The 288,358-nt window shown below is 37.0% G+C and overlaps 3 protein-coding genes and 1 pseudogene across 4 annotated transcripts; 1 reads left to right on the top strand and 3 right to left on the bottom strand.

The window, feature by feature from the left end:
• Positions 1-64,370: 64,370 nt before the first annotated feature.
• On the bottom strand, positions 64,371-67,036 carry LOC115512997 (annotated as a pseudogene).
• A 27,974-nt stretch (positions 67,037-95,010) lies between these two features.
• Positions 95,011-205,117, bottom strand: ANAPC10 (anaphase promoting complex subunit 10). 2 transcript variants are annotated; one of them, XM_030312995.2, is made up of 6 exons: positions 205,017-205,092; positions 201,763-201,889; positions 179,145-179,235; positions 153,450-153,570; positions 102,862-102,930; positions 96,375-96,795 (listed from the first exon to the last, which is right to left on the bottom strand). In XM_030312995.2, exons 2-6 carry the CDS (start codon positions 201,875-201,877, stop codon positions 96,565-96,567), a joined length of 627 nt encoding a protein of 208 aa, XP_030168855.1. In that variant the 5' UTR covers positions 201,878-201,889; positions 205,017-205,092; the 3' UTR covers positions 96,375-96,564. The 2 variants fall into 2 exon arrangements, with proteins under 2 accessions (XP_030168856.1, XP_030168855.1); XM_030312996.2 differs by lacking the exon at positions 102,862-102,930 and having other exon boundaries at positions 95,011-96,795; positions 205,017-205,117.
• A 65-nt stretch (positions 205,118-205,182) lies between these two features.
• On the top strand, positions 205,183-236,393 carry ABCE1 (ATP binding cassette subfamily E member 1). Its single transcript, XM_030312994.1, has 18 exons — positions 205,183-205,302; positions 211,652-211,781; positions 212,877-212,962; positions 215,855-215,952; positions 216,947-217,064; positions 217,672-217,809; positions 217,952-218,021; positions 218,271-218,367; positions 219,265-219,354; positions 224,760-224,881; positions 227,567-227,788; positions 228,776-228,835; positions 228,933-228,991; positions 231,350-231,460; positions 231,545-231,687; positions 231,812-231,934; positions 233,332-233,443; positions 234,753-236,393. Exons 2-18 carry the CDS (start codon positions 211,679-211,681, stop codon positions 234,798-234,800), a joined length of 1,800 nt encoding a protein of 599 aa, XP_030168854.1. The 5' UTR covers positions 205,183-205,302; positions 211,652-211,678; the 3' UTR covers positions 234,801-236,393.
• A 4,219-nt stretch (positions 236,394-240,612) lies between these two features.
• Positions 240,613-286,836, bottom strand: OTUD4 (OTU deubiquitinase 4). Its single transcript, XM_030312993.1, has 21 exons — positions 286,625-286,836; positions 280,501-280,584; positions 277,939-277,989; positions 271,449-271,495; positions 270,671-270,743; positions 269,284-269,365; positions 267,562-267,694; positions 263,793-263,850; positions 263,127-263,244; positions 262,974-263,038; positions 260,220-260,314; positions 258,860-258,960; positions 258,561-258,747; positions 254,097-254,259; positions 252,090-252,213; positions 251,736-251,791; positions 251,141-251,218; positions 249,027-249,165; positions 247,988-248,248; positions 246,994-247,034; positions 240,613-245,583 (listed from the first exon to the last, which is right to left on the bottom strand). The coding sequence occupies exons 1-21, from the start codon at positions 286,781-286,783 to the stop codon at positions 244,375-244,377; spliced, it is 3,324 nt and encodes a 1,107-aa protein (XP_030168853.1). The 5' UTR covers positions 286,784-286,836; the 3' UTR covers positions 240,613-244,374.
• Positions 286,837-288,358: the final 1,522 nt, after the last annotated feature.

Below are 288,358 nucleotides of genomic sequence, written 5' to 3'. Positions count from 1 at the left end.
GGGCTAGAACTCACCAACCGCAAGATTATGACCTGAGCCGAAGTCGGTCGCCCAACTGACTGAACAACCCACGAACCCGTATCCATTCTCCTTTCGACAAACAGAGTTGTTTGGTTTTTTTTCCTCCACCTTTTTTTTTTTTTTGGATGAGAACATTGTAAGTATTCAATAAATGTTAGCTATTATTACATGTCTTGTTTTTCATTCAGTACACCAGTGAGCAGTATCTACCCAATGTTCCTTTTTGTGTCTCCTTCTGTAAATCAGTATCTAAATAGATAGAAGCTACATTTATCAGCCTTCCTTATAGCAAGAGATCCACATATGATTTAGGTTTGGCTAGTCAAAGGCAGTCATGAATGGTTTCCAGCATGGAAGTGAGATAGACACTAAATGCCTGTCATTTATGCTGCTGCTGTTCACTCGCATGGTCATAGAGGTATTGGATTTTTATAGACAGAGATGGCAGGGGTCCTAGTGTATAGTCGTTTTGTGAGGTTTCAGAGACAGGGCACAGTGCATCCATTCTGTCAGTGTGAATCATTACAGACCTGCTGTGGGTCTGGAACTGGCAGCAAGGAATTCCTGATGACACGATAGTTTCCTGTTTGTGGCAGTTTCCTGCTCAAGGTAGTGGGTGGTTTGGTTCTATGGCTGGCAGCTTCCTGATCATAAAAGAGCTGGCCTCAGTAATCTGTTCTGTAGTGAGACTTTGGACGTCATACCCGAAAGCTCAACCAAGAGTCTGTTCATCTTACTAATAATGTCATTCATTACCCTATCATTAGAGATGGATTTACCGTGAAGCTTAAGCTTCAGAGATCCTCACTGCACAGGGGCCCTTGGCTGGTAGGTGTTTTTATAAAAATTGCAAAAGTAAGATACTTTAACTACTCTAAATTAAGGCTATTATCTCTTCCCTCTCAAACTTCCCCTCAGTTACATTTGTTTCTAGAGCTGATGGAATGGCCTTAGGCATTTTTGAGATCCAATTAAGAAGAAATTGAGGTGGGCATATATTTAGATTGGGTTAAAAGACATACCTTTGTAACAGGAGGGGACAGATCCGGAGATCATACTGAGGTCTGGAAGTGTCCTACTGATCTTATTATCACCATAATAAGAGTGAGTAGCAAAGGAGTAAGTTTAAAACCGACAGAGCCAGAAGCTAATTTGTAGCAGACTTCCAAATACTATAGTTTATACAGGAAAGAGATTTGACAGTGGTTTTCCCAGTTGTGACAATAATTCTAAAAACATATGGAATTATCAATAATAAGTTGTAAGGATGAAAGAAATTTTCTTTTTTAAAAAAATTTTAATGTTTGTTTATTTTTGAGAGAAAGAGTCAGAGTGTGAGTGGGGGAGGGGCAGAGAGAGAGGGTGACACAGAATCTGAAACAGGCTCTAGGCTTTAAGCTGTCAGCACAGAGCCCAACACAGGGCTCAAACCCACGAACCGTGAGATCATGACCTGAGCTGAAGTCGGACACTTAACTGACTGAGCCACCCAGGCACCCCAATGAAAGAAATTTTCTAAACTATCGATAATAAAACAAAATTACAGTTACAACAAAGGAAGGACTAAGTTATCTTCTTATTCTCTATATAAAAGTGACACTACAAAATTATTATTAAATAAAGAGGCAATCAAAGCATGTGTAAGGCATGAATTTTGAATTTCATACCAAATCTTGTATTTGTGATGCTGTATTTTTTTTTTCCTAAAAAAGCTGCCAAGTTTTGTATGAAACTCATGTCCCACAAACAACTAGATTCTTCTCTGTCAGTAATAAATCAGTTGCTTAAATTAGTTACAGTGGATTCTGTCCTCTGCAATAGAATTCTGAAAGATTAGGTAATTAGTATCAGGTATGGCAGCACGCAACAGAATTTCTAAGAAATGGACTGCTGGAGTTGGTTATCTCACCTGCATGGCTTTGAAAGCTATGATAATCCCCTTGGCAATAGATGATAAATTAGGCTTGCCAAGAATGAAATACCTATTAAAGGGAAGGCTTGGCAGGACAGGTGGCTGCTGCACAGCCCCTTAGGTGAGAATGAGGAATAAACAAAATGTGGGGTGGGTTGACTAATTCTAACTGCATTCAAGAGTTAAGGAGGAAGCGGAGGAGGAGAAGGACAAGCTCCATATTTTAAATTCTTAACTCAGTGCACCAAGGATCAGAGAACTCTTACAAGGGCCCTAAAAAAATGGTTCTCCAACTGCGACATGGATAAGCATCACTGAAAGGCTTGTTGAAGTACAGACTGCTGGATCCCAAACCCTTAGAGTTTCTGATTCAGTTGATTTAAGGCAGAGCCCGAGGATGCCCGTTTTTGACAAGTTTTAAAGTGATGATAATACTTTTGGTCCAGGAACCAGTTTGAGAACAACTGCCTTAAATGAATGCCTTACCTCTTGTACCTGCAGGACAGATGTAACTAAAAATCAGATGAGACGGGTTGCTAAAATACAACTTAGGTTAAATTCAGCCTCATTTGGCCTCTTATATAAAAACACATTAATTAGTAAACAGTGGTACACGGTGAATTGGAATGGAACATTTGAATGGATTTAGATGTCTGAGTATCTGAACATACAAGCCCCACTGAACTTTCCAGTCTAGCAAGTTACCCCCCCACCTCTGTCAGATAAATCTGCCATGCTTAAAGACCAAATGTGACTGCATCTACCATAATTACCTTGCAAGAAATGCTAATTCTTCTTATGGTCCACCCTTCTAGTCCTTATTCACTCCAGTCATAGAGTCACATCCTATGTATGTACAAAGTATGACTAAGGAAGAGAAACCTTAGATAACAAAATAGTGTCGAGATTTTGTTAAATTGTATTAATAAAAGTCTAGAAAATTTTGTTAAATTGTATTAATAAAAGTCTAGAAAATTGTGGGAATGAATTCTGAGAATGATCATTCAAGCTAAATTTATCAACAGGGATGTATTTACTAGAGAATCTGGATTCAGTATTCCAGTTCACAGTTGGGAGTAACCTAAAGTGTTTGCTCAATTATTTAACTGAACCTGAACTCAATGGTAGCCTTAACTAAAGTATTGGTAGCCTAAATAAAGTTAGGCACTAAGAATTCCTTGATACAAGGCAGAGACTTTGGAGAAAGGAAAGTTGGGGAAAATTTAACATGCATGACTAACTTACCCATACATTAGCTGTGAGCCTTGAAAGGATTCAGAGGACCCTCTCTTTACCAAAACATTGAAGATCACTGTAGTGTCATTCTTTTGCAGACGAGAGATCAAGGTAGTAGATGTTTCCCTAGAAATAGAATCGTGAGTTAAATAAGGATAAGGCCATCTCAGAGTAGCAGAAACCATGTGGCAGTAAGTAATGATCTGAGATTAAAGAATAGATCTGTTCAATAGAAAGCAGGGCTCCAGTGACAGTCAGAATGGTTTTATCTATTCTATGTATCTCCCACGAAAACAAAAACCAAAACAAAAAAACTTTTTTGGCTGATAAATGGAGGCTTCACCTAAGTGAAAATTATAGAAAATCAATGTTTCTAACCCAGTTCCCAGATCTAAGCACAAGAACCCCATGACTGAAGAAACCAGGAATACCTAAGGAAGAAATCCAAGACGGTGCCCCAAGTCCATCCTATAAATATTGAACCTAGCCTTTCTGTTGACATTTACTGGTATAATTGTACCCTGGAAAAAAGGGAACTACTCATATCTTAAGGAATTATTACATGCTGGCTCTGCATAAATGCTATTTTCTGGGGCCCTATACTGCCACTGTGGTCAACTATTAAGAAGGGGACTTATTAGCGTCAAGTGATAAATGGAATTTTGATTCAAGTCCATCTCACAATGGACCCAGCATGTTCTTGAAGACATCCTGTAGTTATTTTCCTATTCCTATAGGCAGACTTAAAAAAAAATGACAATACTGGGTGCCTGGCTGGCTCGGTCAGAAGAGCATATGACTCTTGATCTTAGAGTTGTGAGTTCAAGCCCCACTTTGGGTGTAGAGATTACTTAAATAAATAAAACTTAAAAAGAAAAAGAAAAAGAAAAATAATAAAATGACAACTAGAAGAACTCTCACAATAGCTTCCTGACCTGTGTGATGTATTATATATGTAGGAAAGTCAAGCGAAGCTTCTGGAATTACTGCTCCTTTCCACAATAGGAAACAAAAGGTAATACCAAATCTCTAGGAGGAATCACAGAAATTAATGCTACCATCAAAGATTTGAAAGATATAAGAATGGTGATTCTTATCACATCCCCCTTTAACTCTCTTATTTAGGTTGTGCAAAAGACATTCTTAAAAAAATAATAGTGGATTATCCAAAACTGGCTTAGTCTGCTTGAGCTGCTATATCAAAATACTATAGACTGGATGGCTTAACAATAGACATTTATTTCTCACAGTTCTGGAGGTTGGGAATTCCAAGATCAAGGTGACCATGGATTCAGGGTCTGGTGAGAGCCCTCTTCCTGGTTTATCGAGGGCTGCCTTGTTGCTGGATCCTCACATTAGGGGAGAGACCTCTAGTCTCCTCCTCTTCTTACAAGGGCACTGATCCCATTATGGGGCTCTACCTTCATGACCTCATCTAAACCTAATTAACTCCCCAAAGACCCACTTCTTAATACCATCACATCGGGGGTTAGTGTTTCAACATATAAATATTGGGGGGTTACATTCAGTTCATAAGGCAAGCTTAATTTAGAAATGACTCTGATAAACACCTGATTAGCAGCTATAGATCTAGCAACTCTTTATCCCTATCCCAGTAAACAGAAAACAACAGAAGCCCTTCAATTGCACATGGCAGGGATAGGCATGTACCATTACCATCTTGCCTCAAGGCTAATTAACTCTCCAGGTCTAGTCACAGAATCCTTTATCATCTTACTTTCCCCAGGAGGTCATGCTGGTGATTACATGGATGACATCAGACTGATAAGACCTGATGAACAAGGGATGACAGTTACCCTGAATATCTTCGTAAGACAGATGTATGCTAGAAGATAAGATGTACATAGAAGATAAACCTCATAAAAATTCAAAGTTCTGACAACTTAGTTCATATGTCACTGGATGTCAAGATAGAATTGTAACTGAAATAAAGAAGGAATGAATAATTCCCAGAATTACATGCAAAGATTGATGGGACTTTAGTTTTCCCCCATTAGGGGAAGATGAGTGAGTTTTATTTGTATGAGTGATAGAAAAAATGAGTTAAGCTTTTGTTTTCTGTTATTTGGAAATCTAAGTCAAGGAAGAAGGGCATTTTTGTGTGTTGAATAACCACAGAGGTGCAATGTAGGATATTGCAGATTGAGATTCACACATGCAGACACTAGACAGATAAAAACAATTCCCCTTCTCCTCTACAACTAGGTTCGGGAAGTGATTTCTATTCTGCCAATCAGATGAACTCTAGATTTGGGAGAGAGAAGTGAGGCACAGCCCGCATTTCTGCTGTGTCTGTCCTCTCTACTGGCAAGCGTGATCACGGACTATGTGTTGGCCGAGTCCCAGTGGCTAGTCATGAGCTTTGTAGGTGTCAAGAGCCAGAGCAAGTTATCTGTTTTGGTGATGTGGATCATCACAGGCATGGCATTGATCTGAACCCAGTAGTAACAGCAGCAGCTTTCTGATTATGACAGTTACCTCCTGTGACAACTTACTGACCCTGATAGCAGCAATCTGGTTTTGGAACCAGCAGCTTCCTGATCACAGAGGAGCAGCAGCTCCTTTGTTGACCAGGTTGTGATCTTGGGGAGTCATTCCTGAAACCACAACCTAGAGTTTTCAGCCATTTCAATAATTATAAAGCCATTAATCTACTTCTAATAAATGCCATCTTACTTAATTAGCTAGAACAGACTCTGTACCTCGAAGATAAACGCAGACTGATACAGAGCATATATGTGAAAGTTACCCAGGAGTGTAATTGTTGGGTCATGATATACATACATTTTTAGATTTACTAAATATTGCCTAAATAGTCTACAAATTTCTGTGCCAATTTACATTCCCATAAAAAATTCCACCAAAATTTGGGATTGTGACATTTTTAATTTTTGCTATATGGATGGGTACAAAAAAGGGATCTTAGTTCAATTTGCAATTCCCCAATTAAAAATTTTTCATACATTGATTGGTAATTCAGTTTTCTCTTTTAATGAATTGTCTGGTAGGTAATATGGTTTGTTCAATTTTCTGTTAACTTGCTTATCTGTATTGATTTATGAATTCTTCATATATGACGTGCACTGTATCATTGCAATTGCAACTATCTTCTAGCTAGTGGCATGTCTTTTCATTTTACTAATGTTATTTTTGCCATACAAAAAATTTTCACATTAATGTATTAAATACATCGAGTTTTCCTTTCATTGTCCATGCTTTCTCTGCCTTATATGACATAAAGATATTTTCTTATGTCTTCTTTTAGGTTTTGAATTTTTTCATTTTTACGTCTGTAATAAAACTGGAATTTATCTTTTTAGCTATGAGACAGAAGTCTGATTTTATGTTTTACATATGGGTAACCAATTATTTCAGAACTGTTAAGTGGTTCATCCTTACCCCACTAATTGTAATGCTACCTCTGTCCTATCCCAAGGTTCTACATATGCGCATGTCTTTTTCTGGGTCCTTTAGTTAGTTTCATTGCTTATTTTTCTAAACTTGCAGCAGTACCACATTGACTTAATTTTTATAAGCCTTGACATCTGGTAGGGTAAGTCTCACAGCATTGTTAAAAATTGTTTTAGCTATTCTGGGAAGGCAAGAAGCTATAGTATAGTTATGGACTACAAGAAATGAAGTCAGCCAATACAGAAAGATTAGGGTATATCATGTGGCTCACATTTTTAAACAGATAAAATACTGCATTCTGGACTCTATTAACATGTTTTTCCTGAACTGAATTTATTATTTTAAGTTTTTGACCTTCAACTGCAATAATCTTCTGTTCACACTGGTTAACAAAGCAATAATTACACATAATTCATCAAGTAGATCAGTGGATCCTAGAACCCATTTTTTAAACTTGTGTTTTAATGACCATAATATTCAGCCACAGATAAGAAACTGTATTACAAAATGATACTTTCAATCTGTTTATCTCTGGGTCTACTAATTTCCTTCAGTACTGAAAAGAAGTGTACATGTATGTATTTGTGTATATCCAGTTCATCTTTCAATTTGCCTTTCCCCCAAGTAACCTATTTTGAGAGTGTTTTTCACATAAGTTTAAGAGTGATCCCCCTTTATACAAAGCACCATAAAACTGACTCATTTATTTCTCACAACATGCATATGAAGCAGTGTATAATAAGAAATATATTCTAGGGAAGGAAAATGGTGGTGGAGTAGAAGGACCCTAGGCTTGCCTCGTCCCATGAACACAACTAGATAATTATCAAATCATCCTAAATACCCCAGAAATCAGTCTGAAGACTGGCAGAACAAACCCCCCAACTAAAAGTAGAGAAGAAGCCATATCGAAGAAAGCAGGAAGTGTGGAGATGAGGCTTGGGAGATAAATGGATCATAGCCACTGCAGTGGGGAAGGAGCCATGGTCACAGCCAAGGATGAGAGACAGACTGACATACAGGGTAGTGCACAAGTGAAATGAATCCCCACAGCAATTGTCCTGGAAAGCAAAAAGGCCTGAATTTCTTGAGTTCTTGCAAGCAGCAGGTCTTAAAGCCTGGAGTTTTGAGGGTCAGCATGCTTGGCTCTGGGAGGTCTCAGAGAGCACTGTGGTTACTCTTGGAGAAAATGCAGGGCAAACACCCAGCAGACATACAGCATGGAAACAGCGATCTGAGGAGTGCTGGGGCACACAGTGGGGAGGCTTTTTGCTTTTCTTGGAGTGTGTCCCAGAGAGACAATGTTCACAGAGAGACTCTTATAGGAACAAAGGAACTGGCCAGTGCCATTTCCATCCCCTACCCATCAGCATAAACACAGAGCCACCTACATAAATAAGCACAGCATCAACACTTGTTACCTAACTTGGTTACACTGAGTGCCACCCCCAGCCTCTCCTGTACTCTGGTAGAACTGCTGTTCCCAGTCATGCTTGCTTAGGTCTCAGCATGACAAGTCCCCTCTTTTAGAATACTGGCCCAAACTCCTGCTAACACCATGTCTCCCAACCAAGGGGTTTTGCAAGGCCTCAGTTCTGGTGGAAGTGGCAATGGGTCTCATTTCATGGGCAGAACAGAGCACACATAGTTAAAATGAGCCATATTCAGTATAGAGACCAAACACTGCTCACAACAGTCAAAGAGAGCTTCTGCAGACTACTGGCCCGAAGGATAAAGTGGTCAGGATGCAACAGCAGAGTGCACGTGGCACACATTGAAAACATTCCCAGAAGCACAAGACCCTGAGGAACAGGGAACACTACACTTCAGGGCACTACAGAATCTCTCCTTCATAAAGTCATTACCCTCCAGAACAGGAGATGTAGCTGACTTTCCTAACACAGAGAAAAAGGACAGAGACTTAAACAAAATGAGAAGACAGAAAAATTTGTCCCAAATGAAAGAATAGGACAAGGCCATGGCCAGAGATCTAAGTCAAGCAGATAAAAGTAAAATGCCTGATGGAGAATTTAAAGCAATGATCATAAGGATACTCACTGGATTTGAAAAAAGAGTGGAGGACATCAGTGAGACCATTAACACAGGAACAAGAAATAATATAGCAGAGATAAAGGGCTTAATAAATGAAATGAGAAACATGCTTGATGGAATGAACAGCAGGATGGAAGAAGCAGAGGAACAAATCAATGAGATAGAAGACAGAGTAATGGAAAGTAATCAAGCTGAACAAAAGAGAGAAAAAAGAATTATTCAAAATAAGACTAGACTTAGGGAACTCAGTGATTCCACCAAACGTAACAACATTCATATTATAGGAGTCCCAGAAGAAGAAGAGAGAAAAAAGGGGGCGGAGAATTTACTTGAGGAAATATACCTGAAAACTTCCTTAATCTGGTGAAGGAAACAGATATCCAAATCCAGAAGGCACAGAGAATCCCTAAGAAAACCAACAAAAGCAGATCCACACCAAGACATATTGTACATATGTCATTAAAATGGCAAAATATAGTGATAAAAAATATTAAAAGCAGCAAGACAAAAGAGGAAATATACAAAGGAAACCCCATAAGGCTATCAGCAGATTTTTCAGTGGAAACTTTCCGAGACAGAGTGAGTGGCAGGATTTACTCAAAATGCTGAATGGGAAAAAACTGCAGCCAAGAATATTCTATCCAGCAAGGCTATTATTCATAATAGGAGAGATAAGAAGATTGCCAGACAAACAAAAACTAAAGGAGCTCATGACCACTGAATCAGCCCTGCAAGAAATATTAAGAGGGACTCTTTGAGTGGAAAGGAAAGGCCAAAAACAACAGTATGAAGGTAGGAAACACAAAAGCAGTAAAAATTAATATTTCTGTAAAAAAATCAGTCAAGGATTTCATAAGATAAAAATATGTAAAATATGATACCATATACCTAAAATGTGGAGGAAGAGAGGAGTAAAGAATGGGTTCAAACTTAAACAACTATCAACTTAATGTAGATTGCTATATGCAGAAATGTTATATACTACTGTAATGGTAACAACAAAACAAAAACCACTAAAAAATATGCAAAGAATAAAAAGAAAGAAGTTGGGGCACCTGGGTGGCTTAATTGGTTCAGTGTCTGAATGTTGATTTCAGCTCAAGTCATGATCTCATGGTCATGGGATCGAGCCCTATATCAGGCTCTGTGCTGAATGTGGAGCCTGCTTGGGATTCTCTCTCTCCCTCTTCCTTTTCCCTGCCCCTGCTCACCACTTTCTCTCTCAAATAAATAAATAAATTTTTAAAAATTAAAAGAAGTCAAAATATATCACTAAAGAAAACCAGCAAAACATGAAAGAAAGACAAGAAATGATTAGAGAAAATCTTCAGAAACATCCACAAAACAAGTACTAACATGGTAATAAATACATATCTATTAATAATTACTTTGAAAGTAAATGGACTACACACTCCGATCAAAAGACACAAGGTGACAGAATGGATGAAAAATAAGACCCATCTATATACTGCCTACAAGAAGACCCATTAAAACATTTTTTTAACGTTTATTTATTTTTGAAAGAGAGAGAGAGCAGGAGGAGGGGCAGAGAGAGAGGGAGACACAGAATCCAAAGCAGGCTCCAGGCTCTGAGCTGTCAGCACAGAGCCTAATGCAGGACTTGAACTCACAAAGCGCAAGATCATGACCTGAGCTGAAGTAAGATTCTTAACTGACTGAGCCACCCAGACACCCCAGAGACCCATTTTAGACCTAAAGACACCTGCAGATGGAAAGTAAGAGGATGGAGAAACATTTATTATGCAAATGGATGTCAAAAGAAAGCTAGAGTGGCAATACCTACATTGGACAAAATATACTTTAAATGTAAAATGTAACAAGATACAAAGAAGGACACAATATAATAATAGAGGTGACAATCCAACAAGAAGATATAGTTGTAAACATTAATGCATCCAACATGAAGGCACTCAAATACATAAAACAGTTCATAATAAACATAAAGGAACTAATTAATAATAATACAATGATAGTAGGAGACTATAATGCCTCACTTACACCAATGGACAAATCATCTAAACAGAAAATCAAGAAGGAAACAATGGCGTTGAATGACACTCTGGACTAGATGGATTTAACAGATATAGTCAGAACATTCCACCCTAAAACAGCAGAATACACATTCTTTTCAAGTGTATTGGCACATATGGAACATTCTCCAGAATAGATCACATATTAGGCCACAAAATAAGCCTTGACGAATTCAAAAAGATCGAAGTCATTCCATGCATCTTTTTTGACCACAGTGCTATATGAAACTAGAAGTCAACCACAAGAAAAAATCTAGAAGGACCACAAATACATGGAAGTTAAATAACATTCTACTAAACAATGAATGTGTCAACCAGGAAATAAAAGAGGACATTAAAAAGTACATAGAAACAAATGAAAATGAAAATACAATGATTCAAAACCTTTGGGATGCAGCAAAAGCAGTTCTATGAGGTAAGTCTGTAGCAATACAGGCTTACCTCATGAAGCAAGAAAAATCTCATATAAACAACCTAAGCTTACACTTAAAGGAGCTACAAAAAGAACAACAACAACAACAATAACAAAAACCCTAAAACCAGCAGAAAGAAGGAAATAATAAAGATTCGAGCAGAAATAAATGATATAGAAACTAAAAAAATAAATAGAACAGATCAATGAAACCAGGGGCTGGTTCTTTGAAAAAAAAAATCCATAAAATTGATAAACCTCTAGCCAGATTTAACAAGAAAAAAAATAGAAAGGACCCAAATAACCCAAATCAACAAAGAGGAGAAATAACAACCAACACCACAGAAATACAAACAATTATAAAAGAATATTATGAGGGGTGCCTGGGTGGCTCAGTTGGTTAAGTGTCTGACTTTGGCTCAGGTCATGACCTCACGGTTCAAGGCTTTGAGCCCTACAACAGGCTTTGTGCTGACAGCTCTGATCCTGGAGCCTGTTTTAGATTCTGTGTCTCCCCCTCCCCCCACACTACCCCTCCCTACTCGCACTCTGTCTCAATCTGTCTCTCAAAAATAAGTAAACATTAAAAGATATAAAGAAAAAATAATATTATGAAAAACCATATGCCAACAAATTGGATAACCTAGAAGAAATGGATTAATTCCTAGAAACATACAAACATTCAAAACTGAAACAGAAAGAAACAGAAAATTTGAGCAGACTGATAACCAGCAAATAAATTGAATTGGTAATCAAAAAACTCCTAACAAAAAAATTCCAGGACCAGATGGTTTCACAGGCAAATTGTACCAAACATTTAAGAAGAGTTAATACCTATTCTTCTTAAACTATTCCAGAAAATATAAAAACAAGGAAAACTTCCAAATTTATTCCATGAGGTCAGCATTATCCTGATACAAAATCAGATAAAGACACAATAAAAAAAAGAGAACTACAGGCCAATATTTCTGATGAACATAGATGCAAAAATATTCAACAAAATACTAGCAAACTGAATCCAACAATACATTTTAAAAAATCAATCACCACAATCAAGTGGGATCTATTCCTGAGTTGCAAGGAATAAATGGTCCAATAGTTACAAATCAATCAACATGATACATCATATCAGTAAGAGAAAGGATAAGAATCATATGATCATTTCAATAGACAAAGAAAAAGTATTTGACAAAGTACAATATTCATTCATGATAAAAACCTTCAACAAGGTAGATTTAGAGGGAACATACCTCAGCATAATAACAGTCATATATGAAAAACCTGTAGCTAACATCATTCTTAATGGGGAAAAATTGAGAGCCATTCTCCTGAGGTCAGGAATAAGACACAGGTGTCCACTCTCACCACTTATTCAACATACTACTGGAAATCCTAGCCACAGTAAACAGACAACAAAAAGAAATAAAAGGCATCCAAACTGGCAAGGAAGAAAGCAAACTTTCAGTATTTGCAGATAACATGATACTCTATATAGAAAGACTCTAACAAAACAACAACAACAACAACAACAACAACAAAAAGCCTACTAGCACTGTTCAACAAATTTAGTAAAGTCACAGGATACAAAATCAATATACAGAAATCTGTTGCATTTCTATACACCAGTAATGAAGCATCAGAAAGAGAAATTAAGAAAACCATCCCATTTACAATTGTACCAAAAATAATAAGATACCTGGAATAAACCTAACCAAAGAGGTAAAAAATCTATACTCTGAAAACTATAAAACACTGATGAAAGAAATTGAAGATGACACAAAGAAATGGAAAGATATTCCATGCTCACAGACTGGAAGAAAAAATATTGTGGGGCACCTGGGTGGCTGAGTCAGTTAAGCAAGCATCCGACTTCAGCTCAGGTCATGATCTTGCAGTCTGTGAGTTCGAGCCCCACCTCGGGCTCTGTGCTGACAGCTCAGAGCCTGGAACCTGCTTCAGATTCTGTGTCTCCCTCTCTCTCTACCCCTCCCCTGCTCATGCCTCTGTCTCTCTCTCTCTTTCTCTCAAAAGTAAATAAACATTAAAAACAATTTCTTAAAGAAAAAAATATTGTTATAATGTCTATACCACCCAAAGCAACCTACACATTTAATGTAATCCCTTTCAAAATACCAACAGCATTTTTCACAGAACTAGAACAAAGAATCCTAAAAACTGTGTGGAACCACAAAAGATCCTGAATAGCCAAGGTGAACTTGAAAAAGAGAAACAAAACTGGAGGCATTATAATTTTGTACTTCAAGTTACATTATAAAGCTGTAGTAATCAAAATAGTATGGTCCTGGCACAAAAATAGACACATAGGTCAATAGAACAGAATAGACAATCCAGACACAAACCCAAAATTATATATGGTCAATTGACAAGGCAGGAAAGAATATCCAAATGAAAAGACAGTCTCTTCAACAAATGGTGCTGGGAAAACTGGACAGCAACATACTGCACCACTTTCTTACACCATACACAAAAATAAATTCAAAATAGATTAAAGACCTAAATGTAAAACCAGAAACCATAAAATTGTAAAAGAGAGCACAGACAGTGATTTCTCTGACATGGACCATAGCGACTTTTTTCTATATAGGTCCCCTGAGTAAAAGGAAATAAAAGCAAGAATAAACTATTGGGACTACATCAAAACAAAAGTTTTGCACAGTGAAGGAAACAATCAACAAAACTAAAAGGAAACCCTTACTGAATGGAAGAGGATATTGGCAAATGACATATCTGATAAAGGGTTAGTATACAAAATACATAAAGAACTGATACAACTCAGCACCCCCCCCCAAAAAAAAAACAATTAAAAATGGATCAAAGACATGAACAGACATTCTCCAAATACATACATATGGCCAATAGACATATGAGAAGTTGCTTATCATCATTTATCATCAGGGGTATGAAAATCAAAACTACAATAAGGGGCACCTGGGTGGCTCAGTCTGTTAAGTGCCCGACTTCAGCTCAGGTCATGATCTTGTGGTTCATGAGTTTGAGCCCCACATCAGGCTCTCTGCTGTCAGAACAGAGCCCACTTCTGATCCAGGGTCTCCCTCTCTCTGACCTGTCCCCACGATCTCTCTCTCTCTCTCAAAAATAAATAAACACTAAAAAAAAAAAAACAAAAAACAAAAACTACAATGAGATATCATCTCACATTGGTTAGAATGCCTAAAACCAAACCACAATAAACAACAGGTATTGGTGATGATGTGGAGAAAAAGGAGCCCTCTTGCACTGTTGGTGGGATGCAAACTGGTACAGCCACTCTGGAAATGGTATAGAGATTCCTCAAAAGTTAAAAATTGGGAGCACCGGGGCGCCTGGGTGGCACAGTCGGTTAAGCGTCCGACTTCAGCCAGGTCACGATCTCACGGTCCGGGAGTTCGAGCCCCGCGTCAGGCTCTGGGCTGACGGCTCAGAGCCTGGAGCCTGTTTCCGATTCTGTGTCTCCCTCTCTCTCTGCCCCTCCCCCGTTCATGCTCTGTCTCTCTCTGTCCCAAAAATAAATAAACGTTGAAAAAAAAAATTTTAAAAATTGGGAGCACCTAGGTGGTTCAGTTGGTTGAGCATCCAACTTCAGCTCAGGTCATGATCTCACAGTTTGTGAGTCTGAGCCCCACGTCAGGTTCTCTGTGGTCAGCACAGAGCTCACTTCAGATTCTCTGTCTCCTCTGTCCCTCTCTCTCTCTGCCTCTCTCCTGCTTTCTCTCCCACTCTCTCTCTCTCTCTCTCAAAAATAAATTAAAAAAAAAACTTTAAAAAAAAAAGTTAAAAATTGAACCACCCTATATAATCCAGCAATTGCACTGCTAGGTATTTACCCAAAGAATACAAAAATACTAATTCAAAGGGATACATGCCCCCAACACTATTATTTACAATAGCCAAGATATGGAAGCAGCCAAATTATCCATTAACTAATGAATGCATAAAGAAGATATGATATATATAAGATTGAAGATATGAAGATAACACACACACACACACATACACACACACACACACACACAAACACACACACACTGGAATATTATTCAGCCATTAAAAAAGAATGAAATCTTGCCATTTGCAATGACATGAATAGAGGTAGAGAGTATAATGCTACATGAAATAAGTCAGATAAAGGCAAATACCATATGATTTCACTCCCGTGTGGAATTTAATAAACAACAACAACAACAACAAAAAATAAGCAAAGGGGAAAGAGAGAGAAAAACCAAGAAATAGGCTCTTAACAATAGAGAACAAACTGATGATGGTTACCAGAGGGGAGGTGAGTGGGGGGATGGGTGAAATAGGTGAGAGGGATTAAGGACTACATTTGTGATAAGCATGGAGAGGTTAAAATAAAAACTTGGGGTGCCTGGCTGGCTGGCTCAGTCAGAAGAGCATGCAACTCTTGATCTCAGGGTCATGAGTTCAAGCCCCACATTGGGTGTAGAGATTACTTAAATAAATAATAAAAAAACCCGTTTAAAATTAAAACTTAAAAAAAAAAAAGAAATATAGATACAGTCTTCTTCTCCAGTTCCTGTTACAGAACTGCTAAAATTTTTGTAATTTCCTGAGTACTACAGGTAATAAGAGCATCCTTTGTTATATTTGTTTTTTGTATATGATTCGTTAAAACCCTTGCAATTTCCTAAGAGATTGAAGTGTTTTTTGTTATCCATAAGTAATTTTAATCACATTTGACTTATACTAATGAGTTAGGGTGGAGTCCCAAATAGCCTCATGATAGGGCTGGTCACCAGAAAGACCAAGTGCTTAGAGGGTTGGAAATTTCAGCTCCAGCCACTGACCTTTAGAAAGAGGGTTAGGCTAGGGACTTGAATAATAAAGCTTTATAAAAACTTTTGAAAGATGAGATTTGATGAGCTTCCAGGTTGGTGAATGCCTCCATGTGCTGGGAGAATAACACACCCAAGTCCAGAAGGACAGAAGTTCCTATGTTTCCTAGGGTTTTGTATGTCATCCTAGTAAAATATCAAACCTGAGGAGGGTGTTTTGGGAACCTCTGTTTGTAGCCAAATCTGACAGAAATTGTGGGTAACCTGGGGACTCATCATGTTTTATTGGTATCTGAAGTGGGGCAGTCTTGTGGGACTGAGCCCTCAATGTGTGACATTTGGTCTAACTCCAAGCAGTTAGTGTCATAATCGAGTTAAATTGTAGGATAACCAGTTCATGTCTAACAGAGAAGTGAATTGTACCATTGTGGGGAAAAAAATATTCACACATCTGGTATCAGAAGTGTTCTGCGTGAGACTGTAGAGAAACCATTTTTTCCCAGAAGTAAATCCTATCGTACCATGCCCATTACACAGAACAGGAAAACAAGACACAGAGCAATTAAGTAAAAGTAAACAGGCCAGGCCCTCCCAATTAATAAATATTAGAACTGAGGCTTGAACCTAGGCTTCATCACTCTCCCTTGTAACCTCTACAACTCCATTCCTTCTCATTAAACCAGTAAGAAATTATATTAACACAGCTTTATAGCTACAACCAAAGACCAGTACTTCCAAAGGAGAAGGACAAGGGGCTCTGAGAATAGGTAACAAGAGAACACAACCTAATCTGGAGGGAGTGGGCAGGTAGTTAGGAAAGGTTGCAATGAAGAAGAAATATGTAAAATGAAATCTGAGATAGGCAGGATTTAGTCTTGTGAAAGGTGTTTTTCCTTTTCTGACAAGGGGATGGGGGAGAATGCAATAGTACAGGGGTGCCTTTGAAGAAGCCAGTGCAGCTGGAATTCAGACAGAGGCAGAGTGTGGTGTGACCTCAAACTGGAGCCATGGCCTGGTGGCCCAGGTCAGATAAGTGCCTCGGCAAGAAGTGTGGACTTGATCCTTCACCTCCAAAGGATTTCGAGCCAGAAGTAGCATGAACAATTTATGGTTTTAAAAACAATGTGTTGAATACATTAAAGAAGGCACAATGCTAGAATTTCATTAATAAAAGGAAAAATTTATGGAAATATTTCCACAAATAATTACCTTTATTACAATTTTTCTGAAATGCTATAAATTCATCATCAAAACTTAAATTTAGCATGGAACCAAAATAACAGACACCAAAGAGCACAGACTTTGGAGAATTCATATCATACTTACATTGCAACTGTTCGAACTACTCACTGCGTGATTCAAAGCAAGTTATGTCATTGTTATGTGTCTCAACTTCCTCATCAGTGAAATGGGAATTAGATTTACTTATGGACTTTTATTACCACTGATGGGGTTTTGTAGTGATGGGCATCCAGAGCCGATGGCCAAGAAAGAATTCTTGAGACGTCTTTGGTGCAAAAGGGTGATTTTTATTAAAACAAGGGGACAGGACTCATGGGCAGGAAGAGCTGCCCTGGGGTTGTAAAGAGTGATTGGTTATATACTGTGGAGCTGGGGGAGATAAAGTCAAGAGGAGTTTCTTAAAGGGATTTGCATATGCCAAAGAAAACTCACAGAATACTGGAGGCCTAACTATTGTCAAACTAAGGTTGTTTTTCCCTCTAGCAAAGCATTATCATTAAGATAGTAGGGAGTTCCTAGAGATTAGGCTGTTGATAAGATTGCCTTTTTCTTGTAATTTTACTAAGATATTTGCAAACTGATGGAGACTCTATCAGTTAACCATTTATTTTCTTTCCTTTCCTTTGTTCTTGGGTAGCCAGGAGTACCTGAGGAATGTCACACATATTCCACCTGGGGGGTGGCAGTTGTGCCAGCTTGTGCTTGGCCCTCAGCTTGCCTTATACTTTCTCATCACCACCACTTATCTATCAGCAGGAGCCCTCTAAAACTTAGAAATCTGGTTGAATTCAGCCCAACTCTCCAGCCCATGATGATTAAAAGCCCTTTCTACAACTTCCTGTAACTTCCACTGGCTCAGTGCATTAATCATCTCCATTTCTATACATCTGCACCCACCAGTTTACCTCAGCATATCAATCTGAAGGGAAGGCTGGCACCTTCAAGATCTCACCAAGTTTCTGGACCCAGATATTGCATAAATTGCACAAATGCACTTGGGATGCAGAGGGAAGGGCTCACAGGGAGGACAACTCAGGGTGCTGCAGTCTCCCATCACCTCACTCATTCCTTCTCCTGTCTCCCTAGCTTCCTAGTTCCCTTTCTTTCTGGTTCAACAACAACCCACACATTCCTTCTCTCACTAAAAGTGACTCTGCCCGTGCCTACATCCTCACTGTCTCACCTTATGAGTCACCACAGTATTTTTCTAGCAAAGATAGCCCTCCTTTTTTTTTTAAAGAGGAATTCTGATGAATAACATTGTCTTCAGATCATCACATGCAGATTTCAGAATTATTAACTATATATGGTAATCGTGAGACAGGGAAGCTGAAGGACACCATGAAGGAATGTTTTTCTGCTCCTTTTTCTGCTTCTCTTCTTGCTAGGACCTGCACCTCTACCCTATGCATGGCTTATGGAACAGATAATGTATGTCCTCCTTATAAAGGTCAAGGAGTTAGTGATTTCTTTGGAGTCTTTCAGCACAACAGATAACACCTGAGGAGTGACCAAGCAGGGTCGTCGTGAATGTTCTCCAAGTCCACTGACTCACCAAGACCCCTGGCTCCAGGGCATAAGTGACTTATGGATGATACTGAAACACTCATCTTTGTTCCTGGATGCCTGAGAAGACATGTGTACCAGACCACAATCTTCAATAAAAACCCCAGGCCCCAAGTAAAGACAAGACTCATCCTTCTTTCCTTTCTGAGTCTCTCAGATGCTTTGTCTGTATCTGTACTCTTTCTATGTCTTCGATAAACCCTGTTCTCACTTCCTCTTGGATTGCATTTGATTGCTGCCCTACAAAAAGCCAACAGCCCCATTGGCTGGTCCTGTGGGACCCCCTTCTGAGTCCTCAAACCCAGCCAGCCTACATTAGCCACTATTATCCGTGTTATTATTATTTGTTGGTGCACACATACTGTTTCTTAGTATGTAGAAAAAACATGCCTTTAACCTTTAATTTAGGTATTCCTTAAAGCAGAACCATCCCCCTATCAGAGTCTCTCTGATCCAAACCCGAAGGTGACAGTATTAATTAGCTTTGTTCCCTAAAAAATGAATCTCAATTGATAATAGCTTAGAAAACAAAGCTTTATCTTTTCACCAGCATTTCATGTGGACTTCAGGTCCACTACGATAGGCAGTGCAGGCTGTGGCTCTGCTCCATGAGTCTAGGGCAGAGTCAAACATTCAATGACTCTCAACCTTTCTGCTCAAACATGACATATATGATGCCCACTCACCTCTTATTAGCCAAAGAAGTCCCACTGCTAAGTTCAATGTCAGTGAGACAAAGTAGAGAGACTGAATATACAAGTGAATGACAAGCAGACCTATGCAATAAGACTTTGACCCATAACCTGGGCAGCAAACAGTCCAGGAAGCCAAACCACAACATCTGTAGTAATTGGTCCACATGGTCAGGACTTAGTCAATGACTATCAGAAATTTTTGCCCCTGCTTCCAACTCAGGATCAACCAAAGAAAGTCAAATATGCTCCCAAACCAATCACATAATATTCCCCACTTCCAGTTCAATCTGTCTCCAGCTTCCCCATGCCAACAACATCCGATCAGCATACCTGAAGCCTTCCCCTTCTTTCACTATAAAATCCTTCTCCTACTCCCCTGCCTGCCTTTGAATCTCTGCCAAATGCTAGTGATGGAGGCTGACTGCCTTGCTATACAGCAAAATCTGAATAAATAGCCTCTGTTTATTCTCAATTGGGTGGTCTTTGCTTGTTTCCACAAAATATATCCCTCCCATGGTGCGAGGGTCAGGTGGGGAGGGTTACCACAAATCACATGGCAATACGTGAGTATGAATAATCCTCTTTGAGGGAAGGGGAGAAAAAATAGATGGGGAACAATATGTAATCTGCCAGAGTTTACCCTCTGGATCACGAAGAGTTGCTTTTGTCCTCTCCACGTGCAAAATCCCACATAATTATGAAAGCACATCTGAAGTCCAGGATCTCCTGATTGTCTCTACTTCACATCGGGGCATATCTACTGTTTCTTCAGAGATATATGGACTAAAACACAAGTTATATGTGTAAGATATAATAGTAGCTGAGGAATAAGATAATAGTAACAAATACTCTTCAGAAAGGGAAAGAATGAGAGCTACGTAGCAGTAACTTACCAATAGCAATTCTAAAATTCTTTGGGCAAACGTTGCAAAGGCTTCCTCTGTGGAGAGGAAATGCTCCTAGATTTGGCTCTACTTTTAGTTCCTGAAAGTAATTCTTCAGTCCATTTTTCTCCATGGCTCTTGATTCTACCTTCTAAGAGACCCTACTCTTTCATTATCCTCCTTGACCACATCTTAAGAGGTCACTGAAAATATGTCTTCCTTCATGGTGGAGCCTTGTTAAAGAAAAAATTATTCTGACACTTGTTAAGACCATAAGGAAGACTTCAGGACTATTGTAATAGGTGCCAAGACTATCACAATAGGGAAAGAAATTGGGATTAATTCCAAATACAACCAACACAAGTGGGGATTTACAGTCAGTGAGAAGAATGAAGGGGTGGATGGAAAATTACTAAGAGGAGGGTGTGAAGGGTAGTTGTTGAACAAACATAACAGGATTCTTGCTGAAGGCAAGCCAGGGTGATCAGATGTCAAGGGCAAGAGATGAAGAATTATTTAATCAGATACTGAGGGTAAGCAGATATCAAGAATAGAAGGAATTCTTGAATGGGAGTGGGAGGGGAGAACTAGTCAGAAAGAAGGCTCTTAAGGGCCAGCATCTTTCTCAGCCTGCTTTCTACCTATAGACATTCAGGGACCCAAAAGTTTGCTTTTGCATCTTGCAGTCAAGTTCTTTTCAAATTCAGGCCAGTGGTAGCTTTTTTGACAATCTCAATCTCTCTCTCTCTCTCTCTCTCTCTCTCTCTCTCTCACACACACACACACACACACACACACACACACACACACACAGCTGTTGGCTTCGTACCTATTGGATTTCAGTTAGATCCAAGTGACAATAGCTACTATAATTTTTTAAGAGCCTCTCCCCATAAGAGGTTTGAGCATATTGATCTTTTGTTGCATAGACATGCCCTTACCTCTTTTCTCTGAGCCATCTCTTTTCTCCTGTCCAGCTAAAAGGATTTATTTCAAGGAGAGGGAGGCACCTTAAAATATTTACAGATTTTAACAAGGGGAGTGGTAGCCATGCCTCTTGATTTATTCTTCTGCCCAAGATTGAATTTTAATTGGCCTCTGTTGCTCAAAGTATTTCTAAATTCTTTTATTGGTAGATAAGAAACACAGTAACATATTTCAATCCTGCAACTTCAACACTTCTAACACTTCTAACACTTCTAATTCTCTCCTTCCTCTTATCCCTGAGTCCTCTCATCCTCTCATTGCTTACTTAGTTCATCTCTTCATTTCTTCTTTATAGTTGTCAAATGCACCTAATAACAGCCACAGCACATTAGTGACATTCAATTTCACCACACCTTAACCTAAAGTCACAAGTATATTAAGTGTTTTATCTACCTTCAAATCATTATGGATAGCCATTATACCAAACATTCACCACTCCATGTCAAGATTGCCATTTTCCCCCCATCTTTAAAGTTTCCTTGTCACACACTCACCAGAAATCAATGTCATATCTTTTAGGATTTTGGTTATGCAGCATTTCACTCCTGGCTACCCAGTCAGCTTTGCTGTAATAATGAATGATCCCCCAAATCTCTGTGGCTTATAAAATAAAGGTTTATTTAGTACTTGTGTTACATGTAGGCTGAAGGTGGGTTGTGACTCTACTCCACGTGGCTTCTCATCCTCAGACCCAGGCTAGAGAAGCAGCCCCTATTTACAGCATGCTGCCCTCATGGCATACAAAAGACAATGTTATAGCTGACCACTTAATAGCGTTTATCATATACACTCAAATATGACTGGCCAAAGGAAGTCACATGGTGAAACCCACTATCAATGGGTGGGACAAGGAAGAATACTCTTCAATGGATGAGAACTGCAGGGTAAAAATGTACAATCTTCTTACAAGGAAAGGGAAGCAAACAATTAAAGAAAACATTGAATTGACCATGTTGGTAAAGAATAGAATTATTGGAGGAATATATTTTTCTCTCTTGATCTTGACAAGCAAGAGAATTAATAAATGAGTCAAAAATCCCCACTAAAACTTTGATAAGAAGAAAAAGAAAAAACAGACTGTGCATGTGATTTCCTTTTGCTCTTGACTGATTTGTTTTTGCTCCCTCTCTAGTCACACATAAAGTGTAATATGTCATATGGAATAAAAGAAAAAACAGTCTCCATTAATTTTGCTCATTTTCCATTCCTAAGACTGCTGAGACTAGGGACACTGGGTGGCAGTGGAAGGGTAGGATTATAGATTCCACCTCTTAGGGACATAAGTCTATTCCTCTCTCCTATAGCTTATTAACTTTCACGAGCAGAGTAGGCCAATTCTTGGAATAGCACATAGATCATAACACCACATCTACCCTTTACTAATAAAAGTTCTCAAAGTATTAGAGTAATCTATAACAGAACAGTAGCTAAATGCCCAACTACACTCTATTCTTTTTGTATGGTCCAGTTTTGGGAGCAGAGACTCAATCTTCTTGAACAGGGCAGCTGCTAACTTATATGTGCTTTTGTGCCAAAGACGAAAAAGGTGTCTCCCCTTGGTGGACAAATTAGGAAAACTCCATTAAAAAAATTTCCCTCCCTCCCATGTGGTGAATTCGTAAAAGATGCCCCCTGAAGGAGACCACATGGCTTAACTAAAGAAAGTAGCTTTGTGTAATGAAAAAAAAAATGCAATTTTCTCCCAGCAAATGTAGTCATTAGCCAGGGTTTCAACTTGGCAAGTGCAATGTGGCTTTGACTGAAGCCCCCACTCACCTCTTGGACCAGGTGCCTTTGTTCAGCGCACAAAAACACAATTATGAGTGACAGCCTTGCACCTGACATTAAGCATGGGATGCAAAAATCTCATGTAAAACTTGTCCAAATGAATATTTTCCCTCAATAAATTTCATTCTCAGCTTCTGCAGACTAGCGTTGAGTGGTTTAATTAAACTCCACACTGACGTGAGCCAGTCACTAACATCCATTCTCTATTGAGAAAGGAGCCTTAGCTAACTTAGTGGTTTGAGTACAATAAGACCTTTCTCTTCTCTGTAGGTAATATGTCATGTTTAGTGCCCTCTAATGGAGTTATTTATACACTTCCTTAATGCAGAAACAAGCTGGTGAGGTGGGGTTTTTAGGTTTTCTTTTTTCTCTCTCTTTCATTATCGTTTTGCATTTTATTCTCCTTTTTGGTTTAGTCTTCCACATTCAGATCTTTATCTTTTCTTGCCAATCACCAGTAACAGTATACTTGAAAATGTTCACAGGATTTTCTCCAGACACCTGCTGTCAAGTAGCACATGTAGGAGACTTGTCCAGTAAATGGCCTCTCATTAGAGAGATTTGCCATATGCTATTATAAAGAAGTCATTCTTCAACCCCTTTGCTTCACACAGCATCATACTCAGCGGTGCAAATGTACGGGTTATTTAATGTTTCACAACACTCACAAATGGAGTTTTAACAAAAAATGATCAACAGACTAAGACTATTTACTTTAGGGAGAAGCCAGTGTCAAAGCATTGCAGCAGCCTGAACTGTAATGTGAGTTCTAATTTTTCACATTGGTACAGTATCCACTCTGGCAATGTGTGTGTTCAAAGTGCAGAAAGAGTGGCTGGTGACTTGTTTTTCTTAAAATATATCTACCCACAGTAGAAGCAGTCATGAATAATCTAGGACCACTCATCAGAAGCCACACAAAGTACATAAAATAGAAAATAAAAATAAATAAATCAGTGTTTTAAAAACCTGCTCAGTTCTCATTTGCTCAGTGTCATTTGAAAGTTGACTTTTTAAATAACACCTCTTTTGAAAAACTTTGTTCAAATTAAAGAAATTCATCTATTCACCTAGTTGAGGGAAATCAATGTGGTTGATTATTTCAACATAACAGAAATGAGTTTATATGGTTTGAATAAGGTAGTTATAAAGTTTCATTGCATTGTGCTCCTCTTGGGGATTCCAGAAGCAATGATTCAGAGATGACTGTTCTCCAGTTGTCATCTTTCTCAACTTTATTTAGTGTGAAGAGAAAAAGAAGGATGTTTCCAGTTACAAGTAATAGAGATCTCAAATCAAACTAGCCAGAATACTGACAAACAAATTATTTTATGTAATAAAAGGTCCAGAAGTAGAGAGGGCTATAGGCTGGCTAAGTAAGTGGCTAACAATGTTATCAGTTCTATCCTTCTCTCCACTGTGGTTGGCTTTATTCTCAGGCTTATTACAAGATGACTTTAGTAGTTCCAGGGCTCATATCCTGATAAAATACAAATGACAGATTTTTTCTTTCTATGGATCTCTCTTAGGAGCAAGAAAATGTATCCTAGAGGCTCTCTTTGAAGCTTTCACATCTCATTTCTAAACCACCACTGGCAAAAGGAATGAGATTACCCTTAAAAAAAACCCAGCCCTACTGTCAGAGCTGGGGAGGCATCAGTCAAGCCTTAGGTTCATGGCTCCATGGTGTTGGGGGACTTGGGGGGCAATACTTTCACAAAAGCAGGTTTCTAGTAGAAAAGAAGAAAAGAGAAAATGGATGCTAAATGAGGAACTGATACAATTCTCTCTGGATAGCTAAATCTGCAAGTGCACCTGACCCTTGAACAGCAAAGGTTTGCATTGCTCAGGTCCAATTATATGTGGATTTTTTTCGATAAATACAATATAGTACTTGGAAAGTATTTTCTCTTCCATATGATTTTCTTACAAACATTTTCTTTATTCCAGTCTTATTGTAAGAACACAGCATATATAATACATATAACATGCAACATATGCATTAATCTACTGTTTATATTATTAATTAGACTTCCAGTCAACAGTAGGGTATTAGTAGTTTAATTCTGGGGAGAGTCAAAAGTTATACAGGGGTTTTCAACTGTACAGGTAGCCAGGGCCCCTAAACCCAACATTGTTCAAGGGTTGACTATAGTTTAATAAATTGTAGTGTCTCCAAACTACTACTGAAATCCTGACTTTAGAAAGCTCTTCCTTCTCAAAAGACTGTCCAGTTTCATCATGAGGTTTACTATTAAAAGGGAAAAGAAAGGAAAAAGAAAAGAAAAACCCTATACATTCCTAGAGATGTATTTACTGAGCCCTTTCAACCTCAAAACTAAGAAATTTCACACAATCTTTAGAGTAGATATTTTGGCTCCTTTTAATTGCTGGATATTCACCACAGAGAAAGCTGAATGGATTTATGGCCAATATGAAGACTTGCTGAGAAGCTAAAAAAATTATGGATCTTCTCAAAAGATATGGGAAACATTGCAAGTTTATTGTATTCTATATTTTTTTCTGATGTTACAGCTACCAATCCACATACTTTTGGGATCCCATGTAAGTATTCCACAAGTTTTTTAAATAGTCTTAACCTCTTGCTACTCAAAATATATTCCTTGGACCAGTAGCATCAGAGTCATGTGAGAGCTTGTTTGAAATGCAAAATCTCAGGCCCACCTCAAACCTACAGAATCTGCATTTTAACAAGATTTGCAAGAGATGAATATGTACATTAAAGTTTGAGAAGCACTACCACAAGGTATATGTAGTTACTCCTTTGGCTCCCGGTGCCTGGGGGATCCTATACAAAATAGAAATCCAGCAACTACAGTGTAGTATAACCTACATCATTTTAGCTTGCAACTTGAGGAACCAAGAAATTAATATCATGGGCTCTGAAAATGAAATTCTTCTCTCTCTTAAAATAAATAATAAACATGTTAAAAAATTTTTTTAATGTTTATTTATTTTTGAGAGAGAGGAGAGCATGAGCAGGGAGGGGCAGACAGAGAGGGAGACAGAGGATCTGAAGCAGGCTCTGTGCTGATAGCAAAGAGTCTGATGTGGAACTCAAACTCATAAACTGTGAGATCATGACCTGAGCCAAAGTCAGACACTTAACTGACTGAGTCACCCCAGGACCTTTCTCTCTCTCTCTCTCTCTCTCTCTCTCTCTCTCTCTCTCTCTCTATATATATATATATATATATATATATATATATATATATATATATATTTAAAGTGGGGGGAAGCACCTGATGGCTCAGTTAGTGAAGCATCCAATTCGTGATTTTCGCTCAGGTTATGATCTCAGGGTTTATGGGATCAAGCCCCCACATCAGGCTCTGCCCTGACAGCATGGAGCCTGCTTGCATTCTCTCTTTCTCTCTCTCTCTGCCCCTCCCCTGCTTGTGTGCTCTTTCTTTCTCTTTCTTTCTCTCAAAATAAATAAACATTTTTTAAAAAGAAAATTCTTGCTCATCCCTTATCTCTGTTCCATTAATCCAAATATCAAGATTTCATTTAAACTCACTGATCTACCTATATCTGAAAGATGGCTGAAAAATGTCTAATCCCCTCTTCCGGTCACATTAACATAGTCTGGATATTTAGACATGGGTTTGATGGTACACAGTGGAAAGATGAAAGATCAGAACTTCTTGAAGTCATTTAGATAAATGCAGGCACTATTTCCACCAAATATGGATTCAGGGCAATATGGAGGCCAACACATGGCAGGTGTTAATTTTTTTTAAGTGATAATAAGGCTAAAGTTACAAACTGAAGTTTGTTCCTATGGTTTGATCATTTAGAGAAGTACAGTATGTTCAGAGGCTTATCTACCCCACATTTAGCACACTCCCCTTCTTGGCATTTCTCTCATTTCCTCGAAAAGCCTTTTCTGGAGAAACTTCAGATCAGAAGCCAAAGAAAATCCAGCTCAATTTGCCCTGCTCCCCATAGACCTCCCAATGACTGAAGGCTTTCATTCCCTTCTCTCCCACATTAATTCTGGCTGTGAGTTAGTCACCATCAGTGTTTCCCTAGGTTTCATGATGAGAAAGCAGTGAATTTGCTGGGCTAGTCTAGACTGAGTTAGCAGGCTGCTGCTTTATTTTCATGTGCATTTGTTTTACTTTACTGTTTTTGCTGTTGTAGTTGCTTTTGCATGATATTGATGAAAAATATAACCAAAGATGTGTAAATGTATGGTCAAATCTACAAATGTAAGATCTATAAATATATGGTCCCCAATGCCTTTGCTCCCCCTTCTTTGACTTTTACCTGTTCTTTGTCAACTTATCCTCCCACACTTTTATAATATTTCACTTTTCTCCTACACTGAGTCTTATCCCCACTGCCTTTTCTCCAAACAGATGACCTTGCCTCCTGCTTCACAGAAAAATTTGAGGCTTTCCAGTCTGAACTTTCCTGTCTTCTGATCCACCAACTCCAATTTCTATACACTTATCTTAACTCCCTTTTCCAGTCTCTTCATATGCCATTTCCAGTTCCAGACTCACCCTTTACCTTTACTCTTGATCCCTTCTGTAGTGGCTTGAATGGCAGTCCCTAAAAAGATATGTCCAGAGCTTAATCCCTGGAAATGTAAACGTTTCCTTATTTGGAAAAAAGAGTTTTTGAAGATGTGATTAAGGATCTTAAGATGAGGAGATCATCCTGGATTACCCAGGTGGGTCCTAAACTCAATTAACAAGTGTCCTTGTCAAAGACTGGCAAAGAGAGATTTGAAACAGAAGAGGAGAAGACAAAAACACACAGGGGAGAAGCTGAGGTGAAGATGATGGCAAAGACTATGGTGATGCGGTCAGAAGTCAAGGAATGCCAAGGACAGCCAGCAGCCATCAGAAGCTAGAAAAGCCATGGTAGGGTCTCCCCAATCCCCTAGGCTCCAGAGAGAGGTGGCCCTGCCAAGACTTTGACTTTAGACTTCAGGCTTCCAGAACTGTGAAAAAATAAATTTGTGATTGTTTAAGCTACCAAGTTTTTGGTACTTTGTTACGGCAACCATAGGACACTAACATACTGTCCCTGCCAGGGATAGATCTTGCTGTATCAATTAGCTCTTCTTTCTCCTACAGTTCATTTCTTCTACTGCCTCTTTTCCCTTAGCCGTACATCCTTGCAATGTTCTCCCATCTTAAAAATGTTTAATTAATTAATTAATTAATTAATTATGTTTACTCTGTACCCCTTTCTGTTTCCTTTTCAGATAAACACTTCAAAAATAGGCATTATTCCCTCTTGTTCGTTCCCTCTCATATTTCATACTGCTGCAGTCAAACTGCTCTACCTACCACTCCAATGAAAATGCTCTTGGAAAGGTCACCTGTGTTCTCAAAATTGCTAAAGCCAGTGAACTCTTGTCAACTTTCATCTTATTTGACCTCACTGTTGTATTTGATTCTACTGCCTCCTCTCTTCTTGGAATATATTATCCTTCTCTTGAATTCTAAGGTGTAACTCTCCTAATTCTCTTTCTCCCCTGCCCAATATCTTCATAAACTCCTCTGTTGTTTCTGTTTTCCTGGTCACATAAACATTACTAATACCCAAGGTTCTTTCTACTCCTGGCCTTCATCTCATTTACCTGCTCTCTGGAGACACTCATCTTCTTCTATGGCTTTAACTACCACACATATGGATGAAAAAGCTAATCAATTTCTTGACACAACCCCCTCCCTGAAGCTCTAAGTACATATAGCCAACTGCTTATTGGCTATATGTTAAGGAATATCCACCTTAACACCCCACGAACACATCAAATTTAATATTCCCCAAATTAAACTCTTTGAATCCACCATCAGAAACTGGTGAAAATGGGAGTCATTCTTGGAAGGCAATTCTCTATGGCACTTTCAGCCATGCATCTCAGACCATCTTCTCAAGGTGTTGGTATAGCAAACAACCTTGGAAGATAAAGATAAAGTGATGGGGCACCTGGGTGGCTCAGTCAGTCAAGCGTCTGACTTCAGCTGAGGTCATGATCTCACAGTTCGTGGATTTGAGCCCTGTGTCAGGCTCTGTGTTGACAGCTCAGAGCCTGGAGCCTGCTTCAGATTCAGTGTCTCCATGTCTCTCTGCCCCTCCCCCACTTGCACTCTGTCTCTCTCTCAAAAATAAATAAACATTAAAAAAAAAAAAAAGATAAAGTGTTATGCTCTGGGTCAGGAAAATAAAGACACTTTTCCTGACGAGGAAAATGAAGATAATTTTTCCCTTGTGGGCAAAGATTGGGGAGCTTTGCTAGCAGCCCCTCTAAAAGATCGGGAGGTTCCTTTGCATAGAGAATTCCTCAGCTTGGACAGATGATGGTATGCTTAGGATTCACTGAGTCTGCTCTACATTGTCCACACAATTTGGGGAATAAGAAGAGCTGATGCCGTGCCATGAGTGAGCAACTGTCTAAGTCTGTTTGGCTCATTATTTCCTCATCGACTGCATTTACAGAAGCGTGGCCAGCAAGTGTAGAGGTACCAGTAGTCACCGTCACTTAGAGGTTGCTTGGCCATATGACAGCTACATGCTGAGACAGGGAGGGAGAGAGGAAATGCCCAAAATGTTGCATAAAACGTTTGGCACTGGGTTAGTAAAGGCTGGAGCTGGAGACACTTGGGCAACATAAAAGAAGAAGGACCTCAACAGAAGGCTGGCAAAGAGCAGAGGTAGCAGACCCTAGAGATCTTTGGGCACTTCAATTGCTGAGGAAGTCATCATCTCTCTGTCAAAGGCACAGCAGAAATCTGTCTGCAATATGTGAACCACAGAGACCTGACTCATATGCGTCACATGTGCTTCCTGCCGCCACAACGCAGGCTGTCATTGGTAAGCGAATGTGCCACTTCTGTTGGGCATAAGGAAACATCCAGGATCAATCAACAAATAAAAAATGATCTTCCTCGTGTATTAAGTTAAGGCACTACTTGCCATCCTCCAAGTCAAAAATCCAGAATCCATTTTAAACTCTTCTCTTCCTTTTGTCTTCTCTCCTACCCTTCAATATCAAATTGATGATCTAGTTCTGTCAATTACATCTCTGTAACATCTCTTATTCATGTCCCTTCGACTTCATCCCACTTTTAGGGCTTTCATTCAAGTTCTCATTACTTTACACCTGGACTCTTGTTACAGTCACCTACCCGTCTCTTTCCCTCAAATCTTGCTTTCTTCAATTCATTATCCATTGTGCTGCTAAAACTCTTTAGGGATTCCTGACTCTCTATTAAGATAAACTCCATGCTGAATTGTGACATATAAAGCCCAACATAATCTGGCTTCTACTTCTGTCTCTAACCTTCTCTCTCTCCCCTCATACTGCATGCCCAAGTACCAGTCCTGTTGAAACACCTCCAAAAACTCAAGCCCTTTCACACCTCCATGCCTTTTCTCATGCTGCTTCCTCTGTCTAAAATGCCCTTTTGGGGCACCTGGGTGGCTCAGTCATTTGAGTGTCCGACTTTGGCTCAGGTTATGATCTCATGGTCTGTGAATTTGAGCCCCATGTCAGGCTCTGTGCTGATAGCTCAGAGCCTAGAGTCTGCTTCAGATTCTGTGTCTCCCTCTCTCTCTACCCCTCCTCTGCTCGCACTCTGTATCTCTCTCTCTCTCAAAAATAAATAAACATTAAAAACATTTTTTTAATAAATAAAATGCCCTTTGTTTTTCTCCTGCTGAACATTTTACTCACCTTCAGGATATTCTTCAAATGTGACCTCCTCTATGAAGTTTTCTTTTTTTTTTTTTTATCTTTCAAATTTGTATTTAAATTCTAGTTAGTTAACATATAGTGTAATATTGGTTTCAGGAGTCAAAGTTAGTGATTCATCACTTATATACAACATCCAGTGCTCACCACAAGTGCCTTCTTTAGTACCCATCACCCTTTTATCCCATTCCCTACCCACCTCCCTCCATCAACCCTCAATTTGTTCTTTATTGTTAGAGAGTCTCAGGGTTTGCTTCCCTCTCTCTCTTTTTTCCCCTCATATGTTCATCTGTTTTGTTTCTTAAACTCCACATATAAATGAAATCTTATGGTATTTGTCTTTCTCTGACTGACTTATGTTGCTAAGCATCATACACTCTAATTCCATCCACATCACTGTAAATAGCAACATGCCATCCCTTTTTATGGCTGAGTAATATTCCAGTGTGTGTGTGTGTGTGTGTGTGTGTGTGTGTATAAAACCATAGATAGATATATAGATGTAGATATAGATATAGATATAGATATAGATATAGATATAGATATAGACAGATATACCACATCTTCTTTATCCATTCATTAGTCAATGGACATTTGTGCTCTTTCCACAGTTCGACTATTGTTAATAATGCTTCTATAAACATCAGGGTGCATTTACCCCTTCAAACCTGTATTTTTGTATCTTTTGGGTAAATATCTAACAGTGCAATTGCTGGGTCATAGGGTAGTTGTATTTTTAACTGTTTGAGGAACTTCCATAGTGGTTTCTAGAGTAGTTGCCCCAGTTTGCATTCCTACCAACAATACAAGAGGGTTCCCCTCTCTCCGCATCCTTGCTAACATCTGATTAGACATGTCTCCAGAGAGAAGGGAAACAAAGGCAAACTACTGGGATTTTGTCAAGATCAAAGCTTCTTCACAGTGAGGGAAACAATCAATGAAACTAAAAGGCAGTCTATGGAATGAGAGGAGATATTTGCAAAGGAAATATCTGATAAAGGGTTAGTATCCAAAACCTATAAAGAACTTATCAAACTCAACACCCCAAAAACAAACAACCCAGTGAAGAAATGGGCAGAACACATGAATAAAAATTCTCTAAAGAAGATATCGGAATGGCTAACCAACACATGAAAAAATGTTCAACATCACTCATCATCAGGGAAATACAAATCAAAACCACGATGAGATACCACCTCACACCTGTCAGAATGAAGTTTCCTTGATACTCTTTCTCTTGTGCAGTGGAGCCCTGTGTTCTGTACACAGTTCAATCACAGCATTGACAGACTTTATTATACTTACAAGCCTCCATGTTTATTCTTCCGACTAAACTATTAGATAATTGAAGAAAGAATCTGCCTTCTTTATCCCTAACACTTTGCACACTGCTGAACACAGAGTAAACACTCAAAAAAAAAATCTTGCTAAATATATTAATGAATGAGAGGATGAAGAATGTGAATCCAGTCTCCTGCCCTCAAGCCATGCTGCGTGTGCTGGAGTGGAACAGAATGAACATGACACCTCTTCCTATTGTTCCAATTTTACACAATGGCAAGTAATTAAAATATTTTTAATTAAAATAAGCAAGGACTTATTATGAATCATAGCATGAATACAGAATTAATACTGAAGGTAAACTGTTCAAAGAAAGTTCAAACATGCCAAGGCCTAGACTTCCCCAGGGCAGACAAAGTTAGTGCTCATGTTCTCTACCACTAGGGTAATTTAATGGAAAAGTTTCAGAAGTCATGTTAGAGTACAGTATTTTTTGTAAGTAATAAAATGGAACTCTCAATACAGACATTACTAGCTAGGATGCAGGGAGTCTTGATAAAAGGTGTGTATCACCTAAGCCAAAAATACAGGATGGTCTGCATCTATACCAAAAGAGATTCCTAGATAATTCTTCCCCCCACCAAAAACCCAAAAAACAAAAAGACAAGATTCACAATGGAATTCTTTTCAATATCAAATTCAATGACATTTAAAAGACAGCTCAAGTTATAAACATATGATCCCGCCAGCTTTTCATAAATATGAACATTTTTATATCCCAGGATTGCAATCCAGTTTACAGTCAGTGGTGACAATTCAGAGACCTAAATTTGTTCTAGAGACTCAAGCCTTGCCTTCACTCTTGCTTCTAAGTTGTACGCAGTTGTCAAAAACAAAATTAGAGAAAAAAGTTGAGCCCACAGTTTCTGTAACTCCTGAGTTGAGATGAAGATAAGGTAAACTTTAAAAATAGTTGACTATAGGGTGCCTGGCTGGTTCAATTGGTCAGGTGTATGACTCTTGACCTTGGGGTCATGAGTTCAAGCCCCACATTTGTCATGAAGCCTACTTTAGAAAAAGAAAATAATTGACTATATTCGTACAGCACAAAAGAAAAAGAAAAAATTATCAAGGGATTACATCAAAATAAAAGGCTTTTGCACAGTAAAAGAAACCATTAACAAAACGAAAAGGCAACCAACTGAATGGGAGAGGATATTTGCAAGTGATGTATGCAACAAGGGGTTAATATCCAAAATATATAAGTAAGTTAAATAACTCAACACCAAAAAAAAAAAAAATCAATTAATCAATGGGCAAAAGACCTGAATAGACATTTTTCCAAAGAAGACATACAGAGGACCAACATGTTCAATGTCACCCAATATCAAGGAAATGCAAATAAAAACCACAATGAGATATCACCTTATACCTGTTAGAATGACTAAAATAAAAAAGACAAAAAATAACAAGTTTTGGTGAGGATATGTAGAAAAAGGAACTTTCATGTACTGCTGGTGGAAATGTAAATTGGTGCAGCCACTGTGGAAAACAGAACGGAAGCTCCTCAAAAGTTTAAAATAGAAACACCATATGATCCAGCAATTCTATTACTGGATATTTTCCCAAAGAAATCAAAACCACTAATTTAAAAAGATATATGTGCCCCTATATTTATTGCAGCATTATTTATAATAGCCAAGATACGGAGGCAACTTAAGTGTCCATCAATCACAAATGGATAAGGAAGATATGGTGTACACACACACACACACACACACACACACACACACACACAGAGGAATATTTTACATTAAAAAAAATGAGATTGTGCCATTTGAGACTACATGGATGGACCCATAGGGTATTACACTAAGTGAAATAAGTCATACTGAGAAAGAGAACACCAGGACCTGATTAGGTCATGGTTTCACTCATTAGTCAAAACAAAACAAAGCAGAATCAGATCTAGAAATACAGAGAACAAACTAATGATTGACAGAGGGGAGGGGATGGGGGTGGGCAAAGTGGGTGAAGGGCAGTGGGATACACAGGCTTCCAGTTATGGAATGAATAAGTCAGGGGAATAAAAGGCACTGCATAAGGAATATAGTCAATGATGCTGTAATAGCAATGTAACAGTATAGACAGTAGCTATATTTGTAGTGAACACAGCATAATGTATAAACATGTTGATTCACTATGTTGTACACCCGAAAATAAGGTAACATTGTGTGTCAACTATACTCAAATAAGATGAAAGAAAGAAAGAAAGAAAGAGGGGGGGAGGGAGGAAGGAAGGAAGGAAGGAAGGAAGGAAGGAAGGAAGGAAGGAAGGAAAGAAAGGAAAAAGAAAAAGTCAGAAAAACTTATCAAAGTTCATCTGCTACAGAAACTTCTTAAAAGTTCTTACTGAAAAGAAAAATAGTTAAAACAAGTTTCTCTATATTATACCAACTGTAGATTATCTTCCTGTAACCTTAGAATCGATTTAGAGATAAATTTATGTAGTGCACATCTGTGTGTCACTATTCATGCATGACTACAAAATAAGTTTGCTGCTTTATGACACTTCTTGAACCACTAGTAAATAATTAGGTGGCCACAAGAGTTAGAAAACAAAAGCAATCCAAAAATAGAGGGTGGAGGCAGCTGAAATTTTATAAGTTGCTCAAAAGACTATCTTGGGTTGATGCAAGAGGAAAATCTGAGATCATTTTCTTAAAAAATAATAATAAAAGGAAACAGAGCATGCAACTTCAGAGCTCAACTTGTGCCTAATCTCTTTGTGTGGGATTTTTTCATTCCAACATGTACCTCCCAGGATAAGCACGGCAGCAATCCCTAAATCATGGCCATCTTCTGAGGATAACATCTAATAAACATAGCCTTTCTTAACATGTGGGTCAGGGCAAAACACAGTGCGTATCTCCCATCCTGCAAATCCAAAATGTTTATGCAGATAATATCTAGTGAAAATGAACACTAATGACTACTTTGCTGGGGAGGGGGTGGGAAGGATGTAGATGTAACAAAAGAACATGTGACTTAGGGAATATGGAAGCAGTAAAGAGACTCTCATAACTGCTTATGAATTGTATGGACATTATGTGTGGTTTTTTTCATTTTTTACTGGGTGGTAGGCACCACCTCCTTTGCTCACTATCATTACCTCCCTGAGGAAGTTCGGACACCTGGTTCTCACAGCATCAGCATTTGAGCCCACCACATTGACAAGTTCCTGTTATAGCAACATCAGAAATTATCTTTGTGGCAAATATGGCATGTGAAGGCCACCTCAGATTTCTCTTCCTATTCCATTCTACGTTCTTTGGGTGACAAAACCTCCTATAAGCTGACAGTTGCATGCACAGTAGACAATGTTGTCTTTGAAAAAGAGTATTTAAATATCTAAGACATCAATCTTTTGTAGGCTCCCTTACCTTTTTATCTTTTTATATACATTTCAAAGCAATTTCACAGCCATAAAGACGGCAGACATTATTACTATTATGTTCTACCTTGGAGAAAAGACAAAGATCTGATAGAAACCTCCATTCCCAGCAACTAGGTGTTTATAGCAGCCATTCTGTATTCTTCTGGAAATCCTCTCCATGTGGTATGTATTTGAAGCTGTAAGGTGCAAGCGCTGGAGAAAACCCAGGTCTTTTCTCAGTGAAATGACCTGTTATTCTGTCAAAAGAAAGGAGGTGTTTCTCTGAGACCACCATTACACCTGCTATGCTTTACTGAAATTCAAACCTCCCACATCCCCAGACCCCCACCTCTCAACTACTCACATCTGGGAGCTGGCTAGCAAAACCACAGTTGGGTAGGGTATGGGGGGAAGGGTTAAAATATGGTTCCTGGATAAGTAACTCTTGCAAATGTCTATGGTATTATGTATACAACTAAATTTGGGTCTAACTATATGGTGAAAGTATCCAAACATTTATGTTTTAATTGACACATGCCAAAAAAAAAAATTAAAAAAGATATTTGGCAAGGAATTTTGTTTTTGACATTAGTGAAATGCAGCCTAACAGTGTTCTTACTGTAGTCCTGCCCGAAAGTGATCACTTTTCTGTACTTTTCCTATGACAAATTTATTTTCCCTATATGCTTTTGTTGGCTAGCACCTCTGGCATGACTTGACTGACAATGAGCCAGAAGATCTGAGTTTGGGGAAAATGCACAGCTCTCAAGCCTTGGCACACGGTAGATAAGTGCAGAGCAAACACTACACATTCAAGCAAAGCCCTGTGTGTTGGCCTCATCAGCTCACCAAAGGACACCACAGACATCAGACAAAAATGACATAGCCTACAAACCTGGGGACAAAAATCCAGTAAAAAAAAAAAAGCTTTTCAATGCTAAAACAATTAAACAATTGCTAAAGCTTCCATTAGCCACATTAGCTAAGCAATTATTCATATGTTATATAGGTTTTATTTAGTTCATATAATCGTTGTCCTAAACAAGAGTTGAGAAGGTCCCCCTCTGATGATTTATCTTTCCTCTATAAAGTAAAAGGGGAGTCTATTAGCTCAGAGTGAGGATGGAAGTGGCAAGTGTTGAAAGAAATTATCCTAAGCCATGGATTATGAAAGTATCTTAACATCAAATTCTTCAAAGAAGAACATATTTGTAATCTGCAGTAGCAATCTGATTGGGGTTATTAGCATTTGAAATTGATCTTTTAATCTAATACTCTAGCATTTAATCACAGTGCACAAAAGATTCAGGTGATACCAAGGTACGCTAGCATATACCTTGAAAAGAGACCCAAAGATTTCTAGCTCAATTGACAAAAGTGTGGAAGGGCGTGCGCGCACACACACACACACACACACACACACACACACAATGACTGTTTGGTTTTTCATTCTTAATCTAACAACAGGCTGTCTTCATCAGAATATGAGCAGTTTTATTCAATAGGTGAATGGGTCTGATATCCAGCATGTGATTAACCCTATCACTAAACCAGTAAGGCAACAATTTGCAAATATTTTCTGGGCCACAGTTGTCTGAGAATTGCTAAACACTAAAAGGTTTTCCCAGAAAAACATACATACACACCAAATTATACACAAAATTTCAGAGGGTTCACAGACCACTGTAAAACCTATTGCATCAATTAGCTTTTAATGACTGCATTAACAAACCAACCCAAATGTAGTAGTGTTAAACAACAATTATTTACCTGAAAATTCCTTGAGTCAACAGTTTGGGCTGGATTCAGCTGAGCATTTCTGTCTTGTCTGGGTGCCCCCCCTACCTCATTAGTGAACCATAGGTCAATTATGGGTGTTGTTCATGCTTCTGGGTGCTGGCTCCTAGAGGCTGGGGCACTTTGGCTCAGTTCCATGTGGTCTATCTCCTTAAGCAACTTGCCTAGACTTATCCTCATTGTGGAGACAGGTGTCTGAGAGATACAGCTGAAATGCTTATTTGGCTTAAGGCCAAATCTCATAACGGGTGCTATACCTCATTCTTTGGACTACAGCAAATCACAAGGCCAGCCCAGATTCAGCGGGAAATAGACTATATTGCAAAGGGTATTATTATAGGGAGGGATGGAGAATTGGGGCCATTTTTTCCATCAATTTACCATACCTGTCATGACCCTAGGTTAATAGTTTTATGCAATGAAATGAAATAATAGGGGTTAAAAGAAAAACCAGGAGCTATCTTTTACCATGGCATATAATTGCAGAAATCAATAACTGCTTGACATTCCAGAAAGAGTCCTCATGTCAAGTCCAGAGCCAAAAGAATATCTTTTTCCTAGTGGCAAACAAGAAATCTCCAATGCTTTTCTTTTCTGAAAAATAATATGTTAGGAAATAAATTTGCTCCACATAGCTTAAAGTTCTCACTTTGCTATTGGAACAGGACATCATGAATTGCACATATATTTAGTGGGGTGAATGTCAGCAATACTGATGGACCAGCTGAGGAAAATGACACTGAATATTCTAAATGTCTGTGTCAGTGTTCATGTCCAATTCTATTAACTAGCAGGGGGCTCCAAGTCTTAGCTTGGGGAACTTTATAGTAAATAGTACTAACATTACCCACTAAACCAGAATCCTAGAAAACACTATTTCCATAAAGCACTGAAAACTTCAAGATGACAAAAATTCCAAACAGGAAATAATGAACTCATAATGTGTGTGTGGTTATGGATCCAGTAGTTTCTGTGACATCATCAAAAATCAGCTATCAAGGAGCACCTGAGTTGCTTAGTCGGTTAAGTGTCCATCTCTTGATTTCAGTTCAGGTCTTGATTTTGTGGTTCGAGAGTTCAAGCCCTGCATCATGTTTCATGTTAACAGTGCAGATCCTGCTTGGGATTCTCTCCCTCTCTACCTCTCTCTGCCTCTCCCCCACTCATGCTTTCTCTCTCTCTCTCTTTCTCTCAAAACAAATAAACTTAAAAAAATCAGCTATCAATAGGTTTGAGTATGGTTATATTTTTCTTCCCCCTAGAAAGAGAAGTAATAATAATAATAATTGGCTGTAAGAAATTCAGCAAATACTTGACAATAGTTGACTGAATTTAGCAAAATATAAGTCCTTTACTCAGGTGCATTTGGTTTAAATCAAGTCTGATTTTGCCATTACCAAAGGGTATATATGTCTAGGTAGAAGAGGTCTTCTTTGATACATTAATGCTTTAATTATTCTTACATTTTTCCCCTTAAATTACAAAAGAATAGGTGAAATGATTGAATCCACTGGGATGAATCTTCCATCTCATCCCAATTCCTCTCTATAATTCTGTATTGGTTTCCTGTTGCCATGATAACAAATTACTGCAAATGTGGTAGCTTAAAATGATATAGATTCATTATCTTACAGTTCTGGAGGTCAAATGCCTCATATAGGTCTCACTGGGTTAAAATCAAGGTGCCAATAGGTTGCATTCCTTTCTGAAGGCTCTAAGTGAGACTCCATGTTTTGCCTTTTTGAGCTTCTACAGGCTGCCTGCATTCCTTGGCTCGTGACCTCTTTCCATCTTCAAAGCCAGCAGTGGCTGGTGGGGTCCTCTTTTTATCACAATACTTTGACACTGATTCTTCCTCTACCTCCCACTTTCACTTTTAAGGACCCCTGTGATTATATCAGACTCTCCCAAATCCAGGATAATCTCCCTATTTTAAGGTCACCTGACTAAGAACCTTAAATCTGTCTTCTATCTTAATTCCTCTTTGTCATGTAACATCACATATTCACAGGTTCTCAAAATTAGGACATGTACATCTTTGGGGGCCCATAACTCTGCCTATCACAAAATCTAGGCCATCCCACTTCTTTTCTCAGGCTACCCTCGATACTGATGCCTAATGATATGAACTAATTCTTCCCAAGAAAGACTTTGCAGCACAAACTTATGATAACAGAGAATTTCTTTACTTTCTTAAAATTTATTTTGTAATGTTCATTTATTTTTTACAGTGAGAGACAGAGCACAAGCGGGGCGGGGGTTGGGGGGCAGATAGAGAGAGGAGACACAGAATCTGAGGCAGGCTCCAGGCTTTGAGCTGCCAGCACAGAGCCTGACATGGGGCTCGAACCCACGAACTGTGAGATTATGACCTGAGCCAAAGTCAGATGCTCAACTGACTGAGCCACCCAGGCACCCCAACGGGAATTTCTTTAGATGGCAAACTATGTCTTCCCAGTGCAAATTCTAGAAATATCTACCATGTCATCATTGAAATGGAAAAGAATACATCACAGTTTTTCAACTATAAGAAGGATCATTTGAAAGAATATTTTATATATTATTGATAAACAACACTCAGAGTCAATTCAATGCACCAAGTTTGCTTATTGATAGGTCCCTTGATTTACTACAAATCTACTCTTTGTTTTTACCCCCTTTTTTTATCTGCAAAGTGTATGATAGTAATTGCTTCTTATTTTGAGGTAGTGATCAATGTCTTGGCTTAATTTTTTCAAATTACTAAATAAAGATGAACAAGAATTAGTCTTTGCTTTTGACTTTTAAAAATGGACACAAAAATGATCTATCCCTCTGGAAGCAGACATGAGAATTGTTTGTCTTGTGTAATTCTTCATCCTCTTTAGAGCACAGTGGATATGGTCTAGTCCAGTATATAACTATATATAAGATAGAGTAAGATGAAGACAGGAGTTCTAAAGTAACAAAAAAAAAAAAAAAAAGGAAGAATAAATTAGAAAAGAAAAAAGACCTAGGAAGAAAGGAGACTGGAGCTATTACAAATAAATGAGAGGGAGCACTAATTTCCTTGGAATTTAAACAGTGGTTACATAGTGGCTGCCTTCTTTTTTCACTAGGTATGACTTAATTTGAAATATTGGTATAAAATAGCATAATGTGGTATTGAAAGCATAAGGAAATATGAGAATAAATTAATGCCAACTTGACAGTAAGGTCATTATGTGAGGCAACAGCTTTTTTTTTTTTTTTTTTTTTCTAATATTCCATTAGAAAAACTACGTATGTCTCCATTAAGAAATGTTCACTCAAAAAATGATGTGGCAATTTTTAGATATTCCCATTACCAGTATAAATCTGGAAGGAATAAACAGTCATGAGCTGTGGACACATGTATTTATATAAATCATGGGTGGTCTTCTAGTATATTCAATGTCTCCTACTTGATTTTGTCCTGATCACAGAGGAGAACTTTCCATCTAGACTGAACCATTTGAGTTTTCCCACTCATTCTTCTTTCATTCCACTCCTTTCACCTAAAACATCCTTCCCATTTTTCCCCAGAATAATTCCTACTCCACCTTTAATCCTGACTTTAGACATCACTTTGAGAAGCACTCTCTGGCATCACCTTTCCTAGACGTTCCTAGGAATATGGTGTGCTCTTTTTATCACTACATTTGGCACATTCTAGTATAAAATACGTGTTCATTTATCTTCCTTTACTCCCCAAATCAGTCTTCCTGCTACTGCAGGCAATGTCCCTATTGTTTCCATCATTGTACTCTCAATGCCTGACACATAATGAATGAAAAGAAAGAAAGGAAGAAAGGAAGAAAGGAATGAAGAAAGAAAGAAAGAAAGAAAGAAAGAAAGAAAGAAAGAAAGAAAGAAAGAAAGAAAGATATGGAAGGAATATGGGAGGAAAGATGCGTAATAATGCTTATTCACAGCCCAACCATAAAGGTTTTCTACACCTGTTAAGAGAAGTGCCACTTCCCACCATCCATGATTTATAAAAAGGGCATTTATTGACAGACCTGGCCATTCTCAGCATACTCCATTTTCACAGAACAGCATAGACTATACAGTGCTCTGCTGTATATATTCAAGCATGATTCCACTCAATCACTACAAGCCACCAATGTGACTGTGTGAAAAAGAAACTTTGAGAGACTTAATATGCTTCTACCAAAGAGAGGTGTAACCTCTCCTGATTTTGTTAAGGCATTTTGATTGTTTACAAAACAAAGACATTTAGAAAAATAGGTTTTGAGTCATGTGTATATTAAACAAGTGAGTGATCCACATGGGAGTTACGTTCAGAAGGCAACCACCAGTGATATATTATCAATTTGGAGAAATCTTCCAAGCTGTGTTTTATAGGTTTAAGCCCTACATTTCTTATCATTACTAATATTCAGAATAAAGGAATTAAAAATATGTAGTGGTTTGTGCTCTGTTAAAAATTAATTTAAATGACTCTGATGAAATGGGTGAATTTCCTACAACATGAGATTAAAAATGAAGACACAAAAATGTGTATATTTTAACACCAGAATAAAGTACATTTGACAGGTGAACCTTAAGTAGAAAAGAAGATAAGGTTGGAAGATAAGGGGCTAGATTTAACCATGAGTAGAATGGGTAACCTAATGTCCTAAGTCAGTCATTCTCAACCAGGGATGATTTTGCCCCACTGGACACATTTGGCAACAGCTGGAGACATATTTCACCATCACAATGAAGGGTGCTACTAGCTCCTAGTGGATGGAAGCCAGGGATATAGTACACATCCTGTACACAACAAAAGTTCACCACAACCAAAAATTATCTGGCCCAATTTTCAATCCTGTTGAAGTTGAAAAACTAATAAATTTTAAAAATTATGTGATACAGGAAGGTATTAAAATAAATGATAATAGGCATTTAAAGTTTCCCCTCAACAATATTCTGTACCAAAACCTTATTAGAATATTGTATCCTATTTAGGGTATTACCCTTTAGAAAATCTAGGTTGTGAATGATTAAAAATAGACTCTGCTAAAATTGTTCTGCTTATGTAAGGAACATTATGTTATTACTCTGTCTCCCACCTATTTAGAAGATGCGGAAATAATGCATGCCTGTTTGGAAGCTGACTTCTGTGTCTTAGGTTAGCATCAAGAACAGCTAAGACTCCTGGATAGAAAATATGCTGACAAATGTACTGTCTGATAAACAGGATAAAAAAGAAATGTGAATAAAATTTAAGCTGAATGTTTTGGAGAATTCGGTCAGTTCTCAATTGTGTGCTAAAAGAAAATATCTAAGAGTTAAAACACATAGAAAAAATATAAAATACACCAAAAATATAAATACCACAGAACTCTAAATGAATGAGCCAAAAATCTTACATTACCAACATCAAACTATCCCAAAGGCTCAACATGTTTTAATAATATGCATTTTATAGCTAGAAATGTGGTAAAAAAAAAATGAAGAATGAGGGATTCCAAATCAAAATAAACAAATCTTCAAGTCACTTTGGAGTAGACAATGGTTAGAAAAGGGATAAGGTGCTGGAAATGAAGTTAGAAGAGATCATTTTAAAAAGTGGGAAATGACAAGCAAGTTTTTGTGGTAAGAAGAGTTTATTTTCGTGAAGCCACACTGAACAAAATGACACAGTGGAACCATTTTGTGTGGTCCTGTTCATATTTCCATTGGATGGGCACTGTGCTGATTCTACCATATGCTTTGCAGCCAAATATGACAAAATGTGACTTTTAAGCAAAAATATGTATAAAATATTGTTTATTATTTAAATTTCAAAACAAGTATTACATTCAGAATAAGAACCACCTACTAGTTAAGCATTATAAAACACACCCTACATATGTATGGCCATAGCTTTAGTCTAAACATTTTCTAAATGTTCTTTGATGAGTAGTTGAATTTATAATACTACTTAATTCATTAAACTGCTCAGTATGACAAATACACTAAATTTTACTTGGATAATATATCATCCAACAACTAAAAGGACATAGTTTGTATTATTGTAACATAATGTGATTTGGAAGTGGAGAAAAATGTGAGAAGTCTTCAGACAAGTCTTTTTACCTCCTAGCCAGTAGTTTCAACCTCTTGGCCAGCAACTCTTTTTCCCAGAAATACCAACACACAATTAAGGATCTATCTTAGAGTTTCCCTCCCAGACAGTAGGAAGAAGCAAGACTCTTTTGTGTTAACTCCTGAAGAATTAGGAATTAACCACACTGAGCATCTTTTTTTAAATCAATGCCTTTCTCACTTCTGAAAATTTCTCTCCCATTTTCCCTTCATTTACAGGAATCACCAGTTCTTTCTGTCCCTCCCATCTCCTCTTCTGCAACTTCTCAGAAAGCAAATAGTACATCTCCTCATTTTAAGTTTCAAATTAAAATCAGATTAATTTTGGGGTGCTTGGGTGGCTTAGATGGGTAAGTATCTGTCTCTTGATTTCAGCTCAGGTCATAATCTCATAGTTCGTGAGTTCAAGCCCTGCATTCGGCTCTGCACGGATAGTGCAGAGCCTGCTTGGGACTCTCTCTCTCTTTCTCTGCCCCCTCCCTCACTTGCACTCTCTCTCTCCTTCAAAAATAAATAAATAAACTTTTAAAAAATCAGATTAATTTTAAATTAAAATCTGTGTTTTTAAACCACCTTTTTTCTCATCTTTTTTTTTCATTTTTTAATTTTTTTTTGCATTCTTGTTATGTTCTCAGCTTTCTTTCAGTTTACTACTCTTTCTTCAATTGTGCCTAACAACTGTTATGCCAGCATGACTATACTTTTCATTTCTAAAAGTTCTTTTCAGTTATTTTTAAAATTTACCTTTTCTTTATTACTAGGCACAACTGAAAGAGAGCTAAGAACATAACAAGAATGCAGAAAATAAAAATTTATATATTGGAGTCTTAACCCCCAGGACCCCAGAATACAGTCTCATTTGGAAACAGGTTCATTGCAGATGTAATTAGTTAAGTTAGGATTAAAGTCAGCTGGAGGAGGATGGGCCCCTAATCCAACATGACTGGGATCTTTATCAGAAGGGGAAGTTTGGACACAGACACGCACATGCAGGAGAACACCATGTGAAAATGAAGGCAGAGATTGGGGGGATATCCCATGCAGCAAGGAACACCAAAGGTTGTCAGCAAAACACCAAAAACTAGGTGAGAGGCATGAAACAGATTCTTCCTCACAGGCCTCGGAAGGAATCAACCCCGCTGACACCTTGATCTCACATTTCTAATCTCCAAAACAGTGAGATAATAAATTTTTGTGGTTTAAGCCACTCAGTCTGTTGTGCTTTGCTACAGGAGCCCCAGAAAACTAACACCAGGGGTCAGCTGACACCGGAGATACGGGGCTCCTTGGGGGAATCAGAGGGCCAGTGAGGAGCCTTACCAGCTAGGAGATAGAGTCTTAAGCCTGGGAAATGATGGAAACTCACGGATAAACCTTGTGCCACAGGAAGGTAAAACTGAGCTACCTGAGTAAGGCCAAGAATCTAGGAGCGCTTCTTTGTAAATAAAAAGAGACTAGAGAAATTCTACTTACTGAGCTAGAGAAATAAAAGTGTATCCCCCTAGAGCCTTGGGCAGAAAAAGAGTCTACATATAAGATCTTACCATCTATGAACAGAGGTCATTTTACTTCTTCCTTTCAAATTTGGATGGCTTTCATTTCTTTTTCTTGCTTAGTTGCTCTGCCTGGGACTTCTATTACTATGTTGAATAGCAGTGGTAAAAGCAGGCATGCTGGCTTTGTTCCTGATCTTAGAAGAAAAATGGCTCAGCCTTTCACTACTGAGAATAATGTTCTCTGTGTGTTTTCATATATTGTTTTTATTACATTGAGGTAGTTTCCTTCTGCTTCTAGTTTGCTGAGAGTTTTTATCATGAAACGTTATTGAATTTTGTCAAATGTTTCTTCTGCCTCAATTGAGATGTTCATACATTTTTCTCCCTTCATTCTGTCAATGTGGTATGTTACATTGGCTGATTTTCATGTTAAATCATCCTTAGATCATTGATGATTCATTCCAGGAATAAATCCCACTTGGTCATGATGTATAATCCTTCTAATACACTGTTTGAATTCAGTTTTCTAGTATTTTGCTGACAATTTTTGCATCAGTGTTCATTAGAGACATTTTTTTCATGTTGTGTTGTGTGTGTGTGTGTGTGTGTGTTTCCTGTAGTTTCTTTATTTGGCTTTTGTTTCTTTTATTTTACCTTTATCAGGGTAAAGTTGACCTTACAGAATGAGTTAGGAAATATTTCTTCCTCTTTAATATTTGGAAAAAGTTTGAGAAGACCTCGTGTTGATTTTTCTTTAAATATTTGGTAGAATTCACCAGAGAAACCACCAGGTCCATAGCTTTTCTTAGGAGATCTTTGATTACTGATTCAATTTCATTACTAGTTGCAGATTTATTCAGATTTTTCTAATTCTTCACTATTCAGTCTTGATAGTTTTGTGTTTCTAAGAATTTGTTCATTCCATCTAAATTATCCAGTTTGTTGGCATACATTCATAGTACACTCATATCCTTTTAATTCTATAAAATCAGCAGTAATGTCCCTACTTTCATTTTTGATTTTAGTAATTTGAGTCTTCCTATTCTTATTTTCTTAGTCTTTTTAGCTAAAAATTTATCCATTTTGTTGATCATTTTGAGGAACAATTTTTGGTTTCATTGATTTTTCTCTATTGCTTTTCTATTCTCTATTTCACTTATCTCTGCTCTAATTTTTGTTATGTCCTTTCTTCTACTAACTTTCAGTTTAGTCTGCTCTTTTTTCTAGTAAAGGTTGTTGGTTTGAAATCTTCTTTGTTTTTTAGTGTAAGTATTTACAACCATAAATTCTCCCTTAGCACTGCTTTCACTGCATCACGTAAGTTTAGGCATATTGTCATTTTCATTTGTCTCTGTCTTGGTCTGCTTGGGATGCCATAACAAAATATCATAGATTGGGTGGCTTAAAAAACAGCAATTTATTTTGGTCACAGTTCTGGAGACTGGGAGTCAAAGATCAAAGTACCAGAAGAGTTGGTGTCTGGTAAGAACTCTTCCCTTGAGTTGTAGACTGCCACTGTCTCACTGTGTGCTTATGTAAACTCTTCTTGTGCGTGTGGGGGAGGGGATGGTGGTGGCAGACAGAGCTCTCTGATGTATCTTCTAACAAAGACACTAATCGTATTGGATCAGGGTCCCACCCTTATTACCTCATTTAACCTTAATTGCTTCCTTAAAGGTCCCATCGCCAAATGCGGCCACACTGGGGGTTAGGGCTTCAACATATGAATTTTGGGGAGACACAAACATTCAGTCCATAACATTCACCTCCTGGCCCAGTTTATGCCTTCAACATTTTGCTTAGAAATCTCTTTAGCTAAATATCCAATTTCATTGTTTACAAGTTCTATCTTCCACAAAATACTAGAACACAATTCAGCCAACTTCTTTGCCAGTTTGTAACAAGGATCACCTTTCTTCTAGTTTCCAATAACCTATTCTTCACTTCCATCTGAGACTTCCATCTGAGAGTGATCTTTAAAATCCATATTTCTACCAATATTCTATTCATGATTATTTAAGAAAATGGAGGTTTTCTCTCCAGCTCTCCTCTTTTCCTTAAGAGATCCCACTAGAATCATCATTGACATCCATTTTTCTACCAACAGCATCTTCATGGAAATCTAGGCTTTTTAAAGCACATGTCTCTGGGGCACCTGGGTAGTTCAGTTGGTTAAGTGTCCAACTTCGGCTCAGGTCATGATCTCACAGTTCACCAGTTCAAGCCCCATGACAGGCTCTATGCCAACAGCTCAGAGCCTGGAGCCTGCTTCAGATTCTGCGCCTCCCTCTCTCTCTGCCCCCTCCTGCTTGTGATCTCTCTCTCTCTCTCTCTCAAAAACAAAACAAAATAATACAAAAGGCACATATCTCCAAAATCCTCCAGCCTTCACCCATTACCCATTTCCAAATCTACTTCCACAACTTTAGGTATTTGTTACAATCAGCATGCCTACTTCATGGCACCAAATATATCTGCTCAGGCCATTATGACAAAATACCATACCGTGTGGCTCAAACAACAGAAATTTATTTTCTCAGTTTTGGAGGCTAGAAAGATCAACGTCCAGCAGGGTTCAGTTTCCTACTTTCAGTTCTCTTCTTGGCTTACAGATGGCTACCTTCTCAGTGTGTCTTCACATGATCATTCCTTGGTGAATGTGGGAAGAGAGAGAGACAGGGGGCAGGGGGAGGCAGCACCTCTCTGTTGTTTTTTCTTATAAGGAGACTAATCCTGGTGGATTAGGGCCACACACTTTTTACCCCATTTAACCTTAATTACTTCCTTAGGGCTCCTCTATCTCCAAATAAACCCATACTGGGGGATAGGTTTTCAACCTGAATTTTAGGAGGACACAAACATTCAGTCTCTAACAGTCTCTAACTATTTTCCAACTCCCTTGTAATTTCTGCTGGACTCACTGGCTGTTTAATTTTCACAAATGTGGAATTTTCCACTTTCCCTTCTGTTATTGATTTCTAACATCATCGTGTTGTGGTCAAAGAAGATACTTTGTGTGATACCTATATTTTAAAATCTGTTTTAAATTTAAAATTCGTTACCTAACATATGTCTATCCCAGAGACCTTTCCATGTTCACTTGAGAAGAATGTGTATTATGTTGTTATTGAGTATTATATATATATATATACACATATATATACATATATTAGATCTAATTGATTCATTATGTTGTTCAAGTCCTCTATTTCTTTATTTATCTTCTGTGTAGTTGTTCCATCCATTATTGAGAGTTGAGTATTGAAGTCTCCAACTGTTACTGTTGAAATGTCTCTCTCTCCCTTGAATTTTGTCAATTTTTGCTTTATATATTTTGATAGTCTGTTATTGAATGCATAAATATTTACAATGGTTTTATCTTTATCGTATAAAATGTTTTATTAAGATATAATGTCTCCCTTTGTCTCTTGTGACCTTTTTAAATTTAAAGTCTATTTTGCCTGATAATAATATAGCTAGCTACCTCTGCTCTCTTTTGGTTACATTTGCACAGAATAACTTTTTCTACCTTTTCACTTTCAACCAATTTGAGTATCTGGATCTAAAGTTAGTCTCTTATAGACAGCATATAGTTGGATCTGGTGTTTTTTTTTAAAGTTTATGTATTTATTTTGAGAGAGAGAGAGAGAGAGAGAGAGAATCCTAAGCAGAGAATCCAATGCTCAGCGGGCTCATGGGATGAGGGCTCGATCCCATGACTGTGAGATCATGACCTGAGTTGAAATCAAGAGTCAGATGCATAACTGACTGAGCTACTCAGGTGCCCCTGGATCTGTGTTTTAATCCAGTCTGCCAATATCTGTCTTTTGACTAGAAAGTCTAATAAGTAATTGTTGATAACTAGGTATTTACTTCTGTCACTTAGCTATTTATTTTCTATATGCTTTATAACTTTCTTATCCTTCATTTCCTGCATTTGATCTTTTTTGTATTTAGTTGATTTGGGGGGAGTGAAATGTTTTAAGTATCTTCTAATTTTCTTTTATGTATATCCTATAACAATTTTCCTTGTGGTTACCACGGAGATTACATTTAACATCATAAAGTTATAACACTGTAATTTGAATTTATATCAGATTAATTCCAAAAAGATACAAAAGTTCTGCTTTTTATAGTTCTATCCTCACCCCTTCGGTAAATGTCGCAAAATTATGTCTTTGTACATTATGTGTCCAAGAACTTAAATCAATAATTATTTTTAAAAATGCACTAGTCTCTTAAAATTATGTAGGAAACAAAATGTGTGGTTACAAGTAAAATTCTCAATAACACTAGCTTTTAGACCAATAAATTTTAAAAATGTATTAGTCTTTTAAGTCATGTGGAAAATAAAAAGTGGAGTTATACACTGTTGAAATCTTTATTTCTTCATACAGCTTCAAGTTATTATCTAACATCCTTTTATTTCAATCTTCAGGACTCCCTTTAATATTTCTTGCAGGGCAGACCTAGTGATAAAGAACTCCCTCAGATTTTGTTTATTTAGGAATGTATTAATTTCTCCCTCACTTCTGAGAAAAGTTTTGCTGGATATAAGATTGTTGGTTGACAGATTCTTTCTTTTAATACTTTGAATATATCAGCCCACTGCCTTCTGACTTCCAATGTTCCTGATGATAAATCTGCAAAAAATCTTAATGAGGATCTGTTGTGTGTAACCATTTGTTTTCCTCTTGCTGCATTCAATATTCTGTTTTACTTTTTGACAGTTTGATTATAACGTGTCTTGGTGTGTATCTCTTTGATCACCCTACTTGGAATTCATTGAGCTTCTTGGATGTTTGTCTTCATGTCTCCATCAAATTTTTTGACGTTTTCAGCCATTATTTCTTCAAATGATCTCTCCTTCCCTTCCTTTCTCTCTTTTCTTTCTAGGATTCCCACAATGTGTAAGTTGGTCCACTAGATGGTGTCACACAGGTTCCTTAGGCTCTCTTATTTTTTTTTTTCTGTTCTTCACACTCGATAATTTCAATTGTCCTATCTTCAAATTTGCTGAATCTCTCTCCTATGATTCAAATCTGCCTTTGAATGCCTCTAGTGAAATTTCTACTTCACTTATTATACTTTGCAACTACAGAATTTCTTTTTGGCTTCTTTTTAAATTTTCTGTCTTTGGTAATATTCCATTTTGAACATACATTTTTTTTCTGGACTTTTCCCACATCTTCCTTTAATTCTTTGAGCATCATTATGATAGTTATTTTGTCCAGTAGATCTGCCTTTTGGTCTTCCTCAAGAATAGCTTCTGTTTGTATATTTCTTTTCTTTTCTTTTCTTTTCTTCTTCTTCTTCTTCTTCTTCTTCTTCTTCTTCTTTTTTTGAAGTGCATAAAAGTCTTTCTTTCCTTTGAATGGGCAACACTGCTTAGTTTCTTGGGTAAAGGTTTTTTTTTCTGCTTAGTTTCTTTATATGCTTTGAGATATTTTTGTTGAAAATGGACATTTGAATCTAATAATGTGGTATCTCTCAAAATCAAATTCTTCTCCTTCAAAGGTTTGCTATTTTTTATTTTTGTTTTGATCCTTGTAGGCTATCTCCTTGCTGAGGATCAGCCTGAAATATAAACAAGGTCTTTGTAGGCCTTTTCTGAGCCTGTACCTTTCCCTTGGCATGTGAAATGACTTTCTAATTTCCTTTTATTATGCAGCTGCTTTTGAATGTCCTAGTCTTTAATGTGTGGCTCTCATAAGGGCAGAAAGATAAAAATTATGGGTAATAAATGAAACAAAGTGCCAGCTCATCAAATCCTCTGGCATTCATTTGTGCCAGAGAGGGAAAGGCTTACAGCAATGGAGTGGGGGGTGGGGTGCAACCATGGGTGGCCACTTCTGTGTCTGCACTTACATGACTAGAAGCAGCAATCAGAACTCAATATCAGATATTCAATATTTAAAGGACAGGGTCCTGGTGTGCCTGGGTGGTTCAATTAGTTGAGTGGCCGACTTCAGCTCAGGTCATGATCTAAAGTGGGTTCGAGCCCCACATCAGGCTTTCCACTGACAGCATGGAGCCTACTTCAGATTCTCTGTCTCCTTCTCTCTCTGCCCCTCCTCCGCTTGCACACACACACATACACACACACACACGTACACACACGTACACACATACGTACACACACACACACACACACACACACGCATGCACACATTCTCTCTCTCTCTCTCAATAATACACATTAAAAATAAATAAACAAATGACAGGGTCTTTAATGTTCACCCTGGCTCCTGCAAGTTGCATGTAAGCTGCTCAAAGATTATCTGCATAGCTGCCTGCCTTGACCTGGGAGTGGAAGATAGGGGGGCTACTACTGTGCTAAGAGTTGAAATTGATTGAAATTAACTTCCAAGCCTTCCTTTAGAATCTGCAAGCCTTCAATAGACTCCAGGGTTCCAAAATAGTTACAGAAGAGATTCTGCAGTGTGATTATTGTCTAGGTGAGAAGAAAGATTTCTGATGCTTCCTACTCCATCTACCCAGAATCCTCCTCCCCAGCTAAATATTTTCAATAAATACAGAGTCTGCAAATATCAACACTGCTATGAATTGAAGTGTTTTCCTTCTTTTAAAGTAAAAAAAGAAAGAAAGAAAAAAAAAGAAAGTTAACATAACCACCTGTTTCTACTTGGAAGAAATTCTAGAGTGCAAATGCATTTATAGAGAATACTGCCTCATGACATCATAAAAAAACCATGGTCTGACATCACATGATTCCTATAACATACAAATATTATTCTTTTTTTTAAATATTATTCTTAATGATGCCAAGATTTTGTGACTCAAGATGTGGAGTTAAAGGAAAGAGAAATGAGATCCTTAAGTAAAAGAAACTTACATGCATGTGAAATCTGGACTCAGAGAGCTGAATTCATGCTGTATCCTGGAACACAAATGAAATGTAATATATTCATTCACTCCTTCCTTCCTTTCTTCATTCCTCTCTTTCTTCCTTCCTTTCTCCCTCCCTCCCTTTCTTCCTTCTCTTTCTTCTCTCTCTCTCCTTTTCTCCCTCCTTTCCTCCCTCCTTCCCTCTCTCCCTCTCTTCCTTCCTTCTTCCTTCCTTCCTTCCTTCCTTCCTTCCTTCCTTCCTTCCTTCCTTCCCTCCCTCCCTCCCTCCCTCCCTCCCTCCATCATTAAACAAAATTATTGTATACCATCATATCATAAGCACTGTCTTAGACACTGGATATAAAACAGTGAACAAAAAGACAAAGTCTCTTTCTCATGGAGTTTACATTCAGACAGACTAAAAATAGTAGATACAACAAATAAATTATGCATTATGTTCAAAGGTAGTAAATGCTATGGAGAAAATATAAAGTGGGAAAAGGGAATGAGGAGTGTCAGGGTAGGTAAAAGTGCTGCTATTTCTTCTGTAGTGTTTAGTGTTAGGGAAGCCCTCATTGTAGTAAATAATTTACAATATTTGAATCATAGTCAATTTAGTCAGTAGTTAAACCTTCCTTTAAATCAGTTAATATACAATACCCAAATTAGCCTAACTTTCTCCACCTGGAGAATCTTTTGATCTTTTTCCTTATTAAACTAAAATGTACCAAAATGCTGTGCTCGTTGCTTAGTGTGTCAGGCAGTTTGACATAAAAAAAAAAAAAAAAAAAAAAAACCCTGAATAAATACCCCTCCACCCCTATCCCAGAGGTGTATGCAATTATTAGAGTGATTCTTTAAAGGACTTGTTAAAATGCCAAAATAGTGCCACAGAAAACATGTGAAATAAAGATTTAAGTTTTCTTTATGAAAAAAAAAGTGTTTAACAAGGGTTTATGGGGTTTTATAAAAACACCTTAACACCTTACAGACCTAAGGGGGAAAAAGCTCTATTTAAGTATCATGCACCAATAGCAGACCACCCAATGCTGATGACTAGAAGCCTCAAACAGACCCATCCTTGGGAGCCTATGTGGAGACCCTAATTTTATGGTCATTTTAATTGTATTTGGGTTATTACCTCATGCCCCAGCAAACACCTACAGTATTTAATAAAAATGAGCACAGAACACTGTTCTAGTTAAAGTATGTACCCAAATCATAAACTAAGTATGCTTCACCATAAATTAACTGGGTGTTTAGTGTTTCTTCACCTTTAAGTTATATTTATTTTTCTTATAACATGGTATGCTTCACTATATACCAAATCAACGTTAATTGACTTAGCATTTAGATGCACTCTTCTATCTCTGGCTCATAGATCCACAAACACACCTGCCCTACATATTATAAAGTGATAAGTACAGTTAATCAACCCTCCAGATATTCAAGAGAATAACTATATTAGATCACTGGAACTGAAAAGCAAATAAATCTTGAAAAGAAAGGAAAAAGAAAACTCATTTTGTGTTTGTCTGGATTCTAGCTATAGTGCTACTAGTTATATCATAGTTGAGTCAGATATAAGGAGTTGTGGTCTTCCTCTGCAAAACAAAAGGAAATATCTTGAAAATCCACACTCCTTCATTTTGTATTTTTCTATGGTCTTAAAGATGGATTCTTAATTTTTTTGCTTCAGTGCTCTTCAGAAAAAAATTAACAGATGAGGACAACATATAGCATTTAGAATTGATGTTCTTTACTGCCATGACTGACTAGCTATTCTAGCACCATTCCCTTAATTACCAAATGTGTAGTTCCTTCTATTTCCTTACCTAGTCATTCCATAACCCATGAAATTTAGATCTGCACAACCCTCCCGCTAAAACATCACACTAAAAGAGTTCTTGTTTTGTTTTTTAATTTTTTAAAATGTTTTTTTTTTTACTTATTTATTTTTGAAAGAGAGACAGAGTGCTAGCTGGAGAGGGGTAGAGAGAGTGGGAGACACAGAATTGGAAGCAGGCTCTAGGCTCTGAGCCATCAGCACAGAGCCTAACATGGGGCTCAAACTTGTGAGCCATGAGATCATGACCTGGGCCAAAGGTGGAAGCTCAACTTACTGAGCCACCCAGGTGCACCAAAGGAATTCTTGTTTCAGTCTCCCCAAATCTCCTAACTGCCAACATTGCTGGTCTTTTTTTAGTCTTCATTTGATTTGACTTCTCTGTAACTTCTACCTTATAGAGTACTTCCTCCATAAAACTCTCTCTGACTTGGGCTTCCACACCACCACCATCATGGTTTCCATCCTCCAGTCTTAGAAAACCTTCTCAGTCTCCTACACTGGCTTCTTTTTCTCTGAACATCTTTTAATTATAGATAATCCTATATCCTCCTGTACATTCTTCTCTTTGCACTCTGCAAACATTCCTTGAGTGCTTCTATCAATCTATATGGTTACAATACAAATTGAATGTGTGACGTGCCGTCCTCCAAGAAAAACAGATTCCTTCCCCCATGTTCCCAATTCTGAAAAGAGAGATATCACCTGCCAGATGCTGGTGCCAGAAACCTAGATGTCCTTCACCTTTCATGTAGGGTTACCAGATTTAGAAATTAAAAATACAGGGCCTTCAATTGAATCTTAATTTCAAGTAAACAATGAATAATTTTTCAGTGTTAATATTTCCCAAATACTGAAATTTAACTGAGCACGTTATATTTTATGTGGCAATCCTACCTCTACATCTAATCAAACATCAAGCTCTTAATCTCTTCAAGTCCTTTTATTTCCCATTGCCTCCCTCCTAGACCTAACCACCATTGTCTATTGCTTAGATCTCTAAAATAGCCTTCCAATCAGACTCCTTGAATGCTCCACGACCCCCTAAAATCCATTTCCTACACAGCAAACAGAGTGATCTCTTTTTTAAAGTTTATTTATTGTGAGAGAGAGAGAGAGAGAGAGAGAGTAGGGAGTAGGGGACAGAGGGAGGGAGAGGGAGAGGGAGAGGGAGAGGGAGAGGGAGACAGAGAGGGAGAGGGAGAGGGAGAGGGAGAGGGATAGGGAGAGGGAGAGGGAGAGGGAGAGGGAGAGAGAGAGAATCCCAAGTAGGCTCCAAGCTCAGTGCAGAGCCTGACATGGTGCTCAATTTCATGAACTGTGAGATCATGACCTGAACTGAAATCAAGAGTCAGACGCTTAACTGACTGAGCCATCCAGGCACCCCCAGAGTGATTTTTAAAAGCAAACAAACATGAATTACATTATGACATTCATCCTCTTACTTCCCATCAACACATCTCTTACTATTATCACCTTAATGCCGGCTTCTGCCTACTTCTCCATCCTATATTTTCGTGATTCAATTTAGTTTACTATGTTTGACTACAACTATCTTATTTCAATTCTTCAAATTCCTTTTGGGCCTTTCTGCCTTCCCACATACTGTTTCCATTTCCCTGGACTTTATAGACCACTGATAACAGAATTTGTACTTTATTGAAGTGAAATTCACATAAAAGAAATTTAATCATTTTAAAGCAAACAATTCAGTGGAATTTAGTAAATTCACAATATTGTTCAACCTCCACTTCTATATTGTTGCAGAACATTTCCATCACTACAGAGTAAAACCTTTTAGTCGTTAAGCAGTTTCTCCCCATTCCCACCTCTCCTTATCTTCTGGCACCCATAAACTGCTTTTCGTCCCCATGGACTTGCATATTCTAGATACTTCATATAAATGCAAGCATATAATATGTAGTTCTTTATGTCTGGCTTCTCTCACTTTAGCATAACATTTGGGGGATTTATTCATGTTGTGGAATGTATCCGTTCCTCATCACTTTTTATGGCTGGATAATATTCCATTGTGCATATACACCACTGTTTGTTTACCCTTTCATCTGCTGATGGACCTTTCGGCTGTCTCCATCTTTTGGTTATTGTGAACAGTGCTGTTAAAAACATGCTGGTACATGTATTTCTTTGAATACCTGTTTTCAGTTCTTTTGGAGTAAATATCTAAGCATGAAATTGTGAGTCATATGGTAACTCTGTAGCTTAACTAAACTTTTTGAAGAACCACTAAACTGTTTTCCATAGCAGCTGAACCATTTTACATTCCATCAGCAAAGTATGAGGGTTCAAATTTCTCCACATCCTCACCACTTGTTATTATCTGATATTTAGATATAACCATCCTAGTAGGTATGAGATGTATCTCATGTGGTTTTGATTTACATTTTTCAATGACTAATGGTTTTGAGTATAATACATATACACGGAGAGAGAGAGAACATATAAAGCTTATTGCCTGTTTGTATATCTGCTTTGGAGAAATGTGTGTTCAAGTCGTTTGCCCATATTTTAACTGGGGTGTTTGTCTTATTAATTTGTAAGAGTAGGTTATATACTGGATGCTAAACCCTTGTCAGATACATGTTTGCAAGTATTTTCTCCCATTGCGTAGCTCTCTTTTCACTTTCTTGATATTGTGCTTTGATGCACAAAAGCTTTTGAATTTAATGAAATCTAATTTATTTTTTCTTTTATTGTTTATGTTTTTGGTGTCATATCTAAGAATTAATTGCCAAATTCATGGCCATGAATATTTGCTCCTACATTTATTTCTAAGAGTTTTATGGTTTTAGCTCCTATATTCATATGGGCATTGATCCATTTGGGGTTAGTTTTTAATATATGATGTGAGATAAAGGTCTAACTTGATTCTTTTCCATGTGGATATCCAGATGTCCAGCACTATAACAGAATTTTCTCCTAGCCTCTTCCCCATCTCTTCCCACCTCCTCTTTCCAGTCCCTATATATCTTTCAGGGCTCAGCTTAAATGTTCCTACCATCCTTGCATACCTGCTCCCTCCCTCTCAGAGTAGATGTCATTCTATTATTTAGATATTGAATAGATATTATTCTATTATCCCTACTATATGCCCACATTTCACCATGTGCTCAATTTCTGTCCTCCCTGCTACATTATGAACTCCAGAAGGTAACAACTATGTCTGTCTGATTCACCACTGTATCCCCATTGCCCAGTACAGTGTCTGCCATATATATTTGTTGAATTAATAAATATTTGTTGCATCACCTATTCTCCACAATTTATCTCCAATCCAGGCCTCTTCTCAATCACACTTAAAGACCCTGTATTTAATGAATATAAAATCTTTCTCTTGTTTCCACATCTGTCTAAAATGACCTATGTTCATTCTTTGCCCTTTCCTTTGAAACATGCTCAAATGTCACTCCTGTAAAGACTTACCAGACTTCTATAGCTACTTATTCATTCCTTCATAGCATCTTGTACTTATTTCTATAATAGCATTTAATATATCATATTACAGTCAATTGCTATAGTCTAGTCCCACACAAGGCCATTAAGTCTTCAATGGGAAGAATGGGATGGAAACAACCATTGAAACAATGGAAACCATGGAAACAATTGGTGACTAATTTCTACTCTATGGGAAAGTTACATTATATCCAGAGAAGGCCACTTCAGCTGACAGGGGCCACCTCAAATGTGGGCCCAGCAATGCATGATCATGAAACTTTTCATTCTAGCCACAATGTCCCAATTAAAAGTTATCACTTCTTGGCCTTATATGTTGATGGGGTAGCCAGTGAAATGTCTGCAGAGTTGTCAGGTGACTTCTAGAAAGGACTGAGTCACTTGGGACAGTTTTCCAGCCTGAAATGTGGACGTGATGGCTGGAACTCTAACAGACATATTGGACCATTATCTGAAGTTGTGACATGACTTTGAAAACAGAAGCTACACGTTAGGATTGGTAGAACACAAACATGGATGGTGTCTAGGTCCTTAATGACTGTGACACTGCCATTCCACCCTGTCTACTTCCAAACTTCTTTTACAAAATAGAAAAATGGAAAAATCGACCTTTATCTTGTTTCAAATACTGTTTGGAAATATTTCAAACATTGTTTATTTTATGCAGCTAAACCAGTTCTAACTATTATTTCATATCTTCTTTTTAAATACAAAGTGAACCAGTAAAAGATATCCACAAAGATAGCTACAAGTCAGGCGCCTGGGTGGATCAGTTGGTTGAGCATCCGACTTCGGCTTGGGTCATGAACTCACGGCTCCTCATTGAGCCCCACCTCGGGCTCTGTGCTGACAGCTCAGAGTCTGGAGTGTGCTTCAGATTCTGTGTCCCTCTCTCACTCTGTGCCTCCCTCGCTCATGCTCTCCCTCTCTCTCTCTCTCTCTCAAGAATAAATAAAACATCTCTCTCAAGAATAAATAAAACATTGAAAAAAAATTTTAAAAGATAGCTACAAGTCACCTATCTATGACCCCACAGAAAGCACATTAAAAGTTAATGTTATAGAAGTAGACATATATGCATATGTATATGCATACATAAATATGTACATATATATATATGCATACACTTCCCAGCTCTGTCCACTGAGAGGCCTAGAAGCAATGACACTACAGTAGGAATGAACACACCAGGAACCCAGATCTTGGTTTCCAAATGTCATTCTCCTCATGGCAATAGAAATAACCAGGGATGTGGAGAGAAATGGCTGATTCCAGGACTAGGGCAGGAGAAATACAAGATGGGCTGGAACTTTCTGGCCGAAAAGTAAGCAACAACAACAACAACAACAACAAAATGATGTAGCAATGTTGAAAGGTCACAGGAGCCAACTTCTGAACGGAATCTAATAGCTAAATATGGACAATTTGAACAAGAAAATAAGTAGTAATATAATAGATTATAACTCATAGAATAAACATTCACAAGTCCATACTGACTTGTGAATTGAATAAATATTTGAATAAATTCAAAAATAATTGAATAAATAAGTACATGTGGAAAAAGAGACAGCTTTTATTACAGCAGAATTCCAACTAATAAATGTAGACTGAATGATGAAAATAAGAAAATTACCATTTGGCAATACCTGACTTAGTAATTATTGTAGGCTAGGATAATTGATGAATTAAAAAATTAGTAAGCAAAAGGATGGTAAAAAACAGGATATTACATGGTCTCAACATATCTTCCCACAAAATACTTATTAATCATCAAGGCGAAATAGTAATTGTATATGCAGAAATCTTGCAGACACCTTCTTAACCAAGTGATCAAAATTATCACCTACAGTGAGACAAACCAATGTCATGTATCTCCTGATAGGCCTGAAAAGGATATTACATCACTTTGGTGGTATTCTTGCACAGAGGCATAATTCAACATGCATGTTTCAACATGAGGAAGTATCAGACAAATCTAAATCAAAAGACATTCCACAAAAATAACTGGCCAGAACTTTTCAAAAGTGTCAAAGTCACGAGCAACAAATGAAACCTGCAGAACTGTCCTAGATTAGAGGAAACTAAAGTGACATGCCAATTAAATGCAGTGCAGAATCTTGGATTGGATCCTGGGCCATAAAAAGAACTTTAGTGGGATAAATGGCAAAATGTGAATGAAGTCTGTACATTAGTTAATATTGTTTCAATGTTAACTTGCTGGTTTTGATTATTATACCATGGTTAGAACATATTAATATTTGGGGAACCTGAATAAAGAGCATATGGAAACTCTCTATTTTTGTAACTTTTTTTGAAACTCTGAAAGTATTTCAAAATAAAAAGTTAAAAAAAACAAATAGGTGTGACACCGAGATATTAAAAGAAATATATATTTTGGTCTTTGTCCCTGTTTTCTGGTTTACAGCTCCTAAATCCCTTGGAATCTCTAAAATGATGTGTCTTTTCGTATGCTAACAAAATAACTGGTGGCTGGGGCTCTAGAATAGCTTAGGTTGGGGGCTGGTTGCCAGGGAAACCAACCAGGTGATTAGAGGGTTGGAACTTTCAGCCAGATCTCTGGGGAGGGGAGAAGGAGGAGCTGGAGTTAAGCACTAATGGCTAATGATTTAATCAATGGTGCCTACTTAATAAAACCTACACTAAAAACCCTAACTATAGGGTTTCAAGAGCTTCCAGGTTCCTGAACATGTCTATATCTAGGTGGGCTGGGAGGGTGGCCTGCCCAGAGGACATGGAGGCACTGCACGCCTTGTCTTATGCATCTTTTCCAACTGGCTGCTCTTGAGTTGTATCCTTTTATAATAAATCAGTAATCTAATAAATTAAGCACTTTTCCTGAGTTCTATTGAGCCATTCTGGTAAATTATCAAACCTGAGGAAGGGATCATGGAAACCTCTGATGCATAGCCATTCAGTCAGAAGCACAGGTGACAGCCTAGAGGTGCAATTGGCATCCCAAGTGGGGTGCAGTCTTATGGGCCAGCGCCCTTAACGTGTGGAGTTTACACTAGCTCCAGGTAGTTAATGTCCTAACTGAATTATAGGACATCCAGTTGGTGTCCAGAGAGTTGGAGAATTTCTTGGTGTACAAAACCCACAGGCTGGGTGTCAGAAATGCTGGTGTGAGTAGAAGAAATAGTTTTTCCTCTAACAGGTCGATGGTTATGCTAACGCATTATTCTTTATGTCAACATAAAGAATGTCTAATGCTATTCATGTCTAATAGAGTTGGCTATCTATCTCATAGAATATTTCTAGAAAAATTTCTTTTCAAATAATTTTTAAGTAGATCATTAACAGTGGGGATCTCCGAGTTACCAATGTTATGGTGACAACCACAAGATATATATATTTTTTATATCTATATATAAAATCTATTTTATATTTTATATCTATATATTTATATTTTATATTTTATATATCTATTTTATATTTTTGGATTGGATCCTGAACGGTTAGACCAAATTAGATCTTTTATATCTATATATTTATATTTTATATCTATATATTTTTATTTTATGTCTATATATAAAATATACTGAAAAATAAAATAAAATACCCTGAATTAGGATTCAGTATTTTTTGAGGTGGGCAGTAGTATGATGCAAGTGGAATCTAAGAAAATTCTACATGGCAATGGTAAGAAAGAAAGATTTGAAAGAAGGAGGGGCATGGCCAGGTAACAGACTATGATCTAAATCAGAGTGGATGAAGATTTGAACTCTGGTTAGCAGTCAGGATAGAAGGAAGATATTAAAGAAATCTACATTTTAAAGTTCAGGATTTGAAATCTGAAAAACAAGGAAGGAGCCACAGATGCTAGTTATCATGGAAAACAGTAGCATCTTGATAGAAATAAAGAGATTGGGAGGGACATATGATGAACCCAATTTTGGCCATGTTGAACTTTAAGTAGTGACAGAACATTTGGAGATATGAGGCTGGAACTCAGAAAAGAGATTCAAGCTGGAAGTACATTTGGGTGTCACTAGCAAAATGTTAATTGCTGAAATCATTAGAATGTATGATCTCTTTGATGGAAAAACAGCAACAAAGAAAATCAGAGAAACAGGGGCTGCAGAAGGGAAAAGACTAAAAATAGTTCTTCTCATACTTCTATGCTCAATTATTAGCAGAAAACGTGACCACTTTAGTTTTAAAATTACAGCCAGCAACTTTTATAATGGTGCCTATCTTGCAACGACCCTCCGTCTCCAGGAATGGCTTATGGCTGCAGGGGTGGGGTCCAATGGCCATGCTGCTTCATGACCTTGCATCTTGGGCACCGATGAAGAGAATATAAACCTGGTTCAAGGGAAGGTATTCTCTTTCTCTCTCTCTCTCTCTGTCTCTCTCTGTCTCTCTGGCATTTACAACTCGGAATGGAAAGACTTTGCTACCAGGAGTCACATTTATGCTAAGGCCCCGTAGAAAAAGTCAACCAAATCCTATCTCTAAGGTCTCCGAAGCTTAATCCCCAAGGTCTGTTTTTCAATTCTCCATAACACATCAGTCTCTTCCAACAAATGCCATCCCTCTCCTTTTTGCTTTCAAGCACTTGAAATCAGTTTCCATTGCTATGAGCAAAACAATTAATACCACTGTCTTAGTCCATTCAGGCTGCTATAACAAAATACCAGAGACTGGGTAGCTTATAAACAACAGCAATTTATTTCTCTCACATCTGGAGGCTGGGAAGTCTAGGATAGAGGCCCTGGCAGATTTGGTGTCTGGTGAGAACCCACTTCCTGGTTCACGGACAAAGGGTTCAGCCCTCATGACCTAATAACCTCTCAAAGACCCTCCTCTGAACATCATCACAGTGAAAATTAGGTTTCAACACATGAATTTGCCCCATGGGAGGTGAAGATGGGGACCAAACACCATAACAACGACAAATATTTAATGACCATTCCTTCAGCGCTACTCCAACTTTAGTGTGGATATGAATCACCTAGGCATCTTGTTAAATGTAGATTCTGATTTATTGGGCCTGGGGTGGAGTCTGGGATTCTGTATTTCTAACCAGCTTCCAGATGATACCATTACTGCTGATCTGAAGACACACTTGAAGTAGCAAGGCACCACATAACACTAGCTCTTTCCTCAAGGAACTCATAGTCTGGCAATGCAGACAAGCCACATGCCTGTGAAATAAATAAATAATTCAAGGTATCACAGAAAGTACACTGGAGTGATTTTAGCCTTGGCTCTGTTTAATCCTACAGTGTTCAGAAGCACCTGGAAGGCTCAGTTGGTTAAGCGTTCAACTTTGGCTCAGGTCATGATCTCACGATTCGTGAATTTGAGCCCTGCATTGGGTTCTCTGCTGTAAGCACAGAGCCCACTTCCAATCCTGTTTCCCTCTCTGCCCCTACCCCACACTCTCTCTCAAAAATTAACATTAAAAAAAACCTACAATGTTCAAACTTGCAAATCACTGAATCAAACTGGACCTCAGTTTCTGTATCTGTAAAGGGAGAGTGACAAGATGACTATCACATCCTTCTCAACTGTTAAATTCAATCTGTGATTAGAATTAAGATTAATTACACAAACAGGGGTAATTAATGCCAGCTTAGACAATTATCCATTATATGTGTATAGTAAGAAAAGCTATTTCTTTTTTTTAATGTTTATTTCTGAGAGAGAAAGAGAGAGACAGAGAGCAAGTGGGGGAGGGGCAGAGAGAGAGGGACATACAGAATCTGAAGCAGGCTCCAAGCTGTCAGCACAGAGCCTGACATGGGGCTCGACCCCACAAACTGCAAGATCATAACCTGAGCCAAAGTCAGGTGCCCCAACTGAACCCCCCAGGTGCCCCAAGATAAGTTATTTCTAATAAAAATATACACTTAATGATCTCAAAAATGTGCACAATATATTGAGTGGAAAATCAGTTTAACAATATCTATAATATTGTCTTATGAATTCATGGTTAATTCTAACTTTTCCTCTTTATCTTTTTCTGGATTTCCTACTATTATAGGTAATATTTTTATAAGAAACCCCAAATCTATAATTTTTTTTAATGTTTATTTATTTTGAGGGAGAGAGAGACAGAGTGCAAGTAGGGGAGGGACAGAGAGAGAGGGAGACGCAGAATCCAAAGCCAGCTCCAGGCTCTGAGCTGTCAACACAGAGCCCGATGCAGGGCTCTAACTCATGAACTGTGAGATCATGACCTGAGCTGAAGTCAGATGCTTTACTGACTGAGCCACCCAGGTGGCCCTAGAAACCCCAAATCTATAAAAGATAGTGCCCACCCTTGTCAATCCCTGACTGTCCCAACCCTACCCAACTGCTCTCCACCTGAGCTCTGAGTTGGGGATGGCTCAGTCTATCAATACATTTGAAGCTTCCTTCCCATGAGTGAACAGAATCCGGAATTCGTTTGTCCAGTGTTCCTGGAGGGAAATGGAGACCCCCAGGAATTCAGTTACCATTTCATCTGACTGGCCTCCTGCCCAGCTTCTGGTTTTCACCCTAGCTCCCTGTTGGGATAGGAGCCCAGCCCTGAACCCTGGCCAAAAAAGCTGTAGCTCTTGCTCCACTTAATTCTGGCCAATCCAGGAGATAAATCCTGCTAGCGGTACCACAACCACTACCCATCTCAACTTCCCCAGTTACTAGATTGTCTGCTTTAGCCCAGGAGACCTCCCAGAACTGAAGCTTAGATAACAGCTCAGATAATGGGATATCCAGCAAAACCTGAGAAACTCTCCCCCAGGCCTAACACATTAGCCTGCCAAAAGCCTTTACAAATGACTTCTTTACATTCACAAGTAGACTGACTAGAGATACAGCAACACGTTTTGCAGGCTAATTCACTGTATTGACCAAAAAAAGCCGCTGTAGCTTCAGAGGTAAAATGTATGTGCTATTAAATCATGGTGTGAGCACACACTTTTATGTCTCTACCCTTACATCATTGGAAAAATTGTGATCATATAACATCTTTGGGACTTGGTTTCCTCATCTGTAAACTGACTGGACAACTCTCAAGTCTGTTCAATTAAAATTCTAGATAAATTTCTTTACCAAGCAATTATATTCACTTTTTGGCCCCATCCTGTTTCTCCCATTGCATTCATACTGCTAAGTATAGCCCTGATCTCACGTTATTATTATTTTTTTAATAGGATAGAACAATCTTACTCTTCACAAAAAAGTTTTCAGTAAATGAGCTTTTCAGTGGAGAAGAGATAACATGAAAATGAGCCTGGAGCCACCAGGAGCAGTAGCTCAGCTCAGGGCCTAAGGTCCTCCTTGCCCAGGTGGTGAGGCAAGGGTGTATACTCCCCTTCCTTTATTAGCTTATCCTGCTGTGTCCTGATGCCACTCAGATGTTTCATCGTTTTCTGCTGAAGCAGACCTTCTACAAAATCATCAGATTCTATCTTGCACTCTCTCTTTGCATGGATACCACTGATTCCATGTATACATTCTATCTACTCTTTTCCAAAAGCATGACATTGACCTGGAATCTTGTGAGGCTGCTCAACACTTCGGATTGACATCCAATGATCTAAGTTAAGACCCAGCTTTTCTGCACGTCAAAGAAGGGCACGGTGTCCCTCTGTCGTGCCCTTGTCTCCTTGCTGGCCACTGCTACTGGATGATCTCTCCCACTATTTTATAGTTAGTTGTATGTGTGAGTTGTTTGTTTGTTGTTGTTGCTTTTTTTCCCCCTATGACTTCCTTGAAGACAGAGGTTTTGTCTTGCTTGGTCCTTGCAGCTGAGTGCAAACCAACACAAAATACTCCACTCCACACTTGAACAAAATTTGTGAAATAAGTTTTCTTTATAGTTCTTAACAGTTCCTTGTATCCTGAAAACATCATTTTCAGATAAAATTTGTCATTTTGAACATCAGAGCAACCTTAAGAATTTTGGCTATTTGATAGCAGGAAAAGGGAGGGGCATGGCAATTATTTTATGAATTAATAGAGTCTACCTTCCTCAAAAACAATTTAGGGCAGGTCACAGTGCCCCAGAATAAGCAAAAAGAGGGGGCAACTGGCAAACTTCACCTTACTGGTGCTCAGAAGCCCTGAAGCTATCTCCCCAGAGAGCAGGGCGAAATCAGCTCACAAGAATTCGTATGATAAGAACAGAGGCACCTGAAAAAGCACCAGAACATCAAGGCTTACAATAAAAGTGTCAGCCTCCTGGTGGAGCTTGAGCTGGGCTGCAATAATTTTCTCCCTGATGAACTGACTTCAAAGATTCCTTGGGTCACTTGAAGAACATTTGGTAAAATATGTAAATATTAGTTTCTCTTCTTACCTCTAGTAGAGAAAAAGTGCTTTGAGAGCCTAGCAGAGAAGAGAGCTGTTAAAAAATAATTTTCAGAAAATGGTAAAATCATGGCTCCCATACAGCCATTAAAATGAACATGGGTTATAGAGGTTTTTTTTTTTTTAATCATATGACATGAGGGAACCAGAGAGATGTTATAAACCAGTTCAAAGGAAAAGTCAAAGCAGCACAAATTCACAAGGATTAAAGGAACGTTGTAAATAGGGCCAAACTACTTTTTTCATGTGGCGGAGGAAGTAAATTAAAATCACTGCTGGATCAGACATAATATACGTATCTATCAGTTGCCTACCACTGTGGCAGAATAGCTCAAAGACATTGCACTGGGCTAGAATCTATCTTATCATCTGGAAGGGATTGCTATGCACAAGGCCGGCTTTCCATTGAAACGAAATGTTTTCTACAGAATTTACTTGACCCAGCTGCCCTAACAGCTTTCTTTAACATAACAGATGTTGCGGCCACGCTTTGGCAAGCAAATGACTGTCATGTCATAATTGAATCCTCTACCGGGATCTGAGATGCCAATATTTCATACTGCCTTTTAAAATGCCACACATGGCAGAAAAAAAAAAAAAAAAAACTTATTTTTTAAAGTTCCTTAGCAGCCTGACATTCTCTAGTAGATATTCTCTACCGCTGTGAAGAATCAGGACACAGGGTTTTCCTAATAAACAAGGTCAAATTATTTTCTCAAAAAGTAATACTGACTCTGCTCAAATCCTCAGATGAGTATTCATTTGAGACCCTAGGGTCTTGTGCCATAAATGGTGGAAGACAATTTGGGCCTGAGAAGGTTTGAAGGCTGGTGTTAACTATCACCAGGCTTTGTTCACACTTCCAATAACTGCTTCAGGAACAGCATCTCCCTGATTGGCCCACAGTATTTCTGTTGCTTTAGAACTGCTCCTGGGGTGCCTGGGTGGCTCAGTAGGTTAAGCATCCAACTTTGGCTCAGGTCATGATCTCATGGTCGTGAGTTTGAGCCCTGTGTCAGGCTTTGTGCTGACGGCTCGGAGCCTGGAGTCTGCTTCAGATTCTGTGTCTCCCTCTCTCTCTGCCCCTCCCCCACTCATATTCTCCCTCTCCCTCTCTTTCTCACTCTCTCTCTCTCTCTCTCTCAGAAATAAATAAACATTAAAAATTTTTTTAAAAAGGGGCGCCTGGGTGGTTCAGTCAGTTAAGCATCCGACTTTGGCTCAGGTCACGATCTCACGGTTTGTGAGTTTGAGCCCTGCGTCGGGCTCTGTGCTGACAGCTCGGAGCCTGGAGTCTGCTTCAGATTCTGTGTCTCCCTCTCTGACCCTCCCCCGTTCATACTCTGTCTCTCTGTGTCTCAAAAGTAAATAAACATTGAAAAAAAATTTTTTTTAATTGTTTTTAAAAATACAAAAAGAACTGCTCTCAGTGGTGTCTGTGCTTTCTCTTTTATGTCAGTTGCCCAACTGGTAGAAACAAAGGTACAGCCCTGCAAGGTAGACCTTAGATGCAAAGGGAGGAACAGATGAGGAAGCTGAGCTCTTCTTCCCTTTGTCCCCTTCCCCTAGCAATCAGTAACCTCACCCCTTCGCCATCTTCCTCCTGCACCACCATGGGGTTCTCCCCTTGTTATTCTACCTCAGCCCAGGCACTGAAGAGCCTTTGTTCACTATTCCAACTTGTTTTGCGGGCATATCTCTTCTTTGGGTTTCATCCCCTCAGCTCCCTCCAGGAGCTCCACTCTACTCCCTCCTAGTCTTGGCCCCTCCCTCTCCTCAGCAAGGTTTCTCTTATCTTTTTTTCCAGTCAAGGCAGCTGGCAGCTTTCCTCAGAATCTAAAGACTCATGTAATCTTGAGCGAGGCAAAGGCGGCTGGCAGGAGGGATTAGGATCCCCTTCTCTAAGCAGGGAGGAGGGTGGTTCCTAGAGAGCCAGGCACTCTGTAAACTACCAACGGGCTGCTTTGACCATAAAAGCAGTTCAGCCTGGCCTTTGGTGAATGTCTATTTTTTTTTTCAGTAGAATTGTATCCTCATGGACCCACCAGCGTAAGTTAACAGCAAAATATACATTCCAATAGCTGAATGAGTTGACCTGTTGTATGGGGTTACTTAGTATTGTTCATTTAAATACTGGAGAATGTCTGTCAAATACAATGGTTTTCGCTGTAGCACAGTTGATGTTAAACTATTCTGACAGTAAGTAGGCAATAGGTTCAGCAGCTCTAAAGGAAAATCGTGGTCTGTATTAATAAAACCATGTCATCAGCATTGAGAAGGGTGCATTCTCTACTATTTACTATGCCTTGCAGCCTCCTCTCTTTTAACAGCTGTATCAAGTTATATATGATGGATCTATAATGCCAAATTAGGACACTACTCTGTTTTATATACATTTAGAACTGGAATTTTGCCCTACCCATAGGCACTCAGAATGTACACCAGGATTATAGAATTTGATAGATAAACAGATTCATTCAAAAGATACTCACTGAGTGCATTATTGTTCTATGAACCGGAGATACAAAATAAATAAGACATGGTCTCTGTGGAGAAGACAGTGCAAATGAGTATTACCGCATTTTCACAAGGTTAGGATATGACTGTCAGTCATTGTATTCTGGTGTCAAGGATTCCTGAAACTTTATTAATTTAAATAGAAATGAAATTCAGTGGTGCTGTTATGTATGACACATGGTCTTATGGGAGCACTAATAAGTGATCTGATCAGAAAATAAAATCACCATAAACCCACATTATTTTAATTCTGATATATTTTTTAATAAAACAATAAAAGTAACACATGCTTATTGTAAAAAGTCCTACACAATCCCATCACTTCATTATTCTTAACTATGTTTTTATTGGAATAAAGGGAATAATACTGGTCAGTAGTAAATTACTTTTAAAACTTGTTCATTCTTCATGTAAGATAATGAGCTAATTCAGAAAAAAAGGGTTTGCTTAAGTTGGTTGCATCAATCCAACTTGAAGTCTTCCACTGAAATCAATCATAACCACCCCTTTCCCCCAAAAGACAAACAAGTTAAAAAATTATCTGAACTTAATAAGTCAACATGTCATTCCAGGTAAGCCATTTGAAAAGTTGTTTTACAAAATTTGCAGGATATATTTAACTTTTCAGAGTCTTTCTTGGACCAGATGAAATATTAAAGATCAATATGAAATCTGAACAAATTACCAGCAACAAAATTGAATTGGTAATTAATAATTACCGAACAACAAAGTCCAAAACTGATGGCTTACACAAGTGAATTCTATCAAACATTTAAAGGAGAATTAATATCTATTCTGCTCAAACTATTCAAAAAAATAGAAGAGGAAGGAGAGCTTCCAAAAACATTTTACAACCCCAGCATTACCCTGATACCAAAGCCAGATAAGGAAACCACAAAAAAAGAAAAGTACTGCCCAATATACCTGATGAACACAGATGCAAAAATCCTCAGCAAAATATGAGTAAACTACATTCAAAAATATATTAAAATGATGATTCACCATGATCAAGTGGGATTTATTCTGTGGATGCAAGGGCAGTTCAGTATTTGTAAATCAATCAACATGATATACCACATCAACAAAATTAAGGATAAAAAAATCATATGATTATCTCAAGAGACGAAGAAAAAGCATTTGAAAAAATTCAACATGCATTGATGATAAAAACTCTCAACTCACCCATTCATGATAAAAAGTAGGTTTAGAGGGAACATACTTCAACATAATAAAAGCCACATATGAGAAACCCACAGCTAACACTCAATGAAGAGAAATTGAGAGCTTTTCCTCTAAAATCAGGAAAAAGACAAGGATGTGCACTCTCACCACTGTTATTCAACATAATACTGGAAATCAGAGCCAGAAATCTGATAGCCACAGCAATCAGAGAAGAAAAATAAATTAGAGGCATCCATATTGGTGAAGAAAAAGTTAAACTATCACTATTTGCAGAAGACATGATCTCTACATAGAAAACCCTAAAGATTCTACCAAAAAACTACAAGAATAAGTAAATTCAGTAAAGTTTTAGGACACAAAATCAATACCCAGAAATCAGTAGTGTTTCTATACACTAATAATGAAGTAGCTGAAAGAGAAATTAAGAAAACAATCTCATTTACAATTGCACCAAAAAGAATAAAATACTTAGGAATAAACCTAACTGAAGAGGTGAAAGACCTGTACACTGAAAACTATAAAACACTGATGAAAGAAACTGAAGACGATACAAACAAATGTAAAGTTATTCCATGCTGGAATTGGATTGGAAGAATTAATATTGTTAAAATGTCCATATTACCCAAAGCAATCTACAGATACAATGCAATCCCTATAAAAATACCAGCAATATTTTTTACAAAACTAGAACAAATAATACTAAAGTTTGTGTGAAACCACAAAAGACCTGAAATAGCCAGAGCAACCTTGAGAAAAAAACAAAGCTGGAGGTATCACAATTCCCAATCTCAAGATATACCACAAAGCTGTAGTAATTAAAATAGTATGGCATTAGCACAAAAACAGACACATAGATCAACAGAACAGAACAGAGAGCCCATAGATAAACCCATGATTATATGGTCAATTAATCTATGACAAAGGATGATGAATATATGGGGAAAAGACAGTCTCTTCAATAAATGGTGCTAGGAGCAAGGCAGCTATGTGTAAAAGAGTGAAACCGGTCCACTTTCTTATACCACACACAAAAAATAAACTCAAATGGATTAAATACTGAAGTGTATGACCTGAAACCATAAAAAAATACTTAGAAGAGAACATAGGCTGTAATTTCTCTGACAATGGCTGTAGTAACATTTTTCTAGGTACGTCTCCTGAGACAAGAGAAATAAAAGCAAAAATAAACTATTGGGACTATATCAAAGCCAAAAGCTTTTGCACAACCATGAATAAAACAAAAAAGGCAGTCTACTGAAGATATTTGCAAATGATATACCTGATAAGGAGCTAATATCTAAGAATATATAAAGAACTTATACAACGCACCACCAGAAAAACAGCCAACCTGATTAAAAAATGGGCAGAGGACGTGAATAGACATTTTTCCAAAGGAAACATCCAGATGGCCAACAGACACATAAAAAGATGCTCAACATCACTCATCATCAGGGAAATGCAAATAAAAACCACAAGGAGATATCACCTTATACCTGTCAGAATGGCTAAAATCAAAAAGACAAGAAATAACAAGTGTTGATGAAGGTGTGAAGAAAAGGAATCTGCCCACGGGAATCCCTGTTGGTGGGAATGTAAACTGGTGTAGCTACTGTGGAGAATACTATGGAGGTTCCTCAAAAAAATTAAAAATAGAAATATGATATCATCCAATAATTTTACTATTAGGTATTTACCCAAATAAAAATGAAAACCCTAATTTGAAAGGATATATGTATCCCTATGTTTATTGCAGCATTATTTACAATAGCCAAGATATGGAAGCAATCTAAGAGTCCATCAATAGATGAATGGATAAGGGAGGTGCTGCGTAAAATACTATGCAGCCATAAAAAAGGATGAGATCTTGCCATTTGCAACAACACAAATAGACCTAGAGGGTACTAGCTAAGTGAAATAAGTCAGACAAAGAAAGACAAATACAATATGATTTCACTCATAAGTGGAATTTTTAAAAAATGAATAAACAAAAAGCCAAATCAGACCTATAAACACAGAGAACAAACTGATGTTTGCTAGAGGGGAGGAAGGTGGAAGGATGGGCAAAATGGGTGAAGGGACGTGGGAAATACAGGCTTGCAGTTATGAAATGAATAAATCACAGGAATAAAAAGCACAGTATAAGGAATATAGTCAGTGATATTAGAACAGCCTTGAATGGTGACAGAGGGTAACTACACTTGTGGTGAGCATAGTATAATATATAAGCTTGTTGAATCACTATGTTGTACACCTGGAACTAGTGTAATATAATGTGTCAACTAAAGCAAAAAAAATTAAGATAAAAAAAGTTTTTAATCTATGCAAAAAACATGTGAAAAATGAAGATTCTTATTATCTTTTTTTCCAATATTAAAAGAAGTGAGTGCAGATTTTTTTTAAAGGGATTTTTTTCCGTGGATTAGCACCCTAAAATTCAACACCAGGTTTTTCTCTAGTTTACCTCAATCTCTGACTTTGGTCAAGTCGTCTCTCTGCACCTAAGTTTTCTCACCCAAATCACGCTAACCACTAGAAAGTGATGAAAGCCAAATCACAAGTAAGGATTTAAGAGGATAATTAAGTTTAAATTTTAGGAAAAAAATAAGCTACAGATACTGAATCCCTTTAAGACAGCAAAGGCATCACAAATAACTGTTTCTTCACATCTCTGATCTATAATTTATTCACCCCTAAAATGAAGGGTTTAGTTAAATGATCTCCTGGGTTTCATGTGGTGGTAAAATTCTATTACCATATTGTTTCTATTATCATGAATATTATGTCCAGAAAGGTAAGAAAGAAAATAGCAGACAAGCAACATAAATGGTATATCCATGGTAAACATATCTAAAACTTTTCCAATTTAGCTTCTCCAATAAGAAAGTGAAATCCCAAAGAGGTTTAGCTGGTGGTAAAAGGGTACTCTGAAACCTATACTCTGACTCAGGCACAAAGTCAAGGAATTAATGTAGACAGAACCACAACCAAGTAGACATGGTGGAAGAGGGACTCGTTTAGAGTAGACTGGAAAGGAATTTGCTATTTTCTTCACTCTAGTTTTATTGAAACCAATAGGAAAATTGTATTTAATAATGCAATATCAAAGCAAACACAGCATTAGGCATTTCTCTAGGCCATTCATAATCTTCTTGGGTGGCTGACAGCACTCTGCTTCCAGTGTATTTTAGGTGTGTACTAATGGCTTAGTACAATGAAGTATCTTAATGGCATATTTATTGAAGCACTTAATCTACTCTTGGGGGGTGAAGAGATCAAGTGCATCTCTGTTGAAGCACAGAAGCTTGTTAGAGACTGTATAATGACTATTACAGGCTAGAGTCCACAGACTCACCCTGTGGTTTTGTTGATAACCTCGACTTGTCAAAGTTCTAATTTGTCACCAGGCATTTTGAATGAGAACCTAAGACATTTCATCAATACCTGTCAATCCACACCCAGCAAAGAAAGCGATACAGTGTCAAGCAAAGGATTTCACTTAATGAGCTGGCCGTAAACCTGTCATGGGTTGTTTTTACCTAGCTTCTGTTCTTTCACTGCTTCCCAAGCCAGATCCCACCCAATGCTCAGGGTTAAACAGAATCACTCAGAGTTGAGAGAAATCCCCATAGACTTCCCCACCACCCAACTGTGTAACCTACCAGAGAATTGGCTGGCCCATAGGGCTTTGGTTCATTTGTCTGTTAAATAAAGAGATGAAACTAAGTGGTTTTGAGAGCTAACATTCCATAATTCTATCTCACTTTTTCTTTCAGTAACTATAGTTTGAAGAACCCTGAGTAAAGTCAAATTTCCAATTTTTGCCTCAAGGAAATTTGATTTTTTTTCTTTTTTTTAATAAAATAAAATCTCTATGGTTCAAGAAAAGCTGAAGGCACCTATTTTAGCTTTACTCGTTTAGGGAAGTATTTAAAGAATGAAACCAGGAATGGCTGCTATTTAAAGAAGCAGTCACAAAAAAAAAAAAAAAAAAGAAGATAAAACTTATGATTATAATAAAATTGCCTTCAATGAAAAAACTTCCCATTTGACTGTATCTTCTTTTTTTTTTAATTTTTTTTTCAATGTTTATTTATTTTTGAGACAGAGAGAGATAGAGCATGAAGGGGGGAGGGTCAGAGAGAGAGGGAGACGCAGAATCTGAAGCAAGCTCCAGGCTCTGGGCTGTCAGCACAGAGCCCAACGCGGGGATAAAACTCACGGACCGTGAGATCATGACCTGAGCCGAAGTCGGGCACTTAACCGACTGAGCCACCCAGGCGCCCCTGACTGTATCTTCTTTTTAAACCTATCTATGTAGGTATAAATACTATGCCAGCATCTCTGTGTTATAAACCAGCTCACAAAAGGGACCCTGTAAATTATTTTTATTGTAATTAAGGGGTCTAAAAAAAAAAAAAGGCTAGTTGTGAAAAGGACCTTGGAATTGAAAATCATGCCTATATACTACCTAAGGAAAAATATATATGAGTAAAACTATACTCAGCTTCACTGTTGGACACATAATTGCTAATCATATAATTACTAACTGTAATTCCCAGCATTTCCAGTCCAAGCAAAAGAAAGAAGATTAAAGTGTTTTTTGGGTTTTTTTTTTTTTTTTTAACATTTATTTATTATTGAGAGAGCATGAGCATGGGAGGGGCAGAGAGAGGAGGAGACACAGAATCAGAAGCAGGCTCCAGGCTCTGAGCTATTAGTACACAGCCCGACGCAGGGCTGAAACTCACAAACTATGAGATCATGACCTGAGCCGAAGTCGGACACTTAACCAACTGAGCCACCCAGGCGCCCCAAAGATTAAAGTGTTTTTAACGAAAAACAACACATGTAATCAATAATGTATACGTCAGGGAAAGGAGAGGTACTATGCAAGAAATGGGTTTTACAACAAGGGTCCAATAGGGAGACGGAGTGGGGTTGAAAGAACAGATTCTTGAATTGAGCTGAGTGACTCACCTCTTGGTCTGAACCGCATGGAACAGTTTAGCTAAGTCCTACAGAAGGAATTGAATTCCTTCTCCAGGAAGTGGCCTGCTCTTAGGCTATAGTGGGATTAGACCAGTTATTTCTAAGTTTCTTCAAGTCCCTTTTTTCACTGATTCCTGGAAATTTCATACTTTTTTTAAATGCTTATTTATTTTGAGAGAGAGAGAGAGAGAGAGAGAGAGAGAGAGAGAGAGAGCAGGGGAGGGGCAGAAGAGAGGAAGAGAAAGAGTCCTAAATTGGCTCCATGCTGTCAGCACAAAGCCCAACGTGGGGCTTGAACCTCGAACCGTGAGATCATGACCTGAGCTGAAGTCCAACACTCAACCGACTGAGCCACCCAAGTGCCCCTAATTCTTGGAACTTTCAAAGACTCATCCAAATGAAACCCATGCCTGGTCTGAGGCACACCTGCCCCAGAGAAAGCCTTCTGTCACATGCAGTTCCATCTCGCCTCAAGCAGTTTATTCAAGATTCTGGCCTTTCAGGTTTCTGAGCTCAGATTTTCATCTCAACTACTCCACCTCCTAGAAATACCTAATGGACTATTAAAGAATTGGCAAAGAGTAAAAGAAATATGTCATAGCTGGTATTTTTATTTTGGTTAGAAAAATTCACAGGTTATTTTAATTCACTGCTATAGTTCTCAGCCCATTTTAGAGGAGCAGTTGGGGTCTGGAAATTTTTTAGTTAGCTTTTCTCTAGACTACCTGAAAATCATTAAAAATGTATCCCCAATTGGTCCCACAGTTAATTAACTGTTCTTTGCAAAATCTTTCTGTAAAGATTCAGTGTAAAACGCATTTTATTTCCCATTTTGCTTGTGATCCTAAGTTATTTAGTGGCTCCGCTTAGGCTAATCTTGACCTAATTCTCATAAAAATAAACACCATGATGTTAGAGTTCACAACCTTTGGGCATCACAGCTGCACTCTTGGGGCTAACACTGCTCTTGTGGGAATGACACAAGAAATACAGAGCACCCAAGTTCTAGGAAGAACTTGACTTATGTGCAGCCCCACATAATTCCCACCAGATGAGGAAGGTGTTTAAATTTTATAATCCTGTTTTAGGAATCTCCTACTGTATCATGTTGAAATGTTCTTTGAAGCTGGCATTTATTACACGGTTACCATCCAGCGGCAATAAGTTAAATGTTTGTTTAGTGATAAGGCCTCCACCTACTCCATTCACCCTTGATCCTGCACTTCTGAGACCCAGAACATACACAGGAAGAGAAAGCAAAGTTAGTTAACAGAAGTAGACTGAGAATTGATTAACTATTAGTTGTCCCTCTGATTAACAGTGATAGTCCTAATGATTCCATGAAGTTTCAAAAAGTTTCAAAAAATTTAATATTAATAATATGAAAACCCAAGAACCCACATTAAAATAGAATGCTTTCATTGGCATTTGGTTACGAATGAGTTGAAATAAGGAAAAAAACACTAGATCAGGAGTCAGAAGACCTGCTTCTGGTTGCTTATGGTTTCCTGTTTCATCTGTTTTACGGGGCGACACCTGCCTTACCTGCCTGACAAGGTTGCTTTAAGTATCTAAAGCAGTGGGCATGAATGTTCCTTGTAAACAAGAATGTGCTTTACAAAATATTTTAATAATTCACTTTCCTCTTATGTGTACAGAAAATGAAATACATTTTTAAAAGAACTTTTTATGGGATGCCTGTATAGTTCAGTCGGTTAAGTTTCCGACTTTGGCACAGGTCATGATTTCGAGGTTTGTGAGCTTGAGCCCCAAGTCGGGCTCTGCGCTGACAGCTCAGAGTCTGGAGGCTGCTTCAGATTCTGTGTCTCCCTCTCTCTCTCTGCCCCTCCTGCTCCCCCATCTTTCTCTCAAAAATAAATAAACATGAAAAAATAATTTTTTAATATATAAAAGAACATTTTATTACAAAGTTTCAAAAGGACTGCAAAAGATTCCCAATCAACTTTTCTACTGGATAGCAAGGTAGCAGCTGCCCAAGGAACCAGAGAGCAGAGAGCTCAAAATCCAGCATCAGGGAGAACACTGAAAATACTTGAACATTTCTAAGAAAGTTTGAAGAAAAAGAGATTCAATGTTTTCCACAAGACCTAATTTCAATTTAATTACTGATTTTTAACTACAAAGCAGCAAAATATTCACGCAAGCAGAGCTATTTATTGGCCACCCCAGGGCACTTGTCCTTAGATTGGCCCCTTCTCACATCTTTACAATGTTTTTGGACACCTGTGAAATTCTGAAGGTAAAAGAAAATGTCTGCTCACACCCTTACTCATGCCTGTAGGTTCTCTAACCCAACATTATTATTAATTTGTTAGTAGCTATTAATTTATTAATAATAATGTTACCTTCATAGCAGGATTTAGATTAGACATTTAGATGACAATGGTAAACTGGATAGATGAAGTATTATTTTAATTGAGATTATACTAATACATTTATGATTTATTGTGAATCCAATGGAGGGCCCTAAAGGTCTAAATGCCTCAGGTCCAGAATTACTTAAACAAGGCCAAAATAATTAAACTCAAGCCTCAGTATGAAGTAGAAACAATAGTTCAAGACGAAGTTTGGAGATACGTGAGTTTCTCTAAGAAAGAGTAGGGGAAAGAAATTCCTTGTTCTTTATAAGGCTCTGTTTAAAGTAAATCACATTGATTTATTTTCAAACAAAGTTGTCAAGTCACGAAATAGTCATGCAAGCCCCTTATTCTCTAAGAAGTTACAGAGAGAAATAAATATAAGTGAATACTTTTGTCTGTATTCAATTAATTGTTCCTGCTTTCTATCACTCTGTCTCTCCATCCCTCCCTTCCATTCTTCCTTCTTTTTCTTTTTTTAAAAAAGCAACAGGCTTAGTCTATAAAAAAGTAGGAAGGAATATAGCCTGGTCACCTTTCCATATTTCTTTATCCTTGTGTCCCCATCCTGTAACACGCCCTCTCCTAACAGTAGTGATGTGTGAGGGAAGGTTTTATTTGATAAGGTCAAAGGTGAGAATCCCAGGCAACATTGTCTTTTTAATAGTCTTTGGTATGACAGAAAACATAAAACCAGAGGCCACATACCTATCTTATCCACACATACCATCAACATCAATAGGTACCTCACTACAACCTCAGGCAGTTTATTCTAACAAGCATTCTGCCCTCCAACCACCCCTGTATCCTGGTGACCCAGCTTGCTTTTGACTGCTCACCCATTCCTTGTATTTTCCTCTTGTCTATGGTTTGTAAACAGAAATCAGCTAAATCTTACATTTCATAACAGCTACATGAATATTTCTGATGCTTAAAGTAATATTAAATGATTATTGCAACGCAGTATCAATACAAGATGGCATTAATTTTTTTTTAATGTTTATTCATTTTTGGAAAGAAAGAACATTAACAGGGGAGGGGCAAAGAGAGAGGGAGACACAGAATCTGAAGCAGGCTCTAGGCTCTGAGCTATCAGCACAAAGCCTGACGTGCGGCTTGAACTCACGAACCATGAGATCATGACCTGAGCTGAAGTTGGACGCTTAACCAATTGAGCCACCCAGGCAGCCCAATACACGATGGCATTTTGTAGACAGAGACAGAGAGAGGAAAATTACTTCAGAGTTACTTAACAGTAAATATTCAATTTAGTCATTTAGTAGCTGTGTAATTTTGTCAAATTAATGTTTGTTTCCTTCATTCTACAAAGAGCATATAATAATTATAAGATTATTATAGGGATTAACTATGATAATACATAAAGAATGCTTCATAATGACTAGCACAAAGAAAGCACTCAGTCAATGTTAACTATTTTTAATGTCGTTATGAGGACAAGAGGCAGTCTATGCAGGGACTAGAACACCAGGCCTAGGTACACACCTGTAAGAACCTGGGTGCCTCCACATCCCAGCCCTGCTTACCTTTCATATTTCAGTGTTAAAAGGTGTGAGTGAACAAGAGTACTGAACAGCAACACTTGCAATGAGCAAAAACACTTTTAAAAGGGACTTTTTTAGCCAAGATGATTCGGATTTAACCTGTTGCTATTCTGAATAATGCTAGAATTACTCCCCAAGTTGTAAATAGCATGATCACTGGATAGGCCGGAGTTTGTGGTCAGTCATATAATATTTTTAACAGGCATGGGGAAATAAAATCTAATAAGGAAATAACTAAATGTTAGTGTAGTTGAAGTAGAGTTACTTTACTTCTTTAAGGTGGAAAATTATCTTTTCACTTGACAAATGCACAGGACAGTGGCCAATGCCCTGTGTATCTTCTGTTACATGAAATTAAAGCTATGGCATAATTTCATTATGGTGATAATTCCCTTTACAGTCATTTTTACTATGAAACATTTCATATATTTGTAAAATGTAGAGAAGATAGCCCTTGCGTATACACTACTCAGCTTAAGAAATAAAATCTTACAAATGTATTTGAAGCCTCCCCTAATGATCTCATTTCTAATTCCTCTTTCCCCTGGGCCCCAAGGTAGCCCACTGAATTTGGTGTTATTTACTCACATGGGATACATTTTCAAGATTATTTTCTCAGACTAATATAAAAGGGCTAGTCTTCTATCAATATTTAGAGTTAATTACTCTCTTTGTGCCTCTGAGTAGAATTTACAATGTGGCAAGGTCTAGTAACATCAGAATTATTTTTTAAATTAAATCAAAAGAGGGAAAATATCCCATTGTCAGCCCCATCCAACTGTGAAATGCAATGCCCTTAAAAAAAAAAAAATAAGGTCAAGCATATTTGGAGATGAAAGGGCGGGCCTAAGCCGGCAGACTCCATCTTGTTCTGTGTCCTTCACCTAGACCACAAGTAACCTCTCGCTCACCCGTTCAAACTTCCTGATCAAAACACGCCCAGTGACTTGTGTAACAGGACTCTGACCCTTCCCCAGCCAATCGGCGGAGGCCACAGCCATTACCTCACCAACTGCCCCTAGACCCCAATAAAACCTTTGTGCTTTTGAAACTCGCTCTCTCTCCCTGGTATCTCACCGCTGTGTCGGTGCAGGTAGGGGATTGAGCTCGAGCTAGCTCGAATAAAGGCTCTTTTGCTTTTGCATCGGACTCGGCTCCCTAGTGGTCTTTGGGGATCACGAATTCTGGGCATAACAGAGATATGTGGAGAAAAAACTCTACAGATGTGGAAAGAATTCAAGAATTGAGTTTCAGAAATATGGCAGATTATACATTAAAAATTCCTCCTGCTAGATTAGTTAGGGATGCTGAGAAGAATTACACCAGCTTTAAAAAAATGCACAGCTAAACCGATATAAAAGACAAATATCCAGGTGTCAGGAATAATGAAGCAACTGAAACCGGGACTGGAAAATGAGTAGGCTACCTTGCCTTTGCCTTGATGATGGGTGGTGAGTAACAGTCACAAGCTAGGAATTTGGCTTTTAAGGGAATGCAAAGGACAGGAGATGGGAACTTGGCTATTGTAAGGAGGAGAATTGAAGTTAAAATCCCTGCATAAAACTAGAAGGGCTTAAAGTCTCAGAGGAAAAAAAAAAAAAAAAAATCTCCCAACCAGTAAAAGAACACCATAGACAATAGGGAAACTGGTTTATCTGTGCTTGGGCTCTAAGTGAGTTATTTTATATAAATCCCTTGAGAATGTATAAAATCTGGGCCTGCCCAACACAGAGAACCGAATTTATATCACATGTGGTCTAGAAAGCCACAAGTCAAAAAATTACAAAGAACTAAGTCCTAAGCCAGAGATCTCCAATGAGTATACACAGAAGTAAACCCAAAACTATGCTGGAAGAACACTCTACCTTAAGCTGAACAAGAATTTTATAGATAAATTCATAATCCAAGATTTAAGACAAAAAAGAAAACAAAAAACAGTGGATTAAAACACCCAAGAAATGAACACAATAGAAATGTCTGATAGAGGGGCACCTGGGTGGCTCTGTCAGGTGTCGAACTCTTGGTTTTGGCTCAGATCATGATCTCACAGTTCATGAGTTCGAGCCCCACATTGGAATCTGTGCTGACAGTGTGGAGCCTGCTTGGGATTCTCTCTCTCTCTCTCTCTCTCTCTCTCTCTCTCTCTCTCTCTCTCTCTTTCTCTCTCTCTCTGCCCCTCCCCCACTCATGCTCTCTTTCTCTCAAAATAAATTAAAAAAAAATCTGATTGAGACTACTAAATAATCATGACTAAAAGAATTATCATATATTTTAACTAATTAGTCTAAAACTCCCTAAAATTCTAATTACTAATACAAAGCTGCATTTCTTAACATACACAAATGAAAAATGGATGAGTAGTCACTCAAGGAAAGATTAATAATTGTATTGGGGGGAAGATCAGGGCAAAACAAGAAATAGGAAATATTGAATTATTTGCCACTGAATTACTTTGGCACCATGTAAGAATATAAAATTGTAAATGCACTTAATAGGTAGTTACTGTAAGGTAATATGGCTTCCCCTTGGAAATGTGTAAATTGAGGCTTTTTCATCAAAAGTACCTGCAAAAGCATCGACATGAAGCAAACACCTACCTATATAGGATCTAGAGGATCTTCGTCTATACATCAAAGCAAACACAGTAGTTTGAAAGTTGGAAGAGGTAGTGGTGAAGAAAAATGTTGTACTCATCTTTAAATTTTCTCTTTGGGGCACCTGGGTGGCTCAGTCAGTTAAGCATCCAACTTTGGCTCAGGTCATGATCTCACAGTTCGTGAGTTCAAGCCCTGCATCGGGCTGTGTGCTGACAGCTTGGGGCCTGGAGTCTGTTTTGGATTCTGTGTCTCTCCCTGTCTCTCTCTGCCCCTCCCTGGCTCTCACAGTCTCTCTCTCAAAAATAAATAAACATTAAAAAAATTTAAATTTTCTCCTATATTTAACTACTTGTAATGCTTTATAAATTAATAATCAACATATTCATCATTGTCTCCTTATCTGATTTATTATTGAGGCCCCATCTAATAGACACCTATATAAACATCCTAGAATGTTATCTGTATCTGTTTGTTGATTCCCTTTTACCTAAACCTCCTCCCAGACACATGAATTCATAGACAATGAATTTTGTCTATTTTATATTTCTAGTGATTTCCACTGCCATATTCCTATCTGGCCCCTCATCACATCTTACCTGGGTTTTTCATTTAGTCATCAAATATTTCATTGCAAGCTTACTATGTATCAGGTACTGTTGTTCCAGATGTTGTTCCTGTTGTTTCAGGTAATGTTGTAGTAAAACTAAGATGTAGAAAACTAAGACGTTTTCAGAACCTACCTTCATTGCCTCCAGTGCTTCCTACTCCAGTTGAATCTTAATGATTTAACCTTCTTAAAACACATATCACTCACCTACCTGCTCAAAACCTTCAAGGGTTTCCTGAAAGAAGATACAGGCCAAATGTTTTACTTTGACATTAAAAGGCCTCCAAAATCTGGCCCCAAACCACCTTTACTTAAAGTTTTCTCTCACTGCTCCCCTAGACATTTACTTGCATTGGTTTGAGAAGCAATATCTTGTTATTGTTTTTTAAGTTATAATTATTTAAGTAATCTCTACACCCAACATAGGGCTCAAACTCAGAACCCTGAGATCAGGAGTCACATGCTTTTCCAACTGAACCAGCCAGGATCCCCAAGAAGCAGTATCTTTCAAATAAGCCATATAGATTTCTTCCTCCCAGAAATCCGAACTGAGTAAAAAACAAAACCCATTTTTATTCTATTTACAAAAAACAGATAAGGGATATAAATATATGAAATGTTGAAAGTAAAAGAAGGGAAAAAGATATAACATTCAACACTAATCAAAGGAAAACTGGTATAGCTTTATTAAATCAGAAGAGTAGATTCTATGGCAAAAAATATTGCTAGAGACAAGTACACTTCATCATAAATGATTTGATTCATCAGAAAGATATAACAATTCTAAATGTGTATGTACTTAATAACATAGTTTCAATATATATAAAGAGAAAAATTACAGAATTATAATGAAAAGTAGATACCCACAATCATGTGGAAGATTTTCATAAATCTTTCTTTTTATTATTATTGTTATTATTTTAAATGTTTTATTTATTTTTGAGAGAGAGAGACAGAGAGACAGAGCGTGAGTGGGGGAAGAGCACTCGAGAGAGAGGTAGACACAGAATCCAAGGCAGGCTCCAGGCTCTGAGCTATTAGCACTGAGCCTGACACAGGGCTTGAACCCACAAACTGTGAGATCATGACCTGAGCTGAAGTAGGACGTTTAACTGACTGAGCCACCCAGGCACCCCCAATACAACTTTCTTATTAACTGATAGAATGAACAGACAAAAAAATTCAGTTGAATATAAAATATTATATAATTATATAAAATAATTAATAAACCTGATCTAATTAACATATATGGAGCACTGCAACCAAAAACTATAGAACACATACAATTTTTTTTATGAAACACTAATAAAAATTACACATATGCTGGGCTATTAAAGCAAGTTGCAACAAATTTCAAAATATGTTCTTTGACCAAAGAGCAATTATGCTAGAAATTAGTGATAAAAGATACACTGAAAATTCCCATTTATCTGGAAAGAAAATTATGAAATGTACTTCTAAATAACCCATGGCTCAAAGAGAAACTTTCTAATAGATATTAGAACATATTCTAACTGAATGACAGTAGATAATTATATATTAAAACATGTAAGATCAACCAGAGCTGTACTTGGAGAGTAATTCACAGCTTGAAGTACATATTTTAGACAAGAAGAATGCTGAAAATCATTAATCTAAGTATTCATCTCAAAAACTTAGAAAAATAAGGGAAATTAAGCCAAAGAAAACAGAAGAAAATAATAAAGAACAGAAAGTAATGAGATAGAATATGTGCATTAGAAAGGATAAATAAAGCCAAAAGTTGTTCATAGAAAATACTAACAGAATTGATAAATTTTTGCTGAGACTAATGATAAAGAAAAAACATATCACAAATAACCAATATCAGGAATGATGAGGGACCTAACAATACAAATCCTAGACATTATAAAGATAACCAAATGATATGAATAACTTCATGCCAATAAGTTTGAAAATGTAGATAAAATGGATAAACTCCCAGAAGAATATAAATTACGAAAACTTACACGAGAGGAAGTACAAAGATCTGAATAGTTTTCCATCTATTTAGAATTAGAAGCCAAACCATAATTATGTCTTCACAATGAATGTTATAATTCATTTAAGGAATTATTCTAAGCTCACACAAACTCTTTCAGAAAACAAACAAACAAACAAAAACTTTCTCATTTATTTTATGAAGCCATAACATGACAAGGACAGCACAAAAAGGAATATTACAGGCTAATCTCACTTATGATGCAAAATCCCCTGATGCACATGAATGAAAAATTTCTAAACTAATTTTTACCAAATCAAGTTCAGTGATTCATAACAAAAGATAATGCCTATAGCCAAGTTGAATTTATTCCAGAAAGCAGGTTATTCAACATGTAAAATTCAACCAGTGTAACTCAACATAATAATAAAAAAGAATAAAATCATAGGGTTATTTCAATAGATACAAGAAAAGCATTTTATACACTCAGTATTCATTCATAATTTTAAAACAAACAAAAGATTTTGGTAAACTAGAAATAGAAGGGACTAGCATTAATTTTGTTAAGGGTTTCTTGAAAAAACCTAAGCATTCTCAAAAAAAAAAAATCCAAGAAAACATCATACAAAGTGATGAAATCTTAAAGCTTTCCCACTGGGATCAGAAACAAGGTAAGAGTGACTGCTGTCAATGTTCAATTTAATATCTCAGACTTCTATTTAATACATTACTGGAGGACATAACTAGTTTAATAAGGAAGAAAAATAAATAAAAAATATAAGGAAAGGAAAAAATAGGCATGACTTAAAGATGTAAAAAAATTAAAAGAATCTACAGAAAAGTTATTTTAATTAAGAGAGAAGTTAGGTGTGCCTGGGTGGCTCAGTCAGTTAAGCATCCGACTCTTGATATCTGCTCAGGTCATGATCTGGCAGTTGTGGGCTTGAGCCCAGCATAGGGTTCCATGCTGACAGAGAGGAACCTGCTTGGGATTCTTTCTCTCCCTCTCTCTTTGCCCCTCCCCCCCACCCCTGCTCATGCTCTCTCTCTCTCTCTCTGTGTGTCTCCCAAAATAAAATAAACATTAAAAAAAGTGAAGTTAGAAAGTTGCTAGTTATAAAGTAAATTTACAAAAATCAATCTTATTTCAATTTACCAAAACAAACTTCTTTTTAAGTATCATTTATAATGGCCTCAAAAATATCAAATTCCTAGGAATAAATCTATAAAAAAATATGTCTCTCAAGAAAACTATAAAACACTTTTGTAAGACATTAAACATACAGAATCTCATAAAGTCTCAAACATACAGAATCTTCTATAAATTAGAAGACTCAATATTATAAAAATGTTCTCAAATTGATCTATAGATTCAAAGCAATCCCAATAAAAATTCTATACAGATTGTGTGTGTGTGTAACCTGATAAGGTGAATATAAAATTAATATAGTAATGACAAAGGCCAAGAATAGTTGAAACAGTTAAAAAAGGACAAGCTGGAAGAACTTGATCTATTTGATGTCAAACGTATTACAAATCAGCAGTAATAAAGACTGTGTTGTCTTGATATAAGAATAGACAAATTGAATAGAAGAGGCAGCTCAAAAACACACCACACACATATGGATACTCAGTTTAACAAAAAGGTGCCACTGCAGAACGATGGGAAAAGATAGTCTTCAACAAAAAATTCCCTATCTATGTAGGGAAAGAAAAAATTTAATTCCTATCATATGAGGTGGATTACAGATCTAAATCTGCACAACAAAGCAACTAAAGCTTTTAGAAGATAATATAAGATTATGAATCTTCATGATGTTCAAATCAGAAAACATTTCTTAGCACAAAAAACCAGTAAACATCATGGAAAAGATAATAAATTGGTTTACATTCAAAATAACAGCAATTTCTATACCCTGCTATTGAAATGTGAATGGAAACATCTACTTTGGAAATGGATTTGGAATTATCTACAAAAAGTGAGCATATATATTCCCTTTGAGCCAGCTATGTGACTCCTACATACATATCTAAAAACAAAAAATGCACATGCAAAAGGAGTCAAAAGACAAGCACCAGAATTTCATACCAGGATTACTGTAATAGCCTGAAACTGAAAACTTCAATACCCAACAGTAGAATGGATAAATAAAGGCATATTTCTACAATAAAATACTACACATATAGCAACAAAAATGAACAAACAATACCTACAAGCAGTAACATGGATATGTATTACAAATATCATGCTGAGTAAAAGAACACCAACACAAAAGACAATATATTTTACCTTTGTATATACATATGTACATAATGTACATTACATTAAACATAGGTGAAACTCAGCTGCACCATTTAACTCAGGGTAGAGGCTAATCTTGGAGAGGAGGAGAAAAAAGTGGTTGAGAGCAAACACAAAGAGAACTTTCAGGGTACAAAGGTGTCCTAATGTTTGGCATGTACATGGGTGTCCACTTTAACCTAATTCATTGAGCTGGTGTTTGGTGCACCTCACTATATGTACATTATGCTTCACACACACACACACACACACACACACACACACAGGAAAAAAACTAAAAAAAAAAAAAAAAAAAAAAAAACAAGAAAAAAGGCTGACACAATATGCCAAAGATTATTGTAGATATGATGATCCTGGTGCTCATCTAATTCCTATAAAACCAAGTTGCTTTCTTCTAGCACACAAATAATAAAAATTTTCACATACAGAACATTTCCATTAAAATAGTATTTCCTGTTATTGTATTCAATAGCTACAGAGTATATGCAAAATGGTTACTATTATTGAAAACGAGAAACAGCTTACACCATATTGTTTCTTCATATCACTGGTGTAACTCATGCTTCATTTGACATATCTTTAAAAAGAATCATAGTATGAATAATACTGTTCCAAAGACTTGTTTGGTTTTAAAACAAGGCTTTCTTATTTTGAATCCAAAAGTAATTAGACATAAGACAAGCACAAATTGGACCCGAAGGAATCAAGTTGTGTTCCTACTAATGATGATTGTCTTTAAACACACAACATGCCACAGTCCAAGAACTCAAATATTTTTGTAATAGCCGCTTGAGAGCCTTATTTGGAGCTGTGTATGATTTCTGATGGTCTTGCTTACAAGTGTATTTTTCTAAGAATTCCATTTATCTAAATCTCTGGAATGGAAGGAGGGAGGCTGGAACAATGGATCCAAATTGGGCAGACATTTCTAGGATTCCACAGGCATCTAAGGAACATCCTTTGGAAAAATGCAGATTTTCACCCAACTTTTTACCCCAGGCAAACTTCTGATAACCTCCTCCATGGTCCAATGATTATAATTTGATAATTATATATGAAAAATATTAAATATTTTAATTTACATGAAATTGTTTCAAAAAGTAGAGTGTCTATTCCACAGTCTCTTTTACAATGTAAAATGGTAGTAGGTGTTAGGCTACCTATAATGCCTCTATTTTCCTCCAAAGTTTTAATAGAGCATTAAATATAAGAATTAGGTAAGGGTATGGATATAAAACTATAGTTATAACAGGGTAAGATTAAACTTTTACTGCACCCTATCCTATCTATTTTCCATCCGATAGCTTAAAGATGTTACAGATTACTCAGGTTAGCACCCCACGGTACCACATGTAAATATAACCTCCTCACTCCACAAATGTGTAGTTTTCCATGCCTAAAGTGCCCTCCCATTTCACCTCTACTTAAATTTGCATATTGCTTTAGAACTAGCATGTAAATTTAGGAACACTTCTTTCTACCCCCAATGATTCCTGACTGGAAGGAAGCTCAATGTCTTTACTCTGAGCCTCTCTCCACCCTGTCACACCATCCCTGAGGAGGTAAACATCTGATTTGTAAATATATATTGAGAATACATGGCTCTGTTCCATCCTCTGTCTTCGAGGGAGCTTCCTGCCCCTTCAATGTGCAACCAGCAATGACATGAATCTTAGGGATTCATTATTAGAAATCCAAATTAGCTACAACTTGAAAATATATCCATCTGCCTTTCAGGAAAAAAGGTAATTATTTTGGCTTTCATCTTCACTAATGTGTTTCTCTACTTGTACAGAACCTAGGAAGGGGGCCTCTTCAGATAACCCTGCATGCACGAGTATCTATGTCTTCCATAAGACCCCTTACTAACTACACTAGGCATTGGTGATATTTGCCCTTGTTAAAATAACATTTATTATGTTTCACTCAATACTACTTTACACTGAGTAGGTATGAATGTCTCTGTGTGTCCCCAGTCATCGTCAGCTAGACTGTAAATTCTTTCTGAATAAGCACCATGTTTTCTTATTTGTATTCTACACTGTATTCAATAGTACATCTTGATTGCTTGAAAAAAGATGTAATATTTTTCTCCTGGTAACTATAACTAATACAACTGATCACAGCATTGTAAGTATCTTTTGTTTTTATTTGATAGGAATGAGCAATCAAGTATCCGTAATAATTAAAAAATGACACTGTGGATTATTCCGGTCTAAGTAAATCTTTATGAAATGCATGCTTTCTAGCCTTAGTATACATCATAAGCCAAACTACTCACCTTTCTTCATTGGCACCATGTTACTAACTTGACCAATTAGGTTATTAGAGATAGTCTAGAACAGGAACTTCTATTCAGTTGATCAAAATAGAGAAAGCTTACCCAAAGTGGCCTGAGAGAACAACACTGAAAAGAGACAAGTTTGGAGCTAGCAAAATAGTGCTTATCATAATATTCTAAACAGGCAAGCCAGGACAGCAACAAGAATTAGCTATGGGCAACTAAGGGATTCAGACCTAGATCAGGAGTAACAATGGGTCTAGAAGACGGGCTTAGAACTAGTCACACATGGTAAGCATGCTGGGACTTCTCTTCTAGCATGATACTCATTTCCTGCTTCTGGGAATGAATGTGTGTCTTAAAGAACTTACAGCATTGTTCATCTATCCCAGCTTGCAACATTGGAAGGTTTTTTCAAGTATCTTTTCTTTTTTGGTAAGGCTGAAAAATGCGAGAAATAAGAGTTTTGATATCTTGCATGGGCTCAAAAGGACAATGTAGTTGATATAACTAGAAGGGTTGTCTTAGCCTCCACTTGTAACAGAATTTAGAAGGTCCCACTGATATGTGTGGGAAAATTCTATATAATTGCTGTCATAGCAAGGTGTTAGTATATGGTAAATGATAAAATGCGGATGCTAAAAAGGGGTTTTAGGGTTACCACACAGGTAGTGTTGCAGAACCAGTAGGTGTCTTCCCAAGTCCAGCAGAACTTAGGAGGGAAGAGGGAAAAACAGCCATTTCTTCCCCATAGGTTTCTCAGATCAAACCATATGAACTGAAGACAAATAATAATCAAACCAACCACTTTTTGTTGAATACTGCTATTTGCCACACATTGTGCTAAGTGCTTACATTTATTATCTCTTAATCCTCTGATGCGTACTGCTATTATTTACAGTTTGCCGATGAGGGTGTTGAGGCTTCGAAAGATTATGTGTGACAGGTATCATTTACTGTCTACCTCATATCTATTCTCCGTTCTTCCTTGTGTAGAGAATGCTATTTGTATTTTTGTGTTTTTCAGGGAGATGATGTGTTTTGCCCCAGAAATAGTAGTTTGCCTAAGGCAACAATGACAATCCCACTCCCTGCCTTCTCAGACAAGCTTGCTTCTCTTTCAGGTAGAGACAGCCATGTGACCCAGTTCTGGCCAACAAAACATAGGAAGCCCACTGGAGATTTCTGGGGATAAAGGAGGACTGATACAGCCAGTGCTACTCTTCTCCCTCCTCTCTCAAGTGCCAGTGTGATAGCGAGAACTATAGCAACTATCTTTTGGCCATGAGGATGACCTAAAACTTCTCAGAAAGCTGCTGTTATTAAGCTGCTGGACCAGTAAAGCAAACATAGATCTCCAGACTTTTTAATATACAAGAAATACAAAAACTTATTTAAGTCACTGTGGCAGGGATTTCTGTTATTCAATGTAATCCTGACACAGTGATTTTGTGAAAAGGATTTATAAGAGGTAAAAATATGTTGATGCAAGATCTTACGAAAACAATGTATATTTATAACTTCATGCCTACTATATGTTGACAACTGTAATAATGCAAATCACTGCATTCCTTGCCTGATTCTTTGAGAGTTAGCCATATACACAACATAACATTCATATGTTAATATAGTACTGGCAGAATACATAAATGGTAAGAGGATTTAGAATAAAAGAATGATCAAAATACACAGAATTAAAATCAGATTAAGTAAAGGCATTCAAGGGAGTGATTTTTGAGCCAGTTTGCTTAGGAAAGTGGTATCAATTGGAAGAGCAGTGACAGCATTCAAGGCCATTAGATGTGACATATAAAATAGTAAAAATGAGAATAAGGGAGTTGTATGCATAAAACAGATAAGCATATTTGCTGGGCTAGAGCAAAAAGTCTAAGAATAATGAAAAGAAGGTTATAAAAGAGGCAGGGAAGATGTATGACCTTGAAGGGATGCCAGAGGACTTTGGGTTTATTTATATAGGTAAATGTATATAGGTAATGTGGAATTAGTATAGATTTTACAGAAAGCCATATGATGGAAAATTGTTTGGATAATTTTATCTTAGCATAAACTAAAGACCAATGGCCCAGCTGGGAGCTTCCTGCAATTGGCCTAGAATGATGTAAATGGAGTGAAACTAAAAAGTGATAATGTGGAGAAAGAATCTGCAGGACTTGGCGTTACTGAGTATGGGAAGATGAAGGAGAGGAATTAAAATTACACCCGAATGGCAGTTTAACATTGAAAATTTGAAGAAAAAAATGATGAATTTTATTCTAAACAGCCCTAGTGACTTAGAAAAAAATAAAATTTCTGAAGACCAGGTTACTTGCATCTCCTAATAATTACTGAATGCTACCCAAAAAAATAAGCACTGTTTTAAAATAGTGAAATTCCTTCTTTGTCTTCAGTAAACACCCGAGTGTGTTATAACTTAAGAGCTAGATAGGTAGCTTGTTACCATTCTTTTACCGAGGCTACCCTGTTTCATTTTGTTGCCATATCCATTTAACATGTGATTCTTACAAATTTTAACAGTTGAAAAACAAACAGCTGGCTGAACTCTCTGCTTCAGTGTTTTGGATACTTTGCTTCTTGGTAAGTGATCAGTATTTTGATACTGCTGTAGTAATAACAGGAAATGATCTGTTAAAATCTGGATCTCCAGCTATAGATGAATGCCAGGGTAAAGAGGAGAAGTAGTCTGAGAATAAAGTCTATAAAAACAGTTTGGGAAATTATTTCTAGGACCACAGGGAGAGAATCATAATTTACTCTTAACTTCGGAAAAGCAAATGCAAAGTAGAAGAATATCTTATGATGATCACTGAACTGCATCAGTGGAAAGCTTATAGCCACAAACACAGTAATTAAAACAATTGAGATGGTAAATGCTAGAGCTTCAACAATACACAAGGTGAAAAACCACTCCCTGATAAATTCACACAGAAAAACGTTTTGTAAGTAAAACACTTCTAAATTGGTCTAATTATAATCTTGTCTACGTGCACAAAGTGGTAAACTGGTTCTATTCACCAGAAAGGACAAGAGAAGACGAGCAGTGGGAACGGAATTAGCCACAGAATAAAGAGACGGTATTTTCACCTAAGGAGTCACAGAAGTGAGGAAAACACAACAATGTGGGCAAAAGAAGATAATCTTGGTTTAAAAGATGCACAACTGGGGTGACTCAGTTGGTTAAGCATCCGACTTCGGCTCAGGTCATGATCTCACGGTTTGTGGGTTCAAGCCCCACATTGGGCTCTGTGCTGACAGCCCAGACCCTGGAGCCTGCTTTGGATTCTGTGTCTTCCTCTCTACGCCTCCCCTGCTCAGGCGCTGAATCTCTCTCTCAAAAAAATAAACATTAAAAAAATTTTTAAAAGATGCACAACATAAGTGTGTCCACATATAATTACAACTAAAGTATTTTCTCTAATGCTTTAATGTAACATATTTTATAAGTTTTATCAGTTTTAAAAGGTAATTGATGAAACAAACCAGTAACCAACAATTTAATTAAAAATACGATAAGCCAACATTTTATGGAGAATTTTAGAGCAGTAACAATTTTCTAAAACACTAGAAATTTTATATTCATAAAAATTTATACTGTGCTGTTTAATCTAGTGTATTAAGTAATGTACTAAATTAGTAGTCATAATGGCTAAAAGAACAGAAGGCATGGTAACTAAAATTACTTTCCAAGATTGTCAGTATTTTAATTGCTGGAAACTTTCAAACAAGAGGAAATGTACAAAACATCACTTGATTCTGAATACACAAATCATCTGTTTCAAATTAATCATTACTCATAAAAACAATGACAGTCTGGATACAAGAACAGACTTGAGAAGTAAATAACTAGATGATATTACAGTCTTTCTTTTAAAATCCCACTTCTCTAACAAATGTCTTCTTTCCTTCACCTCTTTCTGAATGGAAAGTCAACTTTCCTCTCCTTTACACTACTCTCCACCAATTAGAGATCTTATCACTTTAATTTCTGATTTTGCTAATTAGAGGCCTATTATTTCCCCCCTAATAGACTATAAGCAACTGGAAAGCAAGGTCTGTATCAGATTTATCTTGGTTTCCTTATCACATCTAAGTCAACAACCAATATCTATTAGTCTTTTTTGAGTTGTATATTTATTAGTGTTCAATGAACTGCTGTATTTTAAAATTCCATAGTTTGATACAGAGAAAAGTTTCTTATGACAGTATTTCCCCAGTTAATAAACTGATTTTGAAGTTACATTACATTTGGATTACATGTGAATTCTTTAAGATGTTTGTTTGTTTGTTTGTTTATTTTAGAGAGAAAGAGAGAGAGAGAAACAGAGGGAGGAGGAAACAGAGAATCCCAAGCAGGCTCCACACTATCAGTGCACAGCCCAGTGCAGGGCTTGAACTCACAAACCATTGACATCATGATCTGAGCTGAGGTCAACAGTCAAATGCTTAACCGACTGAGCCACCCAGGCATGACCACAGATCACATGTGAAATTTAAAAATTTAAATCTTAGGGGCACCTGGCTGGTTCAGTCAACAGAGCATGCATTTCTGATCTCAGGGTCATTGAGTTCAAGCCCCATGTTGGGGGTAGAGTGTGTTTATTAAAAATTTAAATCTTATTAACTGCACAGTTTGTCCAACACTCAAAAACATACACTGATTATGAATGCATCAGTGAATTCATTTGCTGTCACTGTTTTATTAACTGTTAAAATGGTTCTTCAATTTTAGTTTTTTATTCTCAAATCCTATACAGTAAGACGCAGAACTACTTCAAACCTAGCATCTTTGAATGATTACTATGTGAAACAGGTAGAGTAAGCTATTTTAAAATCAGCTTTATTGAGGTATAATTGACATGCAATAAACTGCACATATTTGAAGTATATAATTTGATAAATATTGGTATATGTATATACCTGTGAAATCAGTCACAGACTAATGAACATCTGTATCATTTCCCCCAAACAGTTCATCCCTCCTTACTTCTCCCCTCTCCCCATCCCACACAACCAGGGATCTGTTTTCTATTGATTTGTTTGTTATTTTCTAGAATTAAAAAAAAAAAAAAAGGCATCAAACAGTATGTACTCTCTTTTGTATGGCTTCTTTCTCTTTGCATAATTATGACCAAAATTTATCCATGTTGTTGCATGTATTGTTCATTTGTATTACTGAGCAGTGTTCTATTATATGGATATACCACTATTTGTTCATATATTCTGCTACTGACCAACATTTGGGTTGTTTCCAGTTTTCAGGTATGAAAATTAAGCTATGAATATTCCTTGTATAGATATATGCTTTCTTTTCTGTTGGGTAAATATCAGGGAAGAAATAACTGGGTCACACAATAGGTGTATGTTTAACTTGTTAAAAAAATCACTACACTGTTTTCCAAAGTGGTTATACATCAGTTTCATCTTCACCATCAGTGTGAGGTTTGGTTCCTCCACATCTTTGTCAACCCTTGCAATCATCTTTTTAATTGTAGCCATTCTAGCAGCTGTGAAATGATATCTCATCGTGCCTTTACTTTGCATTTCACTGATGTTGAGTGAAGCTGAGCATCTTTTCACATGCTCATTGGCCAATCCTATGTCCTCTTTGGTAAAGTGACTATTCAAATTTTTTGCTTACTTTATTGGATTGTTTGTGTTCTTACTGTTGAGTTGTAAAAATTCTTTATATATTCTAAATACAAATCCTTTGTCAAGTATATAATATGCATTTTTAAAAAAGAAATGCAACTACTTTAGATAATTATGCTTTGTCAATACAATACATGGTCTGTCTGTATTTTAAATAACCCATATAAAAAGGGAAGTATTATTTCCATTATCCTCAGCTACCAAGTTTCCCCATGCCTAAGAAAGGTGGTCACCCAGCTGGCATATAAAAAAGAGAATAAAAGTAGAAATAGAAAACATACGGATTTTCTCAACATTCTTCTTAATCCCTCCTGATTTTAGGAGCCTTATAGCAAACTATTAGTAGTAAGAGATAACAGAGGGGATCATGTAAATGATAATTAGTCTTCTTCCTTTTTCTTTTAAGCAAAATTTTAATAAGCATTTAGCAAGTAATAACATTATTATTAATAAGCCCGCCTGTATTTTTTATTAAATGTCTCTATCTCTTATACTAAGACCCTGTTGTTTACATGAATGTTTTCCTTATCAGACTAAAGCACAAGATTCAATACAGTACCTAGTAAATATTGTTATTATTTCTTTGATTCCCTCCTTTTCTTTTAATTCCTATCCATGTGTTTTCCTCTCTTCTTCCATTTCCAGCATCCCCCAACTATATTCAGATTAATTTGCTGATCCCAAATGAGTCGTGATTATAGATTTTTTGGTGACCTTATAGATCACCTACCATGCTTCTTACTTCAAAGAAACAAAATGAAAATGACAATAAAACTCTTTGTGGAACTCACTGAAAGAACATCAGATATTCTCCCGAGTGAAAAAGTGACACCTTTTTTTTTTATAGTAGCCATGCAAATTAGTACTCCTTGCCAGAATAAAGCATACATATAATTATTTTTTAAACTTTACTATTTAATGGATTAAAGACCTAAACATGAGACCTGAAACCATAAAACTCTTAAAAGAAAACACAGGCAGTAATCTGTGGGACATAGGCCTTAGCAACATATTTATGGATTTGTTTCCTCAGGCAAGGGAAACAAAAGCAAAAATAAAATATTGGGAGTACAACAAAATAAAAAGCTTTTGCATAGAGAAAGAAACCATCAATAAAACAAAAAGGTAATCTACTGAATAGAAGGTATTTGCAAATGATACATCCAATAAGGGGTTAATATCCAAACTATATAAAGAACTTCCACAATTCAACAGAAAAAAAAATCTGATTAAAAAATAGGCAAAAGAGATACATGAAAAGATGGTCACTAATCATCTGGGAAATGTTAGTCAAAATCACAATGACTTATCACTTCACACTATTATCAGAATGGCTATTATCAAAAAGACAAGAAATAACAAGTGTTGGTGAGGATGTGGACAAAAGAGAACCTTATAGATTGTTGGTGGGAATGTAAATTGATGCAACCACTGTAGAAAACAATATAGAGGATCCTCAAAAAATTCAAAATAAAAATATCATATGATTCAGCAACTCCACTGTTGGGTATTTACCCAAAGAAAACAAAAACACTAAATCAGAAAGATATATGCACCTCTATGTTTATTGCTGCATTATTTACAATAGCCAAGATATGGGAGCAACCCAAGTGTCCATCAGTAGATGAAAAGGTAAAGAACATGTACTATATAAATACATACACAATGGAATATTACTCAGCCACAAAAAAGAATGAGATCTTGCCATTTACAACATGGAGGGACTTAGAGGCTATAATGCTAAGTGAAGGAAGTCAAATAGAGAAAGGCAAATACCATCTGATTTCACTTATATGCATAGTCTAAAAAATAAAACAAACTCTTAGATATAGAGAATTGGTGGTTGCTATGGGGGAGGGGATAAGGAGGATGGGTAAAATAGGTGAAGGGGATTAAGAGGCACAGACTTTCAGTTCTAAAATAAATAAGTCATGGAGATGAAAGGTACAGCATAGAAAATATAATCAATAATACTGCAACAACTCTGTATAGTGACAGATGGTAACTATACTTATTGTGGTGAGCATTGCATAACGTATAGAATTGTCAAATCACTGTTATACACCCTGAAACAAATAGAACACTATATGTTAAGTATACTTCAAGTAAAAAAAAAAAAATATCTAAAACTTTACTATTCAAGACTTCAGTCTACCAAGCAATGCAAGAACCACCCAGGAACCTTTCCTAAACATAAGAGCCAATCTGGGTAAGTTCTGTGGCTAAATAACCATCCTCCTAAAAAGTAGTAGATATGGGGGAAAAAAAGAAAAACCATACAGAATCAAATCTATTCATTTTAAACCATGGAAAGAAAACATATTTAAGCTCCTTTAAAATATTTTCATATACAAAGAACAATTTTATACATTTTAAAAATTTTTATGAGACATATTATCATCCCTCAGAGAATGCTTCTGTGTCAGACACAAATTAAAAAAAAAAAATCTACTATAAGGAGCACTAGCATTAGAATAAATAGCAGATGATACTGGCAATCTCTGACACAATATCGGGATACAGAGAACCCTGGGATTAAAAGTATTTCATGGAAGTAATTATGATACAATTAACTATATTCCCCAAATCAGAATGGTTCTCATCAGATATCTAATGCTAAGCCTATTTTGACACTATTTTTTAAAAGGCCCAGTATTAAAAGAATAAGCTTCCTCTAGAGAGAGGGGGAAAAAAAGAATAATTTTGGCCTATTAATTGATAGAACATAGTACTGTTCCCAAACATGCAATAAATCATTACTTTAACACATGACCACTATATGAAATAATAACTTGGTTATTAAAAATGGCGTATCTCTTAAAATACTCACTTCAATTGTTTTTCTTTTGATATAATGAAAAATTTAATGAGGGGCTTCAAATACTTTTTTAATAATGTAAAATATGTGAGCTTTATTATATGTTAAAGAAAATAAAAATAGTATGACCCAAAATTTATTTGTTAAAGTTACAATAAAATACTCTTCAATGCATACAAAATTGCAAAATAACTGATGTTTTTTTCAATAAAGATTCCAGATATAATATTTACTGACAAGATAAAACAAAGGTACGTATAATGACTTTTGTTCTGTGTTAAGGTCACCTTATTGAACGATACATCATGAAATCAATAGTTGTACATCTAGGAAATTTGCCAATGGAGCTCTCTTCCACTGGTGTGTATATTTTAATTTGTCTCATGTGGGTGTCTCTTCCATTTTGGTGATTGGCTAGAACAGCAATCTGTATCATGAATGTGCGAGTGGGCTTCTTATGATTATCAGTTAAGGGAACATGAATCCAGCCACTTGGTTCCACCAATTCAAGTTGCTGCCAAGAAAACAAAAGTGGGATTATGTTTTCACCCGATGAACATAATTTATTACAATGAACACATTCTAAAGTTGACTTATAATTAACATTTTGCTCACTGAGAGAATGACAGTATGATAACAACCATTACTAGTTATTTGGCACTTTTACACCATGGTCCATTTTTACACTTGCTAATAAGCACTCTACATGTACCATCTTAGTAGACAAAATAAAAACAGACATATGCAGTCTTAGGGTTTATAGAAATCTGTATAACATACAAGTTTAGAATTAGACATGTACAAACGTATACAGCCAATGGAAGACCATGTTGATATAAGTAGGAAAAGAATCTAACATTATGCTTCAAGTATATTTTATTTCAAGGACCATACCTAATATACACAAACACATTCAGATTCTACATAAATTACAAGAATAACAAAAGAAAATCAATCCTTAAAAAGCCACCAGACAAAGCTTTTTTTCCTTGAAAAATAGTAAGTGATTTATGTAGCCTGGATGATATTCTAAACCTAAAATCTAGATTTTTAATATAAAATGCTAGATAAAAATTTTTAATTCTTAATAAGAAATGCCAGGCAAGTTTGTTTTTAATTCTAAATTTTATTTTAATCAAGAGTCCAAGCTATCCTTCCTTAACAAGGGAAAGAAAATCCTAAGTCAAAAGATAAACCTAAATTTCTAAAATTTTTGCTAAAGTTATGAAATAGTTTTTAAAACATAAATACTGATTTCTAAATTATCTTAATTATTGAACACATATAAACTATATATATCACAGAGAATACAGGCTTATCTTATCAACGCAGCCAAATAGAGGTGTCAGAGAATCTAAATGTGGATTCCATGAGTGACTCTAGCAAAACAATTAAGTGAACACACCACTGTATCTTCTTTCCTTCCCTTTTTCCCTTCTTCCCTTTCTTTCATTCATTCTCATTTTTCTCTTCTTCCTCTCCCTTCCTCCCTCCAGCCCTTTCCTTCCTTCCCTCTTTCCCTCCTTCCTTCTTTCATTCATTTTTTTTTATGGAGGAGAAGGGTGGGTAGAAAAAAGTAAAGATGGGACAAGAGAAAGAGAACAGGAATCTTTAAAAAGTCGCTATTTTTAAGACTGAATAATTTCCTCTTTTTAACCATAGAACATAAGAATGAATAAATCTCTACTCCTTGTGGTATTTTCAGTGTTTTGTTTTGTTTTTTATAAACTTCCATTAGCACTAACTTAAAATGAAAGAATCAGAGACCAGATAGATCTGGTTTCCATCACTAACCTTTTATTCATTCAGGTAACAAAATAGTTACTGAGTAGTTAAAATGTTCAAGGTATTTTTCTAAGTAAAGTTAAGTATAACATGAATAAGGCCTTGTTCCTAACCTTAAAAAAAGCTCAGAGCCAGAGGCGCCTGGGTGGCTAAGTTGGCTGAATGTCCAATTCTTGAGTTCAGCTCAGATAATGATCTCAAGGTCATAGGACTGAGCTCCATGTCGGGCTCCCTGCTCAGTGTGGAGCCTGCTTGGGATTCTCTTTCTCTCTTTCTCTCTCTCTCTCTCTCTCTCTCTCCCTGCCCTTCTCCCCTGCTTGTGCTCTGTCTCTCCCTCTCTCAAAAAAATAAATTAAAAAAAAAAAGCTCTGAGGCAGACAAACAACCTCTCTGACTTCAATCAGTTTCTTCAAGTATATATATTTTTAATGTTTATTTTTGAAGCAGGCTCCAGGCTCCACGCTGTTAGCACAGAGCCTGACACAGGGCTCAAACCCACAAATGCGAGATTATGACCTGAGCCAAAGCTAGACACTCAACTGACTGAGTCACCCAGGCGCCCCAGTTTCTTCAAGTATAAAATAAAAGGATTGGACAAGTTATCATCTCCAGTGTCCCTTCCAGGTCTGACATTTAATAATTCTAAATAAAAGAAGAAAGATATGGAGGCAGAACAATGGGCTCCCAAAGATATCCATGTCCTTCTTCAAAACCTGGGGTTATTTTAACTTACATGGAAAACAGGGCTTTGTAGATGTGATTAAGTTAAAGATTCTGAGATGACAAAATTATCCTGGATTTCCTGGGTGGGCCTAATGTAATCACAAGATTCCTTGTAAGAGGAAGACAGTACAGCCAGAGAAGGAGATGTGATGGTAGAAGCAAAGGTTAGAGTGATGGGACCATAAGCCAAGAAAAGTAGGTAGCCTCTAGAAGCTGGAAAAGGCAAGGAATGGTTCTCCCTAGAAATCCCTAGGAAAGTAGGCCTCTTGCTGACACCCTGATTTTAATCTGTAAGACCCATTTTGGACTTATGTCCTCTAGAACTGTAAAATAACTAATTTGTGTTGCTTTAAACTACTACATGTGTGATGATTTGTTATAGTAGGTAAAGGAAACTATTATAACAGATATTTGTGGGAGTACAGAGAAGGGAGAAAGCATATCTGGTAGGAAGAATCCATTCTCAAGGTAAATGTACTATAATGAACCTCAACAATGAACAAAATGTAAAACTAAGATTCTAAATTCAACTCCTTACTAGTAGAATGTTTTTGACAAATTTAACCATTATTTCTGATAGACTCAATGTTATTTTGTTAGCATATCTTAAATGCTTCGGTGTGCTGAAAGTTATATTAAGATTTTATAGCATAAATGCTTTTTGGCATGATATGCACAGCATTATAAATGTAATAAATTATTCAATAAATACTATTAACATTGCTTTAGAACATATCATAAGGCTTACTGATCTCTATTACTAAAACTACATTACAAAGTACATACAGATGTTAACATCTTTCAAATGGTTTCATAATCAACTATATTGCCCAGAAGTCATAAATTTCAACTCATGTGTCTACTGCAGTTCTACTGTGGGCAGTTTAGAATTCTCACAGTCATCTCTAGAAAGTTCTTATTCTGATATTGTCATACCTTAGATTACTTCATAGATGCAAAAAACTCAAGTACATTAACTAATTGGCATTTAAATAAAAACTTTTTAAAAACCCGTAACAATATACAGTATATATAATTCTTATGTTTTTATAAATGTTTGGTTAACAGATGAATATACCTTAAGCAAAAATTATAATATTTTTATATTTTAATCAGAAAATCAATGAAAGGTAAAAATTTGCCAATTTAGCTTTCTTTTTTCTCCATTTCTGGTTTACCTCAATAAATGAAAATTTCATCACCATTACTATACAAATTTTTCTATATTTCTCCTTGTTCTTTCTTCCTACCATCTCCCTTTTTGGCTCTTTTCTCTATATATTCACTCACTTAACATTTTTTTATTGGCCTATTATACACCAAAAATACCATTATTAGCTGTACATGTAGGGTAGGGGCTGGCAAATTTTTGCTGTAAAGGACCCAAAAGTAAATATTTTAAGTGTGGCCATATCATGACTGGTCAGTCTATCTTTGCAGAGTGAAAACAGTTACAGGTATTATGAAAGTGAATGAGTGTGCCTATGTTCCAACAGAACTTTATTTACAAAAACAAGCCACTGGCCAGAGTTGGCCCTGGATTACAGTTTGCTGACCCCTGACATAGGGAGTAGTTACTGATGGAATTTACCCTCAGAAAGGTAATATAACTTCATAAAATAGAAAATAACTTGTATGCCCCCTGACTCAGCCTGGAGTCAGGGGGCATACAAGTTATTTTAAGAGAGAATTCACTAAGTAGGAATCAAGTTGTTAACTAGAGAAGTGAAGAGGCCAAGAGAACTAAGGTAACATGGAGGGAACAAGTACAAGAAGTGAAATTCTAAGGTTGGGGGAAGAAAAGAAAAGAGACTGAGATTATCAAAACGGGGAAGTTCAGAAAAGGAGTCCTGTGGATTTGAAACTCCAATCCCTGAGGAGGGAGCTGTTTGGCTGGTGTTTGTGCCCCTGGAGGAAGAGCCCTATGGGGCTGGCGTAGGGAACTCTTGAGGAGTGGGAGCAGACCGCCTTGTGGTGCTGACATTTCTGACATGGGGTTCATTGGGCTGGTGCTGTGAGTGTCAGAAAAACTGCAAACTGGAATCAGGTATAGCTATGGGGAGGAAATGCTGCTGTGAAGAAACACTACTAGGATGATGGAAAACAAACAGGACACAAAAGGGAGCAAGTCTCTTTTTCCTCTTCCTGCCATGTAGTCTCCCTCTAGTGCACCCTCTCACCAGAGCTTAACAGATATGCCAGGGCTCCATGCTCATCGAATGTTACTGAGTAAATATTACATGGCAAGCAATGTTCTAGGGACTGAAAAAACAAAACAAAACAGTGGCAAATAAGACAGATCACACCTGAAAAAAAACTACTCAGAGAAATACAAAGAGATAGGATTTAAACATAAGACTTCAAGAAGTCATAATAAAAATGCTAGCTAGTAGTGAGGAAGAAACAGACAAAAAAGTCAAAAAGAATAAATCAAATGCTCATAAAATAAAATGTAAATGTCAATAATAATTCCTCAAAAAGAATGCTCATGATAATAACAGCAGCAACTTCTTACCTAGCACATATTATGTGCCAGGTAATACCCTAAGTACATTAAGTATATTAATTTATTTAATGCTAGCAATGTGGCAGATATTATTATTCTGATTTCACAAATAAAACAACTGAGTCACAGAAAAGTGTTAACTAGTTTTGATGAGGTCACATAGCTGGTAAGTGGCAAAGCAGTGAATGAAATAGGCAGTGTGATTCCAAAAATTGTGCTTTTAAATACATAATGTGTTTTACATGATGTAAAGATAATAATCTGGTAGTAATTTTTTTATCTGAAATCCTATATTATGTAAATAAAACATGAATTAAATGAAATGAAATATGGCAGGAGAAAATTCGCCACTAATCTCCTTATCATAATACAATTTCCTTTACATCCTACACATAAACATATACATATATGACCTAAAGGGAATTATAAAAGGTAACAATAATAGAATTAAAAATCGAATTTCTGGGGTGCCTGGGTGGCTCAGTCAGTTAAGCGTCTGACTCTTGATTTCAGCTCAGGCCATGGTCTCACAGTTTGTGGGATCGAGCCCCATGTTGGGCTCTGTGCTGACAGAGCAGTGCCTGCTTGGAATTCTGTCTCCCTCTCCATTCCCCTCCCCTGCTCGCAATCTCTCTCTCTTGCTCAAAAATAAATAAACATTTTTTAAAAAAGTAATCTTAAGGAAAAAAATCAACACAAATTTAAAAAATGGACATACACCTGTACAGACTAAACACACACACACACACACACACACACACACAACACACACACACACAAATGCAACGGGCCAACAAACACAGGAAATTGTTCAATCTCACTAATAAATATATACATATATGTATATATACATATAAATACATATATGTGCATATATACATATAAAACATATATGTATATACATATAAATACACATATATGTATATGCATATATATATAAAGCATCTATCACATTGGCAGAGATTCAAATAATTAAGAACACGAATTATTGATGAGAATAAGGGAAGTGTATTCTCATGGACTGATATGGAAATTATATAGGTATAACCTTTCTGAAGAGTAATGTGGCAATACCTATCAAAATTTTAAATGTAACTATTCTTTAACAGAATAACTTCACTTCTGAACTATAGAGAAATACTAAAGAAAAGGGCACAAGGATTATACATATATATAGTAATATTCATAACTGAAAATAAGTTAAATGACTACCAATAGAAGAGTGGCGGTGGTATCCAGCCCCCAAGAAGACTCTGGTGAGTCACACTCTTAAATAACCTCCTCCTACAATGGCTTAGGGTTGGTTTTGTGTAACCAACAGAGTATGTTACAAGTGACAATGTGTGACTTTGCAGATAAATCATAAAAGGCATTGTAGCTTCTTCCTGGATCTTTTGTATCACTCCTTCTGGGAGAAATCAGCTACCATGACACGACGACACTCAAGAACCCCACGAAGAGGTCCATGTGGAGAGAAACCTAGGCCCCCAGCCACCAATTAGCACCACCCTGCTAGCCATGAGTGAAACACCTTAGAAGTGGATTCTCCAGTCTCAGTCAGCCTACCTGACATAGGACTGTAACTGCATGAGAGACTCCAAGACAGAAATGGCCAACCAAGCTTTTTCCAAACTCCTGAACAGAAATCATGAGAGATAATAAATGATTACTCTTGTTTTGGGTAATTTGTTACTCAGCAATAGGAAAGCACAGAGTGGTTAAATAAATAATGGTCCATCCATATCCTGGAATATCCTATAGCAAGTAAAAATGATGTATCTCTTTACATATTCGCAGTAATTTGAAGCCATCTCTGGTTAATTTTAAAAAGCAAAATACTAAACAATGGATTATATGATTATATATACACATATATATACATACATATATACATATTTATTTTATTTTATTTTTTTAATTTACATCCAAATTAGCATATAGTGCAACAATAATTTCAGGAGTAGATTCCCTAATGCCCCCTACCCACTTACCCAATCCCCCATCCCACAACCCCTCCAGCAACCCTCAGTTTGTTCTCCAGATTTAAGAGTCTCTTATGTTTTGTCCCCCTCCCTGTTTTTATATTATTTTTGCTTCCTTCCCTTATGTTCATCTGTTCTGTGTCTTCAAGTCCTCATGAGTGAAGTCATATTTCCCTGATAATGAGTGATGTTGAGCATTTTTTCATGTGTCAGTTGGCCATCTGGATGTCTTCTTTGGAGAAGTGTCTATTCATGTCTTTTGCCCATTTCTTCACTGGATTATTTGTTTTTTGGGTGTTGAGTTTGATAAGTTCTTTATAGATTTTGGATACTAACCCTTTATCTGATAATGTCATTTGCAAATATTCTCCCATTCTGTTGGTTTGCCTTTTAGTTTTGCTGATGGTTTCCTTCGTTGTGCAGAAGCTTTTTATTTTGATGAGGTCCCAGTAGTTCATTTTTGCTTTTGTTTCACTTGCCTCCGGAGACGTGTTGAGTAAGAAGTTGCTGCAGCCAAGATCAAAGAGGTTTTTGCCTGCTTTCTCCTCAAGGATTTTGACGGCTTCCTGTCTTACATGGAGGTCTTTCATCCATTTTGAGTTTATTTTTGTGTATGGTGTAAGAAAGTGGTCCAGGTTCATTCTTCTGCATGTTGCTGTCCAATTTTCCCAGCACCACTTGCTGAAGAGACTGTCTTTATTCCATTGGATATTCTTTCCTGCTTTGTCAAAGATTAGTTGGCCATACGTTTGTGGGTCCATTTTTGGGTTCTCTATTCTATTCCATTGATCTGAGTGTCTGTTCTTGTGCCAGTACCATACTGTCTTGATGATTACAGCTTTGTAGTATAGCTTGAAGTCTGGGATTGTGATGCCTCCTGCTTTGGTTTTCTTTTTCAAGATTGCTTTGGCTATTCGGGGTCTTTTCTGGTTCCATATGAATTTTAGGATAGTTTGTTCTAGCTCCGTGGAGAATGCTGGTGTTACCTTGATATGGATTGTGTTGAATATGTAGATTGCTTTGGGTAGTATCGACATGTTCACAATATTTGTTCTTCCTATCCAGGAACATGGAATCTTTTTCCATTTTTTTGGTGTCTTCTTCAATTTCTTTCATAAGCTTCCTATAGTTTTCAGTGTATAGATTTTCCACCTCTTTGGTTAGATCTATTCCTAGGTATTTTATGGTTAAAATACCTTTTGAAATAGTCATGTGTCCTCTCTCGGTTCCACGTTTTTCTTGAAGACATCCCTCCTGGATCTCCAGCTCAGCCAGTGTGTCAGTGTAAATTCAGTCAGAGAAGCAGAGCACTAGAGTGTGTGTATGTGTGTGTGTACATGTGCATGCAGCATATATATATACATATATGTGTATATATATATATATGTATACACACACACACACACATATATGTATGTGTATACGTGTGTGGAGAGGGTGGGTGGAGGTATGTAATAGGGTGTTTATACAGGGAGTTTACCTTACACAGTGGAAGATGGGTAAATTCTAAGGCTGTTGCTTTCATGTCTGATGCTGGAGCTTGAAATTCATAGCATAGGAAATCAAAAGTGAACATGAATGTAGAGTGGTGGAGAGCAAAGAGAAGCTGGAACCCATCAGCACAAACTAGATGAATTAGAATTAGATTAGTTGGCTATATGTTTGTGGTCCATTTCAGGTTCTCTATTCTATTCTATCAATCTGAGTGTCTGTTCTTGTGCCAGTACCATACTGTCTTGATGATTACAGCTTTGTAATAAAGTTGAAGTCTGGGATTGTGATGCCTCCTGCTTTGGTTTTCTTTTTTAAGATTGCTTTGGCTATTCAGGGTCTTTTCTGGTTCCATACAAATTTTAGGATTATTTGTTCTAGCTCTGTGAAGAATGCTGGTGTTATTTTGATAGGGGTTGCATCGAATATGTAGATTGCTTTGAGTAGTATCGACATTTTAACAGTATTTGTTCTTCCTAACCAGGAGCATGGAATCTTTTTCCATTTTTTGGTGTCTTCTTCAATTTCTTTCATAAACTTTCTATAGTTCTCAGTGTATAGATTTTTCACCTCTTTGGTTAGATTTATTCCTAGGTATTTTATGGGTTTTGGTGCAATTGTAAATGGGATAAATTCCTTGATTTTTCTTTCTGTTGCTTCATTGGTGTATGAAATCAAGAATGAAAGAGGAGAGATCACAACCAACACAACAGAAATAAAAACAATAATAGGAGAATATTATAAACAATTATATGCCAATAAAATGGGCAATCTGGAAGAAATGGACAAATTCCTAGAAACATATACACTACCAAAACTGAAACAGGAATAGAAAATTTGAACAGACCAATAACCAGTAAGGAAATCGAATTAGTAATCAAAAATCTCCCACAAAAACAAGAGTCCGGGGCCAGATGGCTTTCCAGGGGAATTCTACCAAACATTTAAGGAAGAGTTAACACCTATCCTCTTAAAAGCAGTTCCAAAAAATATAAACGTAAGGAAAACTTCCAAACTGTTTCTATGAAGCCAGCATTACCGTGATTCCAAAACCACACAGAGACCCCACTAAAAAGGAGAACTATAGACCAATTTCCCTGATGAACATGGATGCAAAAATCCTCAACAAGATATTAGCCAACCAGATCCAACAATATATTAAAAAAATTATTCACCACGACCAAGTAGGATTTATACCTGGGATGCAGGGCTGGTTCAATATCTGCAAAACAATCAATGTGTTTCATCACATCAATAAAAGAAAGGACAAGGGAGGAGCCAAGATGGCGGAACAGCATGGAAGCTTTTTGTGTGTCCTGCGTCCATGAAATACAGCCAGACCAACCATCCTACACACCTAGAAAACTGATTGGAAGATTAACACAACAATCTGCACAACCTGAACCACAGAATTCAGCAGGTACACGACACGAAGAGCTGAACTTGGGGAGCAAGAAGCCGTGAAAGGTAAGGAACCCCTTTTGCAGGCGGAGAGAGGATGGAGACTGGGGAGGGAGGAGCATATGGGAAAAGCACCCCTCCCCAAAAGTAGCTGGAGAGAAAGTGGAAAATTGGAAACAGCCGCAGGGACTAAACTAAAAAGGGTGAAAGGAGAAAGGAGAGGGTTTAAATTCCATTGAGACTGTAAACAAGGGGAGCGCAAAGTCTGCAACTACGCAGCTCGATACCTGGCGATGCTCTGGTGGGAAGGGCAAATCCCCAGGAGCAGAGTGGGGTTCAGGAGGTTCTCGGGCCACACAGGGAAAAAGCGGTTCCACTGTTGGAAGGACATTTGGTAGAGACTGTTAAAGCCACCTGGTCCTAGCAGACACCTGATGGCAGCCACATTTGGTGGTGCTGGGGCAAGGTCGTTGAGGGTGAAGCCTGTTGCCAGATGTGTGTTGAGATTTTCCATAATCCCTGAAATGCTGATGCTACACTGTCTCGCAACCTTTTTTTGGGGGCGGGCTGGCACCTGGCTGCAGTCTCAGGGCACCAGCAACAGCAGGGTCCAGTGGACTTTCCAGGGTGCTGCTGACATTAGGCCATTGCTCATTCAGCCATTGCTCAGTAAGACCCTCCCACAGAGGGGCGGAACGGATCAAAGCCACAGTCTTTTGGAGTAAGGGTCCAGGGAAACAGCCGCATCTGAGACAAAACTTGGGAGAGAGGTACTGCCTGGGGCCTGGTCACTGAGAGTGGAAAAGTAGGGAGTGGATGAGAGCTGAAGACAGAGGACTTGTGCGCAACTGCTGATCTGGGAGAACAGACTGGGTAGCTGGGTAGTGACATTTTCACCGCTCCCGCGCATGTGCACACGCACCTACAAGCACTGCAACAATCTACCCCAGTAAGCTAGCAGCGCCATCTAGTGGAGAGTGGAGCTATTACACTGAGCCCCGCCCAACTGGGCCAACTTCTCTTTTTAAGGACACAAACCTCACCACTGGCTTAATTTATGGACTATAAAGAGGTACATGGACTGACCTCTAGGGGAAAACGAAGCAATTTCAGTCCTACTTCAATCTGTTAGCAGGTTCGTGTATTCTTTTTTTTTTTTTCTCTTTTTCCTTTTTCTGTTTTACAATTCTTTTTCTTCAATACAGAAAGAGAAAAAACTCATTTTATTTTCAATTTTTATTAAAAATGTCTTTAATTTTTATTTTATATTTTTTACTTTTGTGTAAATTTTTTCAAATTCTACTTTACTTCCATCATTTTATTTTAGTCTACTTCAGTGTACTCACCTTTTCAAATTTTCAATTTCCTTTTTTTCTTTCTTTTTCTTTTTTCTCTTTTTCTTGAATGTAGAAAGAGAAAAACTTCATTTTTACTTTCAATTTCTCTTAAAAATCTTTTTATTTAAGGGGCGCCTGGGTGGCGCAGTCGGTTAAGTGTCCGACTTCAGCCAGGTCACGATCTTGCGGTCTGCGAGTTCGAGCCCCGCGTCGGGCTCTGGGCTGATGGCTCAGAGCCTGGAGCCTGTTTCCGATTCTGTGTCTCCCTCTCTCTCTGCCCCTCCCCCGTTCATGCTCTGTCTCTCTCTGTCCCAAAAATAAATAAACGTTGAAAAAAAAAATCTTTTTATTTAATTTTTATTACTATATTTTTCCTTTCATGTAAATTTTTTCAAATTCTATCTTACTCCCATCATTTTATTTCAGTCTACTACAGTGTATTCATTTTTTCGAATTTTCAAATGATTTTTTTTCTTTTTTTATCTGTTTTCTCTTTTTCATTTCTTTACTTTTTTCTTAAATACAGAAAATGAAAAAATTCATATTTCTTTTTAATTTTTTAAAAAATATTTTTCTTTAATTTTTTTCTACTATATTCTCTACTTTTGTGTATATTTTATCCAATTCTATTTTACCCACATCATCTCATTTTAGTCTACTTTAGTGTATTCATTTTTTGAAATTCTCAAACGATTTCCTCTTTTTTTTTTTTCATTTCTCTAATCTGTCAAACCACTTTCAACACCCAACCAAAACACACCTAGGATCTAGCATCATCTATTCAATTTGTTTGTGTGTGTAAGTTTTAATCTTAATATTTTTTTAATTTTAATTTTTTTAATTTCAATTTTTCTACCTCATTAATTCATTTTCTCCCTTCAAAATGACAAAACGAAGGAATTCACCTCAAAAGAGACAGGAGGAACAAACAACAGTCAGGGACGTAATCAACACAGATACAAGCAAGATGTCTGAACAAGAATTTAGAATCATGATAATAAGAATACTAGCTGGAGTCGAAAATAGATTAGAATCCCTTTCTGCAGAGATAAAAGAAGTAAAAAATAGCCAGAATGAAATTAAAAATGCTGTAACTGAGCTGCAATCACGGATGGATGCAGTGGCGGCAAGGATGGATGAGGCAGAACAGAGAATCAGCGATATAGAGGACTAACTTATAGAGAATAATGAAGCAGAAAAAAAGAGGGAGATTAAGGCAAAAGAGCACAATTTAAGAATTAGAGAAATCAGTGACTCATTAAAAAGGAACAACTTCAGAATCATAGGGGGTCCCAGAGGAGGAAAAGAGAGAAATAGGGGTAGAAGGGTTATGTGAGCAAATCAGAGCAGAAAAGGTTCCTAACCTGGGGAAAGACACAGACATCAAAATCCAGGAAGCACAGAGGACTCCCATTAGATTCAACAAAAACCAACCATAAACAAGGCATATCATAGTCCAATTCACAAAATACTCAGGGAAGAAAACAATCATGAAAGCAGCAAGGGAAAAAAAAAGTCCCTAACCTACAAGGGAAGACAGATCAGGTTTGCAGCAGACCTATCCACAGAAACTTGGCAGGCCAGAAAGGAGTGGCAGGATATATTCAATGTGCTGAATCAGAAAAATATGCAGCTAAGAATTCTTTATCCAGCAAGACTGTAATTCAAAATAGAAGGAGAGATAAAAAGTTTCCCAGACAAACAAAAATTAAAGGAGTTTGTGACCACTAAACCAGCCCCGCAAGAAATTTTAAGGGAGACTCTTTGAGGGAAGAAAAGATGGAAAAAACAATTATATATATACACACACACACCAAAAGCAACAAAAGATTAGAAAGGACCAGGGAACACCACCAGAAACTCCAACTCTACAAGCATCATAATGGCAATAAATTCATATCTTTCAGTACTCACACTAAATGTCAATGGACTCAATGCTCCAATCAAAAGACATAGGGTAACAGAATGGATAAGAAAACAAGATCCATCTATAGGTTGTTTACAAGAGACCCATTTTAGACCTAAAGACACCTACAGATTGAAAATAAGGGGATGGAGAACCATCTATCATGCTAATGGTCAACAAAAGAAAGCTGGAGTAGCCATACTTACATCAGACAATCTAGACTTTAAAATAAAGACTGTATTAAGAGATGCAGAAGGACATTATATCATAATCATGGGGTCTATAGACCAAGAAGACTAACAATTGTAAACATTTATGCGTCAAATGTGAGAGCACCCAAATATATAAATCAATTAATCACAAACATAAAGAAACTCATCGACAGTAATACCATAATAGTAGGAGACTTCAACACCCCACTCACAGCAATGGACAGATCATCTAATCAAAAACTCAACAAGGAAACAATGGCTTTGAATGACACATTGGACCAGATGGACTTAACAGATCTATTCAGAACATTTCATCCTAAAGCAGCAGAATATACATTCTTCTCCAGTGCACATGGAACGTTCTCCAGAATAGACCATATACTGGGACACAAATCAACCCTAAGTAAGTACAAAAAGATTGAGATCATACCGTGCATATTTTCAGACCACAATGCTATGAAACTCGAAATCAACCACAAGAAAAAATTTGGAAAGGTAACAAATACTTGCAGACTGACGAACATCCTACTAAGGAATGAATGCGCTAACCAAGCAGTTAAAGAGGAAATTCAAAAGTATATGGAAGTCAATGAAAATGATAGCACCACAACCCAAAACCTCTGGGACGCAGCAAAGGTGGTCATAAGAGTATATATATACATAAGAGTATATAGCAATCCAGGCCTTCCTAAAGAAGGAAGAAAGACCTCAGATATAAAACCTAACCTTACGCCTTAAGGAGCTGGAAAAAGAACAGCAAACAAAACCCAAAACCAGCAGAAGACAGGAAATAATAAAGATTAGAGCAGAAACTAATGCTATCGAAACCAAAAAAAACAGTAGAACAGATCAATGAAACCAGAAGGTGGTTCTTTGGAAGAATTAACCAAAATTGATAAACCACTAGCCAGTTTGATCAAGAAGAAAAAGGAGAGGACCCAAATAAGTAAAATCAAGAATGAAAGAGGACAGATCACAACCAACACAACAGAAATAAAAACAATAATAGGAGAATATTATGAGCAATTATATGCCAATAAAATGGGCAATCTGGAAGAAATGGACAAATTCCTAGAAACATATACATTACCAAAACTGAAACAGGAAGAAATAGAAAATTTGAACAGATCAATAACCAGTAAGGAAATCAAATTAGTAATCAAAAATCTCCCACAAAAACAAGAGTCCGGGGCCAGATGGCTTTCCAGGGGAATTCTACCAAACATTTAAGGAAGAGTTAACACCTATTCTCTTAAAAGCAGTTCCAAAAAATAGAAATGGAAGGAAAACTTCCAAACTGTTTCTATGAAGCCAGCATTACCGTGATTCCAAAACCAGAGACCCCACTAAAAAGGAGAACTATAGACCAATTTCCCTGATGAACATGGATGCAAAAATCCTGAACAAGATATTAGCCAACCGGATCCAACTATACATTAAAAAAATTATTCACCATGACCAAGTGGGATTTATACCTGGGTGCAGGGCTGGTTCAATATCCACAAAACAATTAACGTGATTCATCACATCAATAAAAGAAAGGACAAGAACCATATGATCCTCTCAATAGATGCAGAGAAAGTATTTGACAAAATACAGCAACGCTTCTTGATAAAAACCCTCAAGAAAGTAGGGATAGAAGGATTATACCTTGAGATCATAAAAGCCATAGATGAACGACCCAACGCTAATATTATCCTTAATGGGGAAAAACTGAGAGCTTTCCCCCTAAGGACAGGAACAAGACAGGGATGTCCACTCTCGCCACTGTTATTCAACATAGTATTGGAAGTCTTAGCCTCTGCAACCAGACAACACAAAGAAATAAAAGGCCAGGAGGAGGTCAAACTTCCACTCTTTTCAGATGACATGATACTGTATATGGAAACCCCAAAAGATTCCACCAAAAAACTGCTAGAACTGATTCATGAGTTCAGCAAAGTTGCAGGATATAAAATCAATGCATAGAAATCGGCTGCATTCCTATACACCAACAATGAAGCAACAGAAAGAGAAATCAAGGCTAAAATAGCCAAAGCATGGAAAGAGCCCAAATGTCCATCAATGGATGAATGGATAAAGAAGGTGTGTGTGTGTGTGTGTGTGTGTGTGTGTGTGTGTATATATATATATATATATATATATATATATATACATATATATATATATGATGGAGTATTACTCAGCAATAAAAAAGAATGAAATCTTGCCATTTGCACCTAGTGGATGGAACTGGAGGGTATTATGCTAAGTGAAATTAGTCAGTCAGAGAAGACAAATATCATATGACTTCACTCATATGAGGACTTTAAGAGACAAAACAGATGAACATAAGGGAAGGGAAACAAAAAGAATATAAAAACAGGGAGGGGGACAAAACAGAAGAGCCTCATAAATATGGAGAACAAACTGAGGGTTGCTGGAGGGGTTGTGGGAGGGGGAATGGGCTAAATGGGTAAGGGGCATTAAGGAATCTACTCCTGAAATCATTGCTTCACTACATGCTAATTTGGATGTAAATTTTAAAAAATAAAAAATAAAGTTAAAAAAAGGAAAAAAAAAAAAGGACAAGAACCATATGATCCACTCAACAGATGCAGAGAAAGCATTTGAAAAAAATATAGCAACCTTTCTTGATAAAAACCCTCAAGTAGGGATAGAAGGACCATACCTCGAGATCATAAAAGCCATATATGAACACCCCAACACTAATATCATCCTCACTGGGGAAAAAATGAGAGCTTTCCCCCTAAGGTCAGGAACAAAACAGGGATGTCCACTCTCGCCACTGTTATTCAACATAGTATTGGAAGTCTTAGCCTCTGCAACCAGACAACACAAAGAAATAAAAGGCATCCAAATTGGCCAGGAGGTCAAACTTCTACTCTTCACAGATGACATGACAATCTATGTGGAAATCCCAAAAGATTCCACTGGAAAACTGCTAAAACTGATTCATGAGTTCAGCAAAGTTGCAGGATATAAAATCAATGCACAGAAATCGGTTGCATTCTTATATATATATTTTTTTAAAGATTATTTTTGTATGGATAGAGAAAAGTCTAAGGATATTCACCAAAATATAGACAATATCTGTAATGGTGAGAATATGGATCATTTTCATTTTATTCTAACTTTATGTATTATGCATGTTTTTCTCAATAAACATGTGTTTATCTTATTTAAAAAGCTATTTTTCATTTGATAGTAAGAGGAAAAATTTCTGAAAGTTTCAATACCTGATCTTAATATCTCATTGACAGTACTCTTTTCCTCCACTAATAGACTCATCCTTCTTGCTGATTTCAACATCCATAGAGACAATCCATTTAACAATTTGGATTCTTCTTTCCTGAATTTGTTCACTTGCAATAATTTTGATATCTACCTTAGTTGTGCCTCCCACAGTCATATTCTGTACTTGATCATGAGTAGTAGCTGCAATATAGCTGAATGTTGACTTAAAATATCCCCATCTCTACAGGCTCCTAAGACACTGGCTTTCTCTAATGACCCCATGGCAATAGTATTAACCCTAGTGAAAGAGCTAGACTATTGATGCTATCTGTTTTTTTACTATTCATTAATCATTCAATCTTAGTTCCTACTTTATCTCAATGACATCCCATAGTTCATTATGATAATCTCTTTACACACTTAAGATTCAATGCCCCTCTCTCATTGTTTTTTTTTTTTTTAAGGAAAATAACAATAATCCTGGTTAAACCCAACTCTCTCTCAATTTGAAGAAACTCTCAATTTGAAGAAAAACAAACAAACCATGCTAACTGGTTCTCACTTTATTTTTAATTTATTAATATTTGTTTATTTTTGAGAGAGACAGAGGGCGAGTGAGGGAGCACAGAATCTGAAGCAGGCTCCAGGCTCTGAGCTGTCAGCACAGTTCCCACTGTGGGGCTTGAGCCACCCAGGTGCCCCAGTTCTCACTTTAAATTCAAGATGACAAGTATATATTCAAGTGTATATTTAGCACCATGCATAATTCCTACTATACCCCTTTAGAAAATTTGCTTTCACTGTCTCTGGGATAGCTGTTTCTAGGCTTCTCCTCAAATCCTAACACCTACTCTAATCTTCTCTCTCTGAGCTAGTATCTTATTTCACTAAGAAGACAGAGGCAATCAGAAAAGAAAACAAAAACCTTTCTTCCCATCAGCTGTTATACGGTAAAAAAAACTGCTCCTGCACTTTTCTGGGGCTAGTTCTTCTATCTGTCAACAGATCCCATTTCTTCTTTCCCAACCAAAGACTCTGCTCCCATCATAAACATTGTCTTTCCAAATCATTTTCTCTTCTCCACTGGATCACTGTCACCAGCATTCGAACATGCCACAGTATTTGTCATTTTAAAAATTAAAAATAAAACAGACCTTTCTTAATCCTATCTTCCTCCACTTGCTGCCCTAATTCCCTTTTACTGCAAAATCCCTTTAAAGTTCTGTTTTTGTTTTTGTTTTATCTGCTAGTTATCTTTATCGCATTCCAATCTGAATGACTGGAATCACTGGAATCATTTCAGTGGTTTCAGTGAAACCAATCTTTGACCAATCTGGTCAAAGTCGCCAGGGACCCTCTCAGAAGAGTTCTTTGATACAGTTTATTACTGTATTTTGGATTTTATCTAATGACTTTACTTAATGATTCCAACCACAAGATCTATTTGTACTTAAAGTTTTAAGGTTAATTTTAAAGCTTTATAATAGTATTGTAGTTTAAAAATAGTTTTGTGCACAAAATATGGAACATGGTTTATAAAGATACTAAGAGAATGTTAATATATTACAGAGAAAATAAGTGGTAACTTGGTAAAGATACATGAATTTAAAGATGAATAAAGTCAAGATTTATTAATGTTAAGCTAAATAAAAGACTTGAAATTATGTGCTTAAAAACACATCTACCTGAGTGAACTTGTACTTAGATCCTTTCCAAGACAAGCCCGTTATGAGACCACATCTGGAACATCTTGACTGCAGCCTTCTAAGATCCTGGGTGGAGGATGCAGCTAAGACTCTTGACTCACAGAAACTGTGAGATAATAAACATGTGTTGTTTTAAACCACTACATTTGTGGTAATATGTTACACAGAAGTAGAAAAGTAATACATAAGGACATCAGATGAATAATGAATACTGAAAAGTGTATATGAGACTAGTGAAAATTCCATGTTTAAGAAGGTCGAGGGTTTTACAAATATTTGTAACTAACCCAAAAAGATATAACAAAATGAGACAATTCCCAGTGTTAATTTGGAATAAACATTTCTTCAATATTTCATTATTTGACCATAATCTTGTTTGGCCAATTTAATCAGCTTCTTATAAAATATGTGTTTTAGAGGCAACCTACATAGTAGCTATTCCACCTAGTGGCAGGAGAAGCAATGTAATGGACCACAACATCAGCACCACTGCCAGACCAAAGCCTATTAAGTCACTTCTGAATAGGAGCTACCACATTTCCTTAATATTCCTTCTTTAATATCAGCTGCTGTGCTGCAAAGACTACAATGGTAAAAACTACAGGTAAATAGAATCCATTAGAGTTTCTCTATGAAATTATCTTTCAGCTTGGCTCTGGGATTCTGCTTCCTACACCAGCCTCTTAGTCATTACCTCTACTCTGGCTATGATTTAAGAGCAGGTGTACCCCTCCAAGGATACACTGATTAACTCCACCATAAACAAAACTCGCATAAAAAAAAAAAACAAACAGAAGTGATTCATCAATAAAAACCATGTAAAATATTAAGTACAAAGTTGCTTATATGTCTTTTGCTGTTGCTAATCACATATCCCTGGAAAAATTAATGAATAAGGAATAACTACTTAATAGTTGTTTTAATAAAATTGTCCTCTACTCTCCACTCTATCTTTTCCTCCTTCATTAACCATAGCTGTGACTTGATAAAATTCTATAGAACTCAATGAGAACTGTCAACACAAAGCAACAGATTCTGGAATTTTAACTATCCTTTCACTTAAGAAGGAATAGAACCAGTTTACAGCAATGATGACCTACTTGTAGAGAAAAAAAAAGTCTAATATGATCCAAAAGAAACTTCAGAAGTTCCAAATGTGCTAAAAGTTAAGAATACCACAAAAGCAGCTTAACAAGTTAGAGGGAATCCGACTCAAATAGCTCAGTATGGAAAGCAAGCTCTTTTGCCCTAGTGAGGAAGGCAACTACGTAAGAAGGTGACTTTGAGGTCAAAACCAGTCAACTTGCCGCAGATGGTCAAGACATTCATTTTGGATAGTAAGTCAGAAAAAGTTTCTATACAGAAAAATTTATTCCAAAAATTGTTCCTAGAAAGTTACGATTACATAGCTTAAATGGTCTTAAAGTGTCCTAGTTTTTTTTTTTTTTTAAAAGAGGTCTAACAAAAACAAAAGAACTAGTAGAGTGTCCTACTAATCTACACAAACAATTTTGAATAAATTTGAAATTAATGTCAATTAAAAACAATAATTTCATCAAAAACCTAAAGTGGGAAAGAAATGTTAAGAAGAAACTGCGGAAAAACTTTTGACAACAACAAAACTTGGAAAGCCAAGTTAACCAGACTTAACTATCATTTAAAAAGAAATCTCGTAAATATAAATACATGCACATACACGAAAATCATGCTTTAGTTTTACTTTATGTTTTAGTTGTAAACGAAGGCTAAAAGTCTTAGCTAATGAATAATCAGGAAATGATAGGAATAGATAAACATATGTAGTATAGTGGAAACAACATCAGATCAGATGTCAAAATAAGACAAAGATCTGAATTTCACTTCTAATCTTGAGTTTAAGCAAATTACTTATCTGTGCTAAATGTTTACTTCCCCAAGTGTTGAATCATGTGAAATTGTCATTTTAAAAAATGTTTATTTTTGAGAGAGAGAGAGAGAGAGAGAGAGAGAGAGAGGAGGGGCAGAGAAAGAGGGGGAGAGAGAGAATGCCAAGCAGGCACTGTGCTGCTCAATCTCATGAATCGTGAGATCACGACCTGAGCCAAAATCAAGAGTCGGATGCTTAACCAACTGAGCCACCCAGGCACCCCGGAATTGTTATTTTTGTTGATCAAAATTAAAGGAGGATTGGGGCGCCTGGGTAGCGCAGTCGGTTAAGCGTCCGACTTCAGCCAGGTCACGATCTCGCGGTCCGTGAGTTCGAGCCCCGCGTCAGGCTCTGGGCTGATGGCTCGGAGCCTGGAGCCTGTTTGCGATTCTGTGTCTCCCTCTCTCTCTGCCCCTCCCCCGTTCATGCTCTGTCTCTCTCTGTCCCAAAAATAAATAAAAAACATTAAAAAAAAATTTTTTTTTTAAAAATAAAGGAGGATAATTTTACTTCTGTATACTTTTTAAGCTTTCCTCATAGGAATGTTGTAATATAACAATAGAAGTGTCATTATTGCTCAATACATGGGACACTTTAGTTTGAAACTTCTTATCCTTTCTACGTAACCAGAGGCAAAATCTTAATTGAAATGTTCTCATGGCCTCTGTGATTTCACCTTCTTCAGATATTCTTCCTACCTTTCTCTTCTTTTCTTTGTCTTTCTGGAAACTCCTTGGCTGTTCCTTAAGTGTTGTATTCCTCAGAGTGCTGTCCTAAAACTAGTCTCACAACACAGAGTTTAATTTACACAATTGTCTTACATAATCTTGTCCAGACCCATGACTTCAGATACCTCAAGTGGCCGTATGCTAATGACTTAACATTTTTTATCTCCTTTGTAAGAGACAACTTCTGAAGGGACGGGCAAGGGACCTAGGAAGGCAAGGCAAGATAGAAAGATTCCACCACAAAAGCCACATAAGAAAGGTCTAGACTTTAAACGTGTCTCCTTTAAACAGAAGAGAATGGAGTAGTTTGTGGCTGACCAATGTTCCTGCTGAAAATAACTGCAGGTAAAATACAACCATCATTATCAGATGGTCAGTTATCAGAGAGCTGCTAAGCAAGAAGAACTAGAGGGGGCCAGGATGTTGGGGAAGAGAGAATCTCAGAGAGGTTACTGGTCTTCACCTACTTCAATCATGGGCAGGGGGTGGGGCATTTACTGATTCTGGGATGAGACAAGATGCTGAGAATTGTGGTCTTGCCCAGGCAGAGAGTTGCTTCTTGAAGCCAGAGAAACATGCGGGGTTATTACTAGAAGTGTTTCAGAAAAGACAAAATTAGAGACTTTAAGAGCTTCAAGCACACATCTTTCCCCTCAAAATATTTGCCACACTGTGAAACTGCCTGAAATGGGAGGCTGAAGGGATAAGCAAGTGGTCTCTGAGAGCAGAACTGAGTTTCTGGTAATCTCTCAGGGCCAAGGAAACAAGTACTAGAGTCTAGAACATGCCAAGGGGAAGGAACCCAGTGAATACATCAGGCCCCTCAAAGAAAGCCCTGAACAGCTGTGATGGAGGAATATTAAAGAATAGAGGTAGACAGAACATTACCAAAACAACACAGCCCCAACTCAACTTGGAGACTGACAGGAGTGAAGCTACCCAGTCTACTGCTCTAGCCCAGGAAAAGCGAACTCTCCCTGAAGAGAGAAAATAGAGAGCAGCACTGTCCAGCAGAAAAATAGTGCAGCCACAAATGTGACCCATGTACACAATTTAAAATTTCCTAATAATTACATTTTCAAAAGTCAAAAGAAACAGGTCAAATTAATTTTATATTTAGTATATACAAAATAACACTTCACCATGTGATCAATATAAAAAGTAGTTAATGGAATACTTTACATTATTTTTTGTTGTACCAAAAAATTCAGCATTTTACAATTACGGCATACCTCAATTAGGATTAGTCACATTTCAAATGCTTAAAATTAAAAGTCACATGCAGCTAGTGGGACTGTATGAATAGCATAAATCTAGACCTGCAAAAACATTTTCTCCCAATGTCCAGCAATCAATGAAAAATTATTAATATGCCTAAGAAATTAAGAGGCCAACATGAAGAAAAAAGACAGAAAATAGAAAATGAAAAGATAAATAATTTCATGTGAGTATTGGAATATATTTTTAAATGTAAATTATAGAGCTGAAAATAAAATATTTGCAATCAAGAATTCATCAGACTGATTAGTAAGTTATCTATAGGAAAAGATAAAATGGACATATTCTTCAAAAAAATTATCAAAGCTAAAAAAGAAGAAATAGAAAATATGATTAGAACTGTGCCTGTTAAGGAAACTGCCTCATAATTTAAAATCTATCACAACACTCCAGTTCCAGATGATTTTGCCAGTCAATTCTTCCAAAAATTCAAAGAGAAAAGTGTATCAATTTTGCACAAAGCCTTAGAGAATAAAAAGAGGAAGAACACTTTTAACTGTTTCTATGAAGGCACCACAAGATTAGTTCCAAAACTTGGTAAGGACATTAAGAAAGAAAATTACAGACTAATCTTTCTCATGACAACAAATAAAAAATTTTAGAACAAAATATTAGTAAATCAAATCAAACAATAAAGATAAAGGATAATATATCACAGGCAAATGGGGTTTATTCCAGGTATACGAGGTTAGAATATCATTTGAAAATTAATGTAATTGACTTCACCAATAGAAGAAGGGAGAAAAATAATACAATCATCTTGGTGATGCAAAAACAGCATTTCAAAAATTCAATACCCATTTATAATTTAAAAACCCTTAGCAAATAGGAACAGAATGCAATTTCCTTAATATGAAAAACAGCATCTTTCAAACAAATAACCTACAGCATTCATATACAATGGTGAAATCTTGAAAACTTTCTCAGTGAGATTATAAACAAAACCAGATTACCACCACTTCTATTTAACATTGTACTGAAGGTTTTAAGCAGTGAAATATTGCAAGGAAAATGGAAAGAAATGGAGGAGAGAGAAGTAGAAGGAAGGAGACAGGATAAAAAGGATGCCAAACGAAGAAAAAAATAACATTATTTGTAAATTATATGACTGCAGATCTAGAAGATACAAAAGAATCTATTAACTATTAGAATTAATAAGAAAATTTAACAAGGTCACTGGATACAAGGTCAACATAAAGGTATAACTAAAAGAGCAGGTAATTAGTGGAAAGATATAGTAGACTAATGGAACAGCTAAGAGACTTCAGAAGCAGACCCACACATTTACAGCCATTTGATTAATGTCAGAGATGACACTCTGGTGCAGTAGAGGAAAGATGGTCTCTTCAAATAATGATGCTGGATATTCTGGTCTTCCATTTGGGAGAAAAAACATAATTTTGACTCCCACAATTCCCATCATAAACAAAAATGAGCTCCAGTTGGATTTAGATCTAAATGTCAAAGGTAAAATGTCAGAAGCTTTTTTTAGAAGAAAATAAAATGTGTTTGTAACCTTGCAGTAGATAAAATTTTTAGGAAACAAAAAGTACTCATCAATAAATATTGATCAGCTATCTTAAAACTAAGAACTTCTGTTCATTAAAAGACACAATTAAGAAAGTGGAAAAAACAAGCCACAGACTGGAAAATATGCCTATCTCTAGCAAAGGACACCTATCTTGAGAATACAATATACACATATATAATACAGATATAGATATAGATATATAGAGATAGAGATATACACACAATATACAAAGAGTATATATCCAACACATGTTCAACAGTGTATACTCAAATGTTCACAAGAGTATTAGTTATAATAGCCAGAGTATCCAAATACATATTGACAGATTAAAAAATTGGAATAAATCACAAAATGGAATATTCTACAGTCAACGAGAATGAACAATCTACAACTACCCAATTACATAGATAACTCTCACAAACATGTTGAGTAAAAGGAGCCAGATGCAAAAAAGTACAGGCACAGGGCACCTGGCTGGCTCAGTCTGAAGAGCAGGCCACTCTTGATCTCAGGGTTGTGGGTTCAAGCCCCATGTTGGGAGTAGAGCTTACTTCAAAAAAAAAAAAAAGTATAGGCACAATATGATTCCATCTTTATAAAGTAAAACATCATAAAATAAAAACAAAAAGATTTTAAAAATGCAGGTGAGAGTAATCCATATTGTTACAAGTCAGAATAATGATTAGCTTTGAGGAAGCATAAGGAAACATAAAGGGGGTTTCTGGATTTTTATTTGGTTGCTGGTTATATAGGTCTGTTTAGTTTGGGAAAATTCAGTGAGCTTTTCACTTATGATATATGGACTTTATTGTTTCAATATAAAAATTTTAAATTAAAAAAAAAAAGACCCAGACCTTTCTGCTCTGTCATGCTGTGTGTCTATGTTGTCTGCAGCAGCTGCAAGCATCACGCTCTCACACAACAATATCCAAAAAGGATTTCTCCTCTGTTAATTATGAAGAAAAATATTTTCCAGAAGCTATCAGATTTCCCATTGGCCAGGTCTGCGTCACATGTCTATGCATTAACTGAAAGGGAAGTTGGAAATGGAGACTCGGGCATTTTCTATTTTTATTGTGGAAAGTGGTCTCTGTTGGCAGGGAAGAAAGATGGAGGAAGAATGCTACATAAGGTAATCAACACTATCTGCTACCCAGGATTATTATTAGTGGCCTCTTAACTAATCTTGCCATAGCTACTTGTCTTCTTCCAATCTAAGCTTGGATTAGCAGCAGAGTCACTAGATAAAAATGTAAAGTTGAAAAACCTTTCATTAGCTTCTCATTTTAATAGGAATAAATCCACAATCCTGCATGGTCTGGTCTCTGCTTACCTCTTCAGCCTTATCCTGCATGGTCTCTCACCTATATTTTAGTCATATAACCTGCAATAATGCAAAAACAAATTTACATTGTACAGGAAACTGGTTCTGAGCATACTCCAAAGATCAAGAGATGACAGAAGTATTAATTGTATGTCACTGAAAATGGGTCAACTCTCATGGATATATATGGTCATGAATATCTTAGGGTTATATATGGGAGCAAAGATTTTTTAAAATTTTAATGATTTGCTTGGAAAACGAGAAAACAAAAGAGATAGAAAATCAGTGGCTCAATGCAGGAGGTATAAGAGCTAACAAGTGTGAATTCAGAAAGAACAGAGCAAACAGAGAGCAAAAATATGAAAGAATATAAGAGCACCTCCCAGAACTAAAGGACAGGTGCCTCCTTACTGATGGAATCCACTGAACCCCCAGCACAATAAAGAAAACACACACACACCAAACACACACACACACACACACACACACACACACACACACACAATCATGGCATAGCAGCATGAAATTTCTGAACATGAAGGGTAAGGAGATTATAAAAGCTTCTATAGAGAAGAACCGATCACATGCAAAGCATCAGGAATCAAAAGTGGTGTTGTATTTCTCAACCTTTACACTGAAAACTATGAGGCAATGGAGAATGTGCTTAAAATTCTGATGAAAAATTATTTCCAAACTAGAATTCCATACCCAGCCAAATCATCCCTCAAGGGTGAGATTAAAATAAACTTTTCAGTCATGCAAGGTTTCAACAATTTTACCTCCTATGTGGAGGATGCATTCCACCGAAAAAAGAAGTAAATCAAAAAGATGAAGACCTGGGATGCAGGAAACAAGGGATCTACCAAAAGAGAAGATGAAGGAAATTCCCAGGATGATGTTGAAGGGATGTCTTAAGCAGATAGCTGTCAGACCGGGTCGTCTGAGAAACAGATACCAAGACATGCATAGAACTTAGAAATTAGAAATGCCAGAAATTTATTAGGGGAAACATCTGTGAGAGAACATGGGGAGGGAGCCGGGGAGGCTGGAAGAACTGTCAGATAGTGATGCAGGTCTGACCCCAGGGGAAGGAGACAGGGAGGGAAGGTTGGAAAGTTGGGTGGACATGTGTTAGACTGCAGTGCAGTTCTAGGGAACGTTCAGCAAGGCCATCAGGGTTCAGCCAAGGTTGCCTGTCAGAGGACTCTAGAGTCCCCAGGAATGAGCTGCTTTCGTACCCCTGCTGTTTCGGTCACTGGCTGGGGGCAGACTGCAGGAGCACATGGGCTCTGCGCAAACGTGGAGATGGATTTCAGAGAGCAGCAGCTGGGGCCATCAATCAGTTACTCCCCACAGTCAGAGATCTGAGAAGAATATTCTCATGGCCACCTGTGATGACTCTACAATGTGCCACGGTGGCTAGCCTAAACTACATTTCCCAGGATTCCCTTCCTCACATGTTTCTGGTTATGTGAGACACAAGGAATATTTTCATGCACAAGATTTGGAGGGCAGAAGTGAAGCAGCAGCCATTTGTTTTTTTACAAAAACTCGAGTTGAGGTAGGTGCTCTTGTAGATCATACGTGCTGTCACTATCTGCTAGTCCCCCTTACTGTCATCGGCATGCAGCCAGGCATGTAACTGCTCCACCTTCCTCCTGCAGTTCTCAGACTCCTGGGACAGGTGTGTTTACTCCATAATGAAGGGCATCCACTTCTTCTGCAGGACACTCACATCACAAGGTTGGAGGCAGTGAGAACTGAGGTGGATTCTAATTCATCTAGTTTGTGCTGATGGGTTCCAGCTTCTCTTTGCTCTCCACCACTCTACATTCATGTTCACTTTTGATTTCCTATGCTATGAATTTCAAGCTCCAGCATCAGACATGAAAGCAACAGCCTTAGAATTTACCCATCTTCCACTGTGTAAGGTAAACTCCCTGTATAAACACCCTATTACATACCTCCACCCACCCTCTCCACACACGTATACACATACGTATATGTGTGTGTGTGTGTGTGTGTGTGTATATGCTGCATGCACACGTACACACACACATACACACACTCTAGTGCTCTGCTTCTCTGACTGAATTTACACTGACACACTGGCTGAGCTGGAGATCCAGGAGGGATGTCTTCAAGAAAAACGTGGAACCGAGAGAGGACACATGACTATTTCAAAAGGTATTTTAACCATAAAATACCTAGGAATAGATCTAACCAAAGAGGTGGAAAATCTATACACTGAAAACTATAGGAAGCTTATGAAAGAAATTGAAGAAGACATCAAAAAATGGAAAAAGATTCCATGTTCCTGGATAGGAAGAACAAATATTGTGAACATGTCGATACTACCCAAAGCAATCTACATATTCAACGCAATCCATATCAAGGTAACACCAGCATTCTCCACGGAGCTAGAACAAACTATCCTAAAATTCATATGGAACCAGAAAAGACCCCGAATAGCCAAAGCAATCTTGAAAAAGAAAACCAAAGCAGGAGGCATCACAATCCCAGACTTCAAGCTATACTACAAAGCTGTAATCATCAAGACAGTATGGTACTGGCACAAGAACAGACACTCAGATCAATGGAATAGAATAGAGAACCCAAAAATGGACCCACAAACGTATGGCCAACTAATCTTTGACAAAGCAGGAAAGAATATCCAATGGAATAAAGACAGTCTCTTCAGCAAGTGGTGCTGGGAAAATTGGACAGCAACATGCAGAAGAATGAACCTGGACCACTTTCTTACACTATACACAAAAATAAACTCAAAATGGATGAAAGACCTCCATGTAAGACAGGAAGCCGTCAAAATCCTTGAGGAGAAAGCAGGCAAAAACCTCTTTGATCTTGGCTGCAGCAACTTCTTACTCAACACGTCTCCGGAGGCAAGTGAAACAAAAGCAAAAATGAACTACTGGGACCTCATCAAAATAAAAAGCTTCTGCACAACGAAGGAAACCATCAGCAAAACTAAAAGGCAAATCAACAGAATGGGAGAATATTTGCAAATGACATTATCAGATAAAGGGTTAGTATCCAAAATCTATAAAGAACTTATCAAACTCAACACCCAAAAAACAAATAATCCAGTGAAGAAATGGGCAAAAGACATGAAGAGACACTTCTCCAAAGAAGACATCCAGATGGCCAACTGACCCATGAAAAAATGCTCCACATCACTCATCATGAGGGAAATGCAAATCAAAACCACAATGAGATACCACCTTACACCTGTCAGAATGGCTAACATTAACAACTCAGGCAACAACAGATGTTGGCGAGGATGTAGAGAAAGAGATCTCTTTTGCATTGCTGGTGGGAATGCAAGCTGGTGCAGCCACTCTGGAAAACAGTATGGAGGTTCCTCACAAAACTAAAAATAGAACTACCCTACGACCCAGCAATTGCACTACTAGGCATTTATCCACGGAATACAAGTGTGCTGTTTCGAAGGGACACATGCACCCCCATGTTTGTAGCAGCACTATCAACAATAGCCAAAGTATTAAAGAGCCCAAATGTCCATCAATGGATGAATGGGTAAAGAAGATGTGGTATATATATACAATGGAGTATTACTCGGCAATCCAAAAGAATGAAATCTTGCCATTTGCAACTATGTGGATGGAACTGGAGGGTATTATGGTAAGTGAAATTAGTCAGTCAGAGAAAGACAAATATCTATGACTTCACTCATATGAGGAGTTTAAGAGACAAAACAGATGAACATAAGGGAAGGGAAACAAAAAGAATATAAAAACAGGGAGGGGGACAAAGCATAAGAGACTCATAAATATGGAGAACAGAGGGTTACTGGAGGGAGTGTGGGAGAGGGGATGGGCTAAATGGGTAAGGGGCCCTAAGGAATCTACTCCTGAAATGATTGTTGCACTACATGCTAACTAATTTGGATGTAAATTTTAAAAAATAAAAAATAAAAAATAAAATAAAATAAAAAAAGGTATTTTATAGGTTGGCAAGAAAACTCAGGGATATACTGATACTGATAACATTTTAAACATTAAGAAAAAAAGGAGGCAACTATTAATTCCAGAAAAATGAAATTATACATATAAAGGAAATTTAAGCATAGGACATGACATGAATCGGGTATGAACAATACTTATGTGGTCATAATAATGAAAATGTGCATAATCAGCAAATACCATGAAAAGTCACACCAGGAAGATGAGGAGAAGGGAAGTCTATGAGAGAAGAAATGGGATTATAGGGCTAAATCCAATATTTCATAGTTAAGACACCATTAGATCATGTCTTTAAATACAGATAGGTACCCATACATTCAGAGTTGTATGTATGTAGTATAGAGATCTATGTACACATATTATTTAAAAATATGAAAGCAAATACATGAAAAAAGGCTAAAATAACTAAGAGGATTGCTCCTAAGGAGTGGGATAGGAGTGTGGGATAGGGAGATAGGTGCTACTACTATAAATGCTGTCACAATCCTTTCAGACTTTTAACCTATGTACATGTTTCACTATAGTAAAAATACATTTAAACTTCAAAATTAAGCTCAAAAAGGGAAGCGTAAAAAATTCAATGTTAAGGTAACTGAAAATTAAAGACTAAGACTCATAAAGCTGGCAAAAACAAAAAAAAATAGAGGCAAAATTTGACAATATCAAGTCTAACCCACTTAGAGTTCCAAATCATGCACTAACCGGGGCGACTGGGAGGCTCAGTAGGTTAAGCACCCGACTTCAGCTCAGATCATGATCTTGTGGTTTGTGGATTTGAGTCCTGAGTCAGGTTCTCTGCTGTCAGCACAGAGTCGGCTTCACATGCTTGGTCTCCCTCTCTCTCTGCCCCTTCCCACCCCTCTCTCTAAAATAAATAAACATTAAAAAAACAAACAAAAAAACCCACGAAAAACAAAAACAGGGGTGCCTGGGTGGCTGCGTTGGTTTAGCATCAACTTCAGCTCAGGTCATGATCTCAGGGCTCATGAGTTAAAGTCCCACATCGGGCTCTGTGCTGACAGAGCCTCAAGCCTGCTTTGGATTCTATGACTCCCTCTCTCTCTGTCCCTCCCCTGCTCATGCTCTGTCTCTTTCTCTTCCTCTCTCAAAAATAAACAAACAAAAAAACCCATGCAGCACTAACCTACTACTAAGGATGCATATAGGTGGTAAAACTATAAAGAAAGCTAAGAAATTACTATAAAAAAGTTAGCAATACTGGTTACCTCTAAAGAGCAGAGATAGGATTGTGATAGTGAAGGAAAGAGGTATACTCCCAACTTCTGGGATGCTCATAAGGTTCTATTTCTTACACTAGATAGGTTATATACACATATAAACTGTATGAGTGTTTTGTAAACTTTGGGGAGGAGGGAGCATTAAGCACACGAATGAAACTCCAGCACACAGTTGTAGAACTTCTCATACTACATAGAAAGGTTAGCTTTTTCCTAGTCCTTGTTATTCCAAATGAATTATAATATGCTGTTAAATGAGCTCTAAAATAAATGAATGTTTATTGCATTTACAAGGTAAATTTATCTACAAGGATAACATTGATCTTTTATCTCAGAACAAAAATGAAGTAATTTGTATGTACAGCAGATCTGAGAAAACGTTATGCAAATATATACAATTTTGGACTTTTCAAATACATGAGTAATTTTTAAGTAAATTAAAAAGTACATTAATTCTATCCCCTAAATCTTACAACAAGGAAAGGCTAGAGATAGCTTTAAGCACACGTCAGTAATGCATCTAAGCAAACAGGCTGTTTAATGGCCTACCATTTTATTGTAAAGCATTGAAAAACAATGGGAAAAACAGGAATTTAAGATCTGAAAAAATCACTATAAAATGCTTTTTTTAAAATTTTTTTTTTCAACCTTTATTTATTTTTGGGACAGAGAGAGACAGAGCATGAACGGGGGAGGGGCAGAGAGAGAGGCAGACACAGAATCGGAAACAGGCTCCAGGCTCTGAGCCATCAGCCCAGAGCCTGATGCGGGGCTCGAACTCACGGACCGCGAGATCGTGACCTGGCTGAAGTCGGACGCTTAACCGACTGCGCCACCCAGGCGCCCCTAAAATGCTTTTTATAATAATCATTTAACCGCCAAGTAAAAAAGTTGCTTGTTTAAAAAAATTCCAGTTGAAGAAGGATACATGGAGACCCAATTATTTTTTAAAAAGAACTTTCAGGGGCATCTGGGTGGCTCAGTCAGTTGAGTGTCCGACTCCTGATTTCGGCTTAGGTCATGATCCCAGAGCAGCAATATCAAGCCCTTCATCAGGCTCTGTGCTGCCACTCTCCCCCACTCTTGCTTGCTCACTCTTTCTCTCTCTCAAAATAAAAAAAATTTAATTCTAAACAATTTTTTTTAATTAAAAAAACATTCAATTTGGTAATAAATCTTTAAAAAGTCTTTTCACAATCAAGCTGCCTTCAAAAGGACTATTAAAAAGCTAACTAGGGCAAGGCCTATAAGAAGCAGGTGACAAACTCAAGTTACATTTAATTAAGAGACATCTAAAATTTTCACTGTAAGGGCATCACAATTATATGATAGCAATGAATAAAAAACAGAATTCTAACTTCTATATAATCATAAATATACTTTCAGGAGATGTGGGGCTCTGAAGCAACTAGAAAGGTAACAGGAAGTATTTAGAAGTGGATGAAAGAGACATTCATTAATTAGGGCTGATTCCAAGTTTTCTGGCCTTATGACTTTTCTTTTTCCATGAGATAATAATAGTTCATAACAACTAACATGTTTGGAACACTTACTCTTTGCCAGGCATTGTTTTAGGAGTTTTACACGTACTGATTTATTCTAGTAATACATGCAACAGTCCTAAGACGTACACTATTTTCATCTTCATTTTATACACAAGAAATCTGAGGCACAGAGAAGGCAAACTTCCCAAGGTTCATAGTGAAGTGTCAGTGCAGGAACTCAAACCCCAGCAGATGACTCCAAAGCCCATTGCTCTTGGATCTTTATCAATCCAAAGACATAAATGTATAGCCAATAGTTATGTGTAGTTAAACCCAATTTCAAAAGATTATATGGAAAAGTATAGTGGTGGATGCTTTTACAGCCTATAAAAACATTACCAGTTTTCAAGGCTTTGCTCCTTTCAACTACCATTTTTTGAGCTGCTACCATGTGCCAGGCACTTAACATACATTTATTTTAATCCTTCCGACACCACATCCCTAATTTACAGCTGAGGGACCTAGAGTTCACAGACAGGTTATATAGTTTGCTGAGGGTCACCTCACTGGTGAAGGAGGAAGCCAGGATTTGAAAGCAATTTCCCTGCCAAAACTGTGAACATCAAAGTAATAAAATAGTCTTAAAATATGTCTGTCTGGAATAAAAATAAAACAAGAATATATTCTGAGATGAGTACAAGTGAATAAATATTGGCAATTCAGAAAGCTACAATACTGTATATTCTTTAAAGAGATGTGGAACTATACTGGGGAGAAAATAGGAAAATACCTCAACTGTGTGAAAAGTCCCACAATATTCACTGTTTTCTATTAGTGATAGTACCTAGAAGTAAAGCACGACAATGGGAATAAATGAAATTCTGGTTACAGGTCTAGGCAAAGGTCAAAACCCATGATACATCCCCGGTTACATTAAAAATTAAAATGTAAACATCTCTAGTATTCTCAATAACAGGTTTCAAAACAGCTGAAGTAGCTCACCCACACATATAAATTTTGTCTGCCAGGTCTGCAATTTCCATTGATTCCATAATTCGCATATATAATAGATTTTGTTTACGGAAGTATTTTAAAAACTCAAAAACTCACCTTATAATTTATTTTCAGAAGTGTTTATCCAAATCTGGAATATCTGTCTAGAATAGTTCAGGTGGAGTTATACAAAATGAATATTTTGGAGCAAGAAGTAATGAATTTTATTTTATATAGATTTTAAAAGCTCTGAAGTAACTATATAACTTATTGCTTAAATACTATGAAATTTGACTTCATCTTGATGTGAATTACTACAATTTTAAGAAAAATGTTAACTTATTTCCTAAAACTGCAATCAGTGACAACTGAGTAGAAAAAGCAAAGCCATTTTTGTTCTATTCACATGCACCAACAAACAGCCCAGTGGGGAAATGGCAGTGTGCCAGGTTGCCTTGTGAGCAATTAGGCTTCGTGGCAATCAGGAGACTCAGGAGTCTTAGGCCCTTAGAAAACTAGTATGTTAAGGACGTGGTGCTTTCATTTCGCTTTCCGAGAAACGTATGCGAGATATATCTTGTGTAGAGGACAATTTCTTCCATCTTCAGGACTGAAAGGTTAAGACAACTAATAAGAAGCAAATTGAGGAAAACATTTAAGAGATTAGTCAGAATCATTGCCTACTGGACCTTATGACTAAATGTAATAACTCGTCCCAGGTAGACAGTAAATTCATCCTAATAATCAGAAGTAATGATAACTAAAAGATTCTTGGGATTGTTATGAGATGCAGTTATAAGTGCATTTTAATTGGTCAAGAAATTCAGAATGGAATTCACAGGCAAACAAACTGAAATTATCTATGAAAAAGAGTTGAAATGGGTAAAAACCCAATATCAGCAGAGATGTGTGTATTTACTCTTATTAACCTGTACATGGAAAGTTTCAAAGAAAAAAAAAAAACGAACGATTCAGATATACCTTACAGGAGATTGTGGGCATCAACTTCCATTTAATGAAACTTAAAAAAAAATTTTTTTTAAGGTTTATTTATTTTTGAGGGAGAGAGAGACAGAGAGCAAGTGGGGGAAGGGCAAAGAGAGAGAGGGAGACACAGAATCTGAAACAGGCTCCAGACTCTGAGACGTCAGCACAGAGCCCAATGTAGGGCTCAAACCCACGAACCGTGAGATCATGACCTGAGCCGAAGTTGGAACTTAACCGACTGAGCCACCCAGGTGCCCCACCATCTAACTAAATCAAAGCCAAAGTTCCCCATTATCTGGTAAATGCTTTTTCTTTTTGATGTTTTATGAGTCTGAATGAAAGGCAGAGACTGCGAATACACTGGACCCCATTTTGTAAGTTTGCGGTCTGTGCCTAATATGACACCCAGAAGCATAATAAGAACAAAAATGAATGAAGTGAATGCGATTAGAAATGAAAACAATCCATGTAAGGATCCATAAGTATACTTTCTAATATATTTCTTGGTTACAATAATTATGTAGGGTCATTTGAAAACTTTTACTAATATTGTCAAAAAGCCACCATATTTGAGTATCTGAATTTCAAGTAGGATACAGGACAAATTTACGATACTTTTACAGTCATCAAGCCAAGACACACTTCACTTTATAAATAAAATAGATTTTAAAGGGCAAAAGTCAACATTCAAATTAATCCTTCTTTATATCAAAGGCTCATTATTCCTCACCTTTAATATTTTATAATTTCATTTAAAGTTTTTCATTATTTTGTAGTACATAAACATACAAGGCTTTTCTCTACTTCTTGATGTGCCTGTGACGATCATGTAATACACATCTATAACAACTTATTCTATAAACAGAAATCCTTACAAATTTAAAATGTAAAGACCAACTAATGTTTCACTACACTCAGAAAACACAGAGTCTTTATTCCAAGAGGAACTTTTACTAAAAAAATGATGTGTGAACAGCAGACACTGATGTTCACACAAGCATACTACAGACAACCCAGCAGGCGGTTTTCTGTTTTTTTTGGATTATGCTCTGGAGGTGCTGGCACAATGGAATTTCAATACCATAATTGCTTATTTCTCTGTGTATCTTTAAAATAACAGGTAAAGAAAAAAAATCAACTACAAAAATAACAAAACAAAAAATGTTTTTAATTCTTCTTTTCAAAGGATGTAATTTATAACCATTACACAAATAGAGAAGAAGCACAAAAGGGGGGAAAAAAGAAATAAAGTAATGTTCCAAAGGTTCAGTTTACAAGGACCTCACACTAAGTTTTTTTTTTTCTCTTCTCTGCAACTCTTACTAGAAACAGTATTATTTGCTAAAAATGCACTAGCTGCCAAGAGCCATGGTCCATCTAAAGCAAAATGCTTAAGATGGAAACAGAGTGTTAATACAGAAAAAAGAGCAAGATTCAGTATACAAATTTCTGTAAAACCTATTTAAAAAAAGAATAAGATGAAGTTTTGATTTTGGTATCTTTTTGACTAAAAAATAACTGTGGTCATAGATAAAATACTAAAACATATAGTACTTTATTACAACAAAAAATGTAATCAAATTTCAAACTTTCTAATTAAACCTTTTTTCTGTAAGTTATTGGGAATTCAACACTAGTCTTGGTTCACATGATAGAACAATGGGAAAATTTTCCGAATGGTTGAACACTAACCCTGACAAGTGTGGAGAGCCAACTACAATACATTATATGGTAGCATAACCTGCCACCCACGTTGCTGAGAGAACAGCTTTCAAACACATGCACTGAGCTGTAAAACCACAAAATCCCTTATTACACATTGTTTCATACTCTAGGTGAAATATACCATCAATTCTTTCCATTATAAATCTTTTTTTATTACTATTTTTTGAAGCCCATTTAACAATCTGACTGTCTTTTTCTTACGATGTAAAAGATGCCTTTGTAAAAAGTAAAATGCAACAGGAATGTCATCACCCTACTACAATATTTCAATGAAGGCTGATATCTGCTGCTCAATTTCTCATAGCTTATTCTGGGGATCCATTTACCTAAAATGCATTTTAAGCTAATGTTCTTTTTGTATTTCCTTTAAAGACCAAGCCTATTGATACTGGTTCACTAAGTTTCTTAGAGCATTTGAAAATATTTACTTTAAGGAAAACTGATCTATTGCTTTGGGGGTTCTTTAATAAAATACATGATTTTTGTCATTACTAAAAAAGAGAGGGAGAGAGAGAATTAAAAACAAATAGTCAAAATTTGTCATGGAGTGAATGTTTTCTCTCTCTGTCTCTTCCCAACATTCCTCCTTCCCCCACCCTGGCGCAAATCCAAACCTATATCAAAAAACAAACAAACAAACAAATCCATTTTAGAGTCAAAGATATAATGGTGCCCTGACAATATGTGTCTTACATTGGTATAACATGTAAATGAAGCAAGACTGCAGGATGACAAACATGTTTCATCCTCATTACAGCACTGCTTTGTCAAAGATGTGTTCTTACCTTCCAGAAAAGAGCTCACTGCAATAATGGCTATCAAATCTGTACAAAAGGGCTTGATTTACAGACTGGGAAGGGTGAAAAACAAAACAAAACTTAGACGCTACTTTTACAGAGATTCAAAGACACTACTACTTTGTAGAGATTCAAGATAGCTAAATCGTTTCTAAAACTATGTGTGTCTAACAACTGGCCTGTTTAATTTCTTTCCAAAATTCTCCCTCCTATCCTTTACATTTCATTCCCCGAAATTCCTGCCCACCATGACCCACCTCCAGCCACAGTCTGCTAACTGAATCACAGCATTCCAGGACAGGACATAACAGTTTCTTCTGGGGTTTTCATTTGCAATGTTGTTGGCAAAGAGAACCCTATTTGTAAGTGTTCTATTATACTAGCAAGGTCAATTAGTCCTGTGAACTCCTGGTCTTTCTGTCTGATAGCTTGGTGGATTATTCAAGTGGGACTGTTCATAACCCATAACTGAATGCAGCCAATTAACCTCAGAAACATAACAATACTAGTATCTAATGGGATTTTAAGCTTATCTTAACAACATACCACAGTAACATCATTTTTCCCACATTGGTGGAATATTATTTGATGGAAACTCTACATTCTCCCCAAATTGAATTAATTTGTAAGTTACAATATACAAATTATATAGAGTAATTAAAAAAAGTTTAAACAGCTTTATTGCTATATAATTCACATACCATACAATTCACCCATTTAAGTTTATTTATTTATTTTGAGAGAGAGACAGATAGGCAGCGCACACCCATGAGCTAGGGAGGGGCAGAGAGGATGCAGAGAGAGAATCCCAAGCAGGCCCCATGCTGTCAGCATGGAGCCCAACAGGGAGCTCGAACCGATGAACTACGAGATCATGACCTGAGCCAAAATCAAGAGGTGGACTCATGCTCAACCAACTGAGCCACCCAGGCATCCCACAATTCACCCATTTAAAGTGTACAATCCAATGTGCATCTATCACCACAATTCTTTTGTTTGTTTGTTTCAAGTTTTCATTTAAATTCTAGTTAGTTTACATATAGTATAATATTGGTTTCAGGAGTAGAATTCAGTGATTCATCACTTACATGCAACACCCAATACTCATCTTAACAAGTGCCCTCCTTAATACCCACCACCCATCTAGCCCATCCCCCACCCATTTCCCTCCACCAACCCTCAGTTTGTTCTCTATAGTTAACAGTCTCTTATGGTTTGGGGCGCCTGGGTGGCTCTGTCGGCTGAGGGTTCAGCTTTGGCTCGGGTCATGATCTCACGAACCATGAGCTCGAGCTCCACGTCAGGCTCTGTGCTGACAGCTCAGAGTCTGGAGCCTGTTTCAGATTCTGTGTCTCCCTCTCTCTATGCCCCTCCCCTGCTCGTGCTTTGTTTCTCTCTCTCAAAAATAAATAATATTAAAAAGAATTTTTAAAAAAATGAGTCTCTTGTGGTTTGCCAAATTACATAATTTCTGTTACAAGAAAGTTCACCATAAAGATGTTGAAGCTTTTAAAAAATAATCAAAATAATAAATAATAATCCTCCATTATGCCTATATTTGCTTATATGGTTCATACAACTAAATTTATATAACTAAATAAAGAATAGGAGAATCCTTTATTTTTCTAAATGTTTATTTATTTTGAGAGGGAAAGAGAGAGGATGAGCAGGGGAGGGGAAGAGAAGGGGGAGAGAGAATACCACTTCACACTTAGATCTGCTGACAGCACAGAGCCTACTGAAGGCCTCAAACACACCAGCTATGAGATCATGACCTGAACCAAAATCAAGAATCGTTCACTTAACTGACTGAGCCACCCAGGCACCCCAAGAATCTTTTATTGTGCAATATCCACTGCTCCTATCAAGATTTCTCCCAAGATGCAAAAAACACTACTACTCTCTCAGAAGCTATGTGGAAATTAATTTGCATTATACTTCAAATATTCAAAAAGTCTTTAGTTGTCAAATATTATTTAATTTTTAAAACAACAAAAGAGGGGCGCCTGGGTGGCGCAGTCGGTTAAGCATCCGACTTCAGCCAGGTCACGATCTCGCGGTCCGTGAGTTCGAGCCCCGCGTCAGGCTCTGGGCTGATGGCTCAGAGCCTGGAGCCTGTTTCCGATTCTGTGTCTCCCTCTCTCTCTGCCCCTCCCCCGTTCATGCTCTGTCTCTCTCTGTCCCAAAAATAAATAAACGTTGAAAAAAAAATTAAAAACAAACAAACAAACAAACAACAAAAGAGAGTTTACATTATTTGAGTGCTTACTATGTGGCATGAAATATGAATCCATACTTTGCAAACTATCTTAATCATCTCAGGAATCCAATGAAAAAGGCATTTCCCTCCCTATTCTATGTATGAGGAACCTGAGGCTTCAGAGGTGCTAAATATGTTCCCAAGTTTCACACAGCTAATAAGTTGCAAAAATAAGAGATGTAAAACCAGATCAGTCTAGTTTGCCAAATTGTAGTCTTTCAACATCACTTGGCCTAAAAATTATGAGATAACACTGAGTCATCTCCCAGGATCACCTGTATTGCCGATCTTCAAAACCACCATATAAAAGAATGGTATCTAATTATAACTGAGTAACAACCAGAAAGAAATGAATGAATGAATGAATGAATGGATGGATGGATGAATGAATGAATGAATGAATGAATGAATAAGGGTGTTTTGGTATCCATATAATCATATCAACACTAAAGTTTTACTAAAGGCAAGACAGTATTTTTTTTCATATCACTTCCAATCCAAATGCACTCTCACATATATGAATGGACATGTGATCTTCCACACACAGACCAGTATAACTACCTGCCCACACACATGCAACACACAAAGTCATCCAAACTGTCACACCTAATACTCCGATTTCTAAGCCAAAAGTATTTTCTGTTATGCCAGGTCACAACGAAGTGAAAAGCTGCCTTAATACTGCAGGTATCAAGATATCAGATTTCTTTTCAAAGAAGGATTTTTAAAATAAGCTGAATAACTTTTTCATACAGTAATGTTTTTTAGAACTATTTGGTCTAGTAAGGCTACTTAACATATATTCTAGCAAAAATCGTACTGTGATTACCTCTGTTTTTGGTTTACCAATTTCAAACAGAAATAACTTATTCAATCATTAGGCCAAACTGTCCTAAAAGCAAATGCCTATTAACAGGAGCACAGCCTGTGTGCATTCCCAAAACTCAATCACTATTCCCAACTTCCCTGCTATGGGAGCTTTCAGATTGGCCAGAGTTGACTCTCAGGGCTTCACTCACTGCTTAGTGGAAATATTTGTAAAAATATTTGTGCAATTAGGATAAACAGAGCTTTTATGAAAATACTGGCTTAGCTAAAAGTAATGACAGTTAAGATGTGCATAAATGGCATTTTTAAATGTCCATTTATTCCCCCCTACTCTATAAGTTTATTATGATAAATGTTGCATCAGTTTGAAAGAATATATTCTGCAAAGAAAGTAGAAGGGCTGAGAAGTAGAATTCAGAGTCCTCGATATTAAGTCAGCTTTGCTTACTTTTTAAATAAATCAAACAAAAATAAATTGTGTTCTATAAACACAAAAAAATTTCAATAACAGAGTGCAAAATCAAAGGATGTATCCAAGTTAGTAAACTATTGCCTTAATTAGTAAAGAAAGATCTAATATATTGACACAGTGGATCAACATGTGATCCAACAGATCTTATACTATTAACTAGATCATATCAGGAAAATTAAAATTGCTAAACCATTTATTCCCTTTTAAAAGGCACATAATACCAATGCCACTGATGCTATAGTTTCAAAGAACTGAATCTGTAATGGAAATCTCATTAAAATAAAAAACAAAAACTAGAAAACCTGCATGGGACATATGCTCTATCCAATTCTGGACAACTGATTTTGAAATGCAAAATATCAACCTTAATTAAAAAAAAAAAAAAAAAACAGCTCACACAGTAAAGAACTGAATCCAAGACGACTTACCTACTCTCTGTTATTAGAGCATGCCTTAAAAAAGAGAAGACATTTATCTAGCATTTTCCAACCTTGTGCAATCATGTATGAGTAAGGATAAAGCGGCCATTATAAAACTGAAGTGAAAAAGATATATGGAGGGGCCCCTGGGTAGCTCCGTCGGTTAAGTGTCCGACTCTTGATTTTGGCTCAGGTCATAATCTCTCGGTTTTTGAGTTTGAGCACCACATTGGGCTCTGTGCTGACAGGGTGGAGACTGCTTGGGATTCTCTCTCTCCCTGTCTCTCCACCCCTCCCCCACTCATATTTCCTCTCTCTCTCTCTCTCTCTCTCTCTCTCTTTCTCTCTCAAAATAAATAAACTGAAAAAAAGATATATAGAAGGATATAAATTTACACTGACTGAAAAAACAATGTATTTGGTATGTTGCAGATGTTTTTACACCGCTTAATCTCATTTAATCTTAACAACCACCCAAATAAAATAGGTATTGTGATTCTTATTTTTTAAAGTAAACAGAGAAAGAACAGAGAAAGTGCCCTATATCACAAAATAGAGAAGTAATAGTACCAAGATTGCAACTCTGATCTGACTACAAAACCTATGATTAAAGCAGCATGTGGCAAAGACAATCTAGAAACATATTCCTTCCTCTGGCGTAGGCCTCATCTTTCTGTCCCATTTTGAGTACAATATTTAAAACCCAGATTGCAGATTATGAAACAGCCTGGGTTTTTGCACCCCCCCCCCCAAAGCCAAGGTTAGAGAACTCTGCGTTCAATGGCGAGTACAATATGACTCTGGGGGAATAGCAGCAAGTTTCAAATAACTACAAATTCAGGTTAAATGGAGTTCAGTGAGTCATGATAATTCCATGCCACTGATAATCCTGATCTTAGTCAAGGGAATTTTCAAATTTGAATTCCATACTTGCCTTAGACAATTCTCTTTCAACACAAGGCAACTCTTCATACAAGGTAAGTATTTTAAAGTAGGGAACACCTCTCAGTGCCTTTCACTAATTTTCTACAGAGAAATAGTAAAATTTTTAAATAGATAAAGCTAACACTCAACAACCAAATTTTACAAACTAGCTGAGAATAATTTTGAGGTTTTTTTTTTAATCCTTTTATTATCTTAAATGTGAAGCAGCTACCTAAAATGCTAAGGTAGATGAGTGAAGACAGATTTCTTTTCATTCCTCAGTTTGGTCTCATTCCTTGAAGTACCTTCCTTATCATACTTAACTTGAGCTTATCACCTTTGGGCCATGATAAGAGGTAAGTTATGAGTCTCCTGGATTCTCCCTAGTAAATTACATTTCCTTTTTTCATGATCTCTAAGAGCACATGCTTATACCAGAAAATGGGGCTGCTAGGGTAGAATCAGTTTAAAAACTAATCTGCCTTGGACCCTTTCCTTCAGGAAAGCTAAAACAAATCCCCCCCCCCCCCACACACACACATACTATCTTTAAAGTAAATAAAAGGGCCACTGCATAAACAACAACAAATTGCACAAATGTTAACTAAACACCTATGTGCCAAGTACTTAGGCTTGAGGGGGTATCAAGACAGATACTATCCTTGTGCTAGTGGAAGCTATCAAAGATTTATGGCAGCTCATAAGAAATATGCCATACTAAAATCAACAACACAAGAAACAACAGGTGTTGGCAAGGATGTGGAGAAAGAGGAGCCCTCTTGCACTGTTGGTGGGAAAGCAAACTGATGCAGCCACTCCGCAAAAGAGTATGGAGTTTTCCTCAATAAAAAGTTAAAAATATGTGATGAGCACCAGATGTTGTATGGAAGTGTTGAATCACTGAATTGTACACCTGAAACTAATATCTGTATGTTAACTAACTGGAATTTAAATTAACACTTTAAAAAAATTGGGGCGCCTGGGTTGCTCAGTCAGTTGAGCGTCCGACTTCGGCTCAAGGCATGATGTCATGCTCTGCGAGTTTGAGCCCCGCGTCAGGCTCTGTGCTGACAGCTCAGAGCCTGGAGCCTGCTTCGGATTCTGTGTCTGCCCCTCCCCTGCTCATGCTCTGTCTCTCTCTGTCTCAAAAAAAAAATTTTTTTTTTTTTAAATTGAAAGAAGATGTTACTTGTCAGAAGGAAAAAAAGTTAAAAATAGAACTACCTTACAATCCAGCTATACTATTAGTATCCAAGAAATACTATTAGGTAATTCCCCAAAGAATATAAAAATACTAATCAAAGGGATATATACACTCTGATATTTACAGCAGCATTATCTATAGCCAAATTATGGAAATAGCCCAAATGTCCACTGACTGATGAATGGATAAAGAAGATATGGTGTGTGTGTGTGTGTGCATATACATTATATGTATATGTATGTGTACACACACACACACACACAGGAATGTTACTCAGCCATAAAAAAGAATGAAATCTTGCCATCTGTAACTACCATGGATGGACGTAGAGGGTATTATGCTAAGTGAAATAAAGGCAGGCAGAGAAAGACAAACACAGTATGATTTTACTCGTATGTGGAACTTAACAAAACAAATGAGCAAGGGGGGGGGGGAGAGACAGAGAGAGAGAGAGAGAGAGAGAGAGAGGCAAAGAAACAGACTCTTAACTATACTCTTAACTACAGAGAACAAACTGATGGTTACCAGAGGGAGGTGAGTGAGGGATGGGTTAAATAGGTGATAAGGAACAAGGAGTGCACTCGTTGTGATGAGCACCAGGTGATGTATGGAAGTGTTGAATCACTTCACTGTACAGCTTAAACATTACACTGTATGTTAACTGGAATTTAAATAAAAACTAAAAAAAATATATTCCATAAAATCACTAAATAAATGGCAGAAGGGTAAGTTTAGTGCATAAAAATATATATACAATTATTTTTTTTTTTTTAATTTTTTTTTCAACGTTTATTTATTTTTCGGACAGAGAGAGACAGAGCATGAACGGGGGAGGGGCAGAGAGAGAGGGAGACACAGAATCGGAAACAGGCTCCAGGCTCCGAGCCGTCAGCCCAGAGCCTGACGCGGGGCTCGAACTCCCGGACCGCGAGATCGTGACCTGGCTGAAGTCGGACGCTTAACCGACTGCGCCACCCAGGCGCCCCTATATATACAATTATTAAGTAGGTTACAAATTTGGCTCCATGGTTCCTGGCAGCCAAAGCAAAGTGGGTATCATTACTGGTTGTGACATGGTATAGAGGCTCTTCTACTTATAAACAGATCAGTTTCCAAAGAGCTATCATAAGTCCATTTAATGACATATGCAAATTTTTAACTACAAAAGCAACTGCTAATATCATCTACTGGTGACTAACAGAGTTGCCATACTTTGTCCCCCAATCACTGCTCCCTCACAACTGGTAGGTTTTTCATATCTACCAAAGTCCCTATGCTGAAGGGTCTGGAGCAGAAGAACCTGTGTGTATGTGTATAGTAACAACCCAAAGCCTTCCTGAATTCAGACCTGAAGGAAATTTTTACTCTGGATCTGTATTAAAAGGCCACTTTGAGATATAGTGGACTACATCCTTGACAATGTTCCTAACAGAATTACAATAATAACTTTTCTTATTTCCTAGATGTCTCAATGTAGGCCTATGGATTACCACTAAAGAGAACTTCTATAAAAGCAATTTTATAAAATAATGTAGCCAAAATATAATATTTATAATAGCTAAAGAAATGCATGTCTTTCAAGCGGCTCCTAATTAGAAAGAAAGAAAGAAAGAAAGAAAGAAAGAAAGAAAGAAAGAAAGAAAGAAGAAAGAGAAAAGGAAAGAAAAGAGGAAATTCAACTCTTGCAGGAACAGTCTAAAGATCTAAGAATGAGCTTTTAAGACCACTGGCATCACACTCATTGCTTACACAAGTTTTGTGTGTAACACCACTTTACTGTAATTCATAAAATAGGGAAATAAAGCTTTCAGATTAAGTTTTGAGGTTTTAGTAATTATATCTAAAATAAGTATAGTAGTTAGTGGACAATGAAAACAGATACAATTCTTTTGAAAGGGGCTATTTATTTTTCTCATGAATCTCAAAGAAACTGCAATTAGAGGAGTAAGTCAAAGGCCACAGTTATTATTGTATAGGGCATGTGTAAAAAGAGACACACTATGTAAACAACATATATTGATTGGCTAGATTCACTACAATTAAGTGAGATGAGAGAAAAAGCAAAAATAGGACCTTGAAGGATAATATACTCTGCCTGAAAAACTTGATTTACTCTAAACACACTACTACTAAATAATCAGAGTACCTTTTCCTCAACTTCAGAGGAGTTTACTGAATCTAAATACTTAGGTTACCTCATACAAAACTGAAATTCAGTTAAGTTAAAGAATATAAGATTATTTTAACAGGGATTCTTTTTTTTTTAATTAGAGTAAAATAATACTTTTTAGTCTAAACATTTTACAGGATTAGAATCTGTATTTTCAAAGTTGCTTTCTAAATACAGATAAAATGGATACATAAGATACGAAAATTGTTATCGGTTAGAAGCTTCTGTTATAATTATTTTATTGATTTCTGTTATAAAATTGGAAATGTATTCCTACGTAAAAAAATATTAAGGTACTCATTATTATGAAATCTCATTTGTTTTGCAGCAAGTACGCAGTCTTAGAGAAGCAGGGGAAACAAAAGTTGCCAGCATTTTATAATTGTCTCATATGAGCTCAACATGCCAGTCAAATCCTATGAAAATTTGTTACCCTGAGTGGTGGGGAAAAAGATAGATAGTATATTATATATTTTCTTTTTTAGAACGAGACAACTTTTAGTGCAGTTTTGATTCACAGCAAAACCGAGAGGAATGTACGAGATTTCTCATACATCTCCTGCCCCTACCACCACATGCAGAGCCTCCCTCATTACCAACATTAGGGTTCACTCTTGGTGTTGTACATTCTACGGGTTTGGACAAATGTGTAATGAAATGTATCCATCATTATAGTATCTTACAGAGTATTTTCACTGTCCTAAAAATCCTCTGTGCTCTGCCTATCCATCTCTCCCACCACTCCCAACTCCTAGCAACTTCTAAGCCTCTCACTATCTCCATAGTTTTGCCTTTTTGAGAATGTCACAGTTGAAATTGTACAAATAATTCCACATTGTTGGAATTTTACAAATAGCCTTTTCAGATTGGCTTCTTTCAGTTAGTAATATGCACGTCAGGCTCCTCCACGTCTTTTCACGGCTTGATGGATCATTTCTTTTTAGCACTGAGTAACATTCTGGATGTGCCACAGTTTATTAATCTATTCACCTAGTGAAGGATGCCCTGGTTGCCTCCAAGTTTTCACAATAATTAATAAAGCTCCATAAACATCCATGTGCAGAATTCTATATGGATATAAGTTTTCAGCTCCTTTAAGTAAATACCAAGGAGCACTACTACCTAGTCATATGGTTGGTTGAGAGTATGTTTACTTACATAAGAAACCACCGAACTGTCTTCCAAAGTGACTGTGCCATTTTGTATCTTCACCAGCAATGAATGAGAACCCATGTTGCTCCATATCCTTGCCAGCACTGGACACTGTAAGTGTTCCAGATTTTGGCTATTCTAATAGGTGTGTAGTGGTATGTTGTTTTACTTAATTTGCATTTTCCTGAAGACATGATGGGAAGCATATTTTCATATGCGAAAATATGCTTATTTGCCATCTGCACATCTTCTTTGGTGAGGTGTCTGTTAAAGTCTTTGGCCTACAGTTTGCTTTCTTATTGTTGAGTTTTAAAAGTATCTTGTATATTTTGGATAACAGTCCTTTATCAGATGTCTTTTGCAAATATTTTCTCCCAGCCTGTAGCTTGTCTTTTCATTTTGCTGATACCAGGTATTTTCAACCCGAAAATATCTGTTGCCATGTGAAATTTTTTTGGTGGCAAAGAATGGGAATCTATGGAATATATAAGACCCAGAGTAAGAACTTTTATTCTTCATTATCAAATAAAAGTAACAGAAAATTTACACAGCTACTTAGTAAAAACATATTAACTTGGAATGAGATAAAAGACCTCAGGCTCAGGGCATCTGGGTGGCTCAGTTGGTAGTGTCTGATTTCGGCCCAGGTCACAATCCCATGCTTTGTGGGTTCGAGCCCCACATCGGGCTCTGTGCTGACAGCTCAGAGTCTGGAGCCTGTTTTGGATTCTGTGTCTCCCTCTCTCTCTCTGCCCCTCCCCGGCTTGTACTCTGTCTCTCTGTCTCCCAAAAATAAATGAACATTAAAAAAAAAGACCTGAGGCTCAATAAAAATTGAGCTTACGTATTATCTGGACAATTTCCCTACTACTGCCTCAAAGTTATGGTACCACTTAGTCTGACTCTAGATCTTGTTCTCATCAGAGTTCCTGGAGGGTCTCCTCTGCCTAGTGCCTCTGTCCTACTTAGTCAAGCACCAAAGATCAAGGCTAGCTGTGGACTATTCAATTAGAAAATTATCCTTCTAAGCTAATTTACAAACGAGACAATTTGTTCTGAAAATGGTGCTGAGATTACTGAACCACTGTTTCTGTTTTCTACCACCAAAAATTGCAAACACAGGAGGGAAGACTATCCACCCCACCCTTCAAGCCTACAGACCCTTGAATGATGATTTTTCTTAACTGCCTTATGAAGATAAAATGGCCAGAGAAGAAAGAATCAATTGGCTTATATTCCAATAGTTTCCACTCCAATATTCTCTCTCACTCTTTTATTCAGAGGCTTGGAGATGTTTTTTTTTTTTTTTTTTTTCCTTAGAAATCTTATCCTCCAAATTACACTGTTTAAAGCTTTTTATAAAATCATTAAGCAAAAGCAACCAGCAAAAAGAAAAGCAAGTATTTGTAACTGCTTATGCCAAAAGCATTAGCATTACAGAATCAACCAATTTTCAATAGAATATATCAAGAAAGTAAACACATTTCAAAATTCTATAGTCAATCTATCCCGTCACTCATTTCCTTGGCTCCACACTTCAATTTTTCTGAAAAAAATTTAAAGAAATATTTTGGTAACTTACAATCTAATGTGATGTTAAGCAAAAGATGGAAGGAATATGTATTGCATGTTGATTCCCAGCTATACCACTGCCTTGCCGTGTAACATCAGGCAGTTCACTCTGCATCTCGTTTGCAAAACAGTGGGATTGCACTTTATTAGAAGTTGTTAACTCGTGGTCCTTTCACCACATCCAGACTGTGGACATACCTTGTTTGCCCAGCATATTTTAAAAATTGGGAAATTTCCACATTTTAAAAGTTGGGAAATTTGACATTCATATCCAGGTTTCTCTTAAAAATTTTTAGGACTGACAACACCAGGCCTACACTCCCACGGGGCAATAAAGGCTGACACTGAATAGAAACTGCCCCCCTGGCATAAAGGCATGGAACCTTGCTGTTACATTACCTGCCTGACTGTGTAGCATCTAAGCTTTTGATGAAATACACTACCTCTGAAGTTTCTTTCAGCTCTAACATGTAGAATGAGCCACATAGCAAAAGGTCCTTTTAACCTAAGTCTCAACTTTACTTGAATATAGGGATAATAACATCTGATCACCACTTTGGTGACAAAATGAAACAGTGAGTAGTGACTGCTTAGCCCAGTGACATAAATGTTGAGAGTCCTTTCATAAATAGTAGAGGTTACAAACCCAAGTAACAGTGAACGAGAGGACTCGAAAACAGTACTATGATGGTCAATTCAATCTACATCAAAACTGACATGCTGATTCTTCTCTTCCTAACACAACACTGATCCCATTAAAAATCTGCTACTTGCCTCTAATTTTTAGAGATTAAGTCTTCATTCACTATGTATAAAATAAGAGGCTGAGAAAAAAAATGAAGGTCCTGAATGGGCTGACCTCAAGATATACTTTAAAGTTATGATAAAACTCTTCAGCATGCAGTTTTCAGCAAAATCTGCTGTAGATCTTTCTGTTCTAATCACGACCATTCTTAGTTGCCAAGAATAAAGAAAGATGCATTCAAAAGTTTCTACAGGGAAAGGGGGCTTACTAAAAAGTTAGCCCAGGAATCCAGGAAAAAGTAAACAACTAGGGACCAGAGAGGTCAGTAAATGAAGAACACTGGGAGCACCAGCCATTCATTCAGCTCTATTTTTCTCTTCCCTGGTCAGTCTGATTCTGTGCCTGCATCCACTCTATTTGTTCTACACCATCCCACCTCCTCCCATTATCTTAGAGTCTATAGCCTTCTAACTTTGAAACTTGAAACGCACATGGCCCTTCACCTTACCACCCTCTCCATATCGCTATCTCACTGTATCAAGTCTGGCTAACTTGCCTGTTTCTTGTGAGTCATATTTCTGAGAAAGGCAAAAAAATAAAAATAAAAATAAAACTACCAGGGGTGCCTGGGTGGCTCAGTGGGTTAAGCGTCTGACTTCAGCTCAGGTCACCATCTCGTGGTCCGTGTGTTTGAGCCCCAGGTCGGGCTCTGTGCTGACAGCTTGGAGCCTGGAGCCTGTTTTGGATTCTAGGTCTCCCTCTCTCTCTCAAAAATAAATAAACATTTAAAACTAACTTTTTTAAATAAAAAATAAATAAAACTACCATACAATCCTACAATCCCACTTCTGGGTATACACCCAAAAGAACTGAAAGCAGGGTCTCAAAGAGATATTTATGTTTGCACATTCATATTCATAACAGCATTATTCACACCTCTTGTGGAAGGTCCATCAACAGATGAATCGATAAACATAATGTGGAATGTTATTTAGCCTTAAAAAGGGAAGATATCCAGTCACATGCTACAACACAGATGAACCTTGAGGACACTGTGCTCAGTGAAACAAGGCAGTCACAAAAGGATAAATACTATGAGCCCACTTATATGAGGTATTAAAAGAGTAACCAAATTCATCGGAAAAGAAAGTAGAATGGTGGTTATCAGGGGTTGAGGTGAGGGAAAATGAGGAGGAGTTGTTTCATGGATATAGATTTTCAGTGTTGCAAGATGAAGTGATTCCGAATATGTGTTGTGCAACAATGTGAATCTACTTAACACTATTGAACTGTACACTTAAAAGGGTTAAGATGGTAAATTTTAAGTTACATGTTTTTTATCACAATTATAAAAAATATTTTTTTGAATTTTTGAGAGAAAGAATCAGATCTGCCCAGATAATCTTCTTTTAAGAAAACTACACAAGCAGGGATCAGTGGCAAGCCTAGGGACTGACTGCTGGTATACTCATTTGACAACTTTTTATTAAACGCCTACTGTTTCCGACACTGTGCTAAGTTCTCAGCCAGGTGCCTACCCCTTCCCTGTTCAGCTGGCCGTACTCAGTAGGCTTTCCTTATTTAAATAAAAAGGGTTGATAATCGGGATCTCTAAAACCATGGGCATTTTCACTTTTGTAAGTAAAGTGCATATTTTTATTGCATTGTACCCTGCTATATAGTTAAATAAAGGGTTTTTAATTTTGTTTTTTGTTTTTTTTGTCCCTGGCTGTTCCTACTGTCACTCTGCCTAAAAGAAACAGTGCAGTTCTTCCGTAAGTGCTGCAAAAGAGCACTTGAAAAAGGCGACTCTAGGGCACAATGCTCTTAAAAGAAACCTCATCAACTTCAAAGTTAAGTACTCATCAGCACTACAAAACCTTCCAATTCAAAGCATTACGAAACAAAACAAGAATCCCCTTCAGAATCTTCTTACTTGGTCCAAATATGAGAGTAGGAAAAGTTGGAATTCCTGGTATTAAATAATTTCATTGGTCTCAAATCTATAAATGTAGAAACTATTACTCCAAAGAGTGATTAAACTAAACTACTTGCAGAAGCTGCTTACTACAGAATTGCATTAAATAAATTGCCTATGAAAACATGCAACACAGGCTTAGGCAGGAAGGGTTTCATTCCCTATCTAAGTGGGTACTCCTGCCCATTCTCAGCTTCTGTGACATTGTCTCTCAATTTTCTTCTCATCACTGGCAGTTCCTTTCAGCTTTTTCTCACTGAATAATCTTTTTTCTCCCCAGTCCTTGAGTGTTGGCATTTCCACAGTTCCAGCCCTTGCACTCTTCTTTTCCACTGCATACACTCCCTGAATGAATCGGAACTCGCACCGAAGCTTCTTACTTGCATGTTGGTAATTTTCAAGTCTACACCTGTAACCTAGACTTCTTTCTTCAGGTTTGGATCCATGTATCTGGCTACCCCTTGAAAAGCCCTCTGTCAGAAAAAATACCAGAAGTCAGTGACAAAAACTAATCTCATTAGCTTAACCTTTCTCACCATCCTCGATGTTCCTTAACTCTGCATTCCATTGCTGATTAATAATAAAAATCCACCAGTTGCCAAACATGAGAAGAATTCTAGTTGCCCTCTTCTACCTATTTGAAGCCCCTACCCATACATACTCCCTGTACACCCTAGGTAACAATCAGTCACAAGCCTTTTTGAATCTACTTCAAATGCACCCCTTTCTTTTGAACCCAATTGTCATGGCCTTGGTTAAATCCTCCTAATTTTCAACTGGATACCACCTAGCCGGTCTTCACGTTGCTCCAGCCCCAGCCATCCCACGATTAAACTTTATCAGTATCTCCTCATTTAAAGTCCAAACTCCCTAGAAGTCTATGAAAGTAAGCATAACCTGATTTTTGCCTACGTATTCTCACTGTAACAACTACACATCACTCCCCGCATGAACATTCACTCCTTATGTGCAGAGGCCATATTACCATTACCATCACAATAAATGGTTGAATGACAAGTACTTCTCCAGTCTTCCTTGCCATTGCTTCATACCTACCTAGCTTCCAGAAGTACTAAATTACTTGCAGTTCTGCCATTATGCCATGCCTTCCTGCTTCTGTACTTTTAGGTACACTGTACCCCTTTCAAAATGCCTCACTTTATTCTCACCTGAGTGGGCTTTATGTTGATCCTTAAGATTCAGTTGAACTATCACCACTTTTAGAAAAACTTTTTTCTTAACTTTTTAAAGTTTATTTATTCTGAGAGAGAGAGAGAGAGAGAGAGGGTGAAAGGGAGAGAGAAAGAGAGCGCACGAACAGAGGAGGGACAGAGAGAGGAGAAAGAGAAGCCCAAGCAGGCTCTGCACTGATGAGGGGCTCAATCTCATGAACCTGTGAGATCATGACCAGAACTGAGATCCAGAGCCGGGATGCCTGACTGACAGAGCCACACAGGCACCCTAGAAAAATTTTTTAAACGGTTGCTCCTAATATTCCATTGTGTTTCCACAGCACCATATGTCTTTACTAGACTATATTGTAATTGTAGATTTACTTGCCTGTCTTTTCCACCAAACTATGAGGTGCATACGGACAGAAACAGTGACTATCTTTACTGTATTCCCAGTACCTAATACAGTTCCTGGCACTTAGCAGGCCCTAAATAAATATCTAATAAATACAGTATGAATTTGTCTTGTAATAGGAATCCCAGATTACATCTCTACATTGACACAGTCTAGGTTTGTGATCAAACAAAAAACAAGAGATACAAGAATATTTCTCTCTTAAAATATATATATATAATATTCCACTATGTAACATTTTAGATTCAAAAGGAAATACATACCAAATGCATAGTCATCTCAACTCCATTTTGGAAATAAGTAATGTATATAATCCTGAATAACTCTCTTTAAATTGTGTGTTACTTTTAGAGAGGGAAAAAAAAGGATAACATTTCTGGCCTAAAAATTATGTGTATCACAACAAAATATTCCATACTCATTTCAAAGATGTCCCAGTGTCAGTTATAAAAACTAATTTTTAAAAATATTTTCTTTTAAATTAGCTAAATTTCAGTAAAAATATTTTTCCAAAGGCTCAATAAATTAAACACTGTCCTATCAAACAAATTTATGTTTATAAGTACTGCCTAAATCATTCCATTTTATATCAAGTTGTTTAAAACAGGCCCCTCATCAGAAAGTAAATATAAGTAGATTTTAAGATCGATGGATAGAGCCAGAGACTCTGTCTGCATCTTATTACTCCACCACACACATTAACAAAACTCAAATTATAATCATAAATGTTATGTTAACAGAAGAGTTGACTTTTTAACCACTTTTGTCAAAGTACCAAATATGGACTCCCATAGCCATGCTACTGATTCAAGACCCAAGGAAGAGAGCCAAAAGGCTCATCCACAAGGAAGAAAAGAAAAATATCATTACAGCTCTCTTAACATCGAAGACTTGTTTCAAGCTTCTTCTTTAAAAAAAAAAAAAATCATTTGGTAACAGCTTTATTATCTGAAGACAAAAACAGGGCTTAAAATTCACTTAAGTGCTCAATCTTGTACTCCATTAATATTCTATCCTTTTGCGGTCACAAATTTTAGAAGCAAAACGCTAACAATGAATCAAAGGACAACTTTCACATATGCTGAAAATATCTGCTTCAGTTAACAAGTTGTTTTTTTACAAAACTGTATAGAAATAATTTTGAAAACAGTTTCAAACAGAGAGGAGGCAAACCACAAGAGACTCTTAAATACAGAGAGCAAACTGAGGGTCAGTGGGGGGCCGGAGAGGAGGGGAAAATGGGTGATGGGCATTGAGGAGGGCACTTGTTGGGATGAGCACTGGGTGTTGTATGTAACTGATGAGTCATACTACTCCCGAATCTACTCCCGAAACCAAGAGCACACTGTATATACTGTATGTTAGCTAACTTGATAATAAATTACATTTAAATAAATACCACAGAGTAACTCATTTAAAAAAATAAATAATTTTGAAAGCTGTCATTCTATGTCTAATAAATCAGTTTAGTATCATATTTAAGTACACAAATTTTTTTTTAATTTTTTTAATGTTTATTTATTTTTGACAGAGAGAGAGAGACAGAGCCCAAGCAAGGGAGGAGCAGAGAGAGAGGGAGACACAGAATCAGAAGCAGGCTCCAGGCTCTGAGCTGTCAGCATGGAGCCCGACACAGGGCTCAAACTCATGAACCGTGAGATCATGACATGAGCCAAAGTCAGATGCTTAACCGACTGAGCCACCCAAGTGCCCCTAAGAAAAAAATTTCCATAATAGTTTTTAGAAGGAGAAATAACTCGTTAGCAAATTGAAAAAGACTTTAATTTTTCTTGAATTTTAGCTGGAGATGCTTTCTACAAAGTTAAAATGGTCACATGTAAGACATAGTGCTCTTTGGTTTCTCGCTCTAAATGACAAAAAATTTCCAGCTATTTATTTTTCCTTCTGAGAGCAAAGGAAAAAAAACAGCATTAAACCAAAACATAATGCTAAAATGCAAATGATTTAAAAATTTTAAAAGCAACTGTATCTTTATTTGAAAACTTCTCTTGAATAACTTCCTTAATAACAGGATGAACATGACTTCCTATATAGAAGTTAACACAACTAAGATGAAGTGTTTTGAGAAGATAATGCCATAAAGACTCTGAAATGCTAAGTCCTCACTCCTTTACAGAAGTAGTCTTGTGTGGAAGCAATAAATCACAAACATCTCATAAATGTTCTTATGTCTTTGGTTCCCAATTTCTGAAGGATGGACAATTTTAAAAACACAATAGTAGAATAAGCAGCACAAATGAATTCAACTTTGGCGTCAAAAATGTTCTATTTGGCCAAACTTAGTTTTAGTATCTTGTAACCATTAAGCAGAAAGTTTAAACCTTATTTCCATTTTAAGTCCCTCCTCAGGTATAGAGATTGAAATATGCATTCAAGATTAGTAAAGGAAAGGCCTGATCTCTTTGTAGAGGTTTCTCAACAGAGGTTACAAAGATCAGGATAGAACAGCATGCTTTGTAACTAAAATGAAGGAAAACATATGATAGCAAAAGAATAATTTTTTGATAAATAGAGTAGCCATTAGCTTTTCTTACCCTGAACTACATTTTTGTAAAAGTTACTACTTCAAATCAATAATAAAATGACAGAAAATAGGTTTTTAGAGTGTTTCAAGTAAACAAATCCATAATTTCTAGTAAAAAAGGAAAACCTATTAAACACTCCAATACACACTACACCCTCCCATGGGCAAGCCTCCATGGAAAAATATAAAAAGATTTAGTTGGGTTTTCCACTCAGTTAAATCAGTCCTATAACTAATGAAACGATGGCTCTAAAAACCTCATAAAAGTTAACACTATTTTAATCACTTGTCTTAGCATCTGAGTTAGAAGAAAGAATTTTTTAGAAATAACAATTTAGATCCTATAGAGTAGGAAATAAAATCATAATCTGCTTATCTTCCCTTAAAAAACAAAGTGATAACAGATTATTTCTTTAACTTAGAAAAACAGGTAAATAAAGTAAATCACATGTAAAGATATATAATTAAAAGATAAAGTATACTTTATATCATGAGCTGCAAAGGCGGTACTAATATTTTAAAGCAAAATACAAAAATTATGGTTCCTTAGTGAGAACTGTGGCAGAAAAGCAGTATGTTCATTAAGTTTTTCAGGAAAACAACTTACATTATCACCTGGTAATATTTAGTATTACTGGCCTCATGAGGCTGTGTGGTCACTACACAGAAATATAAACACACTTGGAATAAAATTAAGAGACTACCTAAAAGAGCCCTTATTCTATATGGCTAATGTTTCAGTACTTAAGTGATAGAATAGAAGCAAAACTAGATTAAAAGTATCTGCAATGGTCCAAATATCATTTCAAGTTTCTCTAATTTACAACAGAATACAATATATATATTTAATACATAAAGCTAGAAATCATGTATGAGGATGTACATTTCCCAAAATGCATGAAAGAATTTTTGAATAAATATACTCAAAGAAAAATAAGTTACAACTAAGACTACTTAAGGGCTTAACAACTAGACAGAAACCATCAATTAAAGGACAACAGTGACATCTAGTGGACATTTCAAATATAGGCCACACACATTTTGGATCAAAACATTTTGTGTGTCACATATTTCAACCTGCCTGAGGACTTACGGGACAAATCTTTAATTTTAAAACAAAACAAGCCAGCTATGATACAAAAAGGCTTATAAATATGAGTGACCCAATCATGTGATAAATACAAAATGTTTAAGTATAAGAAGTACATATCTCGCATCTTTAAAGTACTTTAAACACTGATTAAACATATCATATATGACTAAAAGAAGGGCTGGCAAAAGGTCCAATGTAATTACGATAATAAAAAGAATTTAAAATATTCTGAAGGAAAAAGCACTGGGGTGAATGAAGAAACTAACAAAGTTTATACTTTGTTTATACTGGTTTATACTTTTGGTTTAGGGGCTTTTGGGTGGCTCAGTTGGTTAAGTGTCTAACTTCGGCTCAGGTCATGATCTCACAGTTTATGAGATTGAGCCCCGTGTCAGGCTCTGTGTTGACAGCTTGGAGTCTGGATGGAGCCTGCTTTGGGTTCTGTGTCTCCCTCTCTCTCTGCCCCTCCCCTGCTTGCATTCTGTCTCTTTCTCTCTCAAAAATAAATAAAAACATTAAAAAAAAAAAAAAGTAAATGAACATTAATAAGACCAGGTGGTCATCTCAAAAAGCAACAAACTTAACTCAAAGAAGGATGAAAAAACAAAACAAAACAAAAAACCAAAATACCTGTGGATGAAAATGTTCTTACTTATTCTTATTTGTCAATACATAAACAAATTTCACAGGAGAACAACACCACATTCATTGAGTAAATAATGAAAATATATGTGATTTTTATTAAGTATTTTATTACTAATTCAGGGAAGAAATATAAATGTAGAGGCAGATCTTATAAACACTAAGTCAAATAAGAGTCCAGGCCACAAATTAGCCAGAAGTCTTTCAAACATCACAGGTGCTTCCAGATCTCTCAGAACTACCTAATTTAAAAGATTTTAATGATTATTTGAGCTCAAAGATTTCCTGACAAGGAAAAAATGCAAAGGGCCAGAACTTTATAAATACAAAGTTCAAACTCATTCAAAGTATATGAAATGTAAACGTGTTGGGACTAGTAACATTCAAATCACAAAAGCATTATCTTAATAGCTTCAAAAAGTTATATAGTACATAAATAAATTGGGATATATTCAAACAATGGACTATAACTCCAGAATATAAAAGAATGAAGTACTGATACATGCAAACACAAGGATGAAATGTCAAAAAATTAGGCTGAATGAAAGAAGCCTTACAAAAAGTTACACCTTTTGTGATTTCATTTATATGACATGCTATATAACAGGCAAAACTGATCTATAAAATGAATGAATGAACGAATGAAATTAGAGCAACACTTACCTCTGAGAGTAGGATAGAGATGGAGATTGACTGGGAAGGAATATGAGGGAATTTTATGGGGTAAAGAAAATATTCTATATCTTAATAGAAGTTGGGGTTATACGTATGTTTGCATTTGTCAAAACTCACCAAATAATACATAATTAAGATTGTGCAAAACATATATACATTGTACCTTAAAATAAGAACCTGAAGCAAATATTCATAACTCTAGTTATCATATATCATGCTGAAGTATTTGGGGTGATATGTCCAAATATCTGCAACTTATTTTGAATTGCATATAAAAATTAGATGAATTGATGGACAGATTATAATAATGCAAATACAGCAGAACATTAACAATTATAGATAGAATTTAAGAGATGAGTATACTGGGATTCACTATATAATTCTTTAAATTTTCCTGTATGTCTAAAAATTTCCATAATAAAATACTGGGAAAAAATTAAAATGACAATCAGAATTTTAAAAAAAATTAAATATAAAAAATTTAAAATGTTTTCTTATATATTAATAATTTTCCATTTATATATTAACATCTTAATCTGTCTAATCTAAAGTCAAATGTAACCATTCTCTAAAGAGCAAGAGTTACAGGAAAACATATTTTTAAAAATGTGAAAGACATACCCGAATTTCTTGAAGATTGTGAAAATTATTTCCTACTCTGACCGAGATCTTGCTTGGAGTATAGCTTTCATCAGATTTGTAGTCTGCATAAATACATAATGTCTTCACTGTTGTTTTTCTTCTAAAAGCAATAAAATAAAAACATGTTCTTTATCACGTGGGAAGATTATATCCAAAACATCTTCTGATCGCAGTTCACTCAAATGAGTACTTCAATCAACAATTTCCATTTCATTTCAACAATGATGAAAATGAAGAACAAGTAAAAAATACAGACACACATTCATACAGGCATCTCTTATCTAGAACATGGTCAAGAACCAGATGTGAGTAAATTAAGAACAGTTGAGCTAAAATAGGTACCTTAACATGCAAACAGCATTAAGAATTTCAGTCCTCTTCATTTATGTTTTACACAAAAAAGTTACTCTAAAAAACTTGGTTTTTTTTTTTACTAGTTAATTACTTAATTTCCTATATCAATATTTGAAAATAACTAGCTAAGTAAGAAATTAAGTCCAACAAAACCAAAATCATTTATAATTTTATAATATATAAACATATATTACAGCACATATTGTACAATAATAGTGTAGTTTTAAAGGAAAATATATTATGTAATGCAAGAAATAAAATTGTTTTTGGGGCGCCTGGGTGGCGCAGTCGGTTAAGCGTCCGACTTCAGCCAGGTCACGATCTCGCGGTCCTCCGGGAGTTCGAGCCCCGCGTCAGGCTCTGGGTTGATGGCTCAGAGCCTGGAGCCTGTTTCCGATTCTGTGTCTCCCTCTCTCTCTGCCCCTCCCCCGTTCATGCTCTGTCTCTCTCTGTCCCAAAAATAAATAAACGTTGAAAAAAAAAAATTTAAAAAAAAAAAAAAAAATAAAAAAAAAAAAAAAAAAAATTGTTTTTAAAATATATATATATCTTAGGAAGAGAAGCAAAGACTATATAACACAAAATTAATCTCAGAAAAAAAAGCAAGTAGCCAAAAAACATGAAAATGTTTTAATCTCTAATAATCAAAGAAATATAAATTAAAATACATAGACATTAGTTTTCTTATCATATTAAAAAATATTAAAATGACTGATAATATCCAAATTTGATTAGAAAAAGTTACTGTCATAATGAGCTGGTAAGGCACACAGCCTTTGACCCATGAATTCAACTTCTGAGAATACATTAAAAAACAAAAATAACACAAATACTTAAAAATGGATGCAGAAAAAATGTTTACCATCCTGGGGTTAAATTACTAAAAAATTATAAACTCAAAAATCCACCTCAATAGGTAATTAGTTATATCTATTCAATGAAATCCTATATAACTATTTCAAATAATCACACACATATACAGGTTAGGTAAAAAGGCAGATTACAAAACAGTATATACAGAAGGATTGCATTTTGGGGAAAACAAAAAAAATTTTAAAGGCATATACACCTACATATATGTATAGGTATACATTACATGTATATATATAAAAAGATGTAGATAGAATCATACAAAAACACTAAAAGGGACTATTTTGGTGGAACAGATCTATGAGAGAGCTTTATTTTTTTTTATGATTTATATATTTTTGGAATAATTTTTTTTTACATTAAGCATGTGCTATTTGGGTCATTAGGGGAAAAAAAAAACATAAGACAATTTTAAACATCAACCAAAAAAACCCATTAAGAAGTCTATTTAAACATGCTTTAAAAGTTAAGTTCTGGTATAAACTGGCACTAACTTATTAACAATGAGCTCCTTGAACAGAAGTAGTCTGTGTCAAAAGTCAACCAATAAAAACAGCAGGGGATCTGTAGCTCTTAGTGTGGGGACCAAACTTCTATAGCCCAAGCTATTCATCAAAAACAAATGGGGAAAGTTAAGGACTTTTCTTCAAATAATAAAGACAGATCAAGATGTAAAACACTAAGTACCCAGGAATCGCTGACAGGATAAACACCATTACCAGGTTTTCAGAAGAGGCCAGAGGTATCAAACTGACATCTTTCTCTTTCTGTTGGGCCAGGAAGGAGACATGAGAGGAAGCAAGGGAAGAGGGGAAAATTTGAAGGGCATACAAAAGATCTTTTCCTGATGAGCCAGAAGCAGGCAGTAAAAGGTCTTTCTTATTATGGAGAGATCAAAGATCATGAAGATTACTCTTGAAGACTTTTGCTTTTCTTTTTTAACAAAAGCAGATCCAAAGAGCCAAGCTTTCCGCTGTTCAGAATAATTTTATCTCCAAGTTATGAAATTTAAGATAACTTAGTCACTGGCACATAAAAGATAATCAGGATGAGGTTAGAAAAGCAAAGAATAACAACAACACAAATGATTATAAAGACAACAGCAACAAGTACAAAATGGCAAATGAACTTTGGCCCAGAAGCAAAGCTTTTTATGTATTATTTAATTCAGTTCTCAACCTTGGATACAGAAGCCATTACCACCTTCATTTTACTGATTTAAAAAAAAAGCAACCAGTAACAGGTTAATATTAACTGACTGAAGGTAAAAAAGCTAGTATGCAGGCAGGCACAGTTGAAGTTGAAAGATGTGTCTATCTGCTTCACATGACCTTAACACATATCACCTTGCTGTTAATTAATTATACTTAACTTACTCAACAATCATTGGTACCAATTTGCAGGAATATGTACGTGTCTGTAGTTCTTTAAATTTTATCTGCCGTAAGTTGGGATCCATGTATTCCCAGAAATCATATTTAATATGATAATCTGATTACATAATTATATAATTTCATTACATTTGCAAAAGAAACTGTGACCTCACGAAAAGTTTAAAAACTATTACTCTAAAATGTACCCATAAAGCCTTTTAAAATTATTTATCAATTTTATCTCGTGGTGAATGTAAAAACTAACACTGCACAGAAAACCATGCTATGTGTCAAATAGCAATGCATGTGGGAAGATTAAGTGCGTAGATTATGAGACATCATGGCAGCTACTTAAATTGCTCAAATCATCATTATAATAATAATCACCATACTCTGTAAGCCAAGCATTGTGCTAAACATTTAGGGTAAAGTACTATAGGAAGGAAAGGGGGAGGGGGTAACATGTCCCCATTTCTGATGACATAAGTAACATTCCCAGCCTCTCTATTCCTCATCCATGACTCCCTTTCTGCTGAGAAAGAGCTGCTGGCAGGAGGTACACATTGACTTTGTTCCTTCATGCCACAAATTTAATAGAGGCAGGCTCTACCTGGTCTAGCACCTTCATAACTGGATGGGCAAGTCTGTTTAATTCTAGGGTTCAATATTAGCAAATACACTTAACTGTAGATGTAAGCCCCTTTCTCAAACATCAGCGTTGTCAGTTTTACAAGGGTGATACTTTGGTCTCCACCTGCTGACTCCTGAATAATTTTTCAATTCATTGGGAACCCATGAAATTGCAAGAGAAGACATTAGAGACAGACACTCCAGGTTGACAACCTAACAGCCCCTGTTCCCTTCTTTCTTTATGGCATTCTACTAAAAGACTATATTCCCTAGCTTCCCTTAAAGCTAGATATGACGACATGACTAAGTTATGGCCAATTAGATTTACACCAAATGACTGTATTTTATAAAGAAAGGTTTTTTTAAATTTTTAAAAAATTTCTTAATGTTTATTTTTTGAGCATGAGAAGGGGAGGGGAAAGGAGAGAGGAAGACACAGAATCCGAAGCAGGCTCCAGGCTCTGAGCTGTCAGCACAGAACCCAATGCAAGGCTTGAACCCATGAACTGTGAGATTATGACCTAAGTTGAAGTTGGACACTTAACCAACTGAGTCACCCAGGTGCCCCTATAAATCAAGTTTTTAATGTTTATTTTTTTTATTTGCAAGAGAGAGAGAGAGGGCAGAGAGAGAGGGAGACACAGAAACCGAAGCAGGCTCCAGGCTCCAAGCTGTCAGCACAGAGTCCAACACAGGGCTCAAACCCACGAGCCATGAGATCATGACCTGAGCTGAAGTCGGACACTTAACCGACTGAGCCACCCAGATGCCCCAAGAAAGGTTTTTTTAAAGGAAGACATCCCCCTTTACCTTCTCCACCTACTCCTTCCTGCTACCTGGGATATGGACATAATGGGTAGAATTCCAATAGGCATCTTGAATCATGAGGTAACCTTGAGGACAGAACTCATGAACTAAGAATGGAAAGAGAAGGAATCTGGGTCTACAAAACACTGTAGGGCTACCATACCATTCCTGAATTGCCACGCTCCACTTATATGAAGAGGGAGAGAAAATAAATTCTCACCTTGTTCATTTATTTATTGGGGGTGAGGGGCACAATCTCACAATTAGTGAGATCATGACCTGACCAACGCTCAACCAACTGAGCCACCCAGATGCCGCTCCACTCTGTTTAAAGCACTGTTATTAGAAGCTCTGTTACCAGTTCTCATGCCTATTTAATACATTATCACGTCCACACTACAGACGAGGAAACTGAGCTCAGATTCGGGTTAAGCAAACAGTCTCAGTCACACATCTAGCTATGCAGAGCCAGAATCTGAATCCAGTTCATGCCTGGTGGACTTAGCGATATGCTCCAGTGGGGAAGGAGGGCAGAGACCCAGGAGCCAGCAGATTGATCTGAGGATCCTCTGGGTTGCAAGGGGCAAAACAATTCCCCTGCTTGCAGTGCACTTGGGAGAGGTGGCCCAGCCTCTCTGGGGGCAGAAGACATGGCAGCGCCATTGAACTGCCCTGTTCACTAACATAGGAATGGGGACACTAGCTAAGGGCAGCAAACTTTGGCACCGGCCTTGTGCTGCACTTTCCCAAAAATTCCTAACCACTGTGAGGTCACGTGACTATTTTCTGGGACAAACCAGCCCTGGGCTACAGTGCAGTGAGATCCTCCCCCCACCCCAGGGGGTCAGTGAGTCTGTGCCTTGCAGATGTCTAAAAGATGAAATAGCCACATGGACAGCTCAGAGGTAGGCAGGGTAAAGGTGGAGATATGGCAGAAGCTGGGGACAGAGGAGGAATGATTGTTTGCTCTTCTGTGAGTGCTTCCTGAAGAGTGAAAGGCGCAAACTCCCCCATCCGGGATGAAATAGGGGGAGATTGCCATTTTCACCCCACTCATCAGCTCAGTGAGCTAAACAGTGCCACCAAGTGGAGGCTGGAGCCACATACACCAAGCCCTGACTGCCCTGCAGGTACATCTCTACTAGGGCAAGTACACCTGAGAATCAGCTCAACAGGCCACACCCCCAGAAGACCAGCATAAACCCCTTGCACACACCAAGTCTACTGATCACAGAGTGCTGCAAAGCTTCAACTCTAAGGGAAACAGGATTTAACTTCCTTTCGGGGTTTTGGTTTTGTTTTTTTTTTGTTTTTTTTTTTTTTTGATACAGAAACAGCAATTTTTTAAATTTTACTATTACTATAATTGTTATTGTTATTATTATTATTTTGAATCAAGCTTCACTTAACAAGCAGACAAAAACACGCCCAGGATCTAGCTCCCCCTTTTTTTTTTCCTTTCATCTCCAAAATGACAAGACAGAGGAATTCACCTCAAAGGAAAGAACAGAAAGAAGTGATGACCAGGGATTTAATAAAAACAGAGAAGATGTCTAAACTAGAGTTTAAAACAACAACTGTAAGAATACTAGCTGGGCTTGAAAAAAGCAGGGAAGACACCAGAGAATCCCTTACTGCAGAAGTAAAGGAACTAAAATCTAGTCAGACCTAAGTTAAAAATACTATAACTTAGATGCAAGCCTGAATGGATGCCATAACAAAGATGGATGGATAAAGTAGAGAAACAAATCAGTGATACAGAAGATAAAATTATGGAAAATAATGAAGCTGAAAAGAAGAGGGAAAGAAAAGTTTCAATCACAAAGGTAGACTTAGGGAACTCAGAGACTTCTTAAGACATAGTAACATTTACATCACACGAGTCCCAGAAGATGAAGAGAGACAAAAAAGGGGCAAAGGTTTGAGAAAATTATAGCTGAAAATGTCCCTAATCTGAGTAAAGACACAGACATCGAAATCCAAGAAGCATAGAGAACTCCCATTAAATTCAACCAAAACTGGGTGATGACCTAGACATATCATAGTCAAATTCACAAAATACACAGACAAAGAAAGAATCCTGAAAGCAGCAAAGGAAAAAAAGTCCTTAACCTACAAGGGAAAACAGATCAGATTCACAGCAGATATGTTCACAGAAACTTGGTAATTGAGAGGGAATGGCAGGATACATTCAACATGCTGAATGGGAAAAATATGCACCCAAGAATACTTTATCCAGCAGGGCTGTCATTCAGAATAGAAGGAGAGATAAAGAGTTTCCCAGACAAACAAAAACTAAAGAAGTTCATGACCACTAAACCAGCCCAGCAGGATGTATTAAAGGGGACTCTCTGAGTGGGGAACAAAAGACCAAAGAAACAAAGATTAGAAAGGAACAGAGAACATCACCAGAAACACCAACTTTATAGGTAACATAATGGCAATAAATTCCTATCTTTCAAAAATCATTGAATGTAAATGCACTAAATACTCTAATCAAAAGATACTGTGTATCAAAATGGATTAAAAAAAAAACAAAAAACAAGACCCATCTACATGCTGCCTACAAGAGACTCAATTTAAACCTAAAGACACCTCTAGATTGAAAGTGAAGGGATGGAGAACCATCTATCATGTTCATGGACATCAAGAGAAAGCTGGAGTAGCCATATTTATATCAGACAAACTAGATTTTAAACCAAAGACCGTAACAAGGGATGAAGAAGAGCATTATATCATAATTAAGGGGTCTATATATTTAAAAGATCTAAAAATTATAAATATTGATGCCCCCAACTTGAGAGCACCCAAATATACAAGTCAATTAATAACAAACATGAAGAAACTCATTGGTAATAATACAATAATAGTAGGGGACTTTAACACCCTATTTACAACAATGGACAGATTATCCAGAAGAAAATCAACAAGGAAACTATGGCTTTGAATGACACACTGGACGAATGGACTTAACAGATATATTTGGAACAGTTTATCCTAAAACAAGAGAATACACATTCTTTTGAAGTGCACATGGGACACTCTCTAGAAGAGATCACATACTGAGTCAAAGATCAGCCCTCAACAAATACAAAAAGACTGAGATTATACCATGCATATTTTCAGGCCACAACGCTATGAAACTTGCAGTCAACCACAAGAAAAAATTTGGAAAGATCACAAATACATGGAGGCTAAATAATATTCTACTAAATAATGAATGGGCTAACCAGGAAATTGGAGAAGAAATAAAAAACAGATGGAAGCAAATGAAAACACGACAGTCCAAACCCTTTGGGATGCAGCAAAGGCAGTCCTAAGAGAAAAGTATATTGCAATACAGGTCTACGTCAAGAAGCAAGAAAAGTCTCAAATATACAACCTAACCTTAAACCTAAAAGACCTGGAAAAGGAACAGCAAATAAAGCCTAAAGCCAGTAGGAGAAGGGAAATAATAAAGATTAGAGCAGAAAAAACAATATAGAAGCAAACAAAAAAACAGATCAACAAAATTAACAGCTGGCTCTTAGAAAGAATTAATAAAATTAATAAACCCCTAGCCAGACTTCTCAAAAGTAAGAGAAAGGACCCAAATAAATAAAATCACAAATGAAATAGAGATAACAACCAATATCACAGAAATACAATTATAAGAGAATATTATAAAAAATTATATGCCAACGAACTGGGCAATCTGGAAGAAATGGAAATAGAATATCAGAATAGAATGATTACAAGTAATGAAATTGAATTGGTAATCAAAAAACTACCAAAAAATAAAGTCTAGGACCAGATGGATTTACAAGTGAATTCTACCTGGTATTTATAGAAGAGTTAATACCAATTCTTCTTAAAGTGTTCCAAAAAAGAGACATGGAAGGAAAACTTCCAAACTCATTCCACGACGCCAGCATTACCTTGATACCAGACAAGACAAAGACACCACTAAAAGGGAGAATTACAGGCCAATATCCCTGATGAACCTGGATACAAAAATTCTCAACAAGACACTAGCAAGTCAAATTCAACAGTACATTAAAAGAATTATTCACCACGATCATGTGGGATTTGTAGGACAGTAGAAAGAAATTCCACTTGATCATGGTTCACTATCAGCTCAATGTTTGCACATCAATCAACATGATACACCACATTAATACAAGAAAGGGTAAGAACCATATACTCCTCTCAGGAGATGCAGAAAACCCATTTGAAAAACTAGCATCCATTCTTGATAAAAACCCTCAACAAAGTAGGGATAGATGGAACATACCTCAACATCACAAAAGCCGTATATGAAAGACCCACAGCTAATACCATCCTCAATGGGGAAAAACTTGAGAGCTTTTCCTATATAGTCAGGAACAAAACAAGGATGTCCACTCTCACCATTACTATTTAACATAGTGCTGGAAGTCTTAGCCTCAGCAATCAGACAACAAAATGAAATAAAACGCATCTAAATTGGTAAGGAAGAAGTCACACTTACACTGTTTGCAGATAACATGATATTCTCTGCAGAAAACCTGAAAGACCCCACCAAAAAATTGCTAGAACTAATATATGTATTCAGCAAAGCCACAGGTTATAAAATCAACATACAGAAATCCACTGCATTTGTATACACCAATAACGAAGCAGCAGAAAAAGAAATCAAGGAATCAATCCCATTTATAATTGCACCAAAAACCGTAAGATACCTAGGAATAAACCTAACCAAAGAGTTAGAGATCTGTATTCTGAAAACTATAGAATGCTTACGAAAGAAATTAAGGAGGATGCAAAGAAATGGAAAAACATTCCATGCACATGGATTACAAGAACAAACATTGTTGGGGCGCCTGGGTGGCGCAGTCGGTTAAGCGTCCGACTTCAGCCAGGTCACGATCTCGCGGTCCGTGAGTTCGAGCCCCGCGTCAGGCTCTGGGCGATGGCTCAGAGCCTGGAGCCTGTTTCCGATTCTGTGTCTCCCTCTCTCTCTGCCCCTCCCCCGTTCATACTCTGTCTCTCTCTGTCCCAAAAATAAATAAACGTTGAAAAAAAAAAATTAAAAAAAAAAAAAGAACAAACATTGTTAAAATGTCTATATTACCCAAAGCAACTTACACATTCAATGCAATCCCTATAAAAATACCACCAGCATTCTTCACAGAGCTAGAACAAACAATTCTAAAATCTGTATGGAACCAGGAAAGACCCCATATAGTCCTGAAAGACCCCAAAGCAATCCTGAAAAAGAAAACCAAAGCTGGAAGCATCATGATTCCTAACTTCAAGCTGTATTACAAATCTGTAGTCATTAAGGCAGTATTGTACTGGCACAAAAACAGACACATAGATCAATGGAACAGAATAGAAAACCCAGAAATGGACCCACAACCATAAGGTCAACTAATCTTCAACAGAGCAGGAAAGAATATACAATGGAAAAAAGATGGTGTCTTCAACAAATGGTGCTGGGAAAACTCAACATCAACATGCGTAAGAATGAAACTGGACCACTTTCTTACACCATACACAAAAATAAATTCAAAATGGATGAAAGACCTAAATGTGATGCGGGAATCCATCAAAATTCTAGAGGACAACACAAGCAGCAGTCTTTCCGACCTCAGCTGGAGCAATTTTTTACGGACACATTGCCAGAGGCAACAGAGACAAAAGCAAACATGAACTATTCTCGGACTTCAAGATAAAAAAACTTCCGCATAGCAAAGGAAACAATCAACAAAACTAAAAGGTAACCTACAGAATGGGAAAAGATATTTGCAAATGACCTGTCTGACAAAGGGTTAGTATCTAAAATCTATAAAGAACTTATCAAAGATAATCCAGTTAAGAAATGGATAGAAGACATGAATAGACACTTTCCAAAGAAGACATCCAGATAACTAACAGACACATGAAAAGATGCTCAACATCACTCATCATCAGGGAAATACAAATCAAAACCACACTGAGATATACTTCACACCAGTCAGAGTATCTAAAACTAACAACTCAGGAAACAACAGATGTTGGCAAGGATGTGGAAAATGGGACCCCTCTTGCACTATTGGTAGGAATGCAAACTGGGGCAGCCACTCTGGAAAACTATATGAAGGTTTCTCAAAAAGTAAAAAATAGAACCATCCTATGATACAGTAATTGAACTACTAGGTATTTACTCAAAGGAAACAAAAATACAGATTGAAACAGGTACATACACCTCAATGTATATAGCAGCATTATCAACAATAGCTAAACTATAGAAAGAGCTCAAATGTCCATCAACTGATGAATGGGTAAGGAAGATGTGCTACATATAGACATTGGAATATTACTCAGCCAGCAAAAAGAATGAAATCTTTACATTTGCAATGGCGTGGATAGAGCATGATACATGCTAGGTGAAATAAGTCAGTCAGGGAAAGGCAAATACCATATGATTTCACTCACTGTGGAATTCAAAAAAGCAAAACAGATGAACATAAAGTGGGGGGGAAACAAGGAGAGAGAGAGGGAAAGTCACCATAAGGGACTCTTAATGATAGAGAACAAACTGAGGGTTGATGGAGAGAGATGGGCGGGGTGTGGGCTAGATGGGTGATGGGTAATAAGGAGGACAGTTGTTAAGATGAGCACTGGGAGTGGGACATAAGTGATGAATCATCGAATTCTATTCCTGAAACCAATATTGTACTGTATGTTAACTAACTATAATTTAAGTAAAAATTTAAAAAATAATCAGCTAACATAACAGAAGATTTGAGAGGGCCCCGAGCCCTCCATAGGGATGATCACCAGATGTCCATGGACAGCTCAGAAAGAAAACCCACATGAACAGGTATGTATTAATTTTCATGGAAGATGCTTTTTAGCTTCCATCATATTCTCAAAGGAGTCAGAACTTCCCCCCAGTTATACACCACTGTTCTGAAGAAGTGTCCTGAGATGATAGAATTAAAAGAGAAAATATAAATACCTACATGTATATAGCAAACCATTCAAAACTTTGTGGCTTAGGGGCACCTGAGTGGCTCTGTCAGTTAAGCATCGGACTTCGGTTTAGGTTATGACCTCTCAGCTCGTGGGTTCAAGACCTGTGTCAGGCTCTATGCTGACAGCTCAGAGCCTGGAGCCTGCTTTGGATTCTGTGTTTCTGTCGCTCTCTGCCCCTCCCCCACTCATGCTCTGTCTCTGTCTCTGTCTTTCAAAAATAAATAAACATTAAAAAAAACTTTCTGGCTTAAAAAATAATCATTATTTTATGAATCTGGAATTTGGGCAAGGCTCAGAAGGGAAGTTCTACACAGCATCAGGTGTGACAACTTGACTTGAGATCTAAAGGATCTGCTTCCAAGATGATTCACTAATATGTAAAGAAAGCTGGTACTGGTTGTTAGATGAGAGCTTAGCTAAGGCTTTGACCTTTGATTCATTTTTTCATGGGCTTCTCCACTTGATGTGGGTTTTCTCACAGCAAGGCAAATGGTTATCACATAAAAGAGAGAAAACAAGGCAGAAGTTATACACGTTTTATGACTTAGCATTAGAAATGACAGTGTCATAATATCTTTACCATCAAGCAAGAGATCCACAAGGGCCTGACCCATTTCAATTGAGGAGACACAGATGCCATGTCTTGATTAGGCAGCAGCAAAGTTGTAGAAGAGCATGTGTATTAGAAAGTAATATTGTGAGCATACTGGAAAATATAGCCTGCCTTAAAGATGTTCAAAGAATTAAAAGAAAACATGAGCATAATGTGGAAAGATGAAAAATACTTTTTTAAATGGAATTTGTGGACATGGAAAACAATCTGACACAAGAAATTCACTGGATGGGATTAACAGCATTTTAAACACTGCAGAAGATCATGAACATAATGATATAACTCTAGAAACTCTCCAAAATAAACCACAGAAAACAAAGAGCTCTCATCCCTCATTAAAATAAAGAGAATAATAGAGGCGCCTGGGGCGCCTGGGTGGCGCAGTCGGTTAAGCGTCCGACTTCAGCCAGGTCACGATCTCGCGGTCCGTGAGTTCGAGCCCCGCGTCAGGCTCTGGGCTGATGGCTCAGAGCCTGGAGCCTGTTTCCGATTCTGTGTCTCCCTCTCTCTCTGCCCCTCGCCCGTTCATGCTCTGTCTCTCTTTGTCCCAGAAATAAATAAACGTTGAAAAAAAAAAAAATAATAGAGGCGCCTGGGTGGCTTAGTCTGTTGAGCAACTGATTTCGGCTCAGGTCATGATCTCGTGGTTCATGCGTTCGTGACCCACATCAGGTTCTATGCTGACAGCTCAGACCTCTTTCTCTGACCCTCCCCCACTTGCACTCTGTCGCCCTCTTTCTCAAAAATAAATAAACATTACAAAGGAAATAAATAAAATAAATAAATAGAATAATAGTATAAAGCAGACTAACATGTATGAGTCCCAGGGGGAAAAAATGGGGTAAATAGAAAGCATTTGAAAAAATTATAGCCAAAATTTTTCCAAATTTGATAAAAACTACCCACAGATTCAAGAAGGTCAATGAACTATAAAAGGATAAACATAAAGAAATCCATATAATGATAAGTCATAATCACACTGCTTAAAAAAAATAGTGATAAAAAAAATCTTAAAAGCTGTGGTGGGGACATGGGGAGACACATTAAATACAGAAAAACAAAGATAAGACAACAAACTTCATATCAGAAATAATGATGAACAGCATCTTTAAAGTGTTAAAGGAAAGAAACAACCTAGAATTCAATACCCAGTGAAAGATTATTTTTTAAATGAAGACAAAACATTTTCAAACAAAAGCTGTGAGAATTGATCACCAATAAATTTGCATTATGAGTAATGTTAAAGAAAGTTCTTTAGAAGGAAAGAAAATACCAGACAGAAATGTGAATCTATGAAAAAGAATAAAGAGCACTGTAAATGATAAATATGTGAGCAAACACAAAACATTTTTCACATTTAAAAAGTTTTCTAAAGATACTTTAAAGCAATATGTTTTGGGCTTTGTAACAAATGTAGAAATAAAGTAAATGACAATAGCAGCATAAAGGAAAATGTGAAAATAGGAGTAAAGAGTAGTAAGATTCTTGTATTTTATGTGAAATGTTATATTATTTGAAGGTAGACTGTGATAAGTTGAAGATGCGTATTGTAAATCTCAGAACTACTACTAACATTCTAAAACTTAACATTAGATAAAGAAAGACATACACTTCATAAGCTAATAGTAAAGATCAATAAAATTGATAAATCTCTAGCTAGTCTGACCAGGGAAACCAAAAAGAGAAATGATAAAAAATATCAACACCAGGTATAAAAGAAAAGATAGGGGCACGTGGGTGGCTCAGTTGGTTAAGCTTCTTCCAATTCTTGATTTCGACTCAGGTCATGATCTTGAAGTTGTGAGTTTGAGCCCTGCATCAGGCTCTGTGCTGACAGCATGGAAGTCTGCTTGGGGTTCTCTCTCTCCCTCTTTCTCTGCCTCTCCTGCACTCTATCTCTACCTTAAAATAAACTTTTTTAAAAAAAGAGAGAAAGGAAGGAAGAAAAGAAATAAGGAAGGAAATAAGTGTTGGCATGGATTTAGAGAAACTGGATGGCTTGTATAGTGCTGGTGCTGTGAGGCAGGTGGGTTGTAAAATGGTGCAGCTGCTGTGGAAATCAGTATGGCGGTACCCAAAAAACCAAACACAGAATTACCACTGATCAGGCAATTCCACTTCTGAGTATACACACAAAAATAACTTGTACATTCATGTTCACAGCAGCATTATTAACAATAGCCATAGGGTGAAAATAATCCAAATGTCCATCGGTAAATGAAGGGATTAACAAAATGTGGTATATTCATACAAGAGAATATTATTCAGACTTAAAAGGGAATGAAATTCTGACACATGCTACATGGATGGACCTTGAACACATATGCTAAGTTAAGCTAGATACCAAAGGACAAATATTATATGATTGCATTTACATGAGATGCCTAAAACAGTTAAATACATAGATCAAATACAGATTAATACAGAAAAAGAAAAACAGTTAAATACAGAGAAAGATAAGTAAAACAGTGTTGATCATGAACTGGGGAAAGGAGGGGGTGGAGAGTTACTGTTCAATGAGTGCAGAATTTGGGTTTGGGATGATAAAAAGTTCTAGAGATGGATAGTGGTGACAGTACCACAATGTGAATGCAATTTATGCCACTAAACGATACACTTAAAAATGGTATATCTTATGTATATTTTATAATTTAAAAATCAATGAAATCACCATCTCAACAAACTAAAGAAGAAAAACCATATGATCACATAAATAGATGCAGAAATGGCATTTGAGAAATTCCAACACCTATTCACTAAAAAAAGCCTCAGCATACTAGAAACTTCATCAGCCTGAATAGAACTTCATCAACCTGATAACCTGGCAGGTTATATTAGTTTCTGTCTAGTAAGAAAGAACAGTCTCTGCAGGAAGCTAGAGGTATCACCAGAGGCCTAGGATTTGAGGAAGGAGTAAATGATAAATGCACCTTCATCAAAAGAATTGCAGGTGAATTATCCATAGCATTAAGTGATTGTGGAACTAGATTCAACCCACAAAAGCATCCATAAGATAGAGTTAGCTTTAAAACATACAGTCAAGTAAGGAGAGCACCAACGCTAGATCATCAAGATAGAACTGGCAATTGTAAGTTTCCCTCCTCCACTCCCATACTAGCAGGCTTGGGGAGTTCAGAAATTAATTAAGAATTCAGAAGAAGACAAATAAAAGCTAGGTAGGGAAAGAAAAGCAAACCACACCTTCTTCCAATTACAACAGATTGAAGCTTAAGGAGAGGAAGAAACCTTAAAAGAAACTTTAAAGCAACTTTAAAGTCTGAGGCTTTCACTATTAGTCAGGATAGCTAGCTTATCACTATAGCTAGGATGAAATGTTTTAATTTCTAAATTTTGCTATTTGAAGACATTTTTAATTTCTCTGTTTTTCTATTTGAAATGAAGAAAGAAATGTTTATACTACCCCAAAATATCATACTAACAGCCAGGAGAATTCTCATCCAGGGCAAGGAAAGAATGTGCCCCTAATTTAAAAGGACAATGAAGTATAAAAGTAAATGCTTCCTTGTGATTATGCACTTCAAGTCCATCTTGACACATCAATAATACATACCAATTATTACTAAAATCTACATGCTCAACTAGCCAAGGGACTGCTACAAGAATTAAAAGTTGTTTATTTTCTGTGAAGGAAAGAATATCTAAGGAGTCAAAAATTCTGTTTCAACTTAACAGAATACAGTTGACCCTTGAAGAACATGAGTTTGAACTGCATGGTCCACTCATACTCAGATTTTTTTCAACAAACACAGTATAGGACTGCAAATGTATTTTCCTTATGATTTTCTTAATAACATTTTTTCTAGCTTTACTGTAAGGATATAGTGTATAATACACATAACATACATGATATGTGTTAATCAACTATGTTATTGATAAGGATTCCAGTCAACAATAAGCTATTACTAGTTAAGTTTTTGGGGATTCAAAAGTTACACGCAAATTTTCAACTGTGCAGGAGAGTCCCTAACCCCTGTGCTGTTCAAGGGTCAACTGTATAAATTCCCAATTGAACCTCTTTCAAGCTTATTTGTAATTTAATTTTTTCAACACAGGAAGTGTTGAATTAGTGCATAATATACTCACAAACACAATATGAAAATCAAATGGAAGAAAGTTGAGCATGGGACTTACATAATGGAGGTATGAAAGTTGGCTCCTAAGAACAAAAAAAAGTTACCCCATCCTAAATTATATCACGTTTTAGTCATAATCCTTGACAGTAAATTTCTAACATTTCCTTTAATTTTTTTTCATTCATAACTCAAAGTGTAGTTGACTGGTAAAGTCCAATAAATATCCAGTTGAGGTTGACAATTTCTAATGTAGTTGCAATTGTCTTTAGCTTAGTACCTATTTTTTAAAATTAATTTATTTATTTTGAGAGAGATAGAGCACAAGTGGGGAGAGGCAGGCAGAGAATCCCAAACATGCTCCTTGCTGTCAGTGCAGAGCCCAATGCGGAGCTCAATCTCATAAACCATGAGATCGTGACCTGAGCTGAAACCAAGAGTCAGACACCTAACTAACTAAGCCATCCAGGCACCCCCTACTACCTATTATTTTTTTAATGGCATCAGCACTTTGATTTTTCCATTTGCTCTGCTTTTTGAAAATAAGGGAGAGGGACACTGGGCTCACCGCGTCCTGTGGATCACTTAGATTCCACCCACACCTGCCTAAATAATGCAGAAAATCGCCAGAAGACTAGCAGAATGGATTCTCTGGAGGCAAGCATAGACGAGAGGCCCACGGAAGAGGGTATGAAGGGTGGAGAGGCCATGTGCGCTCCACGGACTGGCGGGAGGGAGCCGGGCGGAAGGGCAGCCCGCCGGCCAAGCAGAGGCCCCGAGTCTGGCTGGCAAAAGCAGAGGGGCCGGACGGAGTGTGTTCTGACAGCAAGCGGGACTTAACATCTGGAAGGTTATAAGTTAACAGCTCTGCTCGGAGAACAGGAGGGCTGGAGGACAACGGGAGTGAGAGTTGTTGAGCCCCGGACAACACAGCACAGCGTGGCGGGGAACAAAGGCGCTCGCCAGCACCATCTCCCTCGCCCATCCCCCAGCCAAAATCCCAAAGGGAACCAGTTCCTGCCAGGGAACTTGCCTGCACCGCGCAAACACCCAAGGCTGTGCTTCTGTGGATCCATCCCTCCAGCGGCATGTCTGACTCCCTCCCGGTGCCGCAGGGCCCCTCCCGAAGCGGATCTCTGAAGGAAAAGGGAGCTGAGCCTGCCCCTCCAGCCCCTGTGCACCCTGCCGATCCACCCCAGCTAATACACCAGATCCCCAGCACCACAAGCCTGGCAGTGTGCAAGTAGCCCAGATGGGCCATGCCACCCCACAGTGAATCCTGCCCCTAAGAGAGGGGAAGAGAAAATACACACCAGTCTGACTGTGGCTCCAGCGGTGGGCTGGGGGCAGACATCAGGTCTGACTGCGGCCCCACCCACCAACACAAGTTATTCAAGACAGCACAGGGGAAGTGCCCTGCAGTTCCTCACCACTCCAGAGACTATCCAAAATGACGAAACGGAAGAATTCCCCTCAAAAGAATCTCCAGGAAATAACGACAGCTAACTAACTGATCAAAAACGATTTAAACAATATAACAGAAAGTGAATTTACAATAATAGTCATAAAATTAATCGCTGGGCTTGAAACAGTATAAAGGACAGCAGAGAATCTATTGCTACAGAGATCAAGGGACTAAGGAACAGCCAGGAGGAGCTAAAAAATGCTATTAATGTGCTGCAAAATAAAATGGAGACGACCACAGCTCGGACTGAAGAGGCACAGGAGAGAATAGGTGTACTAGAAGATAAAATTATGGAAAAAGAGGAAGCTGAGAAAAAGAGAGATAAAAAAATCCAGGGGTATGAGGGGAAAATTAGAGAACTAAGTGATGCACTAAAGAGAAATAATCTACGCATAATTGGTATTCCAGAGGAGGAAGAGAGAGGGAAAGGTGCTGAAGGTGTACTTGAAGAAATAATAGCTGAGAACTTCCCTGATCTGGGGAAGGAAAAAGGCATTGAAATCCAAGAGGCACAGAGAACTCCCTTCAGACGTAACTTGAATCGATCTTCTGCACGACATATCATAGTGAAACTGGCAAAATACAAGGATAAAGAGAAAATACTGAAAGCAGCGAGGGATAAACGTGCCCTAACATATAAAGGGAGACCTATAAGACTCGTGACCAATCTCTCTACTGAAACTTGGCAGGCCAGAAAGGAATGGCAGGAGATCTTCAATGTGATGAACAGAAAAAAATATGCAGCCGAGAATCCTTTATCCAGCAAGTCTGTCATTTAGAATAGAAGGAGAGATAAAGGTCTTCCCAAACAAACAAAAACTGAAGGAATTCGTCACCACTAAACCAGCCCTACAAGAGATCCTGAGGGGGATCCTGTGAGACAAAGTGCCAGAGACATTGCTACAAGCATGAAACCTACGGACATCACAGTGACTCTAAACCCATATCTTTCTATAATAACACTGAATGTAAATGGACTAAATGCGCCAACCAAAAGACATAGGGTATCAGAATGGATAAAAAAACAAGACCCATACATTTGCTGTCTACAAGAGACTCATTTTAGACCTGAGGACACTTTCAGATTGAAAGTGAGGGGATGGAGAACTATTTATCATGCTACTGGAAGTCAAAAGAAAGCTGGAGTAGCCATACTTCTATCAGACAAACCAGACTTTAAATTAAAGGGTGTAACAAGAGACGAAGAAAGGGATTATATAATAATTACAGGGTCTATCCATCAAGAAGACCTAACAATTATAAATGTCTATGCACCGAATACGGGAGCCCCCAAATATGTAAAACAATTACTCATAAACATAAGCAACCTTATTGATAAGAATGTGGTAATTGCAGGGGACTTTAACACTCCACTTACAGAAATGGATAGATCATCTAGACACACGGTCAATAAAGAAACAAGGGCCCTGAATGATACATTAGATCAGATAGACTTGACAGATATATTTAGAACTCTGCATCCCAAAGCAACAGAATATACTTTCTTCTCGAGTACACATGGAACATTCTCCAAGATAGATCACATACTGGGTCACAAAACAGCCCTTCATAAGTATACAAGAATTGAGATCATACCATGCATACTTTCGGACCACAATGCTATGAAGCTTGAAATCAACCACAGGAAAAAGTCTGGAAAACCTCCAAAAGCATGGAGGTTAAAGAACACCCTACTAAAGAATGAGTGGGTCAACCAGGCAATTAGAGAAGAAATTAAAAAATATATGGAAACAAACGAAAATGAAAATACAACAATCCAAACGCTTTGGGATGCAGCGAAGGCAGTCCTGAAAGGAAAATACATTGCAATCCAGGCCTATCTCAAGAAACAAGAAAAATCCCAAATACAAAATCTAACAGCACACCTAAAGGAAATAGAAGCAGAGCAGCAAAGACACCCCAAACCCAGCAGAAGAAGAGAAATAATAAAGATCAGAGCAGAAATAAACAATATAGAATCTAAAACAACTGTAGAGCAGATCAATGAAACCAAGAGTTGGTTTTTTGAAAAAATAAACAAAATTGATAAACCTCTAGCCAGGCTTCTCAAAAAGAAAAGGGAGATGACCCAAATAGATAAAATCATGAATGAAAATGGAATTATTACAACCAATCCCTCAGAAATACAAGCAATTGTCAGGGAATACTATGAAAAATTATATGCCAACAAACTGGAAAACCTGGAAGAAATGGACAAATTCCTAAACACCCACACACTTCCAAAACTCAAACAGGAGGAAACAGAAAGCTTGAACAGGCCCATAACCAGCAAAGAAATTGAATCGGTTATCAAAAATCTCCCAACAAATAAGAGTCCAGGACCAGATGGCTTCCCTGGGGAATTCTACCAGACATTTAAAGCAGAGATAATACCTATCCTTCTAAAGCTATTCCAAAAAATAGAAAGGGAAGGAAAACTTCCAGACTCAATCTATGAAGCCAGTATTACTTTGATTCCTAAACCAGACAGAGACCCAGTAAAAAAAGAGAACTACAGGCCAATATCCCTGATGAATATGGATGCAAAAATTCTCAATAAGATACTAGCAAATCGAATTCAACAGCTTATAAAAAGAATTATTCACCATGATCAAGTGGGATTCATTCCTGGGATGCAGGGCTGGTTCAACATTCGCAAATCAATCAATATGATACATCACATTAATAAAAAGAAAAGAACCATGTGATCCTGTCAATTGATGCAGAAAAAGCATTTGACAAAATTCAGCATCCTTTCTTTTTTAAATTTTTTTTTTCAACGTTTATTTATTTTTGGGACAGAGAGAGACAGAGCATGAACAGGGGAGGGGCAGAGAGAGAGGGAGACACAGAATCGGAAACAGGCTCCAGGCTCCGAGCCATCAGCCCAGAGCCCGACGCGGGGCTCGAACTCACGGACCGCGAGATCGTGACCTGGCTGAAGTCGGACGCTTAACCGACTGCGCCACCCAGGCGCCCCTCAGCATCCTTTCTTAATAAAAACCCTTCAGAAAGTCAGGATAGAAGGAACATACTTAAACATCATAAAAGCCATTTATGAAAAGCCCACAGCTAATATCATCCTCAATGGGGAAAAACTGAGAGCTTTCCCCCTGAGATCAGGAACACGACAGGGATGTCCACTCTCACTGCTGTTGTTTAACATAGTGTTGGAAGTTGTAGCATCAGCAATCAGACAACAAAAGGAAATCAAAGGCATCAAAATTGGCAAAGATGAAGTCAAGCTTTCACTTTTTGCAGATGACATGATATTATACATGGAAAATCCGATAGACTCCACTAAAAGTCTGCTAGAACTGATACATGAATTCAGCAACGTTGCAGGATACAAAATCAATGTACAGAAATCAGTTGCATTCTTATATACTGATAATGAAGCAACAGTAAGACAAATAAAGAAACTGATCCCATTCACAATTGCACCAAGAAGCACAAAATACCTAGGAATAAATCTAACCAAAGATGTAAAAGATCTGTATGCTGAAAACTACAGAAAGCTTATGAAGGAAATTGAAGAAGATATAAAGAAATGGAAAAACATTCCGTGCTCATGGATTGGAAGAGTAAATATTGTTAAAATGTCAATACTACCCAAAGCTATCTACACATTCAGTGCAATCCCAATCAAAATTGCACCAGCATTCTTCTCGAAGCTAGAACAAGCAATCCTAAAATTCATATGGAACCACAAAAGGCCCGAAATAGCCAAAGTAATTTTGAAGAAGAAGACCAAAGCAGGAGGCATCACAATCCCAGACTTTAGCCTCTACTACAAAGCTGTAATCATCAAGACAGCATGGTATTGGCACAAAAACAGACACATAGACCAATGGAATAGAATAGAAACCCCAGAACTAGACCCATAAACGTATGGCCAACTCATCTTTGACAAAGCAGGAAAGAACATCCAATGGAAAAAAGACAGTCTCTTTAACAAATGGTGCTGGGAGAACTGGACAGCAACATGCAGAATGAAACTAGACCACTTTCTTACACCATTCACAAAAATAAACTCAAAATGGATAAAGGACCTGAATGTGAGACAGGAAACCATCAAAACCCTAGAGGAGAAAGCAGGAAAGGACCTCTCTGACCTCAGCCGCAGCAATTTCTTACTTGACACATCCCCAAAGGCAAGGGAATTAAACGCAAAAATGAACTACTGGGACCTTATGAAGATAAAAAGCTTCTGCACAGCAAAGGAAACAATCAACAAAACTAAAAGGCAACCAACGGAATGGGAAAAGATATTTGCAAATGACATATCGGACAAAGGGCTAGTATCCAAAATCTATAAAGAGCTCACCAAACTCCACACCCAAAAAACAAATAATCCAGTGAAGAAATGGGCAGAAAACATGAATAGACACTTCTCTAAAGAAGACATCCGGATGGCCAACAGGCACATGAAAAGATGCTCAACATCGCTCCTCATCAGGGAAATACAAATCAAAACCACACTCAGATATCACCTCACGCCAGTCAGAGTGGCCAAAATGAACAAATCAGGAGACTATAGATGCTGGAGAGGATGTGGAGAAACGGAACCCTTTTGCACTGTTGGTGGCAATGCAAACTGGTGCAGCCACTCGGGAAAACAGTGTGGAGGTTCCTCAAAAAATTAAAAATAGACCTACCCTATGACCCAGCAGTAGCACTGTTAGGAATTTATCCAAAGGATACAGGAGTGCTGACTCATAGAGGCACTGTACCCCAATGTTTATAGCAGCACTCTCAACAATAGCCAAATTGTGGAAAGAGTCTAAATGTCCATCAACTGACGAATGAATAAAGAAATTGTGGTTTATATACACAATGGAGTACTACGTGGCAATGAGAAAGAATGAAATATGGCTCTTTGTAGCAAAGTGGATGGAACTGGAGAGTGTTATGCTAAGTGAAATAAGCCATACAGAGAAAGACAGATACCACATGTTTTCACTCTTATGTGGATCCTGACAAACTTACCAAAATTTCTCATGGGGGAGGGGAAGGGGAAAAAAAAGGAAAAAAAAAAAAAAAAAGAGAGAGGGAGGGAGCCAAAACATAAGAGACTCTTAAAAACTGAAAAAAACTGAGGGTTCATGGGGGGTGGGAGGGAGGGGAGGGGGATGATGGGCATTGAGGAGGGCATCTTTTGGGATGAGCACTGGGTGTTGTATGGAAACCAATTTGACAATAAATTTCATATATTAAAAAAAAAGAAAATAAGGGAGAAATGCAATAAACTATTCACTAATTGCACAACTGCCTTTTTACAAAGATGTCTGAGTGCTGAAACCACAGTGCTGCCACAAGATAGGTCCTAGTGTTCATCTGTTAACTAGTACTTTTTAAAAACCTAAAACTAATCAACAGAGATGACTGAGCAGAAAGTATAGACATTATAAAACGCAAATTGAGGGACATTCGTTAACATAACTGGTCTAGGGGCACCTGTGTGGCTCAGTCAGTTAAGCCTCCAACTTCCACCCAGGTCACGATCTCATAGTTCATGAGTTTGAGTCCTGGATCAGTCTCTGCAGTAAGGAGCTTGCCTGGAATTCTCTCTTTCCCTGTCTCTCTGCCTCTCCCCCACATTCTGTCTCTCAAAATAAATAAATAAACTTTTTAAGAAATGTATTAAAAATAAATAAAACTAAATAACTGGCCTATTATCTTTAAAAGTGCCAAGATCATGAAAGTTAAGAGTGAAGAAATGTTCCAGATTAAAAGAGACTAAAGAGACGTGACATCCAAATTGAACCGGTGATTCAACTCTACTGGCACAATTGGTAGAACAGGAATGGGGCTGTAGAATTAAATGTATCAATGTTAATTTCCTAAGGATGTATTATGGTTATGTAGGAGAATGCCTTTGTTTATAGGAATGACATACAAAAACATTCTGAAGAGCTGAAATTATATTGGTAACTTACTCTGAAATAATTTAGAGGAAAAAAACTTGTACTATACTTGCAACTTTTCTCTAAGTAGGAGATTGTTTCAAAATTCTTAATCAACTTCCCTTTTTGTAAAACACTTGTTTAAAAATGTGTTCCTCGAGGCACTTGGGTTGCTCAGTCGGTTAAGCGTCCAATTCTTAATTTTAGCTCAGGTCATGACCTCACAGTTCATGACTTCAAGTCCGGCATCAGGCACCACACTGGCAGTGCAGAGCCTGCTTGGGATTCTCTCTCTCCCTCTCTCTCTGCCCTTCCCTTGCTTGCATTTTCTCTCTCTCTCTCTCAAAATAAAAAATAATAGATAAAAAAATAATTTTAAAAATTTTTAATAAAATAAAAAAAGAAGAAGAAAAAGTGTTCCTCAAAACCTTGGGTTTCCCTAGTGACATCAAGGGCTGAGTTAAGCAGGGAGGGCCTTAAGTTTCTGAGTGTTTTAATAAGCTTGAGAAACAGCTGAATACTAATTACAAAATGTTTTTTAAGTCTAGACTGCTAGATCACATCCACCCTCTGTAACTGCATAGGGTGTGGCCTGAACAAATTACTTAATTTTTCTAAGTTTTAGTTTCTTCATCTGTAAAATAAGAAAAATGATAGTGCCTACAGCTTACAAAGATATTTGGAGGACCACTTAAAAATGATATATATCAACAACTATTTAACGCCTGATAAATTTCACAGATTTTTTAAAATTATTTGTTCAATATGCTAGCCTTCCATATAAAATTGTATTTGTAAAAAAAAAAAAAAAGCCTGCTATTCTAATATAATACAATTAAATTAGGACACTCATTATATCAGTTTTAAGTGATAAACTTTGTTGTCATGGAAAAAATTTGCTCTAGGCTATACAGTATAATGGTTAAAAGCACAAGTTCTCAGGTCAGAAGAGCACTTGCCTTCAGTTGCAATTCTGCCACTCATTTGCTGTGTGATCTTGGCAAGTTAATTTATCTAAGGATAAAAATAGCTGTAGAGCAATAACACTACTAAGAATTTATCCAAAGGATCCAGGAGTGCTGATTCATAGGGTCACATGCACCCCAATGTTTATAGCAGCGCTATCAACAATAGCCAAATTATGGAAAGAGCCCAAATATCCATTAACTGATGAAGGGATAAAGAAGATGTGGTACATATATATAATAGAATACTACTTGGCAATGAAAATGCATGAAATCTTGCCATTTGCAACAATATGGATGGAACTGAAGAGTATCATGCTAAGTGAAATAAGTCAGAGAAAAACAGATATCACATGTTTTCACTCATATGTGTAATTTGAGAAACTTAACAGAAGACCAGGGGGGAAGGGAAGGGAAAAAAAAAAAATAGTTACAAACAAAGAGGGAGGCAAACCATAAGAGACTCTTAAATACAGAGAACAAATTGAGGGTTGATGGCGGGGGGAGGGGTAATGGGTGATGGGCATTAAGGAGGGCACTTGTTAGGATGAGCACTGGGTGTTGTATGTAAGTGATGAATCATGGGAACCTACTCCTGAAGCCAAGAGCACACTGTATACAGTGCATGTTAGCTAACTTGACAATAAATTATATTTAAAAAAAGAAAAAAATTGCTGTAGAGGTTAAATGAAATGAATGCATAAGGCTTTTTAGCAAAGTATCTGATATTTTTAGTCTTTAAAAAAATATTAGGTGCTGTTTTTATTTCTGGCATGTACATATTTAATACACAAGGGCAATAGTTGGCATACTACACCCCAGTGGGTGAACTCTGCCCGCCTCCTACTTTTGTTAAGATCAAGTTTATTAGAAAAGCTAAACTCAGCCAGTATGTATTGCCTGTGGCTGTTTTCATGCTATAATGGCCTGAGTAGTTGCAACACAGACCTGATAGCCCACAAGGCCTAAAATACTTATTATCTAGATTTTTCATAAGAAATTTGCTGATCTATACCCTCGGTGAGAAAAACACACTAAAAATACAATACCATAAAATGTTAAAACAGATGATATAAGTGGAGAAAGATAACCAAGGTACTGGTTTCCATGTGCCTCAGTAAATTCAAAGCAACTGAAAAACATATGGTTATTTTCCTTTCCCCAAAAGTAAGCATTTCAAAACTGAAAATGTCCCTCGAGGTTCTAAATTAAAACATTTTTTTTTTCCAAATGGAAATACAAATCTGAGAATTAAATGAATAGTCTATACCTAAACAACTTACTATTATCACTCCAGGTGTATTCACTGTGATGCATTAAGGCATTGCATTAGGTCATAGGCAAAGCATATTTTTCCGAAATAAATCACACATGAAAAGTATATTTACGAAATCTCCATGTAAAAGGACCTGTGTAAAGTACCATAAAGAATTCACAAAAGACAAGACAGGGTAACTTAAAACACAATCTAAATAAGCAGAAAAATAATCTCAAGGCGTATAAAAACCAGTTAAGTGCATTTCACCATAATTTCTATATTTCTTTAAATTTTTTGTAAATAAAATAGATTACTTTGTCCACTTAACCTACACAAATAGAAAAATCCAAAAATGTATTACCTGAATTGGATGTTTACTAAATGAGGCTGGGAGCCATCTGATTGCCAGTAAGTTTCAAGATTGTCATCTCGTAACTGATCCACTCCAAATCCTAAAACACAAGTGACAGTAAGTTCTCACGAAAAAGAAAGAGCTATATATTCGAAATATAAAATTACCATACACATTTGTCCAGAAAGTTTGATAAAGAGGATGGTCAATACTCTAAACTTTAAATTAGAATTCTTCCATCTTCTTAAGAAGATCTCAACTCTTAGAATATCATTTGCACACACAAAATGTTACATTAGGGCCAACTGTTCTTGGTTGTTGGCTTTAATTTTTAAAGAATATCTCCTAAATAAACTCTAAACACAGCATGTCTTCAAATCCAGCTTATACTTTCTACAAGGTGGTAATAAGACTGATCCTCATGTCCTACAAAATCAGGTTTTATCAAGTTCAAGATGCCATACATCTTTCTTGTGACAAGAAAAAGGACACCTTAGAAATATTTTCAAAAATCACATACATTTTGAAGCCAAGTGTTTCTGATCAACATTCTGATTAGTCAAAAATTAAATTTGCCCAGAATTGCATATCTAGCTATTCTAGATAACTGAAGTAAAAATAACCTGTATTGCTTTTTTATTAAAATCATAATAATGCATACTAATTGTAGAAATAATTTAATGGTAAGGTGTGGATGTTTCAAAAATATTTAAGAAAATTGATCTAATTTACATTTTAATTTTTTGAGTAGTATATTCATTATAGATCAAATTCAAAAGGTACAAAAAAGAACATGGTGGAAAGTCTCTATCTCCCCCACCCCCACCATCCAGTTTCCCTCCTCAAATATAATCAATGTTATCAATTTTTTATATACTCTTTCACACATACTATACACATATATAAGCAAATGCATAATTCTTTTTTCCCCTCTACACAAATAATGGCATATGATAAATAGCTCTACACTTTGCTTTTCTTTTTCACTTAAATTATCTGAAAGATTCTTCCATATCAATAATAATAATTAATAATAATAACAGCAGCAGCAAATACCGATATCACATTCACTATGTGCCAGGTACATTCTAAGCATTTTATATGATTTTATCATGTAATGTTTATTTAACTCATATAGTAACTCAGTTAACCTAAGCAGCTCCCACATTTTTTAAAGGTTATACAATATCTCACTGTCTGGAAATGTAATAATTATTTAACCAAACCTCTATAGGATACTTAGACTGTTTCCAATGTTTTCCTATTACAAATAACACTGCAGTAAACATCTACCTATCTAAAATCTTCAAATGCATATCAGTATTTCTGGAGGATAGACTTCTAGGAATAGAATCCTGGGTCATTTGAATTTTTAATTTGATAAATATTGCCAATTTCTCCTCCAAAATGCACCCTCACCAATAATGTACGAGAACATATATTCCTTTATGTAACCAGTAAAACTTGTGATATTCTGAAATCTTTATACTAGATTTTGAAGACTTAGTATAAAAACATTAAATATCTCTATTTAATAATTTATTATATATTGATTATATATTAAAATAATTTTGGATATATGGAGATGAAATAAATTATGAAAATTGTATCTTTTTAAATTTTAATAGGGGTACTGGATAGTTTTAAATTACATACGGGGTTTGCTAGATTTCTCTTGGATAGCACTTCTCTGTACTCATGCTAAAATGAAATCATTCTTTTAAGTATTTGCTAACCTGATAGGTAAAAACTTATTATTTCAAACCTTCATTGATCATTTATATTTCTTCTTATAGAAAACACCTATTCATAACCTCCTATATTTTCATTGCACTTTGGTCCCTTTATTGATTTATAACTCTTTTACTATTATGGATATTAACCCTATGTCTGTTCCATGTGATTCAAATATGCTCTCCGCAGTCTGAGATTTATATCTTAAATCTTCATATGCTGCATTTACAGTATACACTATTGAATAAGAAAGGTTCTTCCAGGGGCGCCTGGGTGGCTTGGTCGGTTAAGCGTCCGACTTCGGCTCAGGTCATGATCTCACGGTCCGTGAGTTCGAGCCCCGCGTCAGGCTCTGTGTTGATAGCTCAGAGCCTGGAGCCTGTTTCCGATTCTGTGTCTCCCTCTCTCTCTGCCCCTCCCCTGTTCATGCTCTGTCTCTCTCTGTCTCAAAAATAAATAAACGTTAAAAAAAATTTTTTTTAAGTCAAAAAAGAAAGGTTCTTCCAGAGAAAATAATTTTTGCATTAAATTCTGAAGTACTAGTAAGAGTTAACTAGGTAAACAGGTAGAAGGGCAAGGTTAAAAACCATTCAATAAAGAGAAAAACACATAATGGCACAGAAAAGGAAAAGTGGAATCTACAGGAAACAAAGGTAGCTTTTGGTAGCTAAGGCTACACATTGGGTTGCATCAGGAAATGAACCAAAGACATATGAAAGGAGTCAGATCATACAGACTCTTATGTACTAAGATATGAAGTATAAATTATCTTGAAAAATATGCCAACCTACACAAGAATTTTTAATAGGTAAGTTATATGATCAGGAAATAATCAGATCAGAATCTTCAGATAGATTCTTCATTGCCAGGGAGGGAGAAACCCATCCTAAGTAATCAAAACTCCAAGTGATGATGGTCTGAATTCAGACAGTGACCAAGATAAATGTTAAAAAATAGCTTCCTATTGCACCAAAGAAAATCTTAAAATATAAAAACTGGGTTCTCCATTACTCACTCTGTAACTCTTAGATCTGTGCTGTGCAATATGGTGGCGACTAGCTGCATGAAACTATTGAAGAAATATGGCTAGTTCAACTTGAGATTTGCTATAAGTGCAAAATATATATTGGTTGAAGACTAGTATGAAATGCAAACCATCTCACTAATAATAAGTCTAGTTATCTTGAACTAAAAACATATTATTACATTGGGGTGCCTGGGTGGCTCAGTCAGTTAAGCATCCAACTTCGGCTCAGGTCACAATCTTGCAGTTTGTGGGTTCAAGCCCTGCACGGGACTCTGTGCTGATGGCTCGAAGCCTGCAGCCTGCTTCAGGTTCTGTATCTCCCTCTCTCTCTGCCCCTCCCCAACTCGTGCTCTGTCTCTCTCTCTCTCAAAAATGAATAAACATTAAAAATTAAAAAAAAAAAAAACAAAAACCATATTATTACAATTAGTTGCACCCATTTCTTTACCCTTTTTAATGTAGGTACTAGAAAATTTAAGTTACACATGCAACTTGCATTATATGTCTTTTGGACCATACTGCCTTAGACCATGCTTCTTTCTTTACATGTTATTTCTAAGCCTAATTCAGAATATTCAGTTCTGCAAATTATAAGATAAGAAGTTGTTTTGGTACTAACATAAAGAGTTCTTAAGTTCTAAATCCCTTTTTCTTCTTGTCAGTTTATGAGTTCCCTAAAAGAGGATAACTCAATTACAGGACTCTTCCTTAAGAGCTCCACCGTTAAATGTTCTATTGATTAAAAGACCTTTTGTCACATATTTTATTTTAGCTATTTGGATAGTTTTCTTTCTCTTTCATTTCACAATTTTACAAGTGTGTGCTCAAAGAATTTCACAAAATGGTGTTTTTTCTTAACAAGTAAAATAAACATTAAACAAAAAACCTGAATAACTTATCCAGAATAAGAGGATGTCCTGTAACTCAAAACTAGTCATTTTAAGTGTCTTTCTAATTGATATTGCTTATGAAACTCTAACAGTATAACTAAGTAGGTACACTCTCATCAAGAATTAATCAGTCTAAGTCTTTACCTCTGGAATACTAAGTATGATTATCAGCTTCTAGTTCTTCAAAATATGTCTCACAAACAGAACCTCTTACAAGCATCTGTTTATGTGCCAGTGCCATAGCTCATAGAGTAAGCTTCTTTTCCAAAGCTTCCCATTCAGCGTTGTATCTGGATTCTTTTTAGTCCAAACAAAAGAACCAAAAGACAGACCTGTGATAACTGCTTTGATAGGTATCATGATAATGCACTCAAACAATATTATCCAGAAAAAAACTTTCATATGATGTAGTGATTCATAAGTCGGTGGTTCACAGTATGGTCCCTGGACCAGCAGCATCACTGCTATCTGGGAACTTATTAGGAAATCTAAACCTACTGCATCAGAAACTTTCAGCATTAACCTGTTTAAGAGTCGGTATTTTAATAAATCCTGTAAGTGATTACTAGGCATGCTAAAATTTTAGAACTTTTATGGCAAGTCTACTCAACTTGGGCACTACAGATAGTGTGCACTGGATAATTCTTTCAGGAGCAGGGGCTATCCTGTGCATTATAAAATATTTAGCAGCATCTCTGGCCTCTACTATTTGTCAGTCACAATCTTCCCCCCAAACCAGCAGTTGTATCAATCAAAAACATCTGCAGATATTACCAAATGTATCCCTAGGGGGTAAAATCATCCCCAGGTGAGAACCACTGCTCTAAGGAAAAGAAAACTAGCATTCACCTGTGGTTACTGTTATTGTTTAGTAAATATCTACTCTTCTCTACCCATCCTCCAGGAGAACAAAATGATTCTGCACTCCAGTCATAGTGGAGCTTAATCATGACTTGTTTTGGTCAACACAATGTAAATGAATGTGACACAAGCAGAGGTTTTAAATGTGCTGGCAAGGTCTAACTTGGCACCCTTCTAAATGTTGGCACCCCACTAAGACATTGTGCCTGAACACATGGAGCAGGCCTAGACCCAAGTCACAGCCTAGAGCCAAGCCATAGCCAAGCAAAAAATAAATTTTGTTATAATATGCCACTGAGAGATTAGGCTTGTTTGTCACAGACCATTAGTGCAGCAAGAGCTGACTAACACAACATCAATAGATGAGATACATTTGAGTAGCCCAGTTTAGATTGCCTCTAGGAGTAAAACAGCCATTTTCACCTCAAGCATATCTTTTAACACAAATCCTTCCACGTTTGCCAGGGTGCTATTATAACTGGGGCATATGTGTTGACTCTGAAGACACAAAGATAGAAACACGTGGTCTCTGCGGAATTCATTTATCTAATGCACTATCTATGCTGTGACTATTTACATCTATATCTTTTAACACAAATCCTTCCACGTTTGCCAGGGTGCTATTATAACTGGGGCATATGTGTTGACTCTGAAGACACAAAGATAGAAACACGTGGTCTCTGCGGAATTCATTTATCTAATGCACTATCTATGCTGTGACTATTTACATCTATATCTTTTAACACAAATCCTTCCACGTTTGCCAGGGTGCTATTATAACTGGGGCATATGTGTTGACTCTGAAGACACAAAGATAGATAACACGTGGTCTCTGTGGAATTCATTTATCTAATGCACTATCTATGCTGTGACTATTTACATCTAAACTAATTAAAAATAAATAAAATTTAAAATGATTTTTCAATAACACTAGTCTCATTTAAAGTATTCAACAGAGAGGTGCCTCAGTGGCTCAGTCAGTTGAGTGTCTGACTCTTGATGTGGCTTAGGCCGTGATCCCAAGGTTGTGGGATCGAGCCCCACATCAGTCTCCTTGTTGAGCATGGAGCCTGCATGAGATAACTATCCCCCTCTCTCTCTCTCTCTCTCTCTCTCTCTTTTTCTCTCTCTGCCCCTCCCCCCTGCTCATGCTCCCACTCACTCTCTCCCTCTCTCTCAAATAGAATAATAAATAAAAAATAAAGTACTCGATAGCTACACATAACTAGCAGCTACCTCCCTGTACAGTCCAATATGTTCCACTGGCCAGCACTGAGGAACTGAAGCAGATAAATTACAATATAAAGAGTTAAGTGCTATAATAAAGAGATGAAGAAAAAAAAACACAAAAAGCGGTGGCTAAACAACATGCTACTAAACCACCAATAGGTCAACAAAGAAATCAAAGAGGAAATTTAAAAATACCAGGAGACAAAGGAAAATGGAAATGCAACAGTTCAAATATTTGGGACGCAGCAAAACCAATTCTAAAAGGGAAGTTTACAGAGATAAAGGCCTGCCTCCAGAAACAAGAAAAGTCTCAAATAAACAATCTAACCTTACACTTAAAGGAGCTAAAAAAGAACAACAAATAAAGCCCAAAGTTAGTAGAAGGAGAGAAATAATAAAAAGCAGAACAGAAATAAATGAAATAGACTAAAAACACAATAGAAAAGATCAATAAAACCAAGAGCTAGTTCTCTAAAAAGATAAGCAAAATTGACAACCCTTCAGACTCATCAAAAAGGAAAAAGAGAGAAAGAGAGGGAAAGGGCTCAAATAAATAAAACCAGAAATGAAAGATGTAACAATGGACATCACAGAAATATAAAGGATTGTAAGAAACTACTATGAAAAATTATATGCCAACAAATTGGACAACCTAGAAGAAATGGATAAAATTTCTAAAAACATATTCTCTAAGACTAAATCAGGAAGAAATAGAAAATCTGAACAGACTAGTTACTCGTAATGAAATTCAAATGGTAATCAAAAAACTCCCAACAAATGAAAGTCCAGGACCAGATGGCTTCACAGACAAGTACCACCTTTTAAAGAAGAGTTAATACCTATTCTTCTCAAACTATTCCAAAATATAGAAAAGGAAAGAAAACTTCCAAATCCATTCTACAAAGCCAGCATTACCCCAAAATCAGACAAAGATGCTGCCAAAAAAGAAAAAAAAATTATAGGCCAATATCCCTGATGAATATAGATGCAAAAATTCTCAACAAAATACTAGCAAATGAAATTCAACAATATATTAAAAGAATCATTGACTACAATCAACTGAGATTTATTCTAGGGATGCAAGGATTATTTAATATCCACAAATCAATCAACATGATATACCACATTTTAAAAATGAAGGAATAGGGGATCCTCAGTGGCTTAGTCAGTTGAGTGTCTGACTTCAGTTCAGGTCATGAGTTCCTAGTCCGTGAGTTTGAGCCCTGTGTCAGGCTCTGTGCTGCCAGCTCGGAGCCTGGAGTCTGCTTTGGATTCTGTGAGTCCCTCTCTCTGCCCCTCTCCTTCACTCATATTCGGTCTCTGTCTCTCAAAAATAAATAAATGTTAAAAAAACTAAAAAAAAAAAAAAAAGGATAAAAAAACATATGATCATCTCAATAGATGCATAAAAAGCATTTAACAAAGTACAACATCCATTCATGATAAAAACTCCCAACAGAGTGGGTTTAAAGGGAACACACTTCAACACAATAAAAGCTATATATGAAAAATCCATGGCTTACATCATACTCAATGGTGAAAAACAACTTTTCCTCTAAGATCAGGAACAAGACAAAGATATCCACACTCACTTTTATTCAACAAAATACTGGAAGTCCTAGCCACAGCAACCAAATAAGAAAAAAGAAATAAAAGGCACCCAAATTGGTGAGGAAGAAGTAAAACTGCCACTATTTGTAAATGACAAGATGCTGTATATAGAACACCTTAAAGACGGCCAAAAACTATTAGAACTAATAATGGAGTCAATAAAGTTGCAATACACAAAATTAGTAAACAGAAATTTGTTGCATTAATGTACACTAATCAAAAAGTAGCAGAAAGAGAAATTAAGAAAACCATCTAATTTACAATTACATCAAAAAGAATAAAATATCTAGAAGTAAATTTAACCAAAGAGGGAAAGACCTGTACTCTGAAAACTATAAGACATTGATGAAAGAAACTGAAAACGATACAAATGGAAAGATATACCATGTTCACAGACAGAAAAAAATTGATATTGTTAAAATAGCCATACCTCCCAAAGCAGTCTACACATTCAGTGCAATTCCTATCAAAATACTAATAGTATTTTTCATTGAACTAGAACAAATAATCCTAAAATTTGTATAAAATCACAAAAAGGCCCTGAATAGCCAAAGCAATCTTGAGAAAAAACAAAGTTGGATGTATCTCAATCCCAGATTTCAAGCTATACTACAAAGCTATAATAATCAAAACAGTATGGTACTGGCACAGAAATAGACACATAGATCAATGGAACAGGACACAGAGCCTAGAAATAAACCCACACTCATATGGTCAACTAAACTATGACAAAGGAGGCAAGAATATACAGCGGGGAAAAGACAATCTCTTCAATACAGGGTATTCGGAAAACTGGACAGCTACATGAATAAGAATAAATCTGGACCACTTTCTTACACCATACTCAAAAATAAACTCAAAATGGATTAAAGACTTAAATATAAGACCTAGAACCATGAATCTCCTGAAAGAAAACATAGGCAGTGATCTCTCAGACATCAAGCCTCAGCAACACTTTTCTAGATATACCTGTTCAGGCAAGGGAAATAAAACAAAAAATAAAATATTAGGACTACATCAAAATAAAAAGCTTTTTGCACAGCAAAGGAAACCATCAACAAAACAAAAAGGCAATCTACTGAATGGGAGAAATTATTTGTAAATGATATAGCCAATAAGAAGTTAATATCCAAAATATATAGAGAACTCACACAACTCAACACCCCCCAAAACAATCTGACTAAAAAGTGGGCAGAGGGCCTAAATAGACATTTTTCCAAAGAACATTACAAAAGTTCCTCAATAAATTAAAAATAGAAATACCATATGATCCAGCTATTCCACTACTGGGTATTTACCCAAAGAAAATTAAAACACTAATTTGAAATGATGTATGTACCCCTGTGTTTACTGCACCATTACTTACAACAAAATATGGAAAGAACCTAAGTGTCCATCAATAGATGAATGAACAAGTTGTGCTATATAAGTACAATGAGTTACTTAGCCATAAAAAAAAGAATTAGATTTTGCCATTCACGACCACACAGATAGACCTGGAGGGTATTATGCTAAGTGAAATGAGACAGAGAAAGACAAATACCATATGACTTCACCTATGAATCTAAAAACAAAATAAGTGAACAAACAAACAAACAAACAGAAACAGACTCATAAAAACAGAACAAACTGGTGGTTGCCAGAAGGAGGGAAGGGGCTGCTGAGGGGTGGGCAAAATAGGTGAAGGGGATTAAGATATACAAATATCTAGTCATAAAATAAACCATGGGGATTAAAGTAAAGCATAGGGAATATAGTCAATAATATTGTAATAATGTTGCATGGTGACAGATGGTAACTACACTTATTGTGGCGAGCATCGTGTAATGTACAGAACTATCTAATCACTATGGTGTATACCTGAAATTGATATAACATTGTGTGTCAACTATACTTCGATTTAAGAAAAAAAAAAAAGATGAATTAACTAATTTCTTTATATACTGTCTTCTCTTGGCTTCTATCCATTATCTCCTACTCTCCTAGTTTTCCAACTAGTTCAGCGACCACTTCTCCTTTATTGCCCTTTGCACATTCTTATTCCTGCTATTCTGCCAGGCCTCAACATCTTGAAGAGCCCTGAGGCTTTACTCTTTTATTCAAAATACAATCTGTCCTTAGGTGAGTCAATCCAGTCCATAGGCTTAGAATATCATCAGTATATTGATAACCCTCAAAATTTGTATCTCCAATCTAAACCTTTCCCCAAGAGCCCCAAGCTTCTGTAGTCAATTGCCTAATAAACACCTCACTAGAATGCTGATCTAAAAACTAATGTATTTGACTCATAACTTTGTTTTGACCAAAAAAAAAAGTATTTATTTCCCCACACACACTATCAACTTAGGAAATACTGAATTATTCTGCCAGACACTTAAGAGTCACTCTTGAATCTTTCCTTTCCCTTAGTAAGTCATAATTTTTCCCACCTCTAAAAATACATCCCAAGCCATCATTTCTCTCCATTTTCAACCATCAGCCTAGGCAAAAACATCATCATCTGACATAAATTACTATACTAGCCTTTCTTTCCCTGGTCTTCACCATTACTCTACCACCAACCATTATTCTCAGTGGCCATGGTGATTTTATTTTTTTAAACTCTGTATCGGATCATCTCACTTTCCTGCTTTACATCTCCAGTGGTATCTCTTTGTATTTCAAATCTAAATTGTACTTCAAATCCAAATTCTACCAGAAATTCATAATCTGACCATGTCTAATTATGTCTCCAACCTCATGTCCTCCTTACCCACTATCCACTAGTCACACTAGACTTCTTTCTGAACCTCAAACATGCCAAACCATTTAGCTTAGAGCCTCTGAATTACCTGTTTCCTGTGTCAGAGAGATTCTTGTCTGAAATCTTTGCACAATGGATTCTTCCTAACATTTATATCTCAGCACAAATTTCATTTTCCACGAAAGGCCTTTCTTGATCTATTTCTTATCCTGCTGTTTTATTCTCACCAATGCACATAATGCTATTCAATGAGAAATTCACTCAATGATCACAATTGTCAGTTATAGCGTGAACTTAAAAAGATTTAAATTTAGTAACTTTTTTAAAGAAAAACAGAACTTACACCATTGAATTATGCCTCTAAAATTAATTAATAAAAGCAATGCCTTGGTAAAAGATATAAATCAAGTGGAAAATATATCCTGGAAGATGTTCACAAAATACAGCCTCACTAAATCCTTGTTTTTGTTGGCTTGTAAAGTATCAAATATAGAGTCAAACATAGAGGATGTACCTATTTTTCCCCTTAATTTTGTTTCCCAACCTGGTATGAATTTAGTGCTTACAGAATTAAATGATTAAGTTACTCTAATAAGACTCTCTTATAATGCTAGCAGCCACACAAATCTGACCTTTAGTTTTTCCAGTCTCTTGGGCAGAGACTGACAATTGTGCTGAATTGTGGAATTGTTTTGTGATGTGTCTTCAATTAAGCTGAATCTACTAAATACATTCCAATTTTAATCTGAGTGAAATATTGAACCAGTATTTCCAGAGACAGAAAAATAACTTTTCAAAGCTCTATACTACTACCACACTATAGCAGGCAAGTAAATTTGTACCTCCAACAAACTGTTATTAACATTTTGAAAGTTTATTAAAATTCTTCCATATGTCACCTCTCACCTGAATTCTTACACGTCTTTTAAACGACTTCTTCGCCGCTAACCTTGCTTCACTTCAATACATCCTCTACACTTCTCAAATATGAACAAATACTGGTTTACTCTGCTACTTAAAGTTTTTCAATGGCTGTATACAGTAAAGTGTCAACTGTTTAACAATGATCAGGCCTCTACCTAACTAGCTTTGCCTAGGCCACTTCCCTCTGTTCTAGTTTTACCTGAAATTTTTGAATGAGCTATGTTTTGTCTCAGCTGTACACCTTTGTGCATACTGTTTCTCTTGCCTTTATGTCCTTATTCGGTGAAACCCTATTCTTGCTCCATCATGTAAGATAAGCATCTCCATGAAGCCTTCCCTGATCTGTTAGGCAGAATCAATCACTTCCCTTCTCAGCCACTACTACACTGAGCCCATGCTTAGTAGAAAGCAATACGATACCACAGAACCTGACTGCCTTGAATCGCAGGATTCCCACTAATCACATGATCACTATCAAATTACTTAATCTTTCTGTACTATCATTTCCTCATTTGGAAAATGATAAAAATAACAGCAGATACTGCATATACACATAAAGTACTTAAAACATTTAGTAAATGCTAAATAAAAGTTATAAATTATTATACTGTAAAATAATGCCTAGTTTAAAGCTATAATTCCTCCATTAGATTGTAAACTCCTTGATAGCCAGGGTTCTATGCTTTTTATCTTTTACTCTCTAACAGTGTTATAGATTTCAGCAATTGTCTGCTGCCTAAAAATGAAAAATACCTGACCATAGCATAGCAAAAGCTAAACAATTAACCTTCTCATTAATTGCTATCTCATTAATAAAGAGTAGTCATTCTTTTTTTTTTTAATGTTTATTTATTTTAGAGACAGACAGAGCACAAGTGGGGGAGGGGCAGAGAGAGTCAGAGACAGAATCTGAAGCTGGCTGCAGGCTCTGAGCTGTCAGCACAGAGCTTGACGCGAGGTGTGAACCCACGAACCATGAGATCATGACCTGAGCTGAAGTCAGACACTCAACCGACTGAGCCACCCAGGCACCCCAGTCAGTCATTCTTTATGTATAATCATACAATGGTATTTCACTGATGGGCCCAAAGGTGATGGAAGTAAAATGTATGACACAAAACTGATGAACTGCATCACTTTTGTACCTAACACATTTTGTAGCAATCCCACCACTCTCCTGGCAGTGTTAGCTATTGTTCTCTTCTGTACCTCCAAGATGTCAGAGCAGTGGGGCATCTTCAGGGAGCCAGGTATGTGTTGCCCTCCGCAAAATTCATAGCATAAAAGGATGTGAATGGACATTGATTTATACCCCATTATTGACACAGTAAGCCACCAGTTTGAATTATGCTACTAGGTCAAGCAATGGGAAGTGTTCGATTTGAGCAAATTCACAGAACTATTTGATACTATGAAGAATATTAGAAACTTCTGAAGCAGTCCAGGATGTAGGAAGCTGGAAAAAGGCATCACTCCCATTCAAACAAGAAGAAGCTAGATAAATTACAAACTCATAATTTTCCTCAAAAACATGAGAGCTTGAAACAACACAGCAACCCAAAAGCCTAAAACCCAAGAAGGGGCAACTCTCAGCCTCAGGAGAGAAAGGATATATAGCTTTTCCCAACTGTGGTAGAGCATGGGAGGAAGGAACAATGACCAAACACATGAGACATAAGGCAGAACTTTAACAAATTGCTAAAGGCCAAGTGTGGGCTAGCATAAAAGTACAGCAATCTTGGTAGTCCCAAATATAAAGTGAACTCACACTGACCCTCAGACTCTTTTTCCAAGGACCTTCACCACATATATAAGAGAGCAGGAGACTAGAAAGGCTACTTCAATGGTTGCCTGAAGAAGGGAAGTGACCACCACTGCAGGAAAAGCAAAAAGCCCCACCCTCCCTGCCAAACCCTTCTCTCCAACAGAACAGAGGACTTAAGCTGCTAAGGAATGAGCATCAAACCTACTGACTCCAGGACAGATAAGACCCATCCTTGCAGGGAGAAGATTAAAAGAAAAAATCCTCCATGCCTGGGGTAGAGGCAAGAAACAGTCCTTCCGCTGGGGGTAGGGCAGAAAACTCTCCCACAAAAGACTAGCCACAGATACAAGGCAGAGTTTGGCTATCACACGTAGGAAGGACCGAAATGCTGAGAAAGCCCTACCTTGGAGGCCAGGCACACAAGAGATGTCTAAGATTGAAGCTGGACCAGGAAACCAGAGAAGCCCTACCTCTAATTCCCTACACTGAGTAAAAGGTATAGCATTCTACGGCTGAAGGCAGGGAAAGAGCATGGAGAGACACCCTCTGAAGCACAGAGGTACAGAGATAGCTGAAAACTGAAAGTGGAGGAGGAACATTAAAAAACTCCTCTTGTGGGCACAGTTAATAGAGCTTGCAACTCTTGATCCCAGAATTGTGAGTCCAAGCCCCATGTTGGGTAAAATATATTTTAAAAAATGGGGTGCCTGGCTAGCCCAGTCAGTAGAATGCGTGACTCTTAATATCAGGGTCCTGAGTTCGAGCCCCACAGTGAGCGTGGAGCCTACTCAGAAAAGAAAACAAATAAAAAAATAACTCTTCTGGTTGGAGAACACAGGCAATAACCTCTTTGACATCAGCCATAGCAACTTCTTTCTACATATGTCTTCTGAGGCAAGGGAAACAAAAACATAAATTATTGTGACTTCATCAAAATAAAAAGCTACTGCACAGTGAAGGAAACCATCAACAAAACTAAAAGGCAACTGATGGAATGAAGGAATATATTTGCAATTGACATATCGGGTAAAGGGTTAATATCCAAAATATATAAAGAACTTGTAGGGGGGGCCAGGGTGGCTCATTTGGTTAAGCATCTGACTCTTGGTTTCAACTCAGGTCATGATCCCACGGTTCATGGGTTCAAGCCCCACGCTGGGCTCTGCGCTGGCAGTGCAGAGCCTGCTTGTGATTCTCTCTCTCTTTCTCTCTCTCTCTCTCTCTCTGCCCTTCCCCTGCTCACCTGCTCTCTCTCTCTCTCCCTCAAAATAAATAAATAAAAACTTAAAAAAAAAAAGAACTTGTAAATCTCAACACTCCAAAAATGAATAATCCAATTAAAAACAAGCAGAAGACATACAGATGGCCAACAGACACATGAAAAGATGCTCAGCATCACTGATCATCAGGGAAATATAAATCAAAACTATAATGAGATATCACCTCACACCTGTCAAAATGGCTAAAATCAACAACAGAAGAAATGACAGATGTTGGTGAGGATGTGGAGAAAGGGGAACCCTTTGGCACTGTTGGTGGAAATGTAAACTGGTGCAGCTATTCTGGAAAACAGTATGGAGGCTCCTCAAAAAGTTAAAAGTGGAACTGCCCTTTGATCTAGCAATTGCATTACTAGGTATTTACCCCCAAAATACAAAAATACCAATTTAGAGTAATACATGCACACTGATGTTTATAGCAGCATCATATACAATAGCCAAATTATGAAAACAGCCCAAGTGCCCATCAACTGACAAATGAAAAAAGATGTGGCATATATATACACACACACACACACACACACACACACACACACACACTAGAATATTACTCAGTCATAAAAAAGAATGAAATCTTGCCATTTGCCATGACATGGATGGAGCTAAAGAGAATTATGCTAAGCAAAATAAATCAGTCAGAAAAAGACAAATACCATATGATTTCACTCATGTGGAATTTAAGAAACAATACAAATGGGCCAAGGAGGAAAAAAGAGAGAGGCAAACCAAGAAACAGACTCTTAACTATAAAGAACAAACTGATGGTTACCAGAGGGGAGGTGTGTGGGGAAATGGGTTAAATAGGTGATAGGGATTAAGGACTGCACTTGTTGTGATGAGCACTAGGTGATATATGGAAGTATGGAATCACTATATTGTACACCTAAAACTAATATTATACTGTATGTTAACCAATGGGAATTTAAATTAAAAAAAGACAAAAAAAACCTCTTCTGGCAACCCCACCACCATTAAGCACTGGGCATATTTAGAGGAATTTGAACCCTGTGAGGTACTGAAGGTAACCACACAAAACAAAACAAACAAAAAACCAGGTCAATTCCTAACTAACTCAACCCGCACAATAAAGGACTGACAGTAGAAAAGAAGTATCCATTTCAAAGTGTAACCACCATTTCTGTCAGTATCCACTAACATGATATTTAGCATTCAATAAAAGATTAGGACACTCAAACATGCAAGAAAAACAAATATTACCAAAAGGCAAAACAATCAATAGAAATACACTCAGAGATGACCCAGATGTTGGAACTACTGGACAGAGACTTCAAATAACTATGATTAACATATTCAGGAATCTAGGGGAAAAAAATAGATGAAATGTTTGAACAAACAGGAAATTTCAACAGAGATTAAAAACTTCTCAGGAGTCAAATGGAGGGTCAGCTGGCTGGCTCAGTCAGTGGAGCATGTGACTCTTGATCTCAGAGTTGTGAGTTCAAGTCCCACGTTGGCTGGATAACTTAAAAATAAAATATTTCCAAAAAAAAAATTTTAAAGGGTCATATGGAAAAGCTATAAATAAAAAACCACCATATCAGAGATGAAACTCAACAAAGCCAAAGAAAGAAGTAGTGGACTTGAAGCTAGATCAATAAAAAAATATCCAGAGGAAAACAAAATGAGAAGAAAAAAAAAAAAAGTGGAAAAAAAAAAGCACCTAAAAGCTATGGGACAATAACAAACGGTCTAGAAAAATCAAATAATCTAACATATGTATAACTGGATTCACAGAAGGACAACAGAGAAGAAATGGAGCAAAAGAAATACTTAAAAAAATAGTGACCATGAATTTTTGTAAAATAATGCAAGACCTCAAACCAGAAGATGGAAGAATCTCAGTGAATCTCAAACAGAATGAAACACACACACACACACACACACACACACACACTCTGACACATCATAATCATTCTACTGAAAAGCAAAGATCTTAAAGGCAACTAGGAAAAAAGCTACATTAACTATAGCAGATTTCTCTTCAGAAACTATGCAAGCCAGAAAATAATGGAATGACATCTTTAAAGTAGTAAAATAAAAAATCTACCAACTTAGAATTCCATGCAGGGAAAATATACCACAGTACTAAAATCAAAATGAAAAAGTTTTCAACCAAACATTGCTGGCAGACCTACAATACATAAATATGTTAAAGAAAGTTCTTCAGGTAAGAGGAATATGATACCAGATAGAAGACTTGAATCCATTAAAAGAAATTAAGTTCCAAAAACTGAAAAAATTAATAAAAAGTAGTTTTTATTTCTTAATTGCTTCAAACGATAATTTACCTTTTAAAACAAAAATAGCACCAATATATTCAGCAGTTTAAAATATGCAAAAGTCAAATGTATGACAAAAATGGCATAAGGATTAGAGGTAAAAATTGGAAGTATCCTTTTGAAGGATTCATATACCATACCTATGGTGGTATACTACTATGAAGTGATGATTAGAGATATATATTGAAATCCTTAGGGCAGGGGCGCCTGGGTGGCTCAGTGGGTTAACCTCTGACTTCAGCTCAGGTCATGATCTCGCGGTCTGTGAGTCCGAGACCCGCGTCAGGTTCGCTGACAGCTCAGAGCCTGGAGCCTGCTTCGGATTCTGTGTCTCCCTCTCTCTCTGCCCCTCCCTTGCTCACGCTCTGTCTCTCTGTCTCTGTTTCTGTCTCTGTCTCTCTTTCTCTCTTAAAAATAAAGATTAAAAAAAAATTTAAAAAAAAGGAATCCTCAGGGAAACCACTCAAAAATATCAAAAAGGATGTATAACCAATAATGTTAATAGTGGAGATAACACAGAATCATAAAAAAAATACTGAATTTACCCAAAAACAGGAAAAAAAGAGAAAAAACATCAATAGGAAAAAAAAAAAGGAAAATTCCAAGATAGTAGTTTTAAATCTAATGACATCAAAAATAATGAATAATTATAAATAAATAATAACCAATAAATGACTCTCAATTAAAAGATGAAGAATAACAGATTAAATTAAAAACCAAGGGGCGCTTGGGTGGCTCAGTCAGTTAAGCATCTAACTCTTGATTTCAGCTCAAGTCATGATCTCATGGTTCAAACTCCTCATCAGGCTCTACACTGACAGTGCACAGGTTTAAATAAATTAAAAACCAAGACCCAGTACTATCTATGAGAAATCCACTTCAAATATAAAGATATATATAGTTTAAAAGGAAAAGGAAAAACATCCAGCTTCCAGTCTGACACGTAAAGAGCTTGGAAAATGTCACTTTCATCCTCACAATAACAATGAAAAGAAGCCAAACCTACTTAAAAATCAATAATACATCTTAGGTCTTAAAGAGAATTCAGGTCACAGGGTAAAACCACCACCCAGGAAACTGAAAAACAAAACAAAACACAGAATCACAGCTTACCGGAAGTAGCAAATGCTGCTGGAGTCAGCAACTGGTAGGAAAACTTTAAGAGTAATTGACCAATTGCTGGCAACTAAGTGTAGACTAAATTGAGAGATAAAAACTCCTAGAAGCCCAACCTTAGGAAGAGCTGCACCTTTTCAAGAATTTTACCTCTAGGTAAATTTTACCTCTAGGAGCCCCACCAAAGTAAAGATCAAAGAAAATTCTCCAGTGCTTCCTGCAGAGATAGCGGAAAAGTAATCACTGTGAAATACACGCAGAGCATCCTGCTGTCCTTAACAAAGATCTGTCTTCTAGGAAAACTGTTTTCAAATCTAACCAACGTGAGTTTTACTAGAGCCTAGCTGACATGGGGGAAGAAAAATACCCAACTCCAGACTCCTGTAGCCTTCCTGTCTCCCATATAAGTGGGGTGTAGGGAAAGTTGAGAAGCACTTGTAAAGGTCACAGCCATGGAAATAGACCTACTAAAATTCTATGATCTAGTCACAGGATTATAGAACGCTTCTGTTCCCCGTACAACTGACCATCATATCAGCAGGGCTCCTATATAATATCAGAAGGTTACAATTCAAAGAACTGTAAGCTTAGACTCCATTTAATGAGCCTCTAGGGAAATCCAAAAATAACAAGGAAAACAAAAACAAGGACACCTAAAGAATTTTAAATTCTGAATCTTAGCCTTTACCCATCAGGCAGAAAATCAATAAGGACTGAATCAATAGTTGAACTGAATAGCACCATCAATCAACTTGATCAAATTGACACTTATTAATTAGTTTATCAGGTGTCAACAGAATATGCAAGCTTCTCAAGAATACACAATTTTTGTCATGCTCATATATAAATAACATTCACAAAGATGGACCACATTCTGGCCTATAAATTATACATAAAAATTTAAACGAATAGAAATCATACAAAACAGGCTCTCAAACCACAACAGAATTAAACTAGAAATCACTAACAGATAACTGGAAAATCCCCAAATATTTGGAGATTGAGCAACATATGAATCAAGGAAGAAGTATCAAAAGAAACTGAAATATCTGAAACTGAATTAAAATGAAAATAAAAGTTACCAAAAAATTATAGAATGCAGTAAGAACACTGCTTACAGAGAAATTTACAGCATGTAGTATGTATGTTAGAAAAGAAGAGAGATTTAGAATCAGCAATCTAAGCTTTTACCTTAAAAACCAAGAAAAGAAAAGCAAATTAAACCCAAATAAGCAGAAGAAATAATATAAATTAGAGCAGAAACCAATGAAACTGAAAACAGGTAAATTAATAGAGAAAAAGTCACTTAAACCACAAGCTGGTTCTTTGAAAGGTCAATAAAATCAATAAACCTCCAGCCAGGCTAACCAAGAAAAAAACAGAGAGGACACAAATTACTGGTATCATTGACAAAAGAGGGGTCATGCCTACTAATCACATGGATAATGAAAAGGAAACTAAAACAGTATTATAAACAATTCTAGAGGCGCCTGGGTGGCACAGTCGGTTGAGTGTCCAACTTCAGCCAGGTCACGATCTCGCGGTCCGTGAGTTCGAGCCCCGCGTCAGGCTCTGGGCTGATGGCTCGGAGCCTGGAGTCTGTTTCCGATTCTGTGTCTCCCTCTCTCTCTGCCCCTCCCCCGTTCATGCTCTGTCTCTCTCTGTCCCAAAAATAAATAAAAACGTTGAAAAAAAAAAATTAAAAAAAAACAAAAACAATTCTACGCTCACAAATTTAATATCTTAAATAAAATGGACCATTTCCTTGAATGACAAAATCTAACAAAAGTCACACATGGAGAAACAGATCATCTGAATAGGTCTATATCTACTATAGAAATTGAATAAAAAATTAATAACCTTCCAAAAGAAATCACCAGGGCTAGGTGGTTTCACTGGTGACTTCTATCAAACATGTAAAGAAGAAATAATACCAACTCTCTACAATTTCTTCCAGAAAACAGAAGCATAGAAAATATTTCCTAACTCATTGTATGAGGGCAGCATTACCCTAAAACAAAAACCAGAAAAAGGGATTCAAAGAAAGTTAAAGAACAGTATCTCTCACAAACACAGATGCAAAAATCCTCAAGAAAATATTAGCAAAAGGAAACCATGTATAAAAAGAATTATAAACCACAACTAAGTGGGATTTATTCCATGCATGCAAAGCTGGTTCAACATTCCAAAATCAATTAATGGAATCCATCATATCAACAAGCTAAGGGAAAAAAAAAACATATGATCATACCAACAAATATAGAGAAAGAATCTGACAAAATCCAACACCATTCAACATGAAATCTACCAACAAACTAAGAATCCAAAGGAACTTCCTCAACTTTATGTATCTATGAAAAAACCAACAGCTAACACCATACTTAATAGTGAGAAACTAAAAAGTTTCCTCACTGAGATCAAGAATAAGACAAGGATGGGGGCGCCTGGGTGGCGCAGTCGGTTAAGCGTCCGACTTCAGCCAGGTCACGATCTCGCGGTCCGTGAGTTCGAGCCCCGCGTCGGGCTCTGTGCTGACTGCTCAGAGCCTGGAGCCTGTTTCCGATTCTGTGTCTCCCTCTCTCTCTGCCCCTCCCCCGTTCATGCTCTGTCTCTCTCTGTCCCAAAAATAAATAAACGTTGAAAAAAAAAAAAATTTAAAAAAAAAAAAAGAATAAGACAAGGATGTCCCTTCTCACCATTCCCATGCAATGTTATATTGGAAGCCTTGGCTAACACAGTAAGACAGGAAAAGGAAATAAAAGGTACAGATTGGGAAGGAAGAAATAAAAACAAATTCTACTCCTACAAATTCTACAGAATTTTGCTCCTAAGAATTTACCCCCCCCAAATGAAAACATATGTCCACACAAAAACGTGTAATGAATGCTTATAGCAGCTTATCCATAATCACCAAATATGAGAAGTAATTTTAGTTAACTATTGCTGCATAACAATTACCCCAAAACTTACCAGCTTAAAACACCAAACATGCGTTATTTCACAATTTCTATGAGACAGAAATTCGGGAGGAACTTGATTGAGCACTTTGGTTCAGGAATGTTCAGAAATTTACAGTCAAGTTATCTAAACCAATTAATTATCTGAAATCTTGACTGGGGCTGGAGGATCCATTCTAAGATGGCTTGATCATCTGGCTGTTGACAAGAAGCCTCAGTTCTTCATTGGCTACTGTCAGGAGGCCAGAGCTCCTTGCCACACAAACCTCTTCACCAGATCCCTTGTTTCCTCACAAAATGGCAGCTGACTTCTAGTGAGTGATCAAAATGAGAACAAGGCATAGTCACAATGTCTTTTTTCAATCTAATCTCAGAAGTCACATACTATCACCTCTGCCATTTTCTACCAGTTCCAGAGACCAATCCTGACACACTGCAGGAGAAGTCAACATTAAGGCATGAATACCAGGAGACAAGGATCACTGGGACCATTTTGGAAGCTGGCTACCACAAACCTAGATTTCCACTAACTGGTGAATAGGTAAACAAATTATGGTATAACCATACAGTGGCACAGTAATCAGCAATAAAAAGGAACAAACTACTGATATATGTAACAGCATGGAAAAAATCACAAATGCTAAGTGAAAGAGCCAGACCTAGAAAGCTACATACAGTGTGATTACATTTACACACATTCTCGGAAACGTATAACCAGAGGGATACAAAACAGATCAAAGGTTGTCAGGAGCTAGGAAGGGGCCAGTAGAGTGACTACAAAAGGGCATGAGGAAATTTCCTTAGATAATGGAAATACTCTATATTTGATTGTGATGGTGCTTGGAGTTTGTTAAAATTCACACAACTATAACACCTAAAAAAGGTGAATTTTATTGTAAATCAATTATACCTCAAAAATTACTTATAAAAAGAGAGAGAAAGGAATCCTAAGAGGAAACAAGAGGCTTGGTTGGGAATATTGCTATAGCAGTCTTAATGTGTAAATAACAAGTTTCCAAAGGAAACTTTGGAAAATGTTATTAAACCAATAAAATTATAATTAACGTTACTCAAGCTAAAAAACTTTCTCTGAGCTTAAGTCTACAGATTGAAAATGCCCATCAAATTACAAGTTAGACAGATGAGAGGAAAAGATACACATGTATCCTGGCATATCCTGGCAAAAGTCTTGAACTTTAAGAATAGAAAAGTTTAGGGGCACCTGGGAGGTTCAGCTGGTTGAGGATCTGACTTTGGCTCAGGTGATGATCTCATGGTTTGTGGGTTTGGGCCATGCATCAGGCTCTGTGCTGACAGATTGGAGCCTGGAGCCTGCTTCAGATTCCATGTCTCCCTCTCTCTCTGCCCCTCCCCCACCTTCACTCATGCGCTTGCTCTCTTTCAAAAATAAATGTTAAAAAAAAAAAAAAAAAGTTGAAATGCTTCCAGAAAGAAAGAACAAGTTACTTAGAAAAAAAGAGAGACAAGCATAAGCTTTCTTATTTGCAACAAAAAGGAAATAATGATATAGTACCTCAAATTTTTGAGAAGAGGACCACGACCCAAAAATTCTATCCCAATCAAGAGTAAAATAAAAAATCAAAAAATAAAACTTTTTTAAAAGAAAAAGGGGTGCCTGGATGGCTCACTCAGTTGAACATCTGACTCTTGATTTCAGCTCAGGTCATGAGCTCAACAGTTTGTGAGTTTGAGCTCTGCATCAGGCTCTGTGCTGACAGGGCAGAGCTTGCTTTGGATTTTCTCTCTCTGCCCACCCCACTCATGTGCTCTCTCTCAAAAATAAATAAATAAACTTAAAACAATAAAACATAAACTCTTTCAAAAAAAAGAGTAAAATAAAGTTATCTAGGAACATGCAATGACTCAAAAAATGTATCACCCACCTATCCCATCTAGAGAGATAACCAACAAAAAATGCTCACCAAATAATTAAATCATTGCAGAGATAGAGGAGGATAAAGAAGAGACCTTATGAAACCTGCAGTTAACTTAAAGTGGAATTAGTAAAACAAATGGGAAGAAATATATAACAAATGAAAACTTAATTTAGTTTAAAATTAAAATAAACCATCTAAACAAAAAAGAGTATTAAAGTCAGTCCTGTGTACAAGGAAACTGTAAATAGTTATCACAAACAACTTTTTTGGTTTTTCTTTTGTTTTGTTTACCTGGTTTGCACGATGAGAGTGACCAAACAGCTTGTGACCCAATTTCCCGTACTGTTCCAGTCCTTTCCAACTGCTTAGGGTCAGCACCAGGAGGTGTCTTGTTTGGTGTGGTCATTTTTAAAATATTCTACGAAGAAAACAAGAATATCCACATTATACCAGGACCTGAGCTTCTTTCTACAAAAGGTAAAAATTAAAATTTAGTAGCAAAATGGATCACTACCCTTGATATTAACCATCTATTTCTCAAATGAAGTTAACATAACTCAACCACTATAATTAAAAAATCTTAGGAATTCAATTTTTGTTTCTAAAATATATTATGATTTACAAGATGTGCAAACAGTAGAGTATAATAGTCAAAAGAGCATGGGATCATAGTTTCAACTTCAGCCTCTCCTTTAACTAGCTTAGACTTCGGGCAGGTCTGGGCTTTATTTCTTACCTCTAAAAGGGGTTGACTTGATCTATAATTCCATAATGCTATACAATTCTATACCTCTCTGAATAAAAATTCTTTTTTTTAAAAAACGATTTTATTTTTAAGTAATCTCTACACCCAACGTTGGGCTCAAACTCACAACCCCAAGATCAAGAGTCGCATGCTTCACTGACTGAGCCAGCCAGGTACCCCTCTGAGTAAAAATTCTTAATTCAAATGAATTTTTTTCTTTAGAGAAGTTAAACTGAAATGTTCGTATTCCAGGGGCGCCTGGATGGCTCCGTCGGTTGGGCATCCGACTTTGGCTCAGGTCATGAACTCGCAGTCCGTGAGTTGGAGCCCTACGTCAGGCTCTATGGTGACAGCTCAGAGTCTGGAGCCTGCTTTGCATTCTGTGTCTCCCTTTCTCTCTGCCCCTCCCCTGTTCACGATCTGTCTGTCTGTCTGTCTCTCTCTCTCTCTCTCTCTGTCAAAAACAAACTTTAAAAAAAAATCTAGAAATATTCTTATTCCAGGAATATGTAAATATTCGTTTCCATTTTTTATTTAGCAAATGTAAATTTGTTTTTGATAACTTTTTATTAAAATATAATAAACAGTGTTATATTAGTTCCAGGTGTACAACATGATTCAACAATTCTATACATTTCTCTGTGCTCATCACATCATTTACTCTTAATCCCCTTTATGTGTCTCACCCATCCTCCCATCCACCTCCCCTCTAGAAACCTGTTCTCTGAATTTAACAGTCTGTTTATTTTTTTCTGCTTGTTTTGTTTCTTAAATTCCACACGAGTGAAATCATATGATATTTGTCTTTCTCTTATTTCTTATTTCTCTTATTTCTTTCTTATTTCAGACTTATTTAATTTAGCCTTATACCCCCTAGGTCCATCCATGTGGTTGCAAATGGCAAGACCACATTCTTTTTTTATGGCTAGTATTTCATAATGTGTGTATCTACCTATCTATTTATCTATCTCTATTTGTGTGTGTATACCACATCTTCCTTATCCATTCATCCACTGATGGACATTTGTGTTGCTTCCACATCTTGGCTATGGTAAATAATACTGCAGTGAACACTGGGGTGCATATATCCTTTCAAATTAGTGTTTTTATTTTCTTTGGGTAAATTACCTAGTAGTGGAATTACTGGAGTAATTCTATTTATAATTTTTTGAAGAACTTCCATACTGTTTCCCGCAGTGTTTGCACCAATTCACATTCCCTCCAACAATGTACAAGGGTTCCTTTTTCTCCAGCATCATTGCTAACACTTCTTATTTCTTATCTTTTTGATTCTACCCATTCCGACAGATATAAGGTGATATCTCACAACAGATACATGAAAAGATACTCAACATCACTAATCATCAGAGAAACGCAAACAAAACCACAATGAGATATTGGTCTCCATTTTAAATAGTCCATTAAGTGAAACAGAGAAATATCACTTCTCCACACTAGTTGTCAAAAGTTTAACTTATGTGTGCTCTTGCCATAGAAGATAACGTCACAAAAAAGGTTTCAAGGCGTAGAAGTGAATAACTGACCCATTCTAAACCCAAAAATTTACTGGAACTTTCTCATCTTTTGATAATCTTGGTAAGTCTATGCAAACATGAAAAAAAAAAAATCTCTGGGGCCCCTGGGTGGCTCAGTTGGTTAAGCGTCTGACTTTTGGCTTCAGCTCAGGTCATGATCTCACAGTTCATGGGTTCCAGCACTGCACCAGGCTCCGTGCTGAAAGCACGGAGCCTGCTTGGGATTCTGTCTCCCTCTCTCTGTGCCCCTCCCCTACTTGCTCTCTCTCTCTCCCTCTCTCTTTCTCTCAAAAATAAATAAATAAACAAACATTTTAAAAATATTTTTAAAAAATATCTGATAGTGAACATGTAAAACAGCTTATGTAGTGCAAAGTTACAGATACTGAACATTGTTATATATGCTATTATAAACCTGGCCCAGGGAGCCTGGGTGGCCTCAGTCAGTTAAGCAACTGACTCTATTTCAGAGTCAGGCTCTGCACTGACAACAGGGAGCCTGCTTGGGATTCTCTCTCGCTCTCTCTCTCTCTCTCATAAATAAATAAACTTAAAAAAAAAAAACTTGGCCCAATATTTCAGTATACCATCTCGTTGACACCTTTTAGATTTCAGTTGTTTCCTAATCTCAAACACAGCTCTTGATATTCATTAAATAATAGTAGAGCCACTAGACTGTAAAATCCAGAAAGGCCTGAGACTTAAATGCTCAGTTAGCAATTTACTTAACGAATAAATGGATGAACGAATAGGTGCAGTCCTAAGCTAAAGTATTTGCCTTCTGCAATTTAAGTAAGGTCTAGGATGAGACAAGTAAACCTGTGACTGTCACTACAAGCTGAATGTCCAGTCATTGTCAAATATGCAAAAATGTCAAATTGTCCAAAAAAAAAAAAAAAGCCCAACTCTACATAGGAGCAGAATTCAACTGCCTGCTTTGATACTGGACGCCACCAAGTGGAAAAAACGCGGAGCTCGGAAAAACCTGGCTTCCTGGCCACTCGGTTCAGAAGAAACTGAAGCCAAGGAGAGAAGGCCACGGCCAGCAGTACCTGGACCACACTCTGTCGATTCTGCTAGATACCTCTGCTAGAAATACTAGAATGGGCAATGGCTCTCCAGCGGCCTTGAGATCGCGAGCGGAAAAGGGGACTGAGAATAGGGATGCGAACGCATCTGCTTACGAGAGAACCATTCTCCAGGACAGGGCGGAGGAGAGAAGCTCACGCCCTTAGAGCTTGCAGACCCGGCTTGCCGCAACCCACCTTTTTAAGATACCCTGCAGCTCGGTGCCACTCCCACTCAGGACAGCCCGGCTTTCCCACAGACGTTAATTTGGAGTCGCAGGACAATGACGTCAGTTCTCGCCAGGGCTCCGCCTGTCGCTCTCTGTCGCGCGCGCGCACTGCGTCCCTAAGGCATGCGCGAGGCGGTGGTTGAGCACCGCCATTTTGGCCGGTGGCCGTAAGAACACGCTGTGTGAGAGAGAAGTGAAAGGAAGAACTGACTTGGCTTCTGCGCTCTCCTCCGCAAGGGAGTCGTTTTCTCCAGGTACCTGAATGGCCCGGGAGGGTTTGGCCGTTAGCTGTGGTCTCCCACAATTTAAAGACAGTAGGGACGTTGTCTGAGAGCCTTTGGTGAGGCCTCTGGTGTCAGCAGTGAAGGAGGCAGCGGCGCGTGGCAGCCGGCTCGGGAGGGACAGCTGGAACCGCCGCGCGGACGCTGCGGAGGGCTTAGAGGTGCGTCGCGCATCCCCTCCAGCTAACCTGGCTCTTGGCCACTGTTGCCAGCCACCCCCCGCCAGGGGCTACGAGAATGGATTTACATGCCATCTCAGAGATGTAATCTCCACCGTCTCCACTCCCCCTTTACTACTCTTCTTGCCCTATTACAGAGAAGAAGGCAACTTCAGAACTCAAAGCATCGTCGTTTCCCCCCCACCCCCCATCCTTACCCTGACACAGTAAAATGGACTTATTGGCACATGTGCGTATTTGATTATAGGAAGTCGTGGCCTTTTCTTCCTCGGCTTTTCTGGTGATTATGGAATGAGTCATGGCATTTTGCCGTCTTTATAGAAATGATGGCCAGCTGTAGCTCTACTTTTCTCATAGAGCAACGTGTATTCGATTATCCCAAGTAACCTCCCAGTTGAATGCCTTTAGCTTTTTTGGTGCGCTTTTATAGCACTTGGTACTTTCTTCTTGGTGACTTACTTGTTTTCCCCTTGTCTTAAATTGCATGAGATCAGGGGCGCATTGGTTCGTACCTTGTAGACGCGAAGTCCAAAGCCTATTCTGACATCCCGTAAGCTACATAAATGTATTTTATTTTGTGTATGGTAGTCCGTAACAGAAATAACTGTCAAAACAGTGGGGAGGGATGTGGGAGGGTTTTTTGGGGGGTTTTGTTTTACCCTCTCTTCCACAGAGACTGCTAGTTAGGCATTTATGATAGCGGCATTTGTGTTGCATTTCTCAGTACGTTTGTCTCCTATACTGAGAATATTCATCCTATATCAGCTACCTAACAACAGTGCTTTGTCAATATTAGCCAAGGGCTCTTATCTGTATTTGTATCAAAAAGGGTATTTTTTTTTCACGTTAAAAACCTTGTTAGCCCCATAAAAATTTTTTTTCAGGAGAACATTTAATATGGTTTCTGGGGGAAAAAAAGTGGTATTATTTTGTTGTCCCTTCTAAATGTCTTCAGTGTAGGATTCGGAAATCAGAGTTGTGCACCACTCCCAACTTACATGTTTTATAAGACTAATAACCTGCAATAACCATAAGTTGGGATATTTTATGTGATACCAAGCATCATTTGTTAAGAGCAATCTCTTAAGTGCTTTCACATGGTGTTATAATAATTTTGGTCTTAGACTACAAATGCTTTTCATAATGCCTCACTTCCTTTTTTCTTGCCAGCTGGAAGAATAACACTGAGGGTCATTGTTTGAGTACCTATTTTGAAAAGTTTGTATTCAGATCTGAAATATCTTCACATTTCTCTTTGTTTCCAGAAGTCTGTTACTAAACTCTACCTTCCCCCACTCAAGCCTTACAGCCTGTATCATTCTCATTGAAAAAGAAAGTAGGGATACCCCCCCGCCAATTCTTGAAAATAATATACGAATTTAATCAGTAGTGTTTACACAAGTAACAGTTATACAAAGATTCTGTATTCCTTATTCTTAAATGCATTATAACTTATCACTTTCTTACATAAATCTGCTTTTTAGTCATCTCTGATGTGTTTTTATTTTTCTATAAAAGTCATCTCACATTCACTTAGTTTTTAAAGAGGTTTTTTGAAATATCAGATGAAACACTTAAGTAGTTTGACAGAAATAAAGTTGAACGTAAACAATTTTGTGATGAAAGATTTATCCTCTAAAATGAACTTCATGACATTCATTCATTTGATAATTTGTATGGTGTCCAGCTTTATTTTAATAACTAACGAATCTTCAGTTTTCAGGGAGTTGTCACTTACAATGAAAGCTTTTTTTGTAGCAATTCAAAAGTTATTTGATTTCTTTCTCTTCTAGTCTTTATGAAAACTAGACCAGCTTTTAAAGGGGTAATGGGTCTAGAAGTTACCATTACCATTCTGTTTATTACATAAATACTTAGTCTCCTTTTGGTTGATTTTTTTTTTTCTCACTACATACTTTAGTGGATAGCTGTTGCTATGAAATATTGGTAATTTGCAATATTTCTGAAGTCACTATAACCTATAGGAAAACTATTTACTATTTTTAAATTAATTTTCTCATTTATTCAACAGAAATACTTGAGCTTTTATGATATGCTGGACACTGGTTTAGCCACTGGGCTGAACAGACAAGAAATCTCTGCCCTCGTGATGGAATACTTTTTACTTGGGGAGGAAAAAGTACTGTCTGTGTGTAGAGAGAAAGAATATATAAATACATGTATATACACGATAAATACATACATAAACCATATATACACGTACATATGAAATACATACTGTGCAGTATAGTAGAAAGAGCTAAAGAGAAAAATAAAGCAAATCAGGGAAGAAAAAACCAAAACAGTGGGTGTATTTTTTGGTAGTATAAGCTAGAGAAGGCTCACTGAGAAATAAACATTAAAGACTTGAAGTAGTGAGCCTTGTAACTCACTAGGGAGAATAGCATTACAGGCAGAGAGAATAGAAAAGGTCAAGGCCCTGAAGCAAGAACTGTCTGACATGTGCTCTAAGAACCACAAGAAGCCAAGGTGGTTGGATCAAAATGAACAAGAGCTGGAGTAGTTGGAGTTGAGATGAGAAAGTAGTATAAGCTAATCAGTACCTCATTTGTTATTTTAAGGACTTTGGCTTTTACTCAGAATGAGTAGAGAAGCCATTGCAGGACCTTAAGCAGAAGAGTGACATGATATGGCTTACACTTCAAAAGGATCACCCTGGGGCACCTGGGTGGCTCAGGCAGTTTGGTTCTTGAACCCGGCATCCGGCTCTGTGCTGACAGCTCAGAACCTGGAGCCTGCTTTGGATTTTGTGTCTCCCTCTCTCTTCCTCTCCCCCACTCACATTCTGTCTCTCAAAAAATGAATAAACATTAAAAAAATAAAAGGATCACCCTTCTGTCATGAGAAGGAACTGTCAAGGGTTGGAGTAGAAGTAGGTAAAAGTAAAGCAGAGAGACCTGATAGGGAGCTATTAGAGTAATGCAGGTAAGAAATAATGATGGCCTAAACCAGAGTGAAGAGAAGTGGCCAGATTCATGAAGGTAAATTGTACAGAATTTGCTGCTGTGGCATGTAAAAGATAACTTCAAGGATTTGGGCTTAAGTAAATGGAAGACTGGAGTTGTCATTTAACAGAATGGGCAAGACTGCTAGAGAAGCACATTTTGGTTGGGACTTCTGGTGTTCAGTTTGGGAGATGGTATATTAGACCTTCAGGAAGAGATGTTGGGTAGTCAGGTAGATAAACAAGTTTACAGTTAGGAGAGGTGTTATGACTAGAGCTAGAAATTTGGGACTTAGCAACATATAAATAGGATTTAAAGCCATGAGATTAGAATAAAACACCTTAGAGAATGAATATAAATTTTAAAAATGTGACAGTATTAGAGCACTCTTCAACTTTTAGAAGCCTAGAAGATAAGGAAAAGTGACCAGGAAAATAGGAGGGAAACTGGATCAGTACTATGTCCCAGAACCAAGTTAAGAAAGGGTTTCTGCATAGCAGGAAAAAGTCATATTTTATGTTAGACGCAATAGGTTGTTCGAGTAAATTAGGAACTGTTAACTATTTGTTTTACCCATGTATAGAACAGTGGTGGACCTGACAAGCTATTCTGGTGGAATGATGAGCACTAAAGTCTGAAATGAATTCCAGAGAAAATACACAGACATTTGGAACACTGACTATAGCTATACAGCTCTTCCAAATAGTCTTGCTATAAAAGGAAGGAGGGGGCGCCTGGATGGCTAAGTTGGTTAAGCATCCTACCTACTCTTGATTTTGGCTCAAGTCATGATCTCACAGTTCATGGGATCCAGCCCTTCATTGAACTCTGCTCTGACAACGCGGAACTTGCTTGGGATACTCTCTCTCAAAATAAATAAGTAAACATTAAAAATAAGTGGAACGAGAAATAAAGCAATGGGGGAAGATAATAGATTATTTGAATGCTGATGAAAATGAGCCAGTGGAATAATTGATGATATGAAGTACAGGAGAGAATTGTTAGAAAATTCCCCTTAGTAGATGTCTTTTAGTGTGCAAGTGTACTTCACTGTAAAAATTTATATGGGATTGATGGTTGGCTGGTTCACTTGAGATGGCACTAACCAGCAAGGCTTTGCTTTTGTCTACCCATTTTCGGCTTTACATGTGCAGGAGAAGAGTTGTATGTAACTAGGATTATAGTTTAGGATATAAATGATTAACGGTGGAATTTTAGCTGGGTACAGAGGGACATGAAGTTAGAAAAACTGAGGGACAGTGGTAATATGGTAGAATTAAGAGATAATGATAGTAGGTCTGGGGAATGGGGAGTTCAAAGGGTTGTTGGATTGTTGGGTACGAGAGGGGTAAACTGAAAAGACAGGAGTAGTAATTGAAGAATGGGGTATTTGAAAAGAAGGTTATAGAAGGATTGCAGTCATTGGTAATAATAAGGTCAAAGCGGGGTGCCTGGGTGGCTCAGTTGGTTGAGCATCTGACTTCGGCTCAGGTCATGATCTCACAGTCCGTAAGTTCGAGCTCCACATCAGGCTCTGTGCTGACAGCTCAGGGCCTGGAGCCTGCTTTGGATTCTCTGTCTCCCCCTCTCTCTGCCCCTCCCCTGCTCATGCTCTGTCTCTCTCTGCCTCAAAAATAAATAAAAACATTTTTAAAAAATTAAAAATAAGGTCAAAGGTTTCACCAAAGGAATGAGGATGAAAGACAAGATCACTGGAGGAGAGAGGTTACTGAACTAAGAGAACAGGCTGTTAATAGGAAGATCATCTATGAACATACTGAAATCAAGAGTTCTGACAGGATTTGTAAAAGAGTAAAACTTAGCCTAGGGCTGAAATGAGGATGGGAGGGAGTGATCTGATGGTTAGTAAATGGAAGCAGTTGGATGACCTGAGAGGCAAAAGCTGACTATAATGAGGAGGAAGAGATAAGATAGTCTGGGAGGAGCATGGAGCATAATCTCTTATCCCACTCCAAACCTAAAGGCATTGTGGAGTGAGAAAGAGGTGTACAAGGGAAAGTAGTCAGTCAAAACAAAATCAGAATTAACACAATCCTTGATAGAAAAGGCCAACAGAATGTCTTTTTTGATGGGTATTCTTTTGGCTTCAGGTTCTGCCATTACATACTGGAATAACCTGGAGTTTTAAGATAGTTTTCAGAATTATTTACTTTAATCACCATTGTGAGAAAATTGATGTCTGTCACTAAGCCCAACATGGTAGAAGATTTTTAAGTTCGCTTTGAGCTTAGCTGCATAATTGATGGTACTGTTAAATATCAAGACTTAGAGAAGCTTTAAAAGTGAGCACAATCTACATGTATGGTTCCTTGGTCTTTTCATTTTAATGCTATTAGCATAAATGTCATCTTGGCCATATTACAAATTCTTAAAGAAATGGCAATTTTTAACTTTTCCCCTTAGTCAACATCAGGTTCACAACCTTAATAATTTCCTATTTCTGTTATTAACATCCTTAATAGATAAGACATGAAGTAATACTTAATTTGAGAGAGGGAGTAAACATCTTTATTATATGTATTACTTTTTCACATCAACTCTTTCTATTCTGTTTTATTGGACTGTACTCATACACTGGTATCAGTATTAATTACTGAGACATTATATCATTTTTTTCCATCTGTTAAATCTAGGTTCCCCCATTCCATTTGCTCTTTTTCCTTTTCCTAAGCCATTCTTTTTGCATAAGAGCTTTTGGTTTGGCTTGTCTGGTTTAATGTTTTTTTCCTTGAAATTGGATTAAATGTATAATTTGGGCGAAGGTTGAAATGTCTGATATTGACTATTCTGTATTGTAAAAACTGAGACAGTGTGTAATTTGATGAAGTCTTTTTATGTTTTTAAGTTGTGATTTGAAAGTTTTCTTACATGTATATATTTTGTAAGATGATTCCTAGATCTTTCCTTTTTTGTGACCAGTGTGCTTTTTCTTTCTTTATATAAATCTTCTGATTAGTAGTATATATGTAAAATTTTGTTTTCTCAACGTGACTAAGTCATTTCATTGATTTCACTAGGTTTTTTTTAGTAGTTCTAGATAATCATATCTGAATATAGTGATAATTTATGTTCTCTCCAACTTTTATGCCTATGATTCATTTCTCTTAACTAATTGCATTGACTGTGCCATAATTTTGTTAACTTTTCTTTTAATAGAAAAGCTGGATATTCTTACTTAGAATTATGGCAGATAAATTAACAAGAATTGCTATTGTCAACCATGACAAATGTAAACCTAAGAAATGTCGGCAGGAGTGCAAAAAGAGTTGCCCTGTGGTTCGAATGGGTAAGCAGTTCTTTGGATCATTTAAAGATAAGAAAAAGTTTAAAAAAAATTGACTTCATAGTTCTCTAGGCATATACTTAGTTTCTTTAAACTGTAAAAATAAGACCGGATTTTGTTCTAAATTTTTTATTGCTTTGTGACTAAACGGTCCTATTTTTGATAATGGTAGAATAATGTATTACCAATATTTTTTAAAGTTCATTGGCTATAAAAGCAGAGTTTGTTACTAAGATTCTTACTGTTCTACAAAAGTTCTATAATTATTTAAGTCTTGGAGAGAAGACTACCAGTATATTTTGGTTTTGATAGTATTCTCATTTTAAAAAGCAAGAATAAATAGCTTAATAAGAATGACTAATTCATGAGGTTTTACTATATATTTCCAAAATTAATTAATTTTCAAAATTAATTTAAAACAATTCAGAATTATTGGTAATCTTTGAGGGCTATGTTATAATTGTTACTTTAACTGTACTAGTGAGGTGTACTTTTGAATCTTAAACTTTAGATGTCATTATAGTCTGCCGTGCTATTTAGAAATTCTGTTATTAATATCTGTAATGCCAAGTTTAATTTCTTGTGTATATTGGATGACTACATACCTTTTTGGAGCTTTACTGATTTAGCTAACGTATTACATTCCTTTTTCTGGTGTACATTGCCATTTCCAAGGTATATTTTGTGAATTAAATATTCAGGTCATTCAGCTTAAAAATAAAACTGTTTTAGGGGCACCTGACTGGTTCAGTCAAGAAAGCATGTGACTCTTGCTCTCAGGGTCCTGAGTTCAAGCCCCATGTTAAGGGTAGAGATTACTTAAATGAATAAATAAACTTTTTAAAAAATAACAAATAAAACTGTTTTAGGAAGCATATTTTCTTCCCCAGTAGTAAATTAATATATATTAATTATAATTAATTCCCACATAGCACTGTTTTTTTTAGGATATTATCTCAAATGTATTTCTTCCTGTGTTCTTTGTTTTTGAAAATCAGCTTCTGTATGGAGATTTGGAACCAGAATTACCTAAATAACAATGTTCAGAAAATTAGAATGGCAGGGAAAATGACTTAATTCTATCTTTTCTTTTGCCAGGAAAATTATGCATAGAGGTTACACCCCAGAGCAAAATAGCATGGATTTCTGAAACCCTTTGTATTGGTTGTGGTATTTGTATTAAGGTAAGTGATATTTTATTTACCGGATCACATTTGCAAGCTGAAAAAGAAGTCAGAAAATTCTGAATATGTTATAACTGGTTTTTCTAATTTTTTATTTTTTTAGAGAGAGAGAAAGCACAAGCAGAGAAAGAAGGGAGGGAGGGAGGGAGGAAGAAGAGAGAGAGAGAGAGAGAGACTGAGACTCTCAAACAGGCTTCACGCCCAGCACGGAGCTCAACATGGGGCTCAATCCTATGACCCTGGATCATAACCTGAGCCGAAATCAAGAGTCGGACACTCAACCGACTGAGCCACCCAGGCATCCCCATTATAACTATTTTTAAAGAGGCAAAATATAAAGCAGCGAATAAAGAATATAAATTTAGGAGAATGGTATTCTAGCAAAAATCTAATATTGTTGCTTTTTTAATTAATTAAGCCACCCTGTGTAAAAGTTATCCTTGCCACACTCAACTTTGGAAAGCCGTTTCCAACCAAAATTAATTTCTTTTTTCATCCTTTTTTTATTTCACCCTTTTATGAGAAGGACATTCTAGAGCATGTCTTTACAAGTACTTTTGGAAACGTAAATACAAAAAGTATGAGTCATGTTACCTGCAGTCTTTTCAAGTCTGTATTTAATTTTAAATCACATCTTTTAAACAGAAATGCACTCAGCCAAAATTTTTTTAATTTAACGCAATAATTTTTCAAAATATCTCAATTAGTTTTTGTTGCATTGAATGGTTTAGTTAAGGCTTTCAACTTTAAAATGATAGATTTCCAAACTTAGTTCATAAATAATATTTAAGAACCAGTGCATTATGTTTCTAATTTAGATATTTGTAGATAATTATTTTAAAAAGGGGCTTTTACCAGAGTATGGATACTACCCTGTTACTGATTCTCATAAGGTTTATGTGTATTTTACATTGGTTTCTGAATCTTTAATTAAGTATCCAAAAGAATTTCATTGGTATGAAAGTGTTTTCCCTCGTTTTGAAAATATAAGCAGGAAGCATTCCTTCCAGAAAACATTTACTAATCTCTTATGTACCTGTCAGTGTTGGGGGTGCTGGAGATCTGATTTTGAACAATATATTCTACCCTATTTTCTTCTTCACTGATATAAAAAAATGAGATCTCAAATTTTGGGGTATACACTTCAGTGGCTGAAAGGATACTGATATGAGGAATCTAGTGGGGATAATAGATACCCTCTGAACACTAAGGTACTTATAGTGCACCGCGTACATGAAATAGTATTCTAAACAGATGTTTATATTACTTACAGCCTATAACTATTTTATGTACATTTGTGGAATAACAGAAAATTCTGTAAATGGAGGTAACTCTATTGGCAGAAAACTATATTGTATACAGAATTAGTAGTTTGGGGGTGCCTGGGTGGCTCAGTTGGTTAAACGTCTGACTCTTGATACCAGTTCAGGTCACGATCGCAGGGTCGCAGGGCCAAGCCCCACATGGAGCCTGCTTAAGATTCTCTGTCTTAGGGTGCCTGGGTGGCTCAGTTGGTTAAGCGTTCAACTCTTGGTTTCGACTCAGGTCATGATCTCATGGTTCTCGAGTTCAGGCCCCACATTGGGCTCTGCGCTGGCAGTATGGAGCCTGCTTGGGATTCTCTCTCTCTCCCTCTCTCTCTCTGCCTTTCCCCCACTCACTCTCAAAATAAATAAACTTTAAAAAAAAAAAAAAAGATTCTCTTTCCTTCTGTCAATGCCCCTCTCTCTTGCTTATACACTCTCTGTCTCTAAATTAAAATAAATATATATGTATATTTTTTAAAAGAAATAATGGTTTTGGTTAGAAGGTGGTAATTACTTTGTTAGAATATAAGAATTTTTGTTTTTTAATTTTCTGTGTTCTTAAAACTTACTGAGAATTCACTGAAATCGTTACATACAAAGATTTTTAAATTGATCCCCTCAACTCTTTGAACAGTTCTGCTAAACAGATATCTAATCTGAGGTTATATTCTTTGAATGTATCTTTATAGTTGTCTGAGCAATGTTTGTAGTCATATTGATGCTCTTAAATGATCTTCCAGTTCTTGCCATTCTTATTCCTTGGATATTTATTTGATTGATAATGAACTTTTTTTCGAGTTTTTCTATAAGTAAACTTTTTTTTAATGTGAATTTACTCAGTTGCAATATAAAGCATCTGTTTCATATGGGACAGTTAAAAACCACAATGGAAAGACATTAATCCTTGCTCTGTGCAGATATTATGCTAGCTGTTGGTGGGATGTAAATAGACCGAAATAAGTACCATCTGGAAAGGACTTAACCTTAAATCTGACTAAACATTAACCATAAAGACCTTAAAGGACTTTACAAAGTACAAAAAAAAGCATACAAAGACAGGAAGAAGGAGGTAGTGAGAAAGCATCTGTCAACTGAATATGGAATGATATACTCAATAAACATGTTTTATCTTGCCTCTTAGCCGTATCTAATGTTAAAACACACACACAAATAGCCCTCAATTTTTGTAAGGTTTTTCATTAAGTATTAAAATCTAGAAATATGCCAGTCACTAACGGAGATACAAAATTAGTTAAAATGATTCTTGCCTTCAAGGAATTTAACTTTCATTTTTTAAGTAGATAAGAAAATGAAGCAGTATTTTACATCTTGTGGAAGTCCCACACTTGGGGTTTTTTGTTTGTTTTTTTGTTTGTTTGTTTGTTTTTTTGGTAATCTCTACACCCAGTGTGGGGCTTGAACTTAACCCTGAGAACAAGAGCCACATGCTCTTCTGACTGAATTAGTCAGGTACCCCGTAATTCCCCCATTTTGAAGATTGTTTATAAAAAATTCTTAACCTATCCGTTTTAGTCATATGTACATTTCTAGAAATTAACATAAAATTCTTTACTTTAAATAACAGAAATGTCCCTTTGGCGCCTTATCAATTGTCAATTTACCAAGCAATTTGGAAAAAGAAACAACACATCGATATTGTGCCAATGCCTTCAAACTTCACAGGTATATTTTCAAGTCAACATTCTTCTACTTTGATCAAGAGTAAAATACATTTGAAATTTTCAGAGAAAGATGAAAATGGGAAGAAGTATTAACCATCCACTAAAGAGAAATGCAAAATTATAATGTATAGAATCGTACTGTATATGTCAGTGTTTCATTCTGGCTAACATTAGAATTACTTGGGTTTTTTTTAAAAAAAACTAATGCCTAGGTTTCAGCCCAGTTGAATTACATTATATCTCTAGATATTGAATCTAGACCTCAATAAGTTGAAAAAGCTCCCAAGTGATTCTGATATACAAGTGAGGTTGAGAATTACTATTATTAATAATACTCATATCCCCAAAATAACTTTTAAGGAACTTGTTTTCTATTTTCATTATTTACTAATCTCCTCTACAGAGACTATTACTCTGAACTTAAACATATATTGTTAAATCACAGGAGTGCTTTGAGGTTTTTAATCTGCTAAACACTGTTATTCTGAATCTGAGAGTCTAGATTTAACTAATAAAAAGGTATTTCTCAACCTGCCAGCTTTAAAGAGCCTACTGCAGCAGGGAGAATGAAGTGGAGTATTTCTGGTTGATGTGGCACTATTCTCCTTGTAAGTAAATGGCAGGACAAAAAAAAAAAAAAAGACAGTGTGAGGTTGCACCTGCTGTTTAATTTTGTATCAGAGCATTTGGTTATACATTAAAACTGAGCTTTATATGTAAAGGAGAATTACTTTAGAATGGACATGAATGAAAATTGAAAATAAAATTTAGAGTAATATTGGTCATGGATGCATTTCTAACAATTAACAGTTTAAGTTACTTTTGGCTGTTTTTTTTTTCTAATAGCCAATAATATCTGGCATATATCTCTTAGCTTATTAATGGATGTGTGTGGAGTGCAAGTGCATTAAAATACATGATTATGGTATTATGTAGCTTTTTCTACCTAAATCCTAGTTTTATTTATTTATCCATTTTTGTATACTTAATGACAGGTTGCCTATCCCTCGTCCAGGTGAAGTTTTAGGATTAGTTGGAACTAATGGAATTGGAAAGTCAACTGCTCTAAAAATTTTAGCAGGAAAGCAAAAGCCAAACCTTGGAAAGTATGATGTATGTATACTACTTCAAGAAAATGAATACTTAGGTCAGTTTTGTGAGACTTTGAAGGAAAGGATGTAATTTTTTTAATGTTCTTATTTTCAGTATCATTCATTAATGCTGAGAAATAATATATAGATGAAACTCCTTTTTAATTAAGATCTGTTAATGCTACTGATAAATATGAACTTCCTTAAACTGTTAATGAAGTTTTAAAAGACAGAAGGCTTCTATTTGGATGTACAGTTGACCCTTGAACAATGCGAGGGTTAGGGGTCATGACCCCCCCTCCACACACAGTCAAAAATCTGTGTATGACTTTTGACTCCCCAAAACTTAACTGTTAATACCCTTTGGTTGACCAGAAGCCTTACACCAGTAACATAAATAGTTACCTATCTTGTACATGTATTATATACTATAGTCTTAAGGTAAAGCAAGCTAGAGAAAAGAAGATGTTATCAATATTAAGTAAGTCATAAGGAAGAGAAAATAGATTTATGGTACTTTATTATAGATATCAAAAAAAATTCACCCATGTTGTTCAGGAGTCAACTGTGTAATAGTCCTCTTTTTTGCATTATTATGTATTATTAAATTCAGATAATTATATTTCTAGGATCCACCTGATTGGCAAGAAATTTTGACTTACTTCCGTGGATCCGAATTGCAGAATTACTTTACCAAGATTCTAGAAGATGACCTAAAAGCCATTATCAAACCTCAGTATGTAGACCAGATTCCCAAGGCTGCAAAGGTCAGTTGCTCTTTAGGAGGAATTTATGTATTTTAGGTATCTGTGGAGGTATAAAATATGTATCAAACTAAACTTATTTTGCTTTGTAACTTTTTAACATTGAAGGAAAATAGTAGTAACTATTTCTGATGTATTATGATAGGGGACAGTGGGATCTATTTTGGACCGAAAGGATGAAACAAAGACACAAGCAATTGTATGTCAACAGCTTGGTAAGAGTTTGTTTTGTGTTCATGCTTTAATAGGCCCTGAACTTAACTCATAAAGATAGATACTTATCATATAGATTACTGAAATACAGGGGAAAATCTCTGGGAATTGTTGTATTCACTTTTTACATTAACAGTTTTCAACTGAAATATCATTCATACCCAGAATGATGTGCGATATATACATTTTGCCTAGAAGAGGTAAAAGAAAACTTAACAACATTGAACACAATGCCTCTATATTCTTTGTAGATTTAACCCATCTAAAAGAACGAAATGTTGAAGATCTTTCAGGAGGAGAGTTGCAGAGATTTGCTTGTGCTGTCGTTTGCATACAGAAGGCTGATATGTAGGTTGCTTTGCAAATTTTGTACGTCTTAATCTTTATTTTAGAGTTTTTATTTGTAATACCATTAAGGCATTGCTTTTGAGAGAAGTTAACAGAAATAGTATCTAAGGTTCTGCTTTTGAGCTAAGATGTTGAAACATTTATGCATCCATTGCCATTCCCTGTTATTCCCAAAGGGGGAGAGTAACTCATTTATTTAGATAAGTACTGCACAATTTATGGGTTACAGTGCTGTTTAATATGATCAGTTGCATATTACATAAACTCTGTACATAAAAGGATATTTTTTTAAACTTAAGCTCTCCAACCAGGCCAGCAAGGTTTTTAAATACCTCAAGTAAAACAGGTCTTTTAGATTACCCTAAATCAGGGTGGCATGTCATGTGAGAGAGAAAAGGGAAGAAGGAGTTTCCTTCCTACCTTCTAGTGCCTCTCTTTTCCCAGATATATTGCTCCCACCTTTTTCTACATTCCTACTCTGACATGCAGTGCAGGCTAGCCCTTTTCCACAAAGTGTTCTATAATTCTGTGCGGTGCCCTCCTTTTCAAAAACTCATTTGCTTTAATGCAATGGACTTTAATCAAGAGCAAAGCTGTCTGAATTACTTCAGACTTTATCAGAATATTTTTTCATGAGGCAATAACACTTTGTACATTAGCTTAATCAGAGTCTCCCCAGGCTTGATAATGCAGCCCTGCTTTTGCAGTTTTTTTTCTTTCTACTTCTGAACAGAATACAAAAGTTCTTACTCTTACGCAGTGGACTCCTCATTGGTGTAAGAGAGTATGGTTGTTGTTAAATCAGAAACTATATTACAGAGCTTTAAAATATCATGTAAGATAGAATTATATCCTATTTGCCTTACAAATCATTGTGTTTGCTTTTCTTTCTCATAGTTTCATGTTTGATGAACCTTCTAGTTACCTAGATGTCAAGCAGCGTTTAAAGGCTGCTATCACTATACGATCTCTCATAAATCCAGATAGGTGAGTATAGATTGGTATGTCTGTCTTATTTTGTTTGGGGAGTTATACAGATTTCTAAAGATTAAACACTGGGGCCATCAATGTCATATGTATGTATGTTTTCTATCAGTTATTTAGAGCCACCACTGGTATTTACCTTCCTCTATCTAGAACAGATGTTCTTTATGCAAGACTTATTTACTACCTGCTATTTAATGCCTGTCTCCAGAGAGCGTAGGAATACTTTGGAATGATTTGAAAGTTCTGGCATCTGTGTATGGATTTCTGGGAGGCAGATTCTTAGCTTTTACCAGATTCTCAAATGAATATGTCACTCAAACACACACAAAATTTACAACATTATAAGGATCACCACAGTAACTCTGGTTATTTAGGGTCTTACTGAACTCCATAGTTCTTAATAACCTGTTAAGTAATCACAGCACCTTGTAGTTATGGGATACTTTTGTAATTTTCAGTTTTTAAATCCATTCTCTCATTTGAGCCTCATAGCAGTCTTGTGTGTTAGACTCTTTGGTAGTATTCCCATTTTGTAGATGAGGAAGATTAAGGTCAGATAAGGTAGTTATTTGTTCTAGGTTACAAATTTACTACATGGCAAAACTGTGGGATTTTTTTCTGTGTAGTATTTTTTGTGCCTCTCATTAATGACTAATTTAATCTCCAGCTATTACAGAATGCAAGAGAAATCCCTAGGGATCAAAAACCAAAGAACTATAAATTACAAAGAAGAGACTAGAATATGGCTAGAATATGGAATCGAAATTTAGATAATCGGGATAATCTTCTTCACAGTAAGAAAGTAACATACAAAGAGGGTCTCAGAATCTTTAGTCCTGTCCTATGGTACCTAGCAGAAGCAAATATAAAATCACTTTGCAGGGATATGCCCTCAACCCTGGTCACAGGATTCCTACAAGTAAAGACTCATGAGCTAAAAATGATTAAGAGGAAAGCATCTGCAAAGGAGGCAGTAGACACAACAGACAACAGGATTAGACCTTCAAGGAGGTCAGGTGACATTCTCAAACTATAAAATAGTTGTATCTAAAATACACCCCACAGGTGCCCCCAAGTGGCTCAGTCGGTTAAGTGTCTGAATCTTGATCTCCGCTCAAGTCATAATCTCACAGTTTGTGAGTTTGAGCCCCGCCTCAGGCTTTGCACTGACAGCACGGAGCCTGCTTAGAATTCTCTCTCCTTCTGTCTCTGCCTCTAACCCTCCTCCTGCACGTGCACGCTGTCTCTCACATTCTCAAATAAACTTTAAAAAAAATAATAAAATACAAACATAAAAAAGGATACAAAACCCTAAGAATATGGTACCAGAAAAAGGCAATAGGTAAATGTTCAAAAAACTCAGATTTAGAAATTGAAAGTATAGCTGTGACATAAAAAATTCAATGGACAGAGGCACCTGGCTGGCTCAGTCGGTGGAGCATGCAACTGTATCTCAGGGTTGTAAGTTCCAGCCCCATGTTGGGTGTAGAGATTACTTAAAAAGAAAATCTTTAAAAAATTTTTTTAATGTTTATTTTTGAGAAACAGATTCCAAGGCAGGCTCCAGGCTCTGAGCTGTCAACAGAGCCCAATGCGGGGCTCAAACCCACAAATGGTGAGATTGTAAACTGAGCCAAAGTCAGACGCTCAACTCACTGAGCCACCCAGGTGCCCCCAAAATAAAATCTTTAAAAAAAAAAAAAAAACTCACTGGGGTGCCTGGGTGGCTCAGTCATTTGAGCATTGGACTTCAACTGAGGTCACGATCTTGTGGTTTGTGAGTTTGAGCCTTGCATCAGGCTCACTGCTGTCAGTGCAGAGCCCACTTTGGATCCTCTCTGACCCCTCTTTCTCTGCCTCTCCTGCTCTCTGTCTCTCCCCCCACTCATGTGCTTTCTTTCAAAAATGAGTAAACGTTTAAAAAAATACAAAAAAAAAAAAAAAAACCTAAATGCATAGATTAGACAGGTTAGGGATAACAGAAAAGACTGTTAGAAACCCAAAAAGTTGATCTGTGCAAATTACCAGAATACAACAGAGAATGAGATTGAACTCAGATTGAGTTCAGAAAGGAGGGTTAGAGAATGGAATGAAAAGGACTGTTTACATATATCTGAATAGGAGTTTGAAAAATGAAGCCATGAAAAAGATCGTGGCTGAGAATTTTTCAGAATTGAAAAATTTGACTCTCTAGATTCAAGAAGCAAATGATCCACATACATACTTTGAAGTGAAACTTAGAATCAGTGATAAAGAGATAATCTAAATTGAGCCAAATAGTAGCTATAATTTTCACATCATACATAGGCCTGGATATTATGATAGGCTCTTTGAGGAATATAAGAATATAAGATACAGTCCCGGTATTCAAGGATTTATCAATCTGGTAAAGAAAAGAACATACAAGTAGTCAAGTCAGTAGTTTTCAACCTTAGCCCTTTTATGAAATATTTTTATATTTATTTATTATGAAAGTCATAGCTCATACCTACTTTCACACATAATTTTTTAAAATATCAAATAATGTCCTAACCATAATAAAAAGGAGAACTAAAAAGATACGTAATTTACAACCAGATGACATGTATCTTAATATACAAATGTTCAGGCAAATCATTACAGTCTTCTATTTTGAGAGGGCAGTAACTGTAATTATAATGTGGATAACATGTCAAAACAAATTAGATTGACAAAGTAAAGAAAATTATTTAGACATTTTCACATTCTTTGGATTCTGAAATTCTGGGATGTGTCAAGGCAGTGTTCAGTCTGTAATGCTATAAAAAGATTGGCTATCCTTTCCTTAAAAAAAAAAAAACAAAAAGCCAAGAAATAGAGGATGGATTGGAGAAAGGACACTAAATGCATGAGATTTTTTTAGAATTTGTCCTCTAAGAACATCTTCAGTTAAATTAAAAATCATGTGTAAAAACAAACAAACAAAAAAACCCAACTGTAATCCAAAATTAATTGTAGGAGTTCACAGCATAAATTTCTCATTATGCTACAGATTTGTTTCTTTCCAAACCGTTAGGAAATAGAGTGGCTGGCTCACTTAATTCTTTCTTACATTTTGGACTTCTTCATAAGCTCCATTTAAAAGTAGGGATAGCAGAATGTATGACATGGTTTTTTTCCTTCTTTTCAAAGCAAATTAAAAGCCACTAGATGGGCGCCTGGGTGGCTCAGTCGGTTAAGCATCTGACTCTTGGTTTCAGCTCAGATCTCTCAGGTTTCAGTTTCGTGGGTTCAAGCCCCACAACGGGCTCTGTGCTCTCTCTCTAAATAAACTTAAAAAAAAATTTTTTTTAAAGCCACTAGGTAATACTATGCTGCCTTACATGGTATCTAGAAGGCTTTAATGGTAAGAAATAGACAGTTAGTCCAGATAATGGAACATTGCCAAAAAAACACCAAGGCAGGATGAGTACTGGCTCACTTGGGTGATTTGCCATTTTTATTGATGCTTCTTACTACCAATGTGGTAGTAAACATTTGCTCTTAATATTTTCTTTTCATAATTAAACATGCCCCCATTTTCTTTTTCATTCCTCTTACTATCTGATACCTAGATTGCTATGGGAGTTTCCTTAAAAAAAGCCAGTGGTTCTTTCTTCTTGACAGATTAATCTTTCTGAAATGTTTTTTCTTACCGTTCTCTTATTCTAGAACTGTGCTATACCTTCTAGTCATGTTACTGTTTTAATTGAAATTAAAAATTCATTCCTTCAGTCAGTCTACCCACATTCCACATGCTGCACATAGGGAATATTTTCATAACCATAGAAAGTTTTACTGGACAATGTTGTTTAAGAACCTAACTATTTTGCCCCATTGCCAATTAGCAGAAGTCCAAAATCTTCATTACCCAACAACTTTATTAAACAGCTCTTTGGTACATAGCACAAGACTAAAAATCATAGAGGTGCTAAAATGTATTATATAGTCTGACTTCACACAATTTAGGGACAAGTTGCCGAGGTCCTCAATAATAAATAAAAATAAGAAATAAATAAAAATAATAAAAAATAAAAATCCAAATATCAGTTCAGAGTTACAGGGGGTCAGGAGTTGGGGAAAGAAAGCTCATTTGCGTAATATCAAGGGGACCCTACAGAAGGTAGGATTTGTGATGGACCTTAAAGGATTGAGTAAGATTTCAGCAGGTGAGGATTTAGACAGGAGAACATTCAGGAGAAGGAATAACTCTTAGACACACAGAAGTGGAAAAGTGGATTATTCAGGAAACAATGAAAGATCCATTTTTCAGTGTGCCTTATATGTACATGGGGAAAAATAATAGCTGAAGTTTTGGAGAGTTTTGAAACAAAGTCTTAGGACATTAATTTGTTTTATTTGCAACTGAGAGCCATATCTGGGAACCTGAAAAGAGTGAGGTTTGTTAAAAGTTTATAGAAATGTTGAAAGAAATGTGAGAGCCTGAACTAGAATTTAGAAAAAAGAAAAGGATGAAATAAATGCACAAGACATCGTTGAGAAAGAGTTGACAGACTTGACAATTTAAACAGTATGTTAGGAATAAGGTTAGTCCTATTTTATGAGAATGATGATTGCATTAATATAAATATGGAGAATTTTTATTTGTACAGGAAACATAAGTTGGAATTTGAAGTGTCTGTAGGACATTGCTTTTTTTAACATTTTGAACTAACTTGAATAGGAATAAAGTGCTGCATAAAAGTGTCATGACCATTATTTACCTGATAGTTTGTATGCCAGCAATACTTTTTTCTTACCACTTCAAAAGTCACGTCAGATACTGTCCCACTTACAGAGTGCTCCAGTACACACTAACCTATTTCCTTGGCCTTCACTGGATTTTATATCTAGAGAACATGTGTAGCTGTGTAGTTTTTTTTTGTTTTTTCGGGGTTTTTTGGTTATGTTTCATGTCTATTCCTTGTCTTCTCCAGCTAACTTGGAAGTTCTCAGGTTAAGCATTCTGTCATATTCTCTGTATTCCCCTACCACAGCTAACAGATGGGACAGGACAACTGTAAGGGCTTATTAACGTGCAAGATGAATAGCATAATAAACAGTTTAAGCTACATCAGATTTAAATCTATTGTAATTGTGTCTTTGTAAAGTTTATTTAAAAATGTGGGGGTTTTTTGGCAAAACACACTTATTTCATGTCTCCATAGACTGTTTCATACTAACTTTTTTTTTAGTTTAGGAAAACAATTTGAAATAGGAAGACTGATAGAGTCTTATTTAATGTCTTACGGCTTTGGTTTAGTATGGTCTTTACATTTAATTTTTTTAACATATCTGTTTTCCTGGAATTTATACTGTTCTGTGTAAGAGTTTAAATTGTAATTAAATATAATTTTATTTTATATGTTATGTTACATTTAAAAATAAAAATCTGTATTGATTTGCAGATATATCATTGTGGTGGAGCATGATCTAAGTGTATTAGACTATCTCTCGGACTTCATCTGCTGTTTATATGGCGTACCAAGTGCTTACGGTGTTGTCACTATGCCTTTTAGTGTAAGAGAAGGTAACTTGAAAAACTATTTCCACATTGCTGTATTATTTCACTCTAATGCTTAGAAAATGTATTGTTGATATTCAGCAGTTACGTGTTGCTCTAATATTTATCCAAAACTCCAGTCTTAATGGAAGTTAATCACTCAACAATGTATATATAAGGTTATGTACATTGTTTGTTATTCAAAACTTTCTTTTTGGAGAATTTTCTATTGCAATGGGTAGAAATGCTGTATCAGTTTCACTGTTTGCTATCTTAAAAGTTTTTATTATATTTTGGCTTCTACAACTTCTAGTATTTATCATCTTCAGCTTTATCTTTGAAAGGCCAAAACCAGTAGTGAAACTCTTAATTAGTGCTCATCTTGTTCCCATTTTTCAAATTTTTCTATAATCTGTGTCTTAAGTTTGTAGAACTTAAGACTGTCTAGAAGTCTAATAAGATAGTAAGTGTATTAAATTAAAACAAGATAGTGTCATATAGTTTAATGAGTAACTAGATAGAAGCCTAATAAAATAGCTTAGTAAGCCTATTTTCATTTATTCCTTCTACTGTCAGGAAAGAGGGACTCTATGGTGTCTCTTTTCTGTGTCTCTTCTCCACCTAAGCAAGTTAGGCAAAACTAAAAACTAACCTACTACTAAGTGGCTCCTGAAACAAATATCAGTGCATTCTCCACCTAGTATGCCTTTTTCTTTTTAATTTCTTTGCCATTTCCTACCACTGATTTCTTTCTCCTCTTTTCTTTATATTTCATCTTTTCAGCTGTGCCTTCAACTGACAAAAAGACTACCTAGTTCATAGTTTGAAAAAATTCCTATTTTATAAGAATAATTATTCATGTAGTCTTGTATGTAGATGCCTAGGTTAGGCAGGCTCCTTTTTAAAACAATCTCTTCAAGAATAATTTTTGAGATACGTAAGTACTTATCTGCTTGTACCTTTGAGATAAACAGATGCATATGTTCAGGAAAAAATTTGTGAGATTGCTTAATTTTCTTTCCAATAGTCTTAAGAGATGATATCAGAAAGTTATTAATTTTTTATTCTCCTCAATTAGCAAGTATTTATTATCTATTCTATACCTTGTAGTAGGTCCAGAATTGCATTGATAATGAAGTAGGTTCCTGGCATTCACTCTTCACAATTGTAGTTATAAATGCCTTGTCTAAAAGCTATGCCTTTTTTTTTTTTTTTTAAGTTGTTTGTTTTGTTTTCAGAGAGAGCGAGCCAGGGAGGGGCAGACAGAGAGGGAGAGACAGAATCCCAAGCAGGCTCCGCACTGTCAGTACAGAGCCAGATGCCGGGCTCGATCTCACAAACCATGAGATCATGACCTGAGCCAAAACCAAGAGTCGCATGCTTAACTGACTGAGCCACCCAGGTGCCCCTAAAAGCTATTCCATTTAAGAAATGGTTCCTGCTGAAGCTTTTAATGTGCCTCGTTTGTTAAAACAATTCTAGTAAACTTTCCTTCTTTCTGCTTTAATATACTGAAATTAATGTCATACATAACGTAAAAGCTCTCTTTGAGCTCTAAAGATAGTTATAGCTTAGACTCAGTTTTAGATTGACAAGTTTTACAGTAGAAATGGAAAGGCTGGTTTTTTAATGTCTCTTTGCACACAATTTTCTGAGTCTTCCATTTCCTTACCTGATAAATTAGGCATTTGGAATCAGTGGCTACTAAGGTTTCCGTCAAGTCTATGTTCCTTTCTAACTTTTGGTTTTAATTTTTTTAACCTCACATTTATAATTTTTAAAGAGTTTTATGATCAAAAAATACTAATTTTGGCAGGATGAATTTATTCTTTCAGCAAATATTGAACACCTGTGTTCTAGGTGGAGGCTGTAGTCCCCCAGATAGGGCTCTGAGTTCCAGATGAGATGAATAACATCCTCAAGCTTTCTTTCGAGACCTTCCAGACTTGAGCTACTATCTTTCTTTTATTTTAAATATAGGAATCACTGAAAATAGATCTTTGCATTTTTCCCATGTAATCCACTTTTTCATTTCTGTGTCTGCCATTGCACATCTTCACAGTTTTAATATGGAGGGATTCTCGTGCACAATATGTTAGTTTTCTTTCAGTCACTAAAAAATGTTTAGATAATGGTGTATATTTTTGTACAGTGAAGCCAAAAAAAATGTTAAATGAAGTTCATTATTATAAATGTGTTGCAAACCTGTAAAATTAATCTGAAAACATGTAGTATTTTAGAACTTCAGCTTATGGTATCTAGATCTCATGTGAAAATGCATATTCATAACTTGTTTATTTAAAAAATTATTCTCCAGACTGCATTATTTTATGTCAGTCTATGAAAATACTCCCATTTTTTACTTGTCATTTTTTGAGAAAAATCACAAGTTTTGATTTAAAAAAAACAGAAACGGCACCATATTCTTTTGCACAAAACCTGATGGGGAAGAAAATCTTATATAAAAATCACATCATTAGTGAAAAGATACTCTTTGTATATATATGCTTAAGTTTTTTAAACTTGTATCAAATACATAAGACACCCTGTTGTCACTGCATGTTACCACAAATTCACAGATATTTGAAATCTGTGCTTAGATTGCTCCCAGGAGAGCCTAGGATTTTGGGTTTTATATGATAATTTCTTGCTGTGGAAAAGATTAGTCTTTAAATGACCTTCACTAATCTTTTGTCAATGACTTTCCAACAGGCATAAACATTTTTTTGGATGGCTACGTTCCAACAGAAAACTTGAGATTCAGAGATGCATCACTTGTTTTTAAAGTGGCTGAGACAGCAAATGAAGAAGAAGTTAAAAAGATGTGTATGTATAAATATCCTGGAATGAAGAAGAAAATGGGAGAGTTTGAGCTAGCAATTGTAGCTGGAGAGTTTACAGATTCTGAAATCATGGTGATGCTGGGGGAGAATGGTAAGTTTTCCTTACTTTGTGATATTTGGAAGTCTGTTCTGTTTATCCAGTTACTTTGTTTCAGCTACTCCATGAAAAATTTTGACTCAGTTGTAAGTGGGAGCTAGACTGAATCCATACATTTCTCAGTGTAGTTCACATTTTATAACATTGTATGATTTAATGTCATTGCCACCCAGTCAAGTTTATATTTCATATATTTTGTTCCATAACTTTTAGTGAAAATAAGATACTTTTCCAAGCTAGTTTTTCTGTGTATAAATTATTAGGGGATTTATTCATCTTAGAAACAGATGAGGAAGGAAAGGATAAAATAATAAGGTAATTCAGAAGGAATCTAGTTTAAGATTTTTTCTTGAATTCCTCCATTTGAGCTTTTATTATTTTAAATTCAGGCTAGTCTACCTTTGTAAATAGTTGTTATTACCTGAATTTTCAATTTTAGATTACTGTCATAAATAGGGCTGTGAGTTGAATTGGAGTACCAAATGTCTGGTATTGCTTTCAAGATTGAAAAAAAAAGATTTGAATTGTATACTTATAGCTTATAAGTCTATAGAAGAGAAGTTTTCTACGACGATTTTGCCATGTATTTCAGTCTTTAGGTAATGGAAGAATTTTGAACCGGGTTGCGTTTTATGCAAATGGACTTTCACATGATGGTATCAATCATAACAATATTACATTCCTTAACAATAAATTGTATTGGTATTTAAGCTAAAAAAGTCTTTTAAAAAGTAGCCCAAAACTTGTAATGGTTACTAATAAGATTTATTAGTCTATATTCCTCTAATTAGTTTCGAATGATACTTCAGAAGCATATCATGAAAGTTTCAAGTATTTTTGTTTAGGCTTCAGAATTGAGTAGTGTCAGTGTATACCTTTAAAACTAATTTCTCAAAAAATCCAGTAGTGTACATAATGTTTTACTTTAAGTAAACATGAAGCATCTTACAAGTCTGTTTGTTATGTATATTGTGTTGGCAGGTACTGGTAAAACCACATTTATCAGAATGCTTGCTGGAAGACTTAAGCCTGATGAAGGAGGTACTGTTGCATCGTTGTGTTTTTACTTTTTCCCACATAGGAAACTTTGAAGATATGGGTAATTTTCAGTGTCTTCTTTATTTGCATTATTTTGCAGGAGAAGTACCAGTTCTCAATGTCAGTTATAAGCCACAGAAAATCAGTCCCAAATCAACTGTGAGTTATTATTCTGTTATTTGGTTATTAAAGGAAAGTTTATGCACACACACACACCTATAGCTTTAATCTTTCACTGTATCAAAATTCTCCAAATTTCTGTGTTTTACCAAAAGTGGCTAAAGAAAGAATTAAGACATAAGTCGTTGATTCATTTCCACATAACACTAGCAAGAAAATAAAAGGCCACCTACAAGATGGGCGAATACATTTGCAAATCATTTATCTAATAATACTCGTATCCAGACTCATATCCAGAATATATATAAAGAACTGTTACAACTCAGTTTAAAAACAGACAAAGGATTTGAATAGACTTTTTTTTTTTTTTTTTTTTTAAAGTAGGCTCCACACCCAGCATGAAGCCAGTGCAGTCAATCCTAAAATCAATCCCTGAGCTGAGATCAATCCCTGAGCTGAGATCAAGAGTCAAATGCTTGGTGGGGCACCTGGGTGGCTCAGTCAGATGAGTGTCCGACTTCGGCTCAGGTCATGATCTCACGCTTCTTGGGTTCGAGCCCTGCATCAGGTTCTGTGCTGCCAGCTTAGAGCCTAGAGCCAGTTTCGGATCCTGTGTCTCCCTCCCTCTCTGCCCCTCCCTCACTCGCCCTCTGTCTCAAAAGTAAATAAACATTTAAAAAAAAAAAAGAGTTAAACGCTTGAGGCGCCCAGATGGCTCAGTTGGTTGAGCATCCAACTCTTGATTTCAGCTCAAGTCATTATCCCAGGGTCGTGGGATTGAGCCCCGTGTCAGCTCTGCACTGAGTATGGAACATGCTTAAGATTCTCTCTGTCTCTCTCTCCTCCTGTCCCTCTCTCTCTCAAAAAAAAAAAAAAAGTCAACTGACTGAGCCACCCAGGCACCCCTGAATAGACATTTTTTCAAAGAAAATATTCAAATGGCTAAATAAGCACCTGAAAAGATGCTCAGTACCATTAGTCATTAGGGAAATGCAAATCAAAACTACAGTGAGATATTGCACACCCACTAGGATGACTTAAAAAGACAGTAACAAGTTTTGGTGAAGATGTGGAGAAATTGGAACCCCATACATTGCTGATGGGAATGTAAAATGGTAGAGCCACTTTAAAAAAAAAAACACCTGGCAGTTCTTAGGATTTTTTTGTTTGTTTTAGGTTCTTAACGATTAAACATAGTTACATATGAACCAACATTTCCACTCCTAAATACATACCCAGGAGAAATGAAGACCTATCTCAACACAAAAATTTGCACACAAATGTATTCATAATAGCCAAAAAGTGGAAAACAACCACAATGTCCACCAATTGTAAATGGATAAACACAATGTGCTATATCCATGAGATTGAATGTTATTTGATCATAAAAAAAAAAATTGATAAATTTTAAAATATGAACCTTGAAAACAAAGTTAACCTTTTGTTCTGCAAGTATTGTAGTGAACTTCTTAACTATGGTATTTGCACTCAGGACCTCAGCCTTCACTTTGTTAGGCCTATTTGAGATTGCTTAGATTTACACTAAAAGTTTTATCATTGGGGGCACCTGGGTAGCTTAGTCCAACTCTTGATTTTGGCTCAGGTCATGTCTCACGGTTCGTGAGTTTGAGCCCCACGTTGGGCTCCACACTGACAATACAGAGCCTGCTTGGGATTCTCTCTCCCTTTCTCTCTGCCCCTCCCCTGCTCACACTCGCGCTCTCAAAAATAAATACTTAAAAAAATTTTTATCGTTGGTACTTTGTATAAGCTTAGCTTTTAAGTTCTCAGACTCGGCCCTCTCCTAAAATAACAAGCACATGACATCTTTAGAAATCATCCCTATTATGCATTTTGTCTTATCTTGCTGATTGCCTAAGGGTACTTGATACCCACACTGACCTTGAGCATTATTCCTATTCTCAAATGATTTCTTAAACTTTTTAAACTTTTTCTTTTTTTTACTGTTTATTTATTTAGAGATCAAGAGCAAGCAGGGGAGGGGCAAAGAGGGAGACAGAGAATCCAAAGCAGGCTCTGTGCTTTTAGCACGGAGCCTGACCAAAGGGCTGAAACCCTCGAACCGTGAGATCATAACCTGAGCCGAAAACCAAGAGTCAGACGTTTACCTGACTGGGACACCCAGGCGCCCTATCAAATGATTTCTTTCTTGAAACAGTCATTGTTTACTACTTCAAGATTTTAAGATTGTTTTTACTTGTTGGACATGATGGGTTTCTAATAATTTTAGGACACGCCATAGATGGATGGAGAAGCATAATACTATCATATCTGTGGGTGGTAAATTGATATACTTTTGCTCTGGAGCTTAACTTGGTGAAGATACATAGAGGAGTTCTGTACTGAAAATTCCAATACTTTTTTCACTAAAAACAGGGAAGTGTTCGACAGTTACTACATGAAAAAATAAGAGATGCATACACTCATCCACAGTTTGTGACTGATGTGATGAAGCCTCTGCAAATTGAAAACATCATCGATCAAGAAGTATGTATTTTGATTCTTATTATGTTATTATTTTAAGCTTTGGGTGTCTCTGTGTGGTTTGCTAAACTTTTTTTCTCCAAATAGGTGCAGACGTTATCTGGTGGTGAACTGCAGCGAGTAGCTTTAGCTCTTTGTTTGGGCAAACCGGCTGATGTCTATTTAATTGATGAACCATCTGCATATTTGGATTCTGAGCAAAGATTGATGGCAGCTCGAGTTGTCAAACGGTAATGTCCTGCCACTAAGAGTATTACTTTTAGTTAATGTGCACTGGCATACAACGGTGCTTAATATACATTTGAATATTTGATCATGTAAAACTGGAAACATGTTCAAAATCGTGTATTTTAGTTTCATACTCCATGCTAAGAAGACAGCCTTTGTTGTGGAACACGACTTCATTATGGCCACCTATCTAGCAGATCGAGTCATCGTCTTTGATGGTATTCCATCTAAGAACACAGTCGCAAACAGGTACAACTGTTTTCTGAAATATTCAAGCCTAATTATAAGTTCTGTTACAAAAGTATTATTCAGAATTTTCCAAGAAGCTTATAAACATTCATACCATTTTAATTTTTAAAGAAGTAGCCAGAAATTCTAAGAATGATTCTGTGACTCCCAGGATTATTCATATTGAATACTGGATGGAAGTGTTCAGACTATATAGTTCAGTTTATTCCTGACCCTAGGGAATAAGCATGCAGAGCTCTGGGCTGCTCAGCTTTTCTTGAAAGTTAACTTTTGTCTGCTTCATTATTTGGATTTTCAAAACATACTAGGATTTTGATTTTGCAGGTAATTCCCTGAAAACCATAGATGTTTTTGCATACAGCAGTTAAGGAAACAAGGTTATATGATTTGCCCAACTTACACTGCTAGTGGTAATGCTCACAGTGGACCCCAAATATCTGGTATTGATCTATAGCAGGGTCAAAATGATTTTACCTTTTCTCCTTTTTTTCTCTAATTTTTCCTTATTGGCCTGATTTAGAGCTCTTGTAATTTAGAGAAGTCTCACATTGAAATCAGTTTATGAGAAATGTCTTAGTGCTTAAAACCCTCTGTTAAGTTGAACCGTATGAAATTACTGACATTCAGCTATTTTTTACCTATAAAAAGAGCAATTTCGTGTGATTCCAATGTGTTCTCTGATTTTAGGGAAGAAAGGAGTTGCTATTTGAATAATTCATCCAAAAAATAAAAGTACTGAGCTTCTTCCCAGAATTTCTTTTCATTTTAATTTGTTCATCAATTGGGAATTCCATATTTCTTTGACAGGGCAATTTCATAGACTCTGTAAAGCTTACTTAAATAACCATCATCTGTATTTACAAAAAATGCTTATTAAAGTGTTTCACAAGTATGATGTAATTTAGTGTGATTTAAGAACTAATTTGGGTAAAAAAAGATGAATGATGCATAGAAATGGAAAAAGGAGGTACAAGTAAAATCCCTTGTGCTGTACATACTCCCTCCAGTGCCAGATTTCTGATGTGAACTTTACCTTTTCTGTTAAATTTTCTTATCTCCTATAAATGTCAGATTTGAAATTCTGTAATCTCCTAATTAATGATCTTTTGTTTTTCTATAGTAGTAACTTCCATCTTAAATGTTTCTTTTTCCAGATTAGAAACACAGGTCAAACTGGGTCTGTTTTGCACAAAATATTATAGCCAAACTAAGTACTCCAAGGAAAGACACTTCTGAACATAGAATTAATTTATAATATGCTATAATTATATACTATTATCCAGATATGATTAAGGAATTAAAACAGTGATGCTTAATATTAATACTCTTCAATCCCAAAAAGTAGTTAACTTTGGTGGGATGAATTTTAATCACAGTTGATCTTATTTTTCCTCTAGTCCTCAAACTCTTTTGGCTGGCATGAATAAGTTTTTGTCTCAGCTTGAAATTACATTCAGAAGAGATCCAAACAACTATAGGCCAAGAATAAACAAACTCAATTCAATTAAGGTATGTAGAAAAACTATCTTAAATCGTGGTTAATTTCTCATTATAAATCATTGAAAGGCATGTTTCAAATTGGAAGACTTTCATGAAAAAATTTTGTCATTTCATTAATTCTGATTCATATTTTTCTCATTTAATAGTCTGGTAGGCAGTAATTCTGATATAGTTGCTATTGCTACATGGACTCAGACCTGTTATCTCGAGTTGTACCCACTGTTGTACTGCCTGTGTTGAGTTTACTTGCCTTTTTAATATCTTCAGAAAAATTACACTAATTCACTGTTGATAGAGTTTTTACAAATGACCGGTTTCTCTTATCTATTTTTCAAGAGCACGAGAGCAACACCTGATTAAAATATTTTAAGAATCCAAGCAAACGTCTTCAATGAGCATAAAATTCTACACAATGGAAAAACATTTTGTCAGTTTAATTGGCAGCGTTTTTCATTGGTGTACATAAAATAATTGATTATGCTCCTTATAGTTGATGTAGACTATGAAACGTGTTTTTTTTTTTTTTTTTTTAGAAGATAATAATTGGTCACTTGGGGAAAAAAAGCAAATGACCTCTAAAAAAGCGTTTCTGTGTTTTTAAATACCTCCTGCAGTGCCTGCTTAAAATGCTGCTTATGCTTCATGGCCCTCTAGCCCTTGTTTTTAATACTACCATTTACTAGATTTTATTATTTTCATATTTGTACTCTAGCTTTTCCACTAAAGTGTATGACCTCTTGGAAAGCAGAGACAAAGCCAACATATACATTCTGTATTCTTAAAGAGCTAACAGTGTCTTGATGCCTTTAGGCTTCACTGTGTATTTTGTTTGGTATGATTTATCTTACTCTCTAGCCAAGATAAGGAAATTACAATTACAGTTTTAAGCCAGTCTGTAAACTGAACTGGGAAAAAAATAGTTCTGTATGAGTTCTGTGTAATAGGCAGTTCTCAAACTAGACAATGTTACCTTTTGGACTGGGAGTTTAAAGTCAGAATGATAAAAATGGAATTCAAGAGTTCAGCTGGAAATAGTATTTTATAAAGCAGAATTTTACATGCATACGTAAGGCATGTTCTATGAAGAGGCTTTGCTTGAGGATGGACCAAGGGAAGTGTTCTGGTTGTAGGGATGATTAGCAGAAGTAGTAATCCTGCCTTTGATTTAGTGGACCCACAAATGTCCAGAAGCAGACAGTGCGTGCAGAGGAGGTTGTATAGACACTTGTAAACACTGCTAAACAAGACTGGGTGAAAGACTACCCCTACGTATAGGAGAATGGTGTTGATTTTTGTTGCTTCTGTTTTATTTTTTTAGGATGTAGAACAAAAGAAGAGTGGAAACTACTTTTTCTTGGATGACTAGACTGAATCTGAGAATGTTGAGAAGCCATTTCTTAAAAGAAACATTTATTGGGAATTTTGTCATATAAAACTTGAATCAGGTTTTTAATGCCCCACATACTCTGGAGCTTGAAGTATAATTTACTTAATGTAACATCAAAAGCCAGTTGTGTTGTAAATTAGTACGAACACAGAAAATGCCACTTTTCTGTTCTTGCTAAGGCCCTTTTTGTATATAACATTCTAAAATGAAGACATTTCAAGCTATACAAATTACCTCCCAAGTTTTCATGATGTATGGGAAGATTTCAGTAGGTGTTATCATATTCGTGTACCAAATGCTGACCAGTGTTGCTCCCTTTTAAAAATCTTGAAAAAGCTTTCCGTACTTCTAGTTTGCCAAATATGCCAGTATAATGAAACTGCCCTTATTTTAAAAGCCGGTCGAAGACTCCACTAATGAAATTTGATAAATAAACATCAGGATTATATTTGTTACTTGTTTTTCAGTCTTTGCACTATGTTATCAGTGTGTTTAGACTTTCAAAGTAAAATTACTACAAAACCCCACTGTTGGAAAATGGCCATGTTCCCAACTTAGCATTGTTTACGACGTTGTTTTCGGTGTGTTTTAGCGTCAAAAATCATTTCCACACACCACCCCCATCTGCCAGAAAAAAATCCTAACTTTCCTCTGAATTACTCAGTTTCAGCATTCCATAAGATTCTATAATTCTCTCAAGTAATGTCATTCTTTAGACGTTTGTGTAATCATTGATCAAAATTTAGAAAAAGCATTCTAAAGAATATTTGCTTCCTTCAAAATATTTAGAGTTGATGCCTAAGCATCTGTGTAATTAAACTTCCACAGGTTTCTGATGGGCAGCCAAGGACAACATTACAGGCGACATTAATGCAAACGAGTCCCCAGATAGCATTGTAAAATATCTCTTGGTACCAAATATACTCATCTCCACGTTTGGATCTAGAGGACATTATCTACATCTGTTTGACTTTGGAGTTTTGGATAGTATGTAGCAAGAGCTCTAAAAACTTACTGCATCTCAAGTTCCTGAGTTTGAACAGTGGGATGTGGTGTGAAACCACTCTCAATTACACTTCTAGTGCACTGAACTGGAACTTATACTACAAGTGAGGAAAAGAGTTTACTGAAATGAATTAATGGGGCAGGTAAAAGAGGAAAATTAGAAATTACTGAACAAACTTTTAGAGCTCCTTAAAACCATAGAAGCGTTAATTAACATGCAGACAATAGAGAATGTGACTTAACTGGTCCCCTTTAGGCCTTTTAAAAATTTATGAGTAATCCATAAATACATGTTTGTTGTGAAAAATTCAAACCTACTGAAATACATGTTAATAAAATGTCCTCTCCTCACATTACCCTCCCAGAGGTTACCAGTGTTTGCATTTAATAATATATATCCTTTTATGCTTTTTCTGTGCACTTAGCTAAGTGTGAATATGTAAAGGGTTTGTTTTGTACATAAATGGGATTATACTAAAATAAGTAGTGCCTATTTTTAAGGATAGGTTAAATTTGTGAATGATTATTTCAAGTATATTGAATAAAATAAGACAAAAGCTGTTTTTACTTACTGATTCCGTATTCTGTCCTAAAGAAAACACTTGTGATAAAATAAGCACAGTTCTTTCTACGTATTGCTGACAACAGAATATGTATTAACTGTAATATTGTTTGTGTAAATGAAATTTTTTAAAATACAGATTTAGATGTTAAACTTTTATATAGCAATAGAAAAGATCTTACAGTTGCTAACAAGTTTTTCTATAAAAACCAACTCAAATACACTACCAATGCAGATGTTAGCTATTAAATTTGGAAAGATTGCTATGTCCTGATTGGAAAATCTCTCTAAATGGTGCAACAGTTCATAAATACACCATTTATTGAAAATATATAAAATATTAAAATACCAAAAGGATACTCAAGACAGTAAGCCTTTGGGAATGCGAACTTGGCTAAAGAACAGGCAAAGGAAAGGGGATATATACACATATGGCCATTACCTTTTGAACTTCATATACTGTATCAACTGTTTAGAGATCATTTAAGTTTTTAAACCTTCAATAAAGAGAGAATCTGTATTATGTTCAACCAGTGTACAGCAGTATTAACAAAAGCAGTGTATTTATGCAATTTAGGTTTACCTGATATTAGACCATAGCATCTTGAAGCCCAGTCCCGAATCTCTTGCTTATAATTGCATAGTTTGACATCTGGCATGTAGTTTGCCTTCTACATCGTGGCCAGAGATAACTCAGTTTATAATTTCATCCATATCCATTAACATTTAGATACATTTATGTCAAGCTCACAACCCAGTGTTTGGCGAATGCACACTCTGGTTCAGAAGAGAAACCATTCTGGGTTGCAGAGTCAGGGCTAAGTGAAGGAGGTAGCTCCCAGAAAAAGTAACATCTACAATAACAAATGATAAATAATGCGAAGCAGAATAAATGTGAGGTGAGACAGAAATGAGCATGGGCATGAAGAAATGAAAGGATGAATACAGGCAGGTTTAGTGGATTCTCCTCGCCTTCATTACAGGTTTTTCGTGCTCGTTAGGGATTGAGGAGATAAAGCAAATACCAGTTAAGGCAGCAGCTAGAATTACCAAGATAGCAGTTCTTCAACAGCTGTTTTTATTCTGTCGTCTTTCAGTATTTTTGAACCACTTAGATCCTGTCCACTTAACTTTCTGCTACCTCTTACTCTTGATGGGATTATTTCCTTGCCTTTTGGTTAATGAATTGATGTTGTGGTATTTTATCTGTGAAAATCCCAAGGTTTAGTGCGCTAAACACTCCCCTTTTCCTTCCCAACCTTGTACTCACCAGCACCTCCTTCCTTGCAGTTTCATAGGGTAGTATGTACCCAGCACCGGACAGTGGGTCATAAATGAGCAAAGACAATCATGACAAGTCCTTCTTCATTTTCCTAGTCTCTCTTAGAGCTAGGCATGGCCATGTTGACCCAGTTCTAGCCAGTAAGTTCAAAGTAGAAGTCTCTTGGAGTGTTTCTGGAAGCCCTCTTGACTTCTTGAGAAAAGGAGATACATATCTGGTAATACTTCTTGTGGATTTGTTACCATAAAGTGGCACAGGGAAATGCCAAGAAAGCCACAAGGATGCTAGTCTTCACATTAAAACTGTACAACTGCCACCTACCACTTCCCTCGAGATTTCTCATGAAAGGGAAATAAAACTTTAAGCAGTTAAGTCCAAACAACCTTCCTGTTAAAGTAACTTTGCCTCCTTGGCTGAGTGAGGTCTGTCTCATGGAAGGCTCTGCATTCATTTCTGGCTAGGCGACCCACATATATTACCAGCTAGAAACTACTTTTCATCTTAGCTTGCCAACACATTCTCAGTGTTTGGGGCTTTTAGGCTTATCTTACTTTAGGATTGCCTTTTTTGCTGGGGTGCTCCTGGCTTTAATGCAAATGTTAGTTCCAGTTCCCAACCCTGTACGTGCCCCAGTCTCTCCCGTATCTACACAGTTTACAGCTAATGAAACTGTCAGCCACGTCCATCCATCCCTTTTCAAGGAATGCAGGCTTAGTGTCACTTTATGTCCATACCTTGGGTTTCTGGCCTCCACTTTTGGCCCCTACTTTGTGAATATACCCTATATAATTCTATATACCCTATAAAAGTATACATAATTCAAATACTTTTTACTAACTTCTGGTCTAGGAAGTAATACACAGGAAACATTCAACAGGCTACATAGTCATAGTAACAGGTACATACACAGGTAGGTACATACATACAGCAGTTAGTCTGGTTTTCTACTCCATCTGAAGTTGGTTAGCCTAAAGCCAAGGTTTTCATTTAAAAGAAAAAAATTAGTACCCAGAATTTTTATTGTGAACAGTTAAGTAAAATATTCAAAGAGATAGGAGGCCATGAGAATCACACTGTTCATCTTCTGTATTTGCATCTTTTGATCTCGATTTTTTTTCTGAATGTGGAAACTGAAATCTAGTTACAGAAATATTACGTACATAAAAAGGATGGACTTTGAAGCTCCAACTTCTCTAATGAACAATCTAAAAGCCTCTTAGCATGTTTACAACCAGTGTCTGTAGCTTTACACTTGAAGAGCTTATAAATTTAAGGCTTAGGAAAGGAAGCTGTTTACTTCTTTTGTAGTTTACTTTCTCATACTATTCCCCAAACATGGACCCAACAGCCAAATTAAGCAAAAATACAACAAAATACTCAAAAGTGAAAAGTCCTTTTAATTATAGACAACTTAAGAGAAACTGTATAGAACACTTCTGGTCACCTGCTGCCACCTTTTTATCCATCCACTTCAAGTGACCAAATTCAGAAAGTGCCCCACCCAACACCGAGTAACACCCTTCTTGCTTTCCTCGTGCTCCAGCATGAGGAAAGTCTATGGCACTCACTCGGCTAACAGATAAATGCTTCCCTTTGTTTCTCCTTCTCTCCCTCCATTCCAAGGTTCTGTGATACTTCACTCACCTGCCTGGGCAATCCCAAGGTCAGGCCTACATGCCTAACCAACTTATCCTTCCCAGCTTGCTGCCCCTGTTCCCAGCTCATCTTTCCACCAAACACCTGTTACTGAAAGAAGCTTTTGTTTCAGGCTCTCCTTCCTGGGAAAGCCATTCTTTAGACAAAGTCCATATAGTGAGTAGGTTAAACAAATACTAAGAAATTTGGGGTTTCAGAGTGTTTATGTACACCCGCTGGGTCTTAATTTTTTTTCATGTTTTTATTTACTTTTGAGAGAGAGAGGGAGAGATAGAATCCCAAGCAGGCTCCACACTGTCAGCGCAGAGCCTGATGCAAGGCTTGAACCCATGAACCGGTGAGACCATGACCTGAGCTGAAATCAAGTTGGATGCAAAACCAACTGAGCCATCCAGGTACCCTGTTTTCAAATAAAACTTTCAAATAGTTTTATCTTTCTTCATTAGACAAATATTACAGGCACACCTCAGTAATACTGTGGGTCCAAGTGAGTGAAAGAGGTTTTTTGTTTTTGTTTTTGGTTTCCCAGTACCTGTAACTGTTTACACCATAGTCTATTAAAGCATGCAATAGCATTATGTCTAAAAACCATGTACATAACTTTAAAACATTTTATTGCTAAAAGTTGCTAACCATCATCTGAGCTTACACCAAATCATAATCACTGATCAGATCACAGACCACTATGACAAATAAAATGAAAAAGTTTGAAATATTGAGAATTATCAAAACGTGACAGAGTGATCAAGTGTTAGAAAAACAGCACCAACAGACTTGCTCAATGCAAGGTTGCCACAAACCTCTTACCTATAAAAAACACAGTATCTGCGAAGCACAATAAAATGAAGTACAGTAAAACAAGGTATGCCTGTATTGAATACTAACTTTAAAATAACCCATTTAATCTGTAAAGTATCTTAGTCTACATATCTCATTTCATTTAATGAATGCTGGAAAAAATGACAGAGCACTAGTTCTAAAACCACTCAGAGCTAGGTACAAATGCAAATTCTACCACTTATTAGCTGCATGACTTTAGTCAAATTAGTTGGCCTATTTTTTAAAATTTCAGTTTTGTTATATATATTAAGTAGGGAAAACAACAGTACCTACCCCACAGATTATAAATCCCACGTGGTTTTTGGTTTCACATACTAGAATTATCTTCTGACTGGATAAAAAGCATGGAAACCATCTCTTATTTTTAGATGTTTACTAAAATTCCTCTTAAGATTTATACGCTATATTACTTGGTTTACCCTGGAACCAAAGAATCACAAGCACAATCAAGAGACAAAATTTAATATATGCACACAGTTTTATATATAATGCAGCATCACACCATGTAGGGCATTTACTCTTATTTTATACATTCAGATATGTTTGAAACACTTCTTAAGGCTACAAAACAGAACATAGAAAAATAAACAGGAATATATCCAACACTTACAAAAAGTGATATGATAAAGAATATAAAGTACTATTTTCCTTTCAACACTTCAAAAGATATGTATATATACTTTTTTTTTTTACAAGTAACATCACAAATGATCACATCTTCACATGCTTTTAAGTATTATTTGTACTCAGTGTAAGGCTATTATCATTTTTCATACATAAATTTTCTTCTAGCTCTGTAACAATGCAATTTTTAATCCATTCAAGTAAACTCAACCCCAAAGTTGCTGTTTCCCAGCATTAAGACATGCACCCACCCCTCTTCTAAGATTTTCTAAAACTTGTATTTCAGGGGGGAAAAAAATTCCCATTTAGTGGGAAATCCCAATTAGCGGGAGAGTAAATGGCTGACACTAGTAGCAAAACCTTAGTTCTTTGAAAATGACATATTGGAACTGAGCCATTACTAAGATTTTAAACAAAAACATAATAGTATTTAGACATTAAATAGGAAGCAAAATACAGTAAACAGAAATCGTGTAGCCAAATATGCATTCTCTTCAGCTACACTAAAATGGACCTTGCTTAGTACCCATAAGTGAAAGACTAAGGTTACCTCATCTAAAACCAAAGGTAAAATAAATGAGGCATAAATAAATATTGCTAGTTTCTAGGATGGCTGAATGTTTTCTAAACCAGAAATGGTCAGAAAGGAACTTTATTGCACCAAGTCAATCATTAGCAAGTTTGCAGTTCACAGGCATTTTAATTCAACCTTGAGTCACAAAGGAAACACACCGCAAGAATATACATAGTTTGCATCAAATAAGCTGTTGTCAGCATCGTGGTTTGGGAAGACCTACTCCTGCCAGGTCAAGGCAGGTTCTGAGCTTAGGTCAGCCATGAAAATGAACATATGGGTTACCAAGAAACAAGACAAGGACTGCACAGATGCTGGCATCCTGCTGCCACCGACTGCGTGGAACAAGAGCCGAAGATGTATCTGAGAGGAAACGAGGAAACGACTGGAAGAGAAATATACACGACGCTAAAAGGAAAGGGACAGGAATCAAGTTCAGCAAAAGCAACTAACTAAAATGAACAGGTGAGCTTTGGTCATTCTAAACATCTGTTCTTCAAAATGTGTATAATCGTAATATGGTGAAGTTCCATAATTTCTAACTCAAAATACAAATGATTCTCACTTCTAAGCTTTTGTTTTTCTCTTATACAGGAACGTTGTATCTCATAGCAACATACCTTATGACTCAGTTAAAATGAAGGAGGACAAAAGCTTGCTTGGCCCTAACTTGAGCGCAGTATAAGGCAAAATCCCCTGCACTAATACATTTAAAACAAAACTAAAGGGAAAATAAAAACTGACCTTCATGCAAAGACTAGTAATTTTAAAACTATCAAAAGTCAGAATCCTTTTAGTCCAGAGGTCACTGAGTAAAGTACAATCTGCTACTAAAGTTCTCGTTCAGCACTGTTTCCGTCATGTCCTGGAGTTAAGATATGGGAAACAGGAAGCAAATCAGTGTTTCCTGCAAGAACTATATATTCTGTTAACTGAGGTAAGACACAGGGACAGTAAAAACATGAATGATATTCTTTCCTATCCAATTTTGAGACGTGTCCAGAAGAAATCGATCAAATCTCAGTCAGAAGATCAAAGACACTGGGAAGAGCAATTTCTTTTGGACTCCTGAGATCAAACGTCTTTGAACATTAAAATCTAGTCATTATAATCTAAATGTGTTTTCATAACAATTATCAGGTAAGCTAATATGACATAAAAAATAATGAGCTGAAAGTGGAGGACCCTATAATCTGATTCCATAACTGTTTCTGTTAACTAAGATAAAAATGGCTTCAGCAGTACTTTCCCCAATTGTTCTAGCTTAGAAGATGACAACAGAAATTCCTTTCAACAAGTTCTCTCAAATTTTTTTTCTTTTCCACAAGACCATCCATCTTTACAAATTTCTACCTAGCACCATCATAATAAAATGTTATCTTCCAAAGTGCTCTCTAAAATCCTATGTCACAAAACATCTAAATACTAATCACTACTCAAATCAGCAGTTACACAGACATTAGGTAATTAAAACAACACAGAGGTAAATAACCATTATTACAGTACAGTGGAGATTCAACTGAGCCTAGCTGGCATCCAAACATTCCTGTGGGTAATTGAAGAACCCAGAGAACTCATCTGCTTCAGTTTGTCAAATTCAAGTGAATTGTATTTGCTTTTAAAAGTAATTTGCCGTTTAAAAAAAAAATCTATTTTTGGCTAGGTATATTACACATGGCATGCAAAGGGAAATTACTACATCATTTGCATAGCACTCAAACTTCCTGACCAAAAGAAAACATAAACACAGATGCATGAATACTGTGTTGATTCAGTGTTAAATCTCCAACTGAGAAGAGAGTGCAACATGCAAAGGGAATTTCCATAAATACTGCAAAGACCAAAAAGAAGCAGGATCAGAAGAGAGATGTTACAGAAGGGGTAATAAGCTATACAATGCAAAGCAACCATTTTCTAGCAGCATCCTCTAGAAAAGAACTAGAAATCACAATCATCCTTTTTTTGTACAATAGTCCCAGGCATGTGACAAGTAGAACATGCAAATGTAAAGTGATACACATAACCAATGGTGCAAAGAGAAAAACAAAACACAGTAACTCCATAGAAACCTGTCAAGCTAAAAATTTTTTAACATTTCTTCTCACAAAATATTTAAATCTGTCAGTGCATTAGTGTTAAAGTGGCATTAAAAAACTTCTGCAGTTTTAACAGATGCAGATTATTTTCAAAATGCATAGCATCTACATTTCTTTCAAGTAGGCACCATGATATTTACACCAGTGCTAGGAATTCTTGGTGGAAACAGCCATTTCATTAGATTTCCTATTATTTCTTAAACATCTGTCTTGTATGCGATCTCAAGTTCAACAAATACTCACCAAAATTCAAAAATATACCCTATGAATATTAAAAGAACTATATACAACATTTCTAAGACACAGGTTAATAGGCTGCCTTATGTGTAATATTAAAGAGAAGACATTATTCAAGTTTGACAGATATTGAGATGAAAGGCCTTTGGGTTGGAAGCATTTCAAAAGACAACAGTGTTTTAGGCTAAGAATCATTTGAGCCCAGTTTATGACTAAGGCATTGCATAATAAAATATACATTTCTATTTGGTGCAATGTTATGTTTTGGAATCTATAGTGTGTCAAATGGTATATTTTTCTTGTCACTTTAGTAAACACTATAAAGCACACATTTCCAACATCTGAAATTAAACTTATGTAAGGAAAAAAACCAAACACTAAATCTAAGTTTTATATTAAGCTGTTTATAAAAAATACTTTAACAAACTTATTTTCTACTTTTTATGGGGGCAGCTACCTGATAAACAGATTTTGAACAAAGAAAAATGGCAATGCCAGGAATTCACCTGCCCCTTGAACGCATATCCAAAATCTCTTGTCCAGGATGGGAGTGAGGGTGAAGGGGGAGGGGAGGAGATAGTTCCAATGTGGGTTTTTATTTAATGATTTTGTTAAAGCCTTCAGAAACATTCCACCTAAGAAGAGGTTTCTGCTCTCAAATACCACAGCAGCGACTGTCAAGTGTTTTGTCCCCGATGGCCATCTCCCATCCCAGACCTCCTCCTATCCCCCCGATAAGGCCGTCCTCGGACATTTCGATGGTACTGATAACCTTCATCTCGGCTTCTGCTTGGCTGCCCCTTCCAGGACTCCTCACCTCGCGCATGTTGATAACCTCCTCTACCAGAAGAGCCCCAATCACTTTTGTACTTCCTGCCTCCATAAGTCTGATTATAAAACTGCTTGGATCTACCACTTCTCAGAATATTAGATACTTCGTTTTCATCTTCTGAACTCTCTTCTTTTGGTCTTTGCACTCTGCTAGCCACAGAGTTGGCCCCACTGACCACATCAGCAGCAATCTTAGGATCTTTCACTTTTTCTGACTTCTCCTTCAGACTTGGAATGGTCCTCTTAGGCTCAAGCTCAACAGGCACAGTTTCTCTCTCTCGGTTTAGAATCTGAGTGGGAAGATGAGCCTTTTCCTCTGCTACAGGAGGGATGGTAGCCGATGCCAGATCTGCCTTAGGTGTCTGGGATGACTGCTCCGCTCGGCCCTCACGCTTACTCATACTAGCTTCAGGGAGAGAATGTGTGCCTTCGCCTCTAGCCTCCCGAAACTCATCCACTGCTGAAACTGAACCACATTCTTTAGACAGATCCAGATTTTCCAGGGGGAGATCCAATTCTTTCTCATCAGAGGGCAGAACAATATTCTGCCGCATTACTGGATTTTCTATAAATCCCTGAAAAGGGTATCCATACCAAACATGAGGAAAGAAAGGAGGTGCAATAGGAACTGGGCCTAAGAATGGACTAGGTCCAAAGGACGGTTGTGGGAACATATTCTTGCCACTTAGTGACTCTTCATATTCAGCATGAAGAAGCTGCCCAGAGTTTTCAGATTCAAGATCAGGCTGGTAAGACAACTGTCCGTGACCTTCAGACACCTGAGATGGAGGGATGACCAGAGGTGAAGAAAATGTTGGTGGTCCAATCTCTGCCTGTGGCATCTGACCATTAACACTGGCCTCAGTCTGCATAGGAAAGTGTGCATCGGTACAGGTACAATCACTTTCATTCTGAGCAGAAGGAGCTTCCTGGAACCAAGGATTTGGAGGATACACAGGGACAGAGACCTTTGGGTACATCCTGCAGGCTGCCAGGTAGGCCTGGTGCAGAGGGTACAGGTAAGAATGTGGGGCCCACATAGGACAACTATATGCCTAAAAGAGACAAAAACAGTAACATAAACAAAAAGGGGAAAAGAAGTTTAGAGTGAGTGCATCAAATGTCTCGTGCCTACCAAGACCATATAATCACTGTGATATGGAACATGAAAAGGAATTACAAAATTCAATCACTGCTCTAAGATTCCATTCTTTATTCCTATCTAGAAATGAACCCAAACTCCTGGTACTGAGGTGACAGGAGACAATGTAATGAACTCACCCACAGATTATCATAATCATTAATTCCATCCTTTGGATATAACTACATCCCAGATCTGTAACTAGATCCCAGAAACAACCACCATTAAGCACTTGAGCTGCCATCTTTGAATAGCTCAATCGCTGGTTGTTTAGCTTGACCTGCATTTGTATTCTGGCTCCACCACTAACTCACTGTGTGACCCCATGCCAACTAGTTAATGGGTCCGGACCTTTCTGTTCTACCAGAAAAATATTGCTTTAGAAGTAGATGATCCCCAGTGTTAAGACTCCACAGGTCTAGGAGCCAGACCCAAGGGCATTCCAACCGCAAGGATTAAGTCAGAGAAGGTAATACTGAAAATAATCCGAATCCTTCCCCTGCAAAGGGCCAGCTAACCACCAAACATGAAGAAAAATGTACCAGCTAATTGGCAAATTAACCAATTAGCTAAAGCCAACATTAGGTAAATATAAAACAAGGCAGTGAATACAGTAGACGATAAAATTAATTAAGTCTCCTTGTATGAACTCACCGGTAGATTACAGTACAGCAATTCATTTCATATTTTAATAGTCTAAAACCCACAGAAATTAATCTAAGACAGGAGCTAACACATCAGGACACAGAGTTCTCCAGCCTCTCTTTCTGAGGCAAGTTATTTCTAGGTTGACTACTTCCCAAAGGATAGCTCTGCTATGCTCGTGAACACACCACCTCCCATAGGAGAAGTTTTACAAGGTTTTTCCTTCTTCCTTTCAACAAATGAGGTAGATGGAAGAGTATTATCCACATAACACAAACGAAAAAAGCTAAGATACACTAAATGACTTGCCCAGAGACAGGCAGCTAAAAAGTGATGAAGCAGAATTTCAAACCCAGATCTTCCACTAAATTCCCCAATGAGGGCATTTTCACTAGGCTGCCCCAGGGATGAGGACTATTTCCTGAATATATTCACAGGGTTAAACCATTTCCAGTTAAAAAAAAAACAAAAACAAAAACAAAACAAGCAAGTTCTAGAGCCTCAACCACTACCAAAAACACACAATACAGTGCTGAAAATCCTAGTTCTTAAAATAATGTGATCTAGTAAACCTTAGGTTGTTATTTACCGACAGGGTAGGAGTTAAGATTATTTAAATACTGATAATTTAAAACAGCATTAACTTAAAACCAACTTTTAAATGATAAAATGTAAATACCTTTACACCAAGATTAAAGAAGAATCGAAGAATGTTCTTATCTAAAAATAAATAACAATAATTACTAAAATCATACATTCAAAAAGGTTTTTTTTTCCCATTATCCTCAAACAATATAGCTCTGAAGACAATTTTGCCTACTCAAATTGTTTCCTCTAAGGTAAAAACTGTAATAACCCAAATCAAGTTCTGTTACTGTAAGGTAATTCCAGGTTCAATATGCTTTGTCTGTGCTAACATCTAAGTCCTAAAATGGCTTAAATTGAGATTTTTATCTGATTAAAATTAATTTTGTGTGAAGGAAATTCAGGTGTTCAGTGTATTTGTTTCTCAACTTCTCTGTGGGGTTTTAAAAATTACGAAATAAAAATGTTGGGGGATAAGAATAAAATCAACATAAACCTAACTCGTTATTAACATTAGAAAGTATTCATTCAACATTAACCAGTTATCCATAGACTCAAACATCAAACCACTAATAAAATTGTCCACAAAATCCAGGTAAAGAGCATAAAGTCACTGCATTACTCTTTCAATTTTTCTACAGACAGAAAATTCTGCAAACTAAAATTCCTTTTAAAAAAGGCAAACTTAAAAGAAATTCTTAAAAAATACATAGTTATATTCATTCCTCTCATTTTTTTCATGGAAAAACAGAAGTGGTCTCAAAACCCAGTCCAGTGATGAGAAAACTCAGTAATGCTTAGTCACCTAGTTGGTGACATTATTAAAATTTAACTCAAAATGGTTTTAGGCTGCTTTTGAAAAAAATGACATACAGGAGGGATAGTTACTAAATATACAAAAACCATATTCCAATCAAACACAAGCTGAAACAAAGTGAATGCCTCATAGCCAAATCCTTCTCTCCCTACAGTCAGCCCTTCGGGTTCCTCCTAAGTAACATAACCTCTGACCCCTATTCACATTTCCTGCTGAACCCATATCAGTATTTGATAAATAAAATCATTCTGAACTAGGAAAAGGATCTCACCTTTAGGCAGGTCCTCCCCGGTGTGACACAGTGAATAAGGTGGTGCAATGGCTCGATCTCCCTTTTCATTGTAAGGAAACCCAGGGTAGAGTGGGTCCTGGTAAAGGCTCAACGTCTGAGGCAAAGGCATCAAGGGCTGGTTAACTGCCTGTATTGACACAGGAACTGGAGAGGGTGTTAAATGAGCTTGGGACACAGCAGAATCAGGTCCAGTAGTCAGAGTCTGTGTCACTGACAAAACAGGAATTTGAGCAGGGACACCTACAAAAGAGAAAAAGGAAGCACAAGCTATAAAAAGGTGAAAATATTTCTCCCTAAAATACAAGTCTACATTAAGCTAAAAGGTAAAGAATGCTGTACAACTAACATAACTGATAAAAAGAAGCATTTAAGCAATCTTTTATTGATTATTAATTATTAACCTTTTACTTTTTATTAAGCACCTTTTATACCAACTAAGGACCCTCTGAGACACACAGGAGGAAATGAGGCCAGGAAACAAGCCTTGAGTCAATGTCCTCTAATAGTAGCTCTTACAAATATGAGCAAGACACACAGCCTGGCAAAAGGTTCAATGGCTGGGGCAGGGGGAGTATCAAGTGCTGGTCAATGGGAAATGCAAACTGTGATTGTCAGTGCTGAGCAATCGAAGCAACTAGTGGGGACAACCAGCTCAAACATTTTGCTCCTGAGATCCTGAGGGTACATGTCGAATACCAAATTAAACTGGTCTTCCCATGCTAGAAGCAGGGCAAAACAGAGGATCACAAAAAGCTCTGTGAGGCTCCACACGCCTAACCCTGCTCTGAGGTCAAGCTATCAAGAATTTGAAGTCTCTGGGGTGCCTGGTTGGCTCAGTCAGCAGAGTGTGCAACTCTTGATCTTGGGGTCACTGAGTTCGAGCCCCACGTTGGAAAAAGATTACTTGAGAAAATATTTTTAATAATAATTTTAAAAGTTTAAAAATAAAGAACTTAAAGTCTCTGACTTGGAAAGCTTTCGTTGGCTGGTTCAAGGAGCTTTTTAATTCTTATCTAACCTGTTGGTCCGAAAGTTGTAGGTTCACTTGGCCAGGCTGGCACAGTGGCTGGTAAAGAAGGCACCGCAGGAGTTAGATGTACCTCTGGAGAAACTAGAAGGGGAGCTGGATTTGACAAAGACACATGTTCTGCTGGCTTCTTCAAGAGAGGGGGTGGAAAAAGACAAAAGTTCATTTTGCTTAACACTAATTTTAACACCAAATGTACCCTGAGCTGCCTTTTACATAACTACAGCTTCTATATAGATTTTTCTGATCTCAGAAATGAAAAACACAGTAGATAAAATTTCCACACAAATTTAATCCTAACCAAGGATTGCCTACCAAAAGTCACAGAAGACACTGGCAGAGACATAAACTCTAAAGCATCTTAAATAATGCTTTTCAGGAAAGAAAGAAAAATCACTGAAATCATTTTGAAATTCACGAGTTATTTAGAACTGCTCTTCACACACAGATATACCATAAACTGTATGCTTTCTAACGAACATGAAGAATGTTAACTGAGAGGCAAGGAAGGACTAAGAACTTTATTCCTATATTAGACTGAGACCCTCCCTTCTATAAAGTGTTAAAGATTCAGACAACTCTTTAGGAAGTTTTAAAATACTGCAGGGGCGCCTGGGTGGCGCAGTCGGTTAAGCGTCCGACTTCAGCCAGGTCACGATCTCGCGGTCCGGGAGTTCGAGCCCCGCGTCAGGCTCTGGGCTGATGGCTCAGAGCCTGGAGCCTGTTTCCGATTCTGTGTGTCCCTCTCTCTCTGCCCCTCCCCCGTTCATGCTCTGTCTCTCTCTGTCCCAAAAAAAAAATAAATAAACGTTGAAAAAAAAAAAATTTTTTAAATACTGCAGTAATTTGTAATTTCCCTTCAAAAATCGAATTTTCAAGCCAACCCAACCCACCATAAAAATAACACAAGACACCAAATATTAAGTTTATTCAAAATCAATTCACAAGTAAGGCTTCTATGTCCAAAATATGGTGATTATAAAAATAACATTCCAGGTGGCACCTGGGAGGCTCACTTAAACACCCGACTCCTGATTTCAGCTCAGGTCATGATCTCACAGTCAGTGGGTTCAAGTCCTGTGCCGCACTCTGTGCGGACAGCTCAGAGCCTGGGGCCTACTTCAGATTCTGTGTCTCCCTCTCTCTCTGACCCCTGCCCCTATGCTCTATCTCTAAAAAAATAAATGTTAAAAAAATTTTTTTTTAATAAATAACATTCTACAGAGGAATGTCTGGCTGGCTCAATCAGTAGAGTATGTAGCTCTTCAGGTTGTGAGTTCAAGCCCCACACTGTATGCAGAGATTACTTCAAAATAAAATCTTTAAAGGGGCACATAGGTGGCTCAGTCCCGTAAGTGTCTGACTGATTTCAGCCCAGGTCATGATCTCACTGTCATGAGATCTGAACCCCACCTCAGACTCTGCAAGGACAGCAAGCAGCCTGCTTGGGATTCTCGGTTTCTCTCTCAAAAAAAAAAAGTCCACAGAAACAGAACATTCTAGACTAAGCAACAAAAGAATTACAGATGAATCATAACTGTACCCAAATTATGACGCCAGAGTAAATCCTCCCAATTTGTTTATTATTTATTTAAGAGAGAGAGAGAAAGAGAGAGAAAGAGAGGGAGAGGGAGAGAGGGAGAATGGGGGAGAGGGGCAAGAGAAAGAGAGAATGCTAAGCAGGCTCCAAACTAACAGAGGGGCCCTGATGCTGGGCTTGATCCCACTAACCATGAGATCATGACCTGAGCTAAATAAATTCAAGAGTCGTATCCTCAAACAACTAAGCCATCCAGGCACCCCTGGGTTTCTTTCTTCTTTGTATGATCATTTAAAAACAGGGGCACCTGGGTGGCTCAGTCGGTTAAGTGTCCAACTCTTGATTTTGGCTCAGATCAGGATCCCAGGGTTGTGGGATCGAGCCCCATGGTCATGGGATTGAGTCCCACAATGGACTCTGCGCTGACAGCATACAGCCTGCTTGGGGTTCTCTCCCTCTCTCTGCCCCTCCCCCACTTGCTCTTTCTCTCTCAAATAAACATTAAAAAAAGAAGAAAAACCCCACAGAATGAAGCATTCAATGTCAAATTCAACAATGTACTTACTTGCTCTGCAGGTGGGCATTCTAATTTCTTTGACTTTGATGGTGATGAAACTCTTGTACATTTCTCATCACTAACATTCTTTAGAAGCAAAACAAAAGCAAAACTTTATGTCAAAAACCCAAATTCTATGATAATCATGGTTGTCTACAGTTCACCCTACCTGCACCTGACTGAACCCTCTCACGACTAAGTATTTTTTCAATTATACCTGGTCTTAAACAGGTAGATAACTTGGCCTGCACATCTTGATCCTATCAAACTATTAGACAGTTTTTACTGGGAACGTGATTTCAAAAATCTCTAAAAATCTCAATCTATATACAGTAATGGAAAGTAAAGCTACTCTCCACCAATTCAGATAGGTGATCATCATGTAGCCTTGAAGAAAAGGTTATAATTTGTGAGTGAATTCTCCTCAAGCACTATCATCTTTTCCCAATTTTTTTCCTCTGCTTTTCTACTTCTGTGACACGTAGTTATGAAATGATGAAATCACCTCCAGCCTCTCCTTTTACTTCTTCCTGCTATACTACCCACGATGTTTAAGAAGGAAAAGAGAGAAAGAAAAGATGCAATTAGTATTTAAAACATTTACCTCCAATGTGCTTGGCTCAGGTTTTTTATCCAAGTGCGAATGTCCATGGACAGAGTCTATAACAGACCAAGATAAAAAAGAAAACAGTATCAACCACTAGACAGGTCTGGTCTGAGGACAGAATAAAATATGAAGACAGAGCCTAAAGGACTATCTGAACTGTGTTTAGTCAGTGAAAAATGCAGTTTTCAGAATAACATTTAACATGCTTTAGCTTGAGTCAATGTGTCTCTGCAATAGTGAGATACATGACATTATACTGTTTAATGATTTAAAAAGGGTTCTTTCCCAATGTATGACTTTAAGCCAGGCACAGAGCTCTAGCATCTGCTTTCAAATGATGAAATAACATACCTTTATCTTTCCGTTCTTCGGTATCCATTCTCCGCCTGCTTCCTTTTCTATCACTTACATGTGACGATTTTCTCTGGACACATGGGTTGCTACTCTGAGAAGCTGACTGACTGACTGATGAGCTCTTAAAATGAACAAAAACCCAACACTTTGTTTTAAAGATTTACTCACAAATACATGAACAAAAGTCTTGTAATTAATCTTAACTTCATACAGCTGATCAGAAATCTCAATATTCATAGCCCTATGTCTTTATACTTCCAAAACTACAAAAAAATAGGACATGGGTTCATGTTTAATTAATACAGCAACAGCCTTATTAATAAACCAAAAATATCAGGCAATCAGACCATCGGCCTAAATTAGGAGTGAAACCCCCCCTTCAGGAAGTCACCCTTACCAAACCTTCACCTTGCAACCTACACTTACATTCTTTGCACCAAGAACAGCACTCCTCATACCAACCTTCAAAAGCAGCTATTGTAGGGCCACAGTCCTTTGTGAGGGAAAGGAAAAATACCCAAGTGCAAATTAGCAGATACAGTACACTAGGATTCTTACCACTGAAAATGCTGACCATCAGCAAATTACTTAAGCTCTGCATGCAAGCCAACCTTCTAACTGGTGAAACAAAGGGACTGGAGTAAGTCAGGTTTCCAAGCTAACCTATCACTGAAGTCCTTTCCTCCTCTAGCTCTTTGTGAATAAATGTTGCACACAGCTGAGAATAGGATCTCAGCCCTCTGTGGCAGGAGTTTTCTAGAAGACAAACCTGAGTCACTATCAAATCCAAGACAGGTCAACAGGTCTTAAAATGGTGAGTATGACAACCCATTTTAATAACCAAAAAATTTCAATTTATTCCATCGCATTTACAGTAGTTGTGTATTTATCATTCACTAACAACAGCAACAAAAAAAAGAAAGAAAGAAAAGAAAAAGCTAGGAGTACAAGCTTAAATGATTTGTACTTTTTTTATTATCTAAATGTTATGTTATGGGAAAATAACATCTATCACATTGGAGACAAATATACTTAGATATAGACCATGCCTAATGCACACACCGATTTGGGCACATCTTCCAATAACTAAGCTCCAACCCCTGTGCCAGACTGAACTGCTATTCCAGATTAGTGGTTTTCAACTGAGCATCTGATACTTCTAAAGGATTCCACAGAGGTCAGAGGACAGAGAGTGGAGTGTATGATGCTTTAATATTTTATACTGGTATACCTGGTAGCCTCCTGTAACGTTCTATTTCATTTGTTTAATCCATTGTTAAGAAAAAAGTGCCCAAGCACCATTCTGAATCACACAGCACTTGGTACTACTTACCAATATTTAAAAGACCACAGGCACAGGGCTACCACTACTTCCAAACTGAATTGGTTACCTTTCTCTCTATGCTGCCAATGAACCCTCCTCACAGAGCATTTTACTTCACTCTCTAGGAGAACTATTTTTCCTTCTGACTCCCCCAAAAGAATGAAGAAACCCAAGGGTAAGAGAACATTTCTTTCATCAGAGGGGTATTCATCATAGCCCAGCATCTGACACACAGAGCAAGGGCAAAGCCACAGGGTTACATATAGCAGCACCTCCCAACAGCCAATACTCTGACAACTCTTCTTGGATATATTAGGTCCTGGTGTATTTAGTAAAGGACACTGAAGAGTTTCCTGATTTTATAGATGTATCTTTTTTACTGAATGTGAACATCTATTGCATAACTAACAGAATAAATATATTCTGTTTTGGTTCAGGAGAAAATACTAAACTAGAAGTGAGCTAACCAATTTACTTGCATCAACTCTGCCAACAACTAGTAATATCTTCAGACCTCATCTTTTTCATGAATAATGTAAAAAGGAAGGGCAACTAAATGATCTTTAAGGTACCTTTCAGTTTAAAAATAACGAGTCTACCATTAGAAACTATGGTTTCATATAAAAACTGTATTAAGGACAGACTTCTAAACAACTTTTAAAATCTCTTTTTATACATACGGAAAGGGCTGGGAAAGCCTGTTCATCTCTGTTCTGAATCTCGTACAGTAAACGAGATTCTTCTATAGCTTGCTTCTCTCTGCGCTCTTCTGGGGAGAGGCCAAAATAGTTAGATTCTCGACTCGTGTGATCAAAATCCTCAGCTCTCTCACGATCAGGTTTTCTGTCAAATAAAACATTGTCATGAAAAAAAAAAAAAAGACAAAATGTTTGAGTACCTAAAATAAAATAACCTTTTTTGCAATACAGTATTTGACTAACTTAGCTACACTACGATATTACAGAACTTTTGATGGCCTAATAAATGTTCAGTAAATGGAAATTCCTGTAGCTCATGCTACATGACAGTCAAGAAGACTAACAGGGGAAAAAAAAGAAAAATATAACTCACTTCTAAATGATACAGAAATAATTGAGATTTTTTTTTCTCTTTTCATCAGGGCAGAAATTTAAACACTTATATATACTCTTTATGCCATATTCCAATACTTTCATAGAATTTACTTTTAAAAGAAAGAGAAAGTTATTAGTTTAAAACTCAAGAGCACTCTCATTTTCTGTACTAAGGGAAACATTCAAAGCAGACACCAGGACCATCTCCCGCTTTTTGGATGATACTGAAGAGAAATAGAAAGCTGAAAAGAATAAAAATTAAAATACACCCAACTAGATACTAACTGCAAATAAGACTACCATCACCTCATTTGGAAGTCTGGTCCAAGAAGGATGACAAAAAATACACAAGTAGTTTAATAGCCTGTAACATAACTCTAATGTTTTTATATGGCTTATAACTATTATAAGCAGTATGAATACTATTTCTACCATGTCAAATAGTTCCACAATAGTGGAAAATGAAAATCCAAAACCTACAGGAAAAACACACTGTCACAATACAAAAACATATAACTTCCTTTAAAGAGTGAGGACACAATGATACCATCTCATTTTTTTTATGTCCAAAATTACGAATAGCCTTTTCATGTCTTCGGATAGTCCCACTTAAAATCACACCCTAATTCCAATAGGGCAGATGTCAATCCCAATTGGGAGGCAGAGGAGCAAATGTGGACCTTCATAATCTTAGTTAAACCAGTCTTTCTCATATCCCAGAGAGGATTCAGCACATGCTACACATCTCTGGAAAGCTAACACTACCCTTATTACACTGTGTCCCATCACCCAAAACTGTCCATCTCACCCTCACCCACCACACAGCAAAAATCAAATCCTTCCTATTTGCATTTTGCTAAAGAAGAGATATCCGGCAATGACATTATTCCTTTTCAGCACTTGCACAATGAAAGCATCCATGTCAATCCTAGGTTTCTATTATATTTTATTATCTCCAAAGGGAGAGACCAATATCAGTAAGAAATGAGAAAGTGAGGTCTCACATCCAACATTACAATTATAACTTCTTTTATTCTATAAAAGAATTCAAAACGAATGTGTTAAATATAAGAAAGTCAAGATAAACCAATGGGCTTAAATCAATTGGACTATTAGTTATAAAATTCCATACTTTAGATTTTTTAATTATACAGAATTATCATTATTATTATTATCGAGTATTCAATCATCAGCAGTCTCTACATTTGTGTTAGTATACTAGTAAAATTCACCCTCACAACCACAGTGGAGAAGGTATACTAACTGCAAATACAACAGGCTCCTGTCATCAGTCAAATGTTAAAAATTCTTTGAAGTTTTATATCTATAAATCACCCACTGCCTTCTCCTATGAAGTGTTATAATATACAGCTAACACATTAAAAAAAAAAAAAAGATCCTAGTAAGACAATTTCACAATTGGTTATTCTACCAATTCCTAAGAGATTGGATACAACACGAGAAACACACCGGACATAAATTCAATCTGTAGTAAATAAAATCATACAGTTAGTTATTTAGTAGTGTATGTGTATTTTCTTTAATATTTAAAACACTAAAGAGTATCTGTGTTCAAGGGGAAAAAAATGATCCTTCTCAAGTCTACTAAAAAAGTGAGAATTTTATTAAAGGAAAATCTCAATTCTGCCTATGACATTCCTATATTTACTTCATATTTTTAGGTTTCCAAAGTTAATATTCAAAATAAGTTAGTCCTCTTAAACACTTTGCCTGCTTTGAATAAGAAGCTATTGGATGTTAATGGAGTCTAATGTCCAAACAACAAACTTCAGCCACAACTACTTGATTAATGGCTCCAATTCTGTCTGTGGGGAGCAATAACCCATGAGGAGCCCTGAATGTCCTGACACATTATTGCTGGGTTTGCCAAGAATTCAAGGCCCTGACTACTCCTTGCCGAGGGCAATTCTCAGGACTGTGTGTGTATGACTAACCTTAAGGGATGAAGTAACATCTTCAAGGATTTTTTTTAAATGAGTTTTTTATTCTTTGTTAACGCTTATTTATTTTGAGAGCACACGCATGCAGGCACGGCCGGGGCAGAAAGAGAGAGAATCCCAAGCAGGCTTCGCACTGACAGCTGGATGCAAGGCTCGATCTCATGACCATGAGGATCATGACCTGAGCACACCTGAGCCAAAATCAAAAGTCAGACACCTAACCGACTGAGCCACCCAGGCACCCCTCTTCTGAATGATTTTTAATCATTTGTTCTCATTAGAACTTTTGGAAAGTTGATTATGAATATATACCTACTTTTTACAAATACATAAAGTATCCCTGCAGGGATACACAAGAATCTGCTAACACAGGATGGCCTCTGCAGAAGGAAACTAGATCACTGGGAAAATAGGAATAGGAAGAATTATCAAATAAATAAACTTTTGAATGTTTTGGACTTTGAACAATATAATTTCCTACCCCTAATAGTTTGTTAAACTAAAAAGAAAAATGTTAGAGACTTGAAGTAGTGGTGTTTTTTTATGATTAAACTGTGCTTTTGTAATTCAAATCCTAAACCTTGGTACCTGTGCATATGACTTTACTTAAAAATAGAGTCATTGAAGAAGTAATCAAGTTAAGATGAGGTCATACTAGGGTAGGGTGGGCCCTAAATGCAAAATGACTGGTATCCTTATTAGAAGAGAGACAGACACAGAGGGAGAACTGCATGTGATGATAAAGGCAGAGAAGTGATGCATCCATAAACCAGGGAACACCAAGGACTGTAGGCAACACCACAGAGAGGAACATGAAAGAGATCCCCCGCCCCCAGCCTTCAGAAAGAACATACACCTACTGACAACTTGATTTCAGACTTCTAGCCTCCAAGACTGAAAATAAACTTCTGTTGTTGGGACACCTGGGTGGCTCAGTCAGTTGGGCATCTGACTATGGCTCAGCTGATGACCTCACAGTTCGTGAGTTCAAACCCACATGGGGCTCTGTGTGCACAGCAAGGAGCCTGCTTGGGATTCTGTCTCCCTCTCTGCCTCTTCCCCAGTCCCTCCCTCTCTCTCTCAAAAATAAACATTTAAAAAAAAAATTATGATCCTTAAAGCCACCCAGTTTGTGGTACCTTGCTATAATAGCCCCAGAAAACTAAGAGTGTATTTGTAATGTCAGCCTAGGAACCTACAACTGTCTAGAAGATGTTACATAAGCTGTCTTTAATGACAAAAAGTTCAGTATATTCCCAAGAAAGGGGAATGCCCAAAAGCTAAAAATAAAGGAACTTCAAACCAGAGCTAGATACATAAGCTGATGCTCTAACTGTTCAGGCAACTGGGGATAGGAGGTTTGGAATGGGTAAGGCATTGGTCACAGCAACCTAGGAGGGCTCCAGCATCCACAAGACACACGGCCACGTTTGCATGAAAAGGGCAGCCTCAACTTAAGACACATCCTCTCAAAGTTCCTCCAAAGGGCTATAAACTACTCCACAAAAAGGCAGATTAGGGAAAAAATAAAATCCACTGCACAGGAAAATTATGATCCTGAAGTTCATCTGTCTCCGGATATTCAGTCAGATTGCTAATATTCATGATTACATTTACTTACAAAACTTGTAGCCCCATTCAATATGAGACACATTACGACAAACAACCCAACCTTATCAGAACTAAACCAACCATTTTGGTTAAGTTCCTATATAAAGAGTATATAAAGGGAACATCCCCACCCAAGGAATAGGAATACAATTTGAAATTCAACATTTAACATATTACAAGCTACCAGAAAACAACTAAGTGCAAGAGTAAGATTTGGCTACAATAAGGTCTCCCAAGTCATTTGAAAAAAGTTATTCAAAAATAAAGATGCCTTACCTTCAAATTACTTAGACTTATCTGAAGAGAATTAGGTAATTCTAATAAATTAGAATAAAAATCTAAAAGAACTAAAATCTTCACATGGTATTTTATCATCAATACTTTTAATATACCATAGACAAGTAAATGAACAAAAAGTTGCAAATGTTTAAACTCACGTAATTTAGCACATAAAAGAAATGTCTCTCAATTTATATTTCTCTTGCATTCAGGAGGTTACCTTATGATCTGTGAGGGTGTCCTATTAAGATTTTTGTGCTCATTGGAGGGTTTCTGAGACTGTGACCCTGCAGAATGACTAGAGAATGCATGTGGTCTTATTCCTGAAGGATGCTGGAGTCGAGGAGGTAGTGCTGATGGAGCTTTTATTGGCTTGCTTTGATTCTTTGGCCCTCTGTAATCCATGTCTGTGACAAGAAGCCAAAAATACCTCATCATTTTCCTATAATAATAATTTTTAAAAAGCCCAAGTACCATCATCCCTCCTCCAAAGAAAGATTAATTGGACATAATCCTAACCAGAGTGGAAATTCTGTCCAGAAGTAGGTTTTCTCATCTTCTTCCCTGACACGGTGTTCCAGCTTTCTGAAGGAGGTGGTTTGAGGTTCTTCGGGGAGTGTCTTCAAAAGAAAGAAAAAGACTTATTATTTTCTTTTAATGTTTATTTACTTTGAGAGCAAGAGAGAGAGAGAGAGTTGCACGCACATAGAGGAAGGGAAAGAGAGAATCCCAAGCAGGCTCTGCGCTTCAGCACAAACCCAGCAAAGGGCTTAATCTCATGAATCATGAGATCATGACCTGAGCCAAAATCAAGGAGTCGAATGCTTAACCAACTGAGCCACCCGGGAGCTCCAGAAAGACTTATAGTAACAAAATATTCCTAGAAAGAAGATCAATTTTTAAGTATTCTGCATAAATATTTTCAATTTATGGAAGATTTTAGTTTTATAGTTTCTTAGATTAAAAATTAACGTACAAAGCATTTAGCAATCCTAAATTCTAGTCAACTAAGATGACATAAATCAAAAGCATATTTTCCAACCTAAAAAACTAAAGACTAAAAAGCTTTAATCACAATCTAAGCAAAAGATCAGATTAAAAAGGAATGACTGTTTATTCTGTTAGATGTGATGATAGTGCTATAGTTAAGGTAGGGAGGAAGGAGTCCTTACTATGTGAGAGAAACACATAAGCATGTTAAGTGTCTATAAGAAATGGTGTGGTGACGGGGATTTGCTTTAAAATATTCCATCCCATTCTCACTTTTAAAAAGGGGGCGGTTAGGGAGAACAGATTAGAAAAGATTACCAAATGCTGTCAGTTGCCGAAACAGGGTGATGCTTACACTGGGGTTCACTGTACTGTCTTTACATTTGTGTATTTGAAATTTTCCATAGTGAAGTTTAGGTGTGATTTATTACCCTTTTTTCTAATAAAGACAGCAGCAACTGAAACGAAAGGTGCTGTAAAGTGAGACTGTGGCAGCAAGTCAGCCACAGTATTTCACTACTCCATATGACATTTACTGAAAACTAACTACATGCAATGCAGTGTTAAATGAAAATTAGAAATGAACATTGGCCCCTGTCCTCCAATGCTCCCCACTTTACAGTTACAATTTATAGCCAATTTCCCAAACTGCCTTTGTGACAAATGGCACATTTGAAACTGTAAGCAAAACAAGTTTTTAAAATGTTAACACACAAAACACAAAATTTAAACTCAAACTGCTGTTTCATAAGATCTAAACAAATCCATTTCCTACTAAGAGGCAGTATTTTTGACTGTATTTATAAACACACAGGGCCATTTAGAATTCCTCATGACTTAAGCTAAATGGAAGAGACCGTAAATGTCTTAGTTGAAGAGTAGTACATACTTCTTTCCAAGTTCTTCGACCAAAACTGGCCCATTCTCAGAGTGAACCCCTTGAAAGTCTGCATTAGAAAATTTTCCATTGTGATCCAACCTAACCTGTTGAACAATTCCAGAAAGAAGAAATCAGTCACCTGCTTCCTTTGCGTTAATGATCACCTTTTAAATTTTTATCATTTTCAATTAGAGAGATGACGACTATACACTGTTAAAAACAAAACCAAGTTCAAAAGGGTACACCATAAATAATATTTCTCTGACCTCCCAGGCCTCTGTAGCTCTAGCTAAAATAAAGACTTTTCTTTGTGTACACTTCCAAAATTTTATGAACTGTTTTTGCAAGTAATTCAGGGAGAAGCAAGAGCACAATCAAGGCAGCATGTCCTGGTTCTGAACAAAGGACTATAGCACTGCACACACCAGGATTCTAGGCCCATCTTTTTTGTACTTACCAGCAATATGACCTTTGGCAAGATACTTATGCTTCAGTGTCCTCCCATGCAAAATGGAGCTAATAATAGTACCTACATCACTCATGGAGATGGAATGAGGCACATAGGATATACAGAATGGACACTAACTGCAACTTTGCACACAGCAACCACTCTATGAATGAGAGCAACTATTATTTTAATTACTACTGTCTTCTTACTTTTCCAATATTGAAAATGTATAACTGAGACCTTTTTGCCCTCTAAAAATAGATCCATCCTATGTTATCTAATATACAACTGTATTACCCAATAGCAATCTGTGACCAGAGAAAGCCTTTCAGTTTCCTCCTATAGTCAAACGACACTCAATGAACAGGGCTGATCACTGCACTAAAGCCCAATGTACAGCAGCTTCAACTTAACCTACTTTTTTTTTTTTTAACTAGATCAAAATCCTAAAGCTGAGGTTTCATTATTCATTAAACACAAAAGGACCCTTTGCCTTCCTCTCTTCAAGAGTCTAACAATAAAACATACCTTTCTGAAGTTAATTTGTACCAAAAACTTAAACTACATCTTATATGCTTGAGTATAAATGCACCTTTGAGTCATAGCAAAACAATCAGTTTCCAAACAGATTTCAATTAAATTTTACCTGAAATAGTCTAGTAGATATAGAAACAAAATACTCTTTAAAAAAAAAAGCAAGTATCTGCTTAGCATCTACTTTACAAACAGCATGTATTTTACTAAAACCAACTGCAACCTCAAAGGAAATATGCATGATTTAAAACAATGAGTAACAGTTTTAGTGATGCAGCATAAGATAAGCATTCTTCTCTGTTAAGGAGGAGTGAGAAGGGAAGGAGGAGCCCTAAACTCCAGATTTACTCTTTTGGTTTTTTCCAAATCACTGTAACAAAAAATTCCACAATTCTGTTCTATGATTATACCACATTTCTGACAACTCCGTAAGGAAGAACCTAAATGAATCATATCTTCTTCTTCCACTTTCAAACACCTCAGAATCAGAACACTTTTACAACTTCTTAAGATAGATGGTCTTTGATGCTGGTAATCCTGGTCAACTGGCTTTTTACAAACTACTTTACCACACAGGAAATGAGTGTTACCTCTACAAGGAAAAATGTTTGTCAATGGCTATTTTAAAGTAGTTTGTAAAAGGCAACACTTTTCAATGAAAACCATATTTTTACGAACATTATCTTCAAATAGTATTTGGTTATTTCTATCACCAAATAGTATATAGGTTATTTCTGTCTTGGAATTAGTATTTTATCATAAACAAAAACAGTAAAGGAACCCTGGAAATTACCCAGAGTTTCTCCAGCCTTGGCATTACTGACACTAGACTGAACAAGCGTTTGTTGGGGGCTTGGGGGGATGCCCTGTGCACTGTAGGATGTTTGGCAGTATCCCTGGCCTCTACCCAGTAGATGTCAGTAGCACCTCCCCAGTTGTGGGACTACAAAAATTGTCTTCGAACATTATCAAATGCACAGTGAGGATTGCAAAATCACTCTAAGAACTGATATAATCCAAATTTCCCCTTTTCCAATCCGCTACTTAAATCCAGAGCAATAGTTTATTCAAAGTAAATGGCATGTTTTCACTCATATGTGGATCTTGAGAAACTTAACAGAAGACCATGGGGGAAAAGAAGGGGGGGGGGGGAGTTACAGAGGGAGGGAAGCAAACCATAAGAGACTCTTAAATACACAGAACAAACTGAGGGTTAATGGGGGGGGTGGGGGAGAGGGGAAAGTGGGTGATGGGCACTGAGGAGGGCACTTGCTGGGATGAGCACTGGGTATTGTATGGAAGTCAATTTGACAATAAATTATATTAAAAAAAAAAAGTCAATGCCAAAACTTCCTTACTATTCACTCTTTTCTCAGTCTAACATAAAACCATTATGTATCTATCAAAATCTTCCCAGATGACTTCCATAAAACTGACCTGTAATGTCAAGTTCAAATCAATTTTGGTAATTTGCCAACTGTAATGAAAGTATCTAAAAATCTAAAGTGCTATTGCTGCTTCTTTCAAACAAGTAATATCAAAGACTGACATTGTTCTTAAAGATCATGTGATGGGACACCATCGACATATACACAATTTTTATAACATATTCTAATGGATCAAAAAGCTAAATATTTACAACTATTAAAATGTGTATGTGATAAAATATCTTCTAAAATCTCCAATTAACAACACATCAAACTTGAGCTGTTTTCTTAGATCCTATTAGAATAAAATAAGATTTCAAGTAAAATCTTTTCTTCCTCTACATAATCACTTACTTGGCATTTATCTCCAACTTCATACTGTAAGCCAGCAGCAATGGAATAATCACGTTTTTGTTGAGCTGTAAACAATATCAGAATATCAAGTTGACTTATTTTCAAATGCCGCAAAGCAAATTTAAGGAAAATACACAGATTTTTTTAACTCACCTTGCTTAGACTTCAGCCAAATTTCATATTCCACATTTCTATAGACTGCTGGATTAAGTGACTTAAGAACCTTTCTTGACAAAGGAAGGCTAGGAGAGTTCCCATTGTTTTTCGGGTGCTAAACAAAGTGAGGAAGTCCAATCAACACAGAAATGCTTTTAAAACACTTTTGAGATACGTACAAGAGTAAAATCAAATAAAGAAGAAAACTTACAAAATTAGGAAGCCTTATTACACTTTGTCAACTTCAATTTAAATTTAAAAAGATTTTTGGGGCGCCTGGGTGGCGCAGTCGGTTAAGCGTCCGACTTCAGCCAGGTCACGATCTCGCGGTCCGTGAGTTCGAGCCCCGCGTCAGGCTCTGGGCTGATGGCTCGGAGCCTGGAGCCTGTTTCCGATTCTGTGTCTCCCTCTCTCTCTGCCCCTCCCCCGTTCATGCTCTGTCTCTCTCTGTCCCAAAAATAAATAAACGTTGAAAAAAAAAAAATTTAAAAAAAAAAAAAATTTAAAAAGATTTTTAATTAAAAAATAAAAAATAAACTAGGAAGCCACCAAAATTTTTCTCACAGTCAGATGATCCTGACTCCACTGAAAATGTTAAAAAAAATTAAGACTAAATTCATGTACTTATAAGGAAGAACTAGTTAAAACCATTAAGAAAAATACCTGATCACTTGACAAGGGTTTAACTCCATTCACATCATTAGCGGTGGTAGTTTTACTCCTACAAAGAAAGAAATATAACCTTAATTAAAAGTACAAAAGTATGTTTATGCAATTAACATATCCTAACCTCATATAAACATCTCCAAAGTCACAGTTATGTTCCAAAAAGTTAAAGCTATATTCCAGTGAGCTCCTAAAAGTCTCAGTATAAAGGTGTATTTACACACATACATACATATGTATGTATATAAGATATAAGTCAAAAAGTTTTTTATCAGTAATTCTTTTTTTTAAATATTTATTTTTGAGAGAGAGACAGAGACAGCACACAAGCGAGCAGGGGACAGGCAGGGAGACAAAATCTGAAACAGGATGTAAGCTCTGAGCTGTCAGCACAGAACCCTACGTGCCCATGCGAACTGTGAGATTATGACCTGAGGCCAAAGTCAGATGCTTAACCAACTGAGTCACCACGGTGCTCCTCAGTAAGTCTTATTGTATGGCTCAATCAAAAAAACAGAAACAAACAAAAAACTGTTAAATTTAGGTGCATAGAAAAGTTCAGTTTATAAAAACATTCAATGTAAAAATGTCCTTTTAATATACAGATGAGGCTCCATTAAACAAAATACTCCACAGCAATCTAATGAGAGCAGACACAAACTAAATTTAGTCATCAGTGTGTTAAATGCTGATAAGTGCTATCTATGGGATGGGGTGGGGGCCAGGTAGCAGAAGTGATAGTTTTGACACAGGCTCAAACAATAAAAATTAAATAAAAATAATAAAAAATGACTTGCTGAGATGCCTTTTTGAATAAAGAATTAAAGGTGATGAGACAGCAAATCATATGGCTATTTAGTATTCCAAGCAGTATTCCAAGCTGTTTCAGGAGAACAGCAAGTGGAAAGACCCTAAGGTGGCCAAGAGACTGGCAAAGCTGGAATACAGTGATGGCAGGTCAAATGGGAGATGAGAGGAGAAACTACTTACAGTCTTCTGTCCTACATTTCCTCCTTAGTAAATCAATCTCTAGTCTTCAGAACAATCTCCAAATGGATGCCCTCAGCAATATTTAACAGACCCCAAGCATCTTCAGTCTAGACTAAAAAAAAAAATCACCGACAATTTCCACTACTTTAGGACTAACCAATACGAATGTGAAAAGAATCCAGGCACAAGAGTATAGTGACATCCTTGGTCTTTCCTCCTTATTACCAAGCTATGCCAATCCAATCTATGCCACAATTATGTGGCATTCTTCTTTAATTGAAGCCTTGTCCTCCTTAAGTCAGACATAATACAAATAAAAAAGTATTAGCAATGCAACAAAAAGTTAATTTAAAAAAGGCTTCCATGTTCCAAGGGCTACACTAGCACAGTATAAAAACATTGTGCATTACAATAATCACACCTTTTCTTGTAAACTCCAACATACTACCCTTAACTCCATACTTCATGTAATTCATCTGCCATATCAGACCCAACTGTTGCTAAAACTATTAGCAACCAAAGGGCATGTGCCGAAGTCCCTAAGTCCCGCCACACCAACCACAAACAATAAGTTACAACAAGCTAGTCATTCTCTCCCTCAACTTCCCCTATGTTCAATGGCACATCCTAATCAGACAGCTGTCACGTTAAATGACAGAGCAGAACTTCCATCTGTTCAAGTTAATTAGCCTATTCTAAAATTAAATTTACCATAGCAGACACAGATTCTAACATCATTTCCCTCTTACAAAGAAATGGTAGTCAATCAAGTTTTCCGACAAGAATCAGAAAAACATAATTCAACAAATGCCTGGAATTTCAGATAAAAGGGGATATATTTTAAGGGGTGCCTGGGTGGCTCAGTCGGTTAAGCATCGACTCTTTAATTTCGGCTCAGGTCATGATCTCAGGATTTGTGAGATCAAGCCCCGTATCAGGCTCTGCACTGACAGCATGGAGCCTGCTCGAGATTTTCTCTCTCCCTCTCTCTCTGCCCCTCCCCTGCTCATGCACATACTCACTCTCTCTCAAAATAAATAAACGTATAAGAAAAAAAAAAAAGATATATAGAAGTATTTAATGAAGAATTAGATATCCTAAGTCATAATTTCATTTATTTCTCTAGTTTTACAGTATATAACACCAAATAGGATTTTTTTTTTTTAAACATTTATTTATTCTTGAGAGACAGAGAGTGAGCATGAGCAAGGGAGGGGCAGAGAGAGCCAAAGCAGGTTCTAGGCTGTGAGCACAAAGCCCAATATGGGGCCCAAACTCATGAACCATGAGATCATGACCTGAGCCAAAATCAAGAGTCAGCCACTTAACCGACTGAGCCACCCAGGCACTCCCCCGGCACCGCCTTTTTTTTCTCTTTTTTCAAGTAGATACCTTCATACTCTCGCATACTAGGAATAATATATTTTTAGCTCTACTAGGAATTGAATACAATAGGTTCTTATAAAATACACAGTAAATGTCTTAATATTGTCGACAAAAACTAATGAATGTTGAACACGGTATCTAGCAATTACGCTATACACTTTACACATTATTTCATTTAATTCTTACAAATTCCCTCCTTCAAGGAAATACTAATATATCCTAATTTTATAGCTATAGAATTAGGACCTGCTAGTGAATTTAAGTAACTTGCCCGAGGTCTAGTTAGTTGGCAGGAAGCCAGGACTGAAACCAGGTTTGGCTGTCCACAGCCCCAAGCTTTTAATCACTACCCTAATATATCCCATCATCCTGCATGGAAAAAAAAACACCTCAGAGACTCCAAGTTAAAAGATGCTTGTTCACCCCTCTTTCTCTTTCCTCCCCCTCTCATGCTCTCTCTCTCTTAAAAATAAATAAACATTAAAAAAAAATTTAATAAAAAAAAGGGGGGGGGGGCACTGGGTGGCTCAGTGGGTTAAGCATTCAACTCCGGCTCAGGTCATGATCTCGTGGTCCTTGAGTTCAAGCCCCGCTTGACAGCTCAGAGCCTGGAGCCTGTTTCAAATTCTGTGTCTCCCTCTTTCTCTCTCCTCCCTGGCTCATGCTCTCTCTTCTCAAAAATAAATAAATGTTAAAAAAAAAAAAAAAGATGCTTGTTCACAACCTAAACAGAGGTATTATTCAGAGCTGTTCACATACTTATACCCCAACTTGGGACCTTTATTATCCAAAAAAGAAAAAGAAAGGCGTTAGAATCTAAGTTAAAAAAAAACAGTAAGAGAAAGTCAAGGAGGGGAGCTTGGGTGGCTCAGTCAGTTAAGGTCCTGGATGACCTCACAGTTTGTGAATTCAAGCCCCATGTCAGGCTCCACACTGACAGCACAGAGCCTACTTGGGATTCTCTCTCTCCCTCTCTTTGCTCCTCCCCTGCTCTCTCTCTCAAAATAAATAAATAAATATTTTTTTAAATATGCTAAAGAAAGTCAAGGAAATAAAAAATGGCTCTTTTGCATCACTGGATACATAAACAATTACCTGGTTAACCTTAAAATTTTACATTACACACACTATAAATCTATTCTATACATATACATCTAGATTATGTAGAAATAAAGCCTAGCAGCCAAAACATCAACTTCAAAAACAATCCCATAATAGAAATTAGATAAAATCAGTGGCAGGAAAAAAGAAACTGGGACTGCAGGTTGCTGTATTTCAGGAATACCATTCATAATCTCTATATGTGAGGCAAATCCATGCAGAAACATTCGTTGAACTGTTTCTTTGTATGGCACTATAAAGACATTTTAGGACTTAAATTCATTCTTACTTGCAACTGTCATCCTCTGAATCTGATACTTCACTGTTGTTTTCATCAGCTACTTCAGAGGTGTCTAGCCCCATCAAAATTTTACTAACATCAGTTTTAAACACCTTTTCATACAGCAATTCATAAAGGAGAGCTGCAATTAATAAGAGAAATATTATGCAACACTAATTTTATGTTTTAACATAAAATTGACAATGTCCATTGCCCAGGCCTCTAAACTATGCACCTGTCACACTTTATGATTAATAACACAATTTAATCAGGAAGTTATCTAGAGAGCAACTAGAATTTCTGTCTGTGCTATTAATTCAAAATCATTACATAAGATACTGTCATTTTTAAAAACACAAAAGGGTATCATAAGTGTAAAACAAATATGACAATAAAAGCTAAACATGCATACTGAGCAACTGCTACATTCCATGCACTGTGTGAAGCCTCTATGTATGGTCATATTTAATAGCCCAGCAGTCAAGTGTTATTATTCTAACTGTACAGGTGAGGAAACTTGAGAATATGAGATGTCACACAACGTGCCCAACCTTAAGAGACTCAGATACTGGATAGAAAACATTTCACAAGGGACTTAAAAAATAAATGTATTCTCAGCAGTCACTGAAGGAAAGAACTATATTCAGACAACTTTTTTGCTTTTAAAAAAACCCTCCAGGAACCATTGAAATATTTATTACCAAATACTTAAAAACAAATTACACATGGCATTTAGGACTCTCATTTGGTTATATCGCAGTGATCTTTATGAAATTAAAAATTCATCAACAGGTGCCCACCCTTTAAATGAGTCCCCAAAAAGACCACCTTCTCACAGATCACCTTTCTTCCACCCCTGATTATCATTCAAACCACAGGCACTGACAAGTACAGGTAAGGTAGGCTCCAGGAGCTATCCTTCCTAAAGCTGAAATGTTTAAATTTTAACCAGCTGGAAGAGAAGCACACAGCCCAAGATACAAATAGACTTTTGTATCTCAAAACAGATCAATCAATTTTAAAAACTGCACTACACATATCTTTACTGGTCACGACTAGCTTAAGAACAGAGGAAAGAGCTGCTACAGGCCCAGCATTGCTGCTCTGTGTGAGTGAGGTGCACTTCATCAGATAGATGGATAAAGGAAATAAAGGTAAGAAGAAGAAAGAAACTACTAAAGCGGTGACTCTCCACTGGGGAAGGAGAGGGGATTTTATCCTCCTAGGAAATACCTGGCAAAATCTGGACAGATTTCTTTGCTTGTCGCAATGGGAAAGAGAACTCTCTACACAGCATATGCCAAGGACACTACTAAACGTCTCATAATGCACACAACAGCTCCGACAGAGTTATCTGACCCAAAATGTCAATAGTGCCAAGGTTAAGAAACCCTGCTTGCTCTAGAGCCAAAACAATCAAATGCTTGATTTGTTCACTTAGATTTTCAAGGTCTACACTAACAACTTTAAAAATGCATACAAATCCTTATTACTGAAATGAAAGACTGCAAGAAAGAAAGAACTTCATATTTACAGGTTGAACTCAAGCTACTAGCTCCATTTTTTCCTAGTCAAACAAGTTTTTAATAAAATATTAACATTTTTGCTAACCTGAGATTCTTCGTGTATCTTTTTATACAACAAAACAGAGTATATTTTCTTTGACTTGTCTGCATTGACTAGATAGCCGACAAATATAACTTCCCATACAAGCACAAGGGTGATACTTACATTGACACATTGCAGAGTTCTCTTTATACTTTATGGGATAGACAATATCATAATGATTTCCATTTGAAAAACACAGTAATACCTGAAAGGGAAAAATTAAAGACATCTTTTAGCCCTTCATATATGACACTTACATAGCAACTTATACCTCCAATTTCTCTTACTAGTAAATAATTTCCAAATAGAAGATGATTATTTTAGAAGGAACCTAAAGCTCCAAGTTGGTCAATTATGGTACATCCAATGCTGAAATGTTACACAGCCATTAAATTAAAAAGTTCTTAATGATGGGGAAATGCTTATAGGATACAAAAACTGGACACAATACATGAAAACAACATGATTTCAACTATTTAAAAAGACCATTAAAAGACTGTAAGAAATATTAAATACTCCAAAACCATATTAAAATGCTTACCTCTAAGAGGCACAATCAAAAGTTCAATTTTTCTGATGTTTTACAGTTTTTTTCTTTTAATGTTTATTTATTTTTGAGAGAGCGAGCAAGCAAGAGTAGGGGAGGAGCAGACAGAGAGGAAGACAGAGGATCTGAAGCAGACTCTGCACTGACAGCAGCAAGCCTGATGCAGGGCTCAAACTCACAAGCCAGGAGATCATGACCTAAGCCAAAGTCAGACACTTAACTGACAGCCACCCAGGCACCCTGATGCTTTACAGTTTTAAATGCTTTCTAGTCAACTACTTACACAAGGAGAAATACACACTGATTTTGATTAGATTATGTCATGATCCAGAACTTGGATTGGAAAGGCCAAATCCAGAGCCAAGAAATTCCAAAGTCCTTTTTAAAAAGGCAGCATTTCGCTCAATTCTCCTCCCCCTTACCACCATTAGCATGATGACAAAACACTTCAACTTGGCTTGGATGATTCCAAAACAGGTAATTAAAACAAAGTTCTTTTAATAATGAATAAATTGAGGTTTTTTTCTTTCTAGGCTCACATAAATTTTCAGTTGTTTCCAGTCTGTGACTAGATATTAACACGTAGGCCAGTAAATTATCTTTATAATCAAAAATAAATCACTATTATCCAAGTATTTCTGGATGCAATGGCAGAACCTACTTTCACAAGTTATTTTACTACTTAATGTTTATACTGATGCAAAACAGTCTAGTTAATCATATACACTAGTATTGCAATGTTTTTTCCTCTAGTGAAATGTTAGGACAGTTCTCCACTGTGATTTCTGGGGTAAATCAAATACAAAATATGATTCAGTAATGACTAACAGGAACTTTTAAAAATTATCATAAACTTCATAAAAAACATTTCAAGAAGTCACTTTAAAATTTTAGCTTACAAGGTCAAGGTGGCAAGTGATTCTTTTACTTAAATCCTTTAGAAACACTTAGAAAAATTCTTACCTTTTCAGGAAAATTATTTTCAGTTACTTGTGAAGGAGAAACATTTGGTTCCCGATAAATTATAAAATCTTTCCTGAAAATAAAATTTAGCAATTACTTCTGAGGGAATGTATTTCATGATTTGAGATTTAAGTATTCATTTATTCATTCATTCATTCATTCATTCATTCATTCAAGAGCCTAATATGTGCTAAGGCACATATGTGCTCCAGGCATTGGAGATGGAGCAATAAATAAAAGATAGTAATAGAATAAGTTGTAAGGTACCCATATAAAAGTATCTTTTTAAAAAATAAAACTTCAAATATAATTTGCATATATGTTATCTTTAAATATAATTCTAAAAGGAGTCTTCAAAATTACAAAAACTGTGAAGACAAAATTTTATACAGAAATTTCAAAAAGAAAAAAAATAAAGCGTTCACCTGCTCCTCTACTAGACAGAAGTAGTAAAATAGTAACATGATTTTTTGCCTCAGTACTAGTGGCCATTTGATGCTACTGGCCCTGAGAAAGTAGGAAATCATTCCTCTATAAAGTTGATAAGTGGTATCATTTACAGGCCTGGAAAAATGTATTTCTTTCCAAAAATATTTTGAGAATTAAAATTTCTGAACACTGACATATTTAATGTCAAAATCTTACTGAGACAATTTAAAAAACTTTAGAAAAGATGCTTCACAACCAAGCTTTGCTATTTTAACTATTTTAGTACAACGGAATATACTAATTTCCCACTGACTTTATTTTTGTTTACTTATGTTACTATAAGGTTTACCTGTACATAAGAGAAAGGGCACTTATTTCCACTTGTCCAACCCATTCCTACATTGAAGAAAAAAAGTTGGCATTTAGGTATCTCATACTTTTTACAATACATATGCCTCTATGTAATACCTTAATATGTACCTTTATACGATATATCTAATAAGCTGGAAAAGCTCATTAATATTAGTCTTATGAATACTATGAACACATTTATATAAAACAAACTTTACGTATGTAACTAAAAAGTTACTTAAGAAAACAACCCAAGTCTCTGTTGTAAAAATCCTTAGTAACACAGGGTAAAAGGATAGTTCGTATTGGTGTAATAAGACCGTAAAATGGCATCTCTACATGGAGCACCTGCTGACAAGAACTATGTCCTCTAACCTAGCACCCAAGACAGAGCTTGGAACGTGTATGGGCCCAGAAAATGAGATGTTGAGTAAAAGCAGAACTCAAGAATCAGAAAGGATAAAAAGGAGAAGGTTTTCAGGGTGACTGAAAATACAAGGAAATGGACAGTATATATCAAAATTTTAAATATCCATATACTCTTTGACCCAGCAATTCAAATTCTGTAAACCTATCCTAAACAGGTATTTCATATGTTCACAAAAGTATAAAGAAGGATGTTCACTGTAGCTATTTGTAATAGTTTAAAAAAAAATTTTTTTTTAAAGAAAGCCCAATATTCCACTAGTAGGAAAGGAGAAATCGAATAATTTATGGTTCATCCACACAATGTATGGAACACCATGCAGTCAGGTATACACATATGAACTGACTTTATACTATGAAGTATAAAAACTAAGTCACGGTTAAAAACAATACAAAAAAACAAACAAACACCTATTGTGTATAAGAAAGAAACTGCTATGTTTAGTATATGTATGTGTATGTGTATGAGAACTGGAAGGGTACATCCTAAACTGACAATGGAGACAGGGAATTCAAGATCAAGGAAAATGAAGGACTTTCACTCTTCATTCTGTATTAAATCTTTTACCATGAGAATGTGTTTCTATACCACTTATGAAATTAGTAAAGACTTAAAACCAGGACTCACTAAAGATAATGAGCTGAGCTACAATAAGTGAATGCAGCCACGTTTTCCTTTAAAGAAATCTGACATAAGATTTTAAACACTGTTTTCATCTCAAACAAAGATAATCTTCCCCCCAGAGATTTTTCATTTTAATAGTTCTTAAAAGTTGGCTCTGGTTTTCAAAATGAAACGGGTGCCATATATTAAAATAGACTTCTTAAAATAGGCCTCTCGCTAACAATCAGAGCTTCTCATAAGCGGCTACAAGTGACACTCTCTGGTGTAGAGGAGATCCTTCACTCAGACCAGTTTGCTTAAATCACAAACACATGCTACATCTACTTCATGCAAAAGATGTTACCATCACTTCTAAAAATGGAACATTATTCTAGTGTCAACAAAATACTACCTCTCAAATAATGTACCATTTCATAAGTACTTAATCTTCAGAATAAATTCTGTTGTAGTCTGGTTAAGTAAACAATGGCTATCATAACATTCTGTCTTCTCTAACCAGGGTCAACTTTAAATTATAAAACGTATCTATGTTCTACCATTGTATTCTACCTTAAGGCTATAATTTTATTTACTCAGCACTTCTTATGATGTTTAATATACTTCCTTATTGTGGGTGACAGTAAAGCATTTCTGCAAAATCTGTTTTAACCATAATGAACCGTATTCAAAAACATAAAGACATTAAAAAAAACTTTTGTTCCTAAGGATGCCATTAAGAAAATGAAAAGATAAAGTCAGAAATTGGAAGAAAATATTTGAAAGATACATTTCCAATTACAGAACTCTATCCAGGTTAAAGAACTCTTACAATTTGATAAAACCAGCAACGTTAACAAAAGATGGTCAAAATCTACGAACAGACATTTCACCAAGATAAATGGATGGCAAATAAGCACATGAAAAGATGTTCGACATCAGAGAAATACACAACCACTAGAACAGCTACAATTTCAAAGGCTGACAAGAGTGAATGTTCAAAGATGTAGAGCAGTTGGAATTTTCGTATACTGCCAATGAGGAAGCAAAATGGCAGAGCCACTTTGAAAAAGGTTTTTCAGTTTCTCATTAAGTTAAACATACATTTACCATATGACCCAGCAATTCCACTCCTGTGTGTTAATCCAAGAGAAAAGAAAATATGTCCACACAAAGACTTCTATTATAAGCAAATGTTCTTAGCAGCTTTAATCATGAAACAGCCTAAAACTGGAAAGAACCCAAATATCCCATCAACTGACAAATACATGGATGTGCAAATTGCAGTACTCCGTATAACAAATGACCACTCATCAATAAAAAGGAACAAACTACTGATAGATCCAACAACATCAAACTACTGATAGATCCAACAACATGGATGAACAGATGAACGTCAAGGTGTCTTCCATAATGTAACAGGAGCCAGATACAGAAACTACAGATACTACAAACTGTACCATTCCATTTATATAGTCTAGAAAAAGCAAAACTTACAAAACAGGTCAGTGGTTGACAAGAGCCAGAAGGTGGGGGAAAAGGGATTAAGTGCAAAAGGACATAAGGAACTTTGCAAAGTGACAGAAATGTCCCATATGTGTCTGTAGTGGTGGTTACACAACACCTGTGAAATCTCATCAAATTATACACTACTTAAAATTGGTGTATGTCAATTTTACCTCCATAAAACTGACAAAAACATATTCTTTTTTTTTTTTTTCAACGTTTATTTATTTTTGGGACAGAGAGAGACAGAGCATGAACGGGGGAGGGGCAGAGAGAGAGGGAGACACAGAATCGGAAACAGGCTCCACGCTCTGAGCCATCAGCCCAGAGCCTGACGCGGGGCTCGAACTCCCGGACTGTGAGATCGTGACCTGGCTGAAGTCGGACGCTTAACCGACTGCGCCACCCAGGCGCCCCGACAAAAACATATTCTTGCAAAAAGTTTGAGGCATTTTTCAAAATGTTTCACTTGTTTATTAAGCAAAAGCATAAAGATGCCTTCTCTGAGAACTGGACGAAACATAACAGTTTATCAACTGTATTTCTCTTCATTTCATACATCCTAAGTATCAGGGAAAAAGAAAAACAAAGACATAAATATCTTTTTCTAATAAAGAAGCACAAACATCTGTTCAGAAGGTACCTGTAAAACATCTGGGGAAGAAACCTGAGCAGACTGGGGAGAGCGAAGTGTCATAAAAATAAAAAAGCTGGCCAGCCAGCACCTTGGGAAAGAGGCACTTGTCCCACGAGCTCAAAAGCACAACGACTTCCCTCCTTCCTCTCACACAGACTCCTAAATCAGTCTCAGTTCAGTTCACACTACCTCATTTCCTCCCTTTATCCCCTCTCTCCATTCTCATCTGGTCCATTCTTTCTCAGAACCTCTTAGCTTGATATCCTAAACTGCTACACAAACATTACCCTAACATTACACTGTGGGATTTTTCTTGAGTAAAAAGTTAATAAATGGGCGGGGGGGGGGGGGGGGGGGGAGAGGCATGACACTTGGATGGCTCAGTCAGTAGAGCGTGCAACTCCCAATCTCCAGGTCATCAGTTCAAGTCTCACGTTGGGTGTAGAACTTACTTTAAAAAGAAAAAAAAAAAAAAAAAGGAACAGGGTGCCTGGGTGGCTCAGTCAGTTAAGCGTCTGACTCTTGATTTTGTTTTTTAAAGCAATTTTTTTTTCAACGTTTATTTATTTTTGGGACAGAGAGAGACAGAGCATGAACGGGGGAGGGGCAGAGAGAGAGGGAGACACAGAATCGGAAACAGGCTCCAGGCTCTGAGCCATCAGCCCAGAGCCTGACGCGGGGCTCGAACTCACGGACCGCGAGATCGTGACCTGGCTGAAGTCGGCCGCTTAACCGACTGCGCCACCCAGGCGCCCCTGACTCTTGATTTTGAAGCAGGTCTTGATCTCACAGTTCGTGAGATGGAGCCCCACGTCAAGCTCCATGCTAACAGCATGGAGCCTGCTTGGGATTCTCTCTTCTCTCTCTGTCCCTCATGCTCTCTCTTGAACTTACTCTTTCTCACTTTCTCAAAGTAAACGTTTAAAAAAAAAGGAGGGAAAAAGTTAATAAATGGTCCTGTCATGTCCTTTATTTTCTGTAATTGGAGTAAAAATGACCAGTAACAGGACTATAAAGATAACATTCTGGTGTTTATCTTTCCTAAGATGTTATATATAATGCAATATGGATTTAACATTCATTCAACATACACAATCTAATCATCAGTTTGGCACCTCAAATTAAAAGTAATGATGAAAAAAATTCCAAAAGCGATAAAATATACAAATCTTTTCGAAGATGGGGCGCCAGGGTGGCTCAGTTGGTTGGGCGGCCGACTACAGCTCAGGTCATGATCTCGCGGTCTGTGAGTTCGAGTCCCGTATCGGGCTCTGTGCTGACAGCTCAGAGCCTGGAGCCTGCTTCTGATTCTGTGCCCCTCTCTCTCACTGCCCCTTCCCTGTTTGGTCTCTGTCTCTGTCTCTCTCTCTCAAAAATAATAAACATTAAAAAATAAATAAATCCTTTCGAAGTTTTTGAAGCAGCAGCTTTAAAATAAAAGAAAAAAATGAAAACTTCAGGAAAATGGTTATTTGTGACTATAGAACTCAATACTGAAATCACTGAATTAAAAATGAAGTTAGATCTAGAGAAAAGGCCTTCAGAAGGTAATTGTCTCCAAAACTGGAACAATGCTATACTTACTTCTTTTTTGACACTTCATGTACTGTGTACATTTTTCCATGTATTCAACATTTTTTTTAAAAAACATGCAGTTTGTCTTCCCACCTCTGTGGTCTCATCTACCCCCAAACCATCTCTGCACAGTATTCTATCCATCCATTCAGACAGCCAACAAAGATGCCAGGCACTATTCTTGGTTCTCAACAGTGAACAAAACATACTCACTTCCTGCCTCAAAAAACTTAAAAGGTTTCCCAACACCAGATTCTCAGGCCCCCAGGCGTAGACTTTGATTCAGGTCTGGAATAGTGGCTAGGCAATCTGTATTTTTACAACCACCTCGGGTAATTCCAAATGCAGATGGTCTATGGTTGACACTCTTGAAATGCTAGCCTAAAGCATAAGCTTCTAACTACTGAGCCTAGCACTGAATGCTCTTCTGTGATCAGCCCCACAGATGGCCCTCTGACTTCTCACTACCTCCTACCTTCACATGCTCCATACAAACTGAACTGCTTTCTGAAAGCTGCCTTGCTCACAATTTCCCCTACCCAGAAATGCCCTTAACCTTAGGCATTTTGCATCCAGCAATCTATTCAGACTTCAAATGCCAACCCACTACCTCTTGTTTTGTCTACTTCAGTAAAAATAAAAACTTGAATGCCTATAGCATCATTTCTGTACTTTTTAATGTTTTATTTATTTTTGAGAGAGAGAGAGAGAGCATGTAAACCTGGAAGTGGAAGAAGGGCAGAGAAAGAGGGGGAAAGAGGATCTGAAGCAGACTCTGCACTGACAGCAGAGAAACTCATGAATCACCAGATCATGACCTGAGCCAAAGTCAGATGCTCAACCAACTGAGCCACCCAGATGCCCCACATCTATACATATGATACATGTGCTTTCTCACTTGCGTTAGGTATTTTTCCCTATTACAGGGAAACTTCTGAGAACAGCACCCAAACCTGTTACTTCTGCATTCCCAGAGTGCCTGGCAATTCTTGGCACTCAACAAGGACTCAAACTAGTGTCAGAGAACCAAATGGAGATACCAATTGTTAATCAAACACCCTGTTCCTATATTATCCCTTTTCCTCCCTACCTAAATCCTCTTCTTAGCTTCTTCCTTTGCTAATATCATTTTAAACTCAATAGAGATTACCTCTGAGGATGATGGAATATTCTACAGGGCATTCTATGTGGCATTTCATGGTATTTGGATTTTTACAGGGAGAATAGTTTTGTAAGCAGAAAAAAAAATTCTTTTTAACTTCAACATGACTGAGAAGGCATGACAGTAGGATTTGGGGAAGTGCCATCCTTTTACTCTCAACAGTCTCTTCCTTCTTCTTAAGCTGATCATGGGAAATGGAACTACATAAAAGAATCTGTCTTCTCAGTGGCCTAAAGAAGCAATCAAATCTTGCACCCTGTCGATCATGCCAATACCCGTACCAACACAGCATCCTGAAAATCACCACCAGTGTTATTATAGGTCTTTTATACTACATTCAGATGTCATTATGACAAAGGTAAAGATAGCATGACTCTGTCCTTAGTGAGGCAACATCCAGTATACAGCTCCAACTGGCTTCCACATAAATGCTGCATAAAATGTGCAACTAAGAAATGTTTATTAAAGAAAAGTACTCACTATAACTGCTCCATACACCGTAAGATTACATTTTAATGAATTCTGAATACATTATTTGAATATATAAAAAACATAACATATATTACAGAATCACTGCATACCTGTGGATTTTCCAAACGTTTTAAATACTCTTCAAATGACCCTTCTATAAACTGCAAAAATAAATAAATAAATAAGTCTATTAGAAATACATCGAAACAAAAACCTTTTCATTGTGAATTCCTGAGTTCTTACATGAACCTTGGATACGTTAGTAATGATAACAGTAATACAGGTATATACATTCAACCTAATTATTAAAATACGTAAAAATCATTAAGTAAAGACCGTAAAGATACAAAAGAATTCAGAAAAGTAAACATTATCAGAAAAGATCTCCTGGACAGGATACAGCCAGGCACAGACACAATGTGGTGTGAAGAGGCACTGTGTTGGGAAGACAGGAGTCAACTAGCCAGGAGGAACAGGAAAACCTGGTGGGGACAACAGACTGAGAGAGGAACTCAACTGGACACCTGTTTATAGAGGGACTTGAGCCCAGGAAGGACTTGAAGACTGAGGGAGAAGGCAATTCAAGGTCACTGCTGGTGACATTATGAACAGAGAAACATACAAAGCAGGCACTTAGGGATTATTCTGGTAATGGCCAATGCAGAGAGGAGAATTAAAGAAGGACAATATACTAGCTAAGAAATATTAGTTTACTAATACAGATATGCATACAACTCTTAGGTCAGTCATACTAAAATAAAAACAGAGATGAGAACTAATAATACTATATATTTTGTTGAACCAACTAGGTTTTTCATTTGCTTCATGCTTTAACATAAAAAGTTTATTTAAGCTGTTATGTTTTTTGTTAGCCATCACACTAATTGAGAAATCTCCCAAAGACATTCATCTGAAATACCAAACTCAATTTTATTTAAATTATAGTCCCAGTTAATTTAACAAAGTGATACACTTAGAAACATACACTCTCCAGTCTATAAAAATCTTCTAAACACCCATTTCCTTTTTTGAGACTGATATTAATTTTTTTATTGATCATTAGCTGTCAAATGCCCCAAAAGTATCTTAAGTTTTAACACATACTTATAATAAAATAGCCACATATTTTAAATATCCCACCAACCAGAGGCTACTCTTCTGTATTAGGTAATTATTTATACTTTAGGGGAAAAAATTAAACCCACAAAACCATTTAAAGTTAGAAGAGACCTAACTGGTGTTCTGACACAAGCCTGCATCCAATCTGAGATTCTCCTTTCTAATCAGAAAGTATACATCTAGACTCTGACTAAACATTTTCAGTAAACAAGGCACACATCCCCCACCCTCCTTCCCATGACAGCCTTTTCCAATTTTGGCCAACAGAAATTGTTTGAAGGTACTTATTATAAAAGGAAATTAAAACTTTCCCCATTGGAACTTCCAACTTCTGATCATACCTCTTAAGACTGTAAAGGCTAAATAAATATATGCAAAGCATTTAAACAATGCCTGGCACATAGAAAGTGCTCAACCAATGACAGCAATTTCCACTACTTGTGGTCAACGGTGTTTTATACTCTGAGGCCACTAATAATGATTAACTTGTAATTTCTTTAAAATACTTAAAGACCATTCCACTCTCCTCACCTCTCCCCATTTTCTATCACACCCTAATACTTTTATCTAGCCTCCACACATCACCAGTTTCTTTTTGTAAGACAAGTTCTCAAATCTGATCAAGTGGGTAACTCTCCTTTCCGGAATATATTACTGTCTTTCTTATAACACGGTACCCAGAATACACTCAGAATGTCACCAGTAACATTTTTCCTGAATACAGGAACACTAATGCAAAAGCACATCCAAATTAAGACACTGAAAGAAACACACACACACACACACAAATTAAGAGCTATTTACCTATTAAGTTTTAGAATTGAGTTATTTACAAGGTGTCAATGTTTTTTTGGCAGTCAAAGGGGAAAAATATTAAAAAGTCATCAGATGACATCATTCCAGGTCATAAAACCCAGAACTAGTAAATCCTAAGGCTTTCAATATAAAATGAAAACAGGCCACTGTGGCATCTTATTTCACAGCCTACTATATACTACCGAGAAAATTACAGTAAGTTGTTATACAACATTATAGCAATTATTAATCATTATTTACATAATTAGTGTTGTGATGTGTGATTCATAATGATAAATCCCAAAAAGTAAAAATCTGTAACTGCCTCTGATAAAATCAAAGATTCAGTATTAGGTAAGTTCAGCATATTTTTTTTGCTCCAAGTCTGAAATTTTTTAAATTCACAGAGGATTACCAATCACAGAAAACTATTAGTTAACCATGACAAACAATTCCCTGACCATGACAAAGCTCCCTCTTAACATGCAAGGATTCTGTCCAAGTCATGCTTCCATCTTCCACAGCTCAGTGTCTTTATCATAGAAGCTTTCTAAATGTCTAAATAAATGAAAACCACAAAACAACCTAAAAATATCACAATATAATTGGATTTAAATCCAATAAAGCAGTTTTTTAAGGGGTTTATCTTCATAACCTGCATTAAGAGCCAGCCTGTGAAATTCCCACCAGATCACTTCTACAGGCTAAGATGTAAATGCAAATCAAGACACCATTTCATGTTTAAAATTACAAATTACCGCTTCAAATTTCTCTCTGTTCTCTCGAAGATAGTGAATACAGGCCATTCTGACTTCCACATGGCGAGACTGAGAATGCAATACCTGAAAAGAAAAAGCAACACGTTACTAAGCATTTTGTTAAATGAGGATTTAAGTTACAACCTAGCACTTTCTTTCACACCCAAAATAACCTCAAAACCGATAAAAATCAGTCTCTCTCCATTTGCCTTTCTGTAATTTCTACATCTTTATTCATTCCCACCTCTTCCTCTAGCCACAGATGACATGACATATAAGATCGATACTACTCCTTAAGTCATTCTATAAAGCACTTATTACCATTTCTCCTTTAGGTCACTTTTGTGAGGAAATCTTTGTAAACTTGGATAATTTCCTCTCTTCACCAGCCCTCTTCTACCTCTGCTCTTCACAAAGCATGGCTAACAGAATCCCTGCAAAGTAGTGGTTACCTTCATCCTATGCTTGTTGGAAAAGAGAACAGGCAACTTCAATAAGAATCCTCTTTAAGGCTTTAAGTCTGTAAGAATTAGATTTCTTTTTTCCCAATAATTTTGAATTACTTGCCTTATGTAGAAATTTAGTTCCACTGTGGTTTCAGAAAAACTAAGGTACTCATTCTTAAATCCTTAGTTGTCAGGCTTACACAACTCTTGAAAAAACATCCAAGTGGGCAGCACACGGGATGCAAACATGCTGCTATGTGCTATCACCCCAACAGCCTTGAAACTTGCTCTTTGTCTCAAAATATTTCGTTTTTTTCCTAATTTTTTTTAATGTTTATTCATTCTTTGAGACACAGAGACAGAGCATGAGTGGGGGAGGGACAGAGAAAGAGGGAGTAACAGAATCTGAAGCAGGCTCCAGGCTCTGAACTGACAGCACAGAGCCCGACGCAGGGCTCGAACTCACGGACTGTGAGATCATGACCTGAGCTGAGGTGGGGCCGGACTGAGCCATCCAGGTGCCCCTCATTATTTTTTTTTAAACTAGGCTCCACATACAACATGGGGCTCCAACTCAAGACCCCAAGACCAAGAGTCACATGCTCTACAACCAAGCCAACCAGGAGCCCCAGCCCAAACCAATATCTTAAAGCACTAACTGAAATTAGCCACACTACAAAGATGACCCAAACTCTCTCACATAGTAGTCTCCGTATTCTTATGCTAAACAATTAGTTCAACAAAAAGATAACTTACTGGCATTTTGTTTCTTACTAAAATGCTAAAGGTCTGGTGTGAAAAAACTAGTATTATTAAGTGCTTAGAACTCTTGGCTAGCTTCAAATACTTTAACTATCATGCTTAAAAGATTACAACTATTTTCTATTAATGGGTGTCTCAAATGAAGGTGTTCCTGGTACCTTAAAGGGTCAAGGCAGAAAACAAACAAAAACCCTGAAACATTGAAAATAACCACATATCAAAAATTAATTAACCATATGTCAAACTACTAATAAGGCTCTTAGAATTTATATTAATGTAAAGTAGCTTTAAGAGTTAACAGATCCAGGGTCGCCTGGGTGGCGCAGTCGGTTAAGCGTCCGACTTCAGCCAGGTCACGATCTCGCGGTCCGTGAGTTCGAGCCCCGCGTCAGGCTCTGGGCTGATGGCTCAGAGCCTGGAGCCTGTTTCCGATTCTGTGTCTCCCTCTCTCTCTGCCTCTCCCCCATTCATGCTCTGTCTCTCTCTGTCCCAAAAATAAATAAACGTTGAAAAAAAAAAAAGAGTTAACAGATCCAGCCCCGCATCCACTCTGGGGGCTCTGCAATGACAACACAGAGCCTGCTTGGGATTCTCTCTCTCAAAATTAAACCAAAAAAAAAAAAAAAAAAGGGCATCACAGGTCCACTCAGCAAACAATAGATGTTGGAAAGGATGCAGACTTTTACACTGTTGGTGGGAATGCAAACTGGTGCAGCCACTCTGGAGAACAGTCTGGAGGTTCCTCAAAAAATTAGAAATAGAGCTACCCTGCAACCCAGGTATTCACACTGCATTACTAGGTATTATCCAAAAAATACAAAAATGTTGATTCGAAGAGGCACATGCACCCCAATGTTTATAGCAGCACTATCAACAATAGCCAACTTATGGGAAGAGCCCAAATGTCCACTGACTGATGAATGGATAAAGAAGATGTGGTGTGTATATATATATGTGTGTGTATATACATATGTACACACACATGCACACACAAATGGAATATTACTCAATGATCAAAAAGAATGAAATCTTGCTATTTGCAACAACATGGACGGAGCTAGAGTTATTATGCTAAGCAAAATAAGTCAGTCAGTGGAATTTAACATAACAGATGAATATAGGGGAAGAGAAGAAAAAAAATAAGATAAAAACAGAGAGGGAAGCAAACCACAAAAGACTCTCACAGATAGAGAACAAACAGAGTTGCTAGAGGGGTGCTGGGTCGGGGGATGGACTAAATGGGTGATGGGCATTAATAAGGGCATTTGTTGAGATGAGCACTAAATGTAAGTGATGAATCACTAAATTCTACTCCTGAAACCATTATTTACACTATATGTTAACTTGGATTTAAATAAAAGAAAAGTTGGGGCGCCTGGGTGGCTCAGTCAGTTGCGTGTCCGACTTCAGCTCAGGTCATGATCTCACAGTCCATGAGTTCAAGCCCCGCATTGGGCTCTGTGCTGACAGCTCAGAGCCTGGAGCCTGCTTTGGATTCTGTGTCTCCTTCTCTCTCTCTGCCCCTCCCATGCTCATACTCTGTCTCTCTCTGTCTCAAAAATAAATAAAAACATTTAAATAAATAAATAAATAAATAAATAAATAAATAAAAGTTACAAGTCCAAATAAGTGATTTCCTCTCATTCAGAGTGAGCAGATAATTCAGCAAAACGGAGGCTCTAGCTGCACATTTTACAAGTCTCTTTGATAACAGCCAAGGTTCATTTGTACTCACTCACAGAACCAGAGGCACAACTCTCTGGACAGCTAGTTATGTCTTTACATTAAGATACACTGAAGATGCACTAGCTGAGGTTAGCGATGAGTTTGTTTTCAGCATACTAGCTGGTTTTCAGCTTAACAGAGTACACCTAACATTGCTATCTTGGGAACTATTAAAAAGCCCCCTATATATTCAAAACTTCCGGCTCTGGAAGAAATGTTTACGTATAAAAGTAACCACCACACAATTTTTTTTTTTCCAATTCAACAAATGATATTTAGCAAACACTTCTTCCACAGAAGCTATTTTAGACACTATTAAGAATCAAGGTATTATTACTTTGAGTAAACCAGTGTCCTCTGATAGGGCTTCCTACCATTAGCCAAGCGAAGATAGTCTTAAAGCCATTTACCTAGCAACAGGTGGCAGACATTAACTGAATAAAACTTATTTTCCATCAAAGACAATGGCAAGCAAATCTGTCTTTTCCCCTCTTTCAACAAAGATTTTATTAGCACGTGAAATCTGAACCTGTCACTCAGAAACAAAATTCTCAGCAACTTCCTTAAGGTGTAGGGTGCTGGAGCTTTTACAAAGTCAAGCACTGCAAGAGAAACAAGGTTAAATGACAACTATTTAAAAAGTGTAACTGCAAATGAGGATGTATGAACAGACCCGAATCAAACCTGCAGCCTGGAGCAGAGCTTGTGCAGCTGATACGCAAGTCTGGGGATGAGAACTGAATGTGTGTTGCTGTAAGCCAGTATGATTTTGGCATTATTATTTAAGCAAAAGTTGGTAAAAGAATATCCCACCATAAAGACAATGACAAAAGAAAACAAAATAGAAAAAAAAAAGTGTAACTGCAAGCTCAAGGACACTCAGGAAGAATGCAAATATTAAGACAAATATCTCTGCTAATTATTATACACACACACACACAACCTAGAAAATAGGAGACTTTCCAATCTTCACTTGGGACAAGACAGTGATAAACACTGGGAAAGGCCGAGACATACTGCTTTAGCAAATCCTCTAAGAGCGCCCTATTTTTAGCTCCATGGCCACAGAGCTGATTCAGGTCAGGCCTCCTGCAGGCCCAAGTCCAGAAGTGTAAAAAGGGAAGGACCTATCTAAATCAGGTAATTTGGAAGGAAAGACTACTCCTAATTGAAGTCTCTCCCCCACCCTTTCCCCCAAAGACTGCCAATTAGATTACTTACTCTGGCTCCTTCTTAGAAATGATAAATTATTTTTATATTATTGGGAAAACTGTTGGCCAAAAAGTAAATCTTTTGTACATACTTTTAAAGAGCACACCCTTTAAGCCTGACTTTGGTGTTACTTCCCTTCCCACCCCAACACACATGCACTTTGCCTTTAGCCATGAAGGCTACACCCTTAATCCTCGTGTAGTGAAGAAATGAGCTTCCCCCAAAATTCATGGTATTAAGCTTTCTAAGCTCAGTATACTAAAAATCATAATCACATAATCAAAGGGGGGTATTTCCTTATATCTAATTTAAATCCTATTACAAGATACAATAAAATGTGTTCTATGACAGGAGTAATGAGTTCTTGACACTAGCTTTTGCCCCTTTCTACCTAAACATAGAGATCTCACTTCAGTAAGAGAGGTTTCTGTATAATCATGTTTGCCAATTATGGCATACGATATAGAAATTACACACAGTTTTCTACTTCAATATAAACTAGGATCTGGATAATCCAATGCCAAATAAGCACCATACTTCCCTTATTTCAATTCATTTCTACCTCCTTCCTTACCAATCTCTTGCTAGAGCTAACACTATGTATAAATAAGGGCTGATGAATTCACTTCCACCCCTTTCCCCTGCTTCCGGAGGTGCTGAGGAGTCCACGGGAGGGTGAGGAAGAAGAAGGAAGGCAGATGGAGATCCAGAAAATTCACAAATGGGACAGACTGTTTACTAACAGTAAAGACTGGGGTGGGAGTGTGTGAACATATCCCACAACACTGAAACATCCTAAATTTCTAAAAATGAGAGAAATCTAATGAACTGAAAAAGAGCTGGATTTAGGGAGCTGTACAAAGAATGTCTGAATGACAACATCAGCAACATAATACAAAGCTTATGTAGTTAAATCAATGTTAGAAAAAAAAAATTTTATGATACAGATGCGAAAACAAGGGCCTCTGGAATATAGCTGGCCCTCAGAAGTTGAAAAAAATGAGAATAGTCTACAGATGTTAAGTAAAACATTTATTCATAAGTAGAAATTTTGGGAAACTATTTAGCATTCAAAAAAGGTGAGAAAAACAGAAACATAAAAACTCCACAGGAAGGGAAGAGAGGAAGGAAAAGCTCTTAAGCTGAAGGAAAGCAAACTGTGAAAGGTATGAAATACACACCAGGGCAGTAATGTGAAACTTTTGTCCAACTATTTCGACAGCTATTTTTCAATATAGGATGGGTTTTGGTGACTGCATACCAACTACACACTGTTATGTAACATGGAAAAAACTCTCTTATAAAAGAAAAAAATTTTCCTGTTAGAAAATGACCATTAGCAGGGGAAATTCGGTCAAGAGCCTAGAGAACATCCAACACCAAAACAGCCTTTTAAGAAGAAAATTATTTTTAATAAACCTTGCAGAGTCTAACAGAGGGTGGAATCTACTCCAAGACAATTGTTTTAAAACAGTTATATTTTTAAAAGGCTGACTTTCCCAAACTACATTTTTCCGCTCTGAAGCGGACATCGACGAACTAGACTCCCCCACATTCCAAAGTCCAGTAGAGAAAAAACAATGCTCAGCGAGTTATGCCGGGTGCACCACCTCCTCTAGTAAACACCGGTTTACTGGTGTGAACGCTGTGCTTATAAAGCCGAGAGAAGGTGAATGCGGAACAGAATGGAAAAATATCATTTCGCCAAGTCCCCGGCAATCAATCTACCGAACAAGGCGCTCAACAGGCCTCACAGGTTGTCCTCATTATCTCTACACCAAGAGGGACAACACCCAGTTAATTTATGTGTTTTTAAGTTTCGATTTACAGCCTCCAGACCCAGGAAAGTGTCCCATTCCGGCGTTACAATGAACCGCTGTGACGACAGCCGGGCCACGCGCTGCTCCGGACGTGGGCGGCCCGCAAAGCTGCCCGCCGCCTCTTTCCCACCCAGCCTTCCCCGTCCCCCACCTCATTACCTGCTCCGCCACGGCTCGGAACAGGCACGACCCGTCCTTGGCGACCAGTTTCCGATACAAGCCCAGTTTCCGCAGATAGGCGTCCATCGGCGTCGCGTCCTCGCGGGGCCCCGCGCCGCCCTGGTCCACGCCGTCGGAAGCGCCGACGGCCGCCTCCATGTTGCCGGTCCTACTGCAGGCCAGGCGCGGCGCGGGCTAGCCCCACATGGCCGCGCCGCCGGCTCCTCGACGCCCCGGCCTAGGAGGGGCGGCGGCTCGGGCTCGGGCTCCGCGGGCGGCGACAGGCGGCGGCGGCCCGAGGCAGCGGGCGGCGCTCCCCGCGCGCATAGGGGAGCCCTGCCTAATGCATGGCTGTGCGCACGCGGCCGCCTCCCGAGGGACCACGCGCCCGGCGGCAACGGGGGCAAATTAAAGAAACCCCGAACGTGAAAAGTCGCTGCCCGGCTCAGGAAAACAGCCGGGGGTCGCCGCCCCCACAAGTTTCCTCGTCCCGACCGGGGTGAGGCGAGGAAACCCCCGGCACCCCGCGTGCGCGGGGCCGGCTCAGGGGAAGCGAGGCCTGCGTCCCCCGCGCGCTCCCCACCCTAGGAGCCGAGGAAGCCAAAAGAGAAAGACGCGGCCTTTCCTTTCCCCACCTCGCAGGAGGGCGCCGGAGGGGCGGAGAGCGGGTGGGGGCGCCCGGCGGAGGGCAGCACCCTCACAGCCCAGAATTTGTTTTCACTTTCGGCCCCACAGCGGAGAGGACGCCGGGAGGTGTAGTTTTGGCAGCGGCAGGAAGTCGGCTTGCGGAGGGTGGGGACGCGCGGACCGTCCTACCCGGGGGAGGTGCCTGGGAGGCACGCGGACTACAAGTCCCTACAGCGCGGGCGCCGCCGCTGCCGGGAGCCGGCTTCGCGCTTCCCGGGCACCGCGTCCGCGAGCAGGCCGAGGGTGTCCGCGAGCCGATGCGGGGCGACCTGCGCGCGCAGCCCCGCCCGCCCGCCCAGCTGCCTACTGCGCCGCGGGCCCGCGAGAAGTGCGCGCGCCCTGCTTGCGTGGAGTTGCCAGGGACACCGCGGCGGCTAGGTCGGCCCTTTGTGTATTCCCAAACAGAGGGCGCACCTGTCTGCTCCCCTCCCCCCGGCCTCTTCTGGCGTTTCCATGGAGGTGGCTTTAACGGCTTAAGCAGAAAAGAGAGCTAATTGGCGAGGTCTCCTGGAACTGGCACTGTGCGGGACGACACAGGCTGTCCATAAATCAACCGTAGACTGCCGATTCCTTTTAGAAATTAGGACTACAGCTCCTGCCCTATGGCAAGATGATGTCTTTGCCACAGAGTGTGTTCACCCTGCCTTTGTAACTGCACACCGTAGCACAAAGTGATGTCACTGGTCAGAAAAAGTATTTCTTCTTCAAAAATCCATCTTGTAATTGCTTGATAACATGCTGGATTTGCCGTGGGTTCCAGCAGTGTTTGAGGCTTCCAACTCAACTTTTTACTCTTAGAAGCTGAATGATACGTTATGCTTTAGAACCCAGAATTTATCCAATATGTTTTTGTGACACCAGAATTTAACGGTGCTAATATACTACCGCATTTGGTGTTCTAATTATCAAAATACACAGTTAATCATAAACTCTACTCCAGTCTTGAGGCCTTATGGGGACAAGGGAGAGAAGAAGAGAAAAGTGTAGGGTTACTCTAGATTTAGACATGTAGTCAAACTCGGATACAGGCAGGGCAGGCCAGATGGT

The sequence above is a fragment of the Lynx canadensis genome, chromosome B1 (assembly GCF_007474595.2).
Source record: "Lynx canadensis isolate LIC74 chromosome B1, mLynCan4.pri.v2, whole genome shotgun sequence".
Classification (NCBI taxonomy): Eukaryota; Metazoa; Chordata; class Mammalia; order Carnivora; family Felidae; genus Lynx; species Lynx canadensis.
The sequence above is the reverse complement of the archived record's forward strand: the minus strand, read 5'-3'. Positions and strand labels throughout refer to the sequence as shown.

Bases quoted from the DNA above. Each gene is read 5' to 3' on its own strand.
- ANAPC10 (XM_030312995.2), bottom strand. From the start codon at position 201,877: ATGACCACACCAAACAAGACACCTCCTGGTGCTGACCCTAAGCAGTTG. The intron at 102,931-153,449 runs GTATGTCTTTCA...ATTTCTGTTCAG, and splicing joins ACAATCTTCAAGAAATTCGG to GAGTTTGGAAAAAGCTTGGT. The intron at 96,796-102,861 runs GTAGGCTGACTG...TTTTCTTGGCAG, and splicing joins CAGTTACAGTCCTATGTCAG to CAACTTGAATTGGTGGAACC.
- OTUD4 (XM_030312993.1), bottom strand. From the start codon at position 286,783: ATGGAGGCGGCCGTCGGCGCTTCCGACGGCGTGGACCAGGGCGGCGCG. The intron at 271,496-277,938 runs GTATGCAGTGAT...TCTTCAATGTAG, and splicing joins AACGTTTGGAAAATCCACAG to GAATGGGTTGGACAAGTGGA. The intron at 254,260-258,560 runs GTAACCTCCTGA...TTTATTTGACAG, and splicing joins ACACCCTCACAGATCATAAG to AAAACCTGATCGTGAGAGAG.
- ABCE1 (XM_030312994.1), top strand. From the start codon at position 211,679: ATGGCAGATAAATTAACAAGAATTGCTATTGTCAACCATGACAAATGT. The intron at 218,368-219,264 runs GTAGGTTGCTTT...TCTTTCTCATAG, and splicing joins TGCATACAGAAGGCTGATAT to TTTCATGTTTGATGAACCTT. The intron at 231,461-231,544 runs GTATGTATTTTG...TTCTCCAAATAG, and splicing joins AAAACATCATCGATCAAGAA to GTGCAGACGTTATCTGGTGG.